A 238,882-nucleotide genomic window follows, 5' to 3' on the forward strand; every position below is an offset into this window, starting at 1 on the left:
CAGTTGGATTAACAACATTTTTGGATAAATCATGGATGAAGTCAGTGAATTAGAATTGGTTATGGACAATCGGAAAAAAAAGTGTGTGGAATTTGTAAATTGAATTTAAGAAGATGTGAGAGGAGCTCACATTGGTCATCACCTGGAATGTTTACCCAAACAACTGTCAAGGACTAAAACTAAATATAATCTACAGTTTCTCTCAGCTCTCAGTTTGTCTTTTAAAAACTTACATATCCTGCATTTTGCTGAATACCTTAAATTAAAGGTTCTTTGTAGAGTTCTTATTCTTTGCAAAGACATTACATTTATTTTATTTACAAAATGTATGTTTCCTTAAGAGTTAACCAATGTTGAGTGCATTTCATAAAACTTTTGCAAAGACTTTATATTTAATGTTTTCAAACCTGCTTTGATAACATCATTTTGGTTTCCTTTTTTCCTGTTTTCTTGTTGGATTGAGACGTTTTACTGCGTGTATACAGGTGTGTATGGGCTCTACAGCAACTCTAGTGGTCAGGTATACTCCAGAGGGAAGCTTTTCCAAGCCATTGAAAATGGGTTAATGGGTTCAGTAGGTTGCATTGAGGGTCTCCTGATTGAGGTATTGGTTTCTGACTGTGGGACATCATGGCTAGATATTTAAAGTTTTATTTCTTTGTATTTCATAGCATGGACCAAAGCCACGTTATAAAGCATTTCTAGCTTTCAGTAGTTTGCAATTCCCTTCCCTAGATCAGCATTTATACAAAAACACAAAACAATGACTCACAAATATGACAGTTTGACTGTTTTACAATGTCACTGCATGTGTTTTAAAGCTGCTTTAAGGCCAGCAGTATCAACCAAACAAAATTAAACGGACTCACCATGCATTTATTGGGTTTCTCTCCAGAGTGGACCCTCATGTGGATGAGCAGCTTGTAGCGAGCGTTGAACGGTTTGTGACGTCGCACGCAGCCGGCCCAGAAGCAGGAGAACTCTTCCCCTTTGCGCTGGTCGATGTGCACCTTCTCGATGTGCCTCACCAGCTCCTCCTGACTGCTGTAAGTGGCACTGCAGTCGATCCAGTGACATGGCTGGTCCTGCTGGTCCACCGTGGGGTCCTGGCCAACGGGTCCATTGAGCCTCTGGAAATGATGTGGGCTGCTGTCCTGACCTTGGATGTGCTGGCCCGCATGGAACAGCTCATGCTGGTTGTTAACTTGGAACGGTTCCCTCTTACATGGCGAGAAATCATCTGCAGGCTCCTGTTTTATTGAGTGATACTCTTCCTGCATCTTAACTTGATGATTAGGAGTTTTGTTGCCACCAGGTGCATCAGACAGAGGCAAGGAAGATGCAAAATATAAAGAGGAGGAGGAGGCGGAGGAGGAAAGAGAGGAGGGCGGCGAGCCAAAAGGGGGAGATGTGGCACAGCTTGTGAGCATATAGGATAACGGGAGGGAGGGCTGGGGGTAACAGCTGAACCTCTGAGTGTTGTTTTTAGGATCTGTGTGCGCTGTGATGGCAAAGTCCTCCACAGTCTTTTCTATGTGAGATCCAGCTGTCTTACAGCTGAGCAGGGAGGTGAGATCACGGCCCAGCGAGGACAGGGACAGGGTAGTCCTTGGAAGACAGCACACGCCCAGACCACCTGAATGCATCGAGGACTGACAGAAGCCACCAGAGGACAGCGGAGCCTGAGGGTCCTCGGCGTCCTCAAAGACACTCCCAAAACCAGGAAGAGTCAGCTGGACGTCTGGAGGCCCGAGGTCAGGGGGCCACATCCTGGCCCCCCTCTCGCTGACTTCCACCAAGAGATCCTTTCAGAAGAATCGTTGATGCTGATTCTCTTGAAGCAACTTTAGGAATCCATTGGAGGTAAAACCAGCGTCTTTCAGTTCTCAAATGAAATCAAATTAGGGTCATTTCCAGTGGTTGGCATCTTGTCATTCAGCATGTGTAATCTCCTGTCATTTGTTCCAAACTGCTGCACGGTCAGTCGTCATCTCTCGTGCTGCACTGTGGGAGACAGAAACCAAACCCAGTTGAGTCATCTTAAAAAGACAAACAATACGAGACCAAAAAAATCTGAAACACATCACATAACAGCTTTGAGAGGACCTAGTTTACTTTCATTGAGTGAAAGTAAACTAGATCCTTCACTTAAAAAAATGTACCAATACAGCTAATAAGTATAATCAGCAAAGTGTAGTTAAAGAATTTAACGTAAAAGGAAAAAAGGAAAATGAAACCACATGGGAAAACATGATGAAACAAGATAACAGTGCATCATGATTTTTTTAGTTCAGCATATGTTTTACACATAAGATATATTCAACTACCCAACAATATATAAAAAACTTCAAATCACCTCCACCAACTGTAGGGCTGCAACTAAATCATTTTTTGGGACGATTAATCGGACGATTATCTCTATGATTAATCGATTATTTGTTTCTGTCATACACTGTCAGAAAATGAGGAAAAATGGGGATCAGTGTTTTCCTCAATTGTCTTGTTTTGTCCACAACTCAAAGATATTAAGTTTACTGTCAGAGGGGTTAAGAAACCAGAAGATAGTCACATTTAAGAAGCTGGTACTGCTAAAGTAAAGGATCTTAGTACTTCTTCCAGCCTCTGGAGCATCAAAAGACTTTGTACAACTGTTTTTCCACATATCTATTAGTACTCCCAAACAGCCTGGAAACAGTTTGATGTGTAAAATACCTCTTTTAGTACAGTACTTGAGTAAATGTACATTATACATTCCACCACTGTCACTTAGGATGTTTTTATTGCGATGTCGTAAAGCTATGACTCAGCTGCTGTAACTACTTGCCATGCCATTCTGAGGGTTGAAACCCAAAACCAAAAATGTGAACGTTACTCCCTCAATTCCAGCCATCGGCATCTCTGCATCCAACCATTACCAACAAATGGACCAAGGTGACCAGCAGAGACGGTCCCAGATGAAGTGAAACCAAAACAAACAGCGTGTCCGACATTCTTGTCAGCGGGCTTCAATCAAACAGCTCAGAATGCGACGCTGCAGCGAGTGTATATTTGGTTTCCTTTGAGCTGCTGCAACAGTCGGGGCTGATTCATTACAGCGGCCATTAAGGCCACCCTTGCAGCAAACAGCCAGTCGTTGTGTGGCAGCCGATTGCCTGGAACCTGGTCCAGATGCTTGTTAACAGAGGACGAGTAATGGACCACATCTCTGAGCTAGCTGGTCCTTCAGGACAGGGAGGCTGGAAAATAGCGGGTCAAACAGAAGCTCCCCCAACCCTGTCACATGTACAGTAGCTCTACTGTGCAAAGAGTGCTTGAGTGTTTATTAAAAGTGACTTGATTTCCACTGTTTTCTGCCATCTGCCAGATATTGAATATCTAATTTACGACAGGATCCCCGCCACGTGTAATTAGTCATCGGAAAGATTCAATGGGATCGTTATGTTACGAGCCAGAAACCGACAGAGCTAAGATGATGAGTAAGTTCACTTCTGCAGTTATATTAGCTGACGAAGGAGTCACTAAGTGTAGGTTCATGCCCAAAGTTTCCTGGTATCGTCTGGTGTACAGTTTTATGACTCTTCCCGTAAATTGCTGGAGTTCCCCCCACCCCCACCCCACCAGAGTCATGTAGCAGAGCAGTCATGGGAACTGTGGTTGATTCTTAATTAGAGAGGGTTGCGACGTGTCTGTGTGTCAACAAGTTGAACAGGATTAATGAGTCTTGCATAGCAGAAGTGGTTGGGTATATTTAAAACATGATAATTGCAACCTAGTACCTGCTGGCTTTGAAAGCTAAAACCAATATTAGAGTTTTGAGGGCAAACTGTGGGATTTGAGATGCAGTCAAAACATTAGATTCTCAACAATCCAACTAATACATCTGTAATTCATCTATAACTGGAACTTTTTAGCATCAAACCAGGACTCGTGTAAACATGCAGACTTCAACAGAGTGAAATCCAGCAGCAAATATAGCAAAGAAGTGATTTTATTTTTCATTTTCTGTACACAGACCACTTTGGTGCTAATCCAGAAAGACGAGTCAGACAGTAAAACTAAGAAAAGTGTCCCACAAAGCCTCATCTGAGCCAGCAAACTTTATAAAATAGCAGGCTCATCTCATGTGGTGTCTTTTAAAGACTCACTTGCTGAGGTTAGCTAAACACAGCTGTGGCATTTTAGGACAAGCAAATGTGTACTTGTCTCAACAATAAGCACTTTGGTTCTTGAATTACAAACTTTTTTTGTGCTCTTTGGTTCAAGTGAAACATGGGAAAAAGAATCCCTATTGAAGTGAGAGATGTGAATACAGGGAGTAAACAAAATCCAGTTTCCTAATCCTATTCTTTATAAGTAATCCTCAACGGTGTTACGGAGGGGTCAGAGTGGATTAGCAGTTACAAACTTGTTTACACAGAGTCCTGTAGCTGCACATCCATTAAAATTGACAAATACGTCTCTTAGTATGATTTTATATAAATGTACTTTTACAGAGGAATTTGGCGCTTCCCTTATGCACATATGCAGCATCTCACTCTTTGTGCAAAGCAGATAATTACTGTTATCAGTTCATCAGATGCATGTGAAGTTATCAGGGAAAATCAGCTATTTGTATTCATTTTTTAACTTCTCATTACTAAAAACAAATGTTTACCAGTTCACAAGAGAACTTTTTATGGATACAACAGTGGAAAGATATTGTCAGTCTGACCACAGAACAGCCGGTCGGTCCTGCCAACTCCTACTTTTGAAGCTGTACTAGTCAATATTTTAATAATAGCGATGAATCAAATTAATATGTATAATATGAAACGTGTCGCTCGTAGTTACAAATGTGTTTGTACCTTGTTTGGTTGCCCTTAAATGGCCAAAGAAACAACAAAATAACGATGCCTCTGCACCACGCCAGTCAGGATTTGTAGCTCGCAATCGAAAACTGTCTTTCTTTACCAAAAGGGCAAAATGCACTCTGGTGCAAAACTTTATGGGCGTGTTTGCGTTGTAATATTATAAGCACAAAACAGCATTTCTGAATCGGACCTTGACACAGGGCTGATAGCGATGGCAAGCAATGCACATTCAGCGGCTGCAATCCATTTTTCACCCATCAGTCTTTACTGTAGGTACAGTATGTAATCGGACATGTCTTTGTATGAATGCATGAGTGCATGTACAGTTCGTTAGGTCATTTTCTTTTAAAGCAGGGAGTTACTATCATATCCTACTAATAAAAGGATCACAGAGACATATGGAATTAGCGTTTCCACATTTCTATATAAATCATATGAGATGTTACGTGTTTGAGAGGGAAAATGTTATAAATCTTAGTTCCTGGATTTAAAAAAAATACATGGCAACAAATTGTGTGTGTAGAAATGCCCAAAGGTGCAGTATATTTCAGGTTAGGACAATATGTTTGCAAGATAAACTCATAAATGTGACTGGCTGACCATTAAAGAAAAATTATGTAACCAGTTTCACAACTGTCGCTTGTGTTTTTATAAACGACATGAGAGATCGGTATCCAAGTAACAGAGAAAGTTGGCCGGAGGGTGAGAGTTTACACTTACACTTAATCATTTGTGCCTCCAGGCGTTCATTTTCAAAATAGGTTAATCCTGCGAAAGCAATTTAATGGGCTACGAGTGTGCTAATAAATTTAAATTTACTCTACTTTCTGGTCATTATCCTTTATTTACTCAGAGGGAATTGAATGAGCGCAGCCGCCTGCTTTACATTCTAACACTTACACACATTCACACCTTGGAAACGTACAGAAAGACTACAGTTTTTCTACTGGTAAACACTGTGCAGGTGGAAATTAAACAAGAGAGTAGTTTTGTAGAAAACAGTAAAATAAAAACAAAATATAATTTTCTACACACATTAGTCATAGTGCCAGTGTTGGACCTGTGACTGTGTCCAAGACGGTATTAATCCCGTAATAAATTTCAGGCTGTAAAAAGCAATGTTTTCTCCATCCCCTCATAGGACAATAACGCACATTAAATGGCTCTTATAATTCTACAGATGTTCTTACTCAACCACCACTACATGAACATCTTTTTTTAAAGCAACTGGTACGAAATCACTGCACATTTTGATCACCACCGAGTTTAGTTCACCTTATCTCCATCAAAAGACACAGAGCAAACATATACATCTTTCAAAAGGAAAGCTTCACAGTCAAGGAAGTAGTGCAAAAACCTATATAAATGTAATCTACTCAGATCAAATACTTTGCTGAGTTGTGAGCACAATCCTGCCAGCTGTGGGATAAATAGCTGGATTTTCTGTTCAAACTAAGTCGGTCAATCTAGCTCAGACTATTATAGGATATGCAGAGGAGTTTGTCCTTCTAAAAACAGATTGTACTTCTTATGTAATATGCATAACATCTAAGCAAAGTGTTCTGTTTTTGTTGCGTCTTTGGCCGCTGTAAAAATTTCACAGCAATACGAGCTGTCGAACAGCTTCACCTGACAAAACCTAAACAAGAGGATCATGAGGTGGAGCCTCCTGAAACATTTATTTATACTGAGGGAAGAGGCCCAACCTGAAGCTGCTGACCTGACACTGAAAGCTGCAGAGCCGCACAAAGACCCAGACTGTTCAGATCAGAGGTGAACGACACCTTTTTTCCCCCCCAAAAAACTGAACTGAGTACAAAGTAATGCATTCGAATTATGCTGAGAACTGACTCAAGAATGTAGTCTTTTAAGCTGTTATTAGTAGCATACCAAGAAATGACACATTAATATGATGTGTGTATAAAATGACCTACTGTAATAATAACATTGTTTAATAAAACTGTTTCCAAGAGGCTATACGGGTAGGTTTTAATACCTCGAAGCATAAGTCATTTAAAGAATAGTTTTGTTTCTGTAACTATAGGAAATTTATTTGGAGATGACAAGTGCTATTAATACTAATAATGATAATAACAAGTAGCAGTTCATGCTGCAGATGGCGCTTTGAACTTGAGGCTTAATTCATCATATCCTCATCTCTTACTATTGGCTAATGTTTTATGTGCAGCTTAAATTTTTGCTGTCATCCAAGAACAGAGAAATAACATATAAAAACTGTGGAATTGTAAAGTTCTAGTACCTCATAAATCAGCGTTTTTCAGACATACGTAAGAGACCATTCGCCCAAGAAAAACAACAGAGTCAGTCATTCCAGCAAATGGCCAAAAACAATTAAGACTCTTGCCTTTTGGGAGCAAAAGAGGAAATCGAACGACGTTGATAAAGAGGGACAAAGTCCTTAGAGTAAGGAGGTCGGGGTGACCAACGTCAAATTTTCACACAAATCACAAATTTTTGCTTCCAGTTTCCTAGTCAGCGTTGGTTTCATTTAACGAAGGAATGTTCACAAACCTTAAGTTGTTTTCTTGCCTAAATCTAACCAAACCTTAACCATAGCATTAGCACATCATAAAACAGATTTAATATATTCAACAAATTGTATAGCCTGCCAATAAGGGTGTTGGACCAGAAAACGTATTCGTCGGTGTCGATCTGAAGGGCAGCAACAAATAATTGTCATTTCATTTGAAAGACTTGTTGTCATGTAACTGAGGCAGCAATTACATTTTTCACATTTCAGCTGTGTGCCGTACAAGTATGACCACAACTGGGAACACAGATTTTAGCATGAAGACTGACAAAAAAAAGGTCTGCCAAATTAACCAGAAGGCTTCAAAGACCATTAACTTCATGTTGACCTTGAGTGAAAACAAGAGGTCAAACACCTGTGGAAATTAAGGTCATGCCAATGTCCAGGTGTGCCAGGAGTCTCAACATATTAACGTCACTGATGAGTGACACATGGCTGCAAGCCGCCTTCTCTTTTTTGAACATTACGGTCTCGGTGTGTCAGTCTGATTCCTGCAGCCAAGTCTAAAGAAAAAGGTGCTGATGACCGTTTTTCCAGAAATTACAAGAAATCCCTGCACCGTCCAAGTGAGTGATCAGAAGCTGCAGCCATACCGTGGCAAAATTCAATGCAGATGCCAATGCCGCTAAGTCATGTCTACATTTTGTCCAGGTGACAAAACCACTGAGGACTGTGGAAAAAAACTGCTTGAAAATGAAGCGAGGAATGTAAAAACCACCACAAGACCCCAACTGAGGAGGTGATTACTCTTCCATGCCTGGTTATATTGATACTCCAGCTGGAAGCAAAGGCAAAAGTTTTTTTATTTTTTTATTCCATCTAAACAATAAGCCACAAATCAGGATCTAACAGAGGGACATAGAAAATTACCTCAACTTTTACTCAGAGAACAAGGAGACAGGTTGATACTGAGACATCCAACTACAATTATCTAAATCAAACCTTAATAGAAGACTGTGTCAGAATGTCACATCCAGAAATCAGTTTTAGCCCTCTGGAAAGCAATAATTATCCTGGATTATTATGTATTTAGGTTTCCATGGATGATACAAGATCCAAATTCATACAGTATATATCATTAACAGTGCCGTTCAATTCAGTCAGATATGTAGGAAAATGCTTGAAAGGTGCTCTATTATTTTACATTACATTTCATTTATTAAACTGAAACTTTTAACCGGAGCAACTAAAAAATACAAGTAAACTCACACTTGACGCTGTCGTGTTACACATCAAGTCGGCATGAGTGAGCATGCAAGTTGTTTTTTACGGATGTTAGCCCGCTACAAAGGGTTGTCAAGGCAACGGTACACTCAGGAATGAATCATACTGCACTTTTTATTGAAATGGGAATATGGTAAATGGACGTGTACTTGTATAGCGCTTTTCTAGCAATACAACCACACAAAGTGCTTTAACACTACATGTCATTCACCCATTCATACACTGCCCAAGGACACAATGACATGGACTATTGGAGCTGGGGATCGAACCGCCGATCCTCTGATTGAAGGACCACCTGCTGTTTTTTAGCATGTAATTCAATTCATTTGAATGTAACCATCACATACTCATAAAAACAAATTATAAACCTAATGTTTAGGTAGGGAAAATTACCTTTTTTTTTTTTACATGCACACATCCTTTATCCATCCTTTGAGCTGCCTGCGACCCGGTTTGACATGAAGTCATGTACGTGATCAATGTGGCCACACTGAGCCAAAGACTGTTAAACTCTCACCGTGTCTACGCTGGTAAAAACACTCCACGCTTATTTTGTTAATGTGCTCATTTGTACCATTGATGTGTGAACACTCCTATTTCAATAATACTGCAGGCTACTTTTGTTTTGTAGCCAGAAAAAAAAAATCTTTGGCACTTCCCAGATTTGGAGAGGCCGTTTGGGTCAAACTAAACTCAGTGGGAGCAGGTGAATAACACCGTCTCATGTTGCACAAAATAAGAATGTGTTATTGGATCACAATTCGTGCATGTCATCTTAGCTAGAGGCTTGAATTGCTGTTAACTTTACACGCAGTGACCCTCCTGGGGCTTTTCTCTGGTGAGACAGTTAATACACACTTACAGCACTTTAAGAAATGTGAAATATCTCCAAGCTAGCAGAGGTTTTATTTCATTGTTTATTTTGACTGGATGTTCTTTCTTAAATTTTCACATTTCTGCATTTTCTTTTTTATATGAACTAGATAGCTTTCATCAGATACCTCTACACTGTTGAGGTATGTAACACACAAATGAAAAGGGAGAAAGTTCATTTACTCAGATATTGTAATTAAGTACAGTCTTGATGTACTTAACTTTAGTGTTTCCATTTTATTCTATTTTATACTTCAACTACACTACATTTCAGAGGGAAAAAAGCATAAAAAGTGTTAAAACTGACTTCACCTTGTCCAACAACTGCATACACATTAATGCATCAGAAATAATAACCCAATGATATTTTTCATTATAATAAAACAGTCTCAGAAGCCATTTTGAGCGCTGGTATTTAAAAAAAAAAATACGTTTAATATTAAATTACTACGTAGCCCATCAAAGCTGACGGTTGGAATTTTACATTTGCCCTAAAAGGAACAGACAGTGTATTGGTCCAGTCCAGTTATTCTACAGTACCACTTTAGGGAAACGCTTTGCAAAAGAAAAGACGTATGATTCAACACTTTACATCATGCATTTATTGGTCATTACTCCTTTTCAAAAGGCAGAGCTCCAGCAGTATAACTCCAGCTGCTGCTGCCCTGCCTGACATTGCTGGTTAAAGCTGTGGATGTGTTTACTGCTCGGACTCTGGTTGCAGTTGTGGTTTTATCTATGGTGGTACGGATATGGCTACAGTAGCTGTATTGTGACTACGCTTTACTGCTCCTATAAACATCAGACAAGAAAGCCACAGAGTGCTTTTATCGAATATGAAAGATGTGTCACAAATACACAGCGGGAGCTCAGGAATACAGTAGCTTCAACACAGGCAACACATCCTTTTCAATTCACTGCACACACACAAACCGTGCATGTAGTTTGTGTTACACACATTGTAAACTATTGTGTCAGAGTCACCAAAGCACAGCCATGTCTACAGCCACAATCACAGCGACTGCAACGGCCAAAGCTACTTCATCCCATGGCTATATATAGTTATAATCACAGCTACAGTCCGTCAGAATCAAGTATGTACATAATATATAACAGGCCTATTCTAACAGTGACAGTAGGGGGATTTTGTTACCTTTGGGACAAAGTCAGGAAAGCTGTTTCTCTCAGTTTCCAGTCTATTTGCTAACGTAAGCTCACCGTCTGTAGCTCCATATTCAACTGACAGAAATGAGTGGTATCACTACTTTTTAAGTCAGACATACTTGACAATTTTTACATTGTTGTATTGCTGCTTCTACTCATGTAAAGGATCTGAAAACTACCTCAGCCACCGGTATGTTATAAATAAAAGTGCAGGAAATGACTTCTGAGTGCTGCAAATGTGAATATGTTTCAGTTATTTTCTAACATTGGTGTCAGCATAGGCTCTCTCATCGTTCTAATTTAGCATCAGCAAAATTTCTGTCTTCAAATAAAATCAAATTTCCTTTACAAACAAGTAAGTTTTAGTTCCGCTATTTCCAAACTCGAGCCAAAAATGCAGAGTGTTGATCTCTCCCACCTCCTCCATCAGTGCTCACCTATCCCTACGAGCTCTCCTCCTGGCAGACCTAAACATTTACAAGCAGGTGTGGATCTGTGAGAAACTTTGACTGAGCGCAGATGGCAGGAAATTCCAGTGAAATGACAGTGGTTCGGTCCAAACCACAAGACAGTGTGAGCAGAGCCCTTGAACCAGATACAGCAGGGCCAACAGCAGCAACAGCAGCAGCAGAGCCTATGGACTAGACTGGGACTCCCAGTCTGCCAGCGTCTTGAAATAGGAGCAGCATCACAAGACGTCTGTTAAAACTCTTCTGCCATTAACTGGGACTGGTGTGGTGGGTACTGACTGACTCCAACGTGTCTTTCAAAACAAATTTATGGTGGTATTTGGTCTGTGAAACCTTGTGAAAATAGATTATGTTTTGCATTTAGCGCTTTTTTGTTTTTTTTTAGCTACATTTGATGAAACATCGGTATTTCTGCCAAATAAATCCGGCAGGACTATATCAAGCAATACTTTCCAGCTCTTCATGCTGCACTCCTCCATATGATGTCATGGGAGAATTCATTTTATACAACTAGCAGACAGGAGTGTAGTAGTGAGGGAATCAGTGGAGCCAAGAACCTAAAAGACTGGAATTAAAGTTAGTTTGTATCCAAATTTTTGAAATTTTACATTATTAGCATGACAAATAAACTGTTGCTGTTGGCTGAATATTTATTTTGAATATTTATTTCATGTATTTAAAAAACTATTAGAGCTTTTAATGGCCCCTTATCGCTCTGTGAGACTTCCGGTGAATGATAATCAGAGATACTAAGAGGAAAAGTAGCACAAAATTACCAGCAGTGTCTCTCTTTAATATGGGCATGTAACATGGCTCACTATCTAATATTATCATAGTTGGATTATGATGCAGCACAGTCTTCAGTTTAAACAAACAGCCACAGGGAGTAAACCCGGTGAAGGTCTTTGTTCACAATCTGCTCATGTTACAGAAGATATCAGACAAGCTAAGCTCATTAGGTGGCTGCTAAAAGCAATTTGAAGCAGTTTATACTGAAAGGAGATTTCTGAAGCTATTCAACCATCTGACAAGCTGTACTGAAGAAGAATACTAGCAGCTTCAGTGTAATGAAGACCTGAAAGACCGTGTCTACATAAGTACAGTATGTTGAGAATTTTTTTTTAATTAAATGGTGTTATAAGCACTACTGATTGTACAGGCGTAAAAATTGACATTTTAAAGAGGGGAGGGGGCCTTCTGAGGCTGCATATATGAGGCCCTGATTTGTGTGCCAGACCACTGCTAGCAGATAACAATAGCTTTCTAAAAAAGGACAGTAAAGATTTTGGAGTCATATTGCGAATACATTTTGGAATATAGAAGAAGGAATGAAGCTTGGAGAGTGTGGTAAGAAAAGAAAACACTTATTAAATTACTATAAAAATGAATTATTATGTAAACACACACTTGTTCCAGGTAAGGATAACTATAAAACTATAAAAAAAATGGCACTCTGACCAACAATTTTGGTTCTCACATTTTTGTTCCTATTTAGCATTTCTCCCCTGTGCTTCCAGCGGGGCCTCTGAATCCTTTGAAAGACTGCTAAAACTTTGAAATGTAAATTCTTATTTCCTCTGGGAGCGGATGAAACGAGGAAAGTTATGTGTACGTCTGCTTCGCCGACTCTGCGAGGCGTCATTAATCTTGACAGATCTCTTTAATTGAACTGCTCTATTTGTTGTCCTTGTATGTTAGTTTTAGGTGGCTCCCAGTAATAATATTTAAACTTTATTGCAACAAAATCCCTCAACATGGTCCTCTCTTTAGTGCACACATCCAAAAAAACACTAATTCATGCAAAAACAGTGCATTATGTTGCTACTGGTTGTGACTACATGCTCTATAAGACGTAGACATAATTATGTTCTCATTTTATAAGACTACTCCTCTTGGTTATTGAGTTTATTTACCTATGAGTATACTGTAGTAGTTTGTTGCCGCATTGATTTAATGAAACGCTCTGCTCTCTTGCTGTTGTGCTGCTGCATCTCTGACCTCCCACTGAATACCTCATGGGGAATAAAGTAATTAACTTTATTGTGTTATCCTTTATAAAAGCAGTGTGTCTTCATTTCCAAAAAAAAAAAAAAAAAGACATGCTACTTCATTCATTCATTCAATGCAAAATGGAGAGGTTGTCTGTACAGACGTACTATCAGCAAAACATACTTAAAGTATCAAAAGGAAAATAACTCATTACCAGAATGGCTCCTTTAATATCATCATATTATACTCAGACTACTACATTATTTAGTTTTTATTATTAACAACTTCATGTAAGAGCATTAGGAGGTGCATATCTTTCTTATAGCTACATCGACAGCTTGTGATACTGAAATTTAATTCACAATGTGTAATGAATTATCACTTACTCAGCAGAAATGTTTGGTCTATTTTGAATCATATTTATTGATGTGCAGCCCACAACTTTACTGTTTTGGTTCACTCTCAACACTCTCATCATCAACTCAGTTTCCAGCAGCTACAGCAGGCAGCAACAACAAAAAACTGTAACCCACTGTACACTACCTGCCCAGCACCAAACAGCAGACACAATTAGCGACTAACTAGTAAGAGCAAAAGTAGAGCTACAAAGAGATTTATTATTGGACAGGTAGCCAGAAAAGCAAATAAACGCTACTGTTGCTCCATATCTGCTGGATGTGCATATAAACAACTGTTTGCTACCAAATTCGCAACATGTGACAAGCTGCCAAAAACTGCTTTAAAATGACGTAAAAATCCCCCCCCAAAAAAAGACTGTAGCTAAAGGGCTTTTACAGCAATATGATTAAAAGTACACAGCTCTTTGATTGACTAAATTGAAATTAAATAAATGTTTTATAATATTTGCATTAATTAACACATAGACTGAAAAATGGTGGATCGACAACCACAGACTCAGAACCCGGAAAATAACGCTACACAATTGTACAATAAGACTTCACGCTGATGAGTTATTTGACACTTTCCATACAGATATAATCGACTTAGCACATATCCTAGCTGTTCTTCTCAACGTGCTGTTGTTATACACAGCTTTAGATCAAGCTTTGCACGTGCGCATTGTTGTTTTCCCGCACTCGCGGTACTTGACCGCTGTGTGGCTATTAGCGTCACTAAAGCCAAACTAAAACACCCTTATATCAACTACTGACCTTTAATTGTAGAATAGCCTAGTGACAATTAACAGCAGTAACCGAGGATTATGTCATGCATTCATTTAGTACCACTAAATTGCGCCCTTGTTTTATGCTGCCAGCAGGGGGGGGCTTTTCTCTACTTTCCCAAAATATCCTGTAGCCTATTAGGCTATATAGGACATATATATTATTATACTGTATACACACATACAAAAGTATTGTCCTTTTTTTTCTCAAATGTATTTTTGTGATGGCTGTTTTTACATGTTGATTTTGAAGTTAAAGTGGCACTATGTAACTTTGCCAGATAAAAATGGGTATGTTTGCATTTCATACTATTTGCTGCTAATACTTATAGGCTACTTTTAAATGCATGATTTTAACTTGTAATGTTATCATTTTATATTGTGGTATTGCATCTTTAATTAAATGAAACACATCACTGTCAACAAATCCTTCAACCAGGAAGAAGGGTTTCCCTGCAGCTAAATATATAATGAAATCTAAACCAAAGACGCCAGATACACGCAAACACAGACGCATGCACATCTCTACAATACATTTGTTTTCTATTCAAGTATTGTGAGAATAACCACAAGCAAGAATCTGTTTATAATCATCGTATAGAAAAAATGTACTAACTGTAAACCTTTATAACCCCAATAATTCACTGGACTGTGATAAGAAGAAATGTTCTAGGACTTGGAATAATTTATCAAATTAAACATGACTTAAAAAGGCATTGGTCTGCAGTTAATACACACCAGAAACAATGTTGAAACAGTTACCTCTGATACTTGCAGCGGGTCGTATTACCCAGCTGTGTCACCCTTGGGTGTTGCAAAAGAGCACACACCTCTAAGCCAGGAATAATATTTCCGAAACGAGCCGAAATGAGCTCTGCTTGTAGGGCAATCACTGTTAATGTCCGTGAAAGGTATGCAGGGACTGGGCAGCGGAGAAAAACAAGTGACGAACCATTTCATCGGCATGAACACATAAAAACAGCAGTCCAAACTAGCATGAGATCGGATGTGACAAATTCAGACTCCAGGCTTTTTCATGGTAACAAATATTTATGTCAGAGAAAGCAAATTTGTTTCCTGCCTTACACTAATAAATCCCATATGATCAGAGTCTCTCAGTGACTTTGAAGCCTTAATTAAATACATTAGGTCATCTTTGTAAACACGAGTATTAAAGGGGTATTAGTAAGAACTCTGTGACTTTAAATGACCTCTATTGGCCTCCAGAGGGAATTGCAGTAATGCTTTGTGTCCATACCAGATATTGCTAAATTTTTAATCAAATTTACTTAAAGTCAACAAAAGGAATTGTGTCTCAACAGGTGTTTCCATCAGCTGGTTTTATGCAAGTAAGAAGAGGGTGTAACAAGATTGCATAATCCAAAGAGATCCGGTAACTCCAAATTTTCCCGCAAAGCTTAATTTGTTTCTTCTGCATGTGGTGTTTTTAATTTAGCGCCATTTGTGTTTGTTTTTACCAACACCTTTAAAGCTCACTTATTAATACATTTATACCTTCTTTGTTTAATCTGCACAGAAAAAAGGCAATAGTGGAAGAAAACTCAGATCCTTTACCTAAGTAAAAGAAGAGATATGATAAAAATATTACATTACAAGCAAAAGTCCTAAATTCAAAATGTTACTTCAGTAAAGGTACAGTACCAGTCAAAAGTTTGGACACACCTTCTCATTCAATGGTTTTTCTTTATTTTTATTTTTATTTTTTTCTACATTGTAGATTAATATTGAAGACATCCAAACTATGAAGGAACACATATGGAATTATGTGGTAAACAAACAAATGCTCAACAAACCAGAATATGTTTTATATTTTAGATTCTTCAAAGTAGTTGAATGAGAAGGTGTGTCCAAACTTTTGACTGGTACTGTATATACGTATTATCAGCAAAACATACTTAAAGTATCAAAAGTACAATTACTCATTATGCAGAATGACTCCTTTCATAATGTTATATTATAGTCAGACTACTATATTAATTAGTTTTTATTAACAACTTCATGAAAGAGCATTTTAATACCACTGGGAGATGAGTAGTATAACGTACTGCATCATGTCATTAAAGCATCAGATATGGGGTTTTTTTTTAATGTAAAAGTAACATGTGGAGTAAAAAAGCAAAATATTTACCTCTGAGATAAAGTGGAGCAGAAGTATGAAGTAACATAAAATGGAAATGTTCACGTAAAGTATACAGTAACTCAAAACTGTACTTAAAAACTTGAGTAAATGCTAAATTGTGCCCTCTATGATGCCCTTCCAGTGGAGAAAACATGATAAAGTGCCTTAAAGGCTCCTCTACATGCAAGAAAACTTTCCACACGCCGGTGCTCCAATGCATGCAGCTGGTGCCCTTTTGTTTTTCCGCCGCTACCCTTTCAACCAGGTCGAGTCCATTACTGATGATAATTAATGAATAATATAATAATACTAATAAAAATAATAATGTAGAACTCTCTTGTAGAATCAGTGGATTCTGTTCTGGTGTTCAAACCTTCACTTGTAATCACATTAAACATTTTGAAACCATTGTTTACATTTTGAAAAGTCAGCATCCACTAAAATTGAAAAATGCTTTTGTTACTTTCTCGTCCCTGGTGTGAAATCAAGCCGAACATACACTGCCAGGGCAAACAAATGTTTTTTTCGGGGCGAAACTCATCTTGGCTCGCTGCTGTCTCTCGGTCACCATGCTCCATCTAAAGACTTGAACAAACAATCTGAGCATCTGGTGAAATAATCGCTGAGTATTGATCAACAACCTGATCAACCTCCCAAAGGCATATTATTTATGCAAGTTTGAGCTTCGCGGAAGAGTACAAATCTGGTTTATCGCCCATTTAATTTCCACATATATAAGACTAAACGAGGTAAATGATGAAATGATCTGTGACTCAGCACACACAGCACACACCTCTGTGCAGTGGGAGCGCTGGCAGAGGCCTGCGAGCATAAACCATGAGTCCCCAGCACAAGCTCCATGTCAGTGATACCATGAGACTAATGATTAAAACAAGCCTCCTCATCTGTTTGGCTTCCAGAAAACCAGATTTCCACCCCCTGCGCAGCACTTTTCATTCCAGCAACATTACATAAATCAGTGCACTGCAGAGGAGTGGAAAGGAAGAGTCCCATAAGAGGGGAAAAAATATCACATTTGGGTAAGAGTTCACTACAGTATAGAATATCTATTAATTGCTTTCCTCAAATCCTCATTGCACAATCAAAACAAGTTATTGTGTAATCCACAGAGGTGCAATTAGACCTGATGATAACATTTCTGAACAAAAGCGTGGAACTTTTTTTCTTCTATTTAGGGAACTTTTTTTCCTCATTTATCATAAACTCTTGACATGTAAGTGGTTGTAAAGCTGTTGCAAATCCACCAAACAATGGTTCATGTGCCAGCTGGAGGGACTCTGAGTGTTTACAGACAGCTGCCAACATTTACAGTGATGTGTACATACTTCTCATTGTTTTCTATCATGATCATTGTCAAAAGAGAAAAAAAAAAAAAGAGGATTTAAAATGATGCTAACTGAATAGAAATAACACAGAATCAGCATTAAAACGTTCTCTAGAAAATGTTAAATCTAAAAACACAACATAGAGCATCAGATCACAGCTTCATTGTCACTTTAAGTCTCCATGACATCTTACAACTATATGCATGAAAACACAGTATGAGGACAGTGAGGTGACACTGTCAGGGTCTGCTCTTACCGTTTTGCGTCCCGTCATAGTTCACAGCTCGTTAGAAGGTCTTTGCCTCTCGCTGGCTGCACGCAGATTGTGCTTCCCACTGTCACAGCAGCTCGTTCTGCACAGAGCTCACAGCACAGCCTGCATCTGCTTTGCTGCGCGCGCACACGCACGCACAGACAGTTTTTTGGGGTTTTTGTTTTTTTCTGTCTTAATAAACAGATGATGTGATGCAGCTAATTTGATTCACTTACTGGTCGTTTCTGTGGGAAGAATACAGTACAGAACAACATAAATACATAACTTCATGGTGACATCATCCCTACTTTTTTAAAAAACATAAACTTTATCTGCGGCTTTGCTGTGATATTTTTTTTAATAGTACTTCAATGAAGTTCTTGGTACCAATTTCCCCAAAACATTATTCAATAACAAAGGTTTGTAGACTAAGTTGTAACCGCGTGGAGTTAAAAGCATATACTAATAATAACAACAAAAGGATTGGTATCCAAACAAACAAAAAGTGTCAAAAGTATTCCTTATGCTAAATTATATCCATTCTATTTTCAGCTTGTATTTATTGTTGCATTAACGCAATCATTATTTTTGGATTATCTACAGTGATACCTGATTTCTTTTTAATGACATCACAATCATTTCCCTCTTATCGCTGTGTTGAAATAAGCAGAGCTCATAATGTGGCCTGGTGTGTATTTAGGTTTCAGTCAAAGGCTTTGCGGAACACAGACGTGTTTAACCTTAATTCAAAGGTGCTGGAAGCTTTTGTAAGTGTGATATATTCTGGAAGTTTGTTGCTTCTCCATGTTTAGATTGCAAACTGGGAACGGTTGGCAGCCCCTTTACCTAATGACCCGAGGGGGCAAAATGGTTCATGTGGTAAAAGACATTTTTGGTCCCAAGCCATTGAAAGATTTATAGACAAGCAGCAGTTCTTTAAGCTCTATTCTCTGACAAGACGTGTTTTTCTCTGTCTACGTTCTGAGAAGAGGCCGTTACAGTAATCTAACCTGCTGGAAATGATCACATGAATAAGTTCCTCCCTTTAACAGAATCCTCTGACTCATGCTGTTTCTTACATGTAATAATGCACACTTTGTAATTGATTTGACGTGGCTGCTTTTTGACTTGGTTTTGATTTTTCAGAGCGCTTACTTTCGGCTTTTCTTCTTCTGGGCCAAAGACAAATTATTATCTTTGTTTGGTCTACATTTAGCTGGAGTGAGTCCAGGCACTTTAAATCATTTGTTGGTCAATTCCCTTGCAGAGAGAACATATGGGCCTGTACTGGTTTGGTAACAGAGCAGGATAAATTTGGATGTCGTCTGGATGATTATGACACTTGATATTGAGCAAGACATTAAACCACAAATTTCTCCAAATGCATGCAAAAAGACTGAAAGACGCTTTAGAAGAATGCATCTGCTAAACCAATAATATAATGTATCGGAATTATTATTTCCAGTGGTATCCCTATAATTGTGTCCGCAGTGTGTTTGTGGTGCTTTATACTGACCATGTTCTAGTTATTCGGCTTGCAGACATTCCTATGGAATCCCTGTCAGCTCTGCATAATGTACACTGTGGTAAAAAATGAACGCTAAATATTACCCTAGTCAAATTCATAAGGTGAAGTAAACTACCCTTCCCTCCCACATTTGTACCAATCACATCAAAACTTGGACATACTGTGTGACAGCCTGTCAAACATCTGGCCCTTCATCGCACAGATTGACATGAATACACAAAGGAGGAACAGAAAATCTTTTATCTTTGTATCTTATTACACAGTGAAACTGCAAGTCAGAGCTGTATTTCTGATTCCCGAGATGATGCACGGAGCTATAAACAAGTCCTCTGGGACGGCGCTCGAAAACAGATCCAGATGGGAGAAAACAATTCACAAAAGAACATATTCTCCATGAAAAGTTGGGCTATTGTGTCTCCTAACTAGATACAGAAAACAGCTGGTTTTGGTCACTTTTGCTTGACGTCCTTTCTCTTGCTGTCTCTCTTCCTCCTCAGGTGCAATAAACTCTTTCAGATTATTAGTAGACTTTTTTTCCCCCAGCAGACATTTAGGTCAACAGGTGAAGATAATAACATTGACAAAGGCTCCGTTCTAATCAAATGTTAAAGTAAACCATGACAGTGTGACAGTGAGCCAACATATACAGCACAAGGACCCTGAACTGGAGCAACTCAATTAAACTCATCCTTTATACATTTTATCATTTACACCTGTGCTTTTTATACTGTGACATCTCAAATTGTCTACCATAAAAAAAAAAGGCATTTGTACATTGAGAATATCATCCACAAGTTTTTATTAAGAACAGAAGGTAATTCAAGTGAAATCTAATTTAGTCAAATAAACTTTAAACATTTCACTAGAAATGATATGCTGATGACCCATATTTTCCAGGGGATTCATCCAGCATTTTATTTTTTATTTTTTCAAATTGTCCAATATAATGTGCATACATTTAGACTTTTTCATAACCTAAGGGTAAATCAGAGGGGTCACAATGTGATTAACAAGCTGTGAAATAAGAAAAAAATATATATAAATTATATATTATTGTTCTTCAGGCCTCTGAATACCTCTAAAAACCATCACATAGTTTGAGTAGGGTACTTTTTCTATTTGATGAAATGATTACAACTCAAAGACATTCAAATAGTGACGAGGGATCAAGAGCTGATATTTCTTCCTTTTAAAGGGTCACGAGCCTAAACGGTTGGAGACAGCTGTCATAACAAAGACAGCACATGTGTAATTCATAACAAACATAATGTGTTATGGATGCTGGCAAGCATTGCAACAGGAAATACAAAGGGTCCCAGTTTTAGTGTTTATGGTGTCAAGTTTGAAAAGGTCTTTGTAGGATAGCAAATGTTGACTTAACACAAATTAGTGTGCAGTGAAAAAGGTGTGTTGTACAATACCTGTACACTAGATGTCCTCAGCGAGTTCCTGTTGATCACCTGACTCTCTTTATCTAGCCACCTGCTCGCACAGCTGTTGCTTATTTACTCATTATTTCCTGTGTGTGTATTAGAGTAGTTTTTGCTAATACATTTAACAGACTTATGTTGCAAAGTTTGCTAAATGTTTCACGTAGGCTATGTATTATGTATGGTTTATTTTGACAAGTCAAAACCAAAGATAGGTTTGTGTGAGATAAGATGACCACTCACTTTGACAATACTGGCATTATGTTGCAGGTCCTGCTCACCCACACAGGTGTTTTCAATTGTTCTGGCTGATTAGCCACCTGCTCAGGTTGAAATTAGACACAGCTATAAATAGGATTACGTGAGATCATCAAACTTAATGTGTCAATTGTGATAAAAGTGTAAATTGTCCTACCTTAAAACACCAGTGTGGGTGTAGCATGAGTGTGAAACGTCTTGCTAAACTCCAATATGAAACTTCTTATCTATCTTTAGATGAGGAACCTGAGACATTACATTCAGTTTAAGTGCCGCCCCACATGCTGTAGTCAAACTATAAAAACACACTGCACTTAGTAAATACAAGTATAATCTAGGTGGGTCAAAATCCTCTATTCTGACTTTTATTCTTGTAGTTTGTGGCGACTTGATGAAATATGAATGTTCAGTTCTTGTTTGGTAAATGTGGAGTTTATCTAAATATCTCCTGTGTCACCATTCAATTATTTTAATGGAAACAGCGCCCCCGCATGGTTGTCTGTGGTAATACACCAGTGATCTGTTGCTTTATATTCCTTCCAAAAGTAGAATATTTAAATCTTACAAATACATGTGTATGTGTATTCAAATATTATTTTTTTAACATGAATTGGACAAAGAAATTGACAATTTTACAACTGTTATCCCCCTGATTTGACCCAATTATTTCATATTTTCTTTTTTGTAGTCTAGTTTATTATCCTTTATAATATGGAGTTTAACATGTATTAAAATAATACGTAATGCAAAGACACAGGTTATTTAGGTGATGGTGAAATTAGGCATAGCTGCAAATGTGACTCGATTGCTATAGTCGGCTGAGGTTATTTAAAAAAAAAAAAGATCACATATGCATGAGTTTTCCATAACAATCACAAAATGCTGTTTTGAATATTGGGTTGAATCCCTTTAAAATAGTTGTGTTATAATATACTATGGTTGTTTATTTAGGAATCAACTTTTATTAATTAATTTCAGCATTTATTTATTTATATATTCTTTTATTTATTTATTTCTGCATTTATTAATGCATTTAAACATTTCTGTATTTATTTCAGCATTTATTTATTCATTTACTTATACATTTCTGTATTTATTTATACAATTATTTATACATTTATTTATTTATTTATACTTATGTCATTTTTTGTCCTCCATAGTTTATAGAGAAATACAGGTGCAATAACATTCATAATAATTAACTTCATCATTCATTAGCGACTGTTATAAAAAAACATGAAATAATAAATGTTTTTAGCATAGATGAAAATAAAACAAACATGTGACTCGATTGCTATAGTCGGCTGAGGTTATTTAAAAAAAAAAAAAAAAAAAGATCACATATGCATGAGTTTTCCATAACAATCACAAAATGCTGTTTTGAATATTGGGTTGAATCCCTTTAAAATAGTTGTGTTATAATATACTATGGTTGTTTATTTAGGAATCAACTTTTATTAATTAATTTCAGCATTTATTTATTTATATATTATTTTATTTATTTATTTCTGCATTTATATATTCTTTTATTTATTTATTTCTGCATTTATTAATGCATTTAAACATTTCTGTATTTATTTCAGCATTTATTTATTCATTTATTTATACATTTCTGTATTTATTTATACAATTATTTATGCATTTATTTATTTATACTTATGTCATTTTTTGTCCTCCATAGTTTATAAGAGAAATACAGGTGCAATAACATTCATAATAATTAACTTCATCATTCATTAGCGACTGTTATTAAAACCATGAAATAATAAGTGTTTTTAGCATAAATTAAAATAAATAATAATAAAAAACAAAGTTAAAAGCTCATTTAAAAACATAAATCCAAATACCATCGGAGGATTTGGCCGGGAGGGACAGATTTTTCGCAGAAACCAGGTGAGTCCGTTTCAATCACCGGGTCACACCGGTTTAGATTGCGCCCTGTAGCGGAAGCGTAGTTACCAACCACCGCTCCTCCGGACCGCTCCGTGCTCCAAAACCAGCTCCCCCTTGTTCAGTACCGCGTCATCGCCGGTGACGTCAGTTAGCCACAGCGGCTAGAAGAAAGCTAGCTCGCTGTCCAGGGGGGAGACTTGCTTGTGCGGAAAAAAACAAACAAAAAGGGGACGAAACTAAAGTAACACATTTGAGCAGCAAGACATTTTACTCTTAAAGGTCGTGGTGAGTATTTTGTTTCCAGACATTTTTTTTTTTTGGGGGATTTTTCTCAACGATGCTTTTTCTATTTTGCAAGTGGACAGAACGTAATGCTAGCTTAGCTTAGTTTAGCTTAGTTTAGCTTAGCTAGCTAGCTAGCTAGCGGAGACGCCCATGCTGGTTTTACTTCTTTTTTTTTTTTTTTTTTTTTTTTAAATTAGAAATACGACTATTTGGATAGGACACTTTGATCTGTTTTCTCAAGTTTGTGTGGCTGTGTTTTTTTTTTTTTTTTTGTGACTCTCCTTCACGGGACTGACTTTGTTTTCCGCACGCCGGCCCGTCCGCTAGGCTAGGCTAGCTCACAAGCTAACTAGCTCACAAGCTAGCAGCGTGCATTGGTTCCTTTTGATTGATTACTGATTATCGACCACACATTTATCAGAATTTTGCAGGTTTTGTTTTTTTTTGCGAGCAGAGGAGCTGGTCTGGTTGCTGTGTATTTTTGGCTAACGTTAGCCATGCTAGCCTTGAGCTACCGAGGCTAACACAGGGCCTGTGTTTCTCACTGCAGCCTGCAGGGGGCGCTGGTGGATGCTTTAGTCACTTTTTTTTTTTTTTTTTTTTTTTTGTTTTGTTTTATTTTTTCTGGCTTAATCAGTTTATTTTTTGTGTTTTTTTTCCTCCAAAGTTTTTCATTGGCTTTGTCCTACAAATACACATTTCTATCAATTAAACGTGTATTGATCTGAATGAGTATTTGGCTGTTTGTTTCACCCCTAGGCCACAGGTACACACACACACACACACACACACACACACACACACACACACAACAACCCCTGTAGTCTTTAGTCAAAACACCATCAATTGAAAAGTGGAACTTACTAATAAACCCCGAAACACACAGTGGTCCTATAACATCATGCATAAAGGGATTATGCATAAAGGGATTATGCAGGCAGCATAGGGAAATCTGTATTTTCATTAGTCTTAATATCTTCTATTTTCCATGTCCCTGTTTCCAAAATGTAAATGTTGAAACTCATTTCTTGTATTGATATTGTGTTAATGGTGTTACTTATATTGACCTCCATCTAGTTTTAATTTAGGCTTGCACATATTTTGGAAGTCAATAATACTTAATCTTTTATATTTATATATACATACATACATACATACATACATACATACATACATACATAGTACCAGTCAAAAGTTTGGACACACCTTCTCATTCAATGGTTTTTCTTTATTTTTTTTCCTACATTGTAGATTAATATTGAAGACATCCAAACTATGAAGGAACACATATGGAATTATGTGGTAAACAAACAAATGCTCAACAAACCAGAATATGTTTTATATTTTAGATTCTTCAAAGTAGTTGAATGAGAAGGTGTGTCCAAACTTTTGACTGGTACTGTGTGTGTGTATATATGTGTGTATATACACACACATATATATATATATATATATATATATATATATATAGTTAGTTAGTTTAATTTCTTCACGTTTAAGGAGTAGGATATAAATGGTACTACCATGTTTAGAATATAAAGTGGCAAAACTCCAAGTTGACCCTCTGCTGACATTACTCTAAAAGGGTCACCCTCGTATATTACAAACTTTTCTACATTTATTTTATAAACACAAACTAGCACATGTAGACTAACTAGGGCCTACCCAATACACATTTCTTCCGGTTAGTAATATGATTTTCATGGTTTAGTCAGGCTTAGATTTGTGTCTCTTAAACCTGGATGTGTACAGTTTTGTCTCCCTTATAGGTGCTTATTTATAAACCCATTAGACATTGCACCTAAACAAGCATTGGGGACGGATTGTGGTCACAAAGCGGCCAATTTGTAATGGTGTTTATTTAAGAGCCGTGTTAGTGTTTGCCCTCGTCACTAAACTCCTGTACACACTCCAACCAGGTAAGACTTGGTGCAAGATAACTCTGCTCAGCTTGACTGAGGTGTGTTTTCTGTCGCCTCAGTATAAAGTATCGCGAGGGGCGAAGGTCGACACCAGCCCAAACTGATCCCAGCCCACAGTGTCAAACCTCAGACAGACGACAGCAGCCCTGCACACAGACGCTATGGAGTGAGTGATGAATGTTGGACCCCCTGTGAGCTGGGGGTGGGGGGGTTATTGTTGCTGCCACTTCTGTTTTCATGTTTGCTGTATTGAATTCACACAAGGCTCTGGGCTTCACGGAGTACTCGCATCCTCACTTCTTTTTATTGGAACGGTGTTTCACAAACTTTTTCTCTGGGTACTGGATTTATAAAATGACAAACCAAGGGGATCCAATTCACAATAAACCTATAACTGAATTCGTAAATCTTGAGATGAGAGAATTAGTGAGTAAAGGAATGCTCAATTTCTACAGCCTTTTCAAAGCGATTTACGTTTGACTCACTACTCCCTTTCATGCATGTTATCTAAAACATAGATGCCTGTAAATACCAAAAATTAGACCAAATAAATACATTTAGGTGGCGTTAACAGGCTATCTCATGCTTCTTTTAGTTTCCTGTCATCAGTTAAATGTAATGTTAGAAAAAAAGCTACATTTATCATAACAAAATGAACATGTGGGCTCCCTCATGTGGCTCACAGGTTTACTGTAAATATGAATGGTAAAAAAAGACTAGAAAGTTACTCAAATGTATTTGGCGACACGAATAACATTTTCAGCGAACCCACCTGTGTGTCCGGACATAGTCTTTCAGGATAATATAGGATAATGAGAGTAGGTCTGCTCTCCAGTACCAGAAGAGGACATGGTTATAGTGAACACAAATTTATTTTGTATTAGTGCTTTACAAATTGAGATCTTTTATTCTGTGTGAAATACAACAGGCAGCAGATATCAGATTATATTGTGGTATAGTTTAAATGGGGACCTCTAGTGGTCTTAAATGGGGCATTACACTTAAATGATAAAGTGAAACTTCTCCTGCGGAGTGAAATCAGTTGGAGGTGAAGGTTAACATCCTGTGGTAAACACTTGAGATTGTTATTTGTAGAGCAGAAGTTGTAATTCAAAATATGTCATCAATTCACAACACGTGATTAACTACGGTTATGTGTTGCCTATATTTAGTCTTTGAAATGAACCATGCAGGACACTAAATGTCACTCAAAAGTCCTTGAATATTTTGTGCAGTAGCATGCTGGAGCCCAGCTTTTAAATCAGGCTAATGTTGCACCTCCTGAACAGCTGAATAAGAATATCAATAGAAATAATCAAATACTAGAAATATGCTAAAGGTAATAACTTTCCAACTCAAAGGGTTGAATGCCACTGTGACTTTAGTTCTAAGTGAATGCAGCTTTCTTTTGGTTAGAACGAAAATATAAATAATAAATGTAATGAATTTAAATAGTCAGTCATGATGATCCCACAAACGTTCAGGTCTGCATGTTTCTGGAGTTAGTTTCATGCCTCAATGTGGACACTTACTATGCTTCATTTGATTTGTATGTTGCTACAATGTGGTGCCGAATGAGACGTACATTTTCCATTTAGACTGTCTGGGACATTGGTTATCATCAAATTAGAAGAGAATATTATGCAGCTACACTTATTGCAAAGACTAATGGCAAAGCATCACATTAAGGACGGGTTTGGACACGTCTCTGTCATCAACTGATCACTTATGTGGTTTTCTCCTTTTGTCATCGGCACCATTTTTCTATCTCTTTTTATTCAAATGGTTTAATTTCACAGGAAAGCCTGCTGATCGTTAACGCTGTTTTCCCGTTTCATGATCAACACAGCTGTGGGGGACTCCAGTATCTGACCCAGTTTAAAAAAAAAAAAAGTCCATGTTATTAATTCTGCCACTAAACCTGGGGCTTGTTTTGTTTGTTTGTCTTTCTTCCTGCTTAGTCGCTCACCCACCACCGCCAGCCTGATGGCCAGCAACATCACCAACAAGAACGACTTGCGCTCCCTCAACTCGCGGGTCTTCATCGGAAACCTCAACACCCTGCTGGTCACCAAGGCCGATGTGGAGGCCATCTTCTCCAAATACGGCAAGATCGTGGGCTGCTCTGTGCACAAGGGCTTCGCCTTCGTTCAGTTCGCCAACGAGAGAAACGCCCGGTCTGCCGTCGGCGGGGAGGACGGGAGGATGATTGTCGGGCAAGTACTTGGTAAGGATTTTGTTTTTAAGATATTTTCATGACTGTATATGAATTTTAACGGGAAGGACAATGGTTTCCTACCTTGAGAGCTTGTGACCCTGTCAAACAACGCTTATTATTTAACTTTGTCACAGGTTGCATATGTTTAATAGTAAGGGTTATTTTTCCTGATTGAGGTGAGTATTATTTCAGGCATCATGAGGTAAAATTGACAAGTACCTCACACAAGAAAAAAGCAAATAGCAGAGAAGTGTCTCAAGAGGAAATAAAAACATACTTGCAGTATTTGAAAAGGCCTTCCCTTTAAACCCTTTGGTGGGTTTCTGTCCTCTAGAATGGATCCTCTGCAGTAGGAGACAATGGAGGCAAAGCTGTCGATTATATAAAAACACATTTTACACACTTGTATTAATAATTCGTCTTTCAAGGCTGCAGCTCAGAAATGTAAAGTTTTTGTGCACCTTTAACTCAAAGATTTAGCTTTAGGCTGCAACTACAAAAAAATCTGCTTTGAGTCATGTGTCTGCTATTATTCTACCACAAAAAATGTAATTACTAACTAAATTGTTGAAATTACATCTGCTCAATACGTCACTGACTATTCCACAATCTCTGAGAATGTAAATATTTTCACAAGCTCAATTCTGGACACAAGATGTCTCCTACAGTACTTAACAGAAAGGAGGTTTCAGGTTTCCACATCACACATTCAAGTTTGTGTTGGACAAACCTTCAGCAATAAATCAAAGGAGATACATGATCAGCAAAGAACAAGATGTTCTAGTGCTGGTAAAACTTGGAATGAATGCATTGTTAATCATTTCAACATGTGTGCTTCAGTTCTTGGTTAGTTTATTTTAATAACACATTTTTAAAATTTGTCCTAAAGTCAAATAATTTGATCTTGTAAACGGCTTGATAGTTAGAGGGATCAGATCTGAAGTCCCCTGCATATCTCTCATTGATCTGTTCTCTCCTCAGACATCAATCTGGCTGGAGAACCCAAACCACACAGGTCAAAAACCACCAAACGCTCAGCTGGAGACATGTACAGGTCAGTCCCAACAACTCTGATACAACAACGTTACAGCTGTGCTTCTCCCGATAAAAACCACAAGTTAGCGTGGCTTTAAAAAAAAGTAAAAGTATCGTAAATAAATCTAAAATCTCAGCTGACACTAGAAAAGATTGTCTTATCACCATCCCCATACTTCCTCACACGGACTCTCTTTGTTTTTGCTTCCATAGCAGCAGTTCCTCATTTGAACTCGACTATGACTTTCAGAGAGATTATTACGACAGGTGAGTAACATGTTTCAGTTTAAAAAAAACCAAAAAAAAAAAACCTGACTAATCTCCTTTTGTGTGCCGCTCAGCACTTTCTCTATCTTGTGAATTCTTCCCGTCACTGCTGTAAATCAGACTCTGTTTATTTCTGTCCCGTGTTTGATACCAGAATGTACTCGTACCCGTCCCGTGTCCCCGCTCCGCCTCCTCCCCCGTTGTCGCGCGCCGTGATCCCATCCAAGCGCCCGCGGGTCAGCCTGAGCGGAGGAAGCAGCCGGCGAACGAAGAGCAGCTTCTCCTCTTCCTCCAAGAGCGGTCAGAGGACTTCATCTTCCAGAACAAGTAAGATTATCTGGAGCTTTTTGGGAAATTTAGATTGGGTGAGCAGAGCAAAAACTAACAGGATACAGCGCAGTGGTGCTGCACGCTTTCATCGTATCACTGTTATTGAATATTTGGAGTTTTGTGATGAACCTTTGTATATTTGCTGACTCTTTAAAGATGACAAATAAAAAAAATGACTAAAACAATGAAACCAAACATTAGCTGCCTTCCTAGTTTGCTTAATTGGTAACCGGGTCCAGTTGTTTGATCTATTTGAACTATTCACAAGTGCTTTGTCTCCATCATACTGTTGCTCACCCAGAGGTCCTTTTTTCTCTGCAGTGAAAGTGGACGAGCTGCAGACCATCAAGCGGGAGTTGACCCAGATCAAAAGCAAAGTGGACGACCTGCTGAACAGCCTGGAGCGCATGGAGAAGGACCACAGCAAGAAGTCGGGTAGGGGGTTAAAAACACAGCATGTTTTAATGGCCAGTGTCTGACTCGTGCTTCTATCTACACAATCTTCTCCTGGTAACGTAGAAATGCTCTAGTTTGTGACTAGATCGGTTGCAAAGAGTCACGATTTCTCTGACTCTGATATCCGAATTTCTGGCAGCAGCTAAGGGCATAAAAACGGAGCCGGGCGAGGTGACTTCACCGCCGCACACGAGCAACAAGAAGGACGACGTGTTGAAGAGAGACAGAGAGTGCCAGGAGCTGAACGACTCTGACGAGGACGACGACGACGACGAGGTCGACCTGCTGGAGGAGGATGAGGTGCCATTGTTTTTAGATTGATTTCATGGCTATTTTCATGCCAACACATTTTAGAAACGGCAGGGTTTCATTCCTTTCACTGAATTTTTAAAATAACACTTTATTGTTCATCAGTGCTGGCAAACCAGTATATTGGTGTAACCCTCAAACTAATATTTTAAAACAGTTTTGTTTGTGGCCTTAATGATCATTGAAGCTTTTAGAGATGACATTAGTGCTGAAATGATAATTCAATCTACAGTAAATGTATTTCAACCATTTTTAATATTCATATGTATCATTTAAGTAAAATATCAAACAGAACATTTGCTGGTTCTAGCTTCTAGAATATTAGAATTTACTGCTTTTTAAAAAAAATAAAATGTAATACCATTTGTAGTAGTAATCATTCGGGTTTTGAATTATCGGTCTGACAAAAGTCAATTTTAAAGATGGGTATTTTAATGTGCAATAGGCTGGACGATTTTGATAACTCCCCAATTTAAAAAAAAAAAAAAAAAAAAAAAAAAAAAAAAAAAAGCTACAAGAAAAACCACCCAGGCTGATATATCGAATTATTGCAGATATATTGTAGTTGCATGTGAGATGTTTTAAATGCAACAATAAATAATTCATCACTAAATCATCTGTCGCTCATTCAACCTGCAGGTGAAGAGTCAAGAGAGGGACGACGATGAGGATGATGAGGAGGAGGAAGGAGAGCATGTGGAAGGTGACGACGATATCGAAAGTGTCAACGGCGAGGATGACTCGTAGGCGCGGACTGCACCAACGCATGCAGCGTACACAGCCTCCAGTAGGAACTCGGACTCCTGTTTTAACACTCGTGTTGTAGCGCAAACACACACATACACACACTCTCAAGCATGGTGCACACACTCTTTGTCCCATCGTCCCTGAAGCCGATTAGTTTTGTTTTGTTATTTTTGTCCAGTGTGGCTGTACCAGGAATAACTAGCTGTGGGTTTCGGTTTGTGTTTTTTACTGCGTCGCTGCTTGCCCTCAGGAGAAGACGGAAACACAAGACTGTTAATGTTCTCAGAGACAACAGCTCGACGGACATCATGTCTTAATGCGAGGACGAAAAATTCAGCTACGAAAGAGAAGTTTTAGGTTCAATGTGTTTGTCTTTTCCTCATTGGTGAGTTTGTTTTGACCTTGTGTGTCTGTATGTTAAAGTCTGTTTTTTTTATACTATTCACAACTGTAAAGGAATAAATTGCAATAAAATATTAAAATGTAAAGCACTTTTCTTGTTCTTTTTTTCGCCCCCACAAACTACAGCACAGTGTTTTTGGGAAAACAAAGTGAAATTTACACTTAAAACGAGACCAACTATAATTTATTTACCCTCAAGATAAAAAATTTGAAACAGCACCTTCTTTGGCACAACAGCTTAGAGGAATTAAAAGGAAAACCACTGTCTATTACACTTTTTAAAATATATATGTATATAAATATGTATATTTTTTTCATCCTTTTCTGGAAGTTAAACCTGTAGTTCCTAAAGTGATTAAGATCTCTCAATGCACAAATATCCCTAAAAAGTACACATTGTTTTGGATTAATGACCAAAGATTTTCAGCATGTTTTCCTCATGATTGACATTTTTTGTTGTGAATAAAAGTTATCTGTTCAATAGGAAACAGTATGTAGTATGGAATGGAGCTAACTCGACTTACAGTCATCTACAGTGTGGAGTTCCTCAAGGTTCCATACTTGGACCTCTTTTATTCCTTATTTATATTAATGATTTGCATTTAATATCTGATGAAGCTCTTTTTATTTTGTATGCCGATGACACAAATATTTTCATTACCGATAAAGATGAACACAAGTTGATAGATCGAATGAATAGCGTACTCGATCGGCTGGATAACTGGTTCAAATTCAACAAATTATCCCTTAATGTAGAGAAGTGTGCTTATATGATATTTAAGCCTAAAAATATTATTCTATCCGATCCTATCCAGCCAATTTTTATGGCGAACAATGCACTTGCTAATGTTTCCAATGTTAAGTTCCTTGGGGTTTTTATTGACCATAAGCTCAATTGGAAAAAACACATATCACAGGTGTCCAATAAATTGGCTAGAAACATTGGGGTTATTAGACGAGTAAGACACGTGCTGTCAAGGAAAATTTGTATGGATTTATATTACTGCCTTATTTATCCCTTTATATCCTATGGTAATATAGTATGGGCTAGTACATACAAAACCAGTGTAAATTCGATTTTTCTGTTACAGAAAAAATTTGTTAGATCTGTAACCAACTCCAGTTGGGACGCTCATAGTGCTCCATTATTTCGGAATCTGGAGTTGCTAAGCATATATGATGTGAATACTCTTCAGATCGGCACTTTCGTTTTCCAGTTTTTCAATAATTTACTTCCTTCTTCTTTTAACAGTTTTTTTATAACCAGGTCACAGATCCATAGTCATCAGACCAGATCTGTAGATCTCCTTCACCGGCAATTTTTCAGAACAAATCTGGGACAGTTTTCTATTAGGGACAGAGGTCCAGTCGTTTGGAACAGTTTTCCAGCTACTCTACGTAAACACTCATCTTTAGCTACTTTCAAAAAATATCTTAAAATGTACCTAATTTTAAAAGCCTATGATAATATGATAAACTGAATGTATGCTGTATTGTCTTTTTGCTTGTTAGTTATATCTTTACTTTGCTTTTTTACTTTTACTCAAATGTATTCTCATTTTTGTAAAATGACTTTGTAGTGGTTTTATCTCTATAATTTTACTTTTGTTTGTCTTTTCTTTTCTTTTACTTTATTTTCTTTACCTTATTGTATTTTAATGTCAGGTGGACATCCTTAATAAGCCCTTCGGGGTTTCTTTTGTCCCACCCGTGCATCTATGTATGTCTATGCAAATCTTCTTGCCTTTTTTAATCTTGTTTATTTGCACAAATAAAAACTAAACTAAACTAAATAATCTGAAGTCACAATATATAACAACTTCATAACTTTTATCTCTCTTTGTATAACTAGAGTGTGAAGATGTGTCGTCTATAGGTAATGTCATGTAGAGCTGAATCAATTTATTAATTGAAAGAAAACAAACTATTTTTCAAGAAAACCAATCCCTATTTCTGGTTTTATTGTGAAACTCCGTCTTCTGCTTTAAAAAAAGTTGTATTATTCCTTTTATATTAATTAACTGAGAAGTGTTAGTTGCAGCACTAAAGTCAAGGTTGCTTATGTGTACCATAACAGGAAGTGTAATCTTGTGAGTGAAGTGACGCAACAAACAATTAAACTATAGTTTTTACTTTATTATTAATTTAGATCAGATTACATTTTGTTGTTATCCCATGAACAGATATTTTACAGTCACAGTACATTGCACATTTTAAGAACAAAACATAAAAACCACTCTTTGGTTGGGTTTCCCATAAAGGATACAAGAAACCGCTCAAACTCGTCAGACCAAAGTCTTTCATATTGCATTTTGAAGAAATAGCTTTTGGTGCCAGATGGGCAAGTTTAGGAAGAAAAGTTTACACAAATGCAAGAACTTTAATATATATATATATATATGCAGAAAATGTATCATTATATAGTAACTCAATCAACAAGAAGTGAGTTTCAGCTTAAAGTATAAACATAGTGCAAAAGATAGTGGAAGCATGTCTAAGTAAGTTCTGTAAAAACACTTTATACAATGAAGACACTTTTGTTCTGTCTTCATTGTATCCAACAAGCCTTAACTTCCTTCTCTCAGGCTCTCAGCATGACTGACAGAGTGAGGACGCTCAGCAGGAGCAGAACAGCTGGTGAGGAAAGAGACAAAGGGTGTTTATTACAAAATGTTTGTTTGTTCGTCCTCTTCTGTTTATTCTTTAATGACATGGCGGCTCAATGCAGTGACAAAAATCTGTTGTTCTTTTGGGGTTTTATTAGATGTTTTGAGATATCCGTCTCTGAGATTTTTAAACCTCCACCTTAATATCACCAATGGATGAACGGAGGTTTGTTTGTGGAAGAGGTCTTAGGGTTACCCAGAGTATACAAGACATTACTTCTGGACATGTTGTAACATTTTGAGCACCACAGAGGAAATTAGGTGGAGGAAGAAATTGATAATTATCTCAAAAACAAATAAAACCCAAATTATCTGCATGGCTTCCACCAGAGGTAAATGTGTGTTTTTGTAATAATTATAACCAAGGTACAGAAGCAGTGTTTATATATATATATTTTTTTATATAGTTTATGTATATATCTATATATATATATATATATATATATATATATATATATATATATATATAAACTGCATTCAGAGTCAATATTTATAATTCGTGTTTTATTGGAGATTTTGATCATATATCAATTTCCTTGACAACTTGACAAACTCCATTTGATCGAAAGCTCCAGAACAACTACTAAATGGACCCTGAAGTGAAACTGTTTTGACGACATTTTCCTGCATAATTAACACCAAATTACATTATTTTAAAGGAACTTTCCTATGAATTCAAAATGACATATCTGTTTTGTCTAGGACCCATTAAATAAAATGGTTCCTCCATCTCTCGTTATTTAGTTACTGCTGTTCTGGATTGCCCTCAAATGTGTTATTAGGACACTAAATCCCTCTGAACCTGAGCATCTGAAGACCTAAACCTAAAGAGAAAATATAAAACAGCAGTGTGTTTGTTTACCGTGAGGCTGGACAGCTCCAGCGCTGTTGGGCATTGTTGTGGGGATGTTGCTGGCCGGGTTGGAGAGGGCCAGAGGGCCGCTGTCCAGTGAGACGTCGAACTTACCGGGAACATCTGAGTGGAGACATGAAGCGGACAGAGCAGTGGGAGGTTAGTGATGTTCTCATGGACGGCCGTGTGGGTGAAATAAAATAAACATTTACAGTTGAAGTATAGAGATGTCAGTTTGAAAGAGGAAGCAGTAAATCCATCTGTATCTCTGGGGATAAGAAGCTGTGAGGATATTATTGTTTTTATTTATGCACACAGTATAAAAACAAGATTCTTTTGGCATTTATTCCAGTAATGTGGTGTTAAATACGTTTGTATTGACATGAAAAAACATACAGTAAAGGTTATTTTTCAATTTAAGGTCACCCTCCTATAATGGAAAAACTTTTTTTGTTTGTACATTAAATGTATACTTTATGTTCTAAAATCAGTGATGGAATAATTATTCAGAAACTTAAGTATAACTACTAATACCACACTGTAAAAAAATGTAAGAAGTAAAAGTTCTTATTGAAAATGTTACTTAAATTAAAGTATCATCCTGAAAATGTACTTAATGTATTAACAGACTGTTAATATTATATGTCATATCATTAGATTATTATTACATATGCATTAATATAAAAGCAGGATTAAACTGTTGTAGTTGGTTGAGGTGGAGCTCATTTTGAATTATTTTGTAAAGGACTGCAACTAAGGATTATTTTCATGAATCTGCTGATTATTTTTTTAGATTAATCAATTGATTGGTCTGTTTGTAAAAATTCTGAAATTAGTGAGAAATGCTGTCACAACTACCCAGAGCCCAAACCTTCACAACCACTAGTGCAAACCTTCAAATTCTAAAATACATTTTTATGATTAAAAGGAAAAGACATAAAACGTCAAAGTTGGAGTAATCGTTTCAGCTCATTGTATATACTGCTGGGTTTTTAAAATATATGACAAAATACTGTTTACTCCAAAATGTAGTGGAGTAAACAGTACAATATTTCCTTTTGAACTGTAGAGGAGAAGAAATATAAAGTGAAATAAAAGAAAGGACTCAAGTTAAATACAAGTACCTCAACATTGTACTTAAAGCTAGGGTGGGTAATTTCTTTACTGTAATATTTGGCAAAACTGTCCTAATAGCCAGTCAGCTAATGTATGAAGTGCTCTGAGAATATCTGCTTAACTTTGCTCTCCCCTGCCTCTGTGGGCCGCACCCAAAAATTGCCACCGCTGGACCAATAACATAAAGGAATCGGAATGGTGTTTCGTCTTCCTATCAATGTAACTGAATTCACATGGTTACAGTGTAGGGAGAGGCCAGAGAGCACAGGAATCTCAACGGCTGTTTTCTCCAAAATCGCCCACCCTAGCTTTAAGATCAAAAATGTATATAGATACTTTCCAACATAACATAAAGTAAACCTTGGTTACAGTGTAAGGAGGAAATACATGATCAAAAACAACAAATGCTGTGTAACTTCAAATATATATATTTTAAAAATCCAGGTTTCTTCATGTAAATCATGCTGTGAACCAAACGTATATTTTAATGTATAATGTGTGTTGCCGTGTGTCCACTTACCCCGTCAACAGGCCCGGTCCCGAGGAGGACGGAGACGGTGGTGGCATGGCTGCTTTTGGTGTTGGAGGCGTTCACGTTTGGGACCTTGAACTCGCACTTGATCACACTTCCATTAACCATGCCACGGATTTCTTTTACAGTCTAGAAAAGCAATGTGACATAAAGTATGTCATGGTGAGGTAAAATAAGAAGAAAATACAGGAAAGTTTAAGCAAAAGCAAATAAAACTTATTTACACACAGAAAACATTTTAAATAACACATTTTGCCTCACGTGAGTTTGAGAAATTTGTTATTTTTCTCAATTATGGTCCAATGTTGTCAGTACTCTGTCTTTGAGGATGTAAAGGATCATTTTTACATTTTTTTTCTTGGATTACTGTTAAATCCATTACATACAAATTATGTATTTGGGTCTTTAGTTTCCATTAATTTCAGTAGGTTAAGAAAACCGACACACAGTTACTTAAAACTTATCTTAGATAGATCTACTGTCTTTTGTTGTTTTTAAGGCTGTGTGCTTAAGATGAAGAAATGAAAGCTCCTTTACTAAAAGGTTATTGTTCAGCAGATTCTTATCAGCACTTTAAACACGGAACTCTTTCATTTGATTACATACAGATAGGTGAAAAGTTCAGTAAAAAACCTGAATATAAACTTATCTAATGCAATATAATTATATGCTTTGGCCTTCACAGACACCAGATCTGAACCAGAATATGGGAGATGTTGGAGTTATGTGTTTTTATAACAACATAATTAAAACACAGACTTGTCATGGCCAGATGTCTTAAAAATCTCTTCTCTGCAAGTTTATTTTAACTTGTGACAATTGAATCAATGGGAAATAACCCCGTCTGAACCTACAGGTTTGTTAAGTATCTGATCAATAAGTGCATTCATTAGACTGTGTTTTTAATTTGGAAAATTTGGTTTTATTGTTAGCATAAGCAATTTAAAAAAATCCTAAATGAATCAGCTGTACGTATTTTTGGATGTAAGTTTGTATTTGATTTTCTGTTAACCACTTGTTTCATGTAACATGAACATTACATTTATCTATGCTAACATCCGTCTATAAGACAGTAAATATGAGGTCTCACCGTCTCAGTTGCAGTGAGCGCATCGTCAGTGTTATTTCTCTGCATTGTCCTGAAGAAGAACCTCCCACTGTCTGAGTTGTTTTGAGCGCAAATAAAGAGCATGGTGGTACCCTGAGGAAAAATGAATAGTGGTGAAAGGGTGAAATAACTACCTGGAGATGACCACAATGAGAAATTCCAACAGTCATTTTGAGGCTGGAAATAACCCAATAAAGTGATGCAATAGTAGAGTTTAGTTTCCGACTCGTCTTGTTTTCTCTGTGTTCACCTGTGGTGTTTTTGGGCATTTTCATTGTGCAATATGTCTTTTGTGTCCGCTTCCCTGTTGCAAGTATTTTGTGTTTTTGTCAAGGTGTCACATATTTTTGGAAAGTCATTGCATAATATGCTTCCACACATTTAGAAATCCTGTCTTGTTGCTGTGAAGAATATTTTTTCATGTATTGTCACTATAGGAGCAGAATGTCAAGGACTTTAAATTTAATAATTAATAAATCCAATTTGTACGTGAAAGTTTTAATTTTTCTGTCCAGGTTGAACCTTTTACCACATGTTATGCTCACGGGATGCCAACACTAAGCACAAATATATATATTGGAAGATTATAATCTCATCTCATCAGTAAAACAATGCAGCTACAACAGAAACTAAAATAGGTCTCAAAGGCTATTTGTACAGTTACAGAAACATTGTTGAATATTGGCAGTTGCTTTGTTGGGATCTTTACTTTAGTATGTTTTATCTGAAATATTTCGCTTTTTAACCTTCATTTCATGATAAGTCACATTCATTGAACCACAGATGCTAGCTGCTGACGTAATATCTTGCCCGCCCTATCCAACTACTATGCTAGTTAGCTGCTAGCATGATAAGTGATTTGACTGGGTCAGTCTCAAAGCTATGCACAAGTGCTGGGAGGTCATTATAAATGTGTAATTTTAAAAGTGAAAACTTATCTGATAATAGGTGTTTTGCCTGCTTGTTGGTTGGTTTTTCCTTTTGGTTCAAATCTGAATTTTGATGCACCAAACATTGCAATATTTCGGTAAAGTTAAATGACAGCAGGTGAAACATCCAAAAATGGTATTCCTTTTTAATTAATTGCAATACCCAGTAATAAGATACCTGTTTATTACTTTTCTGTTAAAACATAGCAGCCATATAGCACCTGTTGCCTTCCTTAAACATGCTGAACAAATATTTTTTTCACACTATGTCCCAATTCAGGGGCTGGATCCTCAAAGTCCATTTTATTTATACAGAAAATATCATAATGGTCTTCACGTTTCCTCGATGTATAGGCAGAGAGAGAAGTGGAGCCTTCTTTGGGAAACTTATGATAGACACAATGATGTATACTTTACAGCCTTCAGTATAAGATAATACAAACACTGTCTCGTTGTTTGATGGACTATTCAGGATCTCCTTATCAACTAAATCAATATTGTATAAAGTCATTAAATGTCACATGGTCATATTTAACAGGTGTTTGCATTGAGGTGGTCTGTCACTGATGAACTGGGCCAATAAAAGTATAAATAATCTTTTGCCGGGAGCCTGGACATAACAGGGTTTATATGATAGTGTATTCTGTATAATGATGTTTGTCTGATGTCATAGACCTGTAAACTAACTGGTATAGTATCATAAAACTGGTATTTATTTGCATTTTGTTGTTTGTTAAGAGGAAAAGTTTTGACATTACAAGACAATGGCTGCCTAACAGGGAAGATGAAGTGATAATACACTGTGTTCTTTGGACTCATATCAAAAGGATTCTCTACTCTGGAAACCAGCGTCCTTTTTTCGGGGAGTCATACCTGTCTACTGTTTGTATAAAGTCACATATTTTGAAGTCTTTTACTGCTTAAAAGGGACATGAGATTCATTTATGTGTCAATCTTAGCAAAATTATGTTTGAATATTGTGTGTGTGTGTGTGTGTGTGTGTGTGTGTGTGTGTGTGTGTGTGTGTGTGTGTGTGTGTGTGTGTGTGTGTGTGTGTGTGTGTGTGTGTGTGTTTACCTTTGTGGCATTTGCAGTGAGGCCCAGTGCGATGTATCCGCTGGAGTCTCCTCTGAGTTCGATGGACAGTTCGGTGCCGTTGGGAGGCATTGGGTCGCTGGTAACCACGGATGCAAACAGACAGCTGCTTTCTCCAGTGGGATCGCAATCTTTTGGTGTCTCTACACACAGTTTGTTGACTCCACAACCGGCTCGAGTGATGTTTACCTGGTAGAAACACAAACAGAAATAAGGGCTAGAATCACCTGCTTATCCTTTCAATGGACTAAATTCTTGGTTTCCAGGCTGGCTATGAAAATATTTTGTACAGCTAATAAAGCTGAAATCTTTTATTTTCTAAACTTTTTCTGACCCTTGAGAAGTGAGGTTTAATCATGATGAGTCACAATATCTTGCTAATCCTGCATTTTATTTGTTTTGATGTACTAAAAATGAAGACATTGCATAGAATTGTCAACCAGTGGCTGCTCAAGCAAAATGAGTTATCTGGACTTTGCCACCATTTTTACACATGAACTTGAGTTTACACATTGTGATGAATACTACTCAGCCTGTTGTATAACGTCTGAGATGCATTATGGGAATTGTAGGATACAGCGTTTTTAGGATCTGGCCCCATGCTAGGGACTATTCTTCAGAATATCTTGGCCTCTGCTGCATAAATCATTTTTTTAAAAAGGATTATGTCCGCTGTGAGTTCCCCGACCTTATGGAGGTGTAATCCTGAATTGCTGGAGTAGCCCTTTAAAACCAGAACCATATTTGCGAGGTTTTAGTTTAGCAAAGTTATGCATTTAAGTATAGGATCCTGGAAAAGGATCCAAACACTGGAAATGTGCCAGCTTTTTGATAGTGCAATATTAACTAAAAATTATCATCAGTTTAAAGCTTTAAAAGACCCAGACATTAGCTGTTACATTTAAATTAATTTGGACTTTCTTTTTTATAAACCTTTGAAATATAAAGAAGAAGAAAAAACATAGCTTGTTATTTTTTGTTTTACTCTAAATGTCAGCTTTGTAGGTAAATTATCTTACTTTCAATTCTAAAGCAGACATTTTGAAAATGGTCCTTAAACAAATACATTAACTGTTTAAAGTACAAGGTCAAGCAGGTGTTTTGTTGATTTACACCGATATGATTAGAGTGAAAGAAATCCAACCTGTGTATCATTGGAAAATGACAAATGAGCCGTTCCGTCGACACTCGGTGAGACATAGACGACCAGAGCTGCAACCAACAGGATCAATCCACGTTCCATTCTTAAAACAAAGATAGTAAATAAACAAAAAACTGAATTAATATTGAGTCTGTTTTGAAAGCAATCTTAGAGACATTCAAATTCTCATCATATTCATTATCGATTGCATTAAAAACATCTAATTTAAGCACAGTTATCACAAAGCATATGTTTGTATTTCTACTTGGAAAACACATTTGGTTTAGTGAAAAGATGTTGAATTCTGCAAAAACAGCATTCTGTAGTCATACATTTGAATTTATAAATACAGCTATACCAACCACAAAATCACATAAGCAACATTTGAATAACTACAAAAATGTAAAAAGAAATATAGAAACTCTAGCAACTTGCCTTCTTTTGAGACAGAAAACTTCCAATTGAAACTATTCAAAATTTTAGATAATCTGTAAACCAGAATACATCAGTTTTGTCCTTCAGGAAAAATAAACTCTTCTTAAATCATCGTATTTTGAACAGTAAGAAAGTCCTTCAAGTCACACTGCAAAATAGATTGCTATCTTTAAAATCATCCAGCTACTATAACTTACAATTCTTGCAATTATCCTCAAATAATAATGAAAAATTAGCTAATTTTATTTTTAAAAGTATCACTCAGACAGAAAAAAATTAAGTTTTCCCAAAGACTCACCTGAGCTGTGAAAGTCAAGTGTTTAACAGCAGAAATGTTCTTTGTTCAGCCGTTTCTGCTCGTCTGTGTGCGTATGATCCCTGCGGGAATGATTTATATCAGAAAACGTCAGAGCTGATGCTCCGGGTGGTGATGCAGGAGGTGGAAAGGGGCTTTCTGCTGCATCCTGCAGAAGGAGTGGCCTTCACATCACTGTCTACCTGGAAGGTGTGCAATCCAGGAAGCAAAAAAGCCTCTCATTCTCTGTATAGTATACAGTGGGTACGGAAAGTATTCAGACCCCTTTACATTTTTCACCCTTTGTTTCATTGCAGCCATTTGCTAAAATCGAAAAAGTTTTTTTTTGCATTAATGTACACTCAGCAACCCATCTTGACAGAAAAAAACAGAAATGTAGAAATTTTTGCAAATTTATTAAAAAAGAAAAACTGAAATATCACATGGTCATAAGTATTCAGACCCTTTGCTCAGTATTGAGTAGAAGCACCCTTTTGAGCTAGTACAGCCATGAGTCTTCTTGGGAATGATGCAACAAGTGTCTCACACCTGGATTTGGGGATCCTCTGCCATTCTTCCTTGCAGATCCTCTCCAGTTCTGTCAGGTTGGATGGTGAACGTTGGTGGACAGCCATTTTCAGGTCTCTCCAGAGATGCTCAATTGGGTTTAGGTCAGGGCTCTGGCTGGGCCAGTCAAGAATGGTCACAGACTTGTTCCGAAGCCACTCCTTTGTTATTTTAGCTGTGTGCTTCGGGTCATTGTCTTGTTGGAAGATGAACCTTCGGCCCAGTCTGAGGTCCTGAGCACTCTGGAGGAGGTTTTCGATTCTAGCAAATGGCTGCAATGAAACAAAGGGTGAAAAATGTAAAGGGGTCTGAATACTTTCCGTACCCACTGTATGTGCCTTTACAATTCAGGACAAAGTACTTGGTATCATGTATTCAATGTGGCAACATGTAGGAGTAGATGAAGTACTACAGTGTCCTTCTCAACTAGAAGTCCAAACTTAACCTGCTTATGCTAAGAAATGATTTAAGAAAATGACAAAAGTCGCTATTTATAGGACTATTATGAGTAAAAGCTACTTACAATATAGACCACATTAGATTTTTTTTTATTATATTTTACCAACTTTTAGATTTGATCTATGGATATGGTATGCAACAATATAATCTGAGGTATATGCTTGCTGTTTGACGAGTTAGAATAAGGAAAATTCTAATATTTTGAAGTGCATCAGAAACAGTTCTGATAGTGGAACAAAACTGTCCATTTTATAATAAAGTTACAAGGACCACACATTTAAATGCTTAAGCTGCAGTCCTGGCCAAAGATGTTATGTTAGAAATAATGAAGTTATGAGACCCTTCCTGTTGTTTCATTTATTGATGACATACAGATAGCAAAATTCAAATATATTGATTTTTAAAATACCAAAAGCAGCTTCATTAAAACTTATTCTGAATACCCAAAATGTGATTTTATCTAAAAACATTAAGGCTTAACAAGAGAGATATTGTTCAGAAAGTACAAAGTAGTGTTTCAGGAAAAAGCCTTTCCTGAAGCAAATGTGTGTGAGTGCTGTAAACAGTGATGCTGAGTTAAAGATGTGATGGGAGTGAATTGGTTCATCATAAAGAGCTCATTCACATTTGATCAGTGTGTGATACTGAGCAATTTGAAATTCAAATGGTTGTGTTATTTACATGTTCTGTGCAAAAACAGGATTGTAATCAATGGGCCTCTGTAGACTACTGCCTGCCCGAGGTGTTATTTGTGGTGAACTTTCACTAAAGGCGAACTACAAGCAAATGAGAAGATGCAAATTTGCTTCGCCACCAAAAGCTAAAGTTTATTCCATCTTTGCTCGCATGGGCAAGTGAACAGTAGAGCAAATGTTAATTTTGGACTAGTGACTGAAAACTAATTAGATTCTCATGAGCCTTACCTGTTTGTGTTTAGCGCTCATTAGCAAATGTTGGCTGACCCAGCTGCTGTTTTGTTGGCTTTGTTTAGTTATTGTGATTTGTTAATAGTATTTGTTAAATAAATGTACCTATTTATTAGATTTACACCCGTCTTGTCTCCTTCATGTTGCAGCCTGAGAGCCGGGTTGTAACATGCTCAACTAATATGGTTCACAACATGTAAAGTTCAGGTTTATAGCCGCATGTCATCATTCCGCCGCTGGTTGTCGAGGTGGTGTCCTGCAAACAATGTGGGCTTCTTAGACAATTGGCAAACTTTCTGGGGAAAACCTGGTCTGATTAGGAGAGACGGCATTCATCCTACTTTGGATGGAGCGGATCTCATATCTAGAAATCTGACCCAGTTTATTAGTGGACCTAATCCATGACAACCCAGAGTTCAGACCAGGAAGCAGAGTCGCAGTCTGCTGCTACTACCACTATTATTATTGGTCACATTACTATTATTATTCCCTATACTATTACACTTATTGGCTTTCCTTCTACCCTGGAGTCTTTGTGCTTTCTCGCCTCGCAGGTTTCCATAAATCGTGGCTGTACCTGCCTGGACTGTGGTCATGCCTCCTTCTGTGGCCCTGCTGACACCAACTGCTACTACCATTATTGTTAGTCACATTACTATTACTATTACCTGTACCATTACACATATTAGCTTTGCTTCCACCCTGAAGCCCTTTTTGCTTTCTCGCCTTGCAGGTTTCCACGAATCGTTGTGGTCCCTGGACTGTGGTCGTGCCTCCTGCTGTGACCCGGCTGACACCCACTGCTACTTCCATTATTATTATTAGTCACATTAATAATACTATTTCCTATATCATTATTTTAATTCCACTATAATCATTGCTGCTTTTATAAGTAGTCGTAGTTCATCGTGTACACATGACATCTATTGCATTCTGTCCATCCTGGTTTTTTTTTTAGGGGAGTTTTTCCTGTGCCGATGTGAGGGTGTACAGATTGTAAAGCCCTCTGAGGCAAATTTGTAATTTGTGATTTTGGGCTATACAAAATAAACTGAATTGAATTGAAAAAGTGTTTTCTCAGTACACAACATGTAAAGTTCAGGTGTAACAACTTTTTGTATAAATCAAATTGTAATTTCTATTTTGTCAAATTACTTGAGTTACTCAACTGTTTTTCCATGTTCCCCCTGGCAACTACTAGGTGTTGAGAATAACCGTACTCGATGAAACTACCAGTTTTAGACCTTTAATCAACTCTCTTCTACCCCCCAGTGGTGATCACCTGTTATAACCGAAAGCCCCACAAAAATGATTTCATGCATCTCTTCTGAAAGTCTGAAAACCGGACAGTTCTTTTTTTATATTTTGCATAGATAAATAATGTTAAAATCAAGCGTTAATATACTTTAATGTACATGTGAGTTTGTTGACTCATTTAATCAAATAGTTTAAATTGTGGTCAACTTTAGAAGCAAATAGCTTCTTTGTTCAGTTGAGTGAAGAGCAGAAGAGAGTAGAAAATAAGAAGTGTCGTTCAAAATCCAAAAAGCCAAAAAAGCATCACATTCCAGTAACTAATAATTTATTTGTTCATTAAGAAACCAGCACCATAGGAAATAATACATTTGCCCATATGAAATAAAATACAGTGAAAGTATAAAATATGAGACAAAAGCAGTCACCAGTGATAAATATAAACAAAGTGGACCACTGCTCTGCAATATTCCAGAAACATAAAAAAATGACATAAAACATTAAACTTGACACAAAAAAGGCAAGGCCTGGTTAAAGTGCACCGACTGAAATTTGTCTTTAAAGGCATACTGTATGGTTTCCAGTGATATGCACTTTTTAATATGTTGTTGAAATTGGTTTTTACATCCTGACAGCAATAAATAACTTATGGGCAATGAAAAAGAAGCGAAACAAAAACGAATTCTGTATCGGCTATAAACCTGTTAAAATGCTTACCAATCGGAGACATTGTACCCGAATCTAAAGAACCAATCACAAGCCTGCGCGTTCTCTCCCCTCTGTGTACGAGCCTGAGCCGGCCTGAGCGCGTTCACGGAGGGCAAAGAAAGCGTTGTTGTCATAGTAACTGTCTGTCATAGTCAGAGCCCAAAAAACTCTCATCTTGTGAACTCTGACAAGCAAAACAATGAATGATAAATAAAGTGTAATATACTACACAAAATATGTGTGTAAGTAAACTGTGAACTTTTTCTTTACTGTTACCAGTCAATCTGTGCTTATGAGCTAGCCTGACGGCTGTGAGTACTACTACTAACAGTAAAAGTAGGCCTCATCATGTTTGTTTTAAACATTTAGCATTATAATATTATAATATTAGGTGTGTTCTTACCGGTGAATGAGACATCCTAGTTTGTAGAGAAACGCAGCCGACCGTTAGCTCAGCTCTCGCTCAATGAGGCAGCGGCAGCGTAGCTACCTGGTTGCTAAGTAGCAGCAGCGCTCGTGCACGGCTCTGTGTCGAGGGGTGGGGTCAGGGAGTCCTGAAGGGTGGGGGAGGAGTTAAACGGAACTCCGAAGAGAAGCTAATTTCAAATCATGCTAGCTCTCTCAAATCGTACAGTATAGCTTTAACAGGTAATTTTAAGAAAAACAACAGGAAATATTCCTTGATGTTTTTGTATTACCTGAAATATAACAACTCAATAAAAAAAATCCTGTTTTTCTCCTGTTCAGAACTCATATTGGTTCTTAAAGTGAAATAAAAAATTAAAATAAAACGAATAAACACAGTATGTCTACAGGAAAGGCACAATATGGACTTGGGGGGAAAAGTATCTAGTTTAACCCTGAAACATCAGAACTATAGAAAGTAACAGAGACCAATATTTATATATATTTAAATGTTTTAGGTTCATCACAACATCAAAAAGTGTCATTAACATAATATTAGCAGCATCTGCACTGTAATTAACATCATTTGCATCTAGGTCAGATTTTGCGGGAAATCCGCTCTACAGATTAATTTACAAATGCTTTGGGAAAAAAAATAAAAACAATTAGAGTTTCAGCTTTCAGCAGCAAAAAAGACAGATTATGAAACTCCTTCTGTATGTACATGTGTAACATTTTAAAATGTCTGAGTCAGGCGAACTGTAGTGGTAGTATCCAAAAAGACCGATGCAAAAGTCGATAAATGCAACTTATCGCCCCCTACAAATTTTGGACGTGTTTTAAACAAAACAAAAAACTTTTGAAACAGAAACCGTTTTCACTCACGATTAAAATAATCGGTTTGGACTTCTTCTACCCGAATACATGCAATAACATTTGTGTATATTATAATTAACATGCCAAAATGTAAAATGAGAGTATTACAGCTAAGCTAAATTCTTCTTCAGGATGAATTAACCGAGCAGTCCACTACCTTTTTCTTTCATAATCCCCTGAAGAAGTTGAAAGCAATTCAATGATTTCAATTTAATGTAATCAATCATGTTTCTCATTAGACTACGGTCTAAACGTTGCTAAAAACTGGCCAGGTTTTTGATGCAAAGTTCTCCTGCTATTCACAGTTAAACGAGAGATGGAGATCTAAAAACTCATCTTCTACTTTAGTTTACATTTAGTTCTGAGGAAATCTGAAAAACATTATTCTTGATAGCCGAGCCAGCAAAAAATCCTTGTCAGTTTCTGTTGGACTTTAAACAATCCAAACCTAACCTTTAATGTGATGATGTGAATTCATATAAAAAAAATGCCACAAATAACTTCTATCAAACTAAATATTGAGGCCGTCTTCCAGCAGCACCTTGGATCTAGGTCGAGATCTTCCATGGCCGTGTTCATGCTCTTTGTCTCTCTCACTTCCTCTCCTCTCTCCGTCCTCTTTCCTCTTTCCTCGTCGATTGTTCCATGATCTTCCCTTTTCGTCCCTCTATCTGAGTCTCTGCCTTCTTTCCTCTCCTCTCTACCTTTTGCCACTTCTGTTTTCATGTTTGCTGTAGGCCTATTGAATTCACACAAGGCTCTGGGCTTCACTGAGTACTCACATCCTCACTTCTTTCTATTAGAACGGTGTTTCACAAACTTTTTCTCTGGGTACCGAATTCATGAAATGGCAAACCAAGGCGATCCAATTCACAATAAACCTATAACTGAATTCGTAAATGAGCGAATTAGTGAGTAAACAAATGCTCCTGACCATTTCTACAGCCTTTTCAAAGCGATTTACGTTTGATGAATCACTACTCCCTTTCATGCATGTTATCTAAAACAGTGGTTCTCAACCTTTTTTCAGTGATGTACCCCCTGTGAAATATTTTTTCAGCCAAGTACCCCCTAACCAGTGCAAAGAATTTTTGGTTGAAAAAAAGATGTAATACACAGCGCTCTGCCATCAGTGTTTCATTTATTAAACTGTCAACACTGAAGATTGCATTGTTGCATTGAATTCAGTTCATGAACTTACACTTATATTTTATTGAATATTTATAAAATAACTATTTTTAAAGTATTTGTGAATGGATGCTAATTTTAAATATATTTTTTAAAAATCTCACGTAGTCCCTCCATGGAGTGCCTTCACGTACCCCCATTTGAGAACCACTGATCTAAAACATAGACACCTGTAAATACCTAAAAATTAGGCGGCGTTAACAGGCTATCTCACTCTTTTCTTTTAGTTTTTAGTCATCAGTTAAATATAATGTTAGAAAAAAAAGCTACATTTATCATAAGAAAATGAACATGCAGGCTCCCTCATGTGGCTCACAGGTTTACTGTAAATATGAATGGTAAAAAAAGACTAGAAAGTTATTCAAATGTATTTGGCGACACTAATAACATTTTTAGGACCCAGTCTTTAAGGAGAATATATGATAATGAGGGTACGACTGGTTCGCTCTTCAGTACCAGAAGAGAACTTTATTTTTAGTGAATACAAATTTATTTGATATTAGTGCTTTACAAATTGAGATCTTTTATTGTGTGATATACAGCAGGCAGCAAATATAAGATTATATTGTGGTATAGCTGAAATGGTGACCTCTAGTGGTCTGAAATGGGGCATTACAGCTAAATGATAAAGTGCAAGTTCTCCTGCGGAGTGAAATGAAAAGTAATTGTTTCTGCCTGCCTAACCATCAACCATAATTTAGTACTGTAAAAAAAAAAGCACCAATACACTCCCAATATTTTGAGTTAATGGGGAGTTAGACTTGCTGGAACGTGATGACGCTGAAAATATCATTTTGAAAAGCCCTGCCTTACCTTCTGTGATAGAGGGACAAAACCTGTTCCTATTTCTGTCACTCAGTTGGAGGTGAAGGTTAACATCCTGTGGTAAAGACACAATATGTCATCAATTCACAACACGTGATTAACTACGATTATGTGTCGCCTATATTTAATCTTTGAAATGAACCATGCAGGACACTAAATGTCACTCAAAAGTCCTTGAATATTTTGTGCAGTAGCATGCTGGAGCCCAGCTTTTAAATCAGGCTAATGTTGCACCTCCTGAACAGCTGAATAAGAATATCAATAGAAATAATCATATACTAGAAATATGCTAAAGGTAATAACTTTCCAACTCAAAGGGTTGAATGCCACTGTGACTTTAGTTCTAAGTGAATGCAGCTTTCTTTTTGGTTAGGACTACAACTTAATAAATGTAATGAATTTAAATAGTCAGTCATGATGATCCCACAAACATTCAGGTCTGCATGTTTCTGGAGTTAGTTTCATGCCTCAATGTGGACACTTACTATGCTTCATTTGATTTGTATGTTGCTACAATGTGGTGCCGAATTTAGACTGTCTGGGACATTGGTTATCATCAAATTAGAAGAGAATAATATTATGCAGCTACACTTATTGCAAAGACTAATGGCAAAGCATCACATTAAGGACGGGTTTGGACACGTCTCTGTCATCAACTGATCACTTATGTGGTTTTCTCCTTTTGTCATCGGCACCATTTTTCTATCTCTTTTTATTCAAATGGTTTAATTTCACAGGAAAGCCTGCTGATAACGCAGCAACATCACCAACAAGAACGACTTCGGAAACCTCAACACCCTGCTGGTCACCAAGGCCGATGTGGAGGCCATCTTCTCCAAATACGGCAAGATCGTGGGCTGCTCTGTGCACAAGGGCTTCGCCTTCGTTCAGTTCGCCAACGAGAGAAACGCCCGGTCTGCCGTCGGCGGGGAGGACGGGAGGATGATTGTCGGGCAAGTACTTGGTAAGGATTTTGTTTTTAAGATATTTTCATGACTGTATATGAATTTTAACGGGAAGGACAATGGTTTCCTACCTTGAGAGCTTGTGACCCTGTCAAACAACGCTTATTATTTAACTTTGTCACAGGTTGCATATGTTTAATAGTAAGGGTTATTTTTCCTGATTGAGGTGAGTATTATTTCAGGCATCATGAGGTAAAATTGACAAGTACCTCACACAAGAAAAAAGCAAATAGCAGAGAAGTGTCTCAAGAGGGGAAAAAAACATACTTGCAGTATTTGAAAAGGCCTTCCCTTTAAACCCTTTGGTGGGTTTCTGTCCTCTAGAATGGATCCTCTGCAGTAGGAGACAATGGAGGCAAAGCTGTCGATTATATAAAAACACATTTTACACACTTGTATTACTAATTCGTCTTTCAAGGCTGCAGCTCAGAAATGTAAAGTTTTTGTGCACCTTTAACTCAAAGATTTAGCTTTAGGCTGCAACTACAAAAAAATCTGCTTTGAGTAATGTGTCTGCTATTATTCTACCACAAAAAATGTAATTACTAACTAAATTGTTGAAATTACATCTGCTCAATACGTCACTTCCACAATCTCTGAGAATGTAAATATTTTCACAAGCTCAATTCTGGACACAAGATGTCTCCTACAGTACTTAACAGAAAGGAGGTTTCAGGTTTCCACATCACACATTCAAGTTTGTGTTGGACAAACCTTCAGCAATAAATCAAAGGAGATACATGATCAGCAAAGAACAAGATGTTCTAGTGCTGGTAAAACTTGGAATGTATGCATTGTTAATCATTTCAACATGTGTGCTTCAGTTCTTGGTTAGTTTATTTTAATAATACATTTTTTAAATTTGTCCTAAAGTCAAATAATTTGATCTTGTAAACGGCTTGATAGTTAGAGGGATCAGATCTGAAGTCCCCTGCATATCTCTCATTGATCTGTTCTCTCCTCAGACATCAATCTGGCTGGAGAACCCAAACCACACAGGTCAAAAACCACCAAACGCTCAGCTGGAGACATGTACAGGTCAGTCCCAACAACTCTGATACAACAACGTTACAGCTGTGCTTCTCCCGATAAAAACCACAAGTTAGCGTGGCTTTAAAAAAAGTAAAAATGATCATTCAATCTACAGTAAATGTATTTCTAACCATTTTTAATATTCATATTTATCATTTAAGTAAAATATCAAGCAGAACATTTGCTGGTTCTAGCTTCTAGAATATTAGAATTTACTGCTTTTTTTAATTTTATTTTTTTAATACCATTTGTAGTAGTAATCATTCGGGTTTTGAATTATCGGTCTGACAAAAGTCAATTTTAAAGATGGGTATTTTAATATGCAATAGGCTGGAAGATTTTGATAACTCCCCAATTAAAAAAAAAAAAAAAAAAAAAAGAAAAAAAAAGAAGAGCTACAAGAAAAACCACCCAGGCTGATATATCGAATTATTGCAGATATATTGTAGCTGCATGTGAGATGTTTTAAATGCAACAATAAATAATTCATCACTAAATCATCTGTCGCTCATTCAACCTGCAGGTGAAGAGTCAAGAGAGGGACGACGATGAGGATGATGAGGAGGAGGAAGGAGAGCATGTGGAAGGTGACGACGATATCGAAAGTGTCAACGGCGAGGATGACACATTACATTACATTACAGTCATTTAGCAGACGCTTTTATCCAAAGCGACTTACAGGAAGTGTATTCAACATAGGTATTCAAGAGAACTACTCGTCACCAGAAGTCATAAGTGCATGTCCTTTCTTAAACAAGCATCTAAAAGCATAAACCAGAGCAAAAGTATAGTGCAGAGGCAAATTACTACGAAAACAATAATTGCAACAGACTAATACGAACATAATAAGTGCTACAAACTACTACGAATAGGATAAGTGCAGTAAACGAATACGAATTCAATAAGTGCAGCGAACTGATACGAATACCGTAAGTGCAACAACTAATACGAATGCAATAAGTGCTACGAGGAAGGCTCAGGGTAGTGCTTCTTGAAGAGGTGAGTTTTCAGCCTGCGCCGAAAGATGGGCAGCGACTCTGCTGTCCTGACGTCAGTGGGGAGTTCATTCCACCACTGAGAGGCCAGGACAGAAAAAAGCTGTGACCGGGTGGATCGGCCGCAGGGACCTCTGAGCGACGGGGCAACCAATCGCCCCGAGGCAGCAGAGCGAAGTGGTCGGGCGGGGGTGTAGGGCTTGACCAAGGCCTGGAGATAGGAAGGAGCTGTTCCTTTCACTGCCCTGTAGGCTAGCACCAGAGTCTGAAACTGGATGCAAGCTCTTACAGGGAGCCAGTGTAGAGAACGGAGAAGGGAAGTTGTGTGGGAGAACTTGGGGCGATTGAACACCAGACGTGCTGCCGCTTTCTGGACAAGCTCCAGAGGTCTGATGGCCGATGCCGGGGCTCCGGCAAGTAGTGAGTTGCAGTAGTCCAGGCGGGAGATGACCAGAGCCTGGATGAGCACCTGCGCCGTCTCCTCAGTGAGGAAGGGGCGAATCCTCCTGATGTTGTAGAGGAGGAATCTGCAGGAGCGTGTGACCGATGCAATGTTTGCTGAGAACGACAGTTGGTCGTCCAGGGTCACACCCAGATTCCTCACGGTCCGAGTTGGCGTCACCACGGCATCATCAATGGTGATGGACAGGTCTCGGTGCGGGCAACCCTTCCCCGGGAGGAACAGTAGCTCGGTTTTGTCCAGGTTGAGCTTCAGGTGGTGTGTCGCCATCCACTTCGAGATGTCAGCCAAGCACGCAGCAATGCGTGCCTCCACTTGGGTGTCACCGGGAGGAAATGACAAGACCAGCTGGGTGTCATCGGCATAACAATGGTAAGAGAAGTCATGCGAGCGAATAACAGAACCCAGAGATGTTGTGTAGAGCGAGAAGAGAAGGGGGCCCAGAACTGAACCTTGTGGAACCCCGTAGTCAGCATGCGTGGTTCCGATATGGCCCCCTCCATGTCACCTGGTAGGATCGGCCTGTCAGGTAGGATGCAAACAGGGAGAGTGCAGAGCCTGAGATGCCCATCCCCTCGAGGGTGGAGAGGAGGATCTGGTGGTTCACCGTGTCAAACGCTGCTGACAGGTCCAGGAGAATCAGGACAGAGGAGAGAGAGTTCGCTCTCGCGGCGTGAAGCGACTCTTGTCACCGCAAGGAGGGCCGTCTCTGACGAGTGACCCACCTTGAACCCGGACTGGTGGGGGTCCAAGAGGTTGTTCTGGTGGAGGTAGGAAGACAGTTGTTTAGAGACAGTGCGTTCAAGTGTTTTGGATAGAAAGGGTAGAAGAGAAACCGGTCTGAAGTTCTTGACATCAGAGGGGTCAAGTGATGGTTTTTTCAGAAGGGGGTGACTCTGGCAGTCTTGAAAGCCGAGGGAAAGCATCCCGAGACGAGAGATGTGTTGATGAGGTGGGTGAGGAAAGGAAGGAGTTCAGTGGCAATAGACTGAAGAAGAGGGGAGGGGATCGGGTCAAGGGAGCACGTGGTGGGGCGGTTAGATGTAACAAGGTCGAGGACCTCGTTAGGGGAGAGGGGAGCAAAATAGGGTAAGATGGGGTGTGGAGAGGGAAGGGGGAGCTGAGGGGGAAGAGCTGGAGAGGGTGGACAGGGAGAGGGTGGACAGGGAGAGGGGGGCTGAGAGAAGGAGGATCTGATATCGTTTACCTTCTTGTCAAAGAAGTTGGCAAAATCATCAGGGAGAAGGGAGGAAGTAGGAGGAGGGGGTGGGGGTTGGAGGAGTGAAGAGAAAGTTTCAAAGAGTTTTTTAGGATTGGAAGCAGAGGTTAGGATTTTAGAGCGGAAAAAAGCCGCTTTAGCAGTAGCTAGAGAGGAGGAAAAAGTGGAAAGGAGAGATTGGAAGTTGAGAAGGTCCTCCGGGAGTTTGCCTGTTCTCCATTTACGCTCAGCCGCTCTTAGGCTCCGTCTATCAGTACGCACTGAGTCCGACAGCCATGGGGCAGGAGGAGTTAGGCGTGCAGGCCTGGAGGTGAAGGGACAGAGGTTGTCCAAAGAGGAGGAAAGGGTGGAGAGGAGAAGATCAGTAGCAGTATCGGGGGATAGGAGAGAGAAGGATTCAGGGTCAGGGAGGGCAGAGGTAACGGAAGAGGAAAGATCAGCGGGGGAGAGGGAGCGGAGGTGACTACGGGTAGAAACCATGTGGGTAGGTGGAGGAAGTAAGGGGGGAGAGGAGAGGGAGAGGGAGTAGGACATGAGTCTGAGGTGGTCCGAGAGCTGGAGGGGAGTGACAGAGAGGTTAGCAGTAGAACAGTGTCTAGTGAAGATAAGATCCAGCTGGTTGTCGGCCTTGTGGGTAGGAGGAGAAGAAGAGCAATAGAGGTCAAAGGAGGAGAGGAAGGAAAGCAGTGGTTCTAACTTATCAGTCTGGATGTTGAAGTCGCCGAGCATGATGAGCGCGGAGCCATCGTCATGGAAGTGCGAGACTAGTGTGTCAAGCTCCTCCACGAACTCACCAAGAGGGCCTGGTGGGCGATACACAACAGCAATGGTGAGCTTGACTGGATAAGTGACAGTAACAGCATGAAATTCAAAAGAGGAAGGGGAGAACTGTGGAACAGAGACAAGAGAGTATTTCCATTTTGGGGAAATTAGCAGGCCAGTGCCACCACCTCGCCTCGCAGCTCTGGGAGTGTGAGAGAAGGAGTACACATCTGACAGAGCTGCGGGTGTGGTGGTGTTTTCTGGTGTGATCCAGGTCTCAGTGAGAGCAAGAAAGTTGAGGGAGAGCAAGGATGCGTAGCCTGGGATGAACTCAGCTTTCGGCACTGCCGACTGGCAGTTCCAAAGCCCCCCCGACACCACTTGGAGAGAGTGGGATAGATGAGATTAGTGGGGTCACGGCACCTGGGAGTGACCCACCGTCTACGTGACCACCGGACAGAGGAACAGACAGAAATAGGATGCAGACACATGGTATTCAATATAAACAAATTACTGACCCGTACAAGTACACGCTCGAGAAGTCATGCTTGACGAAGTCTGGCTTGAAAAAGTCGCCCTGTTGCCTTTGTTCGCCCTAGCCTTTCAAGTCTGGCTTGAAAAAGTCGCCCTGTTGCCTTTGTTCGCCCTAGCCTTCGTTTGCCTGACGCTTCCAGCCACCAGCAGTGGTTAAGGACCTACCTACTGATTGCTCATTGTCTGCCAGGAGTGTAAGCCACTCCCCCTAGCAGTTAAGAGGACAATTGACCTATTGAAACTAAAGCACACCTCTCAAAGCAGTTCCTGATTACAGGAATAGCAGAACAACAGAATCAGCATCAAACACTTCCTGATTACAGGAATAGCAGAAACAACAGAATCAGCATCAAACACTTCCTGATTACAGGAATAGCAGAAACAACAGAATCAGCATCAAACACTAACACTTTTAAGCAGGCTTGGTACAGTTAAGGGCAATTTAAGAAAGCAAAAACAATATACTTAGTCTATCCTAGCAGAATCAAGTAGTTCAGTATCCCTCCAGAAGTCAAATACACACACACACACACACACACACACACACACACACACACACACACACACACACTCTCAAGCATGGTGCACACACTCTTTCTGTCCCATCGTCCCTGAAGCCGATTAGTTTTGTTTTGTTGTTATTTTTGCTGCTTGCCCTCAGGAGAAGACGGAAACACAAGACTGTTAATGTTCTCAGAGACAACAGCTCGACGGACATCATGTCTTAATGCGAGGACGAAAAATTCAGCTACGAAAGAGAAGTTTTAGGTTCAATGTGTTTGTCTTTTCCTCATTGGTGAGTTTGTTTTGACCTTGTGTGTCTGTATGTTAAAGTCTGTTTTTTTTTATACTATTCACAACTGTAAAGGAATAAATTGCAATAAAATATTAAAATGTAAAGCACTTTTCTTGTTCTTTTTTTCGCCCCCACAAACTACAGCACAGTGTTTTTGGGAAAACAGAGTGAAATTTACACTTAAAACGAGACCAACTATAATTTATTTACCCTCAAGATAAAAAATTTAAAACAGCACCTTCTTTGGCACAACAGCTTAGAGGAATTAAAAGGAAAACCACTGTCTATTACACTTTTTAAAATATATATATATATATATATATATATATATATATATATATATATAAATATATATATTTTTTCATCCTTTTCTGGAAGTTAAACCTGTAGTTCCTAAAGTGATTAAGATCTCTCAATGCACAAATATCCCTAAAAAGTACACATTGTTTTGGATTAATGACCAAAGATTTTCAGCACGTTTTCCTCATGATTGACATTTTTTGTTGTGAATAATCTGAAGTCCCAATATATAACAACTTCATAACTTTTATCTCTCTTTGTATAACTAGAGTGTGAAGATGTGTCGTCTATAGGTAATGTCATGTAGAGCTGAATCAATTTATTAATTGAAAGAAAACAAACTATTTTTCAATTTTTCTGGTTTTATTGTGAAACTCAGTCTTCAGCTTTTAAGAAAAGTTTTTTTTTATAATATTCTTGTATTATTCCTTTTATATTAATTAACTGCGAAGTGTTAGTTGCAGCACTAAAGTCAAGGTTGGTTATGTGTACCATAACAGGAAGTGTAATCTTGTGAGTTAAGTGACGCAACAAACAATTAAACTATCGTTTTTACTTTATTATTAATTTAGATCAGATTACATTTTTTCGTTGTCCCATGAACAGATATTTTACAGTCACAGTACATTGCACATTTTAAGAACAAAACATAAAAACCACTCTTTGGTTGGGTTTCCCATAAAGGATACAAGAAACCGCTCAAACTCGTCAGACCAAAGTTTTTCATATTGCATTTTGAAGAAATAGCTTTTGGTGCCAGATGGGCAAGTTTAGGAAGAAAAGTTTACACAAATGCAAGAACTTTAATATATATATATGCAGAAAATGTATCATTATATAGTAACTCAATCAACAAGAAGTGAGTTTCAGCTTAAAGTATAAACATAGTGCAAAAGATAGTGGAAGCATGTCTAAATAAGTTCTGTAAAAACACTTTTTACATAGCTTGACACTTTTGTTCTGTCTTCATTGTATCCAACGAGCCTTAACTTCCTTCTCTCAGGCTCTCAGCATGACTGACAGAGTGAGGACGCTCAGCAGGAGCAGAACAGCTGGTGAGGAAAGAGACAAAGGGTGTTTATTACAAAATGTTTGTTTGTTTGTTCGTCCTCTTCTGTTTATTCTTTAATGACATGGCGGCTCAATGCAGTGACAAAAATCTGTTGTTCTTTTGGGGTTTTATTAGATGTTGTTTTGAGATATCCGTCTCTGAGATTTTTAAACCTCCACCTTAATATCACCAATGGATGAATGGAGGTTTGTTTGTGGAAGAGGTCTTAGGGTTACCCAGAGTATACAAGACATTACTTCTGGACATGTTGTAACATTTTGAGCACCACAGAGGAAATTCCATCCATCTTCACTGTGATTAGGTGGAGGCAGAAATTGATAATTATCTCAAAAACAAATAAAACCCAAATTATCTGCATGGCAGAGGTAAATGTGTGTTTTTGTAATAATTATAACCAAGGTACACAAGCAGCGTATACACATATATATATATATATATATATATATTTATACACATATATATATATATATATATTATATAGTTTATGTATATATATATATATATATATATATATATATATATATATATAAACTGCATTCAGAGTCAATATTTATAATTCGTGTTTTATTGGAGATTTTGATCATATATCAATTTCCTTGACAACTTGACAAACTCCATTTGATCGAAAGCTCCAGAACAACTACTAAATGGACCCTGAAGTGAAACTGTTTTGACGACATTTTCCTGTATAATTAACACCAAATTACATTTTTTTACAGGAACTTTCCTATGAATTTAAAATGACATATCTGTTTTTGTCTAGGATATTACAGAAAAAACTGTAGGACCCATAAAATAAAATGGTTCCTCCATCTCTCGTTATTTAGTTACTGCTGTTCTGGATTGCCCTCAAATGTGTTATTAGGACACTAAATCCCTCTGAACCTGAGCATCTGAAGACCTAAACCTAAAGAGAAAATATAAAACAGCAGTGTGTTTGTTTACCGTGAGGCTGGACAGCTCCAGCGCTGTTGGGCATTGTTGTGTTGACGGAGGGCATTGTTGTGTTGACGGAGGGCGCTGCTGTTGTGGGGATGTTGCTGGCCGGGTTGGAGAGGGCCAGAGGGCCGCTGTCCAGTGAGACGTTGAACTTACCGGGAACATCTGAGTGGAGACATGAAGCGGACAGAGCAGTGGGAGGTTAGTGATGTTCTCATGGACGGCCGTGTGGGTGAAATAAAATAAACATTTACAGTTGAAGTATAGAGATGTCAGTTTGAAAGAGGAAGCAGTAAATCCATCTGTATCTCTGGGGATAAGAAGCTGTGAGGATATTATTGTTTTTATTTATGCACACAGTATAAAAACAAGATTCTTTTTGGCATTTATTCCAGTAATGTGGTGTTAAATACGTTTGTATTGACATGAAAAAACATACAGTAAAGGTTATTTTTCAATTTAAGTTCACCCTCCTATAATGTTACTTTTTTTGTTTGTACATTAAATGTATACTAATTATTTAGATACTTAAGTACAACTACTAATACTAATAATTCTTATTGAAAATGTTACTTTAATCAAAGTAACATCCTGAAAATGTACTTAATGTATTAACAGACTGTTAATATTATATGTCATATCATTAGATTATTATTACATATGCATTAATATAAAAGCAGGATTAAACTGTTGTAGTTGGTTGAGGTGGAGCTCATTTTGAATTATTTTGTAAAGGACTGCAACTAAGGATTATTTTCATTAATCTGCAGATCATTTTTTTCGATTAATCAATTGATTGGTTTGTTTGTAAAAATTCTGAAATTAGTGAGAAATGCTGTCACAACTACCCAGAGCCCAAACCTTCACAACCACTAGTGCAAACCTTCACATTTTTAAATACATTTTTATGATTAAAACGAAAAGACGTAAAACGTCAAAGTTGGAGTAATCGTTTCAGCTCATTGTATATACTGCTGGGTTTTTAAAATATATGACAAAATACTGTTTACTCCTAAATGTAGTGGAGTAAACAGTACAATATTTCCTTTTGAACTGTAGAGGAGAAGAAATATAAAGTGAAATAAAAGAAAGGACTCAAGTTAAATACAAGAAACATTGGACTCAAGTTAAATACAAGTACTCAACATTGTACTTAAGTACACTACTTGAGTAAATGTATATAGATACTTTCCAACGCTGGATAACATAAAGTAAACCTTGGTTACAGTGTACTCAGGAGGAAATACATGATCAAAAACAACAAATGTTGTGTAACTTCAAATATATATATTGTTTTAGAAATCCAGGTTTCTTCATGTAAATCATGCTGTGAACCAAACGTATATTTTAATGTATAATGTGTGTTGCCGTGTGTCCACTTACTCCCGACAACAGGCCCGGTCCCGAGGAGGACGGAGAAGGTGATGGCATGGCTGCTTTTGGTGTTGGAGGCGTTCACGTTTGGGACCTTGAACTCGCACTTGATCACACTTCCATTAACCATGCCACGGATTTCTTTTACAGTCTAGAAAAGCAATGTGACATAAAGTATGTCATGGTGAGGTAAAATAAGAAGAAAATACAGGAAAGTTTAAGCAAAAGCAAATAAAATTACAAGAAAACTTAGCATTAAACTTATTTACACACAGAAAACATTTTAAATACACATTTTGCCTCACGTGAGTTTGAGAAATTTGTTATTTTTCTCAATTATGGTCCAATGTTGTCAGTACTCTGTCTTTGAGGATGTAAAGGATCATTTTTACATATTTTTTTCTTGGATTACTGTTAAATCCATTACATACAAATTATGTATTTGGGTCTTTAGTTTCCATTCATTTCAGTAGGTTAAGAAAACCGACACACAGTTACTTAAAACTTATCTTAGATAGATCTACTGTCTTTTGTTGTTTTTAAGGCTGTGTGCTTAAGCTGAAGAAATGAAAGCTCCTTTACTAAGCAACTAAAAGGTTATTGTTCAGCAGATTCTTATCAGCACTTTAAACACGGAACTCTTTCATTTGATTACATACAGATAGGTGAAAAGTTCAGTAAAAAACCTGAATATAAACTTATCTAATGTAATATAATTATATGCTTTGGCCTTCACAGACACCAGATCTGAACCAGAATATGGGAGATGTTGGAGTTATGTGTTTTTATAACAACATAATTAAAACACAGACTTGTCATGGCCAGATGTCTTAAAAATCTCTTCTCTGCAAGTTTATTTTAACTTGTGACAATTGAATCAATGGGAAATAACCCCCGTCTGAACCTACAGGTTTGTTAAGTATCTGATCAATAAGTGCATTCATTAGACTGTGTTTTTAATTTGGAAAATTTGGTTTTATTGTTAGCATAAGCAATTAAAAAAAATCCTAAATGAATCAGCTGTACGTATTTTTGGATGTAAGTTTGTATTTGATTTTCTGTTAACCACTTGTTTCATGTAACATGAACATTACATTTATCTATGCTAACATCCGTCTATAAGACAGTAAATATGAGGTCTCACCGTCTCAGTTGCAGTGAGCGCACCGTCAGTGTTCTTTCTCTGCATTGTCCTGAAGAAGAACCTCCCACTGTCTGAGTTTTTTTGAGCGCAAATAAAGAGCATGGTGGTACCCTGAGGAAAAATGAATAGTGGTGAAAGGGTGAAATAACTACCTGGAGATGACCACAATGACAAATTCCAACAGTCATTTTGAGGCTGGAAATAACCCAATAAAGTGATGCAATAGTGTAGAGTTTAGTTTCCGACTCGTCTTGTTTTCTCTGTGTTCACCTGTGGTGTTTTTGGGCATTTTCATTGTGCAATATGTCTTTTGTGTCCGCTTCCCTGTTGCAAGTATTTTGTGTTTTTGTGGTGATGTCAAGGTGTCACATATTTTTGGAAAGTCATTGCATAATATGCTTCCACACATTTAGAAATCCTGTCTTGTTGCTGTGAAGAATATGTTTTCATGTATTGTCACTATAGGAGCAGAATGTCAAGGACTTTAAATTTAATAAATCCAATTTGTACGTGAAAGTTTTAATTTTTCTGTCCAGGTTGAACCTTTTACCACATGTTGTTATGCTCACGGGATGCCAACACTAAGCACAAATATATATATTGGAAGATTATAATCTCATCTCATCAGTAAAACAATGCAGCTACAACAGAAACTAAAATAGGTCTCAAAGGCTATTTGTACAGTTACAGAAACATTGTTGAATATTGGCAGTTGCTTTGTTGGGATCTTTACTTTAGTATGTTTTGTCTGAAATATTTCGCTTTTTAACCTTCATTTCATGATAAGTCACATTCATTGAACCACAGATGCTAGCTGCTGACGTAATATCTTGCCCGCCCTATCCAACTACTATGCTAGTTAGCTGCTAGCATGATAAGTGATTTGACTGGGTCAGTCTCAAAGCTATGCACAAGTGCTGGGAGGTCATTATAAATGTGTAATTTTAAAAGTGAAAACTTATCTGATAATAGGTGTTTTGCCTGCTTGTTGGTTGTTTTTTCCTTTTGGTTCAAATCTGAATTTTGATGCACCAAACATTACAATATTTGTATTTCGGCAAAGTTAAATGACAGCAGGTGAAACATCTAAAAATGGTATTCCTTTTTAATTAATTGCAATACCCAGTAATAAGATACCTGTTTATTACTGTTCTGTTAAAACATAGCAGCCATATAGCACCTGTTGCCTTCCTTAAACATGCTGAACAAATATTTTTTCACACTATGTCCCAATTCAGGGGCTGGATCGTCGAAGTCCATTTTACTCATACAGAAAGGTTTTTTGATGGACTATTCAGGATCTCCTTATCAACTAAATAAATATTGTATAAAGTCATTAAATGTCACATGGTCATATTTAACAGGTGTTTGCATTGAGGTGGTCTGTCACTGATGAACTGGGCCAATAAAAGTATAAATAGGAAGCAAGTCAATTTTCTTTTGCCGGGAGCCTGGACATAACAACAGGGTTTATATGATAGTGTATTCTGTATAATGATGTTTGTCTGATGTCATAGACCTGTAAACTAACTGGTATAGTATCATAAAACTGGTATTTATTTGCATTTTGTTGTTTGTTAAGAGGAAAAGTTTTGACATTACAAGATAATGGCTGCCTAACACGGAAGATGAAGTGATAATACACTGTGTTCTTTGGACTCATATCAAAAGGATTCTCTACTCTGGAAACCAGCGTCCGTACTCTGGAAACCAGCGTCCTGTCTACTGTTTGTATAAAGTCACATAAATTGAAGTCTTTTACTGCTTAAAAGGGACATGAGATTCATTTATGTGTCCAACTTAGCAAAAAGATGTTTGAATATTGTGTGTGTGTGTGTGTGTGTGTGTGTGTGTGTGTGTGTGTGTGTGTGTTGTGTGTGTGTGTGTGTGTGTGTGTGTGTGTGTGTGTGTGTGTGTGTGTGTGTGTGTGTTACCTCTGTGGCATTTGCAGTGAGGCCCAGTGCGATGTATCCGCTGGAGTCTCCTCTGAGTTCGATGGACAGTTCGGTGCCGTTGGGAGGCATTGGGTCGCTGGTAACCACGGATGCAAACAGACAGCTGCTTTTTCCAGTGGGATCACAATCTTTTGGTGTCTCTACACACAGTTTGTTGACTCCACAACCGGTTCGAGTGATGTTTACCTGGTAGAAACACAAACAGAAATAAGGGCTAGAATCACCTGCTTATCCTTTCAATGGACTAAATTCTTGGTTTCCAGGCTGGCTATGAAAATATTTTCTACAGCTAATAAAGCTGAAATCTTTTATTTGTGAGGTTTAATCATGATGAGTCACAAGATCTTGCTAATTCTGATTTTATTTGCTTTGATGTACTAAAAATGAAGACATTGCATAGAATTGTCAACCAGTGGCTGCTCAAGCAAAATGAGTTATCTGGACTTTGCCGAGTTAAAGGGGTTTGCCACCATTTTTACACATGAACTTGAGTTTACACATTGTGATGAATACTACTCAGCCTGTTGTATAACGTCTGAGATGCATTATGGGAATTGTAGGATACAGCGTTTTTAGGATCTGGCCCCATGCTAGGGACTATTCTTCAGAATATCTTGGCCTCTGCTGCATAAATTTTGATCATTTCAAAAAAAGATTATGTCCGCTGTGAGTTCCCCGACCTTATGGAGGTGTAATCCTGAATTGCTGGAGTAGCCCTTTAAAACCAGAACCATATTTGCGAGGTTTTAGTTTAGCAAAGTTATGCATTTAAGTATAGGATCCTGGAAAAGGACCTAGAACATGTGCAACACAACCAACAACATTTCTCTATAAAAATATACAGAGAAGTCCAAACACTGGAAATGTGCCAGCTTTTTGATAGTGCAATATTAACTAAAAATTATCATCAGTTTAAAGCTTTAAAAGACCCAGACATTAGCTGTTACATTTAAATTAATTTGGACTTTCTTTTTTATAAACCTTTGAAATATAAAGAAGAAGAAAAAACATAGCTTGTTATTTTTTGTTTTACTCTAAATGTCAGCTTTGTAGGTAAATTATCTTACTTTCAATTCTAAAGCAGACATTTTGAAAATGGTCCTTAAACAAATACATTAACTGTTTAAAGTACAAGGTCAAGCAGGTGTTTTGTTGATTTACACCGATATGATTAGAGTGAAAGAAATCCAACCTGTGTATCATTGGAAAATGACAAATGAGCCGTTCCGTCGACACTCGGTGAGACATAGACGACCAGAGCTGCAACCAACAGGATCAATCCACGTTCCATTCTTAAAACAAAGATAGTAAATAAACAAAAAACTGAATTAATATTAAGTCTGATTGGAAAGCCTTATTATCACCAACAGACTGCAGTTTAAGTTGGAAAATCTTCATCAATCTTAGAGACATTCACATCTCAGCATATTCATTATCGATTGCATTAAAAACATCTAATTTAAGCACAGTTATCACAAAGCATATGTTTGTATTTCTACTTGGAAAACACATTTGGTTTAGTGAAAAGATGATGAATTCTGCAAAAACAGCATTCTGTAGTCATACATTTGAATTTATAAATACAGCTATACCAACCACAAAATCACATCAGCAACATTTGAATAACTACAAAAAACGTAAAAAGAAATAAAAAAACAAGTCTAGCAACTTGCCTTCTTTTGAGACAGAAAACTTCCAATTGAAACTATTCAAAATTTTAGATAATCTGTAAACCAGAATACATCAGTTTTGTCCTTCAGGAAAAATAAACTCTTCTTAAATCATCGTATTTTGAACAGTAAGAAAGTCCTTCAAGTCACACTGCAAAATAGATTGCTATCTTTAAAATCATCCAGCTACTATAACTTACAATTCTTGCAATTATTCTCAAATAATAATGAAAAATTAGCTAATTTTATTTTGAAAAGTATCACTCAGACATAAAAAATTAAGTTTTCCCAAAGACTCACCTGAGCTGTGAAAGTCAAGTGTTTAACAGCAGAAATGTTCTTTGTTCAGCCGTTTCTGCTCGTCTGTGTGCGTATGATCCCTGCGGGAATGATTTATATCAGAAAATGTCAGAGCTGATGCTCCGGGTGGTGATGCAGGAGGTGGAAAGGGGCTTTCTGCTGCATCCTGCAGAGGGAGTGGCCTTCACATCACTGTCTACCTGGAAGGTGTGCAATCCAGGAAGCTGGGTACGGAAAGTATTCAGACCCCTTTACATTTTTCACCCTTTGTTTCATTGCAGCCATTTGCTAAAATCGAAAAAGTTTTTTTTTTTGCATTAATGTACACTCAGCAACCCATCTTGACAGAAAAAAACAGAAATGTAGAAATTTTTGCAAATTTATTAAAAAAGAAAAACTGAAATATCACATGGTCATAAGTATTCAGACCCTTTGCTGTGACACTCATATTTAACTCACATGCTGTCCATTTCTTCTGATCCTCCTTGAGATGGTTCTACTCCTTCATTGGAGTCCAGCTGTGTTTAATTAAACTGATTGGACTTGATTAGGAAAGGCACACACCTGTCTATATAAGACCTTACAGCTCACAGTGCATGTCAGAACAAATGAGAATCATGAGGTCGAAGGAACTGCCCAAGGAGCTCAGAGACAGAATTGTGGCAAGGCACAGATCTGGCCAAGGTTACAAAATAATTTCTGCAGCGCTCAAGGTTCCTAAGAGCACAGTGGCCTCCATAATCCTTAAATGGAAGAAGTATGGGATGACCAGAACTCTTCCTAGACCTGGCCGTCCAGCCAAACTGAGCAATCGTGGGAGAAGAGGCTTGGTGAGAGAGGTAAAGAAGAACCCAAAGATCACTGTGGCTGAGCTCCAGAGATGCAGTAGGGAGATGGGAGAAAGTTCCACAAAGTCAACTATCACTGCAGCCCTCCACCAGTCGGGGCTTTATGGCAGAGTGGCCCGACGGAAGCCTCTCCTCAGTGCAAGACATATGAAAGCCCGCATAGAGTTTGCCAAAAAACACATGGAGGACTCCCAAACTATGAGAAATAAGATTCTCTGGTCTGATGAGACCAAGATTGAACTTTTGGCGTTAATTCTAAGCGGTATGTGTGGAGAAAACCAGGCACTGCTCATCACCTGCCCAATACAATCCCAACAGTGAAACATGGTGGTGGCAGCATCATGCTATGGGGGATGTTTTTCAGCTGCAGGGACAGGACGACTGGTTGCAATTGAAGGAAAGATGAATGCGGCCAAGTACAGAGATATCCTGGAAGAAAACCTCCTCCAGAGTGCTCAGGACCTCAGACTGGGCCGAAGGTTCATCTTCCAACAAGACAATGACCCGAAGCACACAGCTAAAATAACAAAGGAGTGGCTTCGGAACAAGTCTATGACCATTCTTGACTGGCCCAGCCAGAGCCCTGACCTAAACCCAATTGAGCATCTCTGGAGAGACCTGAAAATGGCTGTCCACCAACGTTCACCATCCAACCTGACAGAACTGGAGAGGATCTGCAAGGAAGAATGGCAGAGGATCCCCAAATCCAGGTGTGAGACACTTGTTGCATCATTCCCAAGAAGACTCATGGCTGTACTAGCTCAAAAGGGTGCTTCTACTCAATACTGAGCAAAGGGTCTGAATACTTATGACCATGTGATATTTCAGTTTTTCTTTTTAATAAATTTGCAAAAATTTCTACATTTCTGTTTTTTTTCTGTCAAGATGGGTTGCTGAGTGTACATTAATGCAAAAAAAAAAAAAGAACTTTTCGATTTTAGCAAATGGCTGCAATGAAACAAAGGGTGAAAAATGTAAAGGGGTCTGAATACTTTCCGTACCCACTGTATGTGCCTTTACAATTCAGGACAAAGTACTTGGTATCATGTATTCAATGTGGCAACATGTAGGAGTAGATGAAGTACTACAGTGTCCTTCTCAACTAGAAGTCCAAACTTAACCTGCTTATGCTAAGAAATGATTTAAGAAAATGACAAAAGTCGCTATTTATAGGACTATTATGAGTAAAAGCTACTTACAATATAGACCACATTAGATTTTTTTTTATTATATTTTACCAACTTTTAGATTTGATCTATGGATATGGTATGCAACAATATAATCTGAGGTATATGCTTGCTGTTTGACGAGTTAGAATAAGGAAAATTCTAATATTTTGAAGTGCATCAGAAACAGTTCTGATAGTGGAACAAAACTGTCCATTTTATAATAAAGTTACAAGGACCACACATTTAAATGCTTAAGCTGCAGTCCTGGCCAAAGATGTTATGTTAGAAATAATGAAGTTATGAGACCCTTCCTGTTGTTTCATTTATTGATGACATACAGATAGCAAAATTCAAATATATTGATTTTTAAAATACCAAAAGCAGCTTCATTAAAACTTATTCTGAATACCCAAAATGTGATTTTATCTAAAAACATTAAGGCTTAACAAGAGAGATATTGTTCAGAAAGTACAAAGTAGTGTTTCAGGAAAAAGCCTTTCCTGAAGCAAATGTGTGTGAGTGCTGTAAACAGTGATGCTGAGTTAAAGATGTGATGGGAGTGAATTGGTTCATCATAAAGAGCTCATTCACATTTGATCAGTGTGTGATACTGAGCAATTTGAAATTCAAATGGTTATTTACATGTTCTGTGCAAAAACAGGATTGTAATCAATGGGCCTCTGTAGACTACTGCCTGCCCGAGGTGTTATTTGTGGTGAACTTTCACTAAAGGCGAACTACAAGCAAATGAGAAGATGCAAATTTGCTTCGCCACCAAAAGCTAAAGTTTATTCCATCTTTGCTCGCATGGGCAAGTGAACAGTAGAGCAAATGTTAATTTTGGACTAGTGACTGAAAACTAATTAGATTCTCATGAGCCTTACCTGTTTGTGTTTAGCGCTCATTAGCAAATGTTGGCTGACCCAGCTGCTGTTTTGTTGGCTTTGTTTAGTTATTGTGATTTGTTAATAGTATTTGTTAAATAAATGTACCTATTTATTAGATTTACACCCGTCTTGTCTCCTTCATGTTGCAGCCTGAGAGCCGGGTTGTAACATGCTCAACTAATATGGTTCACAACATGTAAAGTTCAGGTTTATAGCCGCATGTCATCATTCCGCCGCTGGTTGTCGAGGTGGTGTCCTGCAAACAATGTGGGCTTCTTAGACAATTGGCAAACCTTCTGGGGAAAACCTGGTCTGATTAGGAGAGACGGCATTCATACCACTTTGGATGGAGCGGATCTCATATCTAGAAATCTGACCCAGTTTATTAGTGGACCTAATCCATGACAACCCAGAGTTCAGACCAGGAAGCAGAGTCGCAGTCTTTCGATCTTCTCTGCGATTCTATTATAGCAGTTACCCAACCAGTTATCCACCCAAAACCCTATAGAGACTGTGTCTGCCCCACGGCCACTTCAATTATTTAAATCCAAAGTCAACAGAAGAGGAGTTATACAAGATAACCTAATAAAAGTTAAGGTAACCAACGCAACAGTGCAACAAAACAGGACAATTAAATGTGGACTCTTAAATATCAGATCTCTGTCATCTAAGGGTGTACTTACTTAAAATGATTTAATATCAGATAATCATATTGATTTATTTTGTCTTACTGAAACCTGGCTGTGTCATGAAGAATGTTAGCCTAAATGAATCAACTCCTCCAAGTTATATTAATACTCATATTCCTCGAGGCACAGGCCGAGGAGGTGGAGTAGCAGCCCTCTTTGACTCAAGTCTATTAATAAACCCTAAACCTGAATTAAATTATAACTCATTTGAAAGCCTTGTTCTTAGTCTTTCAAACCCGAGCGGAAAGCATTGCAGTCAATTCTATTTGTTAAAGTGTATCGTGCACCAGGTGCGTATTCTGAATTCCAACTGAATTTTCAAAGTTCTTATCAAGTGTAGTCCTCAAAACAGATAAAGTTATTATTGTAGGGGATTTTAATATTCATGTGGATGTGTATAATGATAGCCTTAGTACTGCGTTTAGTTCATTATTAGATTCTATTGTCTTCTGTCAGTGTGTACATAAATCGACTCACTGTTTTAACCATACCCTCGACCTTGTTCTGGTATATGGTATTGAAATAGAAAATGTAATTGTCTCTCAACAGAACTCTCTTTTATCAGACCATTATCTAATACATGTTGAATTTTTACTACCAGAGTGTACGCCATTAGGCAAAAGTTTCTACACTAGACGTCTATCTGATAATGCTGTAGCTAAATTTAAAGAAGCGATTTCATCAGGGTTTAATTCAGTACCATTGCTCAATATAACAGAGGACTCCTGTTACTTCCTCTCCTGTCTCTCTCACTTCCTCTCCTCTCTCCGTCCTTTCCTCTTACCCCTCTCCTCCTCATCCTCACCTTCTGCTCTCTCAAACTTCCTCCTCGCGCTCTCAATCCTGCTCCCTCGTTTCTCCTCTGCTGAATTTATAAAATGACAAACCAAGTCCTGTGATGAGCGAATTAGTGAGTAAACGAATGTTCCTGACCATTTCTACAACCTTTTCAAAGCGATTTACGTTTGATGAATCACTACTCCCTTTACTGCATGTTATCTAAAACATAGACACCTGTAAATACCTAAACATTAGACCAAATAAATACATTTAGGCGGCGTTAACAGGCTATCTCACTCTTTTCTTTTAGTTTTTAGTCATCAGTTAAATATAATGTTAGAAAAAAAGCTATTTATCATAACAAAATGAACATGCGGGCTCCCTCATGTGGCTCACAGGTTTACTGTAAATATGAATGTATTAGTGCTTTACAAATTGAGATCTTTTATTCTGTGTGAAATACAGCAGGCAGATTATATTGTGGTATAGCTGAAATGGTGACCTCTAGTGGTCGTAAATGGGGCATTACAGCTAAATGATAAAGTGCAAGTGAAAGTGCAAGTGAAATGAAAAGTAATTGTTTCTGCCTGCCTAACCATTAACCATGATTTAGTACTGTAAAAAAAAAAAAGCACCAATACACTCCCAATATTTTGAGTTAATGAATAATAAAAATCTCCTCTTTAAACCCTGAACCATTCAAGCTCTGAGCAGGGAGTTAGACTTGCTGGTACGTGACGACGCTGAAAATATCATTTTGAAAAGCCCTGCCTTACCTTCTGTGATAGAGGGACAAAACCTGTTCCTATTTCTGTCACTCAGTTGGAGGTGAAGGTTAACATCCTGTGGTAAACACTTGAGATTGTTATTTGTAGAGCAGAAGTTGTAATTCAAAATATGTCATCAAATCACAACACGTGTTTAACTACGGTTATGTGTTGCCTATATTTAGTCTTTGAAATGAACCATGCAGGACACTAAATGTCACTCAAAAGTCCTTGAATATTTTGTGCAGTAGCATGCTGGAGCCCAGCTTTTAAATCAGGCTAATGTTGCACCTCCTGAACAGCTGAATAAGAATATCAATAGAAATAATCATATACTAGAAATATGCTAAAGGTAATAACTTTCCAACTTAAAGGGTTGAATGCCACTGTGACTTTAGTTCTAAGTGAATGCAGCTTTCTTTTGGTTAGAACGAAAATATAAATAATAAATGTAATGAATTTAAATAGTCAGTCATGATGATCCCACAAACGTTCAGGTCTGCATGTTTCTGGAGTTAGTTTCATGCCTCAATGTGGACACTTACTATGCTTCATTTGATTTGTATGTTGCTACAATGTGGTGCCGAATGAGACGTACATTTTCCATTTAGACTGTCTGGGACATTGGTTATCATCAAATTAGAAGAGAATTAAATAAATCTAAAATCTCAGCTGACACTAGAAAAGATTGTCTTATCACCATCCCCATACTTCCTCACACGGACTCTCTTTGTTTTTTCTTCCATAGCAGCAGTTCCTCATTTGAACTGACTATGACTTTCAGAAAATTATCTTTAATTGTCAAACACTTGGCTCTCAATTATTATTCAGACTAAATAAGCTGCATTTGAAGGAGTAATGTTTAGATTCAGAGCTGAAACAATTAGTTTATCGACAGAAAATTGACCATTAACAACTTTGATAACTGTACAATTTAGTCAATAGACAAAATGGCCAAAATTCTCTGGTTCTTTTTCTTTAGTCTGGATTTTGAGTAAGTACTTCAATAGAAGTATATTTTAGAAGTTACACAGGATATTCGAAGCGTCCGTGTCAACTGACCTGCGAGCTGTTCCCCCGACTGACCTGTATTTGTTTACCGGTGTGGTCGGTGACTGTAACATAAATTCCTCTGGCTAACGGTTACGGCGAGCCTACCAAGTTTCGGTTAGCATTGGTTTGTTAGCCGAACCGAGTACCCTGAGTTCAGCTAAGGTGTCACGGCGAGCGGACTCTTACGGTACGCTGTTAGCCCGGGCTAATCCCTGTTTGCTAGCGAAATACTTAAACAATAAGCCGCCTAGTACGGCTTATTGTTTAAGTATTTCCCTTCCTTTCCAGTCGCCATGTCTTTGGCCGCCACCCCCGCCAAAGGGTCGGAACCGAAGGTCAAAGAGGCTGCATCCCTCCTGTGCCCTGCATCATGAGGGGCGTCCATCTCGGGCAGGGACCCTCATCCAATGTGCATAGCTTGCATGGGCGCTAAACACGCTCAGACATCGCTGGCTGACCCCCAGTCATGGCAACGCAGAGGGCGATGCCAACTCTGACCTCCTCGACATGGACGAAATGGAGGATGAGGAGGATGATGCCACCTTTCCTGCCAACAGTCCAGACCCCCTAGTGCATCCGACGCTGTTCCCCCAGTGGACAGCAACTTATATAAGGTTTGCAAACGGGCCGCGTCCAAATTGGGAATACAATGGCCGGCAGCCCAGGACACTACTGGGGGGAGAGACCTGTATGACGGTAAGAGGCTCCCACCAGCCCAACCGCCATCGAAACAACTCTTGCCAGCAGTGCCTGCCTGTATGAAAGAAATGAGCAGGTACTGGTCCAGTCCTTTTAAGAGTAAGCTTCCCACCAAGGGCTACTCAAAGCTGGAAATCGACGGGATGGAGAAACTGGGGCTAGCTGAACCCCCAGCAGTGGAGCCTTCAGTGGCTTATCATCTCCATCCCAACCGTCGATCTCTCTCAGCTTCCTCAAACATTTCTCTTCCTAGTAAAATGTAATGCCTCACCGCCTCCGTTTTCCAGAGAATGTATAGGTACGCAGCACAGTCTGTAAAGACGCTTACTGGTTGTAACAGACGACATCACATCACCCCAATCCTGGCTTCTCTTCACTGGCTCCCTGTTCGTTTTAGAATTGATTTTAAGATTTTGCTGATCACTTTTAAAGCACGTCTGGGTCTGGCCCCGACATACATAGGAGAAATGTTGACCACGTATGAGCCAGCTCGCAGCCTTAGATCCTCAGGTGGGGCCCTTCTGGTTGTTCCAAAGTCGAAACTGAAAACCAAAGACCGTGCTTTTGCCATAAGGGCCCCCGTTATGCCCCCATAATCCCTGCAGGGGAGCTCACGCTCCTCCGAGGGAAGGCAGCTCCCTCCAGGTAAGGAGATAGAAAAAAACCGGGCGCCGTCCAGACACATGGAGCCGGGACCAGCAAGACCTCGGCCCGGACCTCCGGCGCAGGAACTGGCAAGACATAGGCTCGGATCTCCGGCGAGACGTGCAGTGTGGGGAACCAACCTCTCCTTCTGCCTTGCTTCCTTCCTGGTCTGGCTGACTGGGTACTCAGAGGCCCTCCGAAGGCCAGGTGGCTTCCTAGGAACAGGTTAGGGTCCTGGGCAGGCTGAGGGGCAGGCTGAGGGGCAGGCTGAGGGACAGGCTGAGGGACAGGCTGAGGGACAGGGGACTGGAGGCCAAGTGGCTGATGGGTAGGGGTGCCGAGAAACTCTGTAGCACCGTGAAGCAAATAGTTCGTCAGAAAGGCGTTGCAACCCTCAGGATCCCCAGCGCAACGTTCGGCTCCCCGACTCTGACTTCCGAGACCGGCGGTGAACGCGCTGGTAACAGCTCAGGATGGACCGGAGCAGGTGGAGGCGCCGCGAAGGTCTGAGAAATGGCTGTCGTGAGCTGCTGTACCTGGTTGATCACAGCAGTCATGGTCTGGTTGTGGCTCGCCAGGGCGTGGCTGGGCGCGGATGTGGTGTGGACCCAAAAGCAATAAGACTGAGACGGAGTAATGTTCAGAAGCTTTATGTAAAGCAGGACATAGATCAGACAAACAGGCAGGATCAGACTCATGTCGTGAATTCCTATCAGGAGAGCGCCCAGCCGTCAGGGAAACAGGCAGGGGGATCAGGCAGACGGAAACCAGAGGAAGCGGAGGCTATACTCGTGGTCGGGGACAGAAGGCTAAGGCGGCTAACTTGGGCAAAGGCAAGGTAGAAATCTGGTGGTCGGGGACAGAAGGCTGAGTCATTGACCGGGGCACAGGCAAGGCAGGAAGTCCAAACAGGCAGAGTCTGCAACAGGAAGTCAGTCCAAGGAAATTGCTGGAAGGTCTGGCATGAATGCGGCGAACGATCTGGCAGCGAGTGTGTGACTGACTGGGGTTTAAATACTGGAGGGAGTAGGTGCAGCAGAGTGAGCAGGTGAGAGGGATTGTGCTGATGAGACGGGTGTGGCAGACAGGTGCACTGAGTAAGGCTGATTAGGTGAGTGAGATGTGGAGTGACAGGAGAGAAAGGGGCTGGGCTGTGGCTGAAGTGAACTGAGCGACAGAGTGACAGGGGGTATGGAGCTAATGACAGGAGTGTATGGAAATAGAACTGTGACAAGAGATGACAAGGTCCATGACATTAGTGCTGAAATGATAAGTCAATCTACAGTAAAAGTATTTCTAACCATTTTTTTATATTCATATTTGAAATTTAAGTCAAATATCAAGCAGTAGTAGTAATCATTCGGGTTTTGAATTATCGGGCCGACAAAAGCCAATTTTAAAGATGGGTATTTTAATATGCAATAGGCTGGAAGATTGTGATAACTCCCCAATAAAAAATAAAAAAAAGAAGAGCTACAGGAAAAACCACCCAGGCTGATATATCGAATTATTGCAGATATATTGTAGTTGCATGTGAGATGTTTTAAATGCAACAATAAATAATTCATCACTAAATCATATGTTGCTCATTCAACCTGCAGGTGAAGAGTCAAGAGAGGGACGACAATGAGGATGATGAGGAGGAGGAAGGAGAGCATGTGGAAGGTGACGACGATATCGAAAGTGTCAACGGCGAGGATGACTATACTGATGCCCTATTATTTATTTACCCTCAAGATAAAAAAAAAAAACCTTAACAGCTTAGAGGAATTAAAAGGAAAACCACTGTCTATTACAATATATATATATATATTTTTTTATTTGGCATCCTGTTCTGGAAGTTAAACCTGTAGCTCCTAAAGTGATTAAGATCTCTCAATGCACAAATATCCCTAAAAAGTACACATTGTTTTGGATTAATGACCAAAGATTTTCAGCATGTTTTCCTCATGATTGTCATTTTTTGTAATAATCTGAAGTCACAATATATAACAACTTCATAACTTTTATCTCTCTTTGTAGGAACTAGAGTGTGAAAATGTGTCGTGGTAGTCATGTAGAGCTGAATCAATTTATTAATTGAAAGAAAACAAACTATTTTTCAAGAAAACCAATCTCTATTTCTGGTTTTATTGTGAAACTCTTCAGCTCTTAAGAAAAGTTTTTTTTATAATATTCTTGTATTGTTTCTTTATATTCATTAACTGAGAAGTGTAAGTTGCAGCACTAAAGTCAAGGTTGGTTATGTGTACCATAACAGGAAGTGTAATCTTGTGAGTGAAGTGACGCAACAAACAATTAAACTATAGTTTTTACTTTATTATTAATTTAGATCAGATTACATTTTTTTGTTGTCCCATGAACAGATATTTTACAGTCACAGTACATTGCACATTTAAAAAAAAAAACAACAACAACAAATAACCACTCTTTGGTTGGGTTTCCCATAAAGGATGTTTGTGAGTTGAGTTTTACTGCCAAGAAACCGCTCAAACTCGTCAGACCAAAGTCTTTCATATTGCATTTTGAAGAAATAGCTTTTGGTGCCAGATGGGCAAGTTTAGGAAGAAAAGTTTACACAAATTCAAACACTTTAATATATATATATGCAGAAAATGTATCATTATATAGTAACTCAATCAACAAGAAGTGAGTTTCAGCTTAAAGTATAAACATAGTGCAAAAGATAGTGGAAGCATGTCTAAGTAAGTTCTGTAAAAACACTTTTTACATAGCTTGACACTTTTGTTCTGTCTTCATTGTATCCAACAAGCCTTAACTTCCTTCTCTCAGGCTCTCAGCATGACTGACAGAGTGAGGACGCTCAGCAGGAGCAGAACAGCTGGTGAGGAAAGAGACAAAGGGTGTTTATTACAAAATGTTTGTTTGTTCGTCCTCTTCTGTTTATTCTTTAATGACATGGCGGCTCAATGCAGTGACAAAAATCTGTTCTTTTAGGGTTTTATTAGATGTTGTTTTGAGATATCCGCCTCTGAGATTTTTTTAAACCTCCACCTTAATATCACCAATGGATGAACGGAGGTTTGTTTGTGGAAGAGGTCTTTGGGTTACCCAGAGTATACAAGACATTACTTCTGGACATGTTTTAACATTTTGAGCACCACAGAGGAAATTAGGTGGAGGAAGAAATTGATAATTATCTCAAAAACAAATAAAACCCAAATTATCTGCATGGCTTCCACCAGAGGTAAATGTGTGTTTTTGTAATAATTATAACCAAGGTACAGAAGCAGTGTTTATATATATATATATTTTTATATAGTTTATGTATATATATATATATATATATATATATATATATATATATATATATATATATATATAAACTGCATTCAGAGTCAATATTTATAATTCGTGTTTTATTGGAGATTTTGATCATATATCAATTTCCTTGACAACTTGACAAACTCCATTTGATCGAAAGCTCCAGAACAACTACTAAATGGACCCTGAGGTGAAACTGTTTTGACGACATTTTCCTGCATAATTAACACCAAATTACATTATTTTAAAGGAACTTTCCTATGAATTTAAAATGACATATCTGTTTTTGTCTAGGATATTACAGAAAAAACTATAGGACCCATTAAATAAAATGGTTCCTCCATCTCTCGTTATTTAGTTACTGCTGTTCTGGATTGCCCTCAAATGTGTTATTAGGACACTAAATCCCTCTGAACCTGAGCATCTGAAGACCTAAACCTAAAGAGAAAATATAAAACAGCAGTGTGTTTGTTTACCGTGAGGCTGGACAGCTCCAGCGCTGTTGGGCATTGTTGTGTTGACGGAGGGCATTGTTGTGTTGACGGAGGGCGCTGCTGTTGTGGGGATGTTGCTGGCCGGGTTGGAGAGGGCCAGAGGGCCGCTGTCCAGTGAGACGTTGAACTTACCGGGAACATCTGAGTGGAGACATGAAGCGGACAGAGCAGTGGGAGGTTAGTGATGTTCTCATGGACGGCCGTGTGGGTGAAATAAAATAAACATTTACAGTTGAAGTATAGAGATGTCAGTTTGAAAGAGGAAGCAGTAAATCCATCTGTATCTCTGGGGATAAGAAGCTGTGAGGATATTATTGTTTTTATTTATGCACACAGTATAAAAACAAGATTCTTTTTGGCATTTATTCCAGTAATGTGGTGTTAAATACGTTTGTATTGACATGAAAAAACATACAGTAAAGGTTATTTTTCAATTTAAGTTCACCCTCCTATAATGTTACTTTTTTTGTTTGTACATTAAATGTATACTAATTATTTAGATACTTAAGTACAACTACTAATACTAATAATTCTTATTGAAAATGTTACTTTAATCAAAGTAACATCCTGAAAATGTACTTAATGTATTAACAGACTGTTAATATTATATGTCATATCATTAGATTATTATTACATATGCATTAATATAAAAGCAGGATTAAACTGTTGTAGTTGGTTGAGGTGGAGCTCATTTTGAATTATTTTGTAAAGGACTGCAACTAAGGATTATTTTCATTAATCTGCAGATCATTTTTTTCGATTAATCAATTGATTGGTTTGTTTGTAAAAATTCTGAAATTAGTGAGAAATGCTGTCACAACTACCCAGAGCCCAAACCTTCACAACCACTAGTGCAAACCTTCACATTTTTAAATACATTTTTATGATTAAAACGAAAAGACGTAAAACGTCAAAGTTGGAGTAATCGTTTCAGCTCATTGTATATACTGCTGGGTTTTTAAAATATATGACAAAATACTGTTTACTCCAAAATGTAGTGGAGTAAACAGTACAATATTTCCTTTTGAACTGTAGAGGAGAAGAAATATAAAGTGAAATAAAAGAAAGGACTCAAGTTAAATACAAGTACCTCAACATTGTACTTAAGTACACTACTTGAGTAAATGTATATAGATACTTTCCAACGCTGGATAACATAAAGTAAACCTTGGTTACAGTGTACTCAGGAGGAAATACATGATCAAAAACAACAAATGTTGTGTAACTTCAAATATATATATTGTTTTAGAAATCCAGGTTTCTTCATGTAAATCATGCTGTGAACCAAACGTATATTTTAATGTATAATGTGTGTTGCCGTGTGTCCACTTACTCCCGACAACAGGCCCGGTCCCGAGGAGGACGGAGAAGGTGATGGCATGGCTGCTTCTGGTGTTGGAGGCGTTCACGTTTGGGACCTTGAACTCGCACTTGATCACACTTCCATTAACCATGCCACGGATTTCTTTTACAGTCTAGAAAAGCAATGTGACATAAAGTATGTCATGGTGAGGTAAAATAAGAAGAAAATACAGGAAAGTTTAAGCAAAAGCAAATAAAATTACAAGAAAACTTAGCATTAAACTTATTTACACACAGAAAACATTTTAAATAACACATTTTGCATCACGTGAGTTTGAGAAATTTGTTATTTTTCTCAATTATGGTCCAATGTTGTCAGTACTCTGTCTTTGAGGATGTAAAGGATCATTTTTACATATTTTTTTCTTGGATTACTGTTAAATCCATTACATACAAATTATGTATTTGGGTCTTTAGTTTCCATTAATTTCAGTAGGTTAAGAAAACCGACACACAGTTACTTAAAACTTATCTTAGATAGATCTACTGTCTTTTGTTGTTTTTAAGGCTGTGTGCTTAAGATGAAGAAATGAAAGCTCCTTTACTAAGCAACTAAAAGGTTATTGTTCAGCAGATTCTTATCAGCACTTTAAACACGGAACTCTTTCATTTGATTACATACAGATAGGTGAAAATTCAGTAAAAAACCTGAATATAAACTTATCTAATGCAATATAATTATATGCTTTGGCCTTCACAGACACCAGATCTGAACCAGAATATGGGAGATGTTGGAGTTATGTGTTTTTATAACAACATAATTAAAACACAGACTTGTCATGGCCAGATGTCTTAAAAATCTCTTCTCTGCAAGTTTATTTTAACTTGTGACAATTGAATCAATGGGAAATAACCCCGTCTGAACCTACAGGTTTGTTAAGTATCTGATCAATAAGTGCATTCATTAGACTGTGTTTTTAATTTGGAAAATTTGGTTTTATTGTTAGCATAAGCAATTAAAAAAAATCCTAAATGAATCAGCTGTACGTATTTTTGGATGTAAGTTTGTATTTGATTTTCTGTTAACCACTTGTTTCATGTAACATGAACATTACATTTATCTATGCTAACATCCGTCTATAAGACAGTAAATATGAGGTCTCACCGTCTCAGTTGCAGTGAGCGCATCGTCAGTGTTATTTCTCTGCATTGTCCTGAAGAAGAACCTCCCACTGTCTGAGTTGTTTTGAGCGCAAATAAAGAGCATGGTGGTACCCTGAGGAAAAATGAATAGTGGTGAAAGGGTGAAATAACTACCTGGAGATGACCACAATGACAAATTCCAACAGTCATTTTGAGGCTGGAAATAACCCAATAAAGTGATGCAATAGTGTAGAGTTTAGTTTCCGACTCGTCTTGTTTTCTCTGTGTTCACCTGTGGTGTTTTTGGGCATTTTCATTGTGCAATATGTCTTTTGTGTCCGCTTCCCTGTTGCAAGTATTTTGTGTTTTTGTGGTGATGTCAAGGTGTCACATATTTTTGGAAAGTCATTGCATAATATGCTTCCACACATTTAGAAATCCTGTCTTGTTGCTGTGAAGAATATGTTTTCATGTATTGTCACTATAGGAGCAGAATGTCAAGGACTTTAAATTTAATAATTAATAAATCCAATTTGTACGTGAAAGTTTTAATTTTTCTGTCCAGGTTGAACCTTTTACCACATGTTGTTATGCTCACGGGATGCCAACACTAAGCACAAATATATATATTGGAAGATTATAATCTCATCTCATCAGTAAAACAATGCAGCTACAACAGAAACTAAAATAGGTCTCAAAGGCTATTTGTACAGTTACAGAAACATTGTTGAATATTGGCAGTTGCTTTGTTGGGATCTTTACTTTAGTATGTTTTGTCTGAAATATTTCGCTTTTTAACCTTCATTTCATGATAAGTCACATTCATTGAACCACAGATGCTAGCTGCTGACGTAATATCTTGCCCGCCCTATCCAACTACTATGCTAGTTAGCTGCTAGCATGATAAGTGATTTGACTGGGTCAGTCTCAAAGCTAGTGCTGGGAGGTCATTATAAATGTGTAATTTTAAAAGTGAAAACTTATCTGATAATAGGTGTTTTGCCTGCTTGTTGGTTGTTTTTTCCTTTTGGTTCAAATCTGAATTTTGATGCACCAAACATTACAATATTTGTATTTCGGCAAAGTTAAATGACAGCAGGTGAAACATCTAAAAATGGTATTCCTTTTTAATTAATTGCAATACCCAGTAATAAGATACCTGTTTATTACTGTTCTGTTAAAACATAGCAGCCATATAGCACCTGTTGCCTTCCTTAAACATGCTGAACAAATATTTTTTCACACTATGTCCCAATTCAGGGGCTGGATCGTCGAAGTCCATTTTACTCATACAGAAAGGTTTTTTGATGGACTATTCAGGATCTCCTTATCAACTAAATAAATATTGTATAAAGTCATTAAATGTCACATGGTCATATTTAACAGGTGTTTGCATTGAGGTGGTCTGTCACTGATGAACTGGGCCAATAAAAGTATAAATAGGAAGCAAGTCAATTTTCTTTTGCCGGGAGCCTGGACATAACAACAGGGTTTATATGATAGTGTATTCTGTATAATGATGTTTGTCTGATGTCATAGACCTGTAAACTAACTGGTATAGTATCATAAAACTGGTATTTATTTGCATTTTGTTGTTTGTTAAGAGGAAAAGTTTTGACATTACAAGATAATGGCTGCCTAACACGGAAGATGAAGTGATAATACACTGTGTTCTTTGGACTCATATCAAAAGGATTCTCTACTCTGGAAACCAGCGTCCTTTTTCTGGAAACCAGCGTCCTGTCTACTGTTTGTATAAAGTCACATAAATTGAAGTATTTTACTGCTTAAAAGGGACATGAGATTCATTTATGTGTCCAACTTAGCAAAAAGATGTTTGAATATTGTGTGTGTGTGTGTGTGTGTGTGTGTGTGTGTGTGTGTGTGTGTGTGTGTGTGTGTGTGTGTGTGTGTGTGTGTGTGTGTGTGTGTGTGTGTGTGTGTGTGTGTGTGTTACCTCTGTGGCATTTGCAGTGAGGCCCAGTGCGATGTATCCGCTGGAGTCTCCTCTGAGTTCGATGGACAGTTCGGTGCCGTTGGGAGGCATTGGGTCGCTGGTAACCACGGATGCAAACAGACAGCTGCTTTTTCCAGTGGGATCGCAATCTTTTGGTGTCTCTACACACAGTTTGTTGACTCCACAACCGGTTCGAGTGATGTTCACCTGGTAGAAACACAAACACAAACAGAAATAAGGGCTAGAATCACCTGCTTATCCTTTCAATGGACTAAATTCTTGGTTTCCAGGCTGGCTATGAAAATATTTTCTACAGCTAATAAAGCTGAAATCTTTTATTTGTGAGGTTTAATCATGATGAGTCACAAGATCTTGCTAATTCTGATTTTATTTGCTTTGATGTACTAAAAATGAAGACATTGCATAGAATTGTCAACCAGTGGCTGCTCAAGCAAAATGAGTTATCTGGACTTTGCCGAGTTAAAGGGGTTTGCCACCATTTTTACACATGAACTTGAGTTTACACATTGTGATGAATACTACTCAGCCTGTTGTATAACGTCTGAGATGCATTATGGGAATTGTAGGATACAGCGTTTTTAGGATCTGGCCCCATGCTAGGGACTATTCTTCAGAATATCTTGGCCTCTGCTGCATAAATTTTGATCATTTCAAAAAAAGATTATGTCCGCTTTGAGTTCCCCGACCTTATGGAGGTGTAATCCTGAATTGCTGGAGTAGCCCTTTAAAACCAGAACCATATTTGCGAGGTTTTAGTTTAGCAAAGTTATGCATTTAAGTATAGGATCCTGGAAAAGGACCTAGAACATGTGCAACACAACCAACAACATTTCTCTATAAAAACATACAGAGAAGTCCAAACACTGGAAATGTGCCAGCTTTTTGATAGTGCAATATTAACTAAAAATTATCATCAGTTTAAAGCTTTAAAAGACCCAGACATTAGCTGTTACATTTAAATTAATTTGGACTTTCTTTTTTATAAACCTTTGAAATATAAAGAAGAAGAAAAAACATAGCTTGTTATTTTTTGTTTTACTCTAAATGTCAGCTTTGTAGGTAAATTATCTTACTTTCAATTCTAAAGCAGACATTTTGAAAATGGTCCTTAAACAAATACATTAACTGTTTAAAGTACAAGGTCAAGCAGGTGTTTTGTTGATTTACACCGATATGATTAGAGTGAAAGAAATCCAACCTGTGTATCATTGGAAAATGACAAATGAGCCGTTCCGTCGACACTCGGTGAGACATAGACGACCAGAGCTGCAACCAACAGGATCAATCCACGTTCCATTCTTAAAAGAAAGATAGTAAATAAACAAAAAACTGAATTAATATTAAGTCTGATTGGAAAGCCTTATTATCACCAACAGACTGCAGTTTAAGTTGGAAAATCTTCATCAATCTTAGAGACATTCACATCTCAGCATATTCATTATCGATTGCATTAAAAACATCTAATTTAAGCACAGTTATCACAAAGCATATGTTTGTATTTCTACTTGGAAAACCCATTTGGTTTAGTGAAAAGATGATGAATTCTGCAAAAACAGCATTCTGTAGTCATACATTTGAATTTATGAATACAGCTATACCAACCACAAAATCATATAAGCAACATTTGAATAACAACCACAAAAACGCAAAAAGAAATAAAGAAAACAAGTCTAGCAACTTGCCTTCTTTTGAGACAGAAAACTTCCAATTGAAACTATTCAAAATTTTAGATAATCTGTAAACCAGAATACATCAGTTTTGTCCTTCAGGGAAAATAAACTCTTCTTAAATCATCGTATTTTGAACAGTAAGAAAGTCCTTCAAGTCACACTGCAAAATAGATTGCTATCTTTAAAATCATCCAGCTACTATAACTTACAATTCTTGCAATTATCCTCAAATAATAATGAAAAATGAGCTAATTTTTTTTGAAAAGGTATCACTCAGACATAAAATAATTAAGTTTTCCCAAAGACTCACCTGAGCTGTGAAAGTCAAATGTTTAACAGCAGAAATGTTCTTTGTTCAGCCGTTCCTGCTCGTCTGTGTGCATATGATCCCTGCGGGAATGATTTATATCAGAAAACGTCAGAGCTGATGCTCCGGGTGGTGATGCAGGAGGTGGAAAGGGGCTTTCTGCTGCATCCTGCAGAGGGAGTGGCCTTCACATCACTGTCTACCTGGAATGTGTGCAATCCAGGAAGCAAACACATTTCTCATTCTCTGAGCACAAAGAACCTCCGCTAGGAAGTGACTTTAGAGTTAACTGTAGTTCAGAGTTTGGATTATGGGTTGTTCATCCACTTTACACATTGACAGATGATTTATTAACTGTCTTTAAAAGTACTCTGTGAGTTCTCTTTGTACCCTAATTATAACAAAAGTACTATGAAGTCAAATAAAGACTCATGGATTATATTCCAAAACTATATAATTACAGTTTGAATGTCTTAAAATGATATATGTATTTTTACTTTTAGTAATAACTAAAGTAACTAGCTGTTATTAAACACAATTTCTTAAACAATTCACTTGATTATCTGCACTTTAAACTTGAAGTTTCTACAAAAGCTCTCCTTCAACAAGGATGTGATTTTTTTTGTGATGAGTCACCGACTCACTGATAGCACATAACAATAAAAACATTAATTCGTTTACTGTAATTCAAACTGCACCGTGATGAGTCGCGACCTCACACCTTAAAGAGAACATGTCACATGCCGGGTGTCATTATCCAAATTTATATTCTGGTGAATACCAAAGGTACACTGTGATCCAACATTCCTGTCTGATTAGTTACCTGTTTGGTGTTTCCAGTCAAAGAATTGGTTTCCTTTAGTTGTTGGATATAAACTTTACTTGATAGTTTATATCAGATTATAAAAGAGAACACCACAAATACAACATAAACGGGGTGCATTATTACAGTATATATGCCCTTCAATGGAGGGTTCAAGGAAACTAAATTATAAGAGTGATGTTACTTTAATCAAGCCAGATGCTGAAAGTTAGACAATTCATTTTGAAGAACACTGTGCCAACATTTAATAGATCAGACTTTTAACACACCGAAACTGACAAGGATGTGGTACTTCTCTCTGTATAATACTTCTGTCAAAGTTGCCTAGCCTCTGAAACTATACTTAGCCCATTGTGGGACTCTGTCTCCTGAGACACAGGCAGATCAAATTTATTTTGTCGATACCCCTTCTTTAAGGAGTGGCGTATCCCTGCTCGACAACCGGAGGGAACTCTAGAAAATGAAGAATTTATTCCCCAGAGAGACACTGTTTTTGACGGTAAAAAAAAAAAAAAAAAAAAAGAGTGGCTGTTGTTAAAAAAGGGTAAAATTAAAAATTAAAATATATTGGTTTTTAAAATACCAAAAGCAGCTTCATTAAAACTTATTCTGAATACCCAAAAGGTGATTTTATCTAAAAACATTAAGGCTTAATTAGAGAGATATTGTTCAGACTTATGTTTGCTTGACTTATCTGTGTCTCATCATGCTTTAACTCCACCCCCCACATTCAAATTTCCTGGCTCCAATGACTGCCAATATGTCTGACGGTTAAACCAGCTGTATCGAAACCTGTCACTTTGTTTTTTCCACTTCAGCTTCAGATCTTTGAGGGTTTGAACACAGTTTCACATCAAGCTCTTTCTTAAATGAGTAAATATTAGTTTTTATTACTTTGATGATTACACATTTTTAAATGTAGCCTTCTTCTATAAAATGATTTTTCTTTCATCAATTTTAGGTTATAAGAAAACTTCACGATAGGTTGTCCCTTAGGAAGAATAATAAATGTGTAAAGGACATTTGGTTTATAACATGTTAAGCACTCCCTCAGCAAAGGTTTGATATCTCCACACCAATCAGCTCTTTGAGTATTTCTGTTTGTTCAGTAAGTGTGGACTGTTTGGCCAAAATACACACCTTAAGTGAGCCCTGCCTGTTTGAGCAAAGAGAAGAGAGGCAGATTCATTAATCATTAGCATTCAATAATTCAATCATTAGCAAATGTTGGCATGCTAACATACTCAACTAATATGGTGATAATCAGTGGTGGAAGAAGTACTCAGATCTTTTACTTGCATTTACAATTTACATTTAAGTGTTAGCGTAAAATAGACTAAAAGTACCAAAAGTACTATTACAGAATAATATTATTGGATTATAATATTTGATAAATACATCATTATTTATTAGTTGATTCATATTTTGTGAAAGCAATCTGAATCTGCAAAGAACTAATGTTGTCTAATAAATGTAATGCAGTAAAAAGTAGAATAGTGGATCCCAAAAGGCAGTAGATAAAGCAGTATGAAATGGAAATACTCAAGTAAAGTGCAAGAACTCATAATTAAGATGTCAGAACTAATTAACAATACTGTTGAGTCATTAAAATTGACACAAAAAGGACTGTTTTGAAACATGAATGACAAGGATGACATTCAAAACAAAACATGTCTAAAATCGATTTTCATGAGCTGCTTCACAGTGATCACATGGACAACACGCACACACAGACAAACAATAGAGACTCTGTTCTACATTGTTGGACAAACGGTTCCTCCCACTTGTGTCACAATTGTGTGAAAACATCTTCCTCATTCTCTGTGGTGACAACTATTGTCATCGCAGACTTGTGAACATGTGAGCTATGAATTTGCAGAAGAACACGATGAACAGGTGGAAGATGTTTCAGGCTGTGGCGTAGTGGAGAGCAAGGTAGTTCTCCAATCAGAGGGTCGGTGGTTCGATACCCGGCTTCGGCAGTCGACACTTAACCCCAAGTTGCTCCCGAAGGCCTGCCATCGGTGTGGTCTGGATGTTGCATGAATGTTAGTTAGAGTCTGATGGTGGCACCTTGCATGGTAGCCTGTCATCAGTGTGTGAATGGGTGAATGATATGTAATATACTACTGATTGTAAGTCGCTTTGGATAAAAGCGTCTGTAATGTAATGTAATGAGCTGCTCATTTCCCGCTATTCATTTCACTGAGATGTGACATAATCTGATCTACAGTGACGAATGTAAACCAAAAAAAAGAAAACGCTTAACAAAACAAAAAGAAAAGATTAAGAGAAGACTTGATCAGCACAACCTTTGTCAAATAGAACCACACAGTAAACTTTGCTCATGTTCTTTTCTAATTTTTCTGTTCAACAACATGACTTCTCTGACCTCCACGACTATTTTGGTTTTAAAAGTTTAGTTGTTTCGGAAAGATTAGTGTTCACAAATCAGAATCAGACATTTCTGGGTGAGACACATGTAACTAGATGAGAATTTCTACACACGTCTTTCAAACTGCATAACGACATGATGATTTCTGTAACTGTAAAGCTCGTACACACCCAAAGTTAATCCACAGTGAGTGAGTTGTGTTTATCAGCTCCTTTTTTTTTTGTTGACCTACTTATTATTAACTTACTAATCAAATAGTTAAAACCCCTTTAATGTTTTGGTGTATATATATTTATATGACTATTTATTCTATGTAAATATTTAGTTTTCCTTTTTATCTTTTCCTTTGGTGCTACTTTCATGTAGTTTGTTCTATTTCATTGCCTTATTGTTGTTTATATTCTATTCTAATAAAAGAATGCATTTAAATTGATATCAAGTTGGTATTTGTAGGTAAAATTTAAAAACATACAAAGTAACAAAAGCTGTAACTCAAAGTATACAGTGTAAAGTATGGTAATCCTGACGTAAAGCACCTAAAATTGTACACAAGTACAGTACTTACAAATACAACTGGTAGACAATTTACTCGTTGAGTGTAGTACAACCAGTTGGAGTGGAAGAAGCTGTTTTTTTTTAACTAGTTACTTATTATTTTAAGCTAACTGTTCAGACTGCTCTGCTTTCTTGCTCACTTGTTTTCTCAGTACAGAACATGTAAAGGTTCAGGTTTATAGCCGCATGTCATCATTCCGCTGCTGGTTGTCGAGGTGGTGTCCTGCAAACAATGTGGGCTTCGTAGACAATTGGCAAACCTTCTGGGGAAAACCTGGTCTGATTAGGAGAGACGGCATTCATACCACTTTGGATGGAGCGGATCTCATATCTAGAAATCTGACCCAGTTTATTAGTGGACCTAATCCATGACCCAGAGTTCAGACCAGGAAGCAGAGTCGCAGTCTTTCGATCTTCTCTGCGATTCTATTATAGCAGTTACCCAACCAGTTATCCACCCAAAACCCTATAGAGACTGTGTCTGCCCCACGGCCACTTCTATTATTTAAATCAAAAGTCAACAGAAGAGGAGTCATACAAAATAACCTAATAAAAGTTAAGGCAACCAACGCAACAGTGCAACAAAACAGGACAATTAAATGTGGACTCTTACATATCAGATCTCTGTCATCTAAGGGTGTACTTACTTAAAATGATTTAATATCAGATAATCATATTGATTTATTTTGTCTTACTGAAACCTGGCTGTGTCATGAAGAATGTTAGCCTAAATGAATCAACTCCTCCAAGTTATATTAATCTAAAATATATAAGAAGGCACTGTAGCCAGGCTGACAGAGAGTCACAGCTCTGTTGAGCCATGTAGTCCTATAAACCCCAGTAGTAGTGACTTCATGAACTTCTTTAATGATAAGATTCTAACTATTAGAGACAAAATTAATAATCTGCCCTCAACCAGTACCGATCGATCCTCAAATACAGGAACCTTAGGAACAGCTGTAGAACCCGAAATATATTTAGATGGCTATTTCTAAGTCTAAACCTTACACCTGTCTCTTAGACCCGATTCCGACTAGGCTGCTTAAGTTTGAACTTTAATTAGCAATTCTTTATTAGAAATGATCAATCTGTCTTTACTAACGGGCCATGTACCACAGGCCTTCAAACTAGCTGTAATTAAACCTCTTCTTAAGAAACCTACTCTTGATCCAGAGGTGTTGGCTAACTATAGACCTATATCTAACCTTCCGTTCCTCTCTAAGATCCTCGAGAAAGCAGTAGCAAATCAGCTGTGTGACTTTCTGCATAACAATAGTTTATTTGAGGATTTTCAGTCAGGATTTAGAGTGAATCATAGCACAGAGACAGCACTGGTGAAAATTACCAATGCCCTTCTAATAGCTTCAGACAAAGGTCTTGTCTGCGTTCGATACCATTGACCATCAAATCTTATTACAGAAACTGGAGCATCTAATAGGCATTAAAGGAACCGCACTTAGCTGGTTTAAGTCGTATTTATCAGACCGATCTCAGTTTGTATATGTAAACAATGAAACCTCGATGAAAACCAAGGTCAGTCACGGAGTTCCACAAGGGTCTGTTCTTGGACCAATTTTATTCACCTTATATATGCTTCCTTTAGGGAATATTATCAGAAAACACTCAATAAACTTTCATTGTTATGCAGATGATACCCAGTTATATATATCGATTAAGCCAGACGAAACTAACCAGTTCTCTTCAAGCATGGGACATAAAACCTGGATGAGCTGCAACTTCATGATGAAAACTGAAGTTATTCTACTAGGCCCAGATCATCTTCGAAATCAATTATCTAATGATATAGTTTCTCTAGATGGCATTGCTCTGGCATCCAGCACTACCGTTAAGAACCTCGGAGTTATCTTTGACCAGGATCTGTCTTTTAACTCTTATATAAAACAGACAGCCTTTTTTCATTGACGTAACATTTCAAAAATCAGGCAAATCCTGTCTCAAAGCGATGCAGAAAAACTAGTTCAGGCATTTGTTACCTCTAGACTAGATTACTGTAACTCCTTATCAGGCTGCTCTAATAGGTCTCTTAGATCTTTACAGTTGATCCAGAATGCTGCTGCACATGTTCTAACAAAAACTAAGAAAAGAGATCATATTACTCCAGTATTAACTTCTCTGCAAACGCTCCCTGTTAAATCAAGAATAGAATTTAAAATTCTTCTACTCACCTACAAAGCTCTAACTGGCCAGGCACCGTCTTATCTTAAGGAACTTATAGTTCCATATTACCCAACTAGAGAGCTGCGCTCAATCAATGCAGGGTTACTTGTGCTTCCTAGAGTATATAAAATTAGGATGGGAGCCAGAGCCTTCAGTTATCAGACACCTCTTCTGTGGAACCAGGTTCCAGTTTCAGTCAGGGGGGCAGACACACTCACCACTTTTAAGAGCAGGCTTAAGACCTTCCTTTTTGATAGCGCTTATAGTTAGGGCTGGTTCAGGTTCGCTTTGGTATGCCTAGACAGCCGGGGGACTACCTAGGATACACTGAGCTCCTCTCTCCTCTTCCTCCATCTTTATGTATTAATCTCCTATTTATGCACATTACTGATTTTGCTTCTTCCCCGGAGTCCTTGTGCTTTCTCGCCACGCAGGTTCCCAGGAATCAGTGTGATATCTGGACCGTCATTGCGCCTTGCTGACACCCACTGCTAGTACCACTATTATTATTAGTCACATTACTATTACCTGTACCATTACACATATTAGCTTTGCTTCCACCCTGAAGCCCTTTTTGCTTTCTCGCCTTGCAGGTTTCCACGAATCGTTGTGGTCCCTGGACTGTGGTCGTGCCTCCTGCTGTGACCCAGCTGACACCCACTGCTACTTCCATTATTATTATTAGTCACATTAATAATACTATTCCCTATATCATTATTTTAATTCCACTATAGTCATTGCTGCTCTTATAAGTAGTCGTAATATTTTCCTTCGCTACTCTGCTTACTACTGTGATTGTACGAATCATTTGAGTTTTTCCTGTGCCGATGTGAGGGTTCCGGGACAGAGGATGTCGCATGTGTACATATTGTAAAGCCCTCTGATGCAAATTTGTAATTTGGGCTATACAAAATAAACTGAATTGAATTGAAAAAGTGTTTTCTCAGTACACAACATGTAAAGTTCAGATGTAACAACTTTTTGTATAAATCAAATCGTAATTTCTATTTTGTCAAATTACTTGAGTTACTCAACTGTTTTTCCATGTTCCCCCTGGCAACTACAGAGGTGTTGAGAATAACCGTACTTGATGAAACTACCAGTTTTAGACCTTTAATCAACTCTCTTCTACTCCCCAGTGGTGATCACCTGTTATAACCGAAAGCCCCACAAAAATTATTTCATGCATCTCTTCTGAAAGTCTGAAAACCGGACAGTTCTTTTTTTATATTTTGCATAGATAAATAATGTTAAAATCAAGTGTTAATATACTTTAATGTACATGTGAGTTTGTTGACTCATTTAATCAAATAGTTTAAATTGTGGTCAACTTTAGAAGCAAATAGCTTCTTTGTTCAGTTGAGTGAAGAGCAGAAGAGAGTAGAAAATAAGAAGTGTCGTTCAAAATCCAAAAAGCCAAAAAAGCATCACATTCCAGTAACTAATAATTTATTTGTTCATTAAGAAACCAGCACCATAGGAAATAATACATTTGCCCATAAAAATAAAATACAGTGAACATATAAAATATGAGACAAAAGCAGTCACCAGTGATAAATATAAACAAAGTGGACCACTGCTCTGCAATATTCCAGAAACATAAAAAAAATGACATAAAACATTAAACTTGACACAAAAAAGGCAAGGCCTGGTTAAAGTGCACTGACTGAACTGAATTTGTCTTTAACAGGTAATTTTAAGAAAAACAACAGGAAATGTTCCTTAGTGTTTTTGTATTACCTGAAATATAACAACCCAATGAAAAAAAATCCTGTTTTTCTCCTGTTCAGAACTCATATTGGTTCTTAAAGTGAAATAAAATTAAAAAAAAGGCACAATATGGACTTGGAAAAAAAAGTGTCTAGTTTAACCCTGAAACACCAGAACTATAGAAAGTAACAGAGACCAATATTTATATATATATTTAAATGTTTTAGGTTCATCACAACATCAAAAAGTGTCATTAACATAATATTAGCAGCATCTGCACTGTAATTGACATCATTTGCATCCAGGTCAGATTTTGCGGGAAATCCGCTCTACAGATTAATTTACAAATGCTTTGGGAAAAAAAATAAAAACAATTAGAGTTTCAGCTTTCAGCAGCAAAAAAGACAGATTATGAAACTCCTTCTGTATGTACATGTGTAACATTTTAAAATGTCTGAGTCAGGCGAACTGTAGTGGTAGTATCCAAAAAGACACTGATGCAGAAGTCGATAAATGCAACTTATCGCCCCCTACAAATTTTGGACGCGTTTTAAACAAAACAAAAAACTCCAGTTAAAAAGAGATCATCATCACATTACCTCATTTATTCTCTTCAGTAAACCGAAAACTTTTGAAACGGAAACCGTTTTCACTCACGATTAAAATAATCGGTTTGGACATTTGTGTATATTATAATTAACATGCCAAAATGTAAAATGAGAGTATTACAGTTAAGCTAAATTCTTCTTCAGGATGAATTAACCGAGCAGTCCACTACCTTTTTCTTTCATAATCCCCTGAAGAAGTTGAAAGCAATTCAATGATTTCAATTTAATGTAATCATCCAAGTTTCTCATTAGACTACGGTCTAAACGTTGCTAAAAACTGGCCAGGTTTTTGATACAAAGTTCTCCTGCTATTCACAGTTAAACGAGAGATGGAGATCTAAAAACTCATCTTCTACTTTAGTTTACATTTAGTTCTGAGGAAATCTGAAAAACATTATTCTTGATAGCCGAGCCAGCAAAAAATCCTTGTCAGTTTCTGTTGGACTTTAAACAATCCAAACCTAACCTTTAATGTGATGATGTGAATTCATATAAAAAAAATGCCACAAATAACTTCTATCAAACTAAATATTGAGGCCGTCTTCCAGCAGCACCTTGGATCTAGGTCGAGATCTTCCATGGCCGTGTTCATGCTCTTTGTCTCTGTTACTTCCTCTCCTCTCTCCGTCCTCTTTCCTCTTACCCCTCTCCTCCTCTTCCTTGCCTTCTGCTCTCTCAAACTTCCTCCTCGCGCTCTCAATCCTGCTCCCTTGTTTCTCCTCTGCTCTCTCTCTGTGGTCACCGTGTGGCGCCGTTCCCCTCCTGTGGTGACTCCTCTGTGAGTCAGATTCCTCCCGTCTGCTCGTCCACTCTCTCTCCGAGTTCTCCCTCGTCGTCGGTGTTTCTTGACTTCGATGAGACTTCTTCCTCCCGTCTTCGATTGTTCCATGATCTTCCCTTTTCGTCCCTCTATCTGAGTCTCTTCCTTCTTTCCTCTCCTCTCTACCTTTTGTCATCTCAGCTCTCCCGTCCTTCACTCTTGTCTCCTCCTCTGTCCTCCTCGAGCTCTGCGTCCGGTCACTTTGCTTTCTGTCTCTGCTGCTGCTTATTTCCTTTTCGATTTCTTTCGTTTCATGTTTGCTCCCTTGTTCACTCCTGTGGGGTCGACCTTTGTCGCTCCTGCTGCTGTGCCTCCCCACACTCACAATTTCTGCCTCGGAGTCTTTATTCATCGATCTCCATTCAGGCTTCATCTCGCTCTCATCCTCTCTGCTGCTCCTTTTGCTTTCTCTCTCTGTCTTTACCGACTCAGTAGATGTTTTTCCACTTCGTTCCTCTCGTTTTGAATCACCTGATCTGTTTAGAACTTCCTCGTGTTTTTTCCCAATTTCAGTCTTTTTATTTGTAGCATTGTCTTCTGTTGCCTGGTCACGCTTGCTCTCCTGCTTTTCTTGTCCTGCTGTAATTCGGTTCTCAGTTTCTTTGACCTTCTTTCCTTTCTGAGGTTGTTCTTTTAAAACTTGCTTTTTAGCTTCTTCGACAGTCTCATTTTTCTGCACTTTTTCTTTAACAGTAATCTCTGATTCACCTTTTCCCTTCTTACTTTCTTTCTTTCCCTCTGTCTTAGTATCCTTTTCTCCCATATTCTCCTCCATCTCCTTTTTGTCCTTTTCCTCTGGCTCACCTTTTTCCTTCAGGCTCTTAATTTTTAAAATGTCCTTCTCACTCTCTTTTCCCTTCTTCTGCTCCTCCTCAACCTTCATGTCCAGTTTCTTCTCCAGGAGGTCCAGCTCCTGCTCCAGCTCCGCCAGCTTCTTTGGATCCGACTCAAAATCGTCTTCAACTTCCTCCTCCACCTCCTGAATCTCCTCGTACTCCTCCACCTCGATGCCGTCCATGGTCTTCTGCAGCTGCGTCTTCACCTTGTTCAGCTCCAGGAGGCCGTCTTGAAGTTCTTTACACACGTCCCTGATCTTGGTGGCGAACTTAGTTTTGGCGCCCTTGCGGAGCTCGTGGGAGTCTTTGGCGAGGAAGAAAACGTCCAGAGCCAGGAAGAGCGCCGACATGACCCCTGTGGTGACGCTGATGGCCTGGGCAGCTTTGGCGACGCCGCCTGCAGCACCTAAAACCTGCACAGTGCTGATGAGCTTATCTGTGTTGATCATCAGGGCTTTTCCGGCACGGCCGCCTTCCTTCATCACATGCTTCAAGTTGTGGTTCATGGCCTTTTTGGCGGCGCTCTCTGAGTATTTTTCAAAGTCCCAATCCTGCAGGGTGTCCATACCTGCCTACAAGAGGCAAAGAGACAAAAAAAAGATGGTTAAAAATGTCTCCGAAGGTGATCTTTTTTTAAATAAATACATTTCTAGGGGCAATATTAATCTTGATGGTTGTCTCGTAATTTTATTGCTTCCCGGCATTCTTTTCCCAGACAATCTCGCCATATATTTAAGATTTATTTAAAAAGAAACTGTGGATAAAGTATATTCTAATATTCAGATTATATTCTCATATTTGTCAGATAATGTTATATAGCCAATCTTTGAAGTTGGAAACAACAGTTCCAACCATACAGAATCATTTTAGAAGTAAATGGAAGAAAGCCCTGCAGGTGAAAAAGCCAAGTCTGATTATTTAGGCTGGATAATATCTCAAATAGTCATAAGAAAGTTTTAATAAGGTGCTTAAAACTCAAGGATGTCAACAGGTTGTTTTCCTGAAAAAAGGGTCAGATGGTGGAGAGAATTTCTGGAAAATATTGGGAATTGAGATCCCAATAAACAACATAAAAATGTTATTACCATGCTGTGTCAGTGTATATCTACTCTGCTAGACAAAGCCTACCTTCATCCAACACATGTTTGTTATGCAATTCCATTACTGTTGTGATATACATTGAATAAAAGTAAATTCACTAGCTAACTAAACTATCTTCCTGTCTAGGTAGCTAGCTAACAAAGCTATAATACAGAGCTTGATAAACACTGGATTTTTGTCATATAATAACCTTCACACTGCGACAGTTTCTAAATAGCCATACAGACATTTATTTTTATTACACTGGCTGACTTACTCACTTATACAATATCTGCATATTGTATTTCAAGAACAAACTGAAATAAAACATTTCCTCACCTGCACAAACTCCAAACACTCCCTGATGTCTTTGATCTCCTCCTGGTAGCCCTGGATCATCTTCTCCAGCTTCTTACGGTCCATGTTGGAGTGAACCGTGTCGGTGATATTGGCTGTCGCTGAAGTGATGCTGCCCGCCGTCGCCACGCCGATCCCCACCGCCGTGACAATAATCGAGGCACCAAAGGTGAAAGGCGCCAGAATGAGCCCTGTGATTGTGGCTATGCTGCCTGCGACACTGGCCACCCCTCCACCTACGGCGGCTTTCACAGTTTTTTTGTGGAATTCATCCGCAGCGTCGGCCAGAGCCAAAAGCTCGAGGATGCGATGCTGTAAGGACGCCCCCCGCTGGTTGAAAAGACGCACAAACAGACGGGCAGCCATGTAGACACGATCAGCTGCCTGCTCCATCGCCCTGGAGAGACACAGGAGAGCTGTGAAGGCTTGAAACTCACCAGATGGTGTATTTGATCAGTCTAAAGTTTAAGGCTTGTAGGTCTAAGACAAAAAAATGTGTGTGCATTTGTCCAAAATGAAATTGGTGGGTGGACAAAGCTTTGGCTTTTAAAAACATTTACCATTTGGCATCAAATGTTGGCAAATGTAACAGAGTTAAGTTTCTACTAAAATTGATTGTTACCCAGAATGGTTAACAAGCTTCCTGGCTACTGTAGCTAGCTATAAAGACGTTGCTGTTACAATCCTGTGGGTCACATAAATTCCTGTGGGATTCCTGCTGGATGGGAGTCAATTTCAATATTCATAACGTGAGAGTGACGGGACAGGGAAAAAGTCAAAAGAAGGAGTAGGATGTGACAGGAGTAAAAGTCAACTTCTCTGTCACCCTTTACTACAGATCTGTCAAAGATCCTATTTAAGGAAATAGAGATCAAACCATAACCCTACCCTATAAAAATCCTCAGAAAGCGAAATAATATAATCTGGCTAAATCTGAGTGAAAAGTTATTAAAGGAAAGAAACTGCGCTTACATTTGGCCATCATCGTCCTGGAAATGAGACGTCTCGTTCCACTCTGCCCAACCTAAAAAACGGCAGTAGGAACAAAATCAATTAGTACATGGTGCAAATATAGAAAACGGAGTTTTGTATTTTTATGACTTTGTGTGTGTGTGTGTGTGTGTGAGAGGTAATTCTCCTGGTTGAGTGATGAAACAAACATAAACAGTCAAAACAAATAACATGAACACATCTTCATACTGACCTTTGACTGTGTTCCACCAGTCCATCAAATCTTCATCAATTTCCTGAAAACAGAGACCTTTGTCAATAAAAAAGTATATACATATAGAGAATACTTGTAATTCATGACAGTCTAATAATGCCTATGTACATATATTTCTTTGTGAGCTCTCTCTAGCCCTAAAACTCACCTGCTCAGCTGTGAGGGTGTTTTCTCCAGTAGGATAAGGAGCCATCTCAACAGGCTGGACCTCCACGTGGCTCTCCTGGAAAAACAAACACAACAATACAACTTAGTGACACAGAATTCAGTTTAAAAGGGTTTCTTTGCGTAATCACTCTCACGGTCATTCCCTGTGTATGTCAGTTAGCATCACACGTACATCGATTCTCACCGGTAATATCTTTATGGTTAGATATTGTGGACATACAGCAGGGTTTCATTTTTCCCCCGTTTACACGGTCAGACACACTAACTTTTTTTGTTGTTGCTTTTCATCACTTTGTCTTGTGACATCTCTAAACAAAGCTACTAACTCGCTGATTACCACTTTACATGATGCAATTATATAAGATTACAACTGTATCACACTACCGGTAATATTATTAAAAATAGACATAATACTATTAAGACATACTGTAATTATCATACTTCTTCTGTCCTGGCTGCAGCACTGAGATTTGCATTAATAATTTAACTTGCAGATTCTCACTTGTCATTGCATGATAAACATGATATGATGTTATGTTTGTAAAATATGTTTTATTACTATATGGTATTTTTAACATTTTTATTGTGTCAGCTATGCAATTATTTGAACTGGCCTCTGTTTCACCTTATGATGTCTAGTGTTTATTAATTGTGAGTGTCTTTAGGGTCTGTTGTTCATATTTTAGATTGTTTTTACTGTTTTAAGATATTATTTTCAATCGTTTTATTCTTGGAAAGGAATTGTGATCTTGTTTTCATGAAAGATGCTTTACTAAATATACTTTACTTACTTAACAAATGTAGAGCTACAAGTCTACTTTTATTTACTTCCATTTTAACACATTGAACATTTTTTCAATGAAGTGTTTTTTTCTGAATCTTCAAAAACACAATTATAGACACATATCTTATAATATCATTATGCTGACCTGTGCTGGCTTCAGCTCCTGCAGCTCATATGTCTCCTCAATAATAGGCATCATTTCTGAACTCTGGAGGAAGAAGCAACAAATAATGTCATTAAGAAGAAATGTACCACTCATTAATAATACATCCAGCAAACACATAAAGGAAATATGAATTAAAAAGAGGACGAACCATACTTATATGTAAGTATGGTTAATGTTAAATACAAAATATGTATTTGTGTCAAAAAAAATTATTCCAAAAAAATACAACTTTAAATTAACTTAAGATGTATACATACCTGAGAAGTTAGATTAAGTTTGGGTAATTTGGGAAGAGTTTTCTTGACTCTGAATGACACAACCTGAAAAAAACAAAACAAGCAAAGAAGAGTTTGTCAATGACAAAATATATTTAACAACAGAGACAAAATAATGAAGCTCCTGTCACCATTAAGGTGTTATTACTGTATTAAGATAAACCACTAAAAACAGAAGTATGGCTGTTGAAATACACCTTGCCTCTTGCTTCTGCGACTTTCTGTCACGTCTCTGGACGTTTCTTTAAAGCGAACAATAACAACTCACTCGTTTTTTCTTCTTGATGGTTCTCCTGCGTCTCAGCCCGCCTCCTTCTGGTTCCTTTATGTCCTCACTGTCCTGCAAATGAAGACAGAGATAGTTGCTTAACAGCTGGACAGACACATAATCCAGGAGTTTATAAAGATCATCTAACTTGCTCTTTGTATTTACTTGTTAGTAGCATTTAAAGTTTCAACCCTTGTTTCATTGACAACCTCCTCGACTACGGATTGTACGACTCAAACGAGTGCGTTTTAAAACAGATTTCATGCTATCTATGGCGATAACGTACCTGTTGTTGTATTTTGGGCGTCTTCTTGAACATATTACCAAACCCTACTTTTTTCTCCTGTTTAAAAAAAAAAGAATTAACTTTAAGTCACAAAAAGGCGAAAATATGCTGGTATGATAAAACAGAATAATACACTCTACACCAAGGCTCACTTTTGGGGCGATTGTAGCTTCAGAGAGATCGTCGTTACTGGTTGACATTTTACCAAGTGCTGAAGGGTTATCCTTTAAAATAGAATAAAAAAATACATTATTATCACTGAAACTTTTGAGACAGGTTGTCGTTATAAAACAATAATAATTTTAAAATATATTTACTGTAAACGTTTGATGGAAGGGAACGTAGAGCAAGGATACAAATGTGTCCTCATGAAAGAGGAAAGCTTGGCTTGGCTTAAATATATTAAAAAAAGTTAAAAGAACGTTGGTGTGCAGAGCTTTCCTTTCTCTAGATTTGATGTTTTTATCTTTCAACCTGAGCTTTGTGTTCAGAGTGTGGACATCCACTCAAAACTATTGAACTTTTTGCTGGCAAAAAAATATTTTCATTGAAATACTTTGGCAAAGCTTCCTACAGTATCAGTGTTGCTCAACAAGTTGCCGAGTGCATCTAAAAACTTGGAGTAGCTCTCACCTCTTCCGTTTCAACGAGGCTGTCGCAGCTGGCGGACAACTCATTGAGAGGATCCTGGAAAAAAGGAAGAGAAATTTGTTTTATAGGCAATCTTGTTTGTTTTAACTCGTTGAAGGTGATTTTACCCCAATATGATTATCTTAAAAATGTTCACAGACAACTTAATAACGGTAATCATAGACTTCGCCATGGAAAAAACAAACGTATATTTCGTTACCTTAGTAACCATCGAGCGCGGAGCTGGTTTAGGAGACTTTTTGAAGATCCCTGAAAGTCCTCCAGTCTTCTCCTGAAACATAAGAAACATTAACACATTGATATTGAAATAAATAAGAGCAGAAAAAAAAAAAAAAACAAGCTGAGATTGTGATCGTCAAACATTTGTACCTTTGATGTGTTTGCTTCTAATAGATTTTCACAACTGGCAGATAACGTCTTATCCTCATTTGTTTCCTGAACACATAAATACACATAAATATAAAAGGAAAGTCAAATGGTTTGATATAATGTAAACTTTAATGTGGAAGAGTCCTTACTGTACCTCATCTGTTGTAGTCCCCTCTGCTGGTTTCTGAGTCTTTTTGAACATGCCACTGAAAATACTTTTCTCCTGAAAACGGGCATTAGACACAGACACAATCTTTATGAGTGACAGTAAAAAGTACATCAGGTTTATCTGTAATGTGTCATAGTAAATATTAAATTAAAAACAAAACAGTACTAGCATTTTACATTTTTAATTTGAATACAAAAAATAACAAACCTAAACAAGCTTAAAATGCTCAATACATGAGGAACTGCATATTTAAGTGCATTTTAATTAACATTTGTTAATATGCAATAGTGCTGACAATCCTTTTTTGGTTCAAAGACCAACATTTCTCATCACAGTACCTTTGTGTTGCTGTTTTCAAACAGATTGTCATTACTTGCTGACAGCTCCTTCTGGTCGTCTTTGTCCTGGAAAAAGAAACGGACGTTATAAATATATACAATATAGTGCTGCAGGAATGAGTCCTAAAACCCGGAAGTAAGTTATAATCTTTGCACTCCAAGTGCCCTCATCTCAAAGTCAGTTATTTTTTTTATGTTTTTTTGGTTAGACGCCTGAAATAAGGTCTTTGGTTAACACAAGCTTGAGAGATTTAAAAGTTTTGTTTTACAGTTTAGAAGCTTTTTGAAGCTTTTTTGTGTCTTAAAAAAAAGGCAGTTTCTAAAAAGTGGCCAACTAAGACGTCATCACACCGACTCTTCTTCCTTTACAGCCTCCTTGTGTATACTTACGGTTATGCAACCGTGGTGAAGTTGTAACATTTGTAACATTAGCGTTTTACTTCTGCTGATTTCACACTTCGAAAATCAAAAAAGAGGTGTTCATTTGTGAAGTTTATTTTGCCGTACAAAAGATGTTAGTACAATAAACTTGTGTTTGCAACAGAGCTTATTTTCTGCAATAATCCAATAATAATGGTAAAAATCTCATTGGCTTTTTCTTGAGAAAACCAATGCCATGCAAACCTCCATGCTGGCCTAAAGAAATATGTCATGCAGCACTCTAAAAGAGTCTCCACACACGGTGTATCTAGTCACACACTCACCTCCGCAGCGGCCTCGTCTCCAGACGCTTTGGGGGTTTTCTTAATCAGTCCACTGAAAAGACCGCCTTTCTCCTGATGAGTGAAAAGAGTAGCAGTTGAGTTTTTAACTAAAAATTATACAAGTGTTTCAATAGTTTCATTTGGGACATGCTGTTGTTGATCTTCTCTCAATTGGCTGGTGAGGAGTGAAAAAGGAGGCTTGAAAAAAGTCTGACCAATTTACTTTCCATGATATCCAACAATGTTTCAAAGCATACAGTGAATTTGTTTTCTACCTTTCAGCAGTAGTATTGTGATCTTTAACTCAGTAATATCACAGTAAAAAATACTTTGTCACAAGTAAAAGTCCTGCAATAATTTTTTTTTTAAAAAAAACTCTTGCCAACTCAAAATGTACTTTAAGTATCAACAGTAAAAGTTCTCCTTATGCCAAATGACCTCCCTCAGTGTGTTGATGTTGTCAACCTAGAGATAATTTCAACTACTGTAGTACTACTATAACTACATAATATATATATACTGTACTATAATTACATAATACATACTTTTATGTAGTTTAATTAATAAGAATTAATATTATTTTTATACTGAGCTGTTTAACACGTAAAATCTTGACCCGAAAAGTAACTATAGCTGTCAGATAAATGTAGTGGAGTAAAAAGTAAAATAATTAAGGAGTAGAAGTACAAAAGTAGTGTAATGTACTTGGTTACCTTCCACCACTGCATTCATTTCAGAACACCATGAAAAGATCAAGTGGTAATGTCTTATAACGTTCTGTAGATTCTGTAGGTAACTTGTGACTTTGCAATCTTAATCTTATCAAAGTAACATTATCGTCATGTGTAACGATGATGTCTCCTAAGAGATGCCTTTAACTGCAGGGAGGATAACGCTGTGAGTGTTTGACACTGACCTCGTCAAACAGGTCGTCAATACTGGCTGATCTTTTGAAGATACCCGCCAGGCCACCTTTTTTCTCCTAAGAACACAAATTTTGGTTATTTATTTCAAATGAAAGTTTTCAGACACAAACGAAAAAACAGGACTAACAGAAAAAGTAAAAAGTATTTTTTTTACATGCAAATTTGAATAAAGCTAAATGCAGGAGAGAAAAAACACAAAGATATCATCTCATACAATCTGATCAGGTTTCAGTTAATGTTGACATGACAAGATCAGCCTCTGTGAGACGGATACAACTGAAGTACCTTTGGGACGTTGGTGTCAGACAGATTCTCACAGCTACCAGACAACTGTTTTTTTGTGTTCACCTCCAGATCCTGAATTCAAACCAGAAAACAGCAAATATAAATAACTACTCTTTTCTCCAGAAGAGGGAAATATAAAGACTGAATTAATCAAATTATAGTACCTTGTCTGCTGCAGCGCCCTCTGCTGGTTTCTGTGGCTTCTTAAACATGTTGCTAAAAATATTTTTCTCCTGAAAAACAATGTGGTTGTCAGTGAAGGCTTCCTCTGAAGACATCTTTAAGTTTGCGTTTGATGCATTATATTCTCACCTTAGTGGTGTTGTTCTCAGCCAGGTCGTTGTTGCTGGTCGACAGCTCTTTCTGAGCTTCTCGTTCCTGAAATACAGAAATGTATGTTTTTATTAAACCCGTCAAAACGTGTTGCAGGTTTAGAAACTCATTGCATGTTCAGGTAACACTCACCGGTGACTCCGTCCTTTCTCTAGACGTTTTGGGAGTCTTTTTGAGGAGTCCGCTGAACAACCTTCCACCCTTCTCCTAAAGAAATACACAAGAAACAAAAAGTATTTGTTGAAGTAGTTAAAGTATTTACAAATCTTACTTCTGTTTTGTTGAAAAGTCATTAATCATCTTTGATTTTATCTCACTGACCTGTTTGTTTTCAGATAAATTCTCGGTGCTGGTTGAGAGATCGCTGTCAGGAGACTCGTCCTATAAAAAGGTTTAAAAAGTTGAGGTAGAAAATAAATGTTACGTGGGAATACTAAATAAACGCAGATTAATAATGTCAAAAAAGACTTCCTAGTATCCCTTAAATGTTGAAAATAGAGATATGAAGATAAAGCTAGGGTTGGAAATCTTGAGAAACCTGAAAAAAATCACACTAGATTAAAAACCTAAAACCTTGCCATGTTAAATTATTGGAGAGACTTATTATAATCCTGCGATAGTCACGGATAACGGTTTTTATTCTATTTTTTCCTCAGTGCATTTGATTATTGATTTCTATCAGAATGTAATGAGAACTTAAATTACTCAATTAATTATGATTACTAACCCTACCTTTTAAGTTTGATTTCATTGAAACAGTTGAAACATGTCACTTTTACCTCTTCAGGTTGAGCAGCTTCTGCAGGTTTAGGAGGTTTCTTGAATATTCCACTAAATATTCCTCCTTTTTCCTAAAAACATACAGACAATGAGTGCTCTCTCTTAAAGGGAAGTTATTTAGGAATCTTTTAAAAATGATATTAGATAAATAAATAAACCTTGGTGATGAGAGCTTCAGTGTTGCCTCGGAGTTCATCGTCTTGTGTTTCCTGACAAAAGATTTAAACAATCAGAACATTCTGGGGGTGTACTTCTGCATATGTCAAAAATATGTCAGTGTCAGTTGGTTCTGAGGACTACTAGTTTGAAAATTTAAAAATATGGAGGGATGGAGTTGGAAAGAAGTGAGGTTACCAGACCTCTGTAGCTATTCATCTCTGCTTGAGGCGCTACAAACATTATATTCTACCCGAACCCTGACTGAACTGATGGAGGCCGAGTTGCATTGTGGGTAATGAAGGTGCCCGATTTTGACAAGGAAGTAATATGTGAGAGTAATGGTAAATCAGTGGAGTACATTATTTTTTCACATGTAAATATTCAGGATAAAAATAGTTCTCAATAGTCTGCCACTGAAATAGAGCCCACCTCTAACAACATCCCAATATTATGATTACACTTTTATGAAATATATATGAGGAGAAAGCAAACAGATGTATCTTTGAATAAGACTTCTTACTTCCTCTGTTGGCGGACTGTCAGCAAGTCTGGCTGACTTCTTGAATAGTCCACTGAAAGCACTTCCTTTCTCCTGAAACACAAGAGACATTTTTTGATATACTTCATATTCACATTCCCTCCTCCAGACATAGAATATATGGGTCAATTAAAAAAAATACATGAAAAGGCATTGCATACAACTACAATCTGAAAGACATGTGAAAAAATATATCTAAAAAGTAAGCTATATAAATATCAAAACATCAATTTTAATATATATGCATATCTTATCTCAATTAATCGATTCATCTTTTGGTCTAGAATAGTGAAAAATGCCACAGTTTCCTGAAGCTCAAGGTGAATAACTGATGCCAGAGAATTTTTACCACCGAACTGACCTTCGTGTTGGCAACTTCAGACAGACTGTCATTGCTGGCGGAAAGATCTTTCTGGGCCGATAGATTCTCCTGAGATAAGAAATAAAACTGTCAGAAACAGAGCACTGCTGAGCTGCTTTTTAAAAAAAATAATAATAAGAAAGCTGTACCTCTCCAGTTGTTTTAGGAGTCTTTCTGAGGAGTCCACTGAACAAACCTCCTTTCTCCTACATGGAAGCAGAAATCATGTTAAAGCAAACTGACGACTTATTTTCTTTAATTTCAGAATTACGAGCATTTCTTATCGTCCATCTTCTGTATGCTTTGGAGCTGCATGTACTTTAGCTTACACGTTGGCGGTGACTACACGGTGACTCATGTAGTTTCAGTGTGTGCACGTGGAGGATCTGTAAGTTCAGTGATGAAGACTCACCTTGTTCTCTAACAGGCTGTCCGTGCTGGCAGAGAGCTCACTGTTTAACACCTCTGCACCCTGAATGAGACAAAAATGTTACTCAACCTGTGCGAACATGAATAAGGAAACATATTACACTAACCAAAACAGGTTACTGCGGGGAATCAGAGGCACATGTTTACATGTGATGCAAAAATCTGCTAATGGTCTACAAGCAGCTGGTCAGTAATTTAGATTTCTTATTACAACTGTTACGTGAAATCTGTAAATGATAGATGATGATTAAAGGTTATATTTGTCAGAGGATTTGAGATAAGATAAGATAATCCTTTATTAGTCCCGCAGCGGGGAAATTTGCAGATGAGAACAGCCAGTCATTGTGGACTATTTTTGACTGTTTATACAATATACAAATTATGACAGTCTGTTCAATGACGATGCCAAATAATGAACCCAAAATTCATAAGATTCAAAGCACTGTTAAGTGCGTAAAGGTTTTACCTCCTCAAGTCGGGGGCCCTCAGACAGTTTGGGAGATTTCTTGAATATTCCACCGAAAATGCCTCCTTTCTCCTGCTACGTGAAGAAAAAAAATCATTGTGAACACCTTTTTCTTGTTTCATTGTGAGAATAATTGGGCTAAAAAAGTTTAATCATCTAACGTGTGTACTGAGAACAGAAGAAAAACATGTGTATATATATTTATTTATTTTTTTTTTCTTGCAAGATTAACTGTAAAAAAGGAGTGATTAACAGCTTCATTAAAACAGTTGCATCTAAAAATGTCTTTTGTTTGCGTCTCTGGACCATAAGGGTGCCTTTCACCATATGCAGAGAACAAATATCACATTTCTTTATTCATTTGTAGCTGGCAGTTTCTTGAATATCTTTATAGTTAAAAGGGATTAAACATTATTTCTGAAGAATGCATAATGTTTTTGACCTGGTTAAAAAAATAGAGTGCAACTGGAAACACTACACAAATGGTAAAAAGAAAGCACCATTTGTTATGTTTCAAACATTTTGGCAATTCCTAATTCTGCTCTTAATGTAAATGCTATTCCATTTACACATTAGACTTGAAATATGTGTTGAGTTGGGGTGTTGCACTGTTTTTCTATGTGTAGCGGAAGAGTTCAAATAAAAGCAAGTATAGGACTCAGCCCACACTCCCAATCCTAAAACCTTTCATACAGTCTCTTACTTTAGTGGTGTTGTTCTCGGATAAAGTCTCATTATTGTCGTTTGGCTCTGTTTGCAGCGACTCTTTATCCTGAAACAAAGACATAAAAACAGTTCAAATGTCTCAGCGGTTTGACAAATGAATACATTTCGAACAGGTGAAGACCCCCGACAATGATACACACTGTTAGTAACGAGTTGCACCCTGTTTGTGCAACAGGAAGGAAGCATCTGAACATTTCAGTTACCTGCTCAGGTGTTCCCTCTGCAGGAATCTTGAGAGACTTTCGGAGGATCCCGCTGAAAAGTCCTCCTTTTTCCTGTTGACACCAGACCAATTAATTTACACCGCAAGTGATGTCAAATAATGATAACGCTATAGTTAAAAATACAGTCACTTCCCAGATGAACACTTCTGAGCTCACCTTTGAGTTTTCAGACAGGTTGTCATTACTGTCTGATAGATCATCATGTAGAATCAGTTGGTCCTAAAAGGAAAAATTAACAGATTCAATATAATTATCAGGCCACTGGATTAAACTAATGATAAGATGTTTTTGGTCTTTGTTTGAATTGAGTTGCATATGATATCGTTTTTTTCAGCTACATCACCTCGTTGGTTTGAGCAGCTTCTGTTGGTTTCTTCTTGAACATCCCGCTGAATATTCCTCCTTTTTCCTGATATAGACATAAGAAACTTTCAGGTCAATGAGGGGCCATATTGCAGGACAATCTTCTAGTCTGTGTGTACACTGTAATTACAGATAACTTTATCTATTCTATCACAAAGCTGCTCACCTTTTTGTTGCCGTTTTCAGACAGACTGTCGCTGCTGGCGGACAGTTCACTATGAACACTGAGATTGTCCTGAAACACCAATTAGATATAACAGAAAAGTGAAAAAACACGGACAAAAAACTGTTTTCCAGTTATATTTTAAGGAGTATTTTTGTTGCTCACCTGTGCAGGTGGCTCATCTGTTGTTTTATGGGATTTTTTAAGGATGCCAGAAAAGAAGCCTCCCTTCTCCTGTAGAAAATGTAACAATTTGAATAATACAAATACAGATACACAAAAAAGAACATACACCCACCCCAAAATCAGTACACGGCACAAAAACATCAGAAAAAAGAATGCATTTGTTCCCAAGTTCAGTAAAATATTTTCTGATTTTATTAATAAAAATCAAACATTTTCAACGCCTGACTGTGATGTGTGAACACAGAGGTTTATTCAGATCGGATCTTTCAAATAATTTCATTACAGTGGGAGGATGTTGAGACAGATTTCTGTCAGAACAGGAAACTTTTCGACTCTATATAAAAAAAGTAGAGGAAGTTTTTTCTCAGACTTTATTTCCTTGCTTACTGTAGAAGGTGGGGGAAATCTACCTATATGAAATCAGAAATATAGTAACACCAGGGGCCTTGATTCATCGTTAAAGATACCACTGTGAGATTTAAACAATTGTCTGTTGAGATTATGCTTCACTAGTGCAGCAGAGGATTTCTATGTGGATTCGCCCGTACACTGAATATATTCTCTGTAAATCCATTAAAACAAGACCTACCTCATCTTCTTCTTCTTCTGCTGCATCTTCAGGATCACTGTCTGCCTTGCTGACCTGGCGATGAAATGGCAAAACAATGAGCAAAAAAAAGGTAAGTTTATGATCAGAAAACGAGCGGAGGAGTTGATGTTACCGTCACAGCAGGAGACGAGGATTTCTCTTTGGGTGTTTTCCGGAACATTCCAGCAATCAGACCTCCGATGTCCTGAATAAAAGGTTGAGACATTTCTTTTAATGACAAGCTGCCTTTAAGGTTTCCTTTAACAAAAATTGGCATTGTTGAATACTGTCTTCCCTTGACTGCCTGCTGACATTTAAAAACAACGGAAATAATATTACTATGTGGCTTCCAAAGTGTTAACAACACATTTCTGAGTTATTCATTAACTGGAAGTGTACATGGTGGCTATCATTTGAGTATTGAATAAGTTCGACTTCATTGTTCTCTTTCACTTAAGTATTACAACAGTGACTGATTAAATATTTGTTTTTAATGGAAAAAACAGAAGCAGAACTGGTTTGTTAACATAAGAGCCAGTCAAATGATGTAGTTAATCTCTCACCTGTTTGGGTTCTGCATTCTTTTCCTGCTTGTTTTTTTCTGAAGATTGTTCCTTTTCTGAGTCGGCTTCCTCCGTGCTGGGATCTGGACTCGGCTCTCTGCTGGCCTTAAAGAAGAGTCAACCATCTTTAGCACAAAATGATACTCCTGATTTTTTAAAATTAATATAGTCAGACAACAGAGGACGCTAGAATTTAAACTATGTGCTTAAATATATATATAAAAAAAAGATTGTCCTATTCCTTTCTCAAAATTTACATCGGTGAGATTAAAAACCCTTTTCTAACCACTTGGACTTCACCTAACCATCAATATTTACAGCAGCTTTATTAAAAAAATATGTTATGGTTGGACATAGGATGGCAATTTATGTCTTTATTAGTGAGTCGACAGCAGAGATGACAGGAAGTGAGGCCAAAGAGAAATGAGGTATGACGTGCAACTAGGCCTGCCAAGATAACAAATGTTGTTATATCTTCCCAGAAATAATTGCAATAAAGAATATTATTTTCATTGTAAGACCATTTTATGCCACTAAGATGATGATAATATTATATTAATGCAAGTAAACCCCTTCAAAGAGCAATTCACTTTTATTTCTTCAGATATTGGAATTGGAAAATATTAAAATATCCTAAATAAATGAAAAATATAAGCACACAACGAAAACAATAAATAACACCAGTCTTTGTTAACAAAAATGTGCAATGTCTGCACAATGCCCAAGTCTTATAATGGTAGGGAAAACCTTCTGTTTATTCTAGCATCATGTTATCTAAAAACGCACGTAAACACAACAGGGACTTTCAAGGTCAGCCAAAATGATCAAGGTCATGTCCATATATCACACAATCAGATTTTTTTTTTTGACAGGCCATCATGCAACAAAGGTCCCAGTCTTGATGCAAAACATGGACGTTACAGTTCATGTTCGGCGCCTAAAGGGCACCTGACAGTCAGATAATCTATATGCCATGAAGTAAACACTAAGCTGAGCCCTCAGAAAAATAAATAAATAAATGATCTAATCATTCACAAGGATTCATCCGGGAAGTCTGAGCATTTGTTTTTAACCACAGAAAAATCATTTTAATACATCTTTCAAAATCAAATCAATCCAGGTTCCATTAAAATAAATAAATTAGGTCCCCACCACCATCAACACCACCACCACCAGAGAAGCAACAGGACTTAAAAGTCACCACTGTACAACCCGATACTGCAGCCACCTCTAACAGAAAACACCACACCAGACGGTGCTTCGTACCTTCGGTGACGACTTGATTTGCAAGCCTCTCATGACTCCTTTCAGACCGCCCTGTCAGGCACATTCACATGTCAGAAACCAGCAGATGACGTCAACAGTGGAAAGAAAGAACACACACACACACACACACACACACACACACACACATACCGTTTTGCTGCCTGGAGCCTGTTTGGCTGGGACATCGACAGTTTTGTCCTCCTCATTATCGATTACGTAACTCTGAGGAGGAAAGAAAAATCAGTAAAAAACTTGTTCTGCTTTATATATTTTGATCACAGCTCTAAAACAATTCATAGTTTTATGTACATCATGTTTATCCCATCATACAAGGTTATGCTTCATGTGTTCTTTTTCTCCTTTTTGTTAATAATGAGACTCTTTCATTGAACAACTCACTGTACAACATTGACTCATGAACAGCAGCTTATACACGGTGATACACACCCACTGTATGTCTAAACACACAGTTATGTTTCATGCAAGTACACACCCAAACACACCTGCTTGACAGTAACCTGTTCAACGGAGAAGGTGTATTCTTTTTTTATACATTTCATGTGCATATTAATTTCATATATTTCTATTCGATTTATATGTATATCTTTATATTTACATTTTTATGTACCTAATTGCAAGAGGTAAAAATAGGCCAATAGGATTTCAGGGATTGAAATTGGGTTTAAACTGATGTTTTGAACAAAGCCTCTTGCTTGTATTTGGTGAGTGTTCATGATATAATTTACTATATTTACTTTTATTTGAAGCGATAGAAAGACAGCCCTTTTCGATGGGGAACTGAAGCCAAAATATCCATCTATTCCTCTTACAAAAACAGTCATTTTACTCTGCAGAACACGGAAATTGCTGGTGTACCGCTGCCATCCATCCTTCGTTATTAAGTGACTTTGTTGAATCCAAACTAAAACTTGAAAACACCAAAAGAAACACAATTACACAAAAACTAACCAATCAAGGCAGCAGTAGAAGAAAAATGACTGTTTTGTCAAATGAGCATTTTGTCTTTGAAGATGACATATATAATGGCTTCAGTTCCAGGTCAGAAAGGGCTGTCTAACTCTAAGCCAAAGCTGTGAAAATATTTCAAATATAGCAGACATTTAAACTGACAGTGATTTTTATTAAGTGGGCCTTTCCTTTAGGTAGCTAAATACATTTTGCTGCGGCCTCCGTTCACAGCAGTACATTACTTTGCTCAAAAATGTAAGCTTTACAGTGAAGCAATAAACCTGTACAATATCATGAGCAAAAAAATAAATAATAGACTATACTTGACTGCCATTCTGTCTGATAAGTAATGTACAGTGCATTTCTTACAGTGAACGAAGGCGTTTTCTCTTTTTGGCTCCAACGAAACATTCCAGTCTTGAAAGACTGCTCACTCTACAACAAAGCACATGATAATAAAGAGGAAGACATTGTATAATCTATTCATGAATTAGGTCAGAGCTGCTAGTTAATGACTATATAGCTGTAATACCTGTTTAAAGTCTACCTCATCATTGGGAACTTTGGATTGGCTCTAATGAGAAGAGGAAGGACACGGATTCAGAAATTTATAAAAACAACTAAGGAGGAACATGAAAGGGCGTGTGTGTGTGTGTGTGTGTGTGTGTGTGTGTGTGTGTGTGTGTGTGTGTCTTTACCTGTATCCTCCTGTGTTGGCTGTGTCTGGTTGAGGCTTTAAGTTCCTGCACACACAAAAAGTCCAGAAGGGAACAATAACAAAATATATTTATAACAGGACAGAAACATGACACCTTTTACGTCTATTCTTAACTGTAAGCTGCTCTCACACTAAAGACTCACACAGACTGCAAAACAGGTTGCAGATTTACTATTATTTCAAATAGAAATATTTTATAACAACCATGTTCACACAGTACTCCATTATTGGCTCTGTGCTTAGCTTTAAACATGAGAAACATTTCCTGTGTGGAAGTTGAATTGAATTCTGACTGCTTTGATGAGTATCACTATATCTATCTATCTATCTATCTATCTATCTATCTATCTATCTATCTATCTATCTATCTATCTATCTATCTATATATATATATATATATATATATATATATATATATATATATATATATATATATATATATATATATATATAGAGAGGAGTATTAGGGTATAATGTACCTTTTCTGTGGGTCTGGGTGGAACCACAGGAGTTTGTATCATGTTCCCATTAGCCTGATACAGATGGGAAAAGATGATAAAACACATTATTTTCAAATGGTATCGGACTATCTGGACAACAATGCACAAAGTGTATGAGGGCAACAGTAAGCAGATTATTGGTTAAACTAAACATAGTAATTATAAGAATGGTTATGTATGAAGGCCTTTGACACGTATATCATCATCATCTTTAATTTATCTCTGCCCCTCTATCAAGTAAAACATAAATAACAGCATTTACAAAAATACCCCTGAGATAGACAGTAAATACTTCATTGTCTGCTGCTCTTTTCGTTCGGTATTGCGTCTGACTCAGTTCCTGCAAAGGAAACATAAATCTGTTTTTAAAAAGTCTGTTCACAAATAAAAGCTCTTCATTTCCTACCTTCTTTCTTTTGTGACTCTTGTAAAATATATCATAACTTTGTGTGAAAAACACTGATACTGCATATTATTATTTACTTTTAATACGTTTTTAGGGTTTATGTCAGTTCTGATATTGTGGTTCTCTTAATAGAAGACAGCTTGTATCAGTATTGAATGTATTTAAAAGTGGCTATTTTGTGTTACCAAAATAATATAGATTTTATGGTTTAACCCGCAGTTTTCCTCCTCACAGAGTGGAAAAAAGATCTCCACTGGAACCAAAACTAATTCATTTACTAAAATGTTACCACATGTTAAAGAAACTTCCGCCTACCACACATGCTCAGTAGACGATAAACTCTGGGATACAAACAACTATATGATAGAGGCTACATCACATCAAAGATAAATGACCTACAAAGAAACACTTCTGGTCTGTGAATGCTGGACTTACAGCGTCAGTAGGTCGTTGAGGCACCAGAGGAGTCGGCTTCTCCTGCCTCTCTGGATCATTTCTTTTAAACTGTAAAGAAAGTTTATTGAGGTGTGAAGCCATCCTGAAGTCAAATTTAAAAATGCTACTGATGTCACAGCACAAAACGCTAAAGCAAACACATGATTAACTTTGTCACATAGCTGATCAAAGCTTTAGGTTTTTAACAGTACCTCTGTAGGCTTTGGGGGAGGTTTAGGCTGTGAACACAGATAAGAAAACTTGAGTGTTTACTATATAGTATATGTTATACTGTAGGATTTTATAAACTCTACAATCGGTATTGGAAAGTATTCAGACTGTATTGCGCATTAGTTCTGGGTTTTTGTTTTTGGATGTAAATTTTCTCACCGGTTTAGGTTTCTTCTTGACCTCTGGCTTGATCATGCACGCCTCCATTCTGCCTGTTAGGAGTGACACAGACAGATAAAGTGTAAACAGGAATAATAACAGGTTTGTGTTTCCTACTTTAAATGCCTCTTTGAAATGCCAAGATGGAAGTAAGAGACAATCACTGTCACCAACTTCCACTGTTCTTCACAACATGCCTTGTGGCATGCGGCAACAGGAAAAGCACATGTGAATTTAAAAACATTGATAGCTACCAGATGCTGTGTTTTTTGTCAGTATTATTTGAGTTTCACATCAACGTCTGACTTTTATGAAGGCTCTGATATATTAGACTTGGCTCCAGCGATTGGAAAAAGAAGCTTGTTTTACTTTTTCCAAGATCTTGCTTGAGCTCTCTCATCATCATCCACAGTTCCTTGTAATGTTTTGCAGCTGTGAGTGGCTCAGCTCCTCCATTTTCTTTGTGCATTGCATATTGGGACATTGCCGTGCATCAACAAAATAAAGCATCTTTTAGTTTGCATTTGGGTTTTTTAGTATACACTGCTTTTTGTCACCCATTTAGTGTGAGGGAACTTCAGACTTAAAGCTTGTTTAGAATGAGTATGCACAATAAAACTGGTTCACCTAAATGAAACAGGGCCATCATTAGTGTAATTAGCAACACCTGTGATTTCTCTACCGTCAAAAGTCTGCTGTTTTTTACTGAGAAGCTTTAGTGGTTAAATGCATAGAAATGTAGGTCAGTTGCTGTATTAAATATGAGGTATAATTTGGGATTTTATTATCAAATAAATATCCTGATTAAGCAAAACTAACAAGTATTGTCTCACAAAACTCCACTGTCAGGCAAACCCCATTAAAACACACACAAGTTGCCAACTGTTCTTGAATAATATATTTGACTTTCTGGTTAGACGACACTAGACATTTAAATATGTCATTTTGGGAAGTTTTAGTTTTATTGTAAGACATTTTTTAAATAAATAATTTATCATTCAAGCGAGAACACAATCATTAATTCGCAGCCCTACAAAAAAAGCTGTAGTAATATGAATACATTTAAGTGAACAGGAGGAAATACAGTGGTGCAGTGGTCACTTACTGCATGATTCATTTGGAGAAGTACTAATGTTTCTATAATCACATTTCCTAAAACAGGGAATTACACATCTCGTCACATAAACGGACCAAACTATTAAACTATTAAAAACTAAATCAGGTTTTCACCTACCGAGTATTTGAAGACAGTTCAGAGAAACTTCGCATTGAGTTTTTTAACAGATATGATCAAAGCAGTGAGCTTTAACTGCGCCTTCACTGTCGCGACATTCCAGGAGTTTTGAAGACTTCACCACACCCGCACAACAACATCTGCACGCATGAGGCGTTCAAGAGCTCCTCTAAAAAAACTCCGAAATGACAGTATTCATGTAATACATTCTCCTACATGTTAGGTCCTCATTGGTATTGCTCGAGCATTTACCACTTTTATCACGTATTTCTAGAAAAAAATATTACTTTGAGACACTGGAGAATAAGAAAAAGTGCTTTTTACTGGAGTATGGAAACCTATTATTCAAAATTGGCAAAGGCCAGGTAGGTGTTGTGTAAGAAAAAAATATTCTGTCATGATACATATCATTATACTTTAATTTGTTGTAATTTATTCCAATAATTTGTCATTTGTTAAAGGTACAAATTTGTTCATTTATTTATTTAATATTTATTATTTATGCACATTTATTCATGTAGCATTTTTTGTTATATATATTTAATATGTACATTCCTTTTTATTATACAATATACAATCAACATTGAGCATACACATTATTTATGCACATTTATTCATGTACACATATTATATATATAATTTTATGTATTTAATGCACACATTCATTATACACACATTGAGCACATATATATATATATATATATACATATATATATATATATACACATATATACACATATATATATATATATATACATATATATATATATATACATATATATATATATACATACATACATACATACATATATATATATATACATACATACATATATATATACACCTATATATATACATATATATATACATAATACATAAAATACATAAATTTTAATAATATCATACATACATACATATATATATATATATATATATATATATATATCTCATTTGAGATTATTAAAATCCTATCCTATTTTATGCCATTTTATTATTTGTTCAAATTTTAGATAACAGTTCTGCTTAAATAGATTTCTTACATGCATCTTTGGTTAAAATAACATAAAAGGTGGTTTGCAGTTTTATTTAAACAGTGATATTTGAGAAATGGGCCTATTTTATTAAATTAAACCAGCCTGTTTGAAGATGTGATTAATACTAGATAGAAGTAAATAGCAAAAAGAAAGACCTCATTCTAGTTTCAGTAACAAAAAAACATGTGTATGGTATCGATACAATTTGAATAACCAGCTCTGGTGTCTACATTCTGTTTCATACGGAAATATTTCAAACCATTTGCAATGCAAATGTGAAGACAAGATATGCAATAATACACACAAAATGCATTTTTTTTTATTTTTTTAAAAGCATGTAATAGTGTGTATTTTGCCTACATAAAATGCAAAACAATAATATCAACATCCCTAGTAGTTGCAGCTTTCATCCTCCCCACCTTTACATTACAACTATTCATGAACGCTCCACCTGTACATCTCATGTTCCCATGTTTCTCAAGAGTATTTACCGGTGCATGTAGTAATCCAAATGTTTCCGACAACACCCAAAGGCAACATCAGTTACAGGTCGAACAAAGCATCTTAAACAAACTGGAAAACGCCCAGAGAGCTTCTGTGCCTCAAAACCACACAATGAACTCACCTGTTGCATAATTAAGCAGTTACCAGCCAAACATAAGGAGCTCAGTCACACAATCTCCTTCTGAAAGCTGTTCCAAAGATGGAAGATAAAAGTCTCACCTGTTGTTTGCAGTCAGAGAAGATGCAAGATGTGAAACCTTTTTCTCCCTTCTGGCTTTGTGATGGCTGCCGACTCACCTGGGAGTGGGGCGTGGCCTGTTTGAGGTCTACCTGTGTCTGTGGGAGTGAATGAAATGCTTTTTTCCCAAAGCCGGCGTGACTCTGACTCATTAGTTTCACAGGTGTCAACAACTTAAAAGGAAAACCCCTAAACTTGACAGTACCTGAGGTCTAAAAATAGTCCAAACACAGACACATTGTGAAATAATAACCATATTTTATTATAAGTCATCATTTTTTGTTAATTTACCTGTTCTGAAAATATTATACCTCCACATATATGAACTGTTTAGTGCATTTAGAAATTATTCAGACATCTTGGCTTGGGTTTTGCTCTCATATGCATTGGTAGCCATGAGTCATATAAACAGGTGTGCTCCTTACCAAATCCAGTCCATTCATTTAAATGTACCACAGGTGGACTCCAATTAAGGAGCAGAAATATCTCAAAGATAATCAGGAGAAATAGTAAAGCGGCACCTGAGTTTGAGGTTTTGATTTTATAGTATTTGTTAACTTAAAACAGTTTAATTTCATCTTCTGCTTTTGCCCATCTGTAGTGATGCAGAAGCATACACCAGGGTGTGGTCAGTACACTGTGATGTCACTGTTCAGGTGTGCTCCAAAGCCCACCCAGCACAGTGTAGCTATGTACTGGTTGGGTGTGGTTTCCACTACATTTCTATTTGGAGAAAACGCCAAATGGTACTTATGCTGACTTGAATCTACCCGTCTGTGTGGCAGCATGAATCTAACCCAATCTCATATATAAACTATGATTCCACAAGATTAAAGTATATACATTCCTTATAATGCCAAAATATAAAGGGTGACAGAAATGCTGGGAGATTTGCAGCTATCAGACATCCATTTCCATTCGTAATGGAAATTACAAAAAGTAAACAGTGTTGAAGGTGACTTTGACAAGCAAGTTTAACTGGGTTATTAAATGAGCAAATTCCAACTCAAACAACAGTCAGAAAAATGAATTTAGACTTCACAAAGCAACAGATGGACAGAAAAATGTTTCTTTGACCTTTTAATTTACAATTCTACATTTATTAAAGTTTTACAATATATTGCACATAAGTAGGTAGTTTCGAATGAACAACTCCACCCAGAAAAATAAATATGAGGTTAATCTAACAGACCACAGAACTGACATCATCAGTGCTTACAGACCAGCCTGCATATCAAACCCTGATTTTGAAATCATTCTGTAAAATAGCAATGCAATAATAAAAGGAGATGGCAAACCGGAGAGGTTGACACAATCCTTGCTGTTTTTTTCTTGTTGTCTTGTGTCATTCCAGTTATCAATGGAGAGACTTTTGCACTTCAAAACCATTAAAACTTCTAATATGACAGAAGACATGGTAGAAAACTTTAGACTTAACTAGTGGAAGTATTGAAAGAAAAAAATGACCATCATATCTTCCCACCAGGTCTCCCATTAGGTTTTTATGTTTGTGTATGTTTGTGTTTGTTATGTTGCACCAGCTGTTCCAAGTGTTTACAAAGTATAGATTACACATCATTAAATCAAAACAGGTGGGTCCACAACAACTGATTCTCATGTAAAGATTAGTCGCTAGTAAATATTTACACCCAGTAACTGACCGGTGTAACAGCAGCTTAGCTAATGTTAGCTTGCTAACATATGACCAGTTTACAGGAGGGGATTTAGAGATAATATGACATTTGGTTAACACACCTGGCACTAGATCAAAATCATATTTAAAAATGTTAAGTGGGAGGAAACACAGTATACCATGAATTACAAAAAAATTGGCAAAAGCTTATGCTAAATGACCAAATAACGTTGGCTAGGTTAGCATGATCAGATATTTCCCATTCGTCCTAAACTGGAAGATAGACATCTCTAAAACACACATATTTCTCAATGAATGCACATATATATTATATATATTAAAATGTCAAACAAAAAATATATAGACTAATGCCACATTAAATCAGTGTATTTCTAAGGTAGTGTAAATAATAAAGGCACTCTTCGCTAAGCGTATACACAATCTCTACACCTGATAAGTAAGTGTTTCAATATGAACCAACACACTGATGAAACTCTAGGTAACGCTTTAAAGTCTAAATGATAAAATCTAGAAAATGCTCTGTACCTATTTATTTAGCTCATCTAAAACTGTACTATCCAAACACATGATGCAGTTAAATCGTTTTCTTAAAGACAACATGGCAGTTTCTCACTTGGCACAGCAGCCAGAGAAGCAGATATGATACTTTATCTACAGCAAAGCCTCAGTTCCTCTCAGTAGTGGATATGCTGTTAAGATTCAAGTTCAGAAATTTAAGAAACTACTGTATTTCATCAAGAGTGAAGTTCCCTCATACAAAACAGGCCTGATTGTAGTTTTCTTTTTCTAAAACGTTGGCACCGACCACCTCATAGATGCCAACAATGCAGCAGTATGCTAGAGTTTGAGCTGATACTTTCAAAAACACTTAACATTTTTCACTAGAACACAATTTAAGGCCTCTTCCATTTTTTAAGTTTCTTCAAAGATATTCTCGGCTCTCATAGTCCTTTTTAATGGCTTTCTTAATGCGGTCGATTTCATCTTCACTTGAACTGTCGTATTTGGACTCTTTTTCTTTCTCTTTTTCTTTCTCTTTTTCTTTCTCTTTGCTGTCGCTGTCTACAGCAGGTGTATCGTTGCCTGCGGTGTTTTCTGACGGGGTGAACTGCAGCTCCTCTCGTATCCCGTTGAGCTCCACCAGACCTTCGTGCAGCTGCGTAGCCACCTCCCTGATTTTGGCAGCAAACTCTGACTTGGCCCCTTTCTTGAGCTCTTTGGAGTCTTTGGCCACAAAGTAGATGTCCATAGCTACAAAAAGCCCGGTGAGCACACCTGTGGCCATACTGGCGATCTGGACCGCTCTGGCTGCTGTGCTGCCCGCCACGTTGGCAATCTGCACCACACGCATGATCTCATTTGCGTTGACGAGGATGGCCTTTCCTGCCATGGCGCCGTCCTCATAGAAGCTGGTGCTGAGCACGGGGAAGTCACGGTTGTAAGCGTGATTTTTCATCTTGATCAGGTCGAACCTCTTCAGGTTCTCGATACCCTGCTTGATGAATTTCAGGCACTTGTTGAGGTCGACCATCTTCTCCTGATAATCCTGCACGATATTCTCCACCTTCTTGCGGTCCCTCGAGTTGTTGACCTGGTTGGAGATGCTGGCACCTGCTGATGTCAGACCGCCCGCTGTGGCGACACCCAATCCCACAGCCGTCACAATCAAAGAGATTCCCATGGTGACCGGGGCCAGAGCGAGGCCGGTGATGGTGGCCACGCCCCCGATGGCGCTGGTAGAGCCGCCGGTGATCTGAGCGATCTTTGTGTTCTTGCTGAACTTGTCCAGGCCGTCTGCCATGGTGTTGAGGTCGATGACGTGCTTCCAGAGGCTCTCAGCGCGCTCCGAGAACAGTTTGTTGAAGACACGGATGCCCTTCTGCACTCTCTCTGCAGTCACAGCAAACGCCCTGAGACGAACAACATCAGAGTGAATATTTTAATTTGTCAGTGTTTTGAGCAGCGCAAATAAAAATCTATTTGCTATCTGTATGGCTAAATACCACCAGTTATAAGTAAGTTAAGTTTTATATAAACATCCATTTTAGCCTTCACTTACTTGGCCTCTTCTTTTTCTGTCATGTCATCATCTTGAGGCGTGTCCTCCCAAGCTGAGGGAGAAAAAGCAAGAAAGAATTATAATAAGCTTTCTGATAATGTTACATTCATCACATGGCCAAAAGTATGTGGGCACCAAAACATCCAGAATATGTCATTTCAACAGCATGGGCATAATCTACTGCTATATCTGGATCCATTCCTCTGCTTTACACCAGATTTTGGAACCTGGCTGAAGAGATTTGTTCCCATTCAGCCAAGAAAAACAAATTGAAAAAAATGTATGGACCTGGCTTTATGCAAGGGGGCATCGTTAAGTTGAAAAAGGAAACGTTCTTCCCCAAATTGCAACACTATTGTCTAAAATGTAATTGTATGCTGCAGCATTTAGATATCCTTTAATAGGAACAAAGGGGCCTACACCATGAAAAACAGAACACTAAAGTATGTAAACAGGGATGTGTACATAGTTTTGGTTGTAGGGTGTAAATGGTTGAAGAAGAAACTAAAAGTTGGGCCCTTTACTGTCAGATCAAATCCAAAAGAAAGCCAAATAAAGTGAAAAACATTTTATTTGTCACTTACACTCCACGTTGTTCCACCACTCCATAAGGTTCTCCACATCCTGAAAGACACCATTAGATTTGTATGGGATTGTTTGTTTATGGTTGCTATACAAACAGTAAATAAAGAGGCAGCAGATTTGATTGTCATGTTACTATGATGACATATTTTACTTCAGAAACCAACCTGTCCGTCTTCAGGCTGTGATGGATCAACACGTAAGTCCTCCAGCCTGTCAAACAAAGATCTATCTCCACCTTCATTCTGAAACAACAGAAATGATACAGCTTTAAAAACATATTCACTCATTTCAATACAAAGATTCTTCTTCCTTTCCAAGATCTCTTTTTCCTGTGTAAAGACAAAAACTCTGAGTGGTCTACGGTATAGCTTAAGTATATGTGAGTCAGAAAAAATGACTGAGAAACATATAGAGCAAGTATTACATTACATTACATTACAGTCATTTAGCAGACGCTTTTATCCAAAGCGACTTACAGTCAGTAGTATATTACATATCATTCACCCATTCACACACTGATGACAGGCTACCATGCAAGGTGCCACCATCAGACTCTAACTAACATTCATCATCCAGTCCACACCGATGGCAAGCCTTCGGGAGCAACTTGGGGTTAAGTGTCTTGCCCAAGGACACATCGACTGCCGAGGCCGGGTATCGAACCACCGATCCTCTGATTGGAGAACTACCTTGCTCTCCACTACGCCACAGCCGCCCAAATATTCAAATCAACTAAACAAGTGTCCATTATCCTCAGTTTCACTTTTCATGCTATATATGCTCAGATAGAGGCCAGATAAAGAAGAGGAAGTGTTGGTTAAAAAGGATTCTGAATGCACTGCTGTTTTTGCAGAAGTAAGAAAATGTCCATGAACACGTTGAAAAGGGAAGCAGAGAAACAAGTTTGGGCACATTGCAACCTAATCTCATCTCTCTTCTTTGGACATGCAAAAACACTGTGTGGAGGTGTGGGGGTGGGTTTCATGTCGAGAGCGGAGGGGGCAAAAAAAACAAAACACCTGAGTGGATACCATGGAGACTTTGAGGTTGGGTTTTTTTTTTAGCGACGGGTCTGAGAACTGAAACAGGCCTTTTGTAATCCTGAACCACAATGAGTAAGACTGCAACTCGTCAGTCTGTTGGACAAATATACTGACACTGACAGAAATGTTAAAGGTTGCATGAGAGGTGACTGAAGAAAAGAGAGAAAGTAAAGCAACAGCAAATACAATTTTCTGTCTCATTCAGATGACTGATGAGCGTTTGATTAACTCTACCTCTGCTGTGTCGCCTGCAGCTCCGTCACATGCGTTCCTCTGTAAACCTTTGCCCTGAAACCCAAACAAACACACACACACACACCCAAGCACACAGTTTAAGCATTTCAATTATCAATAGAATACTTTGCTTTTGGGCTGATATGGTTTCCCAGAGAGAGAATTTTCTGCAGAAGGAAGTTATCTTATTGGAACAAATGAAGAATCGAATGTCAAAATATTAATGCAACAATGACTTACTTTTCAACTATGCAACTACCTCAGGGATTTGCTCACAAGGGTAACATGTGCTTGGAATTTCAGCTGTGTGTTTAGCTCTCTACTAGGTTTCAGAGTCTCGAAATACCTAAAAACAAGTAGCACTACAGCTGCTCTGGAGGAAGAAGACTATTTTCTGTTCCCTCAGAGACTTGGTTGCTTATCAGTTATCAGAAAGAAGTTGTTTTCAGGGACGGGTCTGATGACTGAAACAGACCTTTTAGTCATAAATTTGCCTTATAGTAAACTATCAATGAACTTCATAAGCACAGATTAGTTAGACCACTAAATGCCTGAAATGGGTGGATGTGGTGTATAGTGCCTCACGTGATCAGTCAACTCAAATTCTAGTTTGTCCAGTTCAGTGACGTGCAGAAACACACATCTATTGTCTGGTAAAAAACTGATTATATTCTATTATATAGTGTGTTGACATGTGCGTTGTCCTAAATGATGCAAACTGCTAAATGAGCCCAAAGCGCAGTTATTCAGCAGCATTATTCTTAGGAGTAATTGTAGTTAGGTGGTGTGTTAAAAGAAATATGGCTGTGTGGTTTAAACAAAGAAGTATTAGTCACATGGGAGGAAACAGGTCTGAACATGTCACGTTACCTTGCCACGAGGCATGAAGGGGTTGTGTTTCTTAGGTTTCTTGACTTTGGTCTGAAAAGAAATATTAGGAAAGCAGTGTTACTCCGAGGAAGATACAGGTCTGAAATGTTCCTTTAGCTGTACCTACTGTAAAATGAACATTTTGTTCCTGTGTCTAGCACACCAAGAACTGTTTAATCAACCAACAAGCATTTAGTTAAAGATATGAGTTAAAATACCTGTGTTTTGTCATTGCCCTCTTCATCTTTCGTTTCCTCTTTAGAAGAAGAATCCTCTTCCTCTTTCAGCCCTTCATCATCTGACTGAGCCTGTAAAGTAAAACAGGGTTCCATATGAACTCCTTCCTCATTTTAACTACATTTTAACATTCTGTGGCCTTTGTCAAACAATGTTGAGGAGTTACTGAATTAAATATAGTAAATATAACAAATTGAAGTAGGGGCAAAGAAGGTAAATGTCTTCATGACTGTTTTAATACTGTATGAAGAGTAAAATCCAGAAAGTACCTTTGCTTCATCATTTGGCATAAATGGATTATGGCGCTTTGGTTTTTTCACCTTGGTCTGTAAAAAAAAAAAAAAAAAAAAAAAAGCACAGTAACAATGTGTTAGGTGACATGAGAAGCAATAACTGGAAGAACTGCATTTCATTACAACTGCTGGTGCCCTGAGAACTGCATGTGCTTAATGTGAGGTACAGTTCAAATACATGCCCCTCTGCAAATAAGTCATGTGTCTGTTTCTTCCTGTAAATAGACAAGTAACTATCTATTTACTGTTCATCAAAATACCTGCACTATAATCTCACAACATCTATAAAAGGAACTTAAACAACTCCTTAACAAGCAGTGGCTAGGAGGGGGACAGTAATTCATGCTGCGCAGCCAAACATTGTTCAAACCGGCTGCACTTCATTTCATCCCAAAGTTTCTTAAGATATCAAATATATCAGCCCTAAATTTCTTGAGAAATGTGTATAAATGAATGCAAAAAGATCAGGAGCTGGAACAATATGATAGAGAATATATAACACTGTCAGAGTGTATGGAATAAGTAATAGAAATTGGAAAAACAAAAGTGGAAAACTGTATGTTAAGAGGTTAAATTGCCTTGTGATGAATAATAAGAATGAGCTTTCATAAACCTCACACTGACAATAGTCTGGTGGTGACATGTCATTTGCATGGCATGAAAGAAGTAATACGGAAGAAGCAGGAACTCAAACAATGAGATCCTGGCACAATACCTGCCGCAATTACTCTTTGTGTTTGTTTTCACCTGCATGCAGAAATAAATGTGGGATCAACCACGGTTGTGTGCCTCTCAGTTTTCTGAGATTAAGGCTAATAAAAAGACTTGGATTAGTATTAAATACCGTGTGAGCGACAGTGATGAAGAAATAGACTCACTGTTTTGCTTTCCGGAGGGTTCACCTCGTCTCCCTCTTTGGCTTCAGCTGATTCATCTTTGAGGTCTTTGTCGTCCAGTTGGCTCTGCAGCAAATTAGACTCATTACATTTTAATTAAACTTACAGGATGTTTCAGCAAAGTGTTTTCTAAGTGTGTGCACTGACTGGTATGTGGGCCTCCGTTTTCGTGTGAGTTGACCGATGAAGTCGTGTGAAAACAAATGGTTATATTATAATATTGAAGCACATCCAAGACCAATATTTAGTCTAGAAATTTGTTCAGGGTTCCTTAGACCTATATTTCTTTGAGGCGGAGATGATTTCAAACTGCTTTTAAATAATCATAAAAAGGTTATGTTTTTAGAAAAAAGAAATAATTATATAATAATAATTTTAATATTTTTTTCCACTAAAGGTTCAATTACCTCTATGACATCTACTCCAGTTTCTACAGGGCGAATAAGCCAGCATCCATACACACTGATACACACTCAGAACAAACACAAACAGCCATTAGTCTCTAAACACTGAAGGCTTTAACTACCTTCTCTGTCGGTCTGGAAGATCTGGAGATCATGTCCTTGTTATCCTGCAGAGGATACAATAAAAACATTGTTTTTTCCACAAGAGCGTCACCCTGGAGTAGCTTTCCATGAATACAAAGCATGAAATTAAGAGACAATTAAATGATTTAACTTGTATGCCAACTATCTTCACATATTTTCAAATACATGAGGAAGTAGACAACTTCTGTACCTGATTATCCTCAGTTCCTCTTGCTTTTACTTTGTCGTGTGTGGACGTCCTCTTCATCTCCTGTGGAGAGATCACAGCCTTAACAACACGATATAACAAACAGAGCAGAAGTCAGAAGAGTCTCACTTGGACCACATGTCACGTAGTCGGGTGTAACTGCTTGCAAACCTCTTCTGTTGGTCTGGGTGGAACCATTGGAGTTTCACTTCTCTCCTTCCTCTCTCGTGGGACCTGCCAAGGACACGGACACACACAAACACACACACACACACACAACACACACACACACACACACACAGAATCACACAGTGTGGTGGAGCAGGAGGGCAGGGAGGTTTGACTACGAGCAGACTGGATTGGGAGGCTATGAGGAGGATTTGGTGGAGGTCCAGGGGAGTGTGAGGAGGGAGGGTATTTTTGACAGAAGTTGATCCGCTGTGATTGTGTGCGCGTGTGTGTGTGTGTGTGTGTGTGTGTGTGTGTGTGTGTGTGTGTGTGTGTGTGTGTGTGTGTGTGTGTGTGTGTGTGGTCACTGATGACTCATGAGTGATGCAAAAAATAGACTGACCGGTTTCAGCTTCTCTTCCCCTTGTTTCTCGTTCTCCTTGAGAGTCTCTGTGTCTTCAGCGTCTTTCTGAACAAAGCAAATTAAATATAGGCTATTAAACTGCATCAACTAAAATCAGATTGTTTATTGATAAAGAACCATATTAAACTTTAAACTACCAATCGTGGATTGTATACTTTTTGTATTTTTGCTGACCACTTTCAAATGCTTACTCTACAGTTTTAGATTTTCAAAATGTATTTTTTCCTATTATTTCAGCTAACCATTGTTTTTCATGTATCTTTGTACTATATGAGGATCAATATCTCTTTGCAGTTGGGGCTAAAATCATTAAAAGGCTTGATGTCCACTGTGATGAATTAAAGAACTTTAACAAGTTTCATGAGTCTACCATTTGATTTTCATTCCATACAGAAATAAATGGAAAACAATGGTTGTCTGCAGTGGAAGAAAAAATACACCCTTAAATCTAAATTGCATCAACATTGTTATTAAAGTGGTATATTGGAATGTCAATTATATGTGTAGTACTGAATTGGGTTCAATATGCAAAAACTAACTAAATCTAAAATTAACCAAAAACATCCCCTCAAATGGTCACCACCATCACCATAATCATCAGTCCCATCGCCACTACAGTGACCTCCTGTCACTTGAAACATCGTGATCATCTCACTCCACACCTCCACAATGACCAAACACGATCAACAGCATAGTTACTTTATTTGCAGACTGGAATAGATTCAGTTTGGACATGGCTCCAGCCATGGATTTCTGAGTGTGAGGGACAGATCAACAATTTAGATTTGAATCTGCTTCATCAGCCACCGAGTACACCGGGTTCAAAGTTAGACTGATTAATCTGCTAGGACGATATATTGACCAACATTAGCTTACAGTACTGAAGATATAGCTGCATCTGTGTATATGTTGCCTTTTTTTCTTTTAAGAAAATTACTATCAGTCGATGTTTTGTTTATTTTTCAAACTCAAAAATAGGGGTATCAGTAACGTCCTCAAAAATGCAATATCGGTCTGACTTGTCACTAAGATTGCATAAAACAGCCTGTTAGCATTCTCTGTTGAAACCAATGGGCACAGACAGATGATCAGAGGCTAACAGCTAACCGAGCCTCTCGTTTTCAAAATCAGTGTGTTATGACTACAGACAAGCCATTTTAACAATAGTGACCATGCTCACTGCCAACACTAGATTTCCATGTTTTCTAGTTTCCCTTCTGATGTAATGAGATGAGTTATATAACCAAGAGTTTTCGCTGGTCTGGGGAGCACTGGTGGCTTAGAGGTTGTTGTTGGGGCTGGTTTGGGTATGTTGCTCAACATCACCCCCCTCTCCTTACTTCTGTCATCCCTCTACAGTGAACTTGTTAAATGAAAGCATAAATAAATACCCCAAATACTTATAAAACCTGTTTTGCCTGGTCTCTGCAAAACAAGTTGCAAGACAAGCAGATTATAGATATTTGAAGCTGTTCCCTGTGACAGATACTAATGGTATGACTCTCTCAACAAGACCAGGCAAGACAACTTAAGGTGGACTGCAGACAGAGCCTGTGAGTGTAGCTGCACAGATAGGAATGTTCCCGTTCTACTCCTTCCCTCAATGAGGCCAATGTATACTGAAAAAATAAACAACTAAATGTCAAAGCACCTGTTTTTTGCCGGATGACTTCCCGCTGCTCTCGGATGGCTCCTCGTCATCTGAGCTTGTCTGCTTCTCAGAAAAGAGATGACAGAAATCATTCTTTTATATAAACACAAACACGACACTCTCTTAATACATCCATTTATTCTTGAGCACAATCAAAAGATTACAATCTCAACCCTCCTTACTTTGTTTGCAGATCGAAACGGGTTCATCTTTTCCATCGCCTCAGAAAATTTACTCTGAATATGTAGCAAAACACAAAATAAGGACCACATACGGAAATTCAATTTAAGATTGAAACCATCAGAACAAGAACTTTTATAATGAGCATTCAAAAAACCTGTTTGTGACTGGGTTGGCTCTCTCCATTGTCCAATATCTCCTCACTGTCAGAGTCTGAGTTTTTCTCCTGCAGATGGAGTCAATATTTGTCGTAAAATATAAGCAATACTAGTATTAGTAGTTGTTTAACCAGCTTGACATCAACTTTGGATTACCTTATATTTAAAATATATATATATTTTTTTTTTAGGCTTTAATGTGTTAGATACTAATTAGGTTCAGGGGAATAAGATGGGAAAGATGAACTGATGACATGCGGTAAAGCCAAGAGTACATTACGGCCCTTCTTACCTGCTTGTCAGTGGAGAATGTGCTCTTCATCATCGCACTAAATCCGTTCTGAAATAAGACAAAGACACATTAAATGAAACCTACAATAGCCCGACCCTTCATCTAAAAGTCACAGTAGTCCTTAACATTCAGACAAAAAAAATAAATCTTTGAGCCTATTACTAGTTTCAGAAAGCTTTCATGATGTCTTGGTAAACTGTTTGTAAAGTAACAGAGGTAAAAGTCAGCTACTCCGCCATAACAACCCACCTGCTTGGCTTTGGGCTTTTCTGCAGTAGAGGTGTTCTCACTTGAGTCTCCTGAGTGTCCAGTCTTTTCCTTATCCTGTTACAACACATTACACATAACCAGTAATTACTCATGACCGACAGAGTAATGTACTTGCTAGTAGAGTAATTTATCTGATGCAGCATTAAATGTGAGATAAAATTACCTGAGATGATGAGGTGAAAGGATTCTTCAGGATCTTCGCTGCAGCTCCACCCTGACAAACAATACAAAGCCGTTTAAGTTACAAACAGATTTTATCTTATTGATGTTCTGTTGGTGTCCATACATTGCAGGTGCAGGTTCAACTCTCACCTTTGACGACTTCTCTGTGAGACTGTCACTGCTGGCAGAGAGTTCACTATCCACGGTCAAATCATCCTAAACAGAGGGATAAAGCAAACAGTAAGAATATTACAACCAGGAAGAAGGAAATATCCACCATTTTAACATACGACTGAAGGCTATGGAGCAAAACAGGCTGCAGGTTACCATTAGCGCGCAAGTTCAGAAATGAAAGTGCTCTTTAAAGATCAACAAAATCTTTATGGGATAAAATAATAAAGTCACCATGTATAGAATTTGTGTGTGATTATCTTTTGTTTTTGTTTGCAAATAAATTAGACAATGCTGGTGAAAACTTATTTACACGTCCATTTCTCTTGTGTCATGCTCATAACAAACAAAATATCCCTTAAAGAGACTACATAACGTTTTTGGATTAAAAATCCTGTCTTTGAGTAACTTGACCATTTTACCTGAGACTGAGATTTGGCCCCTTTTTTCTTGAACACACCACCAAAGAGTCCTCCTTTCTCCTGAGGAGAACAATATAAAGCCAGCGTTTAATGTTACATTTACAGTAAGTTTTGATCTTGCAGTCTGACAATGGCTGGCTTTAACAAACCTCACCTTAGTGTTCTCAGAAAGATTGTCGTTGCTGCCTGAGAGCTCATTGGGTTCAGATAAACCATCCTGAAGGCAAGATACGAAAGTCAACCAATCAATATTGATCCTGTCCTAATAACTAATAATTCAGAGCAACATGGTTTAATGGTGAGATGAGCAGCAATACTCCATGACTCTCACCTCAGATTGTGTCTTCGCTCCAGAAGGCTTTGGGGGCTTTTTAAACATCCCACTGAACACCCCTCCTGTCTCCTGGAGAAGAAAAAGTCACATTAAAAAGTTTTGGGTGAAATTCTAATAATTTTCTGGTTTCCAAAATCTCACCTTAGTGTTGCTATTCCCCGTAAGATTGTCGTTGCTGCCTGAGAGCTCGCTGGGTGCAGACAAATCCTCCTGAAGGCAAGAAAGAAACGTCCCCCACTGTTTATTATCACCATCTCCTTATAATGTAACACAGGTAAGACTGGAAGCCCAACTCTCACCTGAGATTGTGCCCTCGCTTCAGAAGGCTTTGGGGACTTTTTAAACATCCCACTGAACACCCCTCCTGTCTCCTGGAGATGGAAAGTAACAAGGAAATTATTTGCAAAATTTTGCCCATGCATGTTCGCGCTCGATTTCAGATGTCAGATGGATAGGCAGGCACAGACTTCAAACAGCTGCCTGTACCCACATACGAATGCTGATGCATGCAGGACTACCTCGCATTTTCCCAAATCCACCATCTGCTGAGCTCAATACAAACAGCTATACAACAGTCATATTATTCCACAGTTCGATGACACTGCCGCGCACTTAGACCAGAAAAAAAGATCTGATGTCACATTTCTGATGTAGTTCATAAATAAATGTGGAAGAATAAGGACTTTTCTTTTTCAAAGCACAGTGCATCTGTGTTTCTACTTGTTGGTCATGCAAATTTAGGACCAAAGCTGAACAAAAGTGAGTCCAACAGGGCTATCTGCAAAATGCAACGAAACAGAAAAAAGCATACTTGAATCAGTCATACAAGAGGATGAATATGAAACTTTGTACTTTCACAAATCTCACCTTAGTGTTGCTATTCACAGAAATATTGTCTTTGCTGCCTGAGAGCTCGCTGGGTTCAGACAAATCCTCCTGATGGCAAAAAAACAAACATCCCTCACTGATTATTCTCATCATCTTCTAATAATGTAACAAATGTAAAAGTGAGACAAGTGAGATGCACAACTCTCACCTGAGATTGGGCCCTTGCTCCAAAAGGCTTAGATTTTTTAAACATCCCACTGAACACCCCTCCTTTCTCCTGGAGAAAAAAGTCATATCATAATTACTTAAACATGTAAAAGTAGAAATAAATAAAACCAATTGTTTTGAATTGTTTGTATTTTGAACTGATGCAGATGTCCGATGGACAGGCAGGGATTTAGTGCGTCACATGTTGGCCAGCAGTTCTTCCAAATTGCTGATGCATGCAGATTCAAGCATGCGCTTCCAAACACAACAACAAAAACACAGCCTACTCAAACTCACCAGCCAATGAGGCGATCGCTACACACCTATTGAATGTTAAACGACATCACCAACATAGTCACTAGTTTACACTGAGGAAGAAGTCAATGCTCTTTTGGACTAAAATCTAATTTGATGTGTTTTGCATGTATGTATGTATTTATGTATGCTTGTATAAATATATAAAATATATTTTTTAAGCATAAATAAGCAAGCATTCATATTGGTTATTATTTTAAATATTCTTCAATGATTGGAGGGGTGATAACAATTATTACAGGGATTCATTGAAAGATTCTAAAAAAAAAATCAAGGAAGTCATACTGCAAAACATCACATAAATATTTTCTATTCAATTACTATTTTTTTGTTTATATTCTTTATATTGTATCACATTTATATTTTAGATTAGTTTTTTATTAGTGCTGTGTTAGTTTGGTTATACTGCATCCATTGTATGAATACTGTTTTTCTTTTGTATTTGTTCCCAGTTGTTTGTTGGGTTTTTCCAAAGCATTTAAAAATGATTTGCCTGATGAGACTCACCTTAGCTGTGGTGTTCTCAGACAGACTGTTGTTACTGGCTGTGAACTCGTTGTCCAAAAGATCCTGAAACACACAAGATTATCTGTCAGTCTCTTTCAGAAATAGCACAACAAAACATTTTACATGTCAGGCATTCAGCTGATGGTATATCGGTTGCAAGGACATTTTACAGTAGATCATGTTTCACCTGTGAAGGCCTCCGGACATGTCCTGGTTTAGGAGATCGTTTTAGTAACCCACCAAACACACCTGATTTTTCCTAAAGAGAAAAGTGCAGCAAAAAGTTTAGTTTAAAAGACTAACAATAAAAACCTAAAATATGACCGAGCAGAAAGTAGACTCACCTTTGATGACTTGTTGTCTGTTAAGCTGTCACTACTGACAGACAGTTCAGGATTTTGTATTGAGAGGGAGACCTAAAGAAGATTAAAAAAAGGTTTTCACCCATTTTTGTTGACTGAGTACTCAGGGCAGACATTTTAGAGTAATTACAAAAGACTTTAAGAGAATAAGAAACTTATGTAATATTAGAAACACGATGTAAGAAAGTGAGTAAAATAATAATAAATGCAAATAAATGTATTAAAAACAAATGTTTCCTTTTCTGTGACTTCAACCTTTGACTGCACATGAGTAATAATAAATGAATTCAACATTTAAATAACTAGGGAATTAATTGTATTATCAATTCACCTTGTGATAACTTTTAAACTAATTCATTATTCATCAATATAAAGTCTTATAAAACAGGAAATAGCAGCAATCTATCACATTTCAGAAGCTGGTATCAACAAATGTTTGACATTTTTATTTGATAAATAGCTTAAACGAAAAAACAATATGTCAAATTGTTCTTGACTAATATTTTGTTTATAAATTAATTGATTAATTGACAAATAATTTCACTTCTAGCTACATTTTTAAAAATAAGAAACACGATGTTAACACAGTAGGAGACTACAAACCTCTGACTGCCCGTCTTTGTTAGCTTTGGTTGTCTTCTTAAACACTCCTTTGAATACGCCTCCTTTCTCCTGAAATATTAATAAACAAGTTGGTCTATTAAGTTCAGAGAACTAAAATGTTTTGATAGAAAAATAAAACAAAACACAACCTGAGCATCACCTTGCTGCTGTTGTCAGTCAGACTATCACTGCTCTTTGAAAGTTCACTGCTGACTGATAAACTGTCCTGTAAAGTCAATATGAAAACTATGTTAGTAGAGGCAGAATCAAATAGTGTAAATCCATTTTTACAGTAGGTCGTTATTTAAGGTTAAAATCAAAATCGTACATTTTACAGAATAGCATTTGTATTTTACTGTTGTACACATTGACAATACCAGTATGGGTAAAATTCTTAAAAATGGGTGTCAAATATTCCGTTCCATACATATTCAATACGTCAGTTTATTAATGTTCCCCAGGGAGCCTTTCTTTACGAGTGAAATTAAAATTGATTTGATGTTAAATTTTCAATTCTAAATTCAAAACATCACCTGTAACTGTAGACGTGGTTCAGCAGACTTTGATGATTTTTTGAACATCCCACCAAATTTCGCAGCTTTTTGCTGAATGAGGAGTAAAAAAAGGAAAATTAAACGTACAAAAACAAATGTATGCATCTGAAACATGCTAAAGGATGAAAACACTCTCTGTTGTGGTTTCAGTCAGTATGACTGAGTAACAGGTTAACAGTCACTGTCATGGTCTGTGAGTCAGCTGCATGAATCTGTCTCTCTGAAACTGGAAAATAGGCCGCAAACGTTTGAGATCACCGATGAAAGGATGCATTCACTTGTTCACCTCTCACAGTCCAGCTTTGCGTCCAGATTTCAAGTCTTGACGTGAAGCAGATATCATGTCTGGACTTGAAACCTTGATGACAGCAATTATAGAGTGATAGATAGATGGCTATGGGAAATCTTATCATGTGATTGAAATGTTCCTGTTTAATAATCACATAAAAAGGAGACACATGGGCATTACCTAAGCAGGGAACTGGGTGAAAACCACAAAAAGATGTTATAATTTAACTCAGTTCTATGTATGTTGCCTGGCCAGATAGCTATACAATAGTGCATTGTCTGTCAACTTCCAAGTATTAAAAAGAAAACAGTATTTCTTAACAGCCCTGATGCTGCAGGATTTACTCTATAGAGCCACTTAACACAATAACATGTTAATCCGCTGCAAAGAATAGTCCCTCATAAATGCAATATTTACCCCTTTAAGCAGTGTTTGTTTCAAAACTGCATTGCCCCGCTGTTTAAGGAAACTACTGAGCCTATGTTAACGATGAAATAATACATTTGTAACCTATTTTCAAAGATGGTCGTCTTCAGTAGGAACCATTGGCTTGTGGCTGAGTGCCTCAAAGTATTGAGAGACGGACTTACACGTTGTTGGTTTTGATCTTTTTCATGGAGTTTGTAAGTTAGAAAAACCACCAAACACCAGCTTTGTCCTTTAACTATGGAAACTTGACCTTCATTAGTGGCACATTCTTACCCTGAGGCAATCTAGTAATCCAGCAATGATATTAGGGCTACGGTTTCAACACTGTGCACTTAAATTAAAGCTGAAAGTCTGCATTTAAACCCTCATAGTCATTGTTTAAATTCAAGTCCAACGTATAAAGTACTACTCATACCACAAAACTGTACTTTAGTGAAGTACTTGAGTAGTTAAATGTACTTGTGATGCATTAATATGTAAGCATCACGAATGATGCATCTGGTAAAGGTGGGGCTAATTGCATTTTTCCACTGCTGTCCATCTTTACTGTCCCTACTTCCTCTTCCTCCACGAGCCGACCAATCAGAAGCGAGGAGGAGAGGAGGACAGCGCTGATTGGCTGCCTACAATCAGGGCAGCTTCACTAGTTCAGTGAAGCTGCCCTGATTGGAGGAGAGGAGGACAGCGCTGATTGGAGGAGAGGAGGACAGCGCTGATTGGCTGCCTCCAGTCAGGGCAGCTTCACTAGTTTAGTGCATTGTGTATGTGACGTCACACTGACGGATAGAGGTCAGGTCGGTTAACAGACTAAACAATTATTTTTTTTAGCGAACTGACTTCAGAAACATCAAAAAAACGTTATGAAGTTATAAAGTTTTACAACAATACTCACAGCTACGCCTCCTTCCTCACACTCCAAATCCAAATCATCGTATCGATCCTGTCAAACAGGAGTAAACAACACAACCAACCGTTACTTCAACGTACATTAACCGACATTTTCAAAAAAAAAACAACGAACGTTACCTTCTGTCGCGAGGAATAACCGTTGGCAACTTTAGAACGTTCACTCACCATGAGAGCTGCCCCGCGTCTGCCCGTTGGTTTATCAACGTTCAGTCAGTTTGAATCCTCAACGGGAGCTTCTCTCTGTGTTGATACTCTCGGTTGTTTGCACTCAATAAAGATGGGGGGGAAATAACAACAATAGATCAGAGACTTCCCATGAGACCATTGTGTGGGTGTGTTTTTCATGAAGCTGACATCACTGAAACCGGTGGTGCCAGTTTGTCTTTTCTTCCTCTACCTGTGTAGAGAGGGCGTCTCCGTCTCACCTGTGGGTGTTGCTTTCAAGTGCGGCTCGGAAAAGTCTCCACTATTACACATTTAATTCAGGCCTCAGTGCAGTCCTCCTTCTTTCCACATAAGAGTTTGTCTTTCATAATTTGTTTAATTTCCTTTTTATTATCTTCAGACAGAAAACAGGTTAAGAAATGTGTCCACAATTTAAAGCTGGTGCTTAATTAAGTCACACGAATGTCACGGGAAAGAATGCATCGGTAAAACAATAAAAAAAAGAAATACATGTTTGAAATATGAAGATGGGTTTATTAAATATATAATACATTTTAATATTAAAACGGATTACAAAATGTAAGACTTAAGGAGCGATCTAAGACAGGAGGGACTTAAGGAGCGACCTGAGACAGAACAGACTTAAGGAGCGACCTAAGACAGGAGGGACTTAAGGAGCGACCTAAGACAGGAGGGACTTAAGGAGCGACCTGAGACCGGACGGACTTAAGGAGCGACCTGAGACAGGAGGGACTTAAGGAGCGACCTGAGACAGGAGGGACTTAAGGAGCGACCTGAGACAGGAGGGACTTAAGGAGCGAACTAAGACCGAACAGACTTAAGGAGCGACCTAAGACCTGACGGACCTAAGGAGCGACCTAAGACCGGATTTAAGGAGCGACCTAAGACCGGGCAGACTTAAGGGACGACCTAAGACCTGACGTACTTAAGGAGCGACCTAAGACAGGAGGGACTTAAGGAGCGACCTAAGACCTGACGGACTCAAGGAGCGACCTAAGACCGGATTCAAGGAGCGACCTAAGACAGGAGGGACTTAAGGAGCGACCTGAGACCTGACGTACTTAAGGAGCGACCTAAGACAGGAGGGACTCAAGAAGCGACCTAAGACAGGAGGGACTTAAGGAGCGACCTGAGACCTGACGGACTCAAGGAGCGACCTAAGACCGGATTTAAGGAGCGACCTAAGACCGGGCAGACTTAAGGAGCGACCTAAGACAGGAGGGACTCAAGGAGCGACCTAAGACCAGATTTAAGGAGCAGTCTTCGGTCGCTCCTTAAGTCCGTCCGGAGCAACCGGAGACCGAATGGACTTAAGGAGCACAAATCCAGTGTGCAGCACAGGAGATAGTTGTATTTACATATCATGTTTTATGGCACTAAATGTGATCCACTGTCAATAAAACAGAAGCAATTCAGTGCAGATAACAGAGTTGTTAAATCATTAGCTGATAAGCTTTGTTTACATGTCTGCCATTGAGGGCCACTCTGGCTCAGTGGTAGAGCAGGGATCCTCCTTAAATCAAAGAATCAGCGTTTACCAATGATGTCTCACAACTAAACAGCGTCTGTTTTCATTAAACGTGTCAAATAGTAGTTAAATCTAATCCTCCTGCTTTTGGTTTAATCTCCTTTTAAATATAATAATTTACTGTAAACAAAATATGACAATAACAAGATTGTTACCATCAATTTTCTTGTCCAAGGACTATAAAATAAATGCAACTAATTAAATTAATTTATTGACCATTTGTTGAATGTGAAAAAAGTATGACATACAATCATTTTGGGGCAAATCTGTGTTTTCTGAATAATTCCTTTAAAAAAAAAAAACATAAACCAGTGCAGATTTGAACAATAAATTTATTAACAAAGAAAAGTTGATAGTGTTCTCATTTTTCCACCCAAAGTGGTTCATATCCCACTTTTTTTAAGCAAATAGAAACAATTCTTTAATTCAGCTCACACAAAACTATAACTGATAGTATTTTTAAGGCTTTTTTTTTTTATACAAGTTTTTTTAGCCATGTAAAATGAAAGGCACATGTAAACATATCTTTGTAACTATTACCTAAATGCTTTTCCCATATATGACAAAAATTTACTTTCATTTTTAAATTATATATATATAGAGAGAGAGCGAGAGAGAGAGAGAGTATTTACTGCATAGTCATCGTCATTGAGACAGAGAGGAAGGAAAACATGACTGGAAATCTTTGATTACTGTACCGTTTAAGACATTTTTACTAAAAGCTGAATTTAGCGGCTTATATCTTGAGGATTATTCTTTCCAGGAGAGAAAGTAGAGCTTTCCCTGTCTGTCAGCACAAACCAGCTCAGTAGGGTTTACAGGGTTCACCTCCAAATGCAAAACTGGAGCCCCACACACAAACATACCGACCTGGAGGAAGAGAAAGATAGAGGGCAGAAGGCAAATTAAGACCATTTTAACTTATTTATGAATGAATGTAAAGAAAGAAGTTCATTGCAAATTTGCTTTCTTTCCCCAGAGTTTGATGAGAAGACCGGTACCATTCTTATATCCCTACATTAAATGTGAAGCTAGAGCCAGCTGGTTAGCTTAGCTTAGCACAAAGACTGCAAAAACAAATGTCGTTATTCTTGTGAGACTCTGACGTACTTGTTTCTTGGTGTCTCTGTCCCACAGCTTCACTGTCCTGTCGTAGGAGGCTGAGATGATGGTGCGGTCTGTGAGTTTCAGCACACTGATCCTGTCACTGTGAGCCTGGAGATAAAACATTAACATCATCATTAACATCAATACAAAGAGAAGCATTGGCTTAAAGCAATGCAGAATTATAACTGATGTTTGCTTTTGTTTCTTTGTCAGGTCGGATGGGAGGGTTTTGCCAAAACACACAGCTGCTGGTTATTGGCAGGCAGCTGCTTTTTTGGTGGATTTGGTGGACTTTTCTTTGTTGTCTTTCATTGTAAAATAAATATCTTTAGGATTTGGATTCACTTTGGGCTCTTAGAAAATGTTGTTGGCCTTTTTCAACATTTTGTGACATTTTATTAACGAAACAATGAAGATCAATGATCAAATATGTTGCAGCCGTTGTTGAAAGTAGTAGTAATCCCTCACTACAAATATGAAAATGTCTTATGTTCTGTCTCTCAGCTCTTACAGGTTTTCTGGTGCTATACGCTGAAACCTCTTTAGGCTGGTTGAACCACATGTTGCCGTTCACGTCTCCACACACGACAAGTTCTGAAAGAGCATACAACACATTGGATAATCACACAATAAACAAACACATAAAAAGCTGGCATGTGCAGGAGCAGAAGTATGCATGAATCAAGAGTGGTAATGGGAACAGCTGTGGTGGAAACAGAACAGATGTTAGGACCTTTGTCCACAGTTCCAGCTGTTAGCGGACTCCCCTTCTTCTCCTTCTCTTCCTCGGTCTCTATGTTCAATGAGCTGAAAGCTGATTCTAATTGATTTCTGGGGCCCATGGCAAACTGAGGAAAGAGAGGACAATCAACATTTACTCTAAATGAATACACTAATCGGCAGATTTCATGAATAAATCTGATAGCTACAACAAAGTCTTTTAGTATTGTTAGAATATATGCTGAGCTTGGCAAAACTCACAACGAAGCCAATTTGGACTTCTCCGTTTCCTTCGCCCACCAGCCACATGCTTTTCTCATCATTACGGATCACCCCCAAAACTTGGACACAGTTCTCCAATCTGCATTATAAGACAAATACACAAATAGCTTTAAGGTTGGTTAAATTATTTGGGTCTTTTTGGCCTTAGTGTTTAATAAACACAACCTAACAGCACCACTAGAGAGACCACAGAGATTGAAACTTAAATATTACATTTAAAAACAAATCACATCACATTTACAAGCTCTGGTTTGTTATATTTAGAATAGGGATTCTGACCCAGACTACAGGGCTCTTATGAAGTTAATTACTGTGATTAAATGACCAATCATTTACCACTTTCAACTAACTGGAGCAAGCATTATATATATATTTTTTATTTATTTTTTCTAAAAAGGGACAAATATCTGCAGGCAGGTTTTATATACAATACTTCAAAGGCTAACAAATACATCAGCAATATTCTACATTTTACAAAACGTTCTGATCACGTCCAACATAAACGGGTTTGCAAAGGAAAATTGAAACAAATATTTGTATTACGCATTTCAGGTAGAAGAGAGTTTTCTCTCAAATTAAAAACACCTGATAATACAGTAAAACATTGACAACGGTTCGTTAAACCCCTGAAAACCTGGACAAAGATCTTAGTTAATAGTAAACTCTGTAGTGTTACCTCGTTATTTCATAACTCCAAAATTCTTCAGAGGTATTTGTGACATCAAATATTTTTCCAGAGTTGGACAAACCCATCAGGATGGAGCAGTGTATGAGCCGGACGACTGGGTTTTTCACTGAGTGCGTGGTTACCTTCACAAGGCTGAACAGAAACACAGGGACAGAACAGGACTGGTTAGTGTGTAGAATCAAACTCCTCACATCTTATTTTAGATATTTACAGTCTCCGTAGAATTAACTCACCCTAACCCTCTACCCTGTTTTTCTTATTGCCACTTGGATGTTTGAGCTTCACTGTGCAGAAAGATGTATGTGTAGGCTTTGTCTTAAAACATTCTTGTAGGGATTTTTTTTTTTTTTTAAATAGCATAAAAATATGATGGGGCCTTTCTAACACCCGGTGCAAATCGCAGCACGACTGTCATTGCTATGTTCAGACAGAAGCAGTTGTCATTTTCACGCCTGCTTCAGGCCATATTTGTTGGCGTTTTGCCTTTCACAAACATTTTCACTGCAGAGAAACCGCTCACTTCTCCAAATTACAGAATCGACCATTCAAATAGCAATGTGACAGGTGAAGGAACAACTGGCTTTTCAAAGAGAATGGGAACTCGGTTGGTTTCACTCATGTTATGTACCAAATCACACCCATGATTAATTAAGAGACTAAATAAAACTGCCACTTGTGCCTTACTTTGCAGCCAGATTATGCACCGTTTTACGAGCACTTTAGAACATGCGCTATAGATTAGATCATATCAGATTGTGGAAATAAGACCGAAATTACTTTCATTACTTTTCACGACCCGCTTAAACACTGAGCCACAGTCGCCTGTGTCTCGGACACATCGCGCAAATGTGGCCTCCTATTTGTATCAGCAGTAATCACTTTCAAGGATGGGACACAGAGATCAGTCATTGACTTTGACACATTAATCAGATAATTAAATTCTTAATGCACAGCTCATTGCTGCTTTCATATACCTGCAAATTTAAGGTATAAAAAAAAATAATAAAAAAAATAAAAAAAACTTACTCATAAGTGTATTCATTTGTTACCTGCAGATCAATGTTGGTATAAATAAAAGTGTATCTATTGTTTTATTCTGTTGATTTTCTCATGTTTTGTTTCCCCAAAACAAATGTTTATTCTAAATGATAAATCGTTTAGAACTTCGACTGCATAAAGGTTTAAAAATAAGATAAGAAAAAGTAGTGTCAGTTCGGTATGATAGCATGGCCACTGTTTTGCGGTTGTTTACCTTGCAGTGCTGTGTTCCAGATTCCACACCAGCTTCCACACATCAACAGCGGGCTTCGGGTAGCCGACTGCAAACTGGCCATCGGGCATGAAGCAGATCGCTGTGATGGTGCAGTCTGAAGCCTGGCGCACACAAACAGACACACCGTGTGTGATTACCACAGACACAAAAACACACATGTGTCCGGTATACAGCTCTTTTTCTGGCGCATGTGTTCACCTTCTTCTGGCCGACCAGAGCGTTGTGCTGCCAAACTTCCAGCCAACCGGATTCATAACCAACAAGAAGCAAAGCATCTCTCTGAGAGAAGCACAGAGCTGTGACTGGTCCTTTCAGACTGGGAGGACTCTCTGAAAAGACAAGATAATAAAAAGGTCACACACACAACATATTACTAGACACATTACATCACATTGATATCCTGATCACACATACAGGTAACCAGGTACTGTCTCCTTCACTGAGCAGAATCAGGAGACTGTTACTAGTGATAAATACAGAGGAGGGTGGTTTCAAATTATGTGGGTGACCTGAAACATTGTGACTCGATTATTAGATGATTGAGGGTGTGAATGAACATTGACAGAAAAGGCGACGCAAATTTCTCTCAATTAGTGTGATCCAAATATTTTATTCCTAGAAATAGATGAGTTATTATCAATATCTCAATAATGTAAGAAAATATTGTGATTTTCTTAAGTAGTCATGCTGTCCTACCACACATTCATACCACAAAGCTTTATAAAATACACAATGTGAAGGCAGAATATTTAGGCAGTTAGTGCATGACCCTAAACTACACAGTTTGACCAGGTACGCCATTTCCACCGGGGCTCATTCAGTTTTCAAATTCCTATTTTTGACGCCTTCATTCACTTTTATTGTTATAGGTTGATTTTCTTTCTAAAGTCTCTTTAAAACAAACTGTGTATTTTAATTTATCAGATTTGATAAAAATGAGTCATTAACCAGACTCACATGAGCAAAGAGCAGCAGTGAGGGCTTAACAGAATTAAACCTCTCAAGAAACATACTTACTGCCCTACTTTATTAGTGAGGGTTGTTGGGGTTGAATGCAGCCTTAAAGGAATACTTGAAGACACTCAAATATTTAAATCAGTATTTTTACAGTGAAACTCTCCTAAAAAGAGCTCTTTGTAAGAAATAAGCATACAGTTGTATATGCAGAAAGTATAGGCTGTATATTAAGGAAACAAAAAATAATGAATGCTCTCTGAGTGAGTAATAACTGTGAACCTTTTTATTTCTTAATGGTAAATTATATGAAGGTGGAATCTAAAGTAGTACCTGTTGTCCACTTCCAGCATCGCAATGAGCAGTCTTCAGAAACTGTGAGGAATTCTGGGAGTCCTTCTTTGAGAACAACTCCACATATTGCACCGCTGTGACCCTGTAAGGTGCCTAAGTGCTCCACCTGTATGCAAAGATACAGAATGTAAGAGACGACACATAAAAGAAAAACATTTTGGTATATACCGGCCACTATAGAAGTCATTTTTTGCTCTGCATCTAGATCAAATCAAAGAAAATGTGTGAATAAAACAAAAAAGAATGAGTAGGACAAAAAAGGGGTGTTCATTATTAGGAAATAAATATTTTACTAAATCAGAAAAACAAAAAAATTGTAAAACCACTTCCCCATTTTATTTTGACCAACAGACCTGTAGTGGTTTCCAGAGCTGCACTGTGCCATCCTCAGACGCAGTGAAAACAGTCATTTCTTCTGGGGTGAGTTCTTTGTTTTTGTCTTTAAAACAAATTTAAAATAAAAAAAATGAACTTTTAATATTAAGAATCATTATACTGGAAAATAAGACGGAAAGAGGGTTAGACAAATGAATGTATGTGTGCACTCAATTCTCAGGGAGTTTACCTTTGTTCGGTAGGAGAGAGCAGTAATTTATGCGTTGCTTGTGTGCAGCAATGTGACAGATTTCTACGTTTGTTTCCCAGTTCCAAACATGTAGCACTCCCTCTGCACAGCCGGCCATCACATACCGTCCCTGCACACAGAAACACCAGGTCAACAGAAATCCCCTAATGAGGCAGAGGGCTCACTACATGCAAATCTCAAAAGGAAAAAAAAAAAACGAAGACAGGCTCAATTGCTCCACCAATAGAACAATTAACATATAACGGTGTTTCAGGGGAGAAGGAAACAATACATCCTGTATTTTCTCTGATAGATAAATGGATAATTTGCTCACAAGACAGCAGATAGATGTAAAAGGAGTCTTCCAGGAGATTTCTCCGAGACGTTGGCCTGCCTGCAGATCCCACAAACAAAGCCTCCCATCGCTTGAAGAGCTTATCTGTGACAAAAGAGGGAGGCTGATAAGGACAAGTTTGTAAAAACACTATAGTTATATAAATAACACAGTACACTGTAGTCATATGAATCATTTTGGGAATAGATTTACCACACATTCTGGAGTCCAAACACAGCCGGTGATCCAGTCTTTGTGAGAATGAAGGAGCGATTTGTAGAGAGCAGCAGACGACCTCACATCCCAAACCATCAGGGCCTGAAAGAAAAGGACAGCTGTCAGTTCTGAGTCACATTGACACGTCTCTCTGTTATTTAGTCATGTCATTCCCTAGTTTATATCAATGACGGCAGGCTTAATAACACAAACCCGTCTGTATAATGCAATACAGTTGAATAGCACTACAAACAACATCTTTTATATTGACCATAAAGTTGAATCAAAAAAACAAACAGTTTAAATCAAAACCGGAACATTATAACCTTCATGAACGTTGGCGTTATTGCAGTGTTGTTATATTTGACTGCATTTGTTTCAGCCAGGTGTACAAGATAAAATGGCAAAATGAATTAAGAAACTGTTGATTGATCAACTAAGCACACAGGAATGAGCGTTTTTGGCTAATCCAGCAAAAGAACTTCAATACATTGATGTGAAAATCATAAAATCACATTATTGTCACAGATTTTGAAGCTTTTAGGTGTCTTTAAAAATGCGGTTGCTAACAAGTGGCTATATAAGACTACAGAGGTCATCAGGGACATTTAATAACATTATGTTGAACACCAAAACTCGTCTACCCTTCTACCAACTGCTCCGTCTCTCCAGCCTTGTTGTGATTATACTTCTTTCTATGCTCTTTCTGTCGTTCTTTGAAAAAGGATGGGAGACTGGCAATTGACGCAGCCATGACCACTAGCTAGATCAGGTCATGCTAAGAGGAAAGGCTTTTGTCCAAGAAGCGCACAAAATCAAATTTGGAGTTTTAGTGATGTTGACATTGAAGTCTTTCTACCATGGTTTAGTTTGTTTAAAGGCCAACATTAGTTATTAACCTCTAGTAAATGCATTCACACTTCAAAAATCTTAAAAATGTAGTGTTCATTTGTGAAGACCATCTTGCTGAGCCAAAAAAGTATCATAAATGTTTATTTTCCACAGAGCTTATTTTCTACAATAATCCAAAATCCACTGGAAAATTTGCCCACTGGCTTTTTGTCAAGGGAACCAGTGAGATGCTAACTTCCGGGGTTCCCTAAAAAAATACCACATCCCTGCAGCGCAAACAAAATTTTGATATTGTCAAATCACTACAGCACAAACACACTGCACCTTGTCTTTTCCACCGGAGAGCAGGAATCCACCATCAGGGCTGAACGCCAGACAGGTGACTTCTCCACTGTGGCCCCTCAGGAACGCTTGAGGCTCAATATGGGGGTCGAGGGCCAGATCGCTCAACGACCACAGAACAATGGAGAAGTCATCTAATTCAAAAGGGGAATAGAGATGGAAACAGTTATTAATAGAAAGATTGATGTTTTAGGAGAAAGTACCTCTATCTAAGAAATATATATCAGAACATTTAAAGGCACAGAGTGTAGAAGTGTGTAGCATTTCGGAGGATTAACCACACCATTAGATTCCACCAAATCCGACAAACTGTCCCTTTAAAAGGACATTTCTGTAAAACACTATGTCATGTTTTTACTTCACCACCAGTAACACTCACCTGAAGCTGTAGCCAGGTATTTGGAGTTTTGTGCCATTGCCAGGATGACGCCTGGTTGCACACCAAACATCCCCCACAATTTCAGGCCTCCCAGCAATCCCTTCTCCTCGTCTTTTCTCTTCCAGACCCTCACGCGTTTTTCACTTTCTCCGGACAAAAGCAGCTCAGGTTCCGTCTGCTCTGCGTCCAAAACGACCCACAGCAGGCTCAATATGGACACACCAATGTCCCTGGAGTCCCAGATCTTCTCCCCTATGGTTAAAATAAAAATGTCCATGTATGTCCATCTCCATGTGTATGTTAACCTCCTTAATATTTATTATTGATAGATTTAATGGCTAGGCGGCTTCCTGAGCTTCAATAATGTTTTGTCTGTCCGTCTGTCTCCTTATTTTTGGGGGAAACCTTGTAAAATCCGGGTTTGACAAACTGTTATTTCATCATTGGATGGGTAAGTAAGTAAGTAGGTACTTAAGTAAGCAAGTAAGTAAGTACATAAGTAAGTAAGTTAGTAAGTAAGTAAGTACGTCAATAAGTAAATAAGTAAGTAAGTAAGTAAGTAAGTAAGTATATAAGTAAGCAAGTACAGTACCAGTCAAAAGTTTGGACACACCTTCTCATTCAACTACTTTGAAGAATCTAAAATATAAAACATATTCTGGTTTGTTGAGCATTTGTTTGTTAAAAAATAAATAAAGAAATAAAGAAAAACATTGAATGAGAAGGTGTGTCCAAACTTTTGACTGGTACTGTATACAAGTAAGTAAGTAAGTAAGTAAGTAAGTAAGTAAGTAAGTAAAGTAAGTAAGTAAGTACTTTTTTTTTTTACATTCCTGGCCGATAAACACACCTGAGTCGAGACTGAAGAGTCTGATGCAGTCACTGTGGTATCCCACGGCAACATAGTCTCCATTAACAGCCACACACAGAGCAGCAGGCTCAGTTACAGACTTCAGTTTCTTCAGAGGAGGCTCCTGCTCGCACTTAAACACCAAATGAGAGGATCAATTTGGAGAGAAAATTGTGCGCTTTATGTCAGAAAAATAGGAAGAAAAAAAATCATTTTTCATTTTCCTCCAAATGGCAGTTATTATTTTTCAATCATGCCCCAACAGTTCATACACACAGACTATGGCATAAGGGTAACACTTGTACACGAGTTAAATAAGGAGCTTACTTCATCACTTTTTAGTACAGTGACCGAACGTCCAAGTCCTCCTGACCAGAGGTGGAGCTGTTTTACAGAAGAACAAAAATACAAAAGAGTGAAGGGGGCTATTTATTTCAATTAAGTGACATCGTTATAATCTCTTTTTTTTTTCTCTTAACAGAAAATATAAGAGATATTTAAGATAATGTTGCATAAAAGGAAACAGTGCATGTGAACTTTTTCTGCATTGAACTTCAGTTGGATGTTCTGCCTTAAAAAACTGACACTATATTTCCCCAAAGCAAATTCAGAAAAAAGGCAGCATTCTAGTGTCATATTAATGTCTTCTACATGTTTGTGAATTGTATTTTCAACTAATGTACTGACAAAACAGCGGATCTGTTTTGATCCAAGCCTCAAGTCTTTTTTCTGAATGTTTTTTTAAAGGCGAACAAACATATATTACAGTCTTACAAATGTGTAGCAGTTTTTTGTTTTTTTTAAATAGGCAACAAATAATTTATTTGTTTTTGGTTGTGTAGTAATTAAGTCAGTAAAATAGTGGCGTAATTATGTTATTACAATCCATCCACTGAAGCTTGCAGAGTAAGGTTTAATTTCTCTGATAGCAGGTTCAGTATGTGCAGGCAGTTATTCCTCACCATGTGATCAGAGCCGGCGCTCAGCAGCATGCTCCCTTCATCCAGGAAGGTGAGGGCCTCCGTGGCTCCGCAGTGAGCCTGGAAACATCCCACGCAGGCGGAGGTGGGCACTGACCACACCCTGACCTCTCCAGACAGAGAGCCGGAGCAGAGCATGGAGGACGACGGAGAGAAGGCGAGACTGCGCACGGAGCGCTGGTGACCAGTCAGGGACTGAGGGAACAGACAGAACAGAAATAGTGGTTGATTAAAAAAACAACATCTTTAAATAAACTTTAATTTTAAAAGAGTACTCAACCGCTTTAGCATCACACACACCAACATTGTGGACGAAACAAGGTTCACACTGATTCAGCAGGACCAGAGATAGTCCTTTATAACCAAACATTCCTCTTTCTTGCCAAACCCTGGTGCCTACAATACCCACAATGCAGCTGATCACTAACAAATCAGCTGGAAATTAATGTGTGAAATGCTAGTAGTGGATATAGAGTGCTGTAGGTATAAAACAACAGAAATGTTGGTCAACATCACTTGAGTCATTTAGATTGTACACAGCTCCATCTAGAGCCACAAAAGGTTTTATACAACAACAAAGTTCTCCTTTAAAGTTTCAATCTTATAATGTTGTTTTTATCATGTTTTGTAACAGTTTAAAAAATATTACCTTTAATTTGAAGTAGTGGGCATGAAACTGACTTGAGCCCCCTGTACGACTATCTTGATAACTCACCTTCAGACTTTTATTCTGGAGCCAGTTCCACACAATCACGTTCCCATCCCAGCAACCAGCAGCCAGCAGGTGACCCTCTGGGTGAAAGGTCACACAGTTCAAAGGGCTGGAGCTGGGCAGGACTGCTACCTCATTGCCTTTAGTAGAGGACCAAACCTGAAAAGTAGAAAAATATAAATGGATAACGTTGACTGTTTAAGCGACATGTACAATTAAATAGTAGTTGTCAGCATAATTTGATAGCAGCAAATTCTATTATAGATATTTGGCTATTATCTTAAACAAAGTGGTTGCTAGTCTTCCTGGGAAACATAAAAAAGTAACTGATTTTGCAAACAACTTTAATGTGATTTGTTTCAAACTAACTTTCAGGGTGAAGTCCAAAGACACAGTTGCAAGGTGCTTCCTGTCTGCAGTGATGTCACTTGCTGTTATCACATTAGTGTGGCCCTCAATAAGAGCAGTCCTATAAGAGGAGAAACACCAGTTAATTCAAACATCAGTAGCTCGTGCTATATCAGTTTGAGATATTTAGTACATTCTACGTCAAACTCTCCTCTCACCTGCAGCCATTAGCGATGTCCCAGATCTCTATCCGTCCATCAAAGGAGGTGGTAGCAAGACGACCATCCTTAACAAAGACACAGCTTGAGATGCCGTCACTGCTGCTCACCAACGATTTCACTTCCTGTTTACAGCCAGGAGGAGAGTTCATATTAGACATTTTTGTGGCTTTTTAATCCCAACATGCGTGACAAGTTAACCCTACTTTTTCATACAACATGGCGTATTTACAATTAGTGTTTAAGTGCACTAATCAGACTTTTTTAAACATCATACATTAAACCTTGCATCAGGGTAGAGAAACCCAATTTCACCAGCTTGATTTCAAAGTATCACTGTGACAGTAGTGTGACAGCATAGAAGGAAAGATAAGGTCGGGTAGGCGAGTAATCTGATTACTGAGATGCTGCATATGAATTTTATAGTAACCAGGTTACTACAGTGAAAACGAAAACGATAAAATGAGACATGTGCATGTAAATGTACTGCATATGAACTGAAAATGAATAATGTGTAAACACGTAAAGTCTGCAATTGGTCAAGATTGATAGGCTAAATAGAAACCACAAATCTATAACAACAAGTATGCAACAAAATGTACAACGTGGTGAAGAACACACCGAAGGGAGATAAATACGTGAATAACTACTGTAGCGTACCTGTCCGGTCTGAGTGCTGATGAAATGAAGCATTCCCTGTCCAGTGCCAACCACCATCAGCTCTCCATCCGAGCTCCCAACCAAACAGGTCGGTTCAGAGGAGAAGGTCGACACCAGCTCACTGCGATAAAACACACGAGACAATCAAAGCATTCCTTTACATCAATATCAAAACAAACATTCAAAGTAAAAGGTAAAAAAAGACAAAAAATATATACAAACTGAAGATGACTGAAAAAAAAAAAAAAAAAAAAAAAATTGCAGAAGACCCTCTTACCTAGATTCCTGCAGATTCCCACTGTCATTGTTTAGCCACTCAACTACCCGGGCCCCTCCTTTTCCCATCATGCCTTGTGCCCAGGTGTGAGCAGAGGTCTCGGGAGGCTCGTTAAGGGCTTGCTGAATGAAAAGAGCCGGCCAGGAGGAGAGGAGGGAGCCGTGTCGCTGCAGGAAACTCCGGCAGCCTTCTAGACGATCCTGAGAGCCAACTGAGAGCACAAAGAAAACTTGTCTTGAGGAGGAATAAAACACACTACAGGAATTTGTGCAAGTGATGTATTCTGAAGAACTTACATGGGGTTGCAGACTTAACCTTGTCATCTACAGGAAAGGCAAAATTTCATAGGACATAAACATTAGGATTTTTTGTTGAGCCACGAGTAAACCTTATAACATTTTCAAATAAATTCAGGTGCACACATTTTGACGGATTAAAGGGATGACCATCAAACAAGCAGCCAAACCACCAAAAAGGTGTCAACACATTCATCATACAATATCATCCTGCACGCTTACCATACAAGCTGTAGGTCTCCTTGAGGTGGTGCAGGAGGCCATGCCGCACGTTAGCATACAGGAAGTAGTAGCTGGAGAGCAGAGAATGAAGCGCCTCCAGCTGGCCACTTTGAATCTGACCAAAGACAAATAACAGGCAGTTCAAATTTAGCGTCATTATTACGAGAAACTGGTTCTGTGGAGGATTTTGTTGTATTTATGTTCTTTTCACAAACCATTTTGTTTGGCCCAATGTACTATTAAACACAATCAATCCAATCCCACTATGTTTTTGCACAACATAAAGTCAGAGTAATGACGCGTGTACGGCAAAAATGATCTAAACTTAGAAGGAATGAGAAAGTAAGAGTAGGTGGGCAAGATTAACTGAAACTTAAGTCCTACATGATGAAGGTCTACTGGCTGAAACTTAAATAAAGCCATTATAGTGAGTGTAAGTGACCCTCAGTGTGCAGGATGTCTGAATGCATCTCAATTACTTTCTTAAGTGCTAAAAAAAGGTTTTTGACTGATGAGAGTTTATTAGTGAAGACATAAACAGTGCTCGTTAATGACGTTAATCACAATGTATAGCCTTTATTTTGTAGCTGATGGAAGATGACTAACCAGGTTGGAAGGCAGATGCATGACACAGTTGGCCTCACAGTGAAGGAAGGTATCTGTGCCCTCCGTGTCGGCCAGTGCCCACAGGTGAGCTGTGTAAAGAGACAGTGCAGCGATATGAGGCTAGGTAAAATGCACAGTGACTAATACTGTATTGAAACAGACGGTGTGTACTTTACCTGCCAGTACGAGGTGAGCTCTGGTTCTGTCACTTTCTGTTGGGAGGAGAAAGTCCTCGAAGGCCCTGCTCACCTCCGGATTGGTTAGAGCTAACAGATCGTTAGTGTCGTGGCAATGAGACGGACCAATCAGGCTGCAGATAAGGAGCCACAGGTTTCAATATCTCTTCCTGCTTTAGAGTTGTTGTCTATCATTTCAACTAACACCTCAGTGTGCTTTATCTAAACAGAAATTCCCTCTAACATCGAGGAAATCTGAAAGCACACAATCAGTATAAATCCTTGAAATGGTGATCAAATTTGAATGATTATGTGTATTTAATTTATTGCAAATCATAGTACATGAGAGTAAAGATTAAAAAAATACTTTGACAAGCTGCTACGATGGCCTAATCTCAGAGATGAATTTTCACAAGCAACTAAAGTCAACTGGGAGAGATGTTACCACAGATAATGGCAGCATCCCTTCTATTTGCAATCAAATGGGTTTCATACCTTTGTAAACTCTGCGCTATACGGGTGAAAGTTGCCATGGGAATGCGTCCTTTGGGCGTCCTGGACAGATGCAGTACTTCCTGCCACGTGACCTGTCCGTCTCGTGAGGATAAGTCGTTGCATGTGTTCAGTACAGAGTACAAGTCTCTCTCCCTCAGGCCTGAGGATAAAGAGGAGAAAATGTTGAGGCAGTTGAGTAAATGACCACTTTGGTTGTAATATCCCTTTAAATATTCTAGCACTCTCTGTATTGCACTTCCTACCAATTTACCCATTCTCTAGTGATCCATAAAGTTTAAAAATAACGCAGTGAATAACATTATAACTTGTCTGATCTTACCAGTGGAGCTGGCAGTGAGGGCTGCCAGGGCCCAGCGGAGTCCCAGCATGCCTCTGTACTGCGAGCAGAGTCTCTCCAGGCTGTGATGCACCAACTGGCTCAGAGACTGAGGCAAGATCTGGAGGCTCTCCTTCAACTAAGAAGTAGAGACAAAGTACGTTGTAACCACCAGGTGTAGAATCATGTGCACGCACCAAGTTAAACTGTTAGCATAGTGGTCTAACATTTAAAGAATTCTGATTTAGATTTATTTGTCCTAGTGTTTTGGGGGGTTTTTTTCACAGCCAGCACAACCCCTTTTATTATCGGTGACAGTTATCTTACTTATTGTTGCATCTTGTATTAAAAGGAGTGACAGGCATTGGTTTCTTTATATTTATGAAAAAAGTGTTATTAAAACCTTATCAAAGGAGGCAAAGTTCCTCAGGTCTTCACAGGCCAGGTGCAGGTAGAGAGGACTCATTGCTCCCTTCTTCATTATCAGCGTCTGGAGCTGGACGAGCAGACACAGAGTAGTTTTAAGATTAGATAACACTTTAGGGCAAACTGTTGAGTTTGGCGGCCTCATGCACAGAAGCAGAAATTGGACACCGTGATGTCTAACGTGCAAAACACATAAGAGGAACCTGGTTATTGAATGCAGAGTCGCTGAGTTTCTTCCCGAAGGAGTCCAGTCTCTTCTGAACTATCTCCCTCCGGTCCGGCATGGTCAGCTGTCCCAGGGCAAACAGGACGGTGCCTCTTTTCTTGGCCAGTGTTTGTAACAGTGCTGCTTTGGTTGTGATGCTCACTACCAAACAAACACCCTGACAAGACAAATATATAAAATATAAGTTTTACTGGAGCAGACAAACCCCTAAAAATTCATCCATAGATCATTTTCTTGTCTGACATCAAAACCATGAATCAGAATCACTTTTATTGGCCAAGTATGTGAATGCACATTAAGGAATTTGACTCTTTTTTGAGCTTACATAGAAATAGAACTTGAACAATGAACAATGACAACACAGCAGGAGAAATAGAGGTAAAGAATAGAACTTGTGTATTTTTGTTACCTTGTTAACTTTAAAATATTAGAACATCTTTACTCTGAGACTGGAGACATGACATATATTTCATGGTGACAAGCTTATAAAATAATTTCCAGGTATGAAATGAGATGTGACAAAATTCCGGCCTATCCATGTGAGCTAAGTAAGATTGACGTATTTTGAAGCTGCTAAAATATCGACCTTTATAAGCTGAAAGAAATGCATTTGAGTTACGAGTTTGATTTCTCATTTTCTCCCTTTTAATGTACCACCTCGCTAGAAAATACATTTTTCTGTCCATGTAACTGACCTGTGGAAGCTCCTGTGGTATCCAATCAGAGCTGAGCTGACCTCCGCCATCTTGGAGAAGATCCACCCCATCAACGAGCAGCACAAGAGGTTTAATTTTCTTTATTTCACTCAAACTGGCGTGAAATTCCGACAGCAGATCTCTGTAATTAAAAAACAATTAGAGCAAAGGGATTAGCTGTTAATGCATAGACAACATGACGCATCTACAAGTTCTTGCAAAAGACAATTGAAAACATCTAGCTACTTGTAAGATTGGGGAAGAGGTGATTCCTCCTGGGTATCTTTCATCATTCTCAACAATTGAACGAGGAATCGCAGCAGGTTTTCCACAGAGCGTGCTGATTGGCTGGCAGCTGTAGAGTAGGAGATGACATCACAGACAAGGTTTTTCCTTGACTTTACTCCAGTCCTGAGGCTGTCTGCTAGAGCAGCCTGTGAGAGAGAGAGAGAGAGAGAGAGAGAGAGAGAGAGAGAGAGAGAGAGAGAGAGAGAGAGAGAGAGAGATTAACATGGGTGGCAATGTTTCCAATGTAGATGATTTATGACCTGTGACCAGTTTATCAGGTACAGCTGGCTAAAAGTTATACAGTCCTGCAACACATCCTACCTTTAAGGCAGGTTTAAGGTTAAAGTGTTTAGTCTTTTCAAGTTAAAATGCGAAAAAATGTAATCTCTGGTTCCAGCTTCTCTCAGTTTGAGGATTTGCCTCTTGTCTCGGTTTATTACGACTAAAAACTGAATATTTGGCTTTTGATCTCTTGGTCGGACAAAACTAGACATCTCAAAATGTAGTTTAGTTTCCCGATATAATTGTGAAAAACATTTTATAGAATAAACAGTTAATCAATGATTCCAGAAACCATTCAATTGAATCAATCGATAATGAAGGCAATCGTTAGTTGCAGCCTCATATGACACCATTCAAGACTTATCATGTAAATAATATATAAACAAATAATTACATCTAACAGGTAATATTAAAATAAAAAATAAAAACTTGGATTCTGAGTTATAAATCAGTGTTGCTGGAGATATCTGCATGTGTTTTTTTTTTTTTTATTATGTCCAAACTCCTATACTGCCTACGAGTAATCAACAGGTTAGAATTCCTGATAGAAGAATCGAGTAGAATAGATTTCCTTAAAGAAATTTACCATGAAGACAGTTTTTCCCTCTCCAGTTCTGCCCTCCACCACCATCAACCCTCCTTTGCTCTGGACCTGCTTCACTATCTCGACAGCCCCAGAGAGCAGCTTGGCCCTCCCGAAGAACTGCCTCTGCAGCGCCTCCTGGTGGACCTCCTGCTCCATCACATCGGACAGAGCCTCGGCCTTGTCATCCTCCTGCGACATGGAGAATAATTAAGTGTTTAATTACAACTTACTGTATGTTAAATTTTGTCCAGGATATTTCTTTAGTCAGGAATAATACCAATTAATAATTTAAGGTAAATACTTTCTGACTTTCAGCGATGGAAACTAACTGAGCACATTTACCAAAATAAAGTTCTTAAGTATAATTTTGAGGCACAGTGTTTTATACTTCTACTTTTAGAGGCAAGTATTGTACTTTTTACTCGTTACTTTTTTGATTGAGCTTTTACATGCAAAAAATATGGAGCAGTTTCTAAAAGATGCATTATAATATCATATATTATATCCAACAGTACATGAAGCAGTCATAAGTAGCTCCACTTCAACCAACCACAACATTAAAGTACCAATTATATATTTATACTTTATTAATAATGAGCCAATAATATAAATATACAACAATTACAGGGACCTTTTTGCATAGTAAAGTACTTTTCATAATTAAAGTATATTTTGTTGCTAACACTTTATACTTTTACTTAAGTAAAAATCTGAATGCAGGACATGTACTTGTAGTGTGACATTGCTACTTATACTTAAGTACTTTGAATACTTCTTCCACCACTGGTTTCACATAGCTGAGTTTGGTTAATGAGTCTGTAGTTATTTTTGTATTTATTATTTATTTATTTGGTGAGAAGGTTTTTATTCCTGCGTCTTTTGGCATTATGTTTGTTTATATGAAAAAGAAGCATTGAAATTCAATGTTTTGTTATCTAAATGATGCTTCACAATAGAAACATTAGAAACAAGTTTGGTTAACAAAGAGTTTTGAAATGAAATGAATTGAACGGTTAGTGACTGACTTCCACAAACAGCTTTACTACAGCACTCCACAGGTCGTCCAGCACGGCCTTGCCAAAGTCCTCCAGGTGTTTCAGATACGGCTTCCCCTCCACAACGCCTCCCCACTCACACGAGTAACTAAGACAGAAAAACAGACAGGTAGTCTCAGCTAAGGCCGTTCAAGATTATGTTTTAGTGGATTCATTTTCAGAATGAAATACGCCAGTTTTTCAAAAAACATTGTACTTCACAGTTGATAATGAAAAAACACTTATTAACAAATACTGCTTTCAAAGTATAAGTCTTAAATGAGAATTACTCTAAAGGTATCTTTACTTTAAACTTTTGTTTGAATATCACAGATTCCGTGCATAGTGGTTATGACAGAGATGACTCACTTTTCAGTGACCTTGACTTCACTTGCTTGGATTCTTGCCTTCAGAGATGTCATTTTAGACTCAGCCTCATTTGATTCAGGTACAAAGTCAGATTTCCAAGCAACCGGAACTGATCTGGGAAACAACGGTGGATAAATGTAGAATTACAGCATTGAAAACAGCAAAATGGAAAAAAATACTTCACTAAAACATCTAGATCCTAAGACTGTTTTAAAATTAATTGGTAGGGGTCAGTAATTATTTTATATGACTCATTTGTTTAAACTTTAAATGTATAAAGACAAAGGCTCAGAAAGGTCGTGATGTGTGAATGTCAGCATGGATTACTTGGTGATGTCTGGATCTCTGAAGTAGCAGAACATTCGCTGCTGTGCCGTTTCGGGGTAAAGAGCCTGGAACTGACGGATCTCCAGCTCCGTGATGGAGAGGCCTTCTGGGGCCGACGCAAGCTGCACGAGGAGAAATCAATTATGCTTGCTTCATAATTAAAAAAAATATCTTACACCATTCTCTTTCACTTAAGATTTTTAAAAGGTATCTTGATTTTTCCCCCCTATATTACAAAATCAAAAGAATATTTTTTACAGAGGTCTGATTTATCTGTTGATCAGTAACATTAATGTGATGGTGTAGTAATCGCTGACATTTCTACCTTTAAAATAATCACTTTCAGTTTCCATACAAACCTTTCCTATGTGTAATCCAGGTTTGCTTTATTAGTTAAATAATTATTTATTTTATTTTATTTGTATTCTTTTTTTTTATGTTCTGGACTTTCTTGAGGAATTTAAGGGAGCAAATTTGAGTACCAATCTAAATAAACCAGATTCTTGCACGAAATAAATAATCAGCACACTATACACAGCTCTACTTTTAATTATCTATTTTTATATCATAATACTAAGTCTTACCCAGCTGTGCTGCGGCAGGTCAGGGAGGTCAGGTTTGGGAGGCACCAGGCCGTACCTCTCCCCCAGGATGACTACCAGCATCTGGCTGCGACACACCTCTGACAGGCACAGCTCGGTGGCCCGCCCCGACTCCTCCTCTGTCACACCCCAACGCAGCTCCACCTCCTGCAGGTAGAGACAGTGTGAGGCTGCACGACGACGGAGCTCCGGGAAAACGCTGCGTACCAAGACGTCTCGCTCTGCATGCATGTCTCTGAAGGTGGAGGAGATGAAGACACGAACACCTCTCCACCTGACGACAGAGGAAGGAGTTGGTGTTATCCCTTTCATGCATGAATTATGACAACCTCAGTCAGGATTCTTTTACCAAGTGTTTTTATTGCTCTCTAGGCATGAAAAACAAGATTTGAACTTTAAAAGAGAACTTTTTCAAAGAGATTTCTACATGTCCACTCAGGTGGACAGCATGCGTTTTTGTTTTCAACTGAAGAAATATGTATTTAACAAACAAATGAATAAAATTATATATAAAGATGTGAAAACTATAAAATAATATACGTATATACAAAGAAAATGTGCAGACTATCTTTTATGATAAAAAATAAATAAATAAGCACCCAGGGCACAAAGCCACAAGACACTGCATGCAGATGTACTTGGTTCTTCGTGTGCATGCAGCATCATGGCATCTGTTTGCATTTTTTGCTTCAGTGAGCTGGGGCCAGTGGTTTCCAGAGCCAAACCTGATCTCAGGGGGGGGGCCTTGGATGTGCAACTATGCCATCAAAACCCATGCATATACAAGAAAACAACATTTGAATAGCGGTCCACTGTAGTGACCTCTATGCATGAAAGGGTTAAACAAGAGGTGGAAAAGAGAAATGTCTCCTGGTCTTAAATGTGAATAATATAAATTACCTTAACTTGGGGCTGGCTGGTATTTGGACAACACTATCTGATGTCTGAGCCCCTTTAGCGCCCTCTGGTGGAGGGATGTTGTACACTTTGTCTAAATGCTCCAAATGCTCAAGCAGCCTGGATGATCCTCGTTCTGCCACAAACCTGGTCACAAAGTTAAAGAAACAGTTAAATATAATAGAAGATATGTTTATTCTCTTTCTTGGCTTGAGTTAGATGAGAAGATAGATGTCTGTCAGATAAATATGAAGCTACAGCCAGCAGACGGGTAGATTAGATGAGCAAAAAGATGAGAAACGGGAGAAAACTAGCCTGGCTCTGTCTTAAGGTAACAAAATCCACCTACCAGAACATCTAAAGTGCAATAATTAACATGATATCTAGTTTCTTTGATCCGTAATACAATAATTGAAGTGTAAAATGGACAATTTTCCGTTTTACTTGGGGTTTATTTGCCAGACTATTTAATGGCACCTGTGACTTCCTGACTTCATTTTCACATTTCAGTTTTTGTACAGATTAAACAAACACAAGATAACGAGTTAATTATTGACCTTTAGAGGCGCTTGCATTAAAGTGAGCGAGTATCACTGTTTTCAGTCGAAGCTAACTGACTGCTGACTCCAGCTGCATAATTAACGAATAGAAGTGATTTATGCAAGAAAGTTCCTACTATTACTTTTTATATCCTAACCAAAAAGCATTTTTTTTTATACAAATTATTTACATACTTTTTTTTTTTTATTAAAATGAGAAACCAGATATTTTTACCTCAGCACTTGTTCACTGAAGCCAAAGAGCTTCACACAGTTCCTGTCAGCAATGAACTCTGTATCTCTGCAAGTACACAAAACAACAATAAATTCATCCAAGTTAGAAACAGGATGGGAAACAGAAACCAGCTGAATTTTGTTTGTTGCTATGAATGTCTACATTATTGTGCATTTTTGCAAGCAACAAGCAAATCATTTAAAAAAGGAGCGTTACCCCTTTGCCATAAAGATTTGCACCACGAGGGCTTTGGGGTTCGTTTCCCTCGTGTAAGAGTTGATGGCCCAATTGACATCTGAATTGATCCAATAGTCAGACAACACGATGATGTTGTCCACCTGAGATGCAAAAAACATGAGAGGCCAAGGATCACAAGGAAGCATCTTCTACTGTAGTCTAAAGCAGGGGCCTTTTACTTTTATTAAAACAAAATGTTTAATTGATGCTAAGTACCTGAAACTCAGCAAATATCATTAGACTCGGACCAATATGTTGGACTTGAACACTTTAAATTAAGCCACCTTGGAGCAGAATTAAAAAAAAAATCTCCTTTGTATCACACCGATCCAAAAAAACCCAACCTACCTTGGGTTTCTGGTTGAGCATTGTGGTTATGCAAACGTGGGACTCATTTGCACGTGGCTTCTTTGAACATGCCTGAGAAAAGAGAAGTATTCATTAATAAAGGCAACAATCAATTATCTGTTATTCTACTGATGTAGAAGCATATTTCAGTTGTGTCCATCTTTATGACTTACTATTTACAGTACCAGTCAAAAGTTTGGACACACCTTCTCATTCAATGTTTTTTCTTTATTTTAATTTTTTTCTACATTGTAGATTAATATTGAAGACATCCAAACTATGAAGGAACACATATGGAATTATGTGGTAAACAAACAAATGCTCAACAAACCAGAATATGTTTTATATTTTAGATTCTTCAAAGTAGTTGAATGAGAAGGTGTGTCCAAACTTTTGACTGGTACTGTATACTATTATTAAGTACTTCACTTATGTATAATCACTCTATACAAATGCTGGTATATGATTTTAAAAGTTACATTAGATGAAACACACACAGGATGCCACAGAGAAAAAGAGCCCTGACTTGAATTTGCTTAAGCACACTTCTGACGTTATCCAAAAGAACATCAGACTTCAGCTCGGCTTCTTGACCGCGATCCCAGTCATGCAGGCAGAGCTGGCTGTCCTCGGCACTGCTGGCAATCATCAGCGAGAGCAAAACCGCCGCCTCTAAAGTCTGAGAGAACGCACAGGTGGGGAGAGAGATTAGAGTAATTAGACATAAATCAGGTAAAAACTACACGTATGGGGTTTCAAACTGAGTCAAATATTTCACATGTCAGTCTCAGGCCCTCACAGAAGGAGTGAGCTCGTCAGCTTGTTTTATCTTCTTCTTTTTCTTCCCGCTCTCTTCCTCTTCTTCCTCCTCCTCTTCCTTCTCCTCCTCCTCTTCCTTCTCCTCCTCCTCCTCCTCTTCTTCTTCTACTTCTACTTCTTCTACTTCTTCTACTTCTTCTACTTCCTCCTCCTCCTCCTCGTTTTTTTGCTCGGGGTCCGGTGGGAGGCAGAAGTCCAGTTTTTGCCACAAGTCGCAATCAGATCTCATGTTGTAGGAGAGCAGGATGACGGTCCGTCCGGGTAGCGGAGGCACATTGTAACGACAGGAGAGCTGGACCGCCGTCTCCAGAGCGTTGCGGTAACGGTCCAACAGAGCGACGGTGAACTCTCTCTTACTGGATGCACAAAAACAGAAACAGTTGCGTCATATAACACAGTATATTTTCCTTTTTAATCCATGCAAATATTGTCTTTTTTAAACTTATCTTAACAAACAAATTTCCCTTCTGACTTTTTTTCTGTTTGAGATTCTGTAGGTGCTGCTCTCCACTTTTCTTGTTCAGTCATGGTGGCCATCACTGCTCTCACTAATTAACCAAGTTGTTGTTTATCTGAATATTTCAAACTGTTGTTGCTTCCCTCACTTCCTGTGCAGCAGACATGTTTTACCAGTGTTGCATCAGCCACAGACAAACAAAACAATTTCACGTTTAAATCTTAAGATTGCAATAAATAAGGAAAATATCAGAGAAAGTTATTGAATCTTTGAGTTCATTCCCTTACTTGGCCTTTAGGAGCTGGGCCTTCTTAGCTTGGTATAGTCGATAGATAAACGGCACTCCGAGTGTCACCCTAATCCGGCTCCTTGGAGTCGACTCCCATTCCTGATTTTTGAAGCGTTTGCTCTTGGGGATCTTACTCAGGATGCCCTTCAGGATCTCTTTAACAGAGGGGAGGGCTTGCTCTGATGCCGAGGCTAGAGGAGAGAGAGGCAAAGGGGAGACGCTGCGTGTGTTGGTTGGTGCAGTGTGTCAAAGGTACAATATATAAAGCAAGGTTAAGCTCATATTTAAGTTAATCAACATGTTTTGGTTTGGTTTAATATTGAAAGCTGGCCAATTATTTTAACACTGCTGGTATTTAAGGGCAAGGCTGGCATTATTCTGCATATTTCATATTGTCAACAATTCCCATAAAAGGACCAAACCAACAATGTGTTAGTCTGTAGTATAAAATGTAACTCCTCCTTTAACTGAAAAATGTAAGTATGAATGCAAGCAGATATAAGGTCAAGAACGTTAAGTCCTCCTGTGTGATTCATCCATAAGTGGATGTAAACAGATTATTAATGAACTATGAAAGTATGTTAATATGTCTTTATAGGAGGTCTTAAAAACACTTTGAGTGTCCTAATATCTGCTTTTAACTACTTCATTATGTGTGTTTAATGTTTAATTATTATCATACACAGGTTTTATTTTCCATCTTATGTTATCCATTCTATTTCATCTTATTTGTATTCTTATCTTATTTAAGTGTCTTTTATTTTACATCTTATTTTCCAAGTTTTTATGTTCATTAAATGTCTATTGTGTACTGTGGCACACGGGTCCAGCTTCCAGCTAAACTTTAAAAAAATGGCCTACACACATACAGCATAGTTTTATTGATTAAAAACACTCAGTGATTTTTTTTTTTTGGTCTTACATGATAGTACACTGAATAGTTGGAGTTTTTGGATTGTTGGTTAGAAAAAAAGGAGACATTTGAGTGCATGTATTGGTGATTTTTTTTTTTTATACTGTTAAATTACCAAAATAATCATCAGATTAATCGACAATAAAAAATATCATTAGTAACAGAAAACATGTTGTTCTCAATGCAATACAGTTTTATTAATTTTGAATAATTTAATTTATCAATTTAATTATACTTTTGTTCTACATTTTAAAAAGCGTCTTATGAAAAATTAGCTTCATAAGAGAGGACTTCCTTTGATACGACTGTCATTCGTTTTAGTGCCACACTTGTTGTATATGTATCTCACCTAAAGTGTTAAGCTCCATGAGGACTTTGTAGGCAGCGAGGAATCTGGTGGGAAACTGACGGCTCTGAATCACCGCTTGCTGTAAACACATCAAAAACACAAAGTTTACGCAAAGAAATTTTTAAACTGAGAGTTTAATTACAATAGAAACATAACAACCAACTGACGAATATAAATACAACTCTTCCTTTGATACAAAAAGAAACTGTTGGAACTCACCTTATTGGTCAGTCTGCTGAGGATCTTCTTGTGATGAGCCTCACTGATGCCCTTAGTGATCATGTTCCTCAGGTTCCTCAACATGGCCATGAATGGAAGAGACTTATTGTCTGCACAGTAAGGAAAGTATTCATCAGTATGTGTGATCATAAACACATCTGAGTATTTATAGGCGTGTTAGATGGATGTAGTTTGTGTGCTTTCGAATGTTTAACTGTAAAATTCATGGTGGAAAATATGTATTCATTGCTTTTTTTGATTATTCCATATATACCACTGAGCACAACTTGACATTTTGGAAACAGTTGTCTGTCGGTGTGAACTCAGCCGACCTATGAGCTTCTCCCAGGTGGCGGCCTTGTTTCCCTCCAGGCTGAGCAGCCGTTCCCACGTCTCCGGCGCTTTGAGCTTCATTCGCTTCCCGGCTCTCTCCCTGTCCCACGAGCCCTTAATTCCACTGACGGTGAACGTCTTGGAGTCTGCAGGATACCTTGGACCGACAAAACCGCATCACATGTTAAAACGGAAGCGTGACAAGCCCAGAGATAGACCAGTGGTAAAGTTCGTAAGACAACAGAGTCATCGCAACAGTCCTGAGACTGAACAGTTTTCTTCTTATTCTACACTCCTCTGTCTACTTTTCTATCTTCATATTGTCTAAACAAGAAATTCATAAAATGCTATTTGTTTCATAAATAAAGAGCTCTCCGTAGGCCTGTATTAAAGACACAAGAGTTATTGTCCCTTACAAGTTGCATTTGTGTGATTTAACCCCTCTACAAGACATTTTATGCAGTAGATGCAACATATAAAGTATTCTTACACTCCGTATAAATCTATCATTTATAAGAAGTGTGTAAACATTTAATAAATGCTTTAAAACACACTATTATGCTGTTTGTGGTTTACTGTGAACCCCACATGCTTTGTTTAGTAAGAAATTGATATAATTGAAACCATTGATATTGTAAATATGGATGACGCACAAAGAGTGAGATAGCCGTCTACATAAACATATAAATTAGCAATAATCTGGAGAAGAGAAGAGAGAAAAAAACTCTTTAACAAGATATTCTGAAGAAGTTTAATAGCGTTCGTAAAACTGCTCATTGGGGAAACTGATTTTGTTTCCCACATCCTCTATAAATACAAGACCGGAAGATCAATAAAGTTGTGTCTTTTAATCCCATGTGGGATTGGCCAAATGTTTGGCAAAAAGAAAATGAAAGAATGAATGCAAGCAGATATAAGGTATATTAAGTGTTGGATGTATTTGTCAAGAACTTTAACTCCTCCTGTGTGATGCATCCATAACTGTATATACAATTATAATTAATGACATACGTAATAATGTAAATACGTCTTTATAGGAGATCTTATATTTTTTAAAGATACTGTAGAAGACTTTAGGTGTCCTAATATCTGCTTTTAACTACTTCATTATTTGTTCTAAATGTTTCATTATTATCATACATTGGGTTTTACTTTCCATCCCATGTTATGCATTCTATTTAATCTTATTTGTATTCTTATCTTATATAAAACAAGTGTGTTTTATTTTACATCTTATTTTCCCAGTTTTTATTGAATACGTGTGTTTTTGTGGCTTACTTTTTCCCCAGAATGGCCATAACATGCTCAGCAGGTTCCTTAATGTGAAGCTTCTTGATCATCTTCTTCATACTGAACTCGCTCTGCTTTTTATCCACCACCTCTTTGGTCTCATCTTCATGCAACTGCACACGCACACGCACACACACACACACACACACACACACACACACACACACACACACACACACACACACACACACACACACACACACACACACACACACACACACACACACACACACACACACACACACACAGAGACACACATAAACCAGTGTTACCCATGTTCTGATTAAGTTTAGTTTAACAATCTGCACTAGAGCCGTTTTCTGCAGGCACAGCAGAGACTGATGTGAACATAAACCCTATTGCTAAACTCCACTTCTAAATTTACTAAAGAAAAAATTGTATTAAATAACAGCCATTATTTAGTGTCACAATAGAAAACATTGACTTACAAACTTCCTCAGAATAGTTGGATCTGATCTGAGCAAGTTGCCCCACTGTTTCATCTGCTGGTCAGTTGGTTTCTGTAAAACAAAGATAGTGTAAGTACAACCAACCAGGAGTGATGAATAGAGGATATTTGAGGCATGGACGGAGTCTTAATTTAGATAAATGAGTTAACCACATAAAGTTTTAATCTATTATCAGTTGAGGTGGTTAAAGTTTGTGGGTGTCAACCTTTGTTTTTCACTACAGGGAAAACTAAGAAACACTATTACTGACAAACTGTTTTCTTCTTGTTATTAGCAGGAGTGTAATACTAGTACTATTAGGTTTAACTTTAGCTTTTTAACATTAAACTAAATAAAAAAATAGAGAACCAAATGAACGCTTCTGTACCTTGGTTTTGCGCCTGTTGCGGTTGTGTTTACAGCGGTGTTTGCGTGTGTTGTATTTGGCCAGCTGATACTCATTGAACTGCTTGAACTTGTCAGCCATTGCCTTCTTCAAGCACATCGGCAGGGAGCGACTGAAACACTGGATACAAAAACAAACATGGTGTCAAGACTGGACAGAGCTGACTGAACGGACTCCCAGATTCATTAACTAAGACTTACTGTACTATAGATTCTGACTACTTCCAGCCAATCTGAGGGCAGCTGTATGGCAGCGCAGAAATATCTGCGGACATGTTGCTTGTTGGAGGGCAGATTGGCAGCCAGGGCCAATAAGAAGTTTGCTGTGATGCGGATGTTCAGCTCCTGTCGAGTGTAAACTGCCACCTAAATAGTAAAAGAAAGAAGAAGCAGCAAACTGTACATGACTGAAGAAATTAATATAACCCCTTACTGTCATAATGTTTACTAGCAGTCTGTAAATTAACTCCACCGGCGCGTTTCTCTATCAAAATCAAAGTCAAATACAATTATTATATTGTGAATAAGGAGGGGGGAAAAGGCACTTGTCACATGCTGGATAGACAGTGTTGATAATGAAAATGTGAGATGGAAAAGTTGAATCATCTAAATTGATTCTTCATAACACCTCAGATCAAAAGCAGACAGATATTGAAGGCTCTGTGGTAACTTAGAGACTAATGTTTTCTCCCTGAGACTATGTAAATTCAAAAATTAGAGGAATTTATAGGAGACATTATAGAATGTCATTCGAAGCAGCTGTGTTATGGAGTACCTTGGGCACATTAAGGAGGCTTTATGAGGAGATAACTGACAAAAAAATTGTGCTTGCCGGCAGAAAAAAAAAGCCCTTTTATGAGAAGAGATCGGAATAGAAATTATCCTTCAAAATTAAAAAATCTGATAAAAATCTAATCATTTTTTAATAGTTTGAGGGATTTATTTAATTATGTTGTACACATCCATTTACATATATCTTTAAAAAATATGTTAAAATCATTTTTTGCTACAATGCATGTCTATTTTTCAGCGTGATGAAGTGTCAGTCGGATTAAAACGTTCCCACATAGTTGAAATAAAAGTTCGGGAGTGAGTCTGGTATAAAAATATAATTGTCTTGGGACACAAACCTGCGCACACACAGACGTGCATACACACCTTGAGAAGAAACTGTGGGTCAGAGACAGAAATGTCCTTCGCCAGGTTTATGATCCTTGTCCAAACACTTTTCTCTGAGTCCCAGTCCTTCTGGCCTGGAGTTGTGCTCTTATTGACCAGGGAGCAACACACCAGGTTCAGCAGCAGATACTGAGGAACCAAACAGAAAGACAATGAAGAATGTGTGCGCAACTCAGAAGAGTTATAGCCAGTGTAATCAACACAGTAATATCATTTGGTGGCAGTGGTGCAGAGATATGCTGAACTTGCAAAGCCAGTACCAAGAAAAATAATTATTCTATGACATAAATATGCAGCGTAAAATATTTCCTCCTACCTTTTTATCTTTCAGCTCCTCCTCCATATTTTCCTTTGCTTTATCAATCTCGGCAAATTCCTCTTGTTTGATGACCATAGTTTGTTCAAGGTCCTCGTTGCCCAACTCTGTTTCCAGGGCAGGAAATTCCATGGCTGTCCCAGCAGCATCAGCATCATCCTCCTCTTCAGACCAAGTATAATCTCCCATGGAATACTGTTGACGCAAGATAAATTGTGTTAAAGCAGTAATACCGCCAATGAGATGCATCAAAACATTGTGTCAAATCAATCAAATAAGAATGGGGGCATTTCATTTTCTGTTTGTGCAAAGAAAATTGACAAAATAGTCAAACAAATAAAAAATAATTTCATGTACCAAGCTTGTTTCTTCAAAACTGGATTGCATCACTTCGGATGTTTCATTACTGCCTTCCTCTCCTCCCCTGCCACTCTTCTGTTCTCCACCAAGAGCATGATGGAGGAATGGAGAGGGGGGAGCAAAGCGATTGAGCAGAGAACTTGGGACGCATGTAGAGGAGGTGAGGGGAAAAGAGAAACCAGGTGAATGATCCCTTAGGAGCTTGTTCTCTGTGCTCAGGAGAGCAGAGGTGAGGGAAGGCGAGATGGTAGATGTGGAGAGGAGGGAGGACGAGGTGGACGACAGGCGGGAGGGCTGGAGAGAGGGGCAAGAGGAAGGTGGTGCTGAAAAGTTGAAGAGTGGAGAGCAGGGCTGAGGCATCAACAAGGAAGTCTGAGCCAGGAACTTATTTTCCAGACACGGAGGAGCATAGCTGGCAGACAAACTTGTCCCACAGGTGACTCGCTGCTTCTCTCCTGGAGCCACATTAGGCTGCTGCTGAGACAACGCCTTCATCTCTGCAGAGAAACACATGAATCAGATTGTCAGCGGCTATAACAAACACAAACCCTCAACAAAGCTGCATGGTACTAAGGCACTGAGACAAGCAACTCAGCAGCATTCCTTCAAATGTTTAAACAAAGCATTGCACTACTGAACTGTAGTTAAGGGTGTGTGCTGATCAGTTGAAAGAGTCCATAAAACAAGGGGACAAAGTCTGGAAATAATCAGCATAAGGACTCACAGGCTTTTCACAGTATCTCACTAGACATTTTAAATGCAAATAACAGTCAAATGCATTCAAAATAAACCCTAAAAACAAATGAAATGATCTGTCTAAACTGATAGAAAATGAATTCCAGAGAAATGAGACATTAGTCAACATGCTTCATAGTTGTCTTCTTAGTTACAATGACTCAAGAGTTTCCTGGAGGTGGTGCGTAGCTGAACACGCCCAAACCAGACGCAGAAAACTCACCAGAAATAAGAAACTCTGCGTTGCCTCACAAACAAAACAGTCCTCTTGTGTGAGTAATGTCACCGTTTGGTCGACTGAAGTGTCAGCATCTATTTCTGCAGCCTTTTCTGGCTAAATGTTGCTCCTCATTTACTGTAAATGTCCTCATCAGAGCAGCTGCTGGTGACGCGGCTGTCTTCTGCGCGCTGATTGGTCGGTCTGTTGTGTACTTTTTTACCGTAATGGCACATGTATAGGCGCCTAGTCTCAAATCACGGAAGAAGGAGCAAAATTAATTTAGATTTTTTTTTTAAATATTATATAGAAACACAACATTTATAACATACACATATAAATAATGTAAATAAAAAAATAATTAAAAAATAATTAAAAAATAATTAAAAAAATAATAAAAAAAATGAAAAAATGATAAAAAAAATAATAAAATAATAATAATAATAATAAAAACAGTTTTTAATGTTTAGACTACAAGTCTTCTGCGCGCTGATTGAAGTATTTTGTGTACTTTTTTTTTACCGTAACGGCACATGTATAGGCGCCTAGTCACAAGAGCAAAATTACTTAATTTTTTTTATATTATATAGAAACACAACATTTATAACATAAATATGTAAATAATGTAAATAAATAAATAATAAATAAAAAAATAATAAAAACTGCTTTTAATGTTTAGACAACAAGTCTTCTGCGCGCTGATTGGTCAGTATTTTGTGTACTTTTTTTTTTTACCGTAACGGCACATGTATAGGCGCCTAGTCACAAGAGCAAAATTACTTTTTTTTTTTAATTTTATATAGAAACACAACATTTATAACATACACATATTTACACAACAAAATTACTTTTTATTTTTTTATTTTCAATATTATATAGAAACACAACATTTACAATGTTAAATAAATAAAAAATTAAATAAAAAATACATAAAAAAATAATAAATAAAATAAAATAAAAAAAAAAAATAAATAAAAAAAAAAATAAATAAAATAAATAAAATAAACAAAAACTTAAATTAAAAAAAACAAATTACACGCTGCTCGGGCGTCGCGGTGACACTACCGTAACTGTTCGAGCGAAGGCGCAAAGGCGGAAGAGACTGCGCTCTATTTCCGCTGCAGCAGCGAGAACGGGGCTCGTCAGAACAGAAAGGAAGATGTGGACAGAACGGACACACTGAGGGAGACAGGGGGACGTCACATCACACTCATCGCCTACGTCTGGCCTCGTCGCCAGGCAGGTGTTGTTATCCAAAGCTCCGAGGGGATAGGAGACAGTTTAATAAATAAATAAATAATAAAAAATAAATAATAAAAACTGTTTTTAATGTTTGGACTACAAGTCTTCTGCGCGCTGATTGGTCAATATTTTGTGTACTTTTTTACTTTACTTTTTTTTTTATATTATATAGAAACACAACATTTATAACATAAAAATGTAAATAATGTAAATAAATGAAAAAATAAATAATAAAAACTGTTTTTAATGTTTAGACTACAAGTCTTCTGCGCGCTGATTGGTCAGTATTTTGTGTACTTTTTTTTTTTACCGTAACGACACATGTATAGGCGCCTAGTCACAAGAGCAAAATTACTTTTTTTTTTTTATATTATATAGAAACACAACATTTACAATGTTAAATAAAAAAAAAAAAAATAAAAAAAATAATAAATAAATAAAAAAAATGAAAATAATAAAATAATAAATAATAAATAAATAATAATTAAAAAAAAAACACATAAATAAAAATAAATAAATAATAATAAAAAAAAAAAACTTAGATTACAAGCTGCTCGGGCGTCACTACCGTAACTGTTCGAGCAAAGGCGCAAAGGCGGAAGAGACTGCGCTCTATTTCCGCTGCAGCAGCGAGAACGGGGCTCGTCAGAACAGAAAGGAAGATGTGGACAGAACGGACACACTGAGGGAGACAGGGGGACGTCACATCACACTCATCGCCTACGTCTGGCCTCGTCGCCAGGCAGGTGTTGTTATCCAAAGGAGACAGTTTAAGGGTCGTTTCGAGGTGAACGCTCCCCCTCTCCTCCTCCTCCTCCTCCTCCTCGTTGCGGAAGCTGAATCGGCCCCGTTGGCTTGTGAGAGATGGGTACGAGAGCGAGTCGTCTGCAGGAGGAGCCGGCTCCCTCCTCCTCCTCCTCCTCCGACGGAGCGAAGCGGGACTCGTACCGCCGACCCCGCTGCGCCAGGCCCACCAGCCTCGTGGTCGACTTCTCCGGGAGCTTCGAGGACACGGAGGCCAACCGGAGCCGGTCGGAGGAGGGCAGCGACGAAGACCCGGGGCCGCAGCACGGGGCCAGCAGCGCGGACGGGAGCCCCGCGGAGGATGACAGCAGCGCGGGGAGACCGGAGGAGACTCCCGAGGAGGTGGAGGTGGAGGAGGTGGAGGAGCATCAGTCCGTGGAGGAGACAGGCCGCACGCCGCAACGCACTTTCTCCGAGCGGCTGCCCGGGAGTCGACACTCTTCCGGCCGCAGCGTGGGCGCCAGATCCGCCCGGGTCAGAGGAGCGCACCAGCGGCCGGTGTCGGAGGCGTGGATCGGCCTCTACCGTGTGAACAACCGGCACGGCAGTAAGTCCACTTATGTAGTAATGATAGCATCATAATATCATATAATAATATCATAATAATATCGTAATACTATCATAATATCATAATAATATCATAATAATACAATAATAATGTTAATATAATAATAATAATATCATAATAATATAGTAATAATAATATAATAATAATAATGATATCATAATAATATCATAATAATAATATAATACATAATAATAATATCATAATAATATCATAATAATACTATCATAATAATAATATAATAATGTAAAAGTAATATAGTAATAATAATATAGTAATAATAATATAATAATAATAGTAATGTAATAATAATATAGTATAATAATAATATCATAAATAATAATGTAAAAATAATATAGTAATAATAATATAATAATAATATAGTAATAATAATAATAATAATAATAATAATATATAAAAATAATATATAATAATAATTATATAAAAATAATATAGTAATAATAATATAATCATAATAATATATCATAATAATATATAATATCGTAATGTAATAATAATAAATATAATAATAATAATAATATATATATAATAATATGATAATATCGTAATGTAATAATAATAATGTAATAATATAATAATAACATAATAATAATAATACTTGTATTATAATAATAATAATACATTTTATTTATAGAGTACTCAAAGACGCTTTACAGACATTTAAAAACAGCATTTAAAAGCTACACACTAAAAACTTAAAACTTTGCAAAGTGCAATTTGTATTTTTTAATTGTGCTGCATAAATAACACTTGTCACAATATTGGCTTGTTTCCATCAGTAGTGGATGTTTGGTAATTTACCTTAGCTCACACACATGGATACATTGAATTATTGTATGGTGTTAGAGCTTGGCAATATCAGTTTATGTCAAATTATATTACTCAATACCTTGGCATAAAAATGTGACACAATGTGGGTTGATTGATGCTTCCACAGATAACTGATATTTAAATTAAAACATTACATCACATTACAGTCATTTAGCAGACGCTTTTATCCAAAGCAACTTACAATAAGTGTATTCATCATAGGTTTTCAAGAGAACTACTCGTCAGAGCAAACTAATACGAATACAATAAGTGAAACAAACTAATACGAATACAATAAGTGAAACAAACTAATACGAATACAATAAGTGCTAAGTGGAAGGCTCAGGGTAGTACTTCTTTAGGGTGGGTGACTTCTGTAAAGAGAAAATAAAAGTAATTTGGATATGACAGTTAAGTAGGGGAATACCTTAGGTAAGAGTACTCAATGTCAACTTTCTGTAGCCATAATAGTAAAACAAAGTCAGAGGAAATTTAACACGTCACTCCAAACTTTGAATATGACAGTTGAATTATTACACAAACTCAGACATTTAGTCTCATAAAACACTATGAATTTTGCATCACAATATCTCCCAGTGCAGCCCATTAAAATGGATTTACATTCCTGAACAGATAATCTCTTTCCCCGTGCTCGCATACTGACGTAAATCATCAGAGACCCCTATTGTATGAAGCAGAGCTATGACGTGGAAAAACTGGAAGTGGTGACATACGAGCTCTTTCATATCACAAGGCCTGTGGACAATTATTGTCAGAAGCAAATCCTGCGGCATGCAAGTCGAAAACATTAAGTAGCTACCCGCCTTTGTTGTTCCAAGGGCTTTAAAACGGGAACTTGAGTCTGCAGAGGAAGTGAAAAGGCACACTTGGTCGGCAGTGGAGAAGAAGATGGTAAACATGACATTATGAGCCAAAACACAACAGAGTGGTGGGTTTTCCCAGGCCAGCCCTCTAGCAAGACTAGGGAAGTGGGTCACAACTTCTCATGCCCGCTCACTGTTGGCAGCAGATCATAGATGGAGGAAGTGAAATGTAGAGCAGCAAGGCACAGCGTCTGTCCCATCCACCACGGCTCTAGTGGGGGCATGTCACTGCAACGCTTAGCGCATAAAGTAAAATAAAGATTCAAACTATTTTTGGTTCAGTTACACCGGAGGTCACATCATTCACACTATCTCCGAGATTAGAAAGACTGATTGTGTTTCAGCCTGCTCTCTGGGTTTGCCAAGTCATCCTGTGTCATCCAGATGTCCAAACATAGCACTTGTGCGCCATGTGTGTGCACATCATCTAATATTTATGTCCCGCTCTGTGTGACACATGTGTTAATCTCAACCCTGTTGTCTCTCCGCTCTGCTCGCAGATATCCGCTGTCCTTTCTGCTCTAAGTCCTTCCCGGGGGGTCGGATCGAGGATCACCTGTTGAGCTGCCTCACGTCTCCTCCCCTACCATACAACAGTAAGTGTCCTATCACAGAAATGGCCTGATGCCTGTGTTGTTTTATTTTTAAAAGGCTGGAAAAACTCATTGTTCCTGTGTGTGTGTGTGTGTGTGTGTGTGTGTGTGTGTGTGTGTGTGTGTGTGTGTGTGTGTGTGTGTGTGTGTGTGTGTGTGTGTGTGTGTGTGTGTGTGTGTGCGGATGTGCTCAGTAAAGACAGCGGAGAGTGCTCCATCTGTTTGGAGGATCTGGTACAGGGAGAGACCATCGCCAGGCTGGCTTGCCTCTGCGTCTACCATAAGAGGTAAAAAAAAAAAGTTCAGTTGATGTATTTGCATTATACGAAAAATGCAAACGTACAAATGTAAAGAGGAGAGTGTGTAATGCAAATTAGTAAGAGGTGCAACCGATCACAGTTTGGATCGTGTCATAGTTTAAAGTCACAGATCGGATCAGCAGAAAAGAAAAAAGCTAATGTTATAAATATGAATATGTGTGTGTGTATATATATATAAATATATGAATATATAAATGCAGGTACAGTTTAAAAAATATATGTTGTTCTGTACTAGTGCACATATCTCTGCACATTTCTGATTATTATAGACCCGTTGTCCTTTACCACAATATGTCACCAACCACAGCTCAGTTAAGAGTCTTATTATTGAACATGAGAAAAGTGTAGTCGGTATAAGAGCCAGAATATGTTCCTTTAATGTAGCAAAAGAAAACAGTAAGCAGTTTGTGTGCTTCTGTCCTCTTAACTGTTTATTTTACAAAGTTCATTTTGTGAATATTTGCCAATAGAGCTTTCACATCTGTGATAATAACTGCATCGTTATCACATTTTAATTAGACGTTCTCACAGACATAGCGCAAAGACTTTTGTAATTGCTTTGAAACTTCTAGTGAAAAGAAATAACCATGACGTTGTTTAAGGATCACCAGTGTTCATGCATGTTTCAGCCCGTTCACTTCTTCAGTCATTTGCCTTTTCAAAGCGTGCTGTAATGTTCCACACTTATGGTTTTTCCCCAACTTTCAAGGAGTCATTGGTTTTCCACAATTTCAGTACAGACTGTGATCGGACTTGTCGAGACTCGAACATTTACCAAGATTAGGAAATCCCTCATAGGGAAAATCCGGCCTGCTATTTTTTTCCCCCCCAAAACTGTGTTTTGAAGCAGTCCAAATTGCTTAAATGTGATGGATAAGTTGAAAAATGTAATCTCAGATAAAACACATAACATAACTAACTTTTGGTCATAAAGCATATAAGCTGTCAGTTTTCTGCCACAGTTTGTAGGTGTGGCTGTTTTGCTGTGTAATCATATGCTGGTCCACCCAGTGGAGCAACTGAGATTTGGGAAAAAAATGGAATTTTAGGAAGTTAACACCCTTTACAAAAGAGAAAAGTCACTTCTAACGAAATTCATATATTATTGCAAGGAACAACCCTACACTTATTTGACTAGTTACACAATAAGTTAATAAATCATTTGGTCTATAAAATGTCAGCAAAAGGTGAACAAATGGCATCAAAATATTTTAAAGCTTGAGGCAATATCTTCAAACTGCTTTTGTTTTATTTGACCAACTGTTTAAAATCCCAAAGCTACTCCTTTTATTATCACAGAAGGGAGAGAAAATGGAGCAAATTATGACGATTGAAAAGCTGCAACTAGTTATATTTGGCAATTTTTGCTAGAAATATTACTCAAAACTTCTAATGGGAAATCAACAATAGTTGCAGATTTTGTTTTGTTGAGGCAAAACAGAATCTGTAAAAGTAAGTACTAGCTCATTACACTTGTTGCATCTTCTCTCTGGTCTGACTTCAAAAACCCATCGTAGAGGTTCTGACACATTTAACATGAGCTAATCAAAATATAATGTTTTTTTGTCCCCACCCGGTCTTTCCTGTTATTTCTCCCTGTAGCTGCATTGATTCCTGGTCCAAGGTGAAACCCTGCTGCCCTGAACATCCCTTTGATTGACCTGTGGGTCACATGTATTCTGCACAGTGACCAACCTGACTCAGGTATGTAAGACTATAAGACTCACTAAACGACCAGGACGTCCAATTAACAGATTTGTCATTTTTTTAGTATGGATACCAAATGCTCCTTTTTTATATGGCTTACTTTTAGAAACCACAACCATTTTTGTGTCATGTAACAAAAAAAAGCTTCTTAAATGTAAAATGACTGAACAAAAGAACCTGAATAAGAACTTTTCCTTAATAAAAAAGAAAGAAACAAAGAGCACAAAAATCCATTTTGTGACAGTTTTCGGTGTTTGACAGACACATTACAGTTTGTAATAAAAATAAGTATCAGGGCTTAAAGTCCAGTCCAAGTTATTGTACATCCAATTTAAACAAAATCCTTCATATGTCAAACAAAAACAAACTAGAGACGCAACCAACAATTCTTCTCATCATCGAATAAAATGCAGAATATCCTCTTGAGAAAAATATCTGTCAGACAAAGTCCTCTTGACTTAGACAGTTAATCAATTAGCTAAATAGATGCCAAATAGTTTTCTGTTGTTTATCTACTAATCTTTTTAGCTCTTAAAGTCGCATATTAACAACATTTCAATTTTCAGGCCCTTTAATGTAATTTAAAAACTAACAAAAGGCAACATATGTTTTGTTTTATGTGCTGCATAACAGTAGAACATTTGTTTAACTATTTTATGTGATTTTGCTTGCATTTGCCACATCATATGATACATTTCACTGAATAATGTGATATTGAGTTCAAACATATTACCAATCCATGTTGCAGACTATATTTAATACAATCATTAAAGTATGCATGACTTTGTCTAATGTCCACTCCGTCCTTTTTTTCCGCCCCTTACAGGAGACTACACTGAATCCCAATAAAGACCCAATAAAAAAATGTGTAATTGAACAAATCAAAGCCCACTGTCCCTCTCAGACGTAAACCTATATAGAGTGGGGAACACATGATCCTAAGAAGAAGCTCCAGGTAGCGACGCCCGACGCCCCCGTTTGGATCGGTCAATTTTCAACTTGGTCTAGACCATTTCAAGCCAAACATCAGTAAAAAGAGCTGCTCCGTCTCCATCTGATCTCTGGTCGAGACTCTTGTTGGAACACAAGTGGAGAAGGTTTCCTTTCTATGTTTCGGAATCCGCGGAACATATCTATATATATATATCATTTTTAAAAAGTCAAACATTATCATCCCAGAACGATGGAACTTGCCCCAAAAAAAAGATCTTGAACTGGGATAAGAACAGAAAAAAACAAGTTAACTGTGACTCTGGATCCTCTCCTGCGTAGTTTTTCTCCATCCAAAAACGGGATTGGTAATTTTATGAGAAAGTATTTTGCAGAAAGAGTATTGTTCCATGTCATACATTGGATGAATGTTTTGTTTCCTCGGCTATCCCCCAAAATGAACCAACCTCGAACCGAAAGCATGAACTGTAACCACATGGCTTTATTTTGAACCAGCTGGAGGTTGAGGGCTTGTTTTTTGGTGAATGGGGGGCTGCCGTTAATCAGTGTTTATTCTTTTTTTTATATTGCCTGTAAACATTTCAGGGGGAGTTTGGGGGCTAATTGTTTTTTTGGGTCATTTTTTTTGTAGGTGGTTAATTGGCGCTGAGATTAATGTGCTGCTATTTGCTGAGTGTAGGACGGTTGTAGGTATTTCATATTGGGCCATAGTAGCGCTGGTGTTTGCACCAATTTGAGCACTTTTGTCCTTCAAGGCTGATTTATTTTTTTATTTTTTTTCACATAAGGTCTGGGATTAGGTTTGTACGTGCGCAAGTTGTGTATGTATGCGTGTGTTTGAATGATCAGGGACAGGAAATGCCCTCAGCAAGGCTGTGTATTCAGGAAAAGTGTGAATGTGTGTGTGTGTGTGTGTGTGTTTACTGTAAATCGCCCAGACGTCTGCTTGGTCAAAGCGGGTTACCCTTTTTTTATTTTTAATGCTAGTTTTTTTTTTTTACTACAAACATCCCGTCACACGTGGCATTGGTACGCAACGTGGCGGCTCACGCTGTCCCGTTGTACTTTGAATGCTTTTTTTTTGCTTTTTAGTCCCACTTCTCCACCTTTCTCCCTCCTCACTCTCAAACACTCTTTAGGGGTGTAGTACGGATATTTTGGACCAGAGCCCAATCGACAGTTTGCCATCTGGTATCATTAATGCCAGATTGAGGAGGGATAAATGGGACGGATGGGCTGAGGGATGTAATTTTTGGGGCATGTTTACACCATGTGGCATCTGCCTCTCCCCCCAACACTGGAGGCTATGGACAGCTGATGGTTAATTATTACATAACTAGCCTCCACCACTTTTTCCCTCCTTTTTTTTTATAGGATTTTTAGATATTATATCATCACGTTACGATCATTGCTAAATGTGTTAAACAGCTTTCCTTTGCCTTTTTTTTGTGCGTGTGTTGATTGCCTTTGCCTGGTGAAGGGGTTCTTGTGCAAGCAGGTGTTTGTAGTGTATTTTCAGGCTGAAATGAGACGGAGGCCCAAAAGTTAGGTTGCTCAACAGATGCTCTCTGACACAGGTTGTTCACAGAGAAAGAACAAAAAAACATGAATTGATTGCTTTTGCTGTCTGATCGGTGTGTTTACATCCAAAAGTGGTATGGATCAGATTAGAGGTCAGCCCAGTGAAACACTGGTTAAGTTTACTTTTCTCTCTGGTCCCTGGAGTTCTGCAGTCTGAGGTGCTACGACTTCTCTGGCCACTAGAGGGCAGCCCTGTGCATGTCTTTCTTTTTTTTTTTTTTTTCTTTTATATTAGAGAGTAAAAACAAAATAATGCCAAAAGTATGTCTGTGAATTTGGGGGCATTGTGTGAGAGAGTGCAGAGATCATTAGATGTTACATTTGTTGTGGTGATAAGTTATGATGTTGTATACTTTGGCTGGGAGGGTTGGGTGTGAGCGTGTGTGTGTGTGTGAGTGTGAGTGTGTGAGAGAGTGTGTGTGTTACGGGGGGTTTGGATGTGGTGTTTGGGTTGTCGATAAAGATAAGACAATCTAAAACCACACATTACTCTCTTTACTTTCTTACCCCCTCTAACCTGTGTGGTGCAATACCTCAATCATTACCAATGCTATAGAAACGCTCTGTGTGTAAACTAGCTCCTCTCGTACCAAGGGCGGTATTTTGTATAAATGTCCCTAAATCCTTGGTTTTGAATTTCAGGGCACTGGTCCGTCATCTGCCCTGTGCTTTTGAAGTCAATGTATTAGATGAGAATGTTTTTTTCAAAGAGTCACCACAGCGGTATCTGCACCCCCAAGATATGGACAATCTGCCTTTACTCTGGTATATAAAAAAAAAAAAACGAAACAAATTGAATTTTATTTATTAAATTGTAAATATGTAATGCAATTCAAGAAAATGGCTTGGTCTTTGTCTGTTCAATATACTGTTTCTAAGCTCCGATCTTTTGTATGTCTCAGAAATTGTTTTTTATATGTATTTTTTACAATAAATATGTGTGAGAGATGTTTTGTGAACGTCTGTTTTGTGTTTTTAAGTGTCACTGGTGGGTATCGTGGTCTTTCGTGTAAAACGTTTAGTGAGACCTAAAACATGACAGACTCATCCTGAAGAGATTTAATTTATTAAGAATTTAAAGTGTCAATCTTAAAGACATAGCTATGCACCAAAAAAAATCTGAAAACTCCACAACTCAATGCTCAATTTAAAACCCAGGCGTCCAATCACAGTAGAGGAGACAAATATCCCGCCCCAAAGAGGTGATCAAATGTGTTTAATTGTGTTATTTTATTTTGTTGTTACAAAAGAGTGTCTATCTTTCAGCTGGAAAAAGCACTTTAGTTGACCCAACAAACGGACCAGGACTGACACTTTAAATGACATTTCTAACTGATGGCACCAATCATTTTAAATAAATATGTTTAAAAGAACAACACTTTGTTCAATTTTGTAACTGATAAACTTGGAACATCTTAAGTTATAGCTTCTTTCCTCCCCTCTATCAATAATGAAATCTTTTGCATATTAAACTGAACAGATACAGTAATAGTTTGCAAATGTGAGATTTAATTCTCTTAGTGCTGCTACTGATAACTTTCATAAATGATAAATCTGCAGATTATTAATTATATTTCATTGTTTTGTCTATAAAATGTCAAAAATCTGAAAAAGTCTCGTGCTATGCATTAAATGTACTCGTGTGGAGAGTCATGTTTTTTGTGGACCCTGTGTTACTGACATGGCACCCCTGGAAGTCCCAACACCCGACTTTTGACAGCCTCTGACCAACTGTGAAGCAACAGTGGAGTTTTCAATTTCTGCAGTGAGTCCTCGCAGACAGGGTTTTGCTTTTTACTTCACTTCATGCTGCCAGGAAGTGAAACTATACCACAGTTTGAGAGGATAAATAACACCCATCACGAGGCGAGGTATACATTTTGTGTCGTCTCTTCCTCACACAGCACTGCGTGGTGTCAGATTTAACTATAATCCAGCAGAAAAGGTAAGAAGAACATTCATTTTACTCTCTATTATGTTTTCATTTGTTCTGTATCTAAAGTATTGCTTTTACTTTGTCTTAATTTGCAGAGTAAAAGCAATACCTTCTGTTTACTTCTGCTGGTACTTTCAACAAACATTTGGTTGGATAATAACCCTTTAAAAGGTCTGTTTATTCAAATCACAAAAAAATGTATTTGCCATCTACCCATTTACTTTTATCTATTCATGCATACACTTACACTTAACATTTAAGTGGAACCACTGTGGGACCATCCAATTTGCTTTAAAATTATTTAAAATGAAAATGAAAAGTTAGCAGATGCATCAATGGCTCTTTTTTTATTTTAATTGTTTTAACTTATTATTTTTTTTATTAATTTGAGTTAATTCAGTTTTAGATTGTCAACTAAATGACTTATTTTACTTGTGATACTAATGTACTTATACTTATGTTACATTTGAATCCAGAACTTTAACTTGTAACAGAGCATTTCTACTTTTACGTAAGTACCACCGACTAGGACATGAATATACCAGAGCAATTGTTTATGTTATTAGAAACATCTGTGCATTTTCCTGTCATGACAAGTCAAAATGTCTGCTTACTGTTATTTCCTGCTTTTGGAGATTGAACCTTGATTAAACCTCTGGACTTTTGTGGAATATGATGACTGTTGGAAAACCAAAGACTACATGAATTTTCTAAAAACGAAATAATATGACACAACCCTTGTATTTCCACTATGTTCACCAGGATTACGAGAAGTAACACCACAAGTCTAGTTTTACTTCCTAATGTTTTACTTCCTAAAGCAACAAAGTAAGCAGCCCTGTATGAGCTCACGGGCAGATGTTAAAAAACGTGAACAGTGTTTGACCTCAATTAAACCCACAGAGATAGACAGTAGATGCCTTTTCTGCTGTTTTGAACTTCCTCACATTATTTTCTCATCAATGATGAACACCGATTACTGACTGAATTTACAACCTGGTCTACTTGCACCTGCATGCAGGCTTGACAATATGTTTGCTTCCTCATAAGTTCATCTATTTATTTGACTGAACCTCTGTGTTTGGACCCACAGTTTCCTCCACGATGTCAGACACATCAGAGCCCCACACATCCAAAGAGACACTGGACGCTCCTCGTTACGATGTGCCCTCTACTCCGCCACCATTATACTCCTACGAAGGACAGCAACCTCCACCTTACTCTGCAGCCCCGGAAATGTACCCTCCACCCAAAGTCGAGACAAATTGCATCAATCAGCCTACAACTGGGTACGAGTCTTTCGCCGATATCTGCCCAGAGGCCTCGTCGGACACAACTCCACTGATGGCCTCATCTTCTTTTGATGACAAGACAGTGAGGAGAGCGTTTGTTAGAAAGGTTTGTACGACTCGCTATGGGCACGTTTTTTCTACACCAGATTCTTCCTGACCTGTTTTCGGGACCCTCCTAAGGGGTCGCAGTTTGCAAGAGAAATTTCAGGGATCGTACAAGATGATTAACAGGGAAAGAAAGCAGAGGAAATATATTTTTGCAACACGAAACTGGACACTGCAAAGCATAATAAAGCATAAGAGATTCTGGACGGATAGGTCAGATAGATAGGTAATCCAAAAATCACTCTTTAGCGAATGCTTGGACAAGCAACATCTACATTTCTAATCCATAAATGTTCACAGATCAGTGTCAAAATAAAAGCTTTTATAAGAAACATTTTCTATACGCTGTTAATATCAGTTGCTGTACAGAATCTTTTTTCCCTTGTTTTTATAAGTGCCTGTTCTTCATCTTTCCCTTTGCAGGTGTTCAGCATCCTGACTCTCCAGCTGCTGTTCACCTTCAGTGTGGTGTGTGTGTTCACCTTCTCCAGCGTGGTCAAAGAGGCGGTGCAGACCAACCTGGGGGCCTACCTCAGCTCCTTCGTCATCTTCATCGTGGTCGCCTTGGCCCTCAGCTGCTGCAAGTCCTTCAGTCGACGTCATCCCTGGAACATCGTTGGATTGGTGAGTTACGAATACAGGACAATAAATACCCAAATATCTTTTTGGGAAATTAATTTCACTCAATATAGATTCTGTCACCGATACAACAAAACATTTAAATAATAGACTCAAAGGACAGTTAATGCTGACACCATTGTAGATCATAGTTTTTTTTTTCTAAAAGGAGACATGAATATTTGATCAGAAACAGTCCTTGACAAAGAAGTGAAATACTTTTAGAGAATATATTCAAGTATGGTAAAGAAATTAAAGTAGTGATGATCAAACATTTTGGCAAATCTTTTTTCACTTCTTGGTTTTTAACAACTTTTAGATCTCTCTTTAAATTTAAATCGGCTCTGAGAAACTGATTCTTTTTTTTGGTTTTCAAATGAAAACCTCAGTTTCCTCTACAGGCTCTTCCTCTATTGTGAACGTTAAATACACAATGCAGAGCATGGCACAAACAATGCTAGAGTTATGTGGGAGGGCATGTCTGCACTTAACACGTTTTTCATTTAGGGCTAAAAAACTCTGATTATTTAAAGATGTAAACAATCTGGACCTGTTTCTGCTTGAAGCAGTTAAAAGTGAAACTATCATTAAAGCAAAAACAAGTTTTCTCTGATGATGTTGATGTTTAACACATTGAATTTTGTGCCCACAGGTTGTGGTCACCGTGAGCTTTTCTTACATGGCGGGAACCATCGCCTCCTTCCACGACACCACTGCAGTCGTCATCACTATGGCAGCAACGATGGTCATTTCTGTCGCAATCATTGCATTCTCCGCACAGGTCAGACAACCAGGCTGAGAGAGAAAGAGCTGCATTTCAAAAATGATTCCTGTGACATCCTGTGACAACAGACATCCTGATGTGTGTTTGTATTGAGCAGAGCGATCTGGTGACCTTTCAATTGACCCACTTTACTTTTTTTTTTTTCTGTGTTATTTGCAGACTCGTTTTGATTTCACTGTTTGGTACGGTGTTCTGCTGATTCTGGCCGTGGACGTGGTCATGTTTGGGTTCTTCTGCACCTTCTACTACTCCTACATCAGTGAGGTCGCCTATGGATGTCTGGGTGCTCTGCTGTATTCACTGGTACGGGAGAAAAGAACAACGTATACCATGATATTAATACCATACAACACTCCCAGTGCTAAAAAGCAGAAGGAACAAAATCATATAAAATACACATAGTACCACTTATGAAAGCATTCATATGCTGTTAATGCCTTCAGATATATATAGCCGTTTTGCAGGTTCCTTGTTGAACATGTCTGCCACCACAGCTTTGAATAAATCTTCTGAGAGAAAAAGGAGGCTCTGTGGGGCGTAAAAACACACAGTTCCAGTGTATTTAAAGTACTTTTTTTACATTTAACGCTATGACGTGGTTTTTATTTTAGAGCTGACACATGCACAGCAGCTAAATAAGTTTCTTTATCATCAGTAAAGGCCTTGCATTCACACGCAGGGGCTCTTATTAACATGTTCAATGAAAAATAAATGAAAACACCTGTGAAAAATGGGTGTGTGGGTGCTTTGAAGGCATCTACGTCGAAGGCTCTGTTGGAAAAATCCCATACTAACATACTATTCACACTAACTGTGATGCCAAATTGAGTTTGTAGTGTGTCCCAACAACAGTATGAGGATTGTGTATGAGTGAGAAATGGCTGCGTGTATACTTGATTAGCAACAATTTTTCTGAGTATGAGACGTGAGCTGACTTGACATGAACTCAACATACCCAAAATGCATTTCGGCTCTTCAAACTGTCCAACTGTCCAAATTAAGAATCGTTGGATAATGTAATAATGAGTGATGGCGAGTGACGTTAAAGTACAATTAGGAGGAAGAAAGTGTGGAAGCACACACATATAATGTGTTATCTGGTGGTACTGTCTCACCCTGTCCTAACTCTTGCTCCCTTCAGTTCCTGATGATTGACTGTCAGCTGATGATGGGGATGATGAGCTACCGTCTGGATCCAGAGGAGTACATCAACGCTGCTCTCAACATCTACCTGGACATAATGCTCATCTTCCTCTACCTGCTGGGGAGGAGATGAAGCTAAAATACATAAAACACACACAAACACACACAGACGGACTGATACTCCAAAATGTTTCCAAGATGAAAATGTCTATATTATTATGTATATACTGTAACTCCTGTTTTAACTGACACTACTACAAAAACAAAAATCTGTATGAAATATCGTTGTACTGTATCTGTTTATTTCGCAGTGCATGATTACCAACAGTTATCGAAACAAACTAAAGCATTCAATTTCTGTTTTTTTTCTGCATTGATAAGACATAATTAAAAAGATCCATAAAGCCATTTGTGTTTCATACAGCATCAAAGCAGAGACCAAACTGAACGCAATACAGCTTACATTGATTTAAGGACGAATGTGATATAAAGCAGCATGAACAAAAAGATGTGCAACATTTTGAGCAGATTTTCTCTGAATTCTTTTTTAATTGTTTTGTTATTAAAGTGTAAAAACTGAAAAACGCACAATAGAATTTATGCAATTACAATTTCTGCCTGACAAAAGCTGGCACCAAACACTTTCAGGTCAAGTACTCCCAAACGCAAATTAGATAATGTGTCCTAATTGTTCCATCTTTAACTTTGTACTTATCTGGACAAGTGAAAACCCATTATTGACATCTGACTGAGTGAAACAATGGTGGATTTTGCAGTTTCCGTCAGGGATTGTTTTTTGCCCTCAGGAAGTGAAACTCTACACCACAGACTGTGAAAATAAATGACACCAATCAACCTGCAAGGTTTCCTTTTGCGTCGTCTCGTCCTCACACAGCACTGCGTGGAATCAGACAATTAATGTCCATCAGAAAAGGCAAGAACATTCACTTTACTCTCTATTATGTATTCTTAACTTGTTCTGTGTGTAAAGTCAACACAAATATCCTGCTGTTCACTCTGCGTTTTATTGATTTGTGGTATTTATTGGTTCTTCTAACAAGACGACAAACATTAACAATTAATAATCCTGCTGAGGGTGTGTTCACTCAGATCGCAACAAAGATATTTAGCCGTTTACTTTTAAAATTGATCTCAAACTAATTGTATATGTATTAATTTGAGTTATTAGTCAGAGGGAGAAAAAGAAAAATGTCTGTTTTCACTGTGGAACCGTACAGCTCTCAACATGAACTCAATAATCAGTTCATCCAAATATATTTAGGGTTAAACGAGGTCGGTCTACATAACATCACTGATATCTCTGCCACAAAAGAGTTCTCCTCGTTCCCCAACATTAAATGTTAATAAAAGAAAGAGTTTGGCTGACATTGGCTTCTCTCAAAAACTTAGGTTCCGGAAATCACCACCCACAACTGAAGTGCAAAGTCCAGTAGTTCCAGATAGAACACTTTACTGCTTTATAGTTTGGCTTGACAGGGTGTACAGAAATAAGATAAGATAAGATAAGATAAAATAAGATAATCCTTTATTAGTCCCGCAGCGGGGAAATTTGCAGGCTTACAACAGCATAGAGTAAAGTGCACACAAGAGACATAGTAGAAGAAGACAAGCTAAAAAATAAAAAATAAAAAATGAAAAATAAAAATAAAATAAAACAGTAGAAAAAACAACAATAACTGAAATATTATATTTACAGACAGAGAAAAAAAACAACAACTATTTCAACTATTTTTAACTTTTTTAACTATTATTGCACAGTGTAATGTGTAATGTATTGCACAGGTTTTTATTGTCATGTTATTATTGTCATGTGGTCATGTGGTCTGCTGGGAGCAGAGTTGGTTGTGTAACCTGACAGCAGCAGGAAGGAAGGACCTGCGGTACCTCTCCTTCACACTCCGGTGGCTGAAGGAGCTGCACAGAGCTGTCAGAGTGTCCTGCATGGGGTGAGAGGTGTTGTTAATCAGGGATGACAGCTTGGCCATCACCCTCCTGTCTCCCACCACCTCCACCGTATCCAGTGGACACCCCAGCACACTGCTGGCCTTCCTGACAAGCTTGTTGAGTCTCTTCTTGTCTGCTGCTGAGATGCTGCTGCTCCAATACCTTGTGTCAGTTTATTTGTCATCAAGCAAGGTGTACACATGACACAAGCTTCTTCTTCTTTGGTTTTAAAGGCGGCTGGCATCCACAATGATGCATTTCTTCCCACCACTGGATTTAAACTAAAATCTCCACTTAATAAAATGTATTTCTTCTTATTAATTTCACACTCTGCTATAACTTCTCTATCTCCTTTTTTTCACCCTTGACAATAAAAACTCCTTGACTGCTGCTGCACACCTTCCCCTGAAACTCCAACCCCCAGAAATCTCTTGCAGCATCTATAAAATGTAAATTTTCTTTCTACTCCAGTAGGGGTTTATTAACATTGCCAAAAACAGATCCTTACGAAACCTGAATTTCTCCTAAGCCTCTTATCACACCCCGTACCTTGCCTTACCTACTTCCTCGTGCTTATGTCTTTTCTTATGTCATTTTGGATCTTAAATTCAAGTCCCACTGTCCTAGCTTACTGGGCCACATGAACGTACCAGAGATGTTTTTAGAAGCACCTGTGTTTTCCAACTATGACATTAAAAAATGTCTTCTGTGGAGAAAAAAAGGCCTATTGTCTCGTTACTATAACTTGCTACAGTGTTCTCAAACTTTGTAAATTTTATCTGGGATAAAATTGAGAGATTTCTTGACCACGTGAAGTTATCAAAACTAAATAACATGACACAACACTTGTATTTCCACCCATGTTTGCTTACTATAAAAGAAGTGGCACCACAGCTTTAGTTTTAATTTTTTAAATTACACAATTTACACAATTCTCTGCCACAGTTAATGAGTTATCCATACAGTATGATTTTGTAAAATACGAACTTCCCACTTCAGCTGCAAAATAGAACGTATCCCATTAATCAGAGAACAGACTTTATGTGACTGAACCTCTGTGTTTGGACCCACAGTTTCCTCCAGAATGTCAGATACAGCAGAGCCCCACACATCCAAAGAGACACTGGACGCTCCTCGTTATGAGGTGTCCTCACCACCACCACCATTATACTTCTACGAAGGACAGCAACCTCCACCTTACTCTGCAGCCCAGGAAATGTGCCCTCCACCCAAAATCAAGCCAACTTGCATCTATAAACCTAAAACTGGGTACGAGTCTCCCTGGGACATCTGCCCAGAGGCCTCGTCGGACACAACTCCACTGAAAGCCTCATCTTCTTTTGATGAGAGGACAGTGAGGAGACCGTTTGTTAGAAAGGTTTGTACGACTCGCTATTGGCACGTTATCACCAGATTTTCCATTTCCTCAAGATGTTTGAACTCGCAAGATAAATTTCAGGTATTGCACAAGATGATTAACAGGATAAAGAAGGAGAAAAATATATATTTGTAACCTAAATAATGATTCTCTTTTCTAGATTTTGCCTTAATCTTTGCTTTTTTCTGTAAATTAATGGTATTTTTATCCTTCTCAGGCCTCTAAAGAATTCGTAAAATAAATCAGTCTCAGAAGGAAAATAATTTGTAGACATATGCAACCTTTGAAAAGATGCTGCATATAAACATTGCTTTGGTTTCAAGGCGTAGAAACAAGTGTTTTACACAAATCAGAGCCAAAAACTGTAAATCACGAAAAGCCTTAATCACCTTAATTCAAAAACCATTGATTAAGCTTGCAGGTAGTGGTTCAGTGTTTCGTTTTAAGGTCATAATAACAGAATGCATCGTGGCTGGGAGACTTTTACATGACAAGTGTCTCTCTCTCTTTTTTTGTCTGACCAACCCAACTCATTTAATGAATGATTTTACCTCATTTTATTACTTGTAGGCATATGCAACCTGTTAAAAGGAACCGCAAAATAGTAAAAATGTGTTTGTTCAGATTGATTTTGAGCTAAAGCTGTGCAAAACATTTTTTAGTGAATGAGTGAATTATATACACCTCTAAAATCAGTTGCTGTGCAGAATATTTTTGTTAATTACTTGTTCTTCATCTTTCCCTGTGCAGGTGTTCAGCATCATGACTTTCCAGCTGCTGTTCACCTTCAGTGTGGTGTGTGTGTTCACCTTCTCCAGAGGTGAGGCGGTGCAGACCGACATGTGGGCCTACTTCGGATCCCTCATCATCTTCATTGTGGGCGTCACGGCCCTCAGCTGCTGCAAGTCCTTCCGTCGACATCACCCCTGGAACATCCTGGGGATGGTGGGTTACGAATACAGGACCATAAAAGCCCAAATATCTATTCTATATTTACATATAAATTCTGTCACAGATACCTGTATTAGAAATAAATATCAAAACATTTGAATAATAAACTAAAAGGAAAGTTAACCCTGACATTATGAAAAAAAAACATATCTTTGTAGTTTGAAAGGAAACATGCATATCTGATAAGAAACATCTGAGGTCAAACAGTGACATCCTCTGCAGGGATGTGAAATATTGTGGTCAAGTAGGCGAGCCTCAACTAAATGTCTTTTATTACTACCCAGTTAGAAGTAAAAGTATTACCAGATTATCAGATTAATTAAAAATGGGAAAATGAGAAAATATATTCCAATAGAGTAAAGATATTAAAATAGTAATGATCAACCAATTAGACCTCTCAACATTTAAATGGGCTTTGAGGACATTTTTTTATCAAATGAGATCTCAGTTTCCTCTGAAGTTGTGTTCACATGCTGACGGATTCACTGAGCCGTTGAGGTAAGCATTTAAAATGAGGACTTCCTGTTCGAGCTTGGTGGTGATGTTTAACACAATGAAGTTTGTGCCCACAGGTTGTGGTCACCCTGAGCTTTTCTTACATGGTGGGAACCATCGCCTCCTTCCACGACACCACTGATGTCGTCATCACTATGGGAGCAACGCTGGCCATTTCTCTCGCAATCATTGCATTCCTTGCACAGGTCAGACAACCAGGCTGAGAGAGAAAGAGCTGCATTTCAAAAATGATTCCTGTAAACAGACATCCTGATGTGTGATTATTTTGAGCAGGACGATCGGCCGACTTTGACAGTTGCCTAAAGTATCAGTTTAGAAGTTATAGCCCTCAAATACTTCTTGGAAAGAAAATCTGACGATATGAGTTAAAAGCGCTGGAAAAATGAAGAGATCAGAAGAGGCATAATGAATGATGAGTCAATTAATTAATAAAGGCTCTTGACAGAAGGTTAATCAGAAACTATCCTGACCATTGGTGGTTTAAAAAAAGTACTCTTTGGTTTAATCTTTTATATCATTGTAAAGTTAATATCTGTTTGGGTTTAGACTGCTTGTCAACCAAAACAATACATTTAACGTCACCTATGGACACTTTACACCATTTTCTGACATTCTATGCAAAAAAAAAGAATCCAAGAAAGGAGGAAATACTGAAAAGATTGACTGAATATTAAAATAAGCAGTCTAAATGTGTTCTACTCTTAAGGTTGTGCTATCAGGTGTGCAATTAAGAATACAAAGAATGTCTGAATGAAATTACTGAGGGTACTAACGTGTCCCTGTGTTTTTGCAGACTTCTGATTTCACTGTTTGGTACGGTGTTCTGCTGATTCTGACTGTGGACGTGATCATGTTTGGGTTCTTGCACCTGCTACTCCTTCATCACTGATGTCGCCTTTGGATGTCTGGGAGCTGTGCTGTACTCATTACATTACATTACATTACAGTCATTTAGCAGACGCTTTTATCCAAAGCGACTTACAGGAAGTGTATTCAACATAGGTATTCAAGAGAACTACTCGTCACCAGAAGTCATAAGTGCATCTCCTTTCTTAAACAAGCATCTTAAAGCATAAACCAGAGCAAAAGTATAGTGCAGAGGCAAATTACTACGAAAACAATAATTGCAACAGACTAATACGAAAATAATAAGTGCTACAAACTACTACGAATAGGATAAGTGCAGTAAACGAATACGAATTCAATAAGTGCAGCGAACTGATACGAATACACAACAACTGCAATAAGTGCTACGAGGAAGGCTCAGGGTAGTACTTCATGAAGAGGTGAGTTTTCAGCCTGAAAACTCACCTCTTCAAGAGGCTATACCTTCTGAGCCTCACTGTATATGAACAATGTATGTATATATATATATATATATATATATATATATATTAATATATATATATGATATTAACACACATTAGCAGGTGTACTATCAGGACTTTTACAGCACTTGAAGGAACAAAATCATATCAAATACATCTACTTCTGTTGATGTTCATATGCAATTTCTGCCTTCAGACAAAGAATAGCAGGTTTTTTTAGCGCAAAAAAAGTGTACAGCAGCGATAAGTTTCATTATCAGACACATTAAAGGCCCTGCACTCACTTGTGGGTGCTTCTTTAAAAGGCACAGCGTATAGAAAATAATCTTCTCTGAATAATCACCTCATGAAGACCCACTAAAAGTGTGTGGTGGCTTCTGTATATGCAGAAATCCTGCAATATGCCTGTATGAGACCAACCTCCATAATTAACGAACCAATCAGGTGCCCAATCTAAAGCACACATCCAAGGCAAAATTACGAAAATGGCCGACACAGCGACGAAAAAACGCAAATATAAAAAGTCGAAATGAAAATGTGAGTGAGCCAGAATTAACCAAGATCCTTGAACCAGAGAAGCTAATTGGAATTCAGCCATTATTCCTCTAATCATTTACACCTTTGATTTCCCTACTGTGACATGTTCTCTATTATAAAACATTAATTACTGCTAGTTATCTGGTGGTACTGTCTCACCCTGTCCTAACTCTTGCTCCCTTCAGTTCCTGATGATTGACTGTCAGCTGATGATGGGGATGATGAGCTACCGTCTGGATCCAGAGGAGTACATCAACGCTGCTCTCAACATCTACCTGGACATAATGCTCATCTTCCTCTACCTGCTGGGGAGGAGATGAAGCTAAAATACATAAAACACACACAAACACACACAGACGGACTGATACTCCAAAATGTTTCCAAGATGAAAATGTCTATATTATTATGTATATACTGTAACTCCTGTTTTAACCGACACTACTACAAAAACAAAAATCTGTATGAAATATCGTTGTACTGTATCTGTTTATTTCGCAGTGCATGATTACCAACAGTTATCGAAACAAACTAAAGCATTCAATTTCTGTTTTTTTTTCTGCATTGATAAGACATAATTAAAAAGATCCATAAAGCCATTTGTGTTTCATACAGCATCAAAGCAGAGACCAAACTGAACGCAATACAGCTTACATTGATTTAAGGACGAATGTGATATAAAGCAGCATGAACAAAAAGATGTGCAACATTTTGAGCAGATTTTCTCTGAATTCTTTCTTAATTGTTTTGTTATTAAAGTGTAAAAACTGAAAAACGCACAATAGAATTCATGCAATTACAATTTCCACGATGAAAATGTCTTTATTATTATTATTATTATCATGCATATAATGTAACTCCTGTTTTAATAGACAATATCAAATGTAATGTATACAAAAAATGGTTCTACTGCATTTGTTGTTTTGCAGTGCATGTTCACCTTTACAGAAATGGGTCCCAACAATAATTGAAACAAATGAAAGCAATCAGTTTCTGGTTATTCGGCATAGGTAAGACACATTCAATAGAATTTAGGTAATTATTCAGTAGAAATGCTCACGTCAAACCTGCCTGAAGAACTTCCACATCGTTACGTTGTGTCATTAAAAGTCAGATGCTGATAATCCAAAAGATCCATAAGGCCATTTGTGTTTCATAAAGCACCAAAGCAGAGAAAACTAAACACCATACAGCTTACATCGATTTAAGGACGAATATGATATAAAAGCAACATGAAAGAAAATAAATGGAACATTTTGAGCCGCTTTTTCTCTGATCACATGGATCCATCTTCATCTTTCACCAAAATAAAAACTTGGACATATTCAAAAAAGAGCGAAGATTTACAATTGTATTTTAAGAGATAACCACAGTAGTTTTTTTCTCATATGAATTGAGTTTGCTGCATAAACGTTCTATTTGTCAAACCCCACTGTTGATATCACTGTAAAGCTGCAACTATTTTATCTGCTAATTATTTTTGGATTAATCCACTAATCGTTTTGTCTAAAAAATGTCAGGAAACAGTGAAAAATGTGGCTTTTTTTTGGACCAAAATGTAAAACCCAAAATTTTTGCTTCAAAATGATTATAACAATTAACGGATTATCAAAATAGCTGCCAATTAATTGAGTAATTGTTGCAGCTTTACATCAATAAGAAGAACCAGAATCTAACTGTACATGAAGAATGATTACATTATATACCATTCCTGCTTTGTAGCTGCCTCACCACAGTGAAGAGTAGTTGAACTTGATCCGCAGCAGGTACCTCATTCGAGTCTGGGCGGGGTTGTAAACGATGAACTCGTTGTACAGGAGGGAGTAGCAGCTGTTTTTACCAATCCCTGTTTTCACTGCAGGCCCCATGGGCACGGTTACACCATCACTGAGGAAGAGAGAGAGAGAGAGGGGAATACAAATGAAGAGATGCATTTCTTTAAAGACCTCTTCGGTGGACATATTTAGTACAAATTGCATTTTCTTTTCTTCTCTCAGTTACTAGTTTTAGCACAACATTAAAGAACCAAGTTGCAGAGATGAAGTGAAATCAGTTGTTGCAATAAGGATGTATATGATGCTTTGGATATTGTTTGGAGGTCATGTGAATATATTTTCATCGATAGCAGCCCTTATTAACGATTGTTTTTTATCATTGATTAATTTGCCATTTATTTTCACCAAAAAGTGGTCAGAAAAAAAAGCCTATCCCAGAAGTTGTCCTCAATTTTTCTGTTTTGTGTAACCCTCAGTTAAAAACCAAAAGATTTGGGGGGAAAAATGGCTGTCGCCTATTGATTTTCAATCAATCAATTAATCTTTACAGCTCTTTTGTAGATAATGGGCAAGAACTAGCAAATAACTAGTAGTTTCATTTTAATTAATCTGCCAATTTTTAATTGTTTGGTCTTAAACAAGTCAGAAAACAGTGAAAAAATGCCCAGCACAGCACCAAGCTTTGTCATTAAATTTCTTGTTTTGGAGAATGTATAACTATAAAAAAAAAAAATCGCTTTTGCTTTTAAAACGGAAGAAAAAGCTCCCATTTAGGTAAGGTAAGGTCTCTCATTATGCACATAGATATATCCCAATTTCATATTGTTTCTAATCATTACATCTCCAGCTAAAACATGAAAAAAACCAACCAGTATTCTCTGTTGAGGTTTGATTAGATTTGGATTTGAAGGATGGCATTAAATTAAAATGAGCAGTATGATTCATGCTCAGACGACTGTTTTGCAATAAGAAGTGTTTTTTCAGACTATGAAACCTACGGAGAGACGAGGCAGCAGAGCGGGAGAGAAGGCAGAACTAATGGTGTTTGAGTCACTACAGAGTTCTTTTAGTATTTTGACTTTTATTTTAGTGGTTTTACTCCATATTGAACCATCTGACATTTATATGAAGTGCTTTAAAATTACCCTAAACAAATGGGGGACATGACCCGAGGTAAAAAGGTCTGCAGAGATAAATAATCATCTTATATAGTCTAGCCAAACACTGTGAGGGTACTGGAGACTCTGAGTTTAATGTATTATTGTAAATGATGAACAATAATGGTTGCACAGAACAGCAACAGAACTATGGAATAATACTTCAAAGTGTGTGTTATATGTTTTTTAAGTTAATAGGAAAACATCCTTAAGTTACCCAACTTGTTTTACCATTTACTAACATGAACATATAATAAATTAAATTATTTTACAGTTAGCAGGATCGGTCGCAGGTAAAGAAACTAAAGTGTTTGAGAAAGGGTTTTAAAGTCAATGAACATTCATTATGGGCTACTTCTTGTAATATTAGAAACTATTTTTTATCATACTTTTATTCTTGTGCATTATGTAATTAAAAATGATTATTTATTATACTATAATTATCTATCTCCGTGCTCATAAACCAGCATTTTTTTCTTCTTTTCTTAAAGTGTGCCGAGAGCACACTTTAATCAATGTTTGGCCTCTGTGAAATGTATCCGTGTAATGAGAGGTACTCACAGATTGACAGAGTTCTTGGGGTCCGGTCCGGTCTGTCCGAGGCCCTTGGTGCTGTGTTTCCCCGCAGGAAGGTTGTTGGCCTCGTAGTCGGCATCCAGCAGCTCGTTACAGTCTCCCAGAGCGACCTGCAACCACACACAGACACACAGCACGGACAATGAAACATGGCTGCATAACGTCATGTGACAAATCATGTTTATTTAAACAATAAACTGTGTTGCTGACTTGAATTGGCGGGTTTATTAGGACTCAAATTAACAGCCTGTACGCACCAACTACTGGCCCAATTTTTTGGGGGGTATCTTTTTAAGTCAAATACATTTTGGGGGAGCTAAATTCCAGTTTGAAGACATTATACCTTTTCCCTTCATTCAAATCTTTCAGCCTGTATCTGATCTAAATATGAAATGAGATATGCATACAACAACATGAATCAACTCACCTCAGAGAGTAGCAGAAGTCCTACGTGGCTGTTCTGATTGGCAAAGCAGTAGTTGGCACTCTTTGATGACATGTCAGCAAAGTAGATACCTTTTCCAAACTACATGAAAGAGAATGAGGAAAATCATTATCGCTGGAATAAAGAAATATGGTGCTTTATTGAAAATATTGAAGTAAATAGATAATTTAAGTCCAAAATGCTCTGATAAAAAATATAGAGGCTTCTATTCTAAATATTACATAATTTATAATCCCTTATATACATGTCTGCCAATTGTTTTAATTAATGCCAAAATGGATTTTATGTTACGTATTGATACTCATTAATTGATTTGTCACTTTGCTTGTTTTTTTGTTATTTAAAGCAGAGTACTGAAGCTTGAGACAGACACAAAGACAGAACCAAGTGAAAAACAGCATTTGCATGTATTTCTTCTGTGCATCCATCCTACTGTACCATGTAACCAGTGACGGGAGCTTCAGGTGGGGCCACTCGGAGCCCCTGGCTGAGGATGCCGACCCAGTTAGACAGGCGGGAACCGTGCCACAACAGAGTCCTGGTAGACAGACAGACACACATAGCGGTCTATATGAAAGGAACTTTGTAACAGTGATTTTAAAGCAGCACTGCTCACTCGGTATGACATCTGAGCAACAGGAACCAGGGACGGTATTTACCTGTTGGGCATATTTGAAAGAAAGCTGTTCCTCTCCCCTTCTCTGTCCACTGAGAAGATGTCAAGGACAGTCATGGAGTAGTCACAATGGGTGGAGGCGTGAGTGGACTGTAGATACTTTTCTATCACCTTTAGAGAGGAAAGAGGAAAGTTTAGAAAGAATAAACACTGGATACTCAAATGATGTTCAAGTTTCATTCAGTTAACTTTTTTGATCCACCCATTTTTTCTGAATGTGTTTCTGTGAATTAAAGGTGATTTATTTATTTAAAGGACGTTTATAAATATAATTAGCCAACATTCAACTCCCTCGTAGCTGATAAATATATCTTAATATGCAACATCACCTACAATTAGCCACGTAGGTATTATTTTATATATATATTTAAATTATATTATTTATTCAGCTTTTCCCAAACTATTATTATAATATATTTTTTACTTTATTTAATTTTTTTGTTTTAATTATTATGTATTTATACAATGATTTTTTGAAAAGTGTTCTTACTCCGTTTTTGACATTATGTTTATATGGAACAATTTAACATGAATGGATGATTTGATGTTTTTGGTATATTTTTACTGACCAAGCCTATTAACTTTGTTTGGTAATACTAATGGGCCAAGGGAGTGCTTTAAAAATCCTGACTGACTTGAACCCATCATTCCTGGCTTTTCTGATTTGACTGTTATGACACCATTTCAGTGATTTGGTTGAATAATAAAAGCACCACATGAATCTTGCATCCAATAACACAACAGCAGTGTATTAGTCCCGGCTGATAAACCAATGACCTGTATCATTGTAACAGTTATAAGTAGTGAAACACTGACCGTGTACTCGTTGCTGCCGGAGTCCAGCGGCTGCATTTGACAATGGAGGGAGCAGTACTGTCTGTCCAGAGGATGTTCGTCACTGTTTTCACTGGACTGAACCATTTTCACTGCTATCTGAATGTCACTCAGGGCCTGAAAAAAGAAATAAGACCAAAAAATATATATCAATAATACAGTATGGACAGTTTTAAGTGAAGACGTAAACAGAATCATTTTAGACCAAGTTGATTCTTGTGAAATCCCTCCCCTTTACCTCCAAAAGTGAAATTTTTTCCTTAAGCTCATCTTCTGTGCGAATAATTGGCGGCGTTTTCAACCTGGAGAATTACATCTTTTGGTTAAATCAAGACAGAGATCAATGTGAAATCATTTTCAGAAGCACCAGTGTATCCCTCTCACTGCTCAGCCACATTTTCCTACCCAAAGTCATGAGGGATGCGCGTGTAGAACTGGTTGCATGCTTCCAGCAGCTCACGATTGTTGCCCTTCTTCTTCAGACAATCCTCGATTTTCTTCAGTGCCAGGTAGCCTGCACGGATCTGCTCTGAGGTCAGCTTGCCTGCAGGTGGGAGGAAAAATACTCCATTTTAAATATGAAACACAAAAATGAAAGGTTTGAAAATACCTGCTTGTCACCTGAGGAATCTATTTAAAAAGTCAGGTAACACACACACATGGAGTTAGAATTATGTATTTTTTCATTGTATCTTTAGATCCAATATGAGCAACTTGAATATCCTAAAATGGTATATGTGTTCTATACAATTAAGTTAAATTCTGGGAGTATTTTTGGTAGAAAGGGACTGACCGAGGGGAGCTTTCCGGATGTCAAACTTCATCTCCAGCACACACTCCTCCATGGCTTTGACGTCACAGATTAGCTCCAGGAGCGACTGGATCTTCACATCCAGCTTGGAGGTCCTCTTTTTGGGTGCAGCATCCACAGTGGTCTGGATCTCCTCCTGGAACAGTGAAATACATCAATATACATAATGGTCGAAGATATTGCCGGCTGTGGCGTGGTGGAGAGCAAGGTAGTTCTCCAATCAGAGGATCGGTGGTTCGATACCCGGGTTCGGCAGTCGATGTGTCCTTGGGCAAGACACTTAACCCCAAGTTGCTCCCGAAGGCTTGCTATCGGTGTGGACTGGATGTTGCATGAATGTTAGTTAGAGTCTGATGGTGGCACCTTGCATGGTAGCCTGTCATCAGTGTGTGAATGGGTGAATGATATGTAATATACTACTGATTGTAAGTCGCCTTGGATAAAAGCGTCTGCTAAATGACTGTAATGTAATGTAATGTAATATTGAATAGATAAAAAAGGTGTTTGTTCTTTGCCTTTTTGTCCGTGCTGTAGTCCATGAACACCATGTCATATTTTCCAGCTTCTTTCTCAAAACACGCTCGGTATTCCCAGTCGTTCTTTGTCTTGTCTAAAAATCTGTGTCAAAACAAACAAGTTTCAGAATTTTACCAAACTCACATCAATGTCAGACATCCGAAAATATTTTTTTAAAAGCACAATCTCACTTTTTCTTGAAGAAATCTTTGGCTTTCAGCAGGTCTCCACCACAGGCTGTCAGACTGTTCTGACCCACTTTCCCCACTGAAAAAATAATAAAGAAACAACCAAAATATATATTAGTAAGTTCCAAACTTCAGGCTTGTGTTTACGTCCTCCTTGGATGCAAACATTTATACATTAAGAATAATCGGCACATAAGCTCACCTCTGCCCCATCTCAACCAAACACTGTACACCTTGGAGCTGTCGTCTTCCAACAGCTGGATCAGGTAGTATTTGTTGTTGTTAAACTGAAGATTTGTCTGAAAAAAAGAGAGAAGGAGTTTGATGGAAGCCTAAAAATCCTGTTCACTTTCCCACAAATCAAAATGTGAAATGAAAATGCAAAACATATAATTTAACAGCATTTTTCTTTGTCAGATATCATTTAAGAAACAGAAACAGCTATAAAGAATCACACATTGCAAATACATTTTGTTCTTAAATCATCAGTGCCTGAAACCATAGTGGAAAATCAGGATTAGAATGTCTTGTAAACTATTCATAAGTATTGTTTTGGTGCATTTTAGAGAAATAAAGACTTAGATTTTTTGAACAAAAAGTACTTCCAATTTTAAGTTGGGCAATAACATATTTTACCTGATTTAGCATCACGTCGTAAACATCGTTTCCTTCACTGTAAACATGAGCCTGAAAGAGAAATTGACCAGTTAATCATATAAATGAGGGTAATTGCATTTGATCAGCATCTAGTTAGTGGAAAATTTAAAACTTCACTTTCTTTACATTGCATGTGTTTTTATAGTTTCTTAAGACAAAAAATAAAATAAAAAATTCACAAATTGCATTTTCAAAAATGAAAAAAACAAGAACATTACAAGACAAAGTGAAATATGCTCTAAAAGCACTAAAGATAAACAAGCAACCAAAAATAATTTGACGATTATTCTCATATTTATTTAGTGACGCCCTGAAACTGCTTGGTTTGTCCAGTCAATAGCTTAAATATGTGATGAAGACAAGCAGTAAATGTATTGATTGAAGTCCAAACATTTAACAGTATAATAAACCAGAAACTGTGTCATGCTCACAAGAGGAACTGTAACTGGAGCAGCCTTTAAAGGTGTCACAACGTAAGCGTTCACCGATGTGAATCATGAGTTTGTTTCTCCTGTGGACAGTAGATACTCTACCTTTCCCAGTTTGGCTTTACATTCCGGGTCCACTGGAGCTTTTCCCTTCATGACCACCGTCCTCACCACCTCTGTTCAACATCAAAAGATCAGACATATACCATTTAATTAAAGTACAGGTAAAACCATGTATAAACCAAAAAAAACATAGAAACCCCTTGATGGTGTTGCCATAGTAACTTCATTTTGAGGGTCACCAGTTACTCGACAACCATAAAATCCACTTCACCTTCACCTTTTATTTCTTCTGTGGGTATTTTTTCAGTTTTTGTCTGACTCTTGCTCTGCGCTCTCTTCCTCTTGGCTGCAGGTTGCTTTTCCGTCTCCTCCTCTTCCTCTTTAACTTGAGCTGGCATCCCAATTTGAACACCCAACTCACCTGCCTCATTCAAACTTTCTGAACAAAAGACAGCAACAGAAAAAATAAATAATAATACCTTAATAATAATTCAGAGTATTTTATATATATATATTATATATATATATATATATATATATATATATATATATATATATATGAAGTGTAAATATATATAAAAAAATGTAAGTTCATAGAATACGTCTACTACATCATATTCCGCGATTATACGATTTTTCCTTATTATTAAGTAGTGACAATGTCATAAAAAAGCAGTTAATAAAATGTGAAATAGGTCAATGGTTATTTATTAAATTTGTGTTAGTTAACTATAAGACACTGAAAAGTCAACATGACAAAGTTACTGATTAAATGCAAAATAAAACACATTGTTAGAAAAAAACAGAGGATGACAGAAATAAAATGACAACAATGAGAAAAGAAGAAGACTTGTTTACAATAAAACAATGCTCCGGCAGTAAATTACAAACAGATATGGCATAACTCACACATACCTGGTTTTACTTCCTGAGAGCGGATCTTCCTCTTGAACTTGGTGACTGGATTAATCTGCACCATCTTCTTCAGGTCGACTTCGTAGCTCGTCCCGGAGCCCAGAGACAGAGAGACAGAAGAGTTTCCTGAAGAGACGGCTGAGTCCAACAAGGCGCAGTCTGCAGGCGAGTACGGCTCCCACTGTCCTTTATCTCCTTTCCACTGCCACACTGCAACACACACAGAGTTAGGTTGTATTAAAACCGTAAGGCAGCACTTCAAGTTCAGGAAACTTTTGACTTCTCTTTTCATTATAAAAGGAAAACGTTTATTTAATAAATTGCTTTTAAATTAATAAATAGTGCATTAAATGCAGTCCTATCAAAGATATGGGAGCGTTTTTTTATTAAGATTAATAGATAAACGCGTCAATTTGAAATGTGGGGACTGACATGGAATTTCTTTTCATTGAAATACTCACTACGAATATATTGCCAAACCAATACTAATATCATCTCCTCAAAGTATTGACTGATATTTGTCTGATTAAGTTTAGTTAAACAACTATTATTACCATTATATCACTATTATTATCATTATACCCTGCACATCTTTTCTTTTCTTTATTAATATACACTTGACACTTAAATTATATACTTCTTTTTTAAGTACTCTTTTTCCTTTATTTGTTTACCATATTCTATTTCGTGTTTCTATTTTTTAATTACAATGCCTATAAAAAGTATTCACCCCCCTTGGATGTTTCAACCTTTTGTTGCTTTTATACATGAAATCACGGTCAATATAATTTAGCTTTTTTGACAAGAATTTGCAAAAAAAAGCTTCTTTCATGTCAAAGTGAAAACAGATTTTTACAAACTGATGTCAATTAATTAAAAATATATAAGGTAAAGTAAATGATTGCATAAATATTCACCCCCTTCAGGTCAGTATTTAGTAGATGCACCTTTGGATGCAATCAAAAAACATCTGTTTTCACTTTGATATTAAAGAGGTTTTTTGGGGGAAATTCTTGTCAAAAAAGCCAAATTATATTGACCATGATTTCATGTATAAAAGCAACAAAAGGGTGACTCTGCAATCGTCGGCCTCATCTCCGCCGGTGATGAGAGGGAATACAGAGAACTGAACCAGGACTTCATAGGATGGTGCCAGAGGAACCGCCTCCAGATCAACTCTGGTAAAACCAAAGAGCTGGTGGTGGACTTCCGCCGGGGTAAACACTGTCCTCCGGAACCAGTGAACATCCAGGGACAGGACATTGAGATTGTGAAATCTTATAAGTACCTGGGTGTTCACTTGAACAATAAACTGGACTGGACTAATCATACAAATGCACTATACAAAAAGGGTCAGAGCAGACTGTATCTGCTGAGGAGACTGAGGTCCTTTGGAGTGCAGGGAGCACTCCTGAAGACCTTTTTCAACTCTGTGGTGGCATCAGCCATTTTTTATGCAGTGGTCTGCTGGAGCAGCAGCATCTCAGCAGCTGACAAGAAGAGACTCAACAAGCTTGTCAGGAAGGCCAGCAGTGTGCTGGGGTGTCCACTGGATACGGTGGAGGTGGTGGGAGACAGGAGGATGATGGCCAAGCTGTCATCCCTGATGAACAACACCTCCCACCCCATGCAGGACACCCTGACAGCTCTGTGCAGCTCCTTCAGCCACCGGCTGCTTCACCCCCGGTGTGTGAAGGAGAGGTACCGCAGGTCCTTCATTCCTGCTGCTGTCAGGCTGCACAACCAGCTCTGCTCCCAGCAGACCACATGACACTAATACACTAATACACTGTGCAATACACTACAATACACTGTGCAATATAGCTATAATAGTTTTTTCTGTCTGTAAATATAATATTTCAGTTATTGTTGTTTTTCATTGCTTATTTATAATACTTGTTTTTTATTTCATTTTTATTTTTATCTTTCTTCTACTATGTCTCTTGTGTGCACTTTACTCTATGCTGCTGTAAGCCTGCACATTTCCCCGCTGCGGGACTAATAAAGGATTATCTTATCTTATCTTATCTTATCTCTTAAACATGAATACTTTTCATAGGCATTGTATACATTATATTATTGCACTGTTTTACTGTTAAAGTAATCATTTTATTAAAAACTTATTCATCCTATGTGTAAGAAGCCTGGACTGAGATGCACATTTGTGAATCAGATGCAAATCACCAAAAATCTACAGACTCAAAACAAAAGGAGCATAAAAACATAACACCACGTGTCCCGACATGTTCTCGGATGACGTCATCACAGAGGCTAACGTTAGCCTCCAGGAGCTAACAAGCACCAACCTGTTTTTGACAAGACCTCTTCGGTTTCTTGTGCACTCTGACTTTTACTTCTCGAACTTCTTGTGCGCCTCATGGTTGTTTATGAAGAGGAAAAAAAATAAATGACTAGCAGTAGGAATGTAGAATAAGACAATAACAAAGGGGGCGGAAGTAAACTTTCCTCGCCTCTGTTTCCTTGCAGGTGCTGCAAAAGATCGTTTCAGCATGAAGATGACTCACTCCGTGTTTTTTGGGGGGTTTTTACGCATGCGCCCTCGCCACCCAAAAAAACATTACGTTTTTTATATGCACAAACTTGGGACAAAATAACAAGATTAGTCCAGAATTATCGTTAAATTTAATTGTTTTTACGCAATGCTAAAATTATTTTTATTTTTTTTATCAAGAAGTAGGTAAGAACAAAAAAAGGGCAGAGTGAGCGCTCCTGTAAGTTATAACTATGTCTTTGCCAGGTGGAACAGAACTCCGGGAACAAAGGTTCCGCCTTAACGACAGTCGGAGTTATTTTGTTGAAGGATTCGTGAGGAGATTCTAACGTGACAGTCCGTGCTGGTCAAAATGTGAATGAAAGTTAAAATTAAAGCCATTTAAACGTAAAAGGTCACAGTTAAGGCGCCGAAGATATGGTTTCACTGAGATATGGGGCTTGTTTCCTCTGCCAGAGGGCGGTGGTCGTGAAGATAATGAGCAGGGTGAGTGCAGTTATTGAGGTCATTGAATGCATCTTTACTATGGAGGTCAGACACATAAGCTGATTTAAACAGGACTGAGATAAATAAATATAGTGAGTTAAGCTATCTTAGCTTATATACCAGTGATGATGATATTCATAACAATGTATTAACCACATTCCTTCAGTCTCCTGTTTTAATACAGTTGCTTTTTCCCTTCTTTGTTTCATGTTTCATGTATTTTGCATTCTTTTTTTCTTGATATGGTATTTTTTACAATTATAGTACAATACTGATAGAGAGTCTGCATAGTTACAGTACCAGTCAAAAGTTTGGACACACCTTCTCATTCAATGGTTTTTCTTTCTTTCTTTATTTTATTTTTTTCTACATTGTAGAGTAATAATGAAGACATCCAAACTATGAAGGAACACATATGGAATTATGTGGTAAACAAACAAATGCTCAACAAACCAGAATATGTTTTATATTTTAGATTCTTCAAAGTAGTTGAATGAGAAGGTGTGTCCAAACTTTTGACTGGTACTGTATAAATACACGATTAACAATGATCCAATGGTATAACACTGACAATAGCCACTCTGCATTATGATTATTTATTACTTTTGATAGGCTACTTTGACTAAGATTTGTAGCAAATACTTCTGATATTATTTTCAAATCTGGAATGCAGGACTTTTAGTTGCACTTTTTAAACTGTGATATCGCTTCTTTTGCTTAAGTAAAACATTTTGTTTACCACTGTCGTTGTTGTAAAGTAGAATATATATAAATATACAGTACCAGTCAAAAGTTTGGACACACCTTCTCATTCAATGGTTTTTCTTTATTTTAATTTTTATTTTTTTCTACATTGTAGATTAATATTGAAGACATCCAAACTATGAAGGAACACATATGGAATTATGTGGTAAACAAACAAATGCTCAACAAACCAGAATATGTTTTATATTTTAGATTCTTCAAAGTAGTTGAATGAGAAGGTGTGTCCAAACTTTTGACTGCTACTGTATGTATGTTATATGCAAAAAAGCTTTACGTACAGTAAATCTCACAGCAAAAAAAAGATGTGCTGAATCCAGTCACTTAACTAACAGAACCAACAAGCTTCCGAAACACTACAACATAATTCCTTTTAAGGCTTTCCTGGTGCTTTCAGTTGGGTTGTTGATTTCACTCTGCCTCTCATACAGTAGTTGTTGTAGGGATGGTTAATACAAATAAAATAATGTAATGCAGAATGTGTATTATATGTATATATAATGACAATTTTAAAACTGTGTTTGGATTAAATAGCCATGAATCTTTTTATTAGAAGTACAGATTGTGAGTCAGAAATCAAACATGCGTAGATGGACTACATATTTTTAATTAAATAACAAAATATTGGCTCTAAACTGTTTTATGGTATTTTCTGTCAGTCTATTATAATGTTTTTTTTAAATCTTGGACCAGAAGCAGGGAAGTTACCGTTAACTCACTAGAGCTTAAAGTGGTGGTAAAGAAACTTTTGTATCTATTTCTCATTCTCAGGGAATGAGTGCAGCGGCACACCCACAGCCCCAGGTGGATTTCCTAAAAGGAGAACCACACAGGAAGCATCCAGGTGTGACCAACCTGAAAACTCTGCGCCTACCTGACGAACTCCAGACAGCTGCACGGTCGATTATTCACAGTAGGTTAAATCATGAATTCACCTTTCAGTTGACATACCAAATGTTTCTGTAGTTTCACTGTGCGACTCTTCAACCTCTCCACCTGTAGGAGCTCAGGTGAATCAGCTGGCCGACCGCGCTCGTAGCCTCACAAACTTCCTGTGGAGCAGAAAAAGAGCCGTCGAGAATTTGACGCTGCGGCAGAAAGCTGTGAGTATGGAGAAAGAACTTTGGGAGAGAGCGATGGAGAAGAGAGGAGGTGGGTGACACATAAATACATAAAAATGGTAATATAATAGTATAATAACTGCAAATACATTATATGATGCAGCAACTGGAAACAAATGGGCTTTATTTATTTTGCAGATATGGATGAACAATTGCTGGAAGACCGCATCAGGAAAAAAGTGTTTTCAGAGCTCAGAAAAACTACATATCACTGGACTCCCATGAAGTAAACACTTGCTTTCATCTACAAGTTCTTTGACAGAAATATAGATTTAAATGATATGTGTATTAAGCAATAATCTCAATTAATTTAACTGCTGCCTAATGGAGAAAAAGCATCCTTTACGAAACTCAAGACCAAATAAGTCTGATTTGAACCATATTGAACATTTTAAAGATTTAACAGACGTAGCTCATTTCCAGTTCATATTGACACTCTAAAAAGCTTGTACACTTATTTAAAATGTCTAAAGTCTTTTGTTAGAATATCAGGCTCTGAACAAAGCCAGAAGTGGAGCTCTGTCTTCTGTCACATTTTGGAGCTTGTAAAGTAACTTGTGATTTGTCCTGTTTGATTTTGAGGTGTGGATGAGTTTCTCTACAGTCTCACTCTCTGTGTTTCAGGTATGATGAAGAGTTATGTGTGGTTTACATGGCGGCTCGGCTGGCTGGGGGCTATGCAGCAGTGAGGAGAGCTATAAATGAGGTAATGAACAAAGTGGTGGAGATCACAGGCTAACTGACGTGACAACACCACAGATTTACTTAAATTGAGACACCCAAGTCAATCAGTAGGTGTCACTGTGAAACGTCCTCAGGGCATTACTTATTCACACAATTATTTTTGGGATTTGACATTTGCTTATATATGTATAAATATGTATCTAAGGCATTATCTCATTAAATATATAATCCAGACCAGTATTCTGAACATTGAATAAAGTCAGGTTTAAAATTCTTGTTTAATTTTGTTGACATATTAGAGTCAAAGGCTTTTATAGGAGGAATTTTGGATATCTCTCATAAATCAAAGAATACTGTCAACAACCATAAAAAAAAAAAAAAAGAAAAAACGGCCTTTAAAGATATGAAACGTTAATTTGAAAAACACTACAGGTGAATAAGGTAAAAAACTAAAACATGAAACTTCCACAGTTCGTTACTGATATTAAGACAATTATTTCTTGTATTTCAAGATACTGAAGAATTATCTAAAGTCATCTTGAGGATTATGACCCTCAATGCTTTCGGGGTCAGACTTCTGCCTTCTCTGTCCTAAATATCTGTTCTATCGTTTCAGATCAAGAAGAGGGATCCCTCCTTTGCCCCTCAGTCTCTCCTGGATTTTGGATCGGGGTTGGGAACAGTTGCCTGGTTAGTGTAAAAAAACTGATTCAACATTAAAAGCATTCTCATTTCAATTATGAGACTATGAAGTGAGCCTCTCTGTTTCTCCCACAGGGCGTCACACTCGTGCTGGGGCGACACTTTGAAGGAGATGGTGTGTGTGGACAGCTCTGGACCCATGAACGTTCTGGCAGAACGACTTCTCAAAGGTGAACACTCAACTTTGTATTTGATTTGTAAAAAAAAAAAAAAAAAAAAATCTTCTCAAAAACGTGATCCGAGGATCTAAGTGTTTGTTTTTTCATGTTGAGCAGGTGATGACGAAAGAGCTGAACCTCACATCAAACAAGTCTATTTCAGACAGTTCCTCCCTGTCTCGCCTAAGGTAAAACCCTCTGCTTTTTTATTTCAGCAACAAAGAAAAACATTTCATATACTCAAAACATATATTTATTCTAGCCTTCAATTTTGAAATTCCAAACAAATCAGATTCTTGCTTTATATGCAACAAAAAAGAAAGGTTTCTTGCATTAGTAAAGATTTAGTTTTTTCTTAACGATCACATTAAAGTGCATGAATAGTTTGACTACAATCAGTTATACCTAAATGCATTTAAGCCCCACAGTAAGCCCATTGCACTGAAGATATAATAAGGTAATAACGAGCATCGTTGGGATTCTCTCTTTTACATTTATTTGTTCTTGGAACATTTTTCTATCAATGGAGCGACTTCACTTAAATCTCAAGGAGGAGGAGCCCTGACAGTCCTCTGTTTCTCCTTCCAGGTGCAGTTTGACCTCGTGACAGCAGCCTTCACCCTGTCGGAGCTTCTAAATGTGAAGGACCGAGAAGAGGCGGTGTTGACTCTGTGGAGAAAGACAAGCTCGTATCTGGTTGGTTGAAATAAAGACAAAACATCACTGAATGATGATGTGCACTTTCTTTTTTTATTATGTTGTTGTCCGTGCACCTTTAGTGACACTATACTAGATCTGAGACATTTTTCCGGTACGTAGAAGTCCTCTCTTTTTCAAGACTTTTGATTTTGTTTGTTTTTGACATTTTATTTCTGTAGGTTCTGGTGGAAAATGGGACTAAAGAAGGCCATCAGATGCTTATGGAGGCCAGAGACACTTTATTAAAGGTGATCAAATACAGCAGATAAGATGACACTTTGTGTTAGGTGCTGTTGTGTAAATTCTTTGACAGTTTATGGAAGCAGACTGATGACGTGCAGTTCTGTTTTTCCAGAAACAAGATAAGACTGTCCATGACACCAGACCAGCGTCCGTGTTCGCTCCGGTACGTTTGAATCCCTGCTGGTTTTAAAATATCATACTGTCAACCAGCTGTTTCAAAGTCTTCCTCTTTCCTTTTGTCTTTCTTCAGTGTGCTCATGAACAGTCATGTCCTAAACTGTCAAATGAGCCAACCACACCCTGCAACTTCCAACAGATGTACCACCCTCTTCCTCTCCCCGGGGTAAGAAGCCGTCATCATGATTTTGTTCCAGTGTCAGACTTTGAAAAACCCTGGTGTAAAGCCACAGTATCATCACTGCTCATGCTGACTTTCCTGTGTAAAACATACCAATTACAGGAAGCAATTACAGGATAAATCACAATTCTGTCCGACCACTTACTAACGGAAGGAAGCAAAAGTGTAGAGAAATTAAATAAAATGCAAAAAACAAGTCGGATATCATAGATAGATTCCACTTATTTATTACATAATTTATTTTCAGCACAACGACCGGCACACGGAGAAGTTCAGCTACCTGATCATGACTCGGACACAACCAGCAGAGGCAGAAACAGAAGGTCTGGACTGGGCCCGGCTGATCGCACCGGTGCAGCGCAGAACAAGACACGTCCACTGTCGGATGTGCTGCCCTGATGGACAACTACAACACGTGGTGGTGACGGCACGAAAACACAGCAGGTAAAGGTTCTGCGGCATCACACACATACTGTCAAACTCAGCGGCAGCATCAGTTTACACAGTTTTGATTGGTGGTTGAAGCTTTGGTTTGATTTGTCCAGGAAAATGTGGTTCAAGAGCTCTAAGGGACTGAATGAGAAATATATGGTGCAGCAGCATATGACAGGTGTTTCATACCCCGTCTATGATGCACGTGCACTATTTTTATTATAAGTGGTTTTATAGGATTAATGTACATAAATAGAAAAACTGTGTTAAAAGAAACAAAAATGTATATTCTTATGTTAGTGGCCATTAGGACTGTGTATTGGTTGAATTTGGGTTTGATTTAGTTGAGCCAGTAAATGAGTTTACACTGATATAAAAATATATTTGAATTTAACAAAGTAAGCCAAACTTTTCCTAAATAAAATGATACAAAATGTGTATTTTTTAAATTTGAATCAGGAACTATGTTTAAAGAATAAGTACCACAAATCTACCAGACATTTAATAATACATTGTCACAGACACATTTCCAGAATATTGATACCCAGTCCCTGTAGTGATGTTATTGGTGAGCTGCTTTTATTGGACACTGATTGAGCTCATTCTCCAATGTGTCTCTGACCACAGCACCGTGTAATTTGACTGAAATGGGTTTCATTTTCTTTAACCAGAGATGTGTACCGCTGTGCCCGGAGCAGCGACTGGGGAGATCAACTGCCGATCATTCAGAGAGCAGATGACGACGTCCAGAGTGATTCAGAGTGATGATTCAGCGACAAAGAGACATTTTCTGTAGACTTTTGAAACATCCTAAATCTGAGATGAGGCTGCATACAGAGGACTCATCGTTGTTTTTGATGAACAGAACATCTGCGTTTCCTCACTGGATTTGTTAAAATACTCACTAATTTGTCTACCTCTGATTACTCCAATAAAAAGTCAAAACATAAGTTCTTTAACCAGCTTTATTATGCACCACCTTCAACAAATCAAAGTCCATTTCTTATAACAAGTATGCAGCAATTTGGACAGTAATGTGATATTTAAAAGTCACAAAATGGAGAGTAAGACATTTCCTCCTGCGTGTTTAAGTACTTCAGGTGAAAGTTCATCAATATCATCCCTTTAACGAAGGAAGTCCAAAAGCACCACTGTTCATTATGGTTATTTTCTATTGCATAAACCTTAAATGCATGTGATCATGTAGGAATGATTACACTGATGTTGTATAGACAAAGCAATGAATCGATATTGGTATAATCGTTGCAGCTCTACTGCCCAGCTTATCCAGACTGCAGTTCACACATGACAGAGTTTATCTTCTCTGCTCAAGTTGTGATTTTATCACTTTCATTTTTTGCCTCATGAAGTCCTTCAGCACCTGAACAATCTGATCCCAGTGTGCACTAAATGCATGCTGTAACGCATCACACCTGTATTTGTCTTTTGAGTCTAGGTTTTTCTATGTAATGCTTAGCATGAAAAAACTCTCCTCATTCATATGTGGTCTGATGTAATATGAAAAACATTTTCCAAGCAGTCCTCAGACCCATTTGTGATCCAGAGTTGTGGTTCAACACTTGATTTGAGCTGTCATATTTGTTAAAAATCCTCCAATCCAGTAAATATGAACACACAATTACAGAAAATCCTAAATCAGCGGATATTCTCTCAACATTTTTTAACTCCCAACAATCTCTTTCAGGGCTGAGCTCAAGTCCGGGTACTTGTACTCAAATCCGGCCTCTTGAGTCCTCTTTGGTATGACTTTCTGGCCCTGCATGAGCACCACGGCCCTCTCAGAGCCCATTAAGGTGTTCATGACGAAGCCAGGCACGGGAAAAATGGTGGGCCTCCTCAGGACCCGGCCCAGTTCTTTAGTGAACTCGAGGTTGGTGTTCAGCACAGGTGCGACCCCGTTGAAGACTTGTGGCGAAGGCGATGGGGTGGCAGAGGGGGGCTCCAGGGCGTGGGCGATGAGTCCTGCCAGGTCTGAGACGTGGATCCAGGGAAACGGTTGTCTTCCTGACCCCAGAGTGCCCCCGAGGCCGAGCCAGAAGGGGAGCAGCATTTGCTTCATGGCACCACCATCGCGGCCCAACACTGCCCCTGGTGGAGGAAGGGAGGGAGGAATCAGAATCAGTAACAGTTTATTCCCACGTTTGCACATACAAGGAATTTGACTTGGTGATTGGTGCGTGACAATCAACACAGTGCTATAGTAAAAGACATCATTTAAGAATAAAAAATTCTAAATGTACAATAAAATATGATAAACTTACAAACAAATTAAGAGAATGTTAAAAGAAGTATGTTATTAAAGTGGCAAGTGTATATTAAAAGTGAAGAATCAATGTTTAAGATGGCAAGAGGCAAGATTTAGTTAAAGTTATGTTAAACTATTTAGTAAATAGAACTACAATTAAGAGGAGTAACATCCACACAGACCACCCTGCAAGTAAATGTGTACTATAATAAATTTATGGTTTAGAAGAACGACATCAAAACAGTTTCAAATTTTGATACAAAGCATCAACTGTTTTCAAAAGTGCTCAATCCACAGAAACATGACCTCACTATTATTCAAAATGTTCCATTGTTATTGTCTTTTGTGCAAAACATGAAGCAAACTGTGTTTTGTATGCAACTTCCTGATTCTGCAATATAGGCTTACTGTGCACTTAGTCAACAGGATTTTCTACTGTAACGTCAAGTGAAATATGGGTTTATAACGTACCAGACCTGATGACAACTTGTTTGGTGTTTTTTGTAACATTCTCAGGAAGAAGTGCCGAGGCCTCCCACTCTTTCACAAGTTTGGAGAGGATATCAAACGGAGTCCACTCACTGTCTTCTGTATACTCAGCTGTCACACTGGGCTTGTAACAACCTGCGGGTCAAAAAGCAAAGCAAGAAATTTACAACAATGAATGTCAATGCCTATATTATCCGTGACTTAGTCAGGTCTGATTTAATACCGGCAAGAAATCAGAAGTTTTATTCTAAAGTTTTATTACTAGGCAGAAACTTACCTACACCTGATACTACGACCCAGGACTGAGGAGGACTGGAGGAGGCAGCAATGGCTTGAGCCATAGATTTTGTAGTGTCGATACGACTGGAGAACAAATCCTTTTTGTAGCTTTCATTCCACCTGAAAGCACAGATAAAAAAAGACAAGGTCGAGATCATGCTTCATTAAACCAGCTGACATAGAACCCACAGAAACTGCATTATTATGTGCTTATTTTATTTGTTTTAAGTCAATCTAGACAAGAGGTCACATGCGTTTTAATCAAATTCAAAGCGACAACTGAACCAGGATGGGATGTTGACACCTGAACATCCCATCCATATGTGATTGTTGAACATCTCAATTAAATAATAGAGCATTAAACTGCAACTATAACAGCCTTGATACTGGAGGAAAGAGAGTAGATGTAAGTATTGTAGTTGTAGGGTCTCTTTGTGCATTGCTCACCATCGCAGTGGGTTCATCAGATTCTCTCCAGCCAAGTTGACGGCGCCCTCACATGGTGGGAGGCCATGAGACTCCAACTCACCCTGCAGAAGCACAGAGGAAAAAAAGTTTATAAGTGACTCTGGATTTAGAGAAAAGTACAGTGATCTGCAAAAGAGCAAAAATGGTAAATTGAAAAAGATTTAACAGACAATAAACCAAACAAATGCAGTTATGAATCAGGACTTCCATGATGAGAAATGACCTTGGTCCCTGCTATTTCACAACAATTGTGATTTATCCTGAGGTCATACCCATGTTATCTTCCCTGGACCAGACTGGCGAGATATCACCGTGACCTCGTGCCCTTTGTCTCTGAGCAGGCGAGTCAGCTCACGGCCCACGAAGCCAGATCCTCCTCCTACAAGTTAGACAAAGCAGAGACATGCTCATTATAACAGAAGAACCAAAGATGCACATGAAATCCATAATCATACATGGAAATAAGACAAAAGACAGTTGAGGTTATATTTGCACTATTTTTTACTAGAATATATAATATTGATTGTGCTGCATTATGATCTATTCAATACACAATGCAACCAATATGTGATTGTCACAAGAGTCAGAATGGTGCACACTGCGCATGCGTACTATACATGCTTACAAAACAGGGCTTCTGCAAACTTAGCTTTAGATAACAATTAAAAAGCACAATGACAGTTTTCTATGTTTATTCATATATGTGGCTTTTTAACTGTCATTGTCAGGACGAACATAATAAACCACATATCTAACATGGTAAGTCACACAATGTCTATGGTCTATGTCTGCAATGCTAACGTGGGATAGCAGCTAGAGTTATGTCACATTGACCTTTCTGAAGCAATAATCAAAAATATGCACATAATAATGAAATAACATACATACCTATTAAAACTCTCATGGTGGTTAAATGACTGTCCAATGTTGAATTAAATAACTAAACGTTGGTGCAGGTTACAGCGTTTCCTTCTGCACCACTCTGATGGGTGCCAGTGAGAGTTGTTTTCGCCTTTTTGGACCAATAGGAGTTCCGTAGACAGGCTCATACGTCATTTTGTAGTTTAAGAACAAAACTACAGTATGTTTTAAAAGAACAGGTGCCATTCAATCATCTTATTAAATACACTATTTGTGAACATTAACTTACTAAAACAAAAGTGTGTTAGTTTAGTGGGTCAAGTGTTTTCATATCAAGGGTGGATGACATGTTAAAAAATTAATTAACTATTGTGAGCTGATGTATTAAGTTTAATTAATTTAGGTTTAACTCATGTAGTCTGAGGAACAGATATAGGTTTATTGATACAGTTTACACCAATATGACAGTGAGATACCATCTGGTCAATGCAAACATTGTGAGATTATTGATATTATTAATTTGCTTGGATCTAAAGCTCCAAAAGTGCTGAGACAATTAATTAGCTTGTTAAACCCTACAGAGTAAATATGTGGGTTGATAAGGGTCAGTTAAAATAAAATAAATGCATAAATTCTATTACAACTTTATGGTAAAAAAAAAAAAAAAAAAAAAAAAGGTAGGGTATTTGTGTTTTATGTGGGGGTAAATATGTTGTGGCTAAAATCTGTAAATGTCCCAATAAATCCTTTTGCTTTTGGGTAAATATGATAATTTTAATGGGAAATATTAATACACGCATTGATAGACTTCTGTCACTTCTGGTTTTTAGTTTCAAGGAAAGAAAGAAAACTCAGCTGCCAATATAGTCCAAAGACTAAACAAAACACACACAACAGACGGTTGGAGGAAGAACAGAAAAACACACAAACAAAAAATGGGAATATAGTAAACGACAATATAAATCAGGATTTAATTAAATACCAGTATTTAAAAAATACACATTAAGCTGCTGGATGATTTTATATTTTTTTATATACATTTTTGTGCACAATAAAAAAATGTATAAAAGAAAAAAAAAAGAAAGAAAGAAAATAAAAAAATAATTTAAAAAAAAAATAAAGAAAATAAAAAAAATAATGAATTAATAAATTAATAAATTGATAAATTGATAAATTGATAAATTAATAAATTAATAAATTAATAAATGCATTTTTAATAATGATATGCACTATACATGCTTTAGAGATAATTCGCTGTTTATAATTTATTTAAACATGTGTTTTTACAACACTGGCTCTATTTTGTAGCCTTCTAGGCCAAACCCGGAAGTGGCCTGTTTCCGGCAGAAACACGTGGTTTGATAAAGACATAAATTGAGCCTCAGCCTCATTAACTGTCTCTCTTCCTTGTTGCGGTGAAGCAGGTCGGACGTGCTGCTGCAGAGAGACAGAAAACCAACGTGAAGCTTCTCTAAAGGTACATGTTCACATTCTGCATCACATTAGTTTGTTTATGTCACAGTATAGATATTTATTTATATCCTGTGTGTGTGTTTGTTGCGGTTATTTAGTTATTTAACATTGTGGCTTCAGTAGAGCCAAACCGACCGCATGGTCTGAGCTAATGAATGGGCACAGATGGGCCTTTACTCCACAAATTATGGCTCAAATTGATGCTGTGTTTTGGTTACAATGACTTGATTTACTATCATAGTAAACCTCCAGCTGTATTTGATGTTGGAGTTTTTGTAGTCCTCTACTTTAATGTTACTTTAGATTATTATAATTAAGTTTTAGGAGGATCATCTTGCACTCAATTGCCAGTTTATTCTGATCTAATGTCTAATGCAATAGCCCTGCAATACAGTTTTAAGTACATGAGGGTATATACATTTTGTTTTATTGTTTTGAGCAGAACTTTTTTTTTCAGTTTATAATAAATCCACTTTAAAATTTTGTTGTTCTGAATTACACCTTCAACCCATAATGATGATTCCGCATGTGAGTCCGTGTTTCACCTGAAACTAATGATTATTCTTTCACTGCACTGATGGGTTTGACGGTACAGATGCCAGTGAGGAAGCTCATGTTATTGCAATTTGAGACTAACCTGTTGTGATTTTGTTTTTAGGATTTAAGAGCCTGGACTGGATGCATCTTGATAAGGTCAGTATCTGTTTTTTGATGGATGGTGAACATTGTAACCACACATGATTTTTATGAGGTCCATGTGCATCAAATTAAGTCTGAATTACTAAAGTACTGCATTAAATCAAATCTGTTTTTGGACATTTGATTGTATCCAGATTGATTTTTAGAAAGTCTGCAGCAAAACCAAATTCCATTTCTTTTGCAAAGCATATTTAAATGAATTTCTATTTGATCTTAATGAGGTAGTTGCACTTCAAGAGCACCACTATCTGAAGCCTCCAATCTTTGTGAATCAAAGATGTTTCAACTGTTCATTAATTCACCATTTTCTGTTTACAGGTAAAGGGAATGCTACATGAACAATGTCACAGCTGGATCAGATTTGCTGCCTCAAAATAAGGAATTATTTTAATCAACATGCACATTTATAAGATCTGCATTCTTAGACTATTATTGTGACTCTGTATGTATAAACACTGAAATTCACTGGTACATAAAGCTTATTGAGTTAAACTGTGTATTGTCTATTTGATTTGCATTTTATGTAGAGGTTGTAAATTAGATTACAGAATATGCAGAAATTCATCAGTAGTTGGATATTACTATAAATCTAAGTAATGGCACATGGTGACGTTATAATGGGAGAAAAGCTGCATGATGTCAGCAGGAACCATTTCTATAAGCATTTTAATAAACAATGAGACTCGTTAAAAACAAGTTCTGCTTTTTATTCTCAAAATATTTTACACTAAAGCTGAGATCCACATTGTGTAACAGCAATTTGAAATGATGGTAACTCAAAATTTAAGAAATGAAAGGTTTTCAGTGAAAAGGTTTGAAAAATAAAACTTGTTTGATAAAGAGCTCCAGCTCAGACATGTCGGAGAAAAACATTCTCTACCTTTCCAAGAATTGCAAGATTATAGTTTACAGACTGTTCAAACTAATGTATTTGGGGAGTTTATGAAGAAATGCATATTTGTAATATAAACACTATAAGCTCAGTTGTCTTTTGTTCTTTAGAAATGTAATTAATCCAAAGGGCCGGTTTGAATCCTATTAAGCATTTATAAGCACTAAGGATGTTCAATAGTTCAGAACAATGTAGTTGTAAGCAGATACTGTGGGTTATTGAATTTGTTTATAAACGTCAGTGGGAACCCATTTAATGACTTAATTATTTTCTGTAACTGACAAAATGTAAAAAAATAAATTTTAAAAAGTATTTACAGTTCTGGTTTACAGGTCAGGTACAAACATTACTTTTTTTTTTTGTCCTTGCACATCTGTTTACCAGTCAAACTCAAGTTTCTTAGAACACAATATTATCTACAAAACAAAATACTTGCTTTTCTCAAATGTTGCTTTAACCAAAATATACACGCTCCACAAGTCTTTATAGAGATTTTCACTGTCTGATACTTTCATTGATGCAAAAAGTCCATTCAACGCTCATCTCCCATTTTGTGAAATACTAGTTCCTGTTACGGATTCGTTTGCGGACTCAACATTACTGAGTCCCACAGTCTCTTTACTCTTTTTGTTTCCTGTCTGGTCCAATGATGTGCCCTCAAAGAGCCGAGCCATGAACGCAAATCCATTCTTCTTGATGTAGGACTTCCCAGCGAAGGTGTAGAGGACGGGGTTGGCACAGCTGCTGATGAAGGCCAACGCCGAAGTCACTGCCCGACTGGTCTTAGTGATACGATTCAATCTGCGGAAATATATTTTTTATCAATGGAAGGATTACTGAACCCCCTGGGCTTCACCTGCAAAATGTCACTGACAAAGCATCACAAAATGACCATAAATAGACACTAAACTACTGAAAGCCAATCACTACGAAGTGACACAAATGAATCAAAAATAGACACAAAGCTACTATAAGGAGACACAAAATGATCACAACGATACAGAAACAACCTCAAAGTGAAAAATCACTACAAAGAGACACATACTGTCCTAAAGGAGACACAAAACCCCTAAACAGTGACCACAAAGAGACACAAAACAACTATAAAAAGACACAAAGCAATGGAAACATAAACTGATTTCAGAGAGTCAGGAAACGACCAGACAAACTGTCAATATCAGCTCCAAATAAATCATAGCATAGTAGAATAGATTCATCAGTCCAAAGTTATTCTGACTTATTTTTGTCTGAATGTGGTGCAGGCTATTTGTTTCCTATTGTAACTGTAAAAAATGCATTTGTACTTACGAGAAAAAATACATGTTTGGTTTCAACAGATATCTGGGGAAATTAATCAGCTTATGTTGTAGTGCTATTGTTTATGTGCAACTCAAGTAAATATATATATATAAAAAAAAAAACATGTCAATTAAAATAATGTAGCTTGAGAGAGTGTGTGAAAATATTTTGTAACTCACATATCTCTTGTTGGTGAATCTTTAGGGTACCACTCAGCTGCCACCTTGGACCAAAACATACTCAGTGTTCACATTCACATTCAAAAGATCACATCATTGATCCAAAATCAGAAGTATAAACCACGTGATGACACACCTGAATCATGTTGATGACATGGTACGGCAGCCAGAAAATGCCAAACATCACCACGATAGCCAGGATGAGTTTCTCGCTCCGGACCTTTCGGCGGAACTTGGTCTGCCTCAGGCGTCTCAGGATGAGGACGTATGAGATTATGATGATGGTGTAAGGGAGAATGAATCCGGCCACCGTCTCAAAGGCATACTGAAACCGCACCTGCACACAGGAGGAAACAAAACAGATTTGCTTATTGAAATGATCGCATGAATTTCTGTAGACATGACCGAAAATATCAAAACAAGGCAGAGCAAGAAAAATATCTTGAGCCTGAATCTGTTCATTCATAACACAGAGATAAACCTTACAAAAGTAAATCAGAACATGTGTTATTTTGATATGATTATAGTGTCTTTTTTTTATTGTCTACTATTACTTCTAGAATACTCCAACATTATATTCAATTTAAAATGATACATTTTCCACTTAGTTAAGGATCTTATACTTTATTCTTTTGATTTATATTTCTTGTAGGTATTACAGAAGCTTATTGTAAAAAGAAAAAATGGATAAGTATCACTTTATTTCATCTTGTTATAGCATGAAAATGTATTGTTATAACATGAAAAATAAGCTGTTATGACATGAAACAATTATTGAAATAACTTTTATTACATGAATGTTGTAACCTGATACTGATTTATTTTTCTGTTGTGGCAGCAATACGCGGTTGTAAGTTAAATGGCTAGATGTGTGTGTGTTTATACTTCTGTAGGTTTTATTCCATCTATATGTGCATGTATGTCAAGTGAAGCCAGACCTCAAGGTGACTTTGTTTTATAATTTAAATTGTCTATTCAAGTGTGTTAGTGGCAGTAAAGTAAATTTAAACATTTTAAGTTATTTGTATGTATTTGTGTTGATTAATTAATTCTTGCTTTAAAAACCTCATTGAACACTAACTGAAAAACTACTTACATGTCGAGGCTGTGTGTGATTGGGCGCACACACCAGTCTTGTTGTATTATCGTCTGGGTCCACTCTGACGTCCCGAAACACCAGTGAGGGGATAGAAATGACCACCACCAGCACCCACATCCCTGCGATCACCCTCCTCACAATCTTCATGGTGATCAGGGAGGACATTCCCCTCGACATCACCACAGCCACGAACCTGTGCACGCTCATCAGCGTGATCAGAAAGATGGAGGCGTACATGTTGATGTTGCACAGGTAGAACAAGCCTTTGCACATGGCATCGCCAAAGACCCACGTCTGCATGGCCAGGTAGACGATGAAAAAGAAGGTGAGGGCCATGAGGAAACCGTCGGCACACGCCAGGTTCAGGATGAGGAGGGTGGTGACCGAGCGTCGTTTGATGCGAGCCAGGATGCTCCAGACGATGAAGAGGTTGCCAGGGACGCCCAGGAGGAAGACCAAACTGAGGATGAGGGCACCCGAGGCCGTGGAAAAGTCATTGCTCACAACGCTTTCTTTATCTTCTGTTTCATTGCCACTGGACAGAACGTTGGAATGACTGGAGATGGCCATGCTGGAAAGGAGTTTTGATCCTGAGGATGATAGAAAAAGTTATAACCTAAATAAGCTGCCCGGGGCGTCAAATACCAACGCTTTGTCACACAAGGCGCCCTTTAGTGTCTGTATGAGACACACCAGGCTTTCAAGTAACAACACTCAGAAACCCTGTGATGAGGTAGAATAAATATATGCCGAGTGGGAAGAGAGGTGTAAGAGGTGTAAGACAATGTTTTGAATAATGTCTAAAATTAAAGGTCCAGTGTGTTGTAACAAAACAGAACAATTCTTATTTTCTGGTGAATATACACAAAGGAAAACCTACTTATTAATAATATTCTACTTATTACTAGATTCCCACTAATGCTTCACAGTAAACATTTGAAGTACAGGTAGGGTAAGAGTATCTAAATTACACATTGTGTGTAATGATTGACATTTGTACAGATGTATGATCCAATTCAATATTCATTGTATTTGTATTCATTGAATTATCAGTATAAGTGTCTAGTTTCTACCCACACAGCTATCTGTATACATCTCTTCTCCTTGTATGAGGAAAGAATATCTTGTTTTTTTGTTCAAAAAAGTTATACATGCCATAAAAAAATAAAGCTTGTGGTCGCCTTTCTTATGAATTCGTAGTAGTACTTCTTAGATCTTATAAAGATTATTAAAAAAATTTGGAGGAACATTTTAGTCATTTGATATAATAATACTTTAAAACTAATTCTTTTTCACAAGTTTAATAGATCAGAGCTAACAGATTTTTCTTTGGTGTATGAAACAAGACATTTTTCACTCTGTCAGCCATCTGTTTCTTTCTGCTGATTATTAAGAGTTACTGGAGCAGAGATAGAGATCTTTGATGATACACGTGGGTTTGTCACCTTACTTTTCTGCGAACCTTGGATGTTTTTCTTTTACTGTGGTAATAGATCAACACTGATCAGATCTAGTATGCTAATCACTACTTATTTTCATAAGCTGATCAGCAGATGTTTTTATGAAATTTGATGATGACTTCAAAAACAAAGGTTTGAGACTGAACCTCGATGTCAGACACGTCTTTTGAAAACTTCCTGAAAATATTCATAACAGTCTTTAACAATCGGTTTCAGAGGTGTTTTTGTCAACCTCTGATGAAACCATCTTCACATATCTCTAATCTGTCTGTGTGATGTGGACCGCCGCTGCCTGACAGGAGGTAAAAGATAGAAGAGATTATAGAAATTACATTAACAAAATACTGTTAAGGTGATTTGGCTCATTCACTTAACACTTTATTCAGATAAGTTGGAGGCCTGATTGTTGGATTTATGGTCTGGAGAAAATAGTCCCAATTACTGAAGATAAACATTTAAAAATACTGTTCACCAATGGTACACTTGCTGTTTCCAAAACTACCGGATGGTTGCCACCCTGACGCAGCCTATAAAATATTCACATTAGACCCTGTGGCAACAGTGTGGATCGAACTTGCGTGTAAAAACACGCCAAACATTAGCAGTAGTGCGTCATATAAGAGCAGTATTTCGACACAGTCTTTATACTGCTACTTTGTTTTCTTGTCTTGTATTTTCAGTTTTTTCTTTACATTACATTACATTACAGTCATTTAGCAGACGCTTTTATCCAAAGCGACTTACAGGAAGTGTATTCAACATAGGTATTCAAGAGAACTACTAGTCACCAGAAGTCATAAGTGCATCTCCTTTCTTAAACACATTACTTGTCACTTAAAGACATCTTGTCACATGGAAACTAGTAGCATGCAGTGCAGAGGTCACATAGGGTTGACCTTCAAGGAAAAACACAGTTAAAGATGTTATGTCCCTGACCAACCCTGACTATTATTATACACTAATATGCTAAATAGACAATTGAAACATGAATAATGTAGAGAAGGAACGATAAGATCTCCAAAAAAACATTTCCATCTGTGAGAGTAAGACATCAAGCCCTTATTTCCTGAGTAATTTACTTGCTCTGGTCCCACTAAAGCAAACTGTTTATTTTCCCTCTGAAGGCCGTAAACAACAGTTATGAGTTAACAAAGTCTTACATGTACACACTAGTAGAAAAATCCAACAGAAAGCAGAGTCTGAGCAATACATTGATGCTGTCAGGAGAAAGCATTGTTTTTTGTTTTTTTAAGACAACTGCTTTAGTTTTTAATAAAATCAGGCAACATAAAGCGTTTCCAACCCACGGACGACCATTCTATCTATCAGTTGAGGTAAAAACACAAAACATCTGCAAATTATAACCTAATATTGCAGTAGACATATGACATAAATCTACTGTTGTAATTGACAAACTGATAAAACTGACGCAATTTCCTTTAAATGTCAAATAAGGAAAGTGTTAAAGCCTGCAAAATAATTGAAAAGTGTGAAAAAACATTACAGCAAATATGTGTCGTCAACAATTGGATTCTAAAAAAACAAAACAAAACCTGAGAAACTTGACTACAAAACTTAAAATTACTTTGCAAACTATGGAAACTCTGTTTGCCAATAAAGAAACAGCGATGGCTTATCTTGCTGTCCAAAGTTTTAAAAACAATGATTCATAGGTTTGTAATACATCTGCACTGTGTAAATATTCAAGTCAACAAAAGTAAATTATTATTTTTAGAGGCAGATGTTGGAAAATGAAGGAAAACAATAAGAAGTCAAAAATCAAGTTCTCTAATAAACGTTCAAGAGCAACTGACCTTCCCAGGAATTGATGATGAATGTCAGATTGAATTATCCAACTGCTGCTCTCCGATCTGTCCGGCAGCTTTTCTCTCTTGTGACGTTCTTTGTCAGCTCGGTCCATAATAAACTGAATCACATCCTGCCCTACAGGCTGCAACACGCTGTGACTAGAGAGAGGGAGGCAGAGAGGTGTGTCCTTCCTTAAAATGCTCACTCTCCCCCCCTCTATCTTCAGAATCATCTCCATATATGATTATGATCCTGTGGAATGTATCTGTGCTATAACATTGTATGCATTCAGGCCTATATAAGCAAACAAATATGTATTCTTCTTGGAAGCATGTCCCAAGCATGTCTTTTATAAAAAAAATGCAAATTTGGGTGACCTGAGGCACTTTTCACTATCTGTGAGTCAAGTGTTGCTTAATCGTGAGACAGAGGAGTTTATGTGATTCAAACTCTTGCACAATGCCCTGTGTCATGGATGCTCGGCACACAACCCTGAACATGCATACAGGTTGCACACACACGCAGACAGACACAAACAAACTTGCACATAAGAATTTATACCGGACGAGCTTACACAAGTTTCTGACACTGACAGGAATGCAGGAAAGGTGAAGGTGCCCAAAGATCTTCCTTCTTTCAGGGGAAGTTTTGCTGAACATGCATGCCCTTGTTCAATGATGTCATAGCTCACATAAATGCAGTTTCAGCACCTACACTTTCACTGTGGAGGCAGATGAGTTTAACTGATAGTTAACTGTCAGTCACTGAGCAGCTGAAAAAGAGATAAGTAAACTAAGTGTTTATAAGACTGTTTGTAATGATCTAAACGAAATAGCAAATGCTTTATAACTTTGAAATCCAGATTTATAATTAATGAAAGAAAATGCAAGGAACTATTTTTTAAACACTAAAAGTATTGAAATAATTCTTGATTTAAAAGTGAGTTGAGTGATTTTTATAGTAAGAGAAAATGTAATAAAAACAGGTACTGCAGGGCAAAATATGGAAAGTTCTACTTTAGGCAAGATACCACAAGCAAAAGGATTTACATGCACCGGCCAATTTTGAGATTTTGGCCTTAACATGTCTTCTTTCAGACTAGTTGAATAAAACACATCCAAAATACACAGTGAGATGATTATTTTTTTACACTTTGTAGATTTCTCCTAAATTCCCCAAAAGTTAGCATAGATCATGCCTGATTTGCATATTTTAACATTCAGAAGGAATATCTCATTGCAATACAAAATAATTATTGTCTTAATGTAAGTAATCAACCAGGAAGTTTCCATGGTGATATCTACCTGTTTGTAATTTTCCAATACATATCTTTAAAAGCTGTTTTCTTTAAATCATTTTTTTTCCTCAGAATCTGATCCAGAAATCCCCACTTCATCAAACTTTCCAGTTTCAGTCCTATCTATGTTCTGAAAGTTATAATGGGGTATGTTCATGTATCTTTCATAGTCTGATTTATATAATATATTATTATATAAAACGTGGTGAAAATGTTTCTTTACTGCTGTTGACAGTATTTTTTGGGTGATGCAAAGAGATATGAAAAATGTCCTCTGTGAAAACCTTTGACTCTAATATGTCAAGAAAACGAGACAAGAATTTTGAACCTGGCTTTACCCAATGTTCAGATGCAAATCAGCACATATTTAATGCCTCATGGGGCTATTTAAACATTCATTTCTGAATAAAGTAATTTTCTTAATGTAAGTTATCAACTGGGGAAGTTTTGAGGGGATATGTATTTGTTCATTTTTTGATCCTATTCACCTGTGGTGACTCCTCTTACAGTTTCTTAGTGACTTACTAAATATAAATTGATCAATCCTACTCAAAAATAAATGGAAAGCTTAGAAAAACATTCTACAGCCACACACAACATGCTGATGTGTAGCAGGTATTATTTTACCATGTGTGTCTTACTTTAGCATGTTAGCATGCTAACATTACTAAATGCTGTAGCACTAAACACCCCTGAGGCAGAGGGAGTGTCATCAGGTTTTTCAGGTAGAAAATTAAATTCTAACCTGTTGTTGGTGATAGACTAAAAACTTAAATGTTCACCAAAGTCATTAGAATTCATCCTCTTGCTGCATGGTTATACGTTAAAAATACAAGTAGCCTTGTTGTGGACATGTTGCTAGTTGACAAATTCAATTATGTGTTATAGTTATAGAGATTATTCAGCAAACGAAGTGGTTAAAAATGCATGAATCCAAAAAGGGATAAATGTTTTCATTGTGTTCAGCTAAATTAAGAATTGGTAGTAGTGGGGCTCAGTCTGCTCCTGCATGTAATGTAAACAAGCAAGTGAAAAGCATGAGGATATATTTAGCTTAAGTGACTTAAAAATATATTTTTAATCACAGGAAATAGCAGAGGCTTTGGTTTTAGCGCTTATACTGCATCTCACTGAAATGTTTAGTGAAGTGAATGAATTGAAGGTGTATGTTGTGAAAGATGGCCTTAAAATAACATTTCAGAACAAATCTGTTCAAGAATAATTAGTTTTTTTAATATATTTTTAAACTTATTGAAGTAGTGTAAAGAGAAAAAACTTTTTTTATTGTACATATCACCAGATGTTACAATGTTGAAGGACAGCTGAAGACTCTTGGGAGGTAAAGACGGGTGTGGTTCACTTTCCAAACCCTGAGTGTGTTCAGGATGAAGTCTTTTTGCTCTTCATATACTGTCAATGTACATGTTATATGTTACAGAACGTACCAGGAGGGATGATTACCTCTGGTGATATTAATTAGAAAAGTAATTACATTTCCCTGCAGGGATTCGTGAAACTTTTCATTTCCATAAAAATGCATTTTGTATACAAACGGTTTATAATATACAAAGTTTGGATTGCGTTTTATAGTTCAACTTTCATTTTTTGTAAATGCTTTGTATGAGTTGATCAAATACCTCACAAAATATTTTATAAAACTTCCATACACATTTTTTTTGTATCGTTTAAAGAGAATTTATGTTTTTTAGCATATATGTTCAATATTATTTATGTGCTTAAAGGAAAAACAACAATGAAGTGATAATGTTGAAATCAGTGCTTTCCTGCACAAATTGTACTTCAGTTTAATCCATTGAGACACCGGTGTCTCTCTGACTGAGAACATGGGTGTGTCAGAGCTCATGTTGCGAAACACTTTCCAGCGAACACAAAAATCTGTGTCCTCGGGCTGTGACAGCAGACTGTTGCGGAAAGTTACAGAAAAACTGTTCTGTCTTTCACCAGATGATGGCAACATGTCCACAGAAATCACTTCCTCCTTTCCTCCCATAAACTTGACGCTCAGCAGTTCCTCCTGTGTGCTGCACTCATCCATCTCATTGCAGCGCTCCTTTAAACAATTTACTAGCTCCACAGTTTCACAACACCCCCCCCCCCCCCCCCCCCCTTTGAAAACTTTCCATTTATATGGAGGCTCTGTTCCTGAACGACTGAACTTGTGCATACAACCAGAACCTGCATTTAGTTCAGCTTTATTAAGCAGCTGGCTTGGTATTCATTGGAAGTCTTGCTGCTTGATCACATATTAAAACTCACAAAATAAAAACTCTTTACCTCTTTGGGAAACCATGATCCTTTAAAGGTGCAATGTGTAAGATCTTGCCAGAAGTTGAGTTTATTACATTCTCGACAAACTGTGAAGAAGTCCCATTTTTGAAGATATGTCAAAGACATCTATGTAATATGTTGCAGAGATATAATCTGAAATGAGCGTGCTAACCAGCTAACCCTGGCCCATCCTTTCTTGTAATATTACTTGATATCAAGAGGCGATAGTGAGTCACTATAGCGTCCTTCATGAGAGGATGTAGAAGAAGAGCTGCTCCGAGGTCTTGTCAATAATACATCCATCTGTGTGCATGCTGATAGTTTGTTTGGGTTCAATTCTAACGGGTAAACACGTTAAAACAACTCGCACCCTATAGTTAGTACTCCCTGCTGTCAGGAGGCAGCACCTCCAGTTAGCAGTTAGCTCGAATTCAGCCACTGCAAATCCAAGCACCTGTGGTCTGATCCCAGTAGGTGTCCCACACAATTTCGTGTGTTATCCACATAATCATGAACGTGGAAGTATAAAGTCCGCAAAAGCTCACACAGGTCAGGCTGGAGGGGAGATGGAGGGGTACAACAAAAAGTGATCTTTCAGCCAGGAGACTGCTGAAACGAGAAGTCAACGTTGATTGGATTTGTTGCGTACTTAAGTAACGGAACTTCCATAGTTGTTTCAACCCAAACGCAGTCTTTTCCTAAAGCTAACTAAGTAGTTCACGATCTTTTCCTAAACATTACTAAGTAGGCTTTTTGGCTAAACATAACTAAGTTGTTTTCTGCAAAGATGGAAGTTTATTTTGATAACCCTGTATGCATGTCACGAGCAGAAATGTTGTTGTGTCTGTAGGAAAATGCACGAAAAAGGATTAGGACTAGGATTACCGTTGCATGAGGATACTTTGCTGTGGTTTGTGCCGGCTGAATTCAAGTTGCTGCAGCCACAGACTGGAGGTCCGTCTCCCGGAGGCGCCGAGTGCCAACCACTCTCCTCCTGGCAGGGTGGTCTCCTTGACCGAGACGGATTTGTGACGGCCTTTTTCTCGTTTCTGCCACTTTGGATTTAATTCAATAAACCAAGCATCAATGCGTACACAGACTGTACAACACCCGTGAAGATTATAAGATACCAGTGTTATTTGGACTGGCTCTCAGAATCTCAGCGGTTTGGTTGAATTTTTTATGAATTCTTGCCCTGCTGTTAGTTAGTAGTTGGGTTTTTTTTCGTGTTTAACTGATGAGTGTAACTTTAGATTGTATGGACCTGCTAATACAGTTGAAATACTGCCCCCCTTTGGAGCACGTGGTCAGATTTTACACATTGCACCTTTAATCCTTGATGCCCATGTGAAGACGACTGTGTAGTTAATGGAGATTTGGATCAATTCAAAGGCAGCTAAACCTGACATGTTACACTGATTTTGCACATATAGTACATATTTTTCAGATGTATGTATGTATATAGTTGACTGTATATGATCTTTGTAAATATGTTTTTATTTTTTTATTTCTTACTTTAGTGATTCTTTTAAATCCTTTGTTCTAAATGCCCAATCAAATGATCGAATACATGCAAGTAATAATAATACTAGTTTGTCTCAATTTTCAAAGATTTATTTGTTACTTTCTCATATTTAATTTTGGTGCAGTGAGATGCATACTCAAGAGGATGTGTTAAAGTTTAAGAACCTACTTATTCTCCTAGTTATTATCCTGAGCATTTCTGGATTGCATTCATCTTTTCAGTGTTGTTTGTATAACACATTGCTGTATTGGGTCTGCACTTTGTCTTAGTGTGGATCATAGACTGTATATGAGAAGTGGACGTAGTCACTGTGATGTCATCTATTGGTTTGTGGACTGCCGTTTTGAAGCTTCAAGTTCAGCATTTCGACTGCGGCCATCTTTGGTTTTTCTACAATCAGAATTGAAATGAGAGGTTTGAGCTTAGTTCAACCAAACGCTGAATAAGACATTTTTGGCGACCAAAAATGTTACAATTAACTTTTATGAAGTGAAAACACATGGTGAAAGGGTTAAAGTTGCAAGACTTAAACACGGACCCGACAACGCCATGGTAGCAACCTGTCATCTATTTATGGTCCATTTTACTCTAAACAGAACCTTTATTTACTAAATGAACATCATGCTGTATTGAAGAGGACTTGAAACTAGAGATTGAGACCATAAACTCATGTTTACAATGTTTACTGAGGTAATAAATCAAGAGATAAGTAGGGTCATTTTCTCATAGACTCATTTTTTTTCAACCAGAGGAGTTGCCAGCTGATGGCCATCACAAAGAATGCATGTTTATTTTACTTAAGCATTGGCTTCACTTTTACGACTTTGAGGTTTCCGTCTGATGAGGATATAATGTCATCACTATCCGTGACATACTGTAGACTGGTAGGATAAACAGTGAAATTAAAAGCGAAATTAAAAGCTGTTTAAGAAATAAGTTGAAATCCTTTTGGATTCATTTTTACTTCTGGTGTCTTGGAAATGTACACTTCCTAAAATTGTAATAATGCCCAATAGTGCCCCATAGGGAGTTGGTGGGGGCTTGAGTAACCGGATTCTGCCTTTGGCCGCAAAAATGATTGCATCGACCGTGCTCATAGCCCTTTTTCCTCTCTCCAAACAGTCTGCAACATCTTGAGATCAGGATCCAAGGCCTGCCCACACAACCCCAAGAGGATGACAGGGAGAGCGAAGCAAGCCCCCAGTTACACACCAGTACAACGTACATAATGATTGTGAGAAATCAGATGAGGAGGAGGAGAAAGGAGGACAGAGAGGAGGGTGGGAGGAGGAGGAGGGAGGAAGAAGGAGCTGGACTGAGGCGGAGAGAGACAGAGAGAGAGAGTGTTTATTTAAGTTTTTCGTCTCCTGACTCAGACAGAGAGCAGACTACAGAGGATAATGAGAAACAGATCTTTGGTGGAGAGGGAGGGGAGAGTTAAGAGGAGGGACGAGGAGGAGTTGGTGGGGAGAGGAAGGAGGAGTGGGGTAAAAGGGGGAAAAAAAGAAGAGGAAAGGGGGAGGAGAGGGAAGAGTGACAGCCAAAAAAGGGGGGCTGTCGTTTTCATCGCCACAGGAAATAGGCCCTCTTATGCTCACTAACTGACAGTTAACATCACAGCCCTGGTGGCCGTGCAGCCGGCCTTCAATAGCAGGTCAGTGAGCTGCCATGAGTCCTGCTCATGATTGGAATAATAATCATATTGTTTTGGGGGGTAAATGTGTGAAAAGTTATGGATGCTGAGCATGAAATGGAGATAAAGTTAAGTATACTGGGTTGAAAAAGGTACATGTACATGTGGGCGCATAAATAGGATGTAGGTTATAAAGACAAGCTGTATTTGTCAGGTTTAAAAAAATGTGTTTGTTTGTTAAGTAAATGAGAAGTGAGTTTAAGTGAAGGAGAAAACTCCAGAGTAAGAGAGGAGGGGGGAGAGGAGGGAGGCTGGAGGTTGAGCAGGGGGGATTCATGACTGACAGGCACAGGGTCCTATGGGGAATGAGTAACGGACCAACTGGAGCTGGGAAACCCACCCAAAGGCAATTAAGGGTAAAGGACGACAAAAATATTTGATAAACTTTTTTCCTCTCCCTCTCTCTCTCTCTCTCTCTCTCTCTCTCTCTTTTGAACGGAGGAAGAAGAAGCCACAGGGGTGGCGATGGAGCCAGAATGAAAGACCCGGGTGTATCTGGGAGATGTGTTCCGAGACAGATTGTGAGATATCCAAAGCACAGATCTGATTTGGACCGCAAGGCATCCAGGCTGAAAAAAAGTTGTGGCAAATACTCGAACAAGAAGCAGTCCTCATCGTGTGGAAACAGCTTGGGAAAGTTGCTGAAGTTACATCAAAACCTTTGGAGAGGATGGATATTTACGCACTGACGCGCACATAAAGAGAAAGACAGAAACTTTTTTGGGAATATCTCCGGGAATCTTTCTTTTTTTTTTTTTTTTCCCGAGGCGCACCAAGGAAGTCTCTGGATCCGACGCAGGGAGGTCACTCTATCTGGATCCTGTCCTTGGTGCCGGAGGTCGATGGGGGCCGCGCCGGGCTCCGGCTGGGAGGAGGGAGAGTTCGAGTTCAAGTTGGTGTTTGAGGAGGACCCGCTTCCCCGGCAGAACCAGGGGCCATCACCGGTGCGCATAGCTGAGCCGGAGAGCTCCATTCCCGGGGAGGAGAGGGAGTGCGCACTGCTCCACCTGGAGTCCTCCAGCAGCCCCAGCTTGGGTTAGAGTCATTTCTCTAATGATTCATTATTATTATTATATTATTATTATTATATTCCTTTATTGATCCCCATGGGGGAAATTCAAGTGTTGCAGCAGCTCAACTACACAGACACAGACAATAAATACACAACTACACAGACAACTACTACAGACAATAAATACACATACTATACAACTACACAGACAATAAATACACATACTATACAACTACACAGACAATAAATACACATACTATACAACTACACAGACACAGACAATAAATACACATACTATACAACTACTACACAGACAATAAATACACATACTATACAACTACACAGACAATAAATACACATACTATACAACTATACAGACAATAAATACACATACTATACAACTACACAGACAATAAATACACATACTATACAACTACACAGACAATAAATACACATACTATACAACTAACAGACAATAAATACACATACACAGACAATAAATACACATACTATACAACTACACAGACACAGACAATAAATACACATACTATACAACTACACAGACACAGACAATGAATACACATACTATACGTGTTGAAGTAAAAAGGACACCTTAAATAGAGGAGGTCTGACCAGTGTGGCTTCTAATGCATGGGAACTTTTAGTGTGTGTGTGTGGTTCTGCATGTTGCATGTGCTGTAATGAGGGCCTTTATCTGCATGCCTGACTGCGTGCACTGTGCGTTTGGGATGTGCGTGCGTGCCTCTATCTGTAAGCATGTGAGCATGAGTATATTGTTGTTGTGTGTTTGCTTTGTGTGTTTTGTGCATATCCGGCTGTAGTCCTGTTTCTGAGTGCATATGCGTGTGTTTGTGTGTGTGTGTATTTGTGTGTTTGTGCATGTGTGCGTGCAGCCCCAGACTCAATGTGTTTCTAATCAGCTGTGCGTGTGAGTGGAGTTAACAGCTGCCATCTGGGAAGGAACCTCAACCTCTGTGTACGGAACAGGCACCACATACACACCTCCTCCCTCTTTCACTCAACCTCCATCTCCCCCATTTTTCACTCCACACATACACACACACACACACACACACACACACACACGCATACACACACTCAAACACACACCTTGTATCCTCACATCCACTCTCTTATTTGTTTCCCGCCTACACTGGCATACAGTTATATTACCACACCCAAGGCATGAAAGTGAACTACAGGAGAAACAAGAGAGCAAATCTTCACTCTAAGTGATACGTTTTAACTTTTCAGAGCATCACAAAAGAGTCTTTTCAGCTCTTCTGCCACTCTGGAAGTAGCGGCACTGCAGGTATTAAGATGCATGTCCTCAGCTCTCCGTATCTGTTGATGCAAACTAGTGGTATACAACAAAGAAATGTCGACTTGCTCTGTTCATTGGTCCAACATGTCAACCAAATGTCACCAGTTCAACCAAACATTGATATACTTTTATTCCTTCGCATGACTTTTAGATGCCTGAAGAGGTCAAATGTATGGCTGTACCAACCTCACTTTTTCTTATCTGATACCTTAAATCAGGATGTCTGTGGATAAAGAGTACCAATCCAATACTAGTGCTCTACTTTTTCCTACTGCATGGAAGTCATTTCTGTTTTATATTGACATGCATGAAGCCACAGATTGCTTTGGTTTTACAAACTCAGTCTGAAGTATGCAGGGGGCAAATAATAGCGAAAAGTCAGATTTTTAAAACAGCGTGGATGAAAAAACCTTCATCAATGATTCAATAATTCAGAAGAAAAAAGCAACAATAAGAGAGAAGTCTGAAAGCAGAAATGTGTTTTTTCTGCTTTCTTATCATGTCCATCATTTTAGGACCCCTCAGATTTATTTTATGACCCCTTGTGAGGGTCATGACCCCCAGGTTGGGAAGTCTCACTCCTCATGAGAGGTTCCCCTCAGGTAACAGAATGAAGTATTACTTTATATTAAACATTTAGACTTGAAGGAACAGTATGTAGCATTTGGGTGGCTCTATGGCAAGAAAGGGAAAACAATATTGAGAATGTTTTCTTAAGTGAATAATCACCTGAAAACAAGAACTGCTGTTTTTTGTTAACTTACAATAAGCATTTATATCTACATACTGAGCGGGTCCCCTTCATGGAGACGGACACTATGTTTCTACAGAAGCCCAGAATGGACAAAGCAAACACTGGTTCTAGACAGGGAAATTCCTGATTTCCTTTCTTTCTAATTCTCTTCAGTTGGTTGCAATCTGCAAACTCACCACTAGATGTCGCCCAAATTCTGCACACTGCAGCTTTAAGATGAGGGTTTCCAAAATAAAATGATCATGTAAGATAACTGTAAGGTACATTTGGCATTGAGAAACTCTTCTGCTGGTCTGAACACAAGTTCATTATTGTTTCTTTGTTATAAGATCCCTGAATAGGCAAAATGTTCCATTGTTTTATTAGAAAAGGGCAAGAAAAATCTAAATATATAGCTTTTGCTTTTTGTCCTGTAAATCATCTAACAACCCTGTGTGGTGTTCTTTTGGGCTTTTTTTATGAAAGGTTCAACTCAGGACACAAAATAATATATTACTTGAGATTAGCTTTATTGTGTTCAATAAGTGTTAGGTCCATTTTCGTGGCTCGTAAACTTCTCTGCTGTTCTGCACACAAACATCTGAATCATTGTTTCATGAAAAAAAGTTGCCTCAGCACTGCAGATTTAACCGCTTGGAAATATTTCTGTTGCCAGGAAACATTTGAAGAGATTTTTCACTCCGAGTCTTAATTTGTTGGCAGTTGCTGTTTTTGTGTCAGCGTTGCCCAAAATTTGCCTGTAGGGCCCGTCGCCACTGCAGAGCAACAATGATCAGTTGGAGCCTCACTCATTACAGAGTAACTACTGTTCGGCTCCGTTTGGACGCCGACCACAGCACGCTGGGCAAATGTTGTGGTGACGACCGTGGTCTCCGGGGATTGTTTAGCAAAGAAATCCCAAAAGTTTTCTTTAAAAAAAAAAATGTAAACGGAGATAGAGAAAGACCTAAATCATCAGTCAAGATTAGCAGAATAGCTCGGTTTATTGGTGTAAAACTTGGATTCCCACTTCAGCCTTTACTGCACTATTTGTGACTATAATACATGGACAACATGTATTATAATAGTTCTTAACACTCAGAGTAGAGTTAAAAAAGGTGTTGGTTTAGTAAATTGTTTTCATATGACTCTGTGAGAGTCATATTAAAACCAGATTCTACTGTGTCATGCAGATATTTTCATTAATTGGATGTACAGTGTATCGGCACTTTTAATATGCCTGAGCAGATTTTAAAAATGTGATCTTTTACCATTTTCTTTGCTGCCTTGGCATAGAATACAAATGTGTTCATGCTTTTGAGGTGATACAAATAACTATATAAAAGTAAATAATAACAATTCATGTAATTCAATATAAATGTATTTAAAGGAACATTTTGGGAAAAAATTGTTTGCTTACTTCCTGAGAGTTATATATTCAGATTGATACACTCTCATGTCGAAATATGACTTTACCACCATCAGCTGGTTAGCGTAGCTTAGCATAAAGGCTAAAAACATGTGAAACAGCTAGTGGGGCTCATAACAACCTCTAAAACCACAGTGTGTCATTTTCAAACTTTGTTTTTTGTAAAGATTAAACAAATGAGTAATATTGGAAACTTTTTGATAGAGTCATGCTAGCTGTTTCTGCTTGTTTCCAGTCTTTATGCTAAGCTAAGCGTCTCTTGGCTCTGGCTCTGGCTCCTATTTACCCTACAGATATGACAGTGGTATCAAACTTCTCATCTAGTTCACAGGAGAAAAAATGAACACTTCTATTCCTCCAAAGTCGAACTGCTCCTTTAAATTAAAGTGATAAAAATGCTGAACTTGTTTCTAATACACTGAGTGTGCACTTCTTGAGCAAAAGTTCCAGTTGTGTGCATTTTCCATATGGCATCGATCAGTATATCAAAGAGAGTTGATGTGTAATAAAAGATAGGCATGTTGATGATAAAACAAAAAATGAATCACTTCTTAACACAAATTGCGTTCAGAGTATTTAGATTAACATCTAATGAGTCTTTCTCATGCCAGATGTAAAAGAATAGCACTTTCAAGAGCCAACTTGTCATTTTGCGGTTATGAATAAAGATTTATGGGGGTCACATGACCCAAAAACCTACAACATATCATGATAAAGGAAGTGTGTTTGAACAAAAGAAAAAAAGTAGTTTTTTACTTGCAAGCGGCCATTAAATTGTTTCCATGTGGAAGCAAAGGTGTAGATTATTAAAATGAACTCACTGTAAACTCTTCATTGGCAGCATTTTCTAATCAGCATTGTTTTAGCGATTAAGACCAACTTTTTTTGTCCGCATTCAGTTGCCAACAAGAGCATGCTGTGAGTGCTCTGAAGTGTTTTCAAGCTGTGCTCTGAACTTGTGATGTTTGCCACTTCATTTTCTAAATTGTATTTTTGGTGCCAGTGTTTTTCACGTTTTTTACACATTCAGTCTGATTATTCTTCCCATCAGTTACAGATAACCACCACTCAATCAGCATCCCCAGCCCGCCGCCATCGGCCAATCAGCGAGCAGGGATGCATTCCCCGCCTCCACGGAGGGCCCCTGCCAGAGAGTTCAGTGGGACCTATGAGAGCCTGCCGGCACGCTCTGTACAGGTGAGACAACCTGTTTACAAGTGCTTGTTTATAATGAGAGGGTTTGAACCTGGAAGCCTGAGTTTATGGACCATTCAGCAGCCTTTGCGTATTTTATACCTGTCACTCTGCAATGACAAACTTTGCCACTGATTTACAGTTAGTACAGCTACTAAACTATAATGTAATGATCAGCAATTATAATTATAATTTTCTTAATTTATAACTACGCTAAGACAACTTAGATGAACATGTCTTTGAAGGTAAAGTAAGACTTTATACATTTTGAGAAAGTTGCTTGTGAAGCTGTGAGAGCTGTGCTACGATGCAATGGTCTCCCCAGTTTTGTTGATGCAAAACCTTGAAGTAAGGTATATCAGTACAAAAATCATATTAAAGGGCTTTCACGTGGGATTTCTTACCTTCCAGACAGCCAATCCAAACAGTTGTTAATCCAAACACTGGTGATAGCTCTAGCTCTGCAATTTATTATGTTTTTCATCTTCAATCAATGACTTTGTGGCTCTGTTTTATCCTTTAGTTCATGTTGGGAAACAGTGAAAAGTGCTTATCACAGAGGCCAAGGTGACAGCTTCACTTTGCTTGTTTTGTCAGAGCAACAAGCACAACTCTAATACAAAATTTCATATTTTAAAAACATGATGAAGGACATGATTATTAAATATATGTAATTTTCTTTATCAAACTGAGGGTTACAACTGAGGAAATTAAAGGTATCGCTTCCTGCTGTCATCTTCCCTCCAGGTTTCAGAGTCTCGTGTGGTCGAGTGTCCAAGCATCCAGATAACCACCATCTCCCCTGAAGACGACCTAGCACCAACCATCTCCAGTTACTGGGACATGGGCGGCGGGGGTGGATGGGACCGAGAGCGCCTCTACCTCCCACTGTTGGACCCCTTCACCTACCGCGACAGATGCCCCGGCTCCCTCAGCCCCAGCCCAAGTCCCGGCTCCAGCCCTTCCTCCCGCGGCTGGCTTAGCCCCGCCTCCAGCTGTGACTCCCTGCTGGTGGAGGAGGAGGAGCTGAACGAGGCCACGATCAATTTCGGGCTCTCGCCATCCTCGAGGCCCACTTCCCCTGGGGGTAAAAAACGTAGGAACTCCCCCCTGGTCTCCCCATGTACTTCACGGAGGGGCAGTTACTCGGAAGACCTGCAGGGATGTAACTTCGAGGGTGGAGACTCCACCCCTCAGTCACAAGCTCCGCCCAGCAGCTGTGAGCTCAGCATCCCACAGAAAACCAGGAAGACGTCATTGGAACAGGTGAAGACGTTGGCTTGGTTTCATGGTGTTTATCAAATACTTAACCTAACCTTACAGTGAACCTTTTTGTTTTCCAGTTATCATCCAGGGAGGTGGATCAGGAGCAGGCTCCAGGCCACAGCTCCCCCTGCCAGCTGACAGAGACCCAGCAGACCAGGAGAGAGCCTCCTTCGCTGGGCATGGACTACCTCTCTGTGCCCCCTGCTCTGGCCTGGGGCCGGACTCGAGCCAGCGCCCACAGCCCTCTGTTCAGGCAAAGATACACAACCTACATATTTAAAAATATCCATTAAAAAAATCACAGTTTGAAGATCTCTATTCATAGTCACATTCAATAGTTTCTCAAGTAAAAAATAGCATGCAAAGAGAAAAAGAAAAACATTGCATTAAAACAAATCTAATTCAAAAATTCACACCAACTACTATTCAAAGATATGTTAACCATTTTACTTCACTGTATGTCCACCAATTTGGCGTTAAGAATGTTATTCAAAGTTTAACAACATCAGCTCACTATTCAACAGGTGATATGCTTGATTAAAAACATTTCAATCATAAAATTGACTAAATCCCCAAATTCCTACTTTTTTTACTTAGTGCGTGCTACAAGTCCATTTTGCACGTCATATTTGCGTGTGTAAATTATATGAAAATCTATTTATTTTTTTTAGGTGTGCAAAACTAGTCATTTGCTACTTTCTCCCTGCTCAGAGCTGCTGTCCATTCAATCCACCTGTAGGTCTAATGCCCTTCCACCACTCGACTGGCCGCTGCCGTCCCAGTTTGACCAGTACGAGCTGCGTATTGAGGTGCAGCCCCGTCCACACCACAGAGCCCACTATGAGACAGAGGGGAGCAGAGGAGCTGTCAAGGCCACACCATCAGGACATCCTGTCGTCAAGGTGAAACCCAAACCTGCAGATTCAGGAAGCTGCTTAAAGTGACAATGATTTGTTAAAAAACATCTTGCTTAGAGCTGCAGAAACATAAATATTCATAATCTAGTTGCAAGTTATTTAACAGCTCTGACTGTCTCATATTAAATGTAATTTCTATCAAAGCTGAAGTAGAGCATTGGTTTGAATTTTGTGTTTTCATAATACTGGAACAAAGTCTCAGGACACATGTTATGGCTCACTGCTGTTGGCCTCATCACAGTTTGATTTCGCCCCTCACGCCATGTGTCTCTGAACAGCTGTGTGGATACACAGAGAGGAAGCCGCTCTCCCTTCAAGTGTTCGTCGGAACAGCTGACGACCGATCAATCAGGCCACATCCTTTCTATCAGATACACAGGTACTGAACTGTATTTCTATTCAAAATCAGACTTATTACCAAGCATACATTAATATTCAAGGGACACCGCATTCTGTATTTCTTCATTATCTGACCACTGTGGCTTTAACCATTGCGTAACTTACCACCAGCTGCTTCTAGTGTTGGTCCAGGAAATTTCTTGCACCACTTGTTCTAAATGTAACGTGTTCTGGATGAGAATTTAAGATTAACATAGAAGATGTTAAACCACAGCAAAGACATGTAGCTACTGTATGTCCCAGTTCATGCTGCACAGGCTAAAAATTGTAACATTTCAGTTACCATGACCTGCAAATGTCTCAAATTTGTTCAAGGCAGTGTACTCATTGGACAGGACACCAGTCTATCACAGGAGGGCCGTTAAATTCACCTGTTTCTCCTCTCTCAGGGTGACAGGGAAGATGGTTGGTACTGCCAGTCATGAGAGTGTCCAGGTGGGGACCAAAATACTTGACATCCCTCTCAACCCTGAGAACAACATGACTGCACTGTGAGTAGAAAAGAGACTAGTGCACGTTTCTCAGCCTTGTACTCCAGTTTGAAGACTATGGTGAAGTCTACAATTTATACTTAAGAAGCAGGCTTATCATTTTGATTGTATTAATGGACAAATGTTGAAGAGTGTGACTAAAACAACCCCCTGGTTTTACAAATCGTTATGTTGTAGCATCGACTGTGCTGGCATTCTGAAGCTGAGGAACTCGGACATTGAGCTGAGGAAAGGAGAAACAGACGTTGGGAGGAAGAACACACGTGTCCGTATGGTGTTTCGTACCCACCTTCCTCTAGCGCCCCCTCTAGCCCCTCCCGGTCGAGTCCTGGCTCTGCAGGTGGCCTCCTTGGCCATCGAATGCTGTGAGTAGAGAATAAAACTTTACTTAATAATTACCAAATTAGTTTCTTATAGCCGTATAATCTAAGATCTGTGGCATGCATTGGCGGACTTTTTAGTTTTTTTAACAAATACTGGTTTAAAAGTTAATGTGAGGAACTTTTAACTGGTTATGAAACAGTCTCAATTAAGTACTGATGACCTACATAAGTAAACAAGACTATCAGTGGGAAGATTGTCTTTTTCTATATAGTTATTCTTAATGTGTGTCATGGGTGCCATCAGGAACATGCGAAGCAGACTGTCAGACCCATGCTGCAGTAAAATAAGAGGTTTTCCAAAGGGACTCTGGTGCTCTGAAACACTACTGCTTTTGTCCACAGGGACCGCCAAAATCAACACAGAATGAAAGTTCATTGCAGTAGCTTTAACTTAGGATCACATTCAGTGGTTTGATTTGTCTGACTCTCCCTGCCTCAGCCCAGCGTTCGGCTCAGGAGCTGCCCGTCATCGAGTCCGTCAGTCTTACCTCCTGCTCCGTGGAGGGAGGAGAGGAGCTTCTGCTGAGCGGCTCTAACTTCCTGCCAATGTCCAGGGTGCTTTTCATGGAGCGAGGGACAGGTAAAGGTCCACATCTAATGTTATTTCAGATCTTTTTCCTCTTACCTCTTAATGAGTCGCTGACTGAAATGAAGCCAGTAAAAATATAGAATTGAGATGATAAAGGAACCAGAAAATAGTTGTTGTGCACTGTCCGAAAAAAATAATTCTGTTCTGCTAAACAAACAGTGAAACTATTAGTGAAATACTATTATATTAAATATTACTGAAAATACTTTGGAATTATTTTCAGTAATATTTAAAATAATAATAATTCAGCTTGTTGCAACCAGTTTTTAATAGTGCAACACAAATCCAATGTTTGCTAGCTAACTCATTTTCTTAATTAGTTGCTCAGTGTAGATTTATACAGCTCAATACTATGTTCTGTGTGCCACGGTTTTTCCATTAAGGCTACTCAACAGCAGATAGTGAAAAAAAAGAAGAATGATGATAGTTGGTTTAACTATTTCTAACCTGCACATGCGTGAGTTTTTATAAAGATGCAAGTAATGTAGGCTAATAAGACCACAAGTGTATTTTTTTTAAAATTTGTTTTAAATATTGTGTTGATCTGAGAGTGCACTAACAGGAGGAGGAGTAGAAATTAGTCCCACAATGGGAAAAATTATTTCTCTGAGTTAATCCTGGGGTTTTCAGGATGCTCTTAGTAGATTTGGTGACGTATAAAGACAAAATGAAAAAGATCTGAGAGTGCACTAACAGGAGGAGGAGTAGGGTTTACAAACCTCCCATTATGTATTCTAACAAATAGCAGCTTATTTGTTGAAATAATCAACTCTTACATCTTTGCCTTGATGTTTAAAAACCAGCAGCTCCTTTAGAAATCGGAAGCCTGGCTCCAGCCTTTCTTTATCCTCAGATGAAGTTAAGCTCTCAGACTGTTTTACGAGCCGAACCAACCTGTTTCAACAAAGCTTTAATGTTAGCTGCGATACAGTCAGACCAAATTGATACTCGTTAAATCGACTGTGTGTCCTTGTGTTTGTGTGTGTATCTAGGTTACACTTAATTCTACCGTATGTTCTCATCTATTAGATGGTAAATTGCAGTGGGAGGAGGAGGCTCATGTTGACCGTGACAACAGCAATGAGGTAATTTTGCATGTGTGATATCAGTCCTAAAAACTGCAATCAAGTCTCTGCAACAACATGAACTTTTCATCCCTTTGCTGTCATTTTATTGAGCATATACAACTATAGCAGCTGTGTTTACACCTCTTTGCCATATCAGATAAATGAGGATGAAATTAAGATGGAAACAGCATTACATTTACTTATTTATTGACGATAAATAGCAGCTGTTTAACCCTTGTATTAAAGTGTTTTATGGATGCAACATATGTAGAAGACCAATCCATATTTCCAACAATGTGGGTCAATAACGTAAATCCTGAATCTTTCTTTGTAGGGTTTGTTGTGCGTGAGGGTCCCGGCCTACAGCGACCTGTCCGTCAGTCGGCCGATGTCGGTTAGTCTTTACGTCTCCAACGGGAAGAGGAAAAGAAGCAGCACTCACTGCTTCAAGTATCTCCCCAGTGAGTGTCCAATCACACCATATTCACCTCTATTTCTCCTTTGTGTGTGTGTTTATATTTGGAGATGCTTTTGTGGTGATATTCTCCCAAGTCCATAAAAGGAACAAAAACAGATTACTACTAAAACAATAATTCCAAAGTACAAACATTGTGCTAACAACAAGAAAAAAAACTGAAAACATACAATAGACTGGACATTTATCTTACTTTTAAAAGAAAGGAAGACATTTTTTTGTAAATTATTTTATATAATTTTTACATCACTATGGGTACCTCTTTAAAAATAGTCCCAGGTGTGGATTTTTTTTTCAAATGTATTTTTACTTCAATAATATTAAACACTGTAATTCAAAAAAGATTTACACCTATCCATGAATACAAATAATAAGAATAAATAGTAAATATAGATAATAAAAAATGTTAACCGAAAATAAATGTGGCACTACCTTTAATTCGGAGAGAATTACCAGATTAAAATCGCGAAAAAATATTACAATATAATTACATATCTTACAACATTCAAAGGAGAACATTGAGCACAAAACTTTAAAATATTATTTCTACTTATTAGTTAAACAGTTTTTGCTTCTCCTCACAGTTATGTTCAAAGAGGAGGACCCGCTGCTCTCCCGGCCCTCTGTGCTGCCTCTGGATGGGGGTACCGTGTGTCCTGTGGGGGGTCAACCCAGGATGGACGGGGGTTTCCACGTGAGAGGCGACCCCATGGCTGACGATCGAGGCCTGGGCTTCCACCTGCCCCCTTACCCCTCCACCTACTCCCCTCCCTGCCCCACTATGGGGTACCACGAGGAGTACTGCTCCAAACCCGATGCTGCGGTGGAGGAGCCCAGGGCGGCTCTGTCAGAGGGTCACCCCAGCTTTGAGAACCTGGAGCTGGGCTTCACCGAGCTCCTACCTCCCTTATACCCCCGCGGCCCGCAGCCTCCCTCCCCCTCCCCTTCCCCGTGGCTGGACTCACCCTACCTCTCCTCCTCGCCCTCTCCCTCCCACTCCTCCTCTCTCAGCCCGTTTCCTGCCGGCAGCCCCATCTCGACCTCCCCTCTGCCTCCCATCCCCACCTCCCCTTACCCCCAGTACTCTGCTTATCCTCAGGAGGCGTGTCCCTCACCTCCCTCCAACCCCAGCACGTATCAGGACATGTGCACTGCACCCTACTCCCACTACGAGGGCTGGGACCCCCAGGGAAGGGTGCTGGGGATGGGACACGGGGGAGATAGTGACGCCAAGATCCATGAGTGCCCCCTGGAGTTTACCAGCTCTTCTATGCACCACATAACATTTGAAGAAGGTGAGTTGCACGTATTTTGTCTTTATCCTAATGAGTGCAGGTGTTGAGAGGATAAACTAGGCTACATTACAGACGTGTAAAGGACAAAGAGACTAGAAATAAATGTTTTTATGTACATTATGTATGGATGGATGAGTGGGAGGATGACTATGTTGTAACATAAAGAGATTAAATAAATGAGTATGTGCACAGCTGTTGATTAGTTTAATAAGACAGCACCAGATTTCACGGTCTGTGATGTCACCATAGATTTACCTTTAAAACTAGGATATAATACTTTTTTGTTGAAATTGAAATACTATTTATTTTCATTCGTGCTTCGTAACAATGGTTGGAGATGCCCTCCATACTTTCTCGTTGTACCTGTCCCGGTGGTCAATACTGTTTTTATGTTAACATTACCTGCTTTGCCAGGTCGTGATTAACTGCATGCTCAAAAACACTGGGGTTAAAGTTTAACACATAAAATAAACAAAGAAATAAATATAATAAACCAATATTTTGATAACCAAGATATGTACTGTGAAGTACATTTGACAGTTCAAAAATAAACTTGGTGGTGACACTGATTCATTTCAATGTCTTTGGCATTTTCTGTATTTTATTGATATGTACACCAATAAGAATATATAGGTGGTAAGCTAATATTAGAAAATATATTGGCAGATATTATCTTGTAGATTCTGGGTATACTCACACCAGTTGGCATATTTAGATGTTCCCAATCTTAACTTGCATTTTGAACTGCTCAGTGATGAAGAAGTGTAATATGAGCCCACATTTTTTGTGTGAAAACAGTTGTCTTTGAGGTCAAAGTAGCATTTTATCTTTTCTAAATATTGAATTTGATATGTGCACTAGTGAGCTGCCATAAAACTCAACATAGCTAAGAGATTTGTGTAGGACTTGATAAGTTAATAAAAATGATGCTTTCTAACCTGCTGCTTTCTAAAAGTAAAAGACTATAAAATGGAATACAGGTTAATAAATACACACTTATTACCTTTTATTCTATCAGTAAGCTGAACAAGCTGTACCAATGGCATGGTGGATGAAAGGTTGGAGTGATTTTATCTTCTCCCTCCACAGTGACGGAGTATATCGGGGAGGACATCCAGTCTTTCCAGTCGGCCTCACAGATGGACAACCAGCCAAACTGAGCTCAGAGCAGCTCATTACCCTCGTTTGATATTTCATCAGCATCATTTTAAATCTATTATGCACTTTGGTATTAAGATCCGTCGCTCCAGTTACATGTGATATTGGCAGAGCGGTTTGATTACCAGGACACTGTTATAATAATGACCACATGTAACTCTTTTATGTGGTTTTATAAAGGGAAACTAATGTTTTTAACATGTTTTCAATATAAATTATACAAGAAAGTGCTTAGGTTTGTTGTGTCTTGTGTTTTTTTCTTGCAAAAAACCCAAACTAACACTCAGACAGGCTGAATAAAGGGACTGAAGGAAAAAGGCTTAGGCACTATGGAAAACTAAATGGCTAAATAAGATATTATGGAATATGTGATATTCTCTACAATCCCACCTAACTATTTAAATGGTTTTTTTTCCAAGAGATGCAATTATTTATTTTTCCTTGTGTCTTTATTTTATAAATCCATCCTGTAGTACTAACACATTTCTCTGCTCAGTTCCTGGATGTGATGGAAATCTTCTGATTAAGTATCCTGTTGCAAATGGTGGCAATTATTTCTGATTTTCTTTTTCTGCAATGCCAGATTTAGGAGTAGTAGTTTAATTAAATTACTTAGAAACAGAGAAAATGACTAAAAGTGGCAAAGACTTTACTGACATATCAACTTAAGTCAATTACTCATGTTATCACGGTAGATTTTGAGCGTTTGAGCGTGGTGAATAAGTAAAGCGTTGAGACAAAAGGTGGTTTGACCTCATGAAATGATGATGTGACCAGGCTGTGACTGTTAAAGCTGTTTGACAGGTTTGTATGAGAAATAGTTTGTTAGATCCTCTCGAAGCCGAGCAGGTTTGTCTTGAAGAACAGTGCCACCTGGGGGGACTCGGGACAAGGAACGCCACAACAGTTCTTAAATCAGCAACTGTTTGCTGTAAAACTTCTCAGGTCTTATTTGCTGCTATATGCACTTTCTCAACTAAAAGGAGCGTGGCTACAAGAAAGACATACAAAAAGTGTTTAATTATTGCAAAACAGCAAAGGCAATAAAAATACACCAACCTAACAAAAAGACCCTAAAGGGGCATTATATGTTTTCTTGACAGTTTTATTGGTCGTAATGGTTTGTTGCAACCATAAATGGGCATGTTGGGAGCTTTAAAATGAAAAAGCCTTGTTGGTTAGGGATAGATATAGTTGGTGCAGAGCTTTGAACATCCTACTGTTGGAATCTGAAGCCGTCATTCAATCATGACATTCACTTTTCCAGCTCCTTTCTTTTTCTCTCTGGCTGCAGTTCAGGAGAGGTTGGTACACCAGGAAAGTTTATGAGAGGTGAATGTGGAAACAAATTATAGAAGGCAAGACTGCAAGCACAAACCAGTTACCAAAAAAAAATGCATTCCCTTTGCTGCAAAGTTATCTTAAGGAATCAAATGCTGACCCTGCCATTCATTTTTTGTGCATCTTAACATATTGACAACGTTAGCCTTTCAAAAACCAAAAACTTTTCCTTTATTTAGATACAGTCGTCTGATATAATTAAGTTGTTTTTTTTTAAAAAGGGAAGAAAACTAAAAAGTTTCAAATACAACAGCAAAAGAAATTGCATCAAAAAACAACTATGTAAAAATAAAAGACCAAAATCAAAATAAAAGCATCCTGGTGTTCTTTTAACTAAAGGGCTTTTCCCTTACTAATACTTGGAAATAAAGTAAAACGTTGTGCAATGTCAAGTTTGGTGACCTCGCTTTTGACTGTTGTTTCAAGATTTAATTAAGCCTCATAAATTCTGAAACAATCAGCAGCCATTTTGAATATTCTTTATTTCATGGTCTTTTAATGAAAAACACACAACTTTATTTGTCCTTACAGTAAATTATCTGTGTTGCATAGTTTCCCAGACTATGAATAGACAATCAAGGTCACCCTGACTTTTAAAGCTGCTTAATGACCCACTAAAATATTTCATTTTCATTTAGCAGTGTTTTCTGCACCAGGATTGCATAACTTATATATCAATATATATCAATAATCAAATACAGTCATAATAAATCCGCCTGAAGATGCCCACATTTTTCTTACATCATAACTAATTGTATATCTAGGAACTTATACTCCTCCATTCTCATGTTTCTCTCACATTTAGTGACTCAGATTGTCACCAGGGGGGGGTATAATATCAAACATCGGACAGTGAACGCTCTGACTCAGTCTGACTGACACATACAGGTTCATGAAACAGCAGCCATGTGGACCCTTAATGGACATGCCTGCATTAGATCATAAAGAGCCTATAGGAAAACAGAAGGAACCATTATGTCTAAACCTACCCTTCATCACTGGAAAGCTGGAGTCCCAAAAGACATGCTAACTATAGGATCACTAACTATAGGATCACTGAGGTATGTGGGAATCGTACAGGCCTGCTGCTGCCTGCTTGACACACTAGTGTATAAACACTGGTTTTATATAAAATTACCAATACTGATACAGCCACAGTATCAATACTAATGCTACCCTACTGACTCTGATACTAATAATTTTAATAATCATGATTTTAACTCCAATACCACTGCTCTATAATTGCCAGTAGGCTGATATCAATGGTGTAAACACTAATTATGGTACTCTTAACATTAAGGCTAACTGTATCTGTTTAAAATCAATTGTTAAATGGAAGTGAATGTAAGATGTTTGATAGGTGAAGTCTGACATTTAACAAGAGTCCACAGCAATGCTAGAGGTTAATGCTAATACTAGAATGTTCAACTTGCTCACACTGACAACACTAACATGTTTATCATGTTCACTATCTTAGTTACGCATGTAAGCATGTGCCACTTAGCATACAAATTAACGTTCTGTTGTTTTATGGGGCATTACTTGCGGGACTATTTCTTGGCCAGGAGCTGTAACTTCCCTCCAAAGTTACAGTGCAGTTGCTAGGCAGCCAGCAGAGAGGAAATGACTCCACCTGGTAAAGAAATAGTACCACACATGAAACCACACCTTGTTTTTTCACAGACTGACTAGTACTACCCTATGACGGATAAACTGTAAGTGGAATTCCCCTTTAAAATGAGTGGATAACATGAAATCATTTTTACAACACGGTCAAGGACAGAGTGTTGAAATACAGCTTGCACATGTTTCTCACTGAGACTCATGTGGCTTGGAAAGAGAATAGGGAAGTATCTGTGGGAAGATGAGCCTCAGCACTGAAGGAATGATGGGCCTTTCCAAGCTATCATAACATCTGTGTGTCTACTTTAATATATCATATGTTTTCAGTCATGATTTGTTGTCATTGACAGTGTACTTGT

At 37.9% G+C, this 238,882-nt stretch overlaps 14 protein-coding genes, 1 long non-coding RNA gene and 1 pseudogene across 24 annotated transcripts in view; 8 read left to right on the forward strand and 8 right to left on the reverse strand.

The window, feature by feature from the left end:
* Positions 1-1,829, reverse strand: part of LOC129111092 (zinc finger protein GLIS1) — a 31,469-nt gene extending 29,640 nt beyond the window's left edge. The window contains exon 1 of the mRNA XM_054623391.1: positions 870-1,829. Coding sequence (XP_054479366.1) covers positions 870-1,769 — 900 coding nt within the window. The 5' untranslated portion in view covers positions 1,770-1,829. The remainder of the gene's footprint in view (positions 1-869) is intronic.
* A 21,451-nt stretch (positions 1,830-23,280) lies between these two features.
* Positions 23,281-31,209, forward strand: LOC129111111 (heterogeneous nuclear ribonucleoprotein C-like). 2 transcript variants are annotated; one of them, XM_054623413.1, is made up of 9 exons: positions 23,281-23,437; positions 25,419-25,525; positions 27,321-27,586; positions 28,559-28,631; positions 28,829-28,879; positions 29,034-29,206; positions 29,531-29,644; positions 29,808-29,965; positions 30,614-31,209. In XM_054623413.1, exons 2-9 carry the CDS (start codon positions 25,521-25,523, stop codon positions 30,719-30,721), a joined length of 948 nt encoding a protein of 315 aa, XP_054479388.1. In that variant the 5' UTR covers positions 23,281-23,437; positions 25,419-25,520; the 3' UTR covers positions 30,722-31,209. The 2 variants fall into 2 exon arrangements, with proteins under 2 accessions (XP_054479388.1, XP_054479381.1); XM_054623406.1 differs by having other exon boundaries at positions 23,282-23,437; positions 28,826-28,879.
* Positions 31,210-48,101: 16,892 nt separating this feature from the next.
* LOC129088704 (heterogeneous nuclear ribonucleoprotein C-like) lies at positions 48,102-55,196 on the forward strand. Its single transcript, XM_054595987.1, has 5 exons — positions 48,102-48,107; positions 48,536-48,561; positions 49,260-49,465; positions 50,432-50,504; positions 55,130-55,196. The coding sequence occupies exons 1-5, from the start codon at positions 48,102-48,104 to the stop codon at positions 55,194-55,196; spliced, it is 378 nt and encodes a 125-aa protein (XP_054451962.1).
* Positions 55,197-56,104: 908 nt separating this feature from the next.
* LOC129111145 (putative ferric-chelate reductase 1) lies at positions 56,105-81,808 on the reverse strand. 2 transcript variants are annotated; one of them, XM_054623423.1, is made up of 7 exons: positions 81,738-81,808; positions 80,956-81,055; positions 79,737-79,943; positions 77,802-77,912; positions 58,959-59,100; positions 57,582-57,740; positions 56,105-56,616 (listed from the first exon to the last, which is right to left on the reverse strand). In XM_054623423.1, exons 2-7 carry the CDS (start codon positions 81,052-81,054, stop codon positions 56,564-56,566), a joined length of 771 nt encoding a protein of 256 aa, XP_054479398.1. In that variant the 5' UTR covers position 81,055; positions 81,738-81,808; the 3' UTR covers positions 56,105-56,563. The 2 variants fall into 2 exon arrangements, with proteins under 2 accessions (XP_054479398.1, XP_054479397.1); XM_054623422.1 differs by lacking the exons at positions 56,105-56,616; positions 57,582-57,740; positions 58,959-59,100 and adding exons at positions 74,308-74,397; positions 75,317-75,475; positions 76,668-76,809.
* A 7,361-nt stretch (positions 81,809-89,169) lies between these two features.
* LOC129111019 (uncharacterized) lies at positions 89,170-113,355 on the reverse strand. 7 transcript variants are annotated; one of them, XM_054623327.1, is made up of 49 exons: positions 113,266-113,355; positions 110,275-110,327; positions 110,097-110,123; positions 109,885-109,953; positions 109,336-109,383; positions 109,023-109,076; positions 108,524-108,568; positions 108,358-108,399; positions 108,195-108,260; positions 107,007-107,078; positions 106,857-106,907; positions 105,591-105,695; positions 105,161-105,232; positions 105,028-105,081; positions 104,418-104,486; positions 104,256-104,324; positions 104,070-104,135; positions 103,883-103,945; positions 103,706-103,777; positions 103,480-103,548; positions 102,777-102,851; positions 102,294-102,353; positions 102,031-102,087; positions 101,882-101,950; positions 101,503-101,574; positions 100,982-101,032; positions 100,823-100,894; positions 100,365-100,424; positions 100,176-100,250; positions 100,023-100,088; positions 99,875-99,943; positions 99,711-99,782; positions 99,416-99,481; positions 98,500-98,571; positions 97,796-97,861; positions 97,443-97,511; positions 97,289-97,354; positions 97,119-97,190; positions 96,902-96,955; positions 96,421-96,492; positions 96,269-96,325; positions 95,983-96,054; positions 95,697-95,759; positions 95,419-95,481; positions 94,470-94,544; positions 94,301-94,343; positions 94,069-94,120; positions 93,079-93,493; positions 89,170-92,231 (listed from the first exon to the last, which is right to left on the reverse strand). In XM_054623327.1, exons 2-49 carry the CDS (start codon positions 110,320-110,322, stop codon positions 90,528-90,530), a joined length of 5,040 nt encoding a protein of 1,679 aa, XP_054479302.1. In that variant the 5' UTR covers positions 110,323-110,327; positions 113,266-113,355; the 3' UTR covers positions 89,170-90,527. The 7 variants fall into 7 exon arrangements, with proteins under 7 accessions (XP_054479302.1, XP_054479308.1, XP_054479315.1 ...); XM_054623333.1 differs by lacking the exon at positions 113,266-113,355 and adding an exon at positions 113,168-113,235; XM_054623340.1 differs by lacking the exon at positions 113,266-113,355 and adding an exon at positions 111,509-111,566.
* A 996-nt stretch (positions 113,356-114,351) lies between these two features.
* On the reverse strand, positions 114,352-131,481 carry LOC129111074 (eukaryotic translation initiation factor 5B-like). 2 transcript variants are annotated; one of them, XM_054623380.1, is made up of 35 exons: positions 131,291-131,481; positions 131,109-131,156; positions 129,478-129,549; positions 129,105-129,170; positions 128,945-129,013; positions 128,324-128,395; positions 128,167-128,238; positions 127,980-128,042; positions 127,159-127,227; positions 126,990-127,058; positions 126,422-126,493; positions 126,264-126,332; positions 126,120-126,191; positions 125,943-126,005; positions 125,789-125,848; positions 125,346-125,411; positions 125,197-125,247; positions 125,013-125,087; positions 124,764-124,811; positions 124,471-124,539; positions 124,316-124,369; positions 124,134-124,196; positions 122,462-122,527; positions 122,062-122,124; positions 121,894-121,953; positions 121,682-121,726; positions 121,138-121,221; positions 120,236-120,292; positions 119,948-120,037; positions 119,730-119,780; positions 118,860-118,913; positions 117,747-117,824; positions 117,582-117,621; positions 116,998-117,049; positions 114,352-116,848 (listed from the first exon to the last, which is right to left on the reverse strand). In XM_054623380.1, the coding sequence occupies exons 1-35, from the start codon at positions 131,291-131,293 to the stop codon at positions 115,861-115,863; spliced, it is 3,093 nt and encodes a 1,030-aa protein (XP_054479355.1). In that variant the 5' UTR covers positions 131,294-131,481; the 3' UTR covers positions 114,352-115,860. The 2 variants fall into 2 exon arrangements, with proteins under 2 accessions (XP_054479355.1, XP_054479346.1); XM_054623371.1 differs by having other exon boundaries at positions 124,134-124,199.
* Positions 131,482-133,153: 1,672 nt separating this feature from the next.
* On the reverse strand, positions 133,154-162,637 carry tep1 (telomerase-associated protein 1). Its single transcript, XM_054623424.1, has 57 exons — positions 162,510-162,637; positions 161,549-162,048; positions 161,192-161,386; positions 160,855-161,004; positions 159,898-160,062; positions 159,680-159,817; positions 159,292-159,363; positions 158,831-158,955; positions 157,552-157,709; positions 157,220-157,329; positions 157,001-157,079; positions 155,737-155,929; positions 155,135-155,348; positions 154,973-155,029; positions 154,700-154,852; positions 154,174-154,245; positions 153,805-153,926; positions 153,589-153,654; positions 152,818-152,961; positions 151,900-152,191; positions 151,316-151,437; positions 150,989-151,102; positions 150,611-150,728; positions 149,586-149,774; positions 148,676-148,863; positions 148,430-148,571; positions 147,712-147,891; positions 147,486-147,578; positions 147,086-147,221; positions 146,746-146,905; positions 146,251-146,384; positions 146,075-146,163; positions 145,469-145,583; positions 145,247-145,273; positions 144,951-145,161; positions 144,674-144,794; positions 144,014-144,138; positions 143,817-143,916; positions 143,451-143,606; positions 142,718-142,930; positions 142,083-142,139; positions 141,756-141,888; positions 140,906-141,157; positions 140,509-140,660; positions 139,330-139,434; positions 139,117-139,221; positions 138,783-138,912; positions 138,571-138,656; positions 138,197-138,323; positions 137,108-137,238; positions 136,889-137,010; positions 135,625-135,768; positions 134,928-135,027; positions 134,680-134,794; positions 134,458-134,540; positions 133,950-134,054; positions 133,154-133,709 (listed from the first exon to the last, which is right to left on the reverse strand). The coding sequence occupies exons 2-57, from the start codon at positions 162,044-162,046 to the stop codon at positions 133,590-133,592; spliced, it is 7,803 nt and encodes a 2,600-aa protein (XP_054479399.1). The 5' UTR covers positions 162,047-162,048; positions 162,510-162,637; the 3' UTR covers positions 133,154-133,589.
* Positions 162,638-164,384: 1,747 nt separating this feature from the next.
* On the forward strand, positions 164,385-172,923 carry zgc:66427 (uncharacterized protein LOC406256 homolog). The gene is made up of 5 exons (XM_054596142.1): positions 164,385-165,096; positions 167,330-167,425; positions 167,604-167,709; positions 169,345-169,446; positions 170,276-172,923. The coding sequence occupies exons 1-4, from the start codon at positions 164,610-164,612 to the stop codon at positions 169,400-169,402; spliced, it is 747 nt and encodes a 248-aa protein (XP_054452117.1). The 5' UTR covers positions 164,385-164,609; the 3' UTR covers positions 169,403-169,446; positions 170,276-172,923.
* Positions 172,924-173,846: 923 nt separating this feature from the next.
* LOC129088880 (protein lifeguard 1-like) lies at positions 173,847-178,187 on the forward strand. Its single transcript, XM_054596137.1, has 6 exons — positions 173,847-173,926; positions 175,011-175,315; positions 175,738-175,938; positions 176,585-176,713; positions 176,876-177,019; positions 177,858-178,187. The coding sequence occupies exons 2-6, from the start codon at positions 175,022-175,024 to the stop codon at positions 177,990-177,992; spliced, it is 903 nt and encodes a 300-aa protein (XP_054452112.1). The 5' UTR covers positions 173,847-173,926; positions 175,011-175,021; the 3' UTR covers positions 177,993-178,187.
* A 2,721-nt stretch (positions 178,188-180,908) lies between these two features.
* On the forward strand, positions 180,909-184,856 carry LOC129088882 (protein lifeguard 1-like; annotated as a pseudogene).
* Positions 184,857-185,083: 227 nt separating this feature from the next.
* Positions 185,084-196,065, reverse strand: parp2 (poly (ADP-ribose) polymerase 2). Its single transcript, XM_054596138.1, has 17 exons — positions 195,879-196,065; positions 193,573-193,782; positions 192,935-193,096; positions 192,700-192,770; positions 192,146-192,196; positions 191,712-191,808; positions 191,513-191,588; positions 191,321-191,423; positions 190,788-190,941; positions 190,400-190,538; positions 190,233-190,296; positions 189,977-190,111; positions 189,144-189,271; positions 188,923-189,022; positions 188,467-188,565; positions 188,025-188,149; positions 185,084-186,418 (listed from the first exon to the last, which is right to left on the reverse strand). Exons 1-17 carry the CDS (start codon positions 195,949-195,951, stop codon positions 186,259-186,261), a joined length of 1,947 nt encoding a protein of 648 aa, XP_054452113.1. The 5' UTR covers positions 195,952-196,065; the 3' UTR covers positions 185,084-186,258.
* Positions 196,066-196,380: 315 nt separating this feature from the next.
* Positions 196,381-202,669, forward strand: mettl17 (methyltransferase like 17). The gene is made up of 14 exons (XM_054626952.1): positions 196,381-196,570; positions 198,104-198,245; positions 198,335-198,484; positions 198,592-198,679; positions 199,078-199,159; positions 199,754-199,827; positions 199,915-200,009; positions 200,115-200,185; positions 200,586-200,693; positions 200,876-200,944; positions 201,052-201,102; positions 201,190-201,282; positions 201,545-201,741; positions 202,401-202,669. The coding sequence occupies exons 1-14, from the start codon at positions 196,502-196,504 to the stop codon at positions 202,492-202,494; spliced, it is 1,383 nt and encodes a 460-aa protein (XP_054482927.1). The 5' UTR covers positions 196,381-196,501; the 3' UTR covers positions 202,495-202,669.
* A 19-nt stretch (positions 202,670-202,688) lies between these two features.
* On the reverse strand, positions 202,689-206,245 carry sdr39u1 (short chain dehydrogenase/reductase family 39U, member 1). The gene is made up of 6 exons (XM_054626960.1): positions 206,120-206,245; positions 205,504-205,610; positions 205,211-205,293; positions 204,762-204,883; positions 204,467-204,619; positions 202,689-203,838 (listed from the first exon to the last, which is right to left on the reverse strand). Exons 1-6 carry the CDS (start codon positions 206,133-206,135, stop codon positions 203,411-203,413), a joined length of 909 nt encoding a protein of 302 aa, XP_054482935.1. The 5' UTR covers positions 206,136-206,245; the 3' UTR covers positions 202,689-203,410.
* A 1,241-nt stretch (positions 206,246-207,486) lies between these two features.
* LOC129089224 (uncharacterized) lies at positions 207,487-208,940 on the forward strand. Its single transcript, XR_008531123.1, has 3 exons — positions 207,487-207,569; positions 208,224-208,258; positions 208,583-208,940. It is a non-coding gene; the product is annotated as an uncharacterized LOC129089224 (long non-coding RNA).
* A 213-nt stretch (positions 208,941-209,153) lies between these two features.
* Positions 209,154-215,090, reverse strand: ltb4r2b (leukotriene B4 receptor 2b). The gene is made up of 5 exons (XM_054596503.1): positions 215,008-215,090; positions 211,731-212,323; positions 210,771-210,971; positions 210,635-210,678; positions 209,154-209,957 (listed from the first exon to the last, which is right to left on the reverse strand). Exons 2-5 carry the CDS (start codon positions 212,301-212,303, stop codon positions 209,696-209,698), a joined length of 1,080 nt encoding a protein of 359 aa, XP_054452478.1. The 5' UTR covers positions 212,304-212,323; positions 215,008-215,090; the 3' UTR covers positions 209,154-209,695.
* A 7,552-nt stretch (positions 215,091-222,642) lies between these two features.
* On the forward strand, positions 222,643-235,734 carry nfatc4 (nuclear factor of activated T cells 4). The gene is made up of 13 exons (XM_054626924.1): positions 222,643-222,841; positions 227,377-227,522; positions 228,267-228,785; positions 228,863-229,038; positions 229,525-229,687; positions 229,981-230,081; positions 230,491-230,592; positions 230,770-230,957; positions 231,415-231,555; positions 232,594-232,649; positions 232,966-233,092; positions 233,691-234,401; positions 235,491-235,734. The coding sequence occupies exons 1-13, from the start codon at positions 222,649-222,651 to the stop codon at positions 235,559-235,561; spliced, it is 2,694 nt and encodes an 897-aa protein (XP_054482899.1). The 5' UTR covers positions 222,643-222,648; the 3' UTR covers positions 235,562-235,734.
* The last annotated feature ends 3,148 nt before the right edge of the window (positions 235,735-238,882 follow it).

The sequence above is a fragment of the Anoplopoma fimbria genome, chromosome 3 (assembly GCF_027596085.1).
Source record: "Anoplopoma fimbria isolate UVic2021 breed Golden Eagle Sablefish chromosome 3, Afim_UVic_2022, whole genome shotgun sequence".
Classification (NCBI taxonomy): Eukaryota; Metazoa; Chordata; class Actinopteri; order Perciformes; family Anoplopomatidae; genus Anoplopoma; species Anoplopoma fimbria.

Bases quoted from the DNA above. Each gene is read 5' to 3' on its own strand.
- LOC129111111 (XM_054623406.1), top strand. The intron at 28,632-28,825 runs GTCAGTCCCAAC...TTGCTTCCATAG, and splicing joins TCAGCTGGAGACATGTACAG to CAGCAGTTCCTCATTTGAAC. The intron at 29,645-29,807 runs GTAGGGGGTTAA...TTCTGGCAGCAG, and splicing joins GGACCACAGCAAGAAGTCGG to CTAAGGGCATAAAAACGGAG.
- LOC129088704 (XM_054595987.1), top strand. The intron at 48,562-49,259 runs GTAAAGACACAA...CTGATAACGCAG, and splicing joins GTGAAGGTTAACATCCTGTG to CAACATCACCAACAAGAACG. The intron at 49,466-50,431 runs GTAAGGATTTTG...TTCTCTCCTCAG, and splicing joins GATTGTCGGGCAAGTACTTG to ACATCAATCTGGCTGGAGAA.
- LOC129111145 (XM_054623423.1), bottom strand. From the start codon at position 81,054: ATGGAACGTGGATTGATCCTGTTGGTTGCAGCTCTGGTCGTCTATGTC. The intron at 79,944-80,955 runs GTTGGATTTCTT...TGTTTCTACCAG, and splicing joins CATTTTCCAATGATACACAG to GTGAACATCACTCGAACCGG. The intron at 57,741-58,958 runs GTAAGTGGACAC...GTCTCCACTCAG, and splicing joins GACCGGGCCTGTTGTCGGGA to ATGTTCCCGGTAAGTTCAAC.
- LOC129111019 (XM_054623312.1), bottom strand. From the start codon at position 110,680: ATGATGATGAGAGAGCTCAAGCAAGATCTTGGAAAAA. The intron at 99,482-99,710 runs GTACTTCAGTTG...TTGTGTTCTTAG, and splicing joins CTGACACCAACGTCCCAAAG to GAGAAAAAAGGTGGCCTGGC. The intron at 92,232-93,078 runs GTGAGGAAATGT...TGCCTCTTGTAG, and splicing joins AGTGTTTGGAGTTTGTGCAG to GCAGGTATGGACACCCTGCA.
- LOC129111074 (XM_054623371.1), bottom strand. The intron at 129,550-131,108 runs GTGAGTATTGTT...CTCCTCATTCAG, and splicing joins GTGAGGAAGGAGGCGTAGCT to CAAAAAGCTGCGAAATTTGG. The intron at 124,812-125,012 runs GTGGGTTGTTAT...GTCTTATTTCAG, and splicing joins AAAAGCCCAAAGCCAAGCAG to AACGGATTTAGTGCGATGAT.
- tep1 (XM_054623424.1), bottom strand. From the start codon at position 162,046: ATGAAGGCGTTGTCTCAGCAGCAGCCTAATGTGGCTCCAGGAGAGAAG. The intron at 161,387-161,548 runs GTACATGAAATT...TTGCGTCAACAG, and splicing joins GTTTTGAAGAAACAAGCTTG to TATTCCATGGGAGATTATAC. The intron at 146,385-146,745 runs GTATGAAACCCA...CCTTATCTGCAG, and splicing joins ATAGCGCAGAGTTTACAAAG to CCTGATTGGTCCGTCTCATT.
- zgc:66427 (XM_054596142.1), top strand. From the start codon at position 164,610: ATGGGTACGAGAGCGAGTCGTCTGCAGGAGGAGCCGGCTCCCTCCTCC. The intron at 167,426-167,603 runs GTAAGTGTCCTA...TGTGTGTGTGTG, and splicing joins TCCTCCCCTACCATACAACA to CGGATGTGCTCAGTAAAGAC. The intron at 167,710-169,344 runs GTAAAAAAAAAA...TTCTCCCTGTAG, and splicing joins CTCTGCGTCTACCATAAGAG to CTGCATTGATTCCTGGTCCA.
- LOC129088880 (XM_054596137.1), top strand. From the start codon at position 175,022: ATGTCAGACACATCAGAGCCCCACACATCCAAAGAGACACTGGACGCT. The intron at 176,714-176,875 runs GTCAGACAACCA...TGTTATTTGCAG, and splicing joins TCATTGCATTCTCCGCACAG to ACTCGTTTTGATTTCACTGT. The intron at 177,020-177,857 runs GTACGGGAGAAA...TGCTCCCTTCAG, and splicing joins GTGCTCTGCTGTATTCACTG to TTCCTGATGATTGACTGTCA.
- parp2 (XM_054596138.1), bottom strand. From the start codon at position 195,951: ATGAGGCGCACAAGAAGTTCGAGAAGTAAAAGTCAGAGTGCACAAGAA. The intron at 193,097-193,572 runs GTATGTGTGAGT...TCTTTTGTTCAG, and splicing joins CTCTCAGGAAGTAAAACCAG to AAAGTTTGAATGAGGCAGGT. The intron at 190,942-191,320 runs GCAAAGAACAAA...TCACTGTTCCAG, and splicing joins ACTACAGCACGGACAAAAAG to GAGGAGATCCAGACCACTGT.
- mettl17 (XM_054626952.1), top strand. From the start codon at position 196,502: ATGGTTTCACTGAGATATGGGGCTTGTTTCCTCTGCCAGAGGGCGGTG. The intron at 196,571-198,103 runs GTGAGTGCAGTT...TCTCATTCTCAG, and splicing joins TCGTGAAGATAATGAGCAGG to GGAATGAGTGCAGCGGCACA. The intron at 201,742-202,400 runs GTAAAGGTTCTG...TTCTTTAACCAG, and splicing joins ACGGCACGAAAACACAGCAG to AGATGTGTACCGCTGTGCCC.
- sdr39u1 (XM_054626960.1), bottom strand. The intron at 204,884-205,210 runs GTGAGCAATGCA...CTGTGCTTTCAG, and splicing joins CTGATGAACCCACTGCGATG to GTGGAATGAAAGCTACAAAA. The intron at 204,620-204,761 runs GTAAGTTTCTGC...TTTGACCCGCAG, and splicing joins GGTCGTAGTATCAGGTGTAG to GTTGTTACAAGCCCAGTGTG.
- ltb4r2b (XM_054596503.1), bottom strand. From the start codon at position 212,303: ATGGCCATCTCCAGTCATTCCAACGTTCTGTCCAGTGGCAATGAAACA. The intron at 210,972-211,730 runs GTAAGTAGTTTT...TCCTGTGTGCAG, and splicing joins ATCACACACAGCCTCGACAT to GTGCGGTTTCAGTATGCCTT. The intron at 210,679-210,770 runs GTGTGTCATCAC...TTTTGGTCCAAG, and splicing joins ATGTCATCAACATGATTCAG to GTGGCAGCTGAGTGGTACCC.
- nfatc4 (XM_054626924.1), top strand. From the start codon at position 222,649: ATGGGGGCCGCGCCGGGCTCCGGCTGGGAGGAGGGAGAGTTCGAGTTC. The intron at 228,786-228,862 runs GTGAAGACGTTG...TTTGTTTTCCAG, and splicing joins GGAAGACGTCATTGGAACAG to TTATCATCCAGGGAGGTGGA. The intron at 230,958-231,414 runs GTGAGTAGAGAA...TCCCTGCCTCAG, and splicing joins CTCCTTGGCCATCGAATGCT to CCCAGCGTTCGGCTCAGGAG.